This window comes from Pleurodeles waltl, chromosome 1_2 (genome assembly GCF_031143425.1).
Source record: "Pleurodeles waltl isolate 20211129_DDA chromosome 1_2, aPleWal1.hap1.20221129, whole genome shotgun sequence".
NCBI lineage: Eukaryota > Metazoa > Chordata > Amphibia > Caudata > Salamandridae > Pleurodeles > Pleurodeles waltl.
Genome location: NC_090437.1, coordinates 90857 through 379214, shown reverse-complemented (window position 1 = coordinate 379214; position 288358 = coordinate 90857).

The window sequence follows — 288358 nt, the reverse complement described above, 5'->3', positions numbered from 1 at the left end:
AGAATCCTTTGCAAACCTCAAAACTTGGCTAAAAAAACACATGTTCCTCACATTTCTGTGGCAGAAAGTTCTGGAATCTGAGAGGAGCCACAAATGTCCTTCCAACCAGCGTTCCCCAAAGTCTCCCGATAAAAATGATACCTCACTTGTGTGGGTAGGCCTAGCGCTCGCGACAGGAAACGCCCCAAAGCGCAACGTGGACACATCAAAATTTTTGGAAGAAAACAGAGGTGTTTTTTGCGAAGTGCCTACCTGTAGATTTTGGCCTCTAGCTCAGCTGGTACCTAGGGAAACCTACCAAACCTGTGCATTTCTGAAAACTAGAGACCTAGGGGAATCCAAGGAGGGGTGACTTGCAGGGCTCGGACCAGGGTCTGTTACCCAGAATCCTTTGCAAACCTCAAAATTTTGCTAAAAAAATACATGTTCCTCACATTTCTGTGGCAGAAAGTTCGGGAATCAGAAAGGAGCCACAAATATCCTTCCACCCAGCGTTCCCCCAAGTCTCCCAATAAAAATGATACCTCACTTGTGTGGGTAGGCCTAGCGCCCACGACAGGAAACGCCCCAAAGCGCAACGTGGACACATCCAAATTTTTGGAAGAAAACAGAGGTGTTTTTTGCGAAGTGCCTACCTGTAGATTGTGGCCTCTAGCTCAGCCGGCACCTAGGGAAACCTACCAAACCTGTGCATTTCTGAAAACTAGAGACCTAGGGGAATCCAAGGAGGGGTGACTTGCGGAGCTCGGACCAGGTTCTGTTACCCAGAATCCTTTGCAAACCTCAAAATTTGGCTAAAAAAACACATGTTCCTCAAATTTCTGTGGCAGAAAGTTCTGGAATCTGAGAGGAGCCACAAATTTCCTTCCACCCAGCGTTCCCCCAAGTCTCCCGATAAAAATGATACCTCACTTGTGTGGGTAGGCCTAGCGCCCGCGACAGGAAACGCCCCAAAGCGCAATGTGGACACATCCACATTTTTGGAAGAAAACAGAGGTGTTTTTTGCGAAGTGCCTACCTGTAGATTTTGGCCTCTAGCTCAGCCGGCACATAGGGAAACCTACCAAACCTGTGCATTTCTGAAAACTAGAGACCTAGGGGAATCCAAGGAGGGGTGACTTGCGGGGCTCGGACCAGGTTCTGTTACCCAGAATCCTTTGCAAACCTCAAAATTTGGCTAATAAACCACATGTTCCTCAAATTTCTGTGGCAGAAAGTTTGGGAATCTGAGAGGAGCCACAAATTTCCTTTCACCCAGCGTTCCCCAAAGTCTCCCGATAAAAATGATACCTCACTTGTGTGGGTAGGCCTAGCGCTCGCGACAGGAAACGCCCCAAAGCGCAACGTGGACACATCCAAATTTTTGGAAGAAAACAGAGGTGTTTTTTGCGAAGTGCCTACCTGTAGATTTTGGCCTCTAGCTCAGCCGGCACCTAGGGAAACCTACTTAACCTGTGCATTTCTGAGAACTAGAGACATAGGGGAATCCAAGGAGGGGTGACTTGCGGGGCTCGGACCAGGTTCTGTTACCCAGAATCCTTTTCAAACCTTAAAATTTGGCTAAAAAAACACATGTTCCTCACATTTCTGTGGCAGAAAGTTCTGGAATCTGAGAGGAGCCACAAATTTCCTTCCACCCATTGTTCCCCCAAGTCTCCCGATAAAAATGATACCTCACTTGTGTGGGTAGGCCTAGCGCCCGCGACAGGAAACGCCCCAAAGCGCAACGTGGACACATACAAATTTTTGGAAGAAAACAGAGGTGTTTTTTGCGAAGTGCCTACCTGTAGATTTTGGACTCTAGCTCAGTGGGCACCTAGGGAAACCTACCAAACCTGTGCATTTCTGAAAACTAGAGACCTAGGGGAATCCAAGGAGGGGTGACTTGCGGGGCTCGGACCAGGTTCTGTTACCCAGAATCCTTTGCAAACCTCAAAATTTGGCTAATAAACCACATGTTCCTCAAATTTCTGTGGCAGAAAGTACGGCAATCTGAGAGGAGCCACAAATTTCCTTCCACCCAGCGTTCCCCCAAGTCTCCCGATAAAAATGATACCACACTTGTGTGGGTAGGCCTAGGGCTCGCGACAGGAAACGCACCAAAGCGCAACGTGGACACATCCAAATTTTTGGAATAAAACAGAGGTGTTTTTTGCGAAGTGTCTACCTGTAGATTTTGGACTCTAGCTCAGCCGGCACCTAGGGAAACCTACCAAACCTGTGCATTTCTGAAAAAAAGAGACCTAGGGGAATCCAAGGAGGGGTGACTTGCAGGGCTCGGACCAGGTTCTGTTACCCAGAATCCTTTGCAAACCTCAAAATTTGGCTAATAAACCACATGTTAATCAAATTTCTGTGGCAGAAAGTTTGGGAATCTGAGAGGAGCCACAAATTTCCTTCCACCCAGCGTTCCCCAAAGTCTCCCGATAAAAATGATACCTCACTTGTGTGGGTAGGCCTAGCGCTCGCGACAGGAAACGCCCCAAAGCGCAACGTGGACACATCCAAATTTTTGGAAGAAAACAGAGGTGTTTTTTGCGAAGTGCCTACCTGTAGATTCTGGCCTCTAGCTCAGCCGGCACTTAGGGAAACCTACCAAACCTGTGCATTTCTGAGAACTAGAGACCTAGGGGAATCCAAGGAGGGGTGACTTGCGGGGCTCGGACCAGGTTCTGTTACCCAGAATCCTTTTCAAACCTTAAAATTTGGCTAAAAAAACACATGTTCCTCACATTTCTGTGGCAGAAAGTTCTGGAATCTGAGAGGAGCCACAAATTTCCTTCCACCCAGTGTTCCCCCAAGTCTCCCGATAAAAATGATACCTCACTTGTGTGGGTAGGCCTAGCGCTCGCGACAGGAAACGCCCCAAAGCGCAACGTGGACACATACAAATTTTTGGAAGAAAACAGAGGAGTTTTTTGCGAAGTGCCTACCTGTAGATTTTGGACTCTAGCTCAGCCGGCACCTAGGGAAACCTACCAAACCTGTGCATTTCTGAAAACTAGAGACCTAGGGGAATCCAAGGAGGGGTGACTTGCGGGGCTCGGACCAGGTTCTGTTACCCAGAATCCTTTGCAAACCTCAAAATTTGGCTAATAAACCACATGTTCCTCAAATTTCTGTGACTGAAAGTACGGCATTCTGAGAGGAGCCACAAATTTCCTTCCACCCAGCGTTCCCCCAAGTCTCCCGATAAAAATGATACCTCACTTGTGTGGGTAGGCCTAGGGCTCGCGACAGGAAACGCCCCAAAGCGCAACGTGGACACATCCAAATTTTTGGAATAAAACAGAGGTGTTTTTTGCGAAGTGCCTACCTGTAGATTTTGGACTCTAGCTCAGCCGGCACCTAGGGAAACCTACCAAACCTGTGCATTTCTGAAAACTAGAGACCTAGGGGAATCCAAGGAGGGGTGACTTGCGGGGCTCGGACCAGGTTATGTTACCCAGAATCCTTTGCAAACCTCAAAATTTGGCTAATAAACCACATGTTCCTCAAATTTCTGTGGCAGAAAGTACGGCAATCTGAGAGGAGCCACAAATTTCCTTCCACCCAGCGTTCCCCCAAGTCTCCCGATAAAAATGATACCTCACTTGTGTGGGTAGGCCTAGCGCCCACGACAGGAAACGCCCCAAAGCGCAACGTGGACACATCCAAATTTTTGGAAGAAAACAGAGGTGTTTTTTGCGAAGTGCCTACCTGTAGATTTTAGCCTCTACCTCAGCCGGCACCTAGGGAAACCTACCAAACCTGTGCATTTCTGAAAACTAGAGACCTAGGGGAATCCAAGGAGGGGTGACTTGCGGAGCTCGGACCAGGTTCTGTTACCCAGAATCCTTTGCAAACCTCAAAATTTGGCTAAAAAAACACATGTTCCTCAAATTTCTGTGGCAGAAAGTTCTGGAATCTGAGAGGAGCCACAAATTTCCTTCCACCCAGCGTTCCCCCAAGTCTCCCGATAAAAATGATACCTCACTTGTGTGGGTAGGCCTAGCGCCCGCGACAGGAAACGCCGCAAAGCGCAATGTGGACACATCCACATTTTTGGAAGAAAACAGAGGTGTTTTTTGCGAAGTGCCTACCTGTAGATTTTGGCCTCTAGCTCAGCCGGCACATAGGGAAACCTACCAATCCTGTGCATTTCTGAAAACTAGAGACCTAGGGGAATCCAAGGAGGGGTGACTTGCGGGGCTCGGACCAGGTTCTGTTACCCAGAATCCTTTGCAAACCTCAAAATTTGGCTAATAAACCACATGTTCCTCAAATTTCTGTGGCAGAAAGTTTGGGAATCTGAGAGGAGCCACAAATTTCCTTCCACCCAGCGTTCCCCAAAGTCTCCCGATAAAAATGATACCTCACTTGTGTGGGTAGGCCTAGCGCTCGCGACAGGAAACGCCCCAAAGCGCAACGTGGACACATCCAAATTTTTGGAAGAAAACAGAGGTGTTTTTTGCGAAGTGCCTACCTGTAGATTTTGGCCTCTAGCTCAGCCGGCACCTAGGGAAACCTACTTAACCTGTGCATTTCTGAGAACTAGAGACCTAGGGGAATCCAAGGAGGGGTGACTTGCGGGGCTCGGACCAGGTTCTGTTACCCAGAATCCTTTTCAAACCTTAAAATTTGGCTAAAAAAACACATGTTCCTCACATTTCTGTGGCAGAAAGTTCTGGAATCTGAGAGGAGCCACAAATTTCCTTCCACCCAGTGTTCCCCCAAGTCTCCCGATAAAAATGATACCTCACTTGTGTGGGTTGGCCTAGCGCCCGCGACAGGAAACGCCCCAAAGCGCAACGTGGACACATACAAATTTTTGGAAGAAAACAGAGGTGTTTTTTGCGAAGTGCCTACCTGTAGATTTTGGACTCTAGCTCAGCCGGCACCTAGGGAAACCTACCAAACCTGTGCATTTCTGAAAACTAGAGACCTAGGGGAATCCAAGGAGGGGTGACTTGCGGGGCTCGGACCAGGTTCTGTTACCCAGAATCCTTTGCAAACCTCAAAATTTGGCTAATAAACCACATGTTCCTCAAATTTCTGTGGCAGAAAGTACGGCAATCTGAGAGGAGCCACAAATTTCCTTCCACCCAGCGTTCCCCCAAGTCTCCCGATAAAAATGATACCTCACTTGTGTGGGTAGGCCTAGGGCTCGCGACAGGAAACGCCCGAAAGCGCAACGTGGACACATCCAAATTTTTGGAATAAAACAGAGGTGTTTTTTGCGAAGTGCCTACCTGTAGATTTTGGACTCTAGCTCAGCCGGCACCTAGGGAAACCTACCAAACCTGTGCATTTCTGAAAACTAGAGACCTAGGGGAATCCAAGGAGGGGTGACTTGCAGGGCTCGGACCAGGTTCTGTTACCCAGAATCCTTTGCAAACCTCAAAACTTGGCTAAAAAAACACATGTTCCTCACATTTCTGTGGCAGAAAGTTCTGGAATCTGAGAGGAGCCACAAATGTCCTTCCAACCAGCGTTCCCCAAAGTCTCCCGATAAAAATGATACCTCACTTGTGTGGGTAGGCCTAGCGCTCGCGACAGGAAACGCCCCAAAGCGCAACGTGGACACATCAAAATTTTTGGAAGAAAACAGAGGTGTTTTTTGCGAAGTGCCTACCTGTAGATTTTGGCCTCTAGCTCAGCCGGTACCTAGGGAAACCTACCAAACCTGTGCATTTCTGAAAACTAGAGACCTAGGGGAATCCAAGGAGGGGTGACTTGCAGGGCTCGGACCAGGGTCTGTTACCCAGAATCCTTTGCAAACCTCAGAATTTTGCTAAAAAAACACATGTTCCTCACATTTCTGTGGCAGAAAGTTCGGGAATCAGAAAGGAGCCACAAATATCCTTCCACCCAGCGTTCCCCCAAGTCTCCCAATAAAAATGATACCTCACTTGTGTGGGTAGGCCTAGCGCCCACGACAGGAAACGCCCCAAAGCGCAACGTGGACACATCCAAATTTTTGGAAGAAAACAGAGGTGTTTTTTGCGAAGTGCCTACCTGTAGATTGTGGCCTCTAGCTCAGCCGGCACCTAGGGAAACCTACCAAACCTGTGCATTTCTGAAAACTAAAGACCTAGGGGAATCCAAGGAGGGGTGACTTGCGGAGCTCGGACCAGGTTCTGTTACCCAGAATCCTTTGCAAACCTCAAAATTTGGCTAAAAAAACACATGTTCCTCAAATTTCTGTGGCAGAAAGTTCTGGAATCTGAGAGGAGCCACAAATTTCCTTCCACCCAGCGTTCCCCCAAGTCTCCCGATAAAAATGATACCTCACTTGTGTGGGTAGGCCTAGCGCCCGCGACAGGAAACGCCCCAAAGCGCAATGTGGACACATCCACATTTTTGGAAGAAAACAGAGGTGTTTTTTGCGAAGTGCCTACCTGTAGATTTTGGCCTCTAGCTCAGCCGGCACATAGGGAAACCTACCAAACCTGTGCATTTCTGAAAACTAGAGACCTAGGGGAATCCAAGGAGGGGTGACTTGCGGGGCTCGGACCAGGTTCTGTTACCCAGAATCCTTTGCAAACCTCAAAATTTGGCTAATAAACCACATGTTCCTCAAATTTCTGTGGCAGAAAGTTTGGGAATCTGAGAGGAGCCACAAATTTCCTTCCACCCAGCGTTCCCCAAAGTCTCCCGATAAAAATGATACCTCACTTGTGTGGGTAGGCCTAGCGCTCGCGACAGGAAACGCCCCAAAGCGCAACGTGGACACATCCAAAGTTTTGGAAGAAAACAGAGGTGTTTTTTGCGAAGTGCCTACCTGTAGATTTTGGCCTCTAGCTCAGCCGGCACCTAGGGAAACCTACTTAACCTGTGCATTTCTGAGAACTAGAGACCTAGGGGAATCCAAGGAGGGGTGACTTGCGGGGCTCGGACCAGGTTCTGTTACCCAGAATCCTTTTCAAACCTTAAAATTTGGCTAAAAAAACACATGTTCCTCACATTTCTGTGGCAGAAAGTTCTGGAATCTGAGAGGAGCCACAAATTTCCTTCCACCCATTGTTCCCCCAAGTCTCCCGATAAAAATTATACCTCACTTGTGTGGGTAGGCCTAGCGCCCGCGACAGGAAACGCCCCAAAGCGCAACGTGGACACATACAAATTTTTGGAAGAAAACAGAGGTGTTTTTTGCGAAGTGCCTACCTGTAGATTTTGGACTCTAGCTCAGCCGGCACCTAGGGAAACCTACCAAACCTGTGCATTTCTGAAAACTAGAGACCTAGGGGAATCCAAGGAGGGGTGACTTGCGGGGCTCGGACCAGGTTCTGTTACCCAGAATCCTTTGCAAACCTCAAAATTTGGCTAATAAACCACATGTTCCTCAAATTTCTGTGGCAGAAAGTACGGCAATCTGAGAGGAGCCACAAATTTCCTTCCACCCAGCGTTCCCCCAAGTCTCCCGATAAAAATGATACCTCACTTGTGTGGGTAGGCCTAGGGCTCGCGACAGGAAACGCCCCAAAGCGCAACGTGGACACATCCAAATTTTTGGAATAAAACAGAGGTGTTTTTTGCGAAGTGCCTACCTGTAGATTTTGGACTCTAGCTCAGCCGGCACCTAGGGAAACCTACCAAACCTGTGCATTTCTGAAAAAAAGAGACCTAGGGGAATCCAAGGAGGGGTGACTTGCAGGGCTCGGACCAGGTTCTGTTACCCAGAATCCTTTGCAAACCTCAAAATTTGGCTAATAAACCACATGTTCCTCAAATTTCTGTGGCAGAAAGTTTGGGAATCTGAGAGGAGCCACAAATTTCCTTCCACCCAGCGTTCCCCAAAGTCTCCCGATAAAAATGATACCTCACTTGTGTGGGTAGGCCTAGCGCTCGCGACAGGAAACGCCCCAAAGCGCAACGTGGACACATCCAAATTTTTGGAAGAAAACAGAGGTGTTTTTTGCGAAGTGCCTACCTGTAGATTTTGGCCTCTAGCTCAGCCGGCACCTAGGGAAACCTACTTAACCTGTGCATTTCTGAGAACTAGAGACCTAGGGGAATCCAAGGAGGGGTGACTTGCGGGGCTCGGACCAGGTTCTGTTACCCAGAATCCTTTTCAAACCTTAAAATTTGGCTAAAAAAACACATGTTCCTCACATTTCTGTGGCAGAAAGTTCTGGAATCTGAGAGGAGCCACAAATTTCCTTCCACCCAGTGTTCCCCCAAGTCTCCCGATAAAAATGATACCTCACTTGTGTGGGTAGGCCTAGCGCCCGCGACAGGAAACGCCCCAAAGCGCAACATGGACACATACAAATTTTTGGAAGAAAACAGAGGTGTTTTTTGCGAAGTGCCTACCTGTAGATTTTGGACTCTAGCTCAGCCGGCACCTAGGGAAACCTACCAAACCTGTGCATTTCTGAAAACTAAAGACCTAGGGGAATCCAAGGAGGGGTGACTTGCGGAGCTCGGACCAGGTTCTGTTACCCAGAATCCTTTGCAAACCTCAAAATTTGGCTAAAAAAACACATGTTCCTCAAATTTCTGTGGCAGAAAGTTCTGGAATCTGAGAGGAGCCACAAATTTCCTTCCACCCAGCGTTCCCCCAAGTCTCCCGATAAAAATGATACCTCACTTGTGTGGGTAGGCCTAGCGCCCGCGACAGGAAACGCCCCAAAGCGCAATGTGGACACATCCACATTTTTGGAAGAAAACAGAGGTGTTTTTTGCGAAGTGCCTACCTGTAGATTTTGGCCTCTAGCTCAGCCGGCACATAGGGAAACCTACCAAACCTGTGCATTTCTGAAAACTAGAGACCTAGGGGAATCCAAGGAGGGGTGACTTGCGGGGCTCGGACCAGGTTCTGTTACCCAGAATCCTTTGCAAACCTCAAAATTTGGCTAATAAACCACATGTTCCTCAAATTTCTGTGGCAGAAAGTTTGGGAATCTGAGAGGAGCCACAAATTTCCTTCCACCCAGCGTTCCCCAAAGTCTCCCGATAAAAATGATACCTCACTTGTGTGGGTAGGCCTAGCGCTCGCGACAGGAAACGCCCCAAAGCGCAACGTGGACACATCCAAATTTTTGGAAGAAAACAGAGGTGTTTTTTGCGAAGTGCCTACCTGTAGATTTTGGCCTCTAGCTCAGCCGGCACCTAGGGAAACCTACTTAACCTGTGCATTTCTGAGAACTAGAGACCTAGGGGAATCCAAGGAGGGGTGACTTGCGGGGCTCGGACCAGGTTCTGTTACCCAGAATCCTTTTCAAACCTTAAAATTTGGCTAAAAAAACACATGTTCCTCACATTTCTGTGGCAGAAAGTTCTGGAATCTGAGAGGAGCCACAAATTTCCTTCCACCCATTGTTCCCCCAAGTCTCCCGATAAAAATTATACCTCACTTGTGTGGGTAGGCCTAGCGCCCGCGACAGGAAACGCCCCAAAGCGCAACGTGGACACATACAAATTTTTGGAAGAAAACAGAGGTGTTTTTTGCGAAGTGCCTACCTGTAGATTTTGGACTCTAGCTCAGCCGGCACCTAGGGAAACCTACCAAACCTGTGCATTTCTGAAAACTAGAGACCTAGGGGAATCCAAGGAGGGGTGACTTGCGGGGCTCGGACCAGGTTCTGTTACCCAGAATCCTTTGCAAACCTCAAAATTTGGCTAATAAACCACATGTTCCTCAAATTTCTGTGGCAGAAAGTACGGCAATCTGAGAGGAGCCACAAATTTCCTTCCACCCAGCGTTCCCCCAAGTCTCCCGATAAAAATGATACCTCACTTGTGTGGGTAGGCCTAGGGCTCGCGACAGGAAACGCCCCAAAGCGCAACGTGGACACATCCAAATTTTTGGAATAAAACAGAGGTGTTTTTTGCGAAGTGCCTACCTGTAGATTTTGGACTCTAGCTCAGCCGGCACCTAGGGAAACCTACCAAACCTGTGCATTTCTGAAAAAAAGAGACCTAGGGGAATCCAAGGAGGGGTGACTTGCAGGGCTCGGACCAGGTTCTGTTACCCAGAATCCTTTGCAAACCTCAAAATTTGGCTAATAAACCACATGTTCCTCAAATTTCTGTGGCAGAAAGTTTGGGAATCTGAGAGGAGCCACAAATTTCCTTCCACCCAGCGTTCCCCAAAGTCTCCCGATAAAAATGATACCTCACTTGTGTGGGTAGGCCTAGCGCTCGCGACAGGAAACGCCCCAAAGCGCAACGTGGACACATCCAAATTTTTGGAAGAAAACAGAGGTGTTTTTTGCGAAGTGCCTACCTGTAGATTTTGGCCTCTAGCTCAGCCGGCACCTAGGGAAACCTACTTAACCTGTGCATTTCTGAGAACTAGAGACCTAGGGGAATCCAAGGAGGGGTGACTTGCGGGGCTCGGACCAGGTTCTGTTACCCAGAATCCTTTTCAAACCTTAAAATTTGGCTAAAAAAACACATGTTCCTCACATTTCTGTGGCAGAAAGTTCTGGAATCTGAGAGGAGCCACAAATTTCCTTCCACCCAGTGTTCCCCCAAGTCTCCCGATAAAAATGATACCTCACTTGTGTGGGTAGGCCTAGCGCCCGCGACAGGAAACGCCCCAAAGCGCAACGTGGACACATACAAATTTTTGGAAGAAAACAGAGGTGTTTTTTGCGAAGTGCCTTACTGTAGATTTTGGACTCTAGCTCAGCCGGCACCTAGGGAAACCTACCAAACCTGTGCATTTCTGAAAACTAGAGACCTAGGGGAATCCAAGGAGGGGTGACTTGCGGGGCTCGGACCAGGTTCTGTTACCCAGAATCCTTTGCAAACCTCAAAATTTGGCTAATAAACCACATGTTCCTCAAATTTCTGTGACTGAAAGTACGGCAATCTGAGAGGAGCCACAAATTTCCTTCCACCCAGCGTTCCCCCAAGTCTCCCGATAAAAATGATACCTCACTTGTGTGGGTAGGCCTAGGGCTCGCGACAGGAAACGCCCCAAAGCGCAACGTGGACACATCCAAATTTTTGGAAGAAAACAGAGGTGTTTTTTGCGAAGTGCCTACCTGTAGATTTTGGACTCTAGCTCAGCCGGCACCTAGGGAAACCTACCAAACCTGTGCATTTCTGAAAACTAGAGACCTAGGGGAATCCAAGGAGGGGTGACTTGCGGGGCTCGGACCAGGTTCTGTTACCCAGAATCCTTTGCAAACCTCAAAATTTGGCTAATAAACCACATGTTCCTCAAATTTCTGTGGCAGAAAGTACGGCAATCTGAGAGGAGCCACAAATTTCCTTCCACCCAGCGTTCCCCCAAGTCTCCCGATAAAAATGATACCTCACTTGTGTGGGTAGGCCTAGGGCTCGCGACAGGAAACGCCCGAAAGCGCAACGTGAACACATCCAAATTTTTGGAATAAAACAGAGGTGTTTTTTGCGAAGTGCCTACCTGTAGATTTTGGACTCTAGCTCAGCCGGCACCTAGGGAAACCTACCAAACCTGTGCATTTCTGAAAACTAGAGACCTAGGGGAATCCAAGGAGGGGTGACTTGCAGGGCTCGGACCAGGTTCTGTTACCCAGAATCCTTTGCAAACCTCAAAACTTGGCTAAAAAAACACATGTTCCTCACATTTCTGTGGCAGAAAGTTCTGGAATCTGAGAGGAGCCACAAATGTCCTTCCAACCAGCGTTCCCCAAAGTCTCCCGATAAAAATGATACCTCACTTGTGTGGGTAGGCCTAGCGCTCGCGACAGGAAACGCCCCAAAGCGCAACGTGGACACATCAAAATTTTTGGAAGAAAACAGAGGTGTTTTTTGCGAAGTGCCTACCTGTAGATTTTGGCCTCTAGCTCAGCCGGTACCTAGGGAAACCTACCAAACCTGTGCATTTCTGAAAACTAGAGACCTAGGGGAATCCAAGGAGGGGTGACTTGCAGGGCTCGGACCAGGGTCTGTTACCCAGAATCCTTTGCAAACCTCAAAATTTTGCTAAAAAAACACATGTTCCTCACATTTCTGTGGCAGAAAGTTCGGGAATCAGAAAGGAGCCACAAATATCCTTCCACCCAGCGTTCCCCCAAGTCTCCCAATAAAAATGATACCTCACTTGTGTGGGTAGGCCTAGCGCCCACGACAGGAAACGCCCCAAAGCGCAACGTGGACACATCCAAATTTTTGGAAGAAAACAGAGGTGTTTTTTGCGAAGTGCCTACCTGTAGATTGTGGCCTCTAGCTCAGCCGGCACCTAGGGAAACCTACCAAACCTGTGCATTTCTGAAAACTAGAGACCTAGGGGAATCCAAGGAGGGGTGACTTGCGGAGCTCGGACCAGGTTCTGTTACCCAGAATCCTTTGCAAACCTCAAAATTTGGCTAAAAAAACACATGTTCCTCAAATTTCTGTGGCAGAAAGTTCTGGAATCTGAGAGGAGCCACAAATTTCCTTCCACCCAGCGTTCCCCCAAGTCTCCCGATAAAAATGATACCTCACTTGTGTGGGTAGGCCTAGCGCCCGCGACAGGAAACGCCCCAAAGCGCAATGTGGACACATCCACATTTTTGGAAGAAAACAGAGGTGTTTTTTGCGAAGTGCCTACCTGTAGATTTTGGCCTCTAGCTCAGCCGGCACATAGGGAAACCTACCAAACCTGTGCATTTCTGAAAACTAGAGACCTAGGGGAATCCAATGAGGGGTGACTTGCGGGGCTCGGACCAGGTTCTGTTACCCAGAATCCTTTGCAAACCTCAAAATTTGGCTAATAAACCACATGTTCCTCAAATTTCTGTGGCAGAAAGTTTGGGAATCTGAGAGGAGCCACAAATTTCCTTCCACCCAGCGTTCCCCAAAGTCTCCCGATAAAAATGATACCTCACTTGTGTGGGTAGGCCTAGCGCTCGCGACAGGAAACGCCCCAAAGCGCAACGTGGACACATCCAAATTTTTGGAAGAAAACAGAGGTGTTTTTTGCGAAGTGCCTACCTGTAGATTTTGGCCTCTAGCTCAGCCGGCACCTAGGGAAACCTACTTAACCTGTGCATTTCTGAGAACTAGAGACCTAGGGGAATCCAAGGAGGGGTGACTTGCGGGGCTCGGACCAGGTTCTGTTACCCAGAATCCTTTTCAAACCTTAAAATTTGGCTAAAAAAACACATGTTCCTCACATTTCTGTGGCAGAAAGTTCTGGAATCTGAGAGGAGCCACAAATTTCCTTCCACCCATTGTTCCCCCAAGTCTCCCGATAAAAATTATACCTCACTTGTGTGGGTAGGCCTAGCGCCCGCGACAGGAAACGCCCCAAAGCGCAACGTGGACACATACAAATTTTTGGAAGAAAACAGAGGTGTTTTTTGCGAAGTGCCTACCTGTAGATTTTGGACTCTAGCTCAGCCGGCACCTAGGGAAACCTACCAAACCTGTGCATTTCTGAAAACTAGAGACCTAGGGGAATCCAAGGAGGGGTGACTTGCGGGGCTCGGACCAGGTTCTGTTACCCAGAATCCTTTGCAAACCTCAAAATTTGGCTAATAAACCACATGTTCCTCAAATTTCTGTGGCAGAAAGTACGGCAATCTGAGAGGAGCCACAAATTTCCTTCCACCCAGCGTTTCCCCAAGTCTCCCGATAAAAATGATACCTCACTTGTGTGGGTAGGCCTAGGGCTCGCGACAGGAAACGCCCCAAAGCGCAACGTGGACACATCCAAATTTTTGGAATAAAACAGAGGTGTTTTTTGCGAAGTGCCTACCTGTAGATTTTGGACTCTAGCTCAGCCGGCACCTAGGGAAACCTACCAAACCTGTGCATTTCTGAAAAAAAGAGACCTAGGGGAATCCAAGGAGGGGTGACTTGCAGGGCTCGGACCAGGTTCTGTTACCCAGAATCCTTTGCAAACCTCAAAATTTGGCTAATAAACCACATGTTCCTCAAATTTCTGTGGCAGAAAGTTTGGGAATCTGAGAGGAGCCACAAATTTCCTTCTACCCAGCGTTCCCCAAAGTCTCCCGATAAAAATGATACCTCACTTGTGTGGGTAGGCCTAGCGCTCGCGACAGGAAACGCCCCAAAGCGCAACGTGGACACATCCAAATTTTTGGAAGAAAACAGAGGTGTTTTTTGCGAAGTGCCTACCTGTAGATTTTGGCCTCTAGCTCAGCCGGCACCTAGGGAAACCTACTTAACCTGTGCATTTCTGAGAACTAGAGACCTAGGGGAATCCAAGGAGGGGTGACTTGCGGGGCTCGGACCAGGTTCTGTTACCCAGAATCCTTTTCAAACCTTAAAATTTGGCTAAAAAAACACATGTTCCTCACATTTCTGTGGCAGAAAGTTCTGGAATCTGAGAGGAGCCACAAATTTCCTTCCACCCAGTGTTCCCCCAAGTCTCCCGATAAAAATGATACCTCACTTGTGTGGGTAGGCCTAGCGCCCGCGACAGGAAACGCCCCAAAGCGCAACGTGGACACATACAAATTTTTGGAAGAAAACAGAGGTGTTTTTTGCGAAGTGCCTACCTGTAGATTTTGGACTCTAGCTCAGCCGGCACCTGGGGAAACCTACCAAACCTGTGCATTTCTGAAAACTAGAGACCTAGGGGAATCCAAGGAGGGGTGACTTGCGGGGCTCGGACCAGGTTCTGTTACCCAGAATCCTTTGCAAACCTCAAAATTTGGCTAATAAACCACATGTTCCTCAAATTTCTGTGGCAGAAAGTACGGCAATCTGAGAGGAGCCACAAATTTCCTTCCTCCCAGCGTTCCCCCAAGTCTCCCGATAAAAATGATACCTCACTTGTGTGGGTAGGCCTAGCGACCACGACAGGAAACGCCCCAAAGCGCAACGTGGACACATCCAAATTTTTGGAAGAAAACAGAGGTGTTTTTTGCGAAGTGCCTACCTGTAGATTTTAGCCTCTACCTCAGCCGGCACCTAGGGAAACCTACCAAACCTGTGCATTTCTGAAAACTAGAGACCTAGGGGAATCCAAGGAGGGGTGACTTGCGGAGCTCGGACCAGGTTCTGTTACCCAGAATCCTTTGCAAACCTCAAAATTTGGCTAAAAAAACACATGTTCCTCAAATTTCTGTGGCAGAAAGTTCTGGAATCTGAGAGGAGCCACAAATTTCCTTCCACCCAGCGTTCCCCCAAGTCTCCCGATAAAAATGATACCTCACTTGTGTGGGTAGGCCTAGCGCTCGCGACAGGAAACGCCCCAAAGCGCAACGTGGACACATCCACATTTTTGGAAGAAAACAGAGGTGTTTTTTGCGAAGTGCCTACCTGAAGATTTTGACCTCTAGCTCAGCCGGCACCTAGGGAAACCTACCAAACCTGTGCATTTCTGAAAACTAGAGACGTAGGGGAATCTAAGGAGGGGTGACTTGCGGGGCTCGGACCAGGTTCTGTTACCCAGAATCCTTTGCAAATCTCAAAATTTGGCTAAAAAACCACATGTTCCTCACATTTCTGTGGCAGAAAGTTCGGGAATCTGAGAGGAGCCACAAATTTCCTTCCACCCAGCGTTCCCCAAAGTCTCCCGATAAAAATGATACCTCACTTGTGTGGGTAGGCCTAGCGCTCGCGACAGGAAACGCCCCAAAGCGCAATGTGGACACATCCACATTTTTGGAAGAAAACAGAGGTGTTTTTTGCGAAGTGCCTACCTGTAGATTTTGGCCTCTAGCTCAGCCGGTACCTAGGGAAACCTACCAAACCTGTGCATTTCTGAAAACTAGAGACCTAGGGGAATCCAAGGAGGGGTGACTTGCAGGGCTCGGACCAGGGTCTGTTACCCAGAATCCTTTGCAAACCTCAAAATTTTGCTAAAAAACCACATGTTCCTCACATTTCTGTGGCAGAAAGTTTGGGAATCAGAAAGGAGCCACAAATATCCTTCCACCCAGCGTTCCCCCAAGTCTCCCAATAAAAATTATACCTCACTTGTGTGGGTAGGCCTAGCGCCTACGACAGGAAACGCCCCAAAGCCCAACGTGGACACATCCAAATTTTTGGAAGAAAACAGAGGTGTTTTTTGCGAAGTGCCTACCTGTAGATTTTGGCCTCTAGCTCAGCCGGCACATAGGGAAACCTACCAAACCTGTGCATTTCTGAAAACTAGAGACCTAGGGGAATCCAAGGAGGGGTGACTTGCGGGGCTCGGACCAGGTTCTGTTACCCAGAATCCTTTGCAAACCTCAAAATTTGGCTAATTAACCACATGTTCCTCCAATTTCTGTGGCAGAAAGTTCGGGAATCTGAGAGGAGCCACAAATTTCCTTCCACCCAGCGTTCCCCAAAGTCTCCTGATAAAAATGATACCTCACTTGTGTGGGTAGGCCTAGCGCTCGCAACAGGAAACGCCCCAAAGCGCAACGTGGACACATCCAAATTTTTGGAAGAAAACAGAGGTGTTTTTTGCGAAGTGCCTACCTGTAGATTCTGGCCTCTAGCTCAGCCGGCACTTAGGGAAACCTACCAAACCTGTGCATTTCTGAGAACTAGAGACCTAGGGGAATCTAAGGAGGGGTGACTTGCGGGGCTCAGACCAGCTTCTGTTACCCAGAATCCTTTGCAAACCTCAAAATTTGGCTAAAAAAACACATGTTCCTCACATTTCTGTGGCAGAAAGTTCTGGAATCTGAGAGGAGCCACAAATTTCCTTCCACCCAGCGTTCCCCCAAGTCTCCCGATAAAAATGATACCTCACTTGTGTGGGTAGGCCTAGCGCCCGCGACAGGAAACGCCCCAAAGCGTGACGTGGACACATCCAAATTTTTGGAAGAAAACAGAGGTGTTTTTTGCGCAGTGCCTACCTGTAGATTTTGGCCTCTAGTTCAGCTGGCACCTAGGGAAACCTACCAAACCTGTGCATTTCTGAAAACTAGAGACCTAGGGGAATCCAAGGAGGGGTGACTTGCGAGGCTTGGACCAGGTTCTGTTACCCAGAATCCTTTGCAAACCTCAAAATTTGGCTAAAAAAAACCATGTTCCTCACATTTCTGTGGCAGAAAGTTCTGGAATCTGAGAGGAGCCACAAATTTCCTTCCACCCAGCGTTCCCCCAAGTCTCCCGATAAAAATGATACCTCACTTGTGTGAGTAGGCCTAGCGCCCGCGACAGGAAACGCCCCAAAGCGCAACGTGGACACATCCAAATTTTTGGAAGAAAACAGAGGTGTTTTTTGCGAAGTGCCTACCTGTAGATTGTGGCCTCTAGCTCAGCCGGCACCTAGGGAAACCTACCAAACCTGAGCATTTCTGAAAACTAGAGACCTAGGGGAATCCAAGGAGGGGTGACTTGCGGAGCTCGGACCAGGTTCTTTTACCCAGAATCCTTTGCAAACCTCAAAATTTGGCTAAAAAAACACATGTTCCTCAAATTTCTGTGGCAGAAAGTTCTGGAATCTGAGAGGAGCCACAAATTTCCTTCCACCCAGCGTTCCCCCAAGTCTCCCGATAAAAATGATACCTCACTTGTGTGGGTAGGCCTAGCGCCTGCGACAGGAAACGCCCCAAAGCGCAATGTGGACACATCCACATTTTTGGAAGAAAACAGAGGTGTTTTTTGCGAAGTGCCTACCTGTAGATTTTGGCCTCTAGCTCAGCCGGCACATAGGGAAACCTACCAAACCTGTGCAGTTCTGAAAACTAGAGACCTAGGGGAATCCAAGGAGGGGTGACTTGCGGGGCTCGGACCAGGTTCTGTTACCCAGAATCCTTTGCAAACCTCAAAATTTGGCTAATAAACCACATGTTCCTCAAATTTCTGTGGCAGAAAGTTTGGGAATCTGAGAGGAGCCACAAATTTCCTTCCACCCAGCGTTCCCCAAAGTCTCCCGATAAAAATGATACCTCACTTGTGTGGGTAGGCCTAGCGCTCGCGACAGGAAACGCCCCAAAGCGCAACGTGGACACATCCAAATTTTTGGAAGAGAACAGAGGTGTTTTTTGCGAAGTGCCTACCTGTAGATTGTGGCCTCTAGCTCAGCCGGCACCTAGGGAAACCTACCAAACCTGTGCATTTCTGAAAACTAGAGACCTAGGGGAATCCAAGGAGGGGTGACTTGCGGAGCTCGGACCAGGTTCTTTTACCCAGAATCCTTTGCAAACTTCAAAATTTGGCTAAAAAAACACATGTTCCTCAAATTTCTGTGGCAGAAAGTTCTGGAATCTGAGAGGAGCCACAAATTTCCTTCCACCCAGCGTTCCCCCAAGTCTCCCGATAAAAATGATACCTCACTTGTGTGGGTAGGCCTAGCGCCTGCGACAGGAAACGCCCCAAAGCGCAATGTGGACACATCCACATTTTTGGAAGAAAACAGAGGTGTTTTTTGCGAAGTGCCTACCTGTAGATTTTGGCCTCTAGCTCAGCCGGCACATAGGGAAACCTACCAAACCTGTGCAGTTCTGAAAACTAGAGACCTAGGGGAATCCAAGGAGGGGTGACTTGCGGGGCTCGGACCAGGTTCTGTTACCCAGAATCCTTTGCAAACCTCAAAATTTGGCTAATAAACCACATGTTCCTCAAATTTCTGTGGCAGAAAGTTTGGGAATCTGAGAGGAGCCACAAATTTCCTTCCACCCAGCGTTCCCCAAAGTCTCCCGATAAAAATGATACCTCACTTGTGTGGGTAGGCCTAGCGCTCGCGACAGGTAACGCCCCAAAGCGCAACGTGGACACATCCAAATTTTTGGAAGAAAACAGAGGTGTTTTTTGCGAAGTGCCTACCTGTAGATTTTGGCCTCTAGCTCAGCCGGCACCTAGGGAAACCTACTTAACCTGTGCATTTCTGAGAACTAGAGACCTAGGGGAATCCAAGGAGGGGTGACTTGCGGGGCTCGGACCAGGTTCTGTTACCCAGAATCCTTTTCAAACCTTAAAATTTGGCTAAAAAACACATGTTCCTCACATTTCTGTGGCAGAAAGTTCTGGAATCTGAGAGGAGCCACAAATTTCCTTCCACCCAGTGTTCCCCCAAGTCTCCCGATAAAAATGATACCTCACTTGTGTGGGTAGGCCTAGCGCCCGCGACAGGAAACGCCCCAAAGCGCAACGTGGACACATACAAATTTTTGGAAGAAAACAGAGGTGTTTTTTGCGAAGTACCTACCTGTAGATTTTGGACTCTAGCTCAGCCGGCACCTAGGGAAACCTACCAAACCTGTGCATTTCTGAAAACTAGAGACCTAGGTGAATCCAAGGAGGGGTGACTTGCGGGGCTCGGACCAGGTTCTGTTACCCAGAATCCTTTGCAAACCTAAAAATTTGGCTAATAAACCACAAGTTCCTCAAATTTCTGTGGCAGAAAGTTCTGGAATCTGAGAGGAGCCACAAATTTCCTTCCACCCAGCGTTCCCCCAAGTCTCCCGATAAAAATGATACCTCACTTGTGTGGGTAGGCCTAGGGCCCGCGACAGGAAACGCCCCAAAGCGCAACGTGGACACATCCAAATTTTTGGAATAAAACAGAGGTATTTTTTGCGAAGTGCCTACCTGTAGATTTTGGCCTCTAGCTCAGCCGGCACCTAGGGAAACCTACCAAACCTGTGCATTTCTGAAAACTAGAGACGTAGGGGAATCTAAGGAGGGGTGACTTGCGGGGCTCGGACCAGGTTCTGTTACCCCGAATCCTTTGCAAATCTCAAAATTTGGCTAAAAAAACACATGTTCCTCACATTTCTGTGGCAGAAAGTTCGGGAATCTGAGAGGAGCCACAAATTTCCTTCCACCCAGCGTTCCCCCAAGTCTCCCGATAAAAATGATACCTCACTTGTGTGGGTAGGCCTAGCGTCCGCGACAGGAAACGCCCCAAAGCGCAACGTGGACACATCCAAATTTTTGGAAGAAAACAGAGGTGTTTTTTGCGAAGTGCCTACCCGTAGATTTTGGCCTCTAGCTCAGCCGGTACCTAGGGAAACCTACCAAACCTGTGCATTTCTGAAAACTAGAGACCTAGGGGAATCCAAGGAGGGGTGACTTGCAGGGCTCGGACCAGGTTCTGTTACCCAGAATCCTTTGCAAACCTCAAAATTTGGCTAAAAAAACACATGTTCCTCACATTTCTGTGGCAGAAAGTTCTGGAATCTGAGAGGAGCCACAAATGTCCTTCCACCCAGCGTTCCCCCAAGTCTCCCGATAAAAATGATACCTCACTTGTGTGGGTAGGCCTAGCGCCCGCGACAGGAAACGCCCCAAAGAGCAATGTGGACACATCCACATTTTTGGAAGAAAACAGAGGTGTTTTTTGCGAAGTGCCTACCTGTAGATTTTGGCCTCTAGCTCAGCCGGCACATAGGGAAACCAACCAAACCTGTGCAGTTCTGAAAACTAGAGACCTAGGGGAATCCAAGGAGGGGTGACTTGCGGGGCTCGGACCAGGTTCTGTTACCCAGAATCCTTTGCAAACCTCAAAATTTGACTAATAAACCACATGTTCCTCAAATTTCTGTGGCAGAAAGTTTGGGAATCTGAGAGGAGCCACAAATTTCCTTCCACCCAGCGTTCCCCAAAGTCTCCCGATAAAAATGATACCTCACTTGTGTGGGTAGGCCTAGCGCTCGCGACAGGTAACGCCCCAAAGCGCAACGTGGACACATCCAAATTTTTGGAAGAAAACAGAGGTGTTTTTTGCGAAGTGCCTACCTGTAGATTTTGGCCTCTAGCTCAGCCGGCACCTAGGGAAACCTACTTAACCTGTGCATTTCTGAGAACTAGAGACCTAGGGGAATCCAAGGAGGGGTGACTTGCGGGGCTCGGACCAGGTTCTGTTACCCAGAATCCTTTTCAAACCTTAAAATTTGGCTAAAAAACACATGTTCCTCACATTTCTGTGGCAGAAAGTTCTGGAATCTGAGAGGAGCCACAAATTTCCTTCCACCCAGTGTTCCCCCAAGTCTCCCGATAAAAATGATACCTCACTTGTGTGGGTAGGCCTAGCGCCCGCGACAGGAAACGCCCCAAAGCGCAACGTGGACACATACAAATTTTTGGAAGAAAACAGAGGTGTTTTTTGCGAAGTACCTACCTGTAGATTTTGGACTCTAGCTCAGCCGGCACCTAGGGAAACCTACCAAACCTGTGCATTTCTGAAAACTAGAGACCTAGGGGAATCCAAGGAGGGGTGACTTGCGGGGCTCGGACCAGGTTCTGTTACCCAGAATCCTTTGCAAACCTCAAAATTTGGCTAATAAACCACAAGTTCCTCAAATTTCTGTGGCAGAAAGTTCTGGAATCTGAGAGGAGCCACAAATTTCCTTCCACCCAGTGTTCCCCCAAGTCTCCCGATAAAAATGATACCTCACTTGTGTGGGTAGGCCTAGGGCCCGCGACAGGAAACGCCCCAAAGCGCAACGTGGACACATCCAAATTTTTGGAATAAAACAGAGGTATTTTTTGCGAAGTGCCTACCTGTAGATTTTGGCCTCTTGCTCAGCCGGCACCTAGGGAAACCTACCAAACCTGTGCATTTCTGAAAACTAGAGACGTAGGGGAATCTAAGGAGGGGTGACTTGCGGGGCTCGGACCAGGTTCTGTTACCCCGAATCCTTTGCAAATCTCAAAATTTGGCTAAAAAACCACATGTTCCTCACATTTCTGTGGCAGAAAGTTCGGGAATCTGAGAGGAGCCACAAATTTCCTTCCACCCAGCGTTCCCCCAAGTCTCCCGATAAAAATGATACCTCACTTGTGTGGGTAGGCCTAGCGTCCGCGACAGGAAACGCCCCAAAGCGCAACGTGGACACATCCAAATTTTTGGAAGAAAACAGAGGTGTTTTTTGCGAAGTGCCTACCCGTAGATTTTGGCCTCTAGCTCAGCCGGTACCTAGGGAAACCTACCAAACCTGTGCATTTCTGAAAACTAGAGACCTAGGGGAATCCAAGGAGGGGTGACTTGCAGGGCTCGGACCAGGTTCTGTTACCCAGAATCCTTTGCAAACCTCAAAATTTGGCTAAAAAAACACATGTTCCTCACATTTCTGTGGCAGAAAGTTCTGGAATCTGAGAGGAGCCACAAATGTCCTTCCAACCAGCGTTCCCCAAAGTCTCCCGATAAAAATGATACCTCACTTGTGTGGGTAGGCCTAGCGCTCGCGACAGGAAACGCCCCAAAGCGCAACGTGGACACATCAAAATTTTTGGAAGAAAACAGAGGTGTTTTTTGCGAAGTGCCTACCTGTAGATTTTGGCCTCTAGCTCAGCCGGTACCTAGGGAAACCTACCAAACCTGTGCATTTCTGAAAACTAGAGACCTAGGGGAATCCAAGGAGGGGTGACTTGCAGGGCTCGGACCAGGGTCTGTTACCCAGAATCCTTTGCAAACCTCAAAATTTTGCTAAAAAAACACATGTTCCTCACATTTCTGTGGCAGAAAGTTCGGGAATCAGAAAGGAGCCACAAATATCCTTCCACCCAGCGTTCCCCCAAGTCTCCCAATAAAAATGATACCTCACTTGTGTGGGTAGGCCTAGCGCCCACGACAGGAAACGCCCCAAAGCGCAACGTGGACACATCCAAATTTTTGGAAGAAAACAGAGGTGTTTTTTGCGAAGTGCCTACCTGTAGATTTTGGCCTCTACCTCAGCCGGCACCTAGGGAAACCTACCAAACCTGTGCATTTCTGAAAACTAGAGACCTAGGGGAATCCAAGGAGGGGTGACTTGCGAGGCTTGGACCAGGTTCTGTTACCCAGAATCCTTTGCAAACCTCAAAATTTGGCTAATAAAAAACATGTTCCTCACATTTCTGTGGCAGAAAGTTCTGGAATCTGAGAGGAGCCACAAATTTCCTTCCACCCAGCGTTCCCCCAAGTCTCCCGATAAAAATGATACCTCACTTGTGTGAGTAGGCCTAGCGCCCGCGACAGGAAACGCCCCAAAGCGCAACGTGGACACATCCAAATTTTTGGAAGAAAACAGAGGTGTTTTTTGCGAAGTGCCTACCTGTAGATTGTGGCCTCTAGCTCAGCCGGCACCTAGGGAAACCTACCAAACCTGTGCATTTCTGAAAACTAGAGACCTAGGGGAATCCAAGGAGGGGTGACTTGCGGAGCTCGGACCAGGTTCTGTTACCCAGAATCCTTTGCAAACCTCAAAATTTGGCTAAAAAAACACATGTTCCTCAAATTTCTGTGGCAGAAAGTTCTGGAATCTGAGAGGAGCCACAAATTTCCTTCCACCCAGCGTTCCCCCAAGTCTCCCGATAAAAATGATACCTCACTTGTGTGGGTAGGCCTAGCGCCCGCGACAGGAAACGCCCCAAAGCGCAACGTGGACACATCCACATTTTTGGAAGAAAACAGAGGTGTTTTTTGCGAAGTGCCTACCTGTAGATTTTGGCCTCTACCTCAGCCGGCACCTAGGGAAACCTACCAAACCTGTGCATTTCTGAAAACTAGAGACCTAGGGGAATCCAAGGAGGGGTGATTTGCGGAGCTCGGACCAGGTTCTGTTACCCAGAATCCTTTGCAAACCTCAAAATTTGGCTAAAAAAAAACATGTTCCTCACATTTCTGTGGCAGAAAGTTCTGGAATCTGAGAGGAGCCACAAATTTCCTTCCACCCAGCGTACCTCTAAGTCTCCCGATAAAAATGATACCTCACTTGTGTGAGTAGGCCTAGCGCCCGCGACAGGAAACGCCCCAAAGCGCAACGTGGACACATCCAAATTTTTGGAAGAAAACAGAGGTGTTTTTTGCGAAGTGCCTACCTGTAGATTGTGGCCTCTAGCTCAGCCGGCACCTAGGGAAACCTACCAAACCTGTGCATTTCTGAAAACTAGAGACCTAGGGGAATCCAAGGAGGGGTGACTTGTGAGGCTTGGACCAGGTTCTGTTACCCAGAATCCTTTGCAAACCTCAAAATTTGGCTAAAAAAACACATGTTCCTCAAATTTCTGTGGCAGAAAGTTCTGGAATCTGAGAGGAGCCACAAATTTCCTTCCACCCAGCGTTCCCCCAAGTCTCCCGATAAAAATGATACCTCACTTGTGTGGGTAGGCCTAGCGCCCGCGACAGGAAACGCCCCAAAGCGCAATGTGGACACATCCACATTTTTGGAAGAAAACAGAGGTGTTTTTTGCGAAGTGCCTACCTGTAGATTTTGGCCTCTAGCTCAGCCAGCACATAGGGAAAGCCTACCAAACCTGTGCATTTCTGAAAACTAGAGACCTAGGGGAATCCAAGGAGGGGTGACTTGCGGGGCTCGGACCAGGTTCTGTTACCCAGAATCCTTTGCAAACCTCAAAATTTGGCTAATAAACCACATGTTCCTCAAATTTCTGTGGCAGAAAGTTTGGGAATCTGAGAGGAGCCACAAATTTCCTTCCACCCAGCGTTCCCCCAAGTCTCCCGATAAAAATGATACCTCACTTGTGTGGGTAGGCCTAGCGCTCGCGACAGGAAACGCCCCAAAGCGCAACGTGGACATATCCACATTTTTGGAAGAAAACAGAGGTGTTTTTTGCGAAGTGCCTACCTGTAGATTTTGGCCTCTAGCTCAGCCGGCACCTAGGGAAACCTACCAAACCTGTGCATTTCTGAAAACTAGAGACCTAGGGGAATCCAAGGAGGGGTGACTTGCAGGGCTCGGACCAGGTTATGTTACCCAGAATCCTTTGCAAACCTCAAAATTTAGCTAAAAAAACATATGTTCCTCACATTTCTGTGGCAGAAAGTTCTGGAATCTGAGGGGAGCCACAAATTTCCTTCCAACCAGCGTTCCCCAAAGTCTCCCGATAAAAATGATACCTCACTTGTGTGGGTAGGCTTAGCGCTCGCGACAGGAAACGCCCCAAAGCGCAACGTAGACACATCCACATTTTTGGAAGAAAACAGAGGTGTTTTTTGCGAAGTGCCTACCTGTAGATTCTGGCCTCTAGCTCAGCCGGCACTTAGGGAAACGTACCAAACCTGTGCATTTCTGAGAACTAGAGACCTAGGGGAATCCAAGGAGGGGTGACTTGCGGGGCTCGGACCAGGTTCTGTTACCCAGAATCCTTTGCAAACCTCAAAATTTGGCTAAAAAAACACATGTTCCTCACATTTCTGTGGCAGAAAGTTCTGGAATCTGAGAGGAGCCACAAATTTCCTTCCACCCAGCGTTCCCCCAAGTCTCCCGATAAAAATGATACCTCACTTGTGTGGGTAGGCCTAGCGCCCGCGACAGGAAACGCCCCAAAGCTCAATGTGGACACATCCACATTTTTGGAAGAAAACAGAGGTGTTTTTTGCGAAGTGCCTACCTGTAGATTTTGGCCTCTAGCTCAGCCGGCACATAGGGAAAGCCTGCCAAACCTGTGCATTTCTGAAAACTAGAGACCTAGGGGAATCCAAGGAGGGGTGACTTGCGGGGCTCGGACCAGGTTCTGTTACCCAGAATCCTTTGCAAACCTCAAAATTTGGCTAATAAACCACATGTTCCTCAAATTTCTGTGGCAGAAAGTTTGGGAATCTGAGAGGAGCCACAAATTTCCTTCCACCCAGCGTTCCCCAAAGTCTCCCGATAAAAATGATACCTCACTTGTGTGGGTAGGCCTAGCGCTCGTGACAGGAAACGCCCCAAAGCGCAACGTGGACACATCCAAATTTTTGGAAGAAAACAGAGGTGTTTTTTGCGAAGTGCCTACCTGTAGATTTTGGCCTCTAGCTCAGCCGGCACCTAGGGAAACCTACTTAACCAGTGCATTTATGAGAACTAGAGACCTAGGGGAATCCAAGGAGGGGTGACTTGCGGGGCTCGGACCAGGTTCTGTTACCCAGAATCCTTTTCAAACCTTAAAATTTGGCTAAAAAAACACATGTTCCTCACATTTCTGTGGCAGAAAGTTCTGGAATCTGAGAGGAGCCACAAATTTCCTTTTACCCAGTGTTCCCCCAAGTCTCCCGATAAAAATGATACCTCACTTGTGTGGGTAGGCCTAGCGCCCGCGACAGGAAACGCCCCAAAGCGCAACGTGGACACATACAGATTCTTGGAAAAAAACAGAGGTGTTTTTTGCGAAGTGCCTACCTGTAGATTTTGGACTCTAGCTCAGCCGGCACCTAGGGAAACCTACCAAACCTGTGCATTTCTGAAAACTAGAGACGTAGGGGAATCCAAGGAGGGGTGACTTGCGGGGCTCGGACCAGGTTCTGTTACCCAGAATCCTTTGCAAACCTCAAAATTTGGCTAATAAACCACATGTTCCTCAAATTTCTGTGGCAGAAAGTACGGCAATCTGAGAGGAGCCACAAATTTCCTTCCACCCAGCGTTCCCCCAAGTCTTCCGATAAAAATGATACCTCACTTGTGTGGGTAGGCCTAGGGCTCGCGACAGGAAACGCCCCAAAGCGCAACGTGGACACATCCAAATTTTTGGAATAAAACAGAGGTATTTTTTGCGAAGTGCCTACCTGTAGATTTTGACCTCTAGCTCAGCCGGCACCTAGGGAAACCTACCAAACCTGTGCATTTCTGAAAACTAGAGACGTAGGGGAATCTAAGGAGGGGTGACTTGCGGGGCTCGGACCAGGTTCTGTTACCCAGAATCCTTTGCAAATCTCAAAATTTGGCTACAAAACCACATATTCCTCACATTTCTGTGGCAGAAAGTTCGGGAATCTGAGAGGAGCCACAAATTTCCTTCCACCCAGCGTTCCCCCAAGTCTCCCGATAAAAATGATACCTCACTTGTGAGGGTAGGCCTAGCGCCCGCGACAGGAAACGCCCCAAAGCGCAACGTGGACACATACAAATTCTTGGAAGAAAACAGAGGTGTTTTTTGCGAAGTGCCTACCTGTAGATTTTGGACTCTAGCTCAGCCGGCACCTAGGGAAACCTACCAAACCTGTGCATTTCTGAAAACTAGAGACCTAGGGGAATCCAAGGAGGGGTGACTTGCGGGGCTCGGACCAGGTTCTGTTACCCAGAATCCTTTGCAAACCTTAAAATGTGGCTAAAAAAACACATGTTCCTCACATTTCTGTGGCAGAAAGTTCTGGAATCTGAGAGGAGCCACAAATTTCCTTTTACCCAGTGTTCCCCCAAGTCTCCCGATAAAAATGATACCTCACTTGTGTGGGTAGGCCTAGCGCCCGCGACAGGAAACGCCCCAAAGCGCAACGTGGACACATACAAATTCTTGGAAGAAAACAGAGGTGTTTTTTGCGAAGTGCCTACCTGTAGATTTTGGACTCTAGCTCAGCCGGCACCTAGGGAAACCTACCAAACCTGTGCATTTCTGAAAACTAGAGACCAAGGGGAATCCAAGGAGGGGTGACTTGCGGGGCTCGGACCAGGTTCTGTTACCCAGAATCCTTTGCAAACCTTAAAATGTGGCTAAAAAAACACATGTTCCTCACATTTCTGTGGCAGAAAGTTCTGGAATCTGAGAGGAGCCACAAATTTCCTTTTACCCAGTGTTCCCCCAAGTCTCCCGATAAAAATGATACCTCACTTGTGTGGGTAGGCCTAGCGCCCGCGACAGGAAACGCCCCAAAGCGCAACGTGGACACATCCAAATTTTTGGAATAAAACAGAGGTATTTTTTGCGAAGTGCCTACCTGTAGATTTTGACCTCTAGCTCAGCCGGCACCTAGGGAAACCTACCAAACCTGTGCATTTCTGAAAACTAGAGACGTAGGGGAATCTAAGGAGGGGTGACTTGCGGGGCTCGGACCAGGTTCTGTTACCCAGAATCCTTTGCAAATCTCAAAATTTGGCTACAAAACCACATATTCCTCACATTTCTGTGGCAGAAAGTTCGGGAATCTGAGAGGAGCCACAAATTTCCTTCCACCCAGCGTTCCCCCAAGTCTCCCGATAAAAATGATACCTCACTTGTGTGGGTAGGCCTAGCGCCCGCGACAGGAAACGCCCCAAAGCGCAACGTGGACACATACAAATTCTTGGAAGAAAACAGAGGTGTTTTTTGCGAAGTGCCTACCTGTAGATTTTGGACTCTAGCTCAGCCGGCACCTAGGGAAACCTACCAAACCTGTGCATTTCTGAAAACTAGAGACCTAGGGGAATCCAAGGAGGGGTGACTTGCGGGGCTCGGACCAGGTTCTGTTACCCAGAATCCTTTGCAAACCTTAAAATGTGGCTAAAAAAACACATGTTCCTCACATTTCTGTGGCAGAAAGTTCTGGAATCTGAGAGGAGCCACAAATTTCCTTTTACCCAGTGTTCCCCCAAGTCTCCCGATAAAAATGATACCTCACTTGTGTGGGTAGGCCTAGCGCCCGCGACAGGAAACGCCCCAAAGCGCAACGTGGACACATACAAATTCTTGGAAGAAAACAGAGGTGTTTTTTTGCGAAGTGCCTACCTGTAGATTTTGGACTCTAGCTCAGCCGGCACCTAGGGAAACCTACCAAACCTGTGCATTTCTGAAAACTAGAGACCAAGGGGAATCCAAGGAGGGGTGACTTGCGGGGCTCGGACCAGGTTCTGTTACCCAGAATCCTTTGCAAACCTTAAAATGTGGCTAAAAAAACACATGTTCCTCACATTTCTGTGGCAGAAAGTTCTGGAATCTGAGAGGAGCCACAAATTTCCTTTTACCCAGTGTTCCCCCAAGTCTCCCGATAAAAATGATACCTCACTTGTGTGGGTAGGCCTAGGGCTCGCGACAGGAAACGCCCCAAAGCGCAACGTGGACACATCCAAATTTTTGGAATAAAACAGAGGTATTTTTTGGGAAGTGCCTACCTGTAGATTTTGGCCTCTAGCTCAGCCGGCACCTAGGGAAACCTACCAAACCTGTGCATTTCTGAAAACTAGAGACGTAGGGAAATCTAAGGAGGGGTGACTTGCGGGGCTCGGACCAGGTTCTGTTACCCAGAATCCTTTGCAAATCTCAAAATTTGGCTACAAAACCACATATTCCTCACATTTCTGTGGCAGAAAGTTCGGGAATCTGAGAGGAGCCACAAATTTCCTTCCACCCAGCGTTCCCCAAAGTCTCCCGATAAAAATGATACCTCACTTGTGTGGGTAGGCCTAGCGCCCGCGACAGGAAACGCCCCAAAGCGCGACGTGGACACATACAAATTTTTGGAAGAAAACAGAGGTGTTTTTTGCGAAGTGCCTACCTGTAGATTTTGGCCTCTAGTTCAGCTGGCACCTAGGGAAACCTACCAAACCTGTGCATTTCTGAAAACTAGAGACCTAGGGGAATCCAAGGAGGGGTGACTTGTGAGGCTTGGACCAGGTTCTGTTACCCAGAATCCTTTGCAAACCTCAAAATTTGGCTAAAAAAACACATGTTCCTCAAATTTCTGTGGCAGAAAGTTCTGGAATCTGAGAGGAGCCACAAATTTCCTTCCACCCAGCGTTCCCCCAAGTCTCCCGATAAAAATGATACCTCACTTGTGTGGGTAGGCCTAGCGCCCGCGACAGGAAACGCCCCAAAGCGCAATGTGGACACATCCACATTTTTGGAAGAAAACAGAGGTGTTTTTTGCGAAGTGCCTACCTGTAGATTTTGGCCTCTAGCTCAGCCAGCACATAGGGAAAGCCTACCAAACCTGTGCATTTCTGAAAACTAGAGACCTAGGGGAATCCAAGGAGGGGTGACTTGCGGGGCTCGGACCAGGTTCTGTTACCCAGAATCCTTTGCAAACCTCAAAATTTGGCTAATAAACCACATGTTCCTCAAATTTCTGTGGCAGAAAGTTTGGGAATCTGAGAGGAGCCACAAATTTCCTTCCACCCAGCGTTCCCCCAAGTCTCCCGATAAAAATGATACCTCACTTGTGTGGGTAGGCCTAGCGCTCGCGACAGGAAACGCCCCAAAGCGCAACGTGGACACATCCACATTTTTGGAAGAAAACAGAGGTGTTTTTTGCGAAGTGCCTACCTGTAGATTTTGGCCTCTAGCTCAGCCGGCACCTAGGGAAACCTACCAAACCTGTGCATTTCTGAAAACTAGAGACCTAGGGGAATCCAAGGAGGGGTGACTTGCAAAGGCTCGGACCAGGTTATGTTACCCAGAATCCTTTGCAAACCTCAAAATTTAGCTAAAAAAACATATGTTCCTCACATTTCTGTGGCAGAAAGTTCTGGAATCTGAGGGGAGCCACAAATTTCCTTCCAACCAGCGTTCCCCAAAGTCTCCCGATAAAAATGATACCTCACTTGTGTGGGTAGGCTTAGCGCTCGCGACAGGAAACGCCCCAAAGCGCAACGTAGACACATCCACATTTTTGGAAGAAAACAGAGGTGTTTTTTGCGAAGTGCCTACCTGTAGATTCTGGCCTCTAGCTCAGCCGGCACTTAGGGAAACGTACCAAACCTGTGCATTTCTGAGAACTAGAGACCTAGGGGAATCCAAGGAGGGGTGACTTGCGGGGCTCGGACCAGGTTCTGTTACCCAGAATCCTTTGCAAACCTCAAAATTTGGCTAAAAAAACACATGTTCCTCACATTTCTGTGGCAGAAAGTTCTGGAATCTGAGAGGAGCCACAAATTTCCTTCCACCCAGCGTTCCCCTAAGTCTCCCGATAAAAATGATACCTCACTTGTGTGGGTAGGCCTAGCGCCCGCGACAGGAAACGCCCCAAAGCTCAATGTGGACACATCCACATTTTTGGAAGAAAACAGAGGTGTTTTTTGCGAAGTGCCTACCTGTAGATTTTGGCCTCTAGCTCAGCCGGCACATAGGGAAAGCCTGCCAAACCTGTGCATTTCTGAAAACTAGAGACCTAGGGGAATCCAAGGAGGGGTGACTTGCGGGGCTCGGACCAGGTTCTGTTACCCAGAATCCTTTGCAAACCTCAAAATTTGGCTAATAAACCACATGTTCCTCAAATTTCTGTGGCAGAAAGTTTGGGAATCTGAGAGGAGCCACAAATTTCCTTCCACCCAGCGTTCCCCAAAGTCTCCCGATAAAAATGATACCTCACTTGTGTGGGTAGGCCTAGCGCTCGCGACAGGAAACGCCCCAAAGCGCAACGTGGACACATCCAAATTTTTGGAAGAAAACAGAGGTGTTTTTTGCGAAGTGCCTACCTGTAGATTTTGGCCTCTAGCTCAGCCGGCACCTAGGGAAACCTACTTAACCAGTGCATTTCTGAGAACTAGAGACCTAGGGGAATCCAAGGAGGGGTGACTTGCGGGGCTCGGACCAGGTTCTGTTACCCAGAATCCTTTTCAAACCTTAAAATTTGGCTAAAAAAAACACATGTTCCTCACATTTCTGTGGCAGAAAGTTCTGGAATCTGAGAGGAGCCACAAATTTCCTTTTACCCAGTGTTCCCCCAAGTCTCCCGATAAAAATGATACCTCACTTGTGTGGGTAGGCCTAGCGCCCGCGACAGGAAACGCCCCAAAGCGCAACGTGGACACATAAAAATTCTTGGAAGAAAACAGAGGTGTTTTTTGCGAAGTGCCTACCTGTAGATTTTGGACTCTAGCTCAGCCGGCACCTAGGGAAACCTACCAAACCTGTGCATTTCTGAAAACTAGAGACGTAGGGGAATCTAAGGAGGGGTGACTTGCGGGGCTCGGACCAGGTTCTGTTACCCAGAATCCTTTGCAAATCTCAAAATTTGGCTACAAAACCACATATTCCTCACATTTCTGTGGCAGAAAGTTCGGGAATCTGAGAGGAGCCACAAATTTCCTTCCACCCAGCGTTCCCCCAAGTCTCCCGATAAAAATGATACCTCACTTGTGTGGGTAGGCCTAGCGCCCGCGACAGGAAACGCCCCAAAGCGCAACGTGGACACATACAAATTCTTGGAAGAAAACAGAGGTGTTTTTTGCGAAGTGCCTACCTGTAGATTTTGGACTCTAGCTCAGCCGGCACCTAGGGAAACCTACCAAACCTGTGCATTTCTGAAAACTAGAGACCTAGGGGAATCCAAGGAGGGGTGACTTGCGGGGCTCGGACCAGGTTCTGTTACCCAGAATCCTTTGCAAACCTTAAAATGTGGCTAAAAAAACACATGTTCCTCACATTTCTGTGGCAGAAAGTTCTGGAATCTGAGAGGAGCCACAAATTTCCTTTTACCCAGTGTTCCCCCAAGTCTCCCGATAAAAATGATACCTCACTTGTGTGGGTAGGCCTAGCGCCCGCGACAGGAAACGCCCCAAAGCGCAACGTGGACACATACAAATTCTTGGAAGAAAACAGAGGTGTTTTTTGCGAAGTGCCTACCTGTAGATTTTGGACTCTAGCTCAGCCGGCACCTAGGGAAACCTACCAAACCTGTGCATTTCTGAAAACTAGAGACCTAGGGGAATCCAAGGAGGGGTGACTTGCGGGGCTCGGACCAGGTTCTGTTACCCAGAATCCTTTGCAAACCTCAAAATTTGGCTAATAAACCACATGTTCCTCAAATTTCTGTGGCAGAAAGTACGGCAATCTGAGAGGAGCCACAAATTTCCTTCCACCCAGCGTTCCCCCAAGTCTCCCGATAAAAATGATACCTCACTTGTGTGGGTAGGCCTAGGGCTCGCCACAGGAAACGCCCCAAAGCGCAACGTGGACACATCCAAATTTTTGGAATAAAACAGAGGTATTTTTTGCGAAGTGCCTACCTGTAGATTTTGGCCTCTAGCTCAGCCGGCACCTAGGGAAACCTACCAAACCTGTGCATTTCTGAAAACTAGAGACGTAGGGGAATCTAAGGAGGGGTGACTTGCGGGGCTCGGACCAGGTTCTGTTACCCAGAATCCTTTGCAAATCTCAAAATTTGGCTACAAAACCACATATTCCTCACATTTCTGTGGCAGAAAGTTCGGGAATCTGAGAGGAGCCACAAATTTCCTTCCACCCAGCGTTCCCCAAAGTCTCCCGATAAAAATGATACCTCACTTGTGTGGGTATGCCTAGCGCCCGCGACAGGAAACGCCCCAAAGCGCGACGTGGACACATACAAATTTTTGGAAGAAAACAGAGGTGTTTTTTGCGAAGTGCCTACCTGTAGATTTTGGCCTCTAGTTCAGCTGGCACCTAGGGAAACCTACCAAACCTGTGCATTTCTGAAAACTAGAGACCTAGGGGAATCCAAGGAGGGGTGACTTGTGAGGCTTGGACCAGGTTCTGTTACCCAGAATCCTTTGCAAACCTCAAAATTTGGCTAAAAAAACACATGTTCCTCAAATTTCTGTGGCAGTAAGTTCTGGAATCTGAGAGGAGCCACAAATTTCCTTCCACCCAGCGTTCCCCCAAGTCTCCCGATAAAAATGATACCTCACTTGTGTGGGTAGGCCTAGCGCCCGCGACAGGAAACGCCCCAAAGCGCAATGTGGACACATCCACATTTTTGGAAGAAAACAGAGGTGTTTTTTGCGAAGTGCCTACCTGTAGATTTTGGCCTCTAGCTCAGCCAGCACATAGGGAAAGCCTACCAAACCTGTGCATTTCTGAAAACTAGAGACCTAGGGGAATCCAAGGAGGGGTGACTTGCGGGGCTCGGACCAGGTTCTGTTACCCAGAATCCTTTGCAAACCTCAAAATTTGGCTAATAAACCACATGTTCCTCAAATTTCTGTGGCAGAAAGTTTGGGAATCTGAGAGGAGCCACAAATTTCCTTCCACCCAGCGTTCCCCAAAGTCTCCCGATAAAAATGATACCTCACTTGTGTGGGTAGGCCTAGCGCTCGCGACAGGAAACGCCCCAAAGCGCAACGTGGACACATCCAAATTTTTGGAAGAAAACAAAGGTGTTTTTTGCGAAGTGCCTACCTGTAGATTTTGGCCTCTAGCTCAGCCGGCACCTAGGGAAACCTACTTAACCTGTGCATTTCTGAGAACTAGAGACCTAGGGGAATCCAAGGAGGGGTGACTTGCGGGGCTCGGACCAGGTTCTGTTACCCAGAATCCTTTTCAAACCTTAAAATTTGGCTAAAAAAACACATGTTCCTCACATTTCTGTGGCAGAAAGTTCTGGAATCTGAGAGGAGCCACAAATTTCCTTCCACCCAGTGTTCCCCCAAGTCTCCCGATAAAAATGATACCTCACTTGTGTGGGTAGGCCTAGCGCCCGCGACAGGAAACGCCCCAAAGCGCAACGTGGACACATACAAATTTTTGGAAGAAAACAGAGGTGTTTTTTGCGAAGTGCCTACCTGTAGATTTTGGACTCTAGCTCAGCCGGCACCTAGGGAAACCTACCAAACCTGTGCATTTCTGAAAACTAGAGACCTAGGGGAATCCAAGGAGGGGTGACTTGCGGGGCTCGGACCAGGTTCTGTTACCCAGAATCCTTTGCAAACCTCAAAATTTGGCTAATAAACCACATGTTCCTCAAATTTCTGTGGCAGAAAGTACGACAATCTGAGAGGAGCCACAAATTTCCTTCCACCCAGCGTTCCCCCAAGTCTCCCGATAAAAATGATACCTCACTTGTGTGGGTAGGCCTAGCGCCCGCGACAGGAAACGCCCCAAAGCGCAATGTGGACACATCCACATTTTTGGAAGAAAACAGAGGTGTTTTTTGCGAAGTGCCTACCTGTAGATTTTGGCCTCTAGCTCAGCCGGCACATAGGGAAACCTACCAAACCTGTGCATTTCTGAAAACTAGAGACCTAGGGGAATCCAAGGAGGGGTGACTTGCGGGGCTCGGACCAGGTTCTGTTACCCAGAATCCTTTGCAAACCTCAAAATTTGGCTAATAAACCACATGTTCCTCAAATTTCTGTGGCAGAAAGTTTGGGAATCTGAGAGGAGCCACAAATTTCCTTCCACCCAGCGTTCCCCAAAGTCTCCCGATAAAAATGATACCTCACTTGTGTGGGTAGGCCTAGCGCTCGCGACAGGAAACGCCCCAAAGCGCAACGTGGACACATCCAAATTTTTGGAAGAAAACAGAGGTGTTTTTTGCGAAGTGCCTACCTGTAGATTTTGGCCTCTAGGTCAGCCGGCACCTAGGGAAACCTACTTAACCTGTGCATTTCTGAGAACTAGAGACCTAGGGGAATCCAAGGAGGGGTGACTTGCGGGGCTCGTACCAGGTTCTGTTACCCAGAATCCTTTTCAAACCTTAAAATTTGGCTAAAAAAACACATGTTCCTCACATTTCTGTGGCAGAAAGTTCTGGAATCTGAGAGGAGCCACAAATTTCCTTCCAGCCAGTGTTCCCCCAAGTCTCCCGATAAAAATGATACCTCACTTGTGTGGGTAGGCCTAGCGCCCGCGACAGGAAACGCCCCAAAGCGCAACGTGGACACATACAAATTTTTGGAAGAAAACAGAGGTGTTTTTTGCAAAGGGCCTACCTGTAGATTTTGGACTCTAGCTCAGCCGGCACCTAGGGAAACCTACCAAACCTGTGCATTTCTGAAAACTAGAGACCTAGGGTAATCCAAGGAGGGGTGACTTGCGGGGCTCGGACCAGGTTCTGTTAACCAGAATCCTTTCCAAACCTCAAAATTTGGCTAATAAACCACATGTTCCTCAAATTTCTGTGGCAGAAAGTTCTGGAATCTGAGAGGAGCCACAAATTTCCTTCCACCCAGCGTTCCCCCAAGTCTCCCAATAAAAATGATACCTCACTTGTGTGGGTAGGCCTAGGGCCCGCGACAGGAAACGCCCCAAAGCGCAACGTGGACACATCCAAATTTTTGGAAGAAAACAGAGGTGTTTTTTGCGAAGTGCCTACCCGTAGATTTTGGCCTCTAGATCAGCCGGTACCTAGGGAAACCTACCAAACCTGTGCATTTCTGAAAACTATAGACCTAGGGGAATCCAAGGAGGGGTGACTTGCAGGGCTCGGACCAGGTTCTGTTACCCAGAATCCTTTGCAAACCTCAAAATTTGGCTAAAAAAACACATGTTCCTCACATTTCTGTGGCAGAAAGTTCTGGAATCTGAGAGGAGCCACAAATGTCCTTCCAACCAGCGTTCCCCAAAGTCTCCCGATAAAAATGATACCTCACTTGTGTGGGTAGGCCTAGCGCTCGCGACAGGAAACGCCCCAAAGCGCAACGTGGACACATCAAAATTTTTGGAAGAAAACAGAGGTGTTTTTTGCGAAGTGCCTACCTGTAGATTTTGGCCTCTAGCTCAGCCGGTACCTAGGGAAACCTACCAAACCTGTGCATTTCTGAAAACTAGAGACCTAGGGGAATCCAAGGAGGGGTGACTTGCAGGGCTCGGACCAGGGTCTGTTACCCAGAATCCTTTGCAAACCTCAAAATTTTGCTAAAAAAACACATGTTCCTCACATTTCTGTGGCAGAAAGTTCGGGAATCAGAAAGGAGCCACAAACATCCTTCCACCCAGCGTTCCCCCAAGTCTCCCAATAAAAATGATACCTCACTTGTGTGGGTAGGCCTAGCGCCCACGACAGGAAACGCCCCAAAGCGCAACGTGGACACATCCAAATTTTTGGAAGAAAACAGAGGTGTTTTTTTTGCGAAGTGCCTACCTGTAGATTGTGGCCTCTAGCTCAGCCGGCACCTAGGGAAACCTACCAAACCTGTGCATTTCTGAAAACTAGAGACCTAGGGGAATCCAAGGAGGGGTGACTTGCGGAGCTCGGACCAGGTTCTGTTACCCAGAATCCTTTGCAAACCTCAAAATTTGGCTAAAAAAACACATGTTCCCCAAATTTCTGTGGCAGAAAGTTCTGGAATCTGAGAGGAGCCACAAATTTCCTTCCACCCAGCGTTCCCCCAAGTCTCCCGATAAAAATGATACCTCACTTGTGTGGGTAGGCCTAGCGCCCGCGACAGGAAACGCCCCAAAGCGCAATGTGGACACATCCACATTTTTGGAAGAAATCAGAGGTGTTTTTTGCGAAGTGCCTACCTGTAGATTTTGGCCTCTAGCTCAGCCGGCACATAGGGAAACCTACCAAACCTGTGCATTTCTGAAAACTAGAGACCTAGGGGAATCCAAGGAGGGGTGACTTGCGGGGCTCGGACCAGGTTCTGTTACCCAGAATCCTTTGCAAACCTCAAAATTTGGCTAATAAACCACATGTTCCTCAAATTTCTGTGGCAGAAAGTTTGGGAATCTGAGAGGAGCCACAAATTTCCTTCCACCCAGCGTTCCCCAAAGTCTCCCGATAAAAATGATACCTCACTTGTGTGGGTAGGCCTAGCGCTCGCGACAGGAAACGCCCCAAAGCGCAACGTGGACACATCCAAATTTTTTGAAGAAAACAGAGGTGTTTTTTGCGAAGTGCCTACCTGTAGATTTTGGCCTCTAGCTCAGCCGGCACCTAGGGAAACCTACTTAACCAGTGCATTTCTGAGAACTAGAGACCTAGGGGAATCCAAGGAGGGGTGACTTGCGGGGCTCGGACCAGGTTCTGTTACCCAGAATCCTTTTCAAACCTTAAAATTTGGCTAAAAAAACACATGTTCCTCACATTTCTGTGGCAGAAAGTTAGGGAATCTGAGAGGAGCCACAAATTTCCTTTTACCCAGTGTTCCCCCAAGTCTCCCGATAAAAATGATACCTCACTTGTGTGGGTAGGCCTAGCGCCCGCGACAGGAAACGCCCCAAAGCGCAACGTGGACACATACAAATTCTTGGAAGAAAACAGAGGTGTTTTTTGCGAAGTGCCTACCTGTAGATTTTGGACTCTAGCTCAGCCGGCACCTAGGGAAACCTACCAAACCTGTGCATTTCTGAAAACTAGAGACCTAGGGGAATCCAAGGAGGGGTGACTTGCGGGGCTCGGACCAGGTTCTGTTACCCAGAATCCTTTGCAAACCTCAAAATTTGGCTAATAAACCACATGTTCCTCAAATTTCTGTGGCAGAAAGTACGGCAATCTGAGAGGAGCCACAAATTTCCTTCCACCCAGCGTTCCCCCAAGTCTCCCGATAAAAATTATACCTCACTTGTGTGGGTAGGCCTATCGCTCGCGACAGGAAACGCCCCAAAGCGCAACGTGGACACATACAAATTCTTGGAAGAAAACAGAGGTGTTTTTTGCGAAGTGCCTACCTGTAGATTTTGGACTCTAGCTCAGCCGGCACCTAGGGAAACCTACCAAACCTGTGCATTTCTGAAAACTAGAGACCTAGGGGAATCCAAGGAGGGGTGACTTGCGGGGCTCGGACCAGGTTCTGTTACCCAGAATCCTTTGCAAACCTTAAAATTTGGCTAAAAAAACACATGTTCCTCACATTTCTGTGGCAGAAAGTTCTGGAATCTGAGAGGAGCCACAAATTTCCTTTTACCCAGTCTTCCCCCAAGTCTCCCGATAAAAATGATACCTCACTTGTGTGGGTAGGCCTAGCGCCCGCGACAGGAAACGCCCCAAAGCGCAACGTGGACACATACAAATTCTTGGAAGAAAACAGAGGTGTTTTTTGCGAAGTGCCTACCTGTAGATTTTGGACTCTAGCTCAGCCGGCACCTAGGGAAACCTACCAAACCTGTGCATTTCTGAAAACTAGAGACCTAGAAGAATCCAAGGAGGGGTGACTTGCGGGGCTCGGACCAGGTTCTGTTACCCAGAATCCTTTGCAAACCTCAAAATTTGGCTAATAAACCACATGTTCCTCAAATTTCTGTGGCAGAAAGTACGGCAATCTGAGAGGAGCCACAAATTTCCTTCCACCCAGCGTTCCCCCAAGTCTCCCGATAAAAATGATACCTCACTTGTGTGGGTAGGCCTGGGCTCGCGACAGGAAACGCCCCAAAGCGCAACGTGGACACATCCAAATTTTTGGAATAAAACAGAGGTATTTTTTGCGAAGTGCCTACCTGTAGATTTTGGCCTCTAGTTCAGCTGGCACCTAGGGAAACCTACCAAACCTGTGCATTTCTGAAAACTAGAGACCTAGGGGAATCCAAGGAGGGGTGACTTGCGAGGCTTGGACCAGGTTATGTTACCCAGAATCCTTTGCAAACCTCAAAATTTGGCTAAAAAAAAACATGTTCCTCACATTTCTGTGGCAGAAAGTTCTGGAATCTGAGAGGAGCCACAAATTTCCTTCCACCCAGCGTTCCCCCAAGTCTCCCGATAAAAATTATACCTCACTTGTGTGGGTAGGCCTAGCGCCCGCGACAGGAAACGCCCCAAAGCGCAATGTGGACACATCCACATTTTTGGAAGAAAACAGAGGTATTTTTTGCGAAGTGCCTACCTGTAGATTTTGGCCTCTAGCTCAGCCGGCACATAGGGAAACCTACCAAACCTGTGCATTTCTGAAAACTAGAGACGTAGGGGAATCTAAGGAGGGGTGACTTGCGGGGCTCGGACCAGGTTCTGTTACCCAGAATCCTTTGCAAATCTCAAAATTTGGCTACAAAATCACATATTCCTCACATTTCTGTGGCAGAAAGTTCGGGAATCTGAGAGGAGCCACAAATTTCCTTCCACCCAGCGTTCCCCCAAGTCTCCCGATAAAAATGATACCTCACTTGTGTGGGTAGGCCTAGCGCCCGCGACAGGAAACGCCCCAAAGCGCAACGTGGACACATACAAATTCTTGGAAGAAAACAGAGGTGTTTTTTGCGAAGTGCCTACCTGTAGATTTTGGACTCTAGCTCAGCCGGCACCTAGGGAAACCTACCAAACCTGTGCATTTCTGAAAACTAGAGACCTAGGGGAATCCAAGGAGGGGTGACTTGCGGGGCTCGGACCAGGTTCTGTTACCCAGAATCCTTTGCAAACCTTAAAATTTGGCTAAAAAAACACATGTTCCTCACATTTCTGTGGCAGAAAGTTCTGGAATCTGAGAGGAGCCACAAATTTCCTTTTACCCAGTCTTCCCCCAAGTCTCCCGATAAAAATGATACCTCACTTGTGTGGGTAGGCCTAGCGCCCGCGACAGGAAACGCCCCAAAGCGCAACGTGGACACATACAAATTCTTGGAAGAAAACAGAGGTGTTTTTTGCGAAGTGCCTACCTGTAGATTTTGGCCTCTAGCTCAGCCGGCACCTAGGGAAACCTACCAAACCTGTGCATTTCTGAAAACTAGAGACGTAGGGGAATCTAAGGAGGGGTGACTTGCGGGGCTCGGACCAGGTTCTGTTACCCAGAATCCTTTGCAAATCTCAAAATTTGGCTACAAAACCACATATTCCTCACATTTCTGTGGCAGAAAGTTCGGGAATCTGAGAGGAGCCACAAATTTCCTTCCACCCAGCGTTCCCCAAAGTCTCCCGATAAAAATGATACCTCACTTGTGTGGGTAGGCCTAGCGCCCGCGACAGGAAACGCCCCAAAGCGCAATGTGGACACATCCACATTTTTGGAAGAAAACAGAGGTGTTTTTTGCGAAGTGCCTACTTGTAGATTTTTGCCTCTAGCTCAGCCAGCACATAGGGAAAGCCTACCAAACCTGTGCATTTCTGAAAACTAGAGACCTAGGGGAATCCAAGGAGGGGTGACTTGCGGGGCTCGGACCAGGTTCTGTTACCCAGAATCCTTTGCAAACCTCAAAATTTAGCTAATAAACCACATGTTCCTCAAATTTCTGTGGCAGAAAGTTTGGGAATCTGAGAGGAGCCACAAATTTCCTTCCACCAGCGTTCCCCAAAGTCTCCCGATAAAAATGATACCTCACTTGTGTGGGTAGGCCTAGCGCTCGCGACAGGAAACGCCCCAAAGCGCAACGTGGACACATCCAAATTTTTGGAAGAAAACAGAGGTGTTTTTTGCGAAGTGCCTACCTGTAGATTTTGGACTCTAGCTCAGCCGGCACCTAGGGAAACCTACCAAACCTGTGCATTTCTGAAAACTAGAGACCTAGGGGAATCCAAGGAGGGGTGACTTGCGGGGCTCGGACCAGGTTCTGTTACCCAGAATCCTTTGCAAACCTCAAAATTTGGCTAATAAACCACATGTTCCTCAAATTTCTGTGGCAGAAAGTACGGCAATCTGAGAGGAGCCACAAATTTCCTTCCACCCAGCGTTCCCCCAAGTCTCCCGATAAAAATGATACCTCACTTGTGTGGGTAGGCCTAGGGCTCGCGACAGGAAACGCCCCAAAGAGCAACGTGGACACATCCAAATTTTTGGAATAAAACAGAGGTATTTTTTGCGAAGTGCCTACCTGTAGATTTTGGCCTCTAGCTCAGCCGGCACCTAGGGAAACCTACCAAACCTGTGCATTTATGAAAACTAGAGACGTAGGGGAATCTAAGGAGGGGTGACTTGCGGGGCTCGGACCAGGTTCTGTTACCCAGAATCCTTTGCAAATCTCAAATTTTGGCTAAAAAAACACATATTCCTCACATTTCTTTGGCAGAAAGTTCGGGAATCTGAGAGGAGCCACAAATTTCCTTCCACCCAGCGTTCCCCAAAGTCTCCCGATAAAAATGATACCTCACTTGTGTGGGTAGGCCTAGCGCCCGCGACAGGAAACGCCCCAAAGCGCGACGTGGACACATACAAATTTTTGGAAGAAAACAGAGGTGTTTTTTGCGAAGTGCCTACCTGTAGATTTTGGCCTCTAGTTCAGCTGGCACCTAGGGAAACCTACCAAACCTGTGCATTTCTGAAAACTAGAGACCTAGGGGAATCCAAGGAGGGGTGACTTGCGAGGCTTGGACCAGGTTATGTTACCCAGAATCCTTTGCAAACCTCAAAATTTGGCTAAAAAAAAACATGTTCCTCACATTTCTGTGGCAGAAAGTTCTGGAATCTGAGAGGAGCCACAAATTTCCTTCCACCCAGCGTTCCCCCAAGTCTCCCGATAAAAATGATACCTCACTTGTGTGAGTAGGCCTAGCGCCCGCGACAGGAAACGCCCCAAAGCGCAACGTGGACACATCCAAATTTTTGGAAGAAAACAGAGGTGTTTTTTGCGAAGTGCCTACCTGTAGATTGTGGCCTCTAGCTCAGCCGGCACCTAGGGAAACCTACCAAACCTGTGCATTTCTGAAAACTAGAGACCTAGGGGAATCCAAGGAGGGGTGACTTGCGGGGCTCGGACCAGGTTCTGTTACCCAGAATCCTTTGCAAACCTCAAAATTTGGCTAATAAACCACATGTTCCTCAAATTTCTGTGGCAGAAAGTTCTGGAATCTGAGAGGAGCCACAAATTTCCTTCCACCCAGTGTTCCCCCAAGTCTCCCGATAAAAATGATACCTCACTTGTGTGGGTAGGCCTAGCGCCCGCGACAGGAAACGCCCCAAAGCGCAACGTGGACACATACAAATTTTTGGAAGAAAACAGAGGTGTTTTTTGCGAAGGGCCTACCTGTAGATTTTGGACTCTAGCTCAGCCGGCACCTAGGGAAACCTACCAAATCTGTGCATTTCTGAAAACTAGAGACCTAGGGGAATCCAAGGAGGGGTGACTTGCGGGGCTCGGACCAGGTTCTGTTAACCAGAATCCTTTGCAAACCTCAAAATTTGGCTAATAAACCACATGTTCCTCAAATTTCTGTGGCAGAAAGTTCTGGAATCTGAGAGGAGCCACAAATTTCCTTCCACCCAGCGTTCCCCCAAGTCTCCCGATAAAAATGATACCTCACTTGTGTGGGTAGGCCTAGCGTCCGCGACAGGAAACGCCCCAAAGCGCAACGTGGACACATCCAAATTTTTGGAAGAAAACAGAGGTGTTTTTTGCGAAGTGCCTACCCGTAGATTTTGGCCTCTAGCTTAGCCGGTACCTAGGGAAACCTACCAAACCTGTGCATTTCTGAAAACTAGAGACCTAGGGGAATCCAAGGAGGGGTGACTTGCAGGGCTCGGACCAGGTTCTGTTACCCAGAATCCTTTGCAAACCTCAAAATTTGGCTAAAAAAACACATGTTCCTCACATTTCTGTGGCAGAAAGTTCTGGAATCTGAGAGGAGCCACAAATGTCCTTCCAACCAGCGTTCCCCAAAGTCTCCCGATAAAAATGATACCTCACTTGTGTGGGTAGGCCTAGTGCTCGCGACAGGAAACGCCCCAAAGCGCAACGTGGACACATCAAAATTTTTGGAAGAAAACAGAGGTGTTTTTTGCGAAGTGCCTTCCTGTAGATTTTGGCCTCTAGCTCAGCCGGTACCTAGGGAAACCTACCAAACCTGTGCATTTCTGAAAACTAGAGACCTAGGGGAATCCAAGGAGGGGTGACTTGCAGGGCTCGGACCAGGGTCTGTTACCCAGAATCCTTTGCAAACCTCAAAATTTTGCTAAAAAAACACATGTTCCTCACATTTCTGTGGCAGAAAGTTCGGGAATCAGAAAGGAGCCACAAATATCCTTCCACCCAGCGTTCCCCCAAGTCTCCCAATAAAAATGATACCTCACTTGTGTGGGTAGGCCTAGCGCCCACGACAGGAAACGCCCCAAAGTGCAACGTGGACACATCCACATTTTTGGAAGAAAACAGAGGTGTTTTTTGCGAAGTGCCTACCTGTAGATTGTGGCCTCTAGCTCAGCCGGCACCTAGGGAAACCTACCAAACCTGTGCATTTCTGAAAACTAGAGACCTAGGGGAATCCAAGGAGGGGTGACTTGCGGAGCTCGGACCAGGTTCTGTTACCCAGAATCCTTTGCAAACCTCAAAATTTGGCTAAATAAACACATGTTCCTCAAATTTCTGTGGCAGAAAGTTCTGGAATCTGAGAGGAGCCACAAATTTCCTTCCACCCAGCGTTCCCCCAAGTCTCCCGATAAAAATGATACCTCACTTGTGTGGGTAGGCCTAGCGCCCGCGACAGGAAACGCCCCAAAGCGCAATGTGGACACATCCACATTTTTGGAAGAAAACAGAGGTGTTTTTTGCGAAGTGCCTACCTGTAGATTTTGGCCTCTAGCTCAGCCGGCACATAGGGAAACCTACCAAACCTGTGCATTTCTGAAAACTAGAGACCTAGGGGAATCCAAGGAGGGGTGACTTGAGGGGCTCGGACCAGGTTCTGTTACCCAGAATCCTTTGCAAACCTCAAAATTTGGCTAATAAACCACATGTTCCTCAAATTTCTGTGGCAGAAAGTTTGGGAATCTGAGAGGAGCCACAAATTTCTTTCCACCCAGCGTTCCCCAAAGTCTCCCGATAAAAATGATACCTCACTTGTGTGGGTAGGCCTAGCGCTCGCGACAGGAAACGCCCCAAAGCGCAACGTGGACACATCCAAATTTTTGGAAGAAAACTGAGGTGTTTTTTGCGAAGTGCCTACCTGTAGATTTTGGCCTCTAGCTCAGCCGGCACCTAGGGAAACCTACTTAACCTGTGCATTTCTGAGAACTAGAGACCTAGGGGAATCCAAGGAGGGGTGACTTGCGGGGCTCGGACCAGGTTCTGTTACCCAGAATCCTTTTCAAACCTTAAAATTTGGCTAAAAAAACACATGTTCCTCACATTTCTGTGGCAGAAAGTTCTGGAATCTGAGAGGAGCCACAAATTTCCTTCCACCCAGTGTTCCCCCAAGTCTCCCGATAAAAATGATACCTCACTTGTGTGGGTAGGCCTAGCGCCCGCGACAGGAAACGCCCCAAAGCGCAACGTGGACACATACAAATTTTTGGAAGAAAACAGAGGTGTTTTTTGCGAAGTGCCTACCTGTAGATTTTGGACTCTAGCTCAGCCGGCACCTAGGGAAACCTACCAAACCTGTGCATTTCTGAAAACTAGAGACCTAGGGGAATCCAAGGAGGGGTGACTTGAGGGGCTCGGACCAGGTTCTGTTACCCAGAATCCTTTGCAAACCTCAAAATTTGGCTAATAAACCACATGTTCCTCAAATTTCTGTGGCAGAAAGTTCTGGAATCTGAGAGGAGCCACAAATGTCCTTCCAACCAGCGTTCCCCAAAGTCTCCCGATAAAAATGATACCTCACTTGTGTGGGTAGGCCTAGCGCTCGCGACAGGAAACGCCCCAAAGCGCAACGTGGACACATCAAAATTTTTGGAAGAAAACAGAGGTGTTTTTTGCGAAGTGCCTACCTGTAGATTTTGGCCTCTAGCTCAGCCGGTACCTAGGGAAACCTACCAAACCTGTGCATTTCTGAAAACTAGAGACCTAGGGGAATCCAAGGAGGGGTGACTTGCAGGGCTCGGACCAGGGTCTGTTACCCAGAATCCTTTGCAAACCTCAAAATTTTGCTAAAAAAACACATGTTCCTCACATTTCTGTTGCAGAAAGTTCGGGAATCAGAAAGGAGCCACAAATATCCTTCCACCCAGCGTTCCCCCAAGTCTCCCAATAAAAATGATACCTCACTTGTGTGGGTAGGCCTAGCGCCCACGACAGGAAACGCCCCAAAGCGCAACGTGGACACATCCAAATTTTTGGAAGAAAACAGAGGTGTTTTTTGCGAAGTGCCTACCTGTAGATTGTGGCCTCTAGCTCAGCCGGCACCTAGGGAAACCTACCAAACCTGTGCATTTCTGAAAACTAGAGACCTAGGGGAATCCAAGGAGGGGTGACTTGCGGGGCTCGGACCATGTTCTGTTACCCAGAATCCTTTTCAAACCTTAAAATTTGGCTAAAAAAAACATGTTCCTCACATTTCTGTGGCAGAAAGTTCTGGAATCTGAGAGGAGCCACAAATTTCCTTCCACCCAGTGTTCCCCTAAGTCTCCCGATAAAAATGATACCTCACTTGTGTGGGTAGGCCTAGCGCCCGCGACAGGAAACGCCCCAAAGCGCAACGTGGACACATACAAATTTTTGGAAGAAAACAGAGGTGTTTTTTGCGAAGTGCCTACCTGTAGATTTTGGACTCTAGCTCAGCCGGCACCTAGGGAAACCTACCAAACCTGTGCATTTCTGAAAACTAGAGACCTAGAAGAATCCAAGGAGGGGTGACTTGCGGGGCTCGGACCAGGTTCTGTTACCCAGAATCCTTTGCAAACCTCAAAATTTGGCTAATAAACCACATGTTCCTCAAATTTCTGTGGCAGAAAGTACGGCAATCTGAGAGGAGCCACAAATTTCCTTCCACCCAGCGTTCCCCCAAGTCTCCCGATAAAAATGATACCTCACTTGTGTGGGTAGGCCTAGAGCCCGCGACAGGAAACGCCCCAAAGCGCAATGTGGACACATCCACATTTTTGGAAGAAATCAGAGGTGTTTTTTGCGAAGTGCCTACCAGTAGATTTTGGCCTCTAGCTCAGCCGGCACCTAGGGAAACCTACCAAACCTGTGCATTTCTGAAAACTAGAGACGTAGGGGAATCTAAGGAGGGGTGACTTGCGGGGCTCGGACCAGGTTCTGTTACCCAGAATCCTTTGCAAATCTCAAAATTTGGCTACAAAACCACATATTCCTCACATTTCTGTGGCAGAAAGTTCGGGAATCTGAGAGGAGCCACAAATTTCCTTCCACCCAGCGTTCCCCAAAGTCTCCCGATAAAAATGATACCTCACTTGTGTGGGTAGGCCTAGCGCCCGCGACAGGAAACGCCCCAAAGCGCAATGTGGACACATCCACATTTTTGGAAGAAAACAGAGGTGTTTTTTGCGAAGTGCCTACCTGTAGATTTTGGCCTCTAGCTCAGCCAGCACATAGGGAAAGCCTACCAAACCTGTGCATTTCTGAAAACTAGAGACGTAGGGGAATCTAAGGAGGGGTGACTTGCGGGGCTCGGACCAGGTTCTGTTACCCAGAATCCTTTGCAAACCTCAAAATTTGGCTAAAAAAACACATGTTCCTCACATTTCTGTGGCAGAAAGTTCTGGAATCTGAGAGGAGCCACAAATGTCCTTCCAACCAGCGTTCCCCAAAGTCTCCCGATAAAAATGATACCTCACTTGTGTGGGTAGGCCTAGCGCTCGCGACAGGAAACGCCCCAAAGCGCAACGTGGACACATCAAAATTTTTGGAAGAAAACAGAGGTGTTTTTTGCGAAGTGCCTACCTGTAGATTTTGGCCTCTAGCTCAGCCGGTACCTAGGGAAACCTACCAAACCTGTGCATTTCTGAAAACTAGAGACCTAGGGGAATCCAAGGAGGGGTGACTTGCAGGGCTCGGACCAGGGTCTGTTAACCAGAATCCTTTGCAAACCTCAAAATTTTGCTAAAAAAACACATGTTCCTCACATTTCTGTTGCAGAAAGTTCGGGAATCAGAAAGGAGCCACAAATATCCTTCCACCCAGCGTTCCCCCAAGTCTCCCAATAAAAATGATACCTCACTTGTGTGGGTAGGCCTAGCGCCCACGACAGGAAATGCCCCAAAGCGCAACGTGGACACATCCAAATTTTTGGAAGAAAACAGAGGTGTTTTTTGCGAAGTGCCTACCTGTAGATTGTGGCCTCTAGCTCAGCCGGCACCTAGGGAAACCTACCAAACCTGTGCATTTCTGAAAACTAGAGACCTAGGGGAATCCAAGGAGGGGTGACTTGCGGGGCTCGGACCAGGTTCTGTTACCCAGAATCCTTTTCAAACCTTAAAATTTGGCTAAAAAAACACATGTTCCTCACATTTCTGTGGCAGAAAGTTCTGGAATCTGAGAGGAGCCACAGATTTCCTTCCACCCAGTGTTCCCCTAAGTCTCCCGATAAAAATGATACCTCACTTGTGTGGGTAGGCCTATCGCCCGCGACAGGAAACGCCCCAAAGCGCAACGTGGACACATACAAATTTTTGGAAGAAAACAGAGGTGTTTTTTGCGAAGTGCCTACCTGTAGATTTTGGACTCTAGCTCAGCCGGCACCTAGGGAAACCTACCAAACCTGTGCATTTCTGAAAACTAGAGACCTAGAACAATCCAAGGAGGGGTGACTTGCGGGGCTCGGACCAGGTTCTGTTACCCAGAATCCTTTGCAAACCTCAAAATTTGGCTAATAAACCACATGTTCCTCAAATTTCTGTGGCAGAAAGTACGGCAATCTGAGAGGAGCCACAAATTTCCTTCCACCCAGCGTTCCCCAAAGTCTCCCGATAAAAATGATACCTCACTTGTGTGGGTAGGCCTAGCGCCCGCGACAGGAAACGCCCCAAAGCGCAATGTGGACACATCCACATTTTTGGAAGAAAACAGAGGTGTTTTTTGCGAAGTGCCTACCTGTAGATTTTGGCCTCTAGCTCAGCCGGCACCTAGGGAAACCTACCAAACCTGTGCATTTCTGAAAACTAGAGACGTAGGGGAATCTAAGGAGGGGTGACTTGCGGGGCTCGGACCAGGTTCTGTTACCCAGAATCCTTTGCAAATCTCAAAATTTGGCTACAAAACCACATATTCCTCACATTTCTGTGGCAGAAAGTTCGGGAATCTGAGAGGAGCCACAAATTTCCTTCCACCCAGCGTTCCCCAAAGTCTCCCGATAAAAATGATACCTCACTTGTGTGGGTAGGCCTAGCGCCCGCGACAGGAAACGCCCCAAAGCGCAATGTGGACACATCCACATTTTTGGAAGAAAACAGAGGTGTTTTTTGCGAAGTGCCTACCTGTAGATTTTGGCCTCTAGCTCAGCCAGCACATAGGGAAAGCCTACCAAACCTGTGCATTTCTTAAAACTAGAGACCTAGGGGAATCCAAGGAGGGGTGACTTGCGGGGCTCGGACCAGGTTCTGTCACCCAGAATCCTTTGCAAACCTCAAAATTTGGCTAATAAACCACATGTTCCTCAAATTTCTGTGGCAGAAAGTTTGGGAATCTGAGAGGAGCCACAAATTTCCTTCCACCAGCGTTCCCCAAAGTCTCCCGATAAAAATGATACCTCACTTGTGTGGGTAGGCCTAGCGCTCGCGACAGGAAACGCCCCAAAGCGCAACGTGGACACATCCAAATTTTTGGAAGAAAACAGAGGTGTTTTTTGCGAAGTGCCTACCTGTAGATTTTGGACTCTAGCTCAGCCGGCACCTAGGGAAACCTACCAAACCTGTGCATTTCTGAAAACTAGAGACCTAGGGGAATCCAAGGAGGGGTGACTTGCGGGGCTCGGACCAGGTTCTGTTACCCAGAATCCTTTGCAAACCTCAAAATTTGGCTAATAAACCACATGTTCCTCAAATTTCTGTGGCAGAAAGTACGGCAATCTGAGAGGAGCCACAAATTTCCTTCCACCCAGCGTTCCCCCAAGTCTCCCGATAAAAATGATACCTCACTTGTGTGGGTAGGCCTAGGGCTCGCGACAGGAAACGCCCCAAAGCGCAACGTGGACACATCCAAATTTTTGGAATAAAACAGAGGTATTTTTTGCGAAGTGCCTACCTGTAGATTTTGGCCTCTAGCTCAGCCGGCACCTAGGGAAACCTACCAAACCTGTGCATTTCTGAAAACTAGAGACGTAGGGGAATCTAAGGAGGGGTGACTTGCGGGGCTCGGACCAGGTTCTGTTACCCAGAATCCTTTGCAAATCTCAAATTTTGGCTAAAAAAACACATATTCCTCACATTTCTGTGGCAGAAAGTTCGGGAATCTGAGAGGAGCCACAAATTTCCTTCCACCCAGCGTTCCCCAAAGTCTCCCGATAAAAATGATACCTCACTTGTGTGGGTAGGCCTAGCGCCCGCGACAGGAAACGCCCCAAAGCGCGACGTGGACACATACAAATTTTTGGAAGAAAACAGAGGTGTTTTTTGCGAAGTGCCTACCTGTAGATTTTGGCCTATAGTTCAGCTGGCACCTAGGGAAACCTACCAAACCTGTGCATTTCTGAAAACTAGGGACCTAGGGGAATCCTAGGAGGGGTGACTTGCGAGGCTTGGACCAGGTTATGTTACCCAGAATCCTTTGCAAACCTCAAAATTTGGCTAAAAAAAAACATGTTCCTCACATTTCTGTGGCAGAAAGTTCTGGAATCTGAGAGGAGCCACAAATTTCCTTCTACCCAGCGTTCCCCCAAGTCTCCCGATAAAAATGATACCTCACTTGTGTGAGTAGGCCTAGCGCCCGCGACAGGAAACGCCCCAAAGCGCAACGTGGACACATCCAAATTTTTGGAAGAAAACAGAGGTGTTTTTTGCGAAGTGCCTACCTGTAGATTGTGGCCTCTAGCTCAGCCGGCACCTAGGGAAACCTACCAAACCTGTGCATTTCTGAAAACTAGAGACCTAGGGGAATCCAAGGAGGGGTGACTTGCGGAGCTCGGACCAGGTTCTGTTACCCAGAATCCTTTGCAAACCTCAAAATTTGGCTAAAAAAACACATGTTCCTCAAATTTCTGTGGCAGAAAGTTCTGGAATCTGAGAGGAGCCACAAATTTCCTTCCACCCAGCGTTCCCCCAAGTCTCCCGATAAAAATGATACCTCACTTGTGTGGGTAGGCCTAGGGCTCGCGACAGGAAACGCCCCAAAGCGCAACGTGGACACATCCAAATTTTTGGAATAAAACAGAGGTGTTTTTTGCGAAGTGCCTACCTGTAGATTTTGGACTCTAGCTCAGCCGGCACCTAGGGAAACCTACCAAACCTGTGCATTTCTGAAAACTAGAGACCTAGGGGAATCCAAGGAGGGGTGACTTGCAGGGCTCGGACCAGGTTCTGTTACCCAGAATCCTTTGCAAACCTCAAAATTTGGCTAAAAAAACACATGTTCCTCACATTTCTGTGGCAGAAAGTTCTGGAATCTGAGAGGAGCCACAAATGTCCTTCCAACCAGCGTTCCCCAAAGTCTCCCGATAAAAATGATACCTCACTTGTGTGGGTAGGCCTAGCGCTCGCGACAGGAAACGCCCCAAAGCGCAACGTGAACACATCAAAATTTTTGGAAGAAAACAGAGGTGTTTTTTGCGAAGTGCCTACCTGTAGATTTTGGCCTCTAGCTCAGCCGGTACCTAGGGAAACCTACCAAACCTGTGCATTTCTGAAAACTAGAGACCTAGGGGAATCCAAGGAGGGGTGACTTGCAGGGCTCGGACCAGGGTCTGTTACCCAGAATCCTTTGCAAACCTCAAAATGTTGCTAAAAAAACACATGTTCCTCACATTTCTGTTGCAGAAAGTTCGGGAATCAGAAAGGAGCCACAAATATCCTTCCACCCAGCGTTCCCCCAAGTCTCCCAATAAAAATGATACCTCACTTGTGTGGGTAGGCCTAGCGCCCACGACAGGAAACGCCCCAAAGCGCAACGTGGACACATCCAAATTTTTGGAAGAAAACAGAGGTGTTTTTTGCGAAGTGCCTACCTGTAGATTGTGGCCTCTAGCTCAGCCGGCACCTAGGGAAACCTACCAAACCTGTGCATTTCTGAAAACTAGAGACCTAGGGGAATCCAAGGAGGGGTGACTTGCGGGGCTCGGACCAGGTTCTGTTACCCAGAATCCTTTTCAAACCTTAAAATTTGGCTAAAAAAACACATGTTCCTCACATTTCTGTGGCAGAAAGTTCTGGAATCTGAGAGGAGCCACAAATTTCCTTCCACCCAGTGTTCCCCTAAGTCTCCCGATAAAAATGATACCTCACTTGTGTGGGTAGGCCTAGCGCCCGCGACAGGAAACGCCCCAAAGCGCAACGTGGACACATACAAATTTTTGGAAGAAAACAGAGGTGTTTTTTGCGAAGTGCCTACCTGTAGATTTTGGACTCTAGCTCAGCCGGTACCTAGGGAAACCTACCAAACCTGTGCATTTCTGAAAACTAGAGACCTAGAAGAATCCAAGGAGGGGTGACTTGCGGGGCTCGGACCAGGTTCTGTTACCCAGAATCCTTTGCAAACCTCAAAATTTGGCTAATAAACTACATGTTCCTCAAATTTCTGTGGCAGAAAGTACGGCAATCTGAGAGGAGCCACAAATTTCCTTCCACCCAGCGTTCCCCAAAGTCTCCCGATAAAAATGATACCTCACTTGTGTGGGTAGGCCTAGCGCCCGCGACAGGAAACGCCCCAAAGCGCAATGTGGACACATCCACATTTTTGGAAGAAAACAGAGGTGTTTTTTGCGAAGTGCCTACCTGTAGATTTTGGCCTCTAGCTCAGCCGGCACCTAGGGAAACCTACCAAACCTGTGCATTTCTGAAAACTAGAGACGTAGGGGAATCTAAGGAGGGGTGACTTGCGGGGCTCGGACCAGGTTCTGTTACCCAGAATCCTTTGCAAATCTCAAAATTTGGCTACAAAACCACATATTCCTCACATTTCTGTGGCAGAAAGTTCGGGAATCTGAGAGGAGCCACAAATTTCCTTCCACCCAGCGTTCCCCAAAGTCTCCCGATAAAAATGATACCTCACTTGTGTGGGTAGGCCTAGCGCCCGCGACAGGAAACGCCCCAAAGCGCAATGTGGACACATCCACATTTTTGGAAGAAAACAGAGGTGTTTTTTGCGAAGTGACTACCTGTAGATTTTGGCCTCTAGCTCAGCCAGCACATAGGGAAAGCCTACCAAACCTGTGCATTTCTGAAAACTAGAGACGTAGGGGAATCTAAGGAGGGGTGACTTGCGGGGCTCGGACCAGGGTCTGTTACCCAGAATCCTTTGCAAACCTCAAAATTTGGCTAAAAAAACACATGTTCCTCACATTTCTGTGGCAGAAAGTTCTGGAATCTGAGAGGAGCCACAAATGTCCTTCCAACCACCGTTCCCCAAAGTCTCCCGATAAAAATGATACCTCACTTGTGTGGGTAGGCCTAGCGCTCGCGACAGGAAACGCCCCAAAGCGCAACGTGGACACATCAAAATTTTTGGAAGAAAACAGAGGTGTTTTTTGCGAAGTGCCTACCTGTAGATTTTGGCCTCTAGCTCAGCCGGTACCTAGGGAAACCTACCAAACCTGTGCATTTCTGAAAACTAGAGACCTAGGGGAATCCAAGGAGGGGTGACTTGCAGGGCTCGGACCAGGGTCTGTTACCCAGAATCCTTTGCAAACCTCAAAATTTTGCTAAAAAAACACATGTTCCTCACATTTCTGTTGCAGAAAGTTCGGGAATCAGAAAGGAGCCACAAATATCCTTCCACCCAGCGTTCCCCCAAGTCTCCCAATAAAAATGATACCTCACTTGTGTGGGTAGGCCTAGCGCCCACGACAGGAAACGCCCCAAAGCGCAACGTGGACACATCCAAATTTTTGGAAGAAAACAGAGGTGTTTTTTGCGAAGTGCCTACCTGTAGATTGTGGCCTCTAGCTCAGCCGGCACCTAGGGAAACCTACCAAACCTGTGCATTTCTGAAAACTACAGACCTAGGGGAATCCAAGGAGGGGTGACTTGCGGGGCTCGGACCAGGTTCTGTTACCCAGAATCCTTTTCAAACCTTAAAATTTGGCTAAAAAAACACATGTTCCTCACATTTCTGTGGCAGAAAGTTCTGGAATCTGAGAGGAGCCACAAATTTCCTTCCACCCAGTGTTCCCCTAAGTCTCCCGATAAAAATGATACCTCACTTGTGTGGGTAGGCCTAGCGCCCGCGACAGGAAACGCCCCAAAGCGCAACGTGGACACATACAAATTTTTGGAAGAAAACAGAGGTGTTTTTTGCGAAGTGCCTACCTGTAGATTTTGGACTCTAGCTCAGCCGGCACCTAGGGAAACCTACCAAACCTGTGCATTTCTGAAAACTAGAGACCTAGAAGAATCCAAGGAGGGGTGACTTGCGGGGCTCGGACCAGGTTCTGTTACCCAGAATCCTTTGCAAACCTCAAAATTTGGCTAATAAACCACATGTTCCTCAAATTTCTGTGGCAGAAAGTACGGCAATCTGAGAGGAGCCACAAATTTCCTTCCACCCAGCGTTCCCCAAAGTCTCCCGATAAAAATTATACCTCACTTGTGTGGGTAGGCCTAGCGCCCGCGACAGGAAACGCCCCAAAGCGCAATGTGGACACATCCACATTTTTGGAAGAAAACAGAGGTGTTTTTTGCGAAGTGCCTACCTGTAGATTTTGGCCTCTAGCTCAGTCGGCACCTAGGGAAACCTACCAAACCTGTGCATTTCTGAAAACTAGAGAAGTAGGGGAATCTAATGAGGGGTGACTTGCGGGGCTCGGACCAGGTTCTGTTACCCAGAATCCTTTGCAAATCTCAAAATTTGGCTACAAAACCACATATTCCTCACATTTCTGTGGCAGAAAGTTCGGGAATCTGAGAGGAGCCACAAATTTCCTTCCACCCAGCGTTCCCCAAAGTCTCCCGATAAAAATGATACCTCACTTGTGTGGGTAGGCCTAGCGCCCGCGACAGGAAACGCCCCAAAGCGCAATGTGGACACATCCACATTTTTGGAAGAAAACAGAGGTGTTTTTTGCGAAGTGCCTACCTGTAGATTTTGGCCTCTAGCTCAGCCAGCACATAGGGAAAGCCTACCAAACCTGTGCATTTCTGAAAACTAGAGACCTAGGGGAATCCAAGGAGGGGTGACTTGCGGGGCTCGGACCAGGTTCTGTTACCCAGAATCCTTTGCAAACCTCAAAATTTGGCTAATAAACCACATGTTCCTCAAATTTCTGTGGCAGAAAGTTTGGGAATCTGAGAGGAGCCACAAATTTCCTTCCACCAGCGTTCCCCAAAGTATCCCGATAAAAATGATACCTCACTTGTGTGGGTAGGCCTAGCGCTCGCGACAGGAAACGCCCCAAAGCGCAACGTGGACAGATCCAAATTTTTGGAAGAAAACAGAGGTGTTTTTTGCGAAGTGCCTACCTGTAGATTTTGGACTCTAGCTCAGCCGGCACCTAGGGAAACCTACCAAACCTGTGCATTTCTGAAAACTAGAGACCTAGGGGAATCCAAGGAGGGGTGACTTGCGGGGCTCGGACCAGGTTCTGTTACCCAGAATCCTTTGCAAACCTCAAAATTTGGCTAATAAACCACATGTTCCTCAAATTTCTGTGGCAGAAAGTACGGCAATCTGAGAGGAGCCACAAATTTCCTTCCACCCAGCGTTCCCCCAAGTCTCCCGATAAAAATGATACCTCACTTGTGTGGGTAGGCCTAGGGCTCGCGACAGGAAACGCCCCAAAGCGCAACGTGGACACATCCAAATTTTTGGAATAAAACAGAGGTATTTTTTGCGAAGTGCCTACCTGTAGATTTTGGCCTCTAGTTCAGCTGGCACCTAGGGAAACCTACCAAACCTGTGCATTTCTGAAAACTAGAGACCTAGTGGAATCCAAGGAGGGGTGACTTGCGAGGCTTGGACCAGGTTATGTTACCCAGAATCCTTTGCAAACCTCAAAATTTGGCTAAAAAAAAACATGTTCCTCACATTTCTGTGGCAGAAAGTTCTGGAATCTGAGAGGAGCCACAAATTTCCTTCCACCCAGCGTTCCCCCAAGTCTCCCGATAAAAATGATACCTCACTTGTGTGAGTAGGCCTAGCGCCCGCGACAGGAAACGCCCCAAAGCGCAACGTGGACACATCCAAATTTTTGGAAGAAAACAGAGGTGTGTTTTGCGAAGTGCCTACCTGTAGATTGTGGCCTCTAGCTCAGCCGGCACCTAGGGAAACCTACCAAACCTGTGCATTTCTGAAAACTAGAGACCTAGGGGAATCCAAGGAGGGGTGACTTGCGGAGCTCGGACCAGGTTCTGTTACCCAGAATCCTTTGCAAACCTCAAAATTTGGCTAAAAAAACACATGTTCCTCAAATTTCTGTGGCAGAAAGTTCTGGAATCTGAGAGGAGCCACAAATTTCCTTCCACCCAGCGTTCCCCCAAGTCTCCCGATAAAAATGATACCTCACTTGTGTGGGTAGGCCTAGCGCCCACGACAGGAAACGCCCCAAAGCGCAACGTGGACATATACAAATTTTTGGAAGAAAACAGAGGTGTTTTTTGCGAAGTGCCTACCTGTAGATTTTGGACTCTAGCTCAGCCGGCACCTAGGGAAACCTACCAAACCTGTGCATTTCTGAAAACTAGAGACCTAGAAGAATCCAAGGAGGGGTGACTTGCGGGGCTCGGACCAGGTTCTGTTACCCAGAATCCTTTGCAAACCTCAAAATTTGGCTAATAAACCACATGTTCCTCAAATTTCTGTGGCAGAAAGTACGGCAATCTGAGAGGAGCCACAAATTTCCAACCACCCAGCGTTCCCCAAAGTCTCCCGATAAAAATGATACCTCACTTGTGTGGGTAGGCCTAGCGCCCGCGACAGGAAACGCCCCAAAGCGCAATGTGGACACATCCACATTTTTGGAAGAAAACAGAGGTATTTTTTGCGAAGGGCCTACCTGTAGATTTTGGCCTCTAGCTCAGCCGGCACCTAGGGAAACCTACCAAACCTGTGCATTTATGAAAACTAGAGACGTAGGGGAATCTAAGGAGGGGTGACTTGCGGGGCTCGGACCAGGTTCTGTTACCCAGAATCCTTTGCAAATCTCAAATTTTGGCTAAAAAAACACATATTCCTCACATTTCTGTGGCAGAAAGTTCGGGAATCTGAGAGGAGCCACAAATTTCCTTCCACCCAGCGTTCCCCAAAGTCTCCCGATAAAAATGATACCTCACTTGTGTGGGTAGGCCTAGCGCCCGCGACAGGAAACGCCCCAAAGCGCGACGTGGACACATACAAATTTTTGGAAGAAAACAGAGGGGTTTTTTGCGAAGTGCCTACCTGTAGATTTTGGCCTCTAGTTCAGCTGGCACCTAGGGAAACCTACCAAACCTGTGCATTTCTGAAAACTAGAGACCTAGGGGAATCCAAGGAGGGGTGACTTGCGAGGCTTGGACCAGGTTATGTTACCCAGAATCCTTTGCAAACCTCAAAATTTGGCTAAAAAAAAACATGTTCCTCACATTTCTGTGGCAGAAAGTTCTGGAATCTGAGAGGAGCCACAAATTTCCTTCCACCCAGCGTTCCCCCAAGTCTCCCGATAAAAATGATACCTCACTTGTGTGAGTAGGCCTAGCGCCCGCGACAGGAAACGCCCCAAAGCGCAACGTGGACACATCCAAATTTTTGGAAGAAAACAGAGGTGTTTTTTGCGAAGTGCCTACCTGTAGATTGTGGCCTCTAGCTCAGCCGGCACCTAGGGAAACCTACCAAACCTGTGCATTTCTGAAAACTAGAGACCTAGGGGAATCCAAGGAGGGGTGACTTGCGGAGCTCGGACCAGGTTCTGTTACCCAGAATCCTTTGCAAACCTCAAAATTTGGCTAAAAAAACACATGTTCCTCAAATTTCTGTGGCAGAAAGTTCTGGAATCTGAGAGGAGCCACAAATTTCCTTCCACCCAGCGTTCCCCCAAGTCTCCCGATAAAAATGATACCTCACTTGTGTGGGTAGGCCTAGCGCCCGCGACAGGAAACGCCCCAAAGCGCAATGTGGACACATCCACATTTTTGGTAGAAAACAGAGGTGTTTTTTGAGAAGTGCCTACCTGTAGATTTTGGCCTCTAGCTCAGCCGGCACATAGGGAAACCTACCAAACCTGTGCATTTCTGAAAACTAGAGACCTAGGGGAATCCAAGGAGGGGTGACTTGCGGGGCTCGGACCAGGTTCTGTTACCCAGAATCCTTTGCAAACCTCAAAATTTGGCTAATAAACCACATGTTCCTCAAATTTCTGTGGCAGAAAGTTTGGGAATCTGAGAGGAGCCACAAATTTCCTTCCACCCAGCGTTCCCCAAAGTCTCCCGATAAAAATGATACCTCACTTGTGTGGGTAGGCCTAGCGCTCGCGACAGGAAACGCCCCAAAGCGCAACGTGGACACATCCAAATTTTTGGAAGAAAACAGAGTTGTTTTTTGCGAAGTGCCTACCTGTAGATTTTGGCCTCTAGCTCAGCCGGCACCTAGGGAAACCTACTTAACCTGTGCATTTCTGAGAACTAGAGACCTAGGGGAATCCAAGGAGGGGTGACTTGCGGGGCTCGTACCAGGTTCTGTTACCCAGAATCCTTTTCAAACCTTAAAATTTGGCTAAAAAAACACATGTTCCTCACATTTCTGTGGCAGAAAGTTCTGGAATCTGAGAGGAGCCACAAATTTCCTTCCACCCAGTGTTCCCCCAAGTCTCCCGATAAAAATGATACCTCACTTGTGTGGGTAGGCCTAGCGCCCGCGACAGGAAACGCCCCAAAGCGCAACGTGGACACATACAAATTTTTGGAAGAAAACAGAGGTGTTTTTTGCGAAGGGCCTACCTGTAGATTTTGGACTCTAGCTCAGCCGGCACCTAGGGAAACCTACCAAATCTGTGCATTTCTGAAAACTAGAGACCTAGGGGAATCCAAGGAGGGGTGACTTGCGGGGCTCGGACCAGGTTCTGTTAACCAGAATCCTTTGCAAACCTCAAAATTTGGCTAATAAACCACATGTTCCTCAAATTTCTGTGGCAGAAAGTTCTGGAATCTGAGAGGAGCCACAAATTTCCTTCCACCCAGCGTTCCCCCAAGTCTCCCGATAAAAATGATACCTCACTTGTGTGGGTAGGCCTAGCGTCCGCGACAGGAAACGCCCCAAAGCGCAACGTGGACACATCCAAATTTTTGGAAGAAAACAGAGGTGTTTTTTGCGAAGTGCCTACCCGTAGATTTTGGCCTCTAGCTTAGCCAGTACCTAGGGAAACCTACCAAACCTGTGCATTTCTGAAAACTAGAGACCTAGGGGAATCCAAGGAGGGGTGACTTGCAGGGCTCGGACCAGGTTCTGTTACCCAGAATCCTTTGCAAACCTCAAAATTTGGCTAAAAAAACACATGTTCCTCACATTTCTGTGGCAGAAAGTTCTGGAATCTGAGAGGAGCCACAAATGTCCTTCCAACCAGCGTTCCCCAAAGTCTCCCGTTAAAAATGATACCTCACTTGTGTGGGTAGGCCTAGCGCTCGCGACAGGAAACGCCCCAAAGCGCAACGTGGACACATCAACATTTTTGGAAGAAAACAGAGGTGTTTTTTGCGAAGTGCCTACCTGTAGATTTTGGCCTCTAGCTCAGCCGGTACCTAGGGAAACCTACCAAACCTGTGCATTTCTGAAAACTAGAGACCTAGGGGAATCCAAGGAGGGGTGACTTGCAGGGCTCGGACCAGGGTCTGTTACCCAGAATCCTTTGCAAACCTCAAAATTTTGCTAAAAAAACACATGTTCCTCACATTTCTGTGGCAGAAAGTTCGGGAATCAGAAAGGAGCCACAAATATCCTTCCACCCAGCGTTCCCCCAAGTCTCCCAATAAAAATGATACCTCACTTGTGTGGGTAGGCCTAGCGCCCACGACAGGAAACGCCCCAAAGCGCAACGTGGACACATCCAAATTTTTGGAAGAAAACAGAGGTGTTTTTTGCGAAGTGCCTACCTGTAGATTGTGGCCTCTAGCTCAGCCGGCACCTAGGGAAACCTACCAAACCTGTGCATTTCTGAAAACTAGAGACCTAGGGGAATCCAAGGAGGGGTGACTTGCGGAGCTCGGACCAGGTTCTGTTACCCAGAATCCTTTGCAAACCTCAAAATTTGGCTAAAAAAACACATGTTCCTCAAATTTCTGTGGCAGAAAGTTCTGGAATCTGGGAGGAGCCACAAATTTCCTTCCACCCAGCGTTCCCCCAAGTCTCCCGATAAAAATGATACCTCACTTGTGTGGGTAGGCCTAGCGCCCGCGACAGGAAACGCCCCAAAGCGCAATGTGGACACATCCACATTTTTGGAAGAAAACAGAGGTGTTTTTTGCGAAGTGCCTACCTGTAGATTTTGGCCTCTAGCTCAGCCGGCACATAGGGAAACCTACCAAACCTGTGCATTTCTGAAAACTAGAGACCTAGGGGAATCCAAGGAGGGGTGACTTGCGGGGCTCGGTCCAGGTTCTGTTACCCAGAATCCTTTGCAAACCTCAAAATTTGGCTAATAAACCACATGTTCCTCAAATTTCTGTGGCAGAAAGTTTGGGAATCTGAGAGGAGCCACAAATTTCCTTCCACCCACCGTTCCCCAAAGTCTCCCGATAAAAATGATACCTCACTTGTGTGGGTAGGCCTAGCGCTCGCGACAGGAAACGCCCCAAAGCGCAACGTGGACACATCCAAATTTTTGGAAGAAAACAGAGGTGTTTTTTGCGAAGTGCCTACCTGTAGATTTTGGCCTCTAGCTCAGCCGGCACCTAGGGAAACCTACTTAACCTGTGCATTTCTGAGAACTAGAGACCTAGGGGAATCCAAGGAGGGGTGACTTGCGGGGCTCGGACCAGGTTCTGTTACCCAGAATCCTTTTCAAACCTTAAAATTTGGTTAAAAAAACACATGTTCCTCACATTTCTGTGGCAGAAAGTTCTGGAATCTGAGAGGAGCCACAAATTTCCTTCCACCCAGTGTTCCCCCAAGTCTCCCGATAAAAATGATACCTCACTTGTGTGGGTAGGCCTAGCGCCCGCGACAGGAAACGCCCCAAAGCGCAACGTGGACACATACAAATTTTTGGAAGAAAACAGAGGTGTTTTTTGCGAAGTGCCTACCTGTAGATTTTGGACTCTAGCTCAGCCGGCACCTAGGGAAACCTACCAAACCTGTGCATTTCTGAAAACTAGAGACCTAGGGGAATCCAAGGAGGGGTGACTTGAGGGGCTCGGACCAGGTTCTGTTACCCAGAATCCTTTGCAAACCTCAAAATTTGGCTAATAAACCACATGTTCCTCAAATTTCTGTGGCAGAAAGTACGGCAATCTGAGAGGAGCCACAAATTTCCTTCCACCCAGCGTTCCCCCAAGTCTCCCGATAAAAATGATACCTCACTTGTGTGGGTAGGCCTAGGGCTCGCGACAGGAAACGCCCCAAAGCGCAACGTGGACACATCCAAATTTTTGGAATAAAACAGAGGTGTTTTTTGCGAAGTGCCTACCTGTAGATTTTGGACTCTAGCTCAGCCGGCACCTAGGGAAACCTACCAAACCTGTGCATTTCTGAAAACTAGAGACCTAGGGGAATCCAAGGAGGGGTGACTTGCAGGGCTCGGACCAGGTTCTGTTACCCAGAATCCTTTGCAAACCTCAAAATTTGGCTAAAAAAACACATGTTCCTCACATTTCTGTGGCAGAAAGTTCTGGAATCTGAGAGGAGCCACAAATGTCCTTCCAACCAGCGTTCCCCAAAGTCTCCCGATAAAAATGATACCTCACTTGTGTGGGTAGGCCTAGCGCTCGCGACAGGAAACGCCCCAAAGCGCAACGTGGACACATCAAAATTTTTGGAAGAAAACAGAGGTGTTTTTTGCGAAGTGCCTACCTGTAGATTTTGGCCTCTAGCTCAGCCGGTACCTAGGGAAACCTACCAAACCTGTGCATTTCTGAAAACTAGAGACCTAGGGGAATCCAAGGAGGGGTGACTTGCAGGGCTCGGACCAGGGTCTGTTACCCAGAATCCTTTGCAAACCTCAAAATTTTGCTAAAAAAACACATGTTCCTCACATTTCTGTTGCAGAAAGTTCGGGAATCAGAAAGGAGCCACAAATATCCTTCCACCCAGCGTTCCCCCAAGTCTCCCAATAAAAATGATACCTCACTTGTGTGGGTAGGCCTAGCGCCCACGACAGGAAACGCCCCAAAGCGCAACGTGGACACATCCAAATTTTTGGAAGAAAACAGAGGTGTTTTTTGCGAAGTGCCTACCTGTAGATTGTGGCTTCTAGCTCAGCCGGCACCTAGGGAAACCTACCAAACCTGTGCATTTCTGAAAACTAGAGACCTAGGGGAATCCAAGGAGGGGTGACTTGCGGGGCTCGGACCAGGTTCTGTTACCCAGAATCCTTTTCAAACCTTAAAATTTGGCTAAAAAAACACATGTTCCTCACATTTCTGTGGCAGAAAGTTCTGGAATCTGAGAGGAGCCACAAATTTCCTTCCACCCAGTGTTCCCCTAAGTCTCCCGATAAAAATGATACCTCACTTGTGTGGGTAGGCCTAGCGCCCGCGACAGGAAACGCCCCAAAGCGCAACGTGGACACATACAAATTTTTGGAAGAAAACAGAGGTGTTTTTTGCGAAGTGCCTACCTGTAGATTTTGGACTCTAGCTCAGCCGGCACCTAGGGAAACCTACCAAACCTGTGCATTTCTGAAAACTAGAGACCTAGAAGAATCCAAGGAGGGGTGACTTGCGGGGCTCGGACCAGGTTCTGTTACCCAGAATCCTTTGCAAACCTCAAAATTTGGCTAATAAACCACATGTTCCTCAAATTTCTGTGGCAGAAAGTACGGCAATCTGAGAGGAGCCACAAATTTCCTTCCACCCAGCGTTCCCCAAAGTCTCCCGATAAAAATGATACCTCACTTGTGTGGGTAGGCCTAGCGCCCGCGACAGGAAACGCCCCAAAGCGCAATGTGGACACATCCACATTTTTGGAAGAAAACAGAGGTGTTTTTTGCGAAGTGCCTACCAGTAGATTTTGGCCTCTAGCTCAGCCGGCACCTAGGGAAACCTACCAAACCTGTGCATTTCTGAAAACTAGAGACGTAGGGGAATCTAAGGAGGGGTGACTTGCGGGGCTCGGACCAGGTTCTGTTACCCAGAATCCTTTGCAAATCTCAAAATTTGGCTACAAAACCACATATTCCTCACATTTCTGTGGCAGAAAGTTCGGGAATCTGAGAGGAGCCACAAATTTCCTTCCACCCAGCGTTCCCCAAAGTCTCCCGATAAAAATGATACCTCACTTGTGTGGGTAGGCCTAGCGCCCGCGACAGGAAACGCCCCAAAGCGCAATGTGGACACATCCACATTTTTGGAAGAAAACAGAGGTGTTTTTTGCGAAGTGCCTACCTGTAGATTTTGGCCTCTAGCTCAGCCAGCACATAGGGAAAGCCTACCAAACCTGTGCATTTCTGAAAACTAGAGACGTAGGGGAATCTAAGGAGGGGTGACTTGCGGGGCTCGGACCAGGTTCTGTTACCCAGAATCCTTGCAAACCTCAAAATTTGGCTAAAAAAACACATGTTCCTCACATTTCTGTGGCAGAAAGTTCTGGAATCTGAGAGGAGCCACAAATGTCCTTCCAACCAGCGTTCCCCAAAGTCTCCCGATAAAAATGATACCTCACTTGTGTGGGTAGGCCTAGCGCTCGCGACAGGAAACGCCCCAAAGCGCAATGTGGACACATCAAACTTTTTGGAAGAAAACAGAGGTGTTTTTTGCGAAGTGCCTACCTGTAGATTTTGGCCTCTAGCTCAGCCGGTACCTAGGGAAACCTACCAAACCTGTGCATTTCTGAAAACTAGAGACCTAGGGGAATCCAAGGAGGGGTGACTTGCAGGGCTCGGACCAGGGTCTGTTACCCAGAATCCTTTGCAAACCTCAAAATTTTGCTAAAAAAACACATGTTCCTCACATTTCTGTTGCAGAAAGTTCGGGAATCAGAAAGGAGCCACAAATATCCTTCCACCCAGCGTTCCCCCAAGTCTCCCAATAAAAATGATACCTCACTTGTGTGGGTAGGCCTAGCGCCCACGACAGGAAACGCCCCAAAGCGCAACGTGGACACATCCAAATTTTTGGAAGAAAACAGAGGTGTTTTTTGCGAAGTGCCTACCTGTAGATTGTGGCCTCTAGCTCAGCCGGCACCTAGGGAAACCTACCAAACCTGTGCATTTCTGAAAACTAGAGACCTAGGGGAATCCAATGAGGGGTGACTTGCGGGGCTCGGACCAGGTTCTGTTACCCAGAATCCTTTTCAAACCTTAAAATTTGGCTAAAAAAACACATGTTCCTCACATTTCTGTGGCAGAAAGTTCTGGAATCTGAGAGGAGCCACAAATTTCCTTCCACCCAGCGTTCCCCAAAGTCTCCCGATAAAAATGATACCTCACTTGTGTGGGTAGGCCTAGCGCCCGCGACAGGAAACGCCCCAAAGCGCAATGTGGACACATCCACATTTTTGGAAGAAAACAGAGGTGTTTTTTGCGAAGTGCCTACCAGTAGATTTTGGCCTCTAGCTCAGCCGGCACCTAGGGAAACCTACCAAACCTGTGCATTTCTGAAAACTAGAGACGTAGGGGAATCTAAGGAGGGGTGACTTGCGGGGCTCGGACCAGGTTCTGTTACCCAGAATCCTTTGCAAATCTCAAAATTTGGAAACAAAACCACATATTCCTCACATTTCTGTGGCAGAAAGTTCGGGAATCTGAGAGGAGCCACAAATTTCCTTCCACCCAGCGTTCCCCAAAGTCTCCCGATAAAAATGATACCTCACTTGTGTGGGTAGGCCTAGCGCCCGCGACAGGAAACGCCCCAAAGCGCAATGTGGACACATCCACATTTTTGGAAGAAAACAGAGGTGTTTTTTGCGAAGTGCCTACCTGTAGATTTTGGCCTCTAGCTCAGCCAGCACATAGGGAAAGCCTACCAAACCTGTGCATTTCTGAAAACTAGAGACGTAGGGGAATCTAAGGAGGGGTGACTTGCGGGGCTCGGACCAGGTTCTGTTACCCAGAATCCTTGCAAACCTCAAAATTTGGCTAAAAAAACACATGTTCCTCACATTTCTGTGGCAGAAAGTTCTGGAATCTGAGAGGAGCCACAAATGTCCTTCCAACCAGCGTTCCCCAAAGTCTCCCGATAAAAATGATACCTCACTTGTGTGGGTAGGCCTAGCGCTCGCGACAGGAAACGCCCCAAAGCGCAATGTGGACACATCAAACTTTTTGGAAGAAAACAGAGGTGTTTTTTGCGAAGTGCCTACCTGTAGATTTTGGCCTCTAGCTCAGCCGGTACCTAGGGAAACCTACCAAACCTGTGCATTTCTGAAAACTAGAGACCTAGGGGAATCCAAGGAGGGGTGACTTGCAGGGCTCGGACCAGGGTCTGTTACCCAGAATCCTTTGCAAACCTCAAAATTTTGCTAAAAAAACACATGTTCCTCACATTTCTGTTGCAGAAAGTTCGGGAATCAGAAAGGAGCCACAAATATCCTTCCACCCAGCGTTCCCCCAAGTCTCCCAATAAAAATGATACCTCACTTGTGTGGGTAGGCCTAGCGCCCACGACAGGAAACGCCCCAAAGCGCAACGTGGACACATCCAAATTTTTGGAAGAAAACAGAGGTGTTTTTTGCGAAGTGCCTACCTGTAGATTGTGGCCTCTAGCTCAGCCGGCACCTAGGGAAACCTACCAAACCTGTGCATTTCTGAAAACTAGAGACCTAGGGGAATCCAAGGAGGGGTGACTTGCGGGGCTCGGACCAGGTTCTGTTACCCAGAATCCTTTTCAAACCTTAAAATTTGGCTAAAAAAACACATGTTCCTCACATTTCTGTGGCAGAAAGTTCTGGAATCTGAGAGGAGCCACAAATTTCCTTCCACCCAGTGTTCCCCTAAGTCTCCCGATAAAAATGATACCTCACTTGTGTGGGTAGGCCTAGCGCCCGCGACAGGAAACGCCCCAAAGCGCAACGTGGACACATACAAATTTTTGGAAGAAAACAGAGGTGTTTTTTGCGAAGTGCCTACCTGTAGATTTTGGACTCTAGCTCAGCCGGCACCTAGGGAAACCTACCAAACCTGTGCATTTCTGAAAACTAGAGACCTAGAAGAATCCAAGGAGGGGTGACTTGCGGGGCTCGGACCAGGTTCTGTTACCCAGAATCCTTTGCAAACCTCAAAATTTGGCTAATAAACCACATGTTCCTCAAATTTCTGTGGCAGAAAGTACGGCAATCTGAGAGGAGCCACAAATTTCCTTCCACCCAGCGTTCCCCAAAGTCTCCCGATAAAAATGATACCTCACTTGTGTGGGTAGGCCTAGCGCCCGCGACAGGAAACGCCCCAAAGCGCAATGTGGACACATCCACATTTTTGGAAGAAAACAGAGGTGTTTTTTGCGAAGTGCCTACCTGTAGATTTTGGCCTCTAGCTCAGCCGGCACCTAGGGAAACCTACCAAACCTGTGCATTTCTGAAAACTAGAGACGTAGGGGAATCTAAGGAGGGGTGACTTGCGGGGCTCGGACCAGGTTCTGTTACCCAGAATCCTTTGCAAATCTCAAAATTTGGCTACAAAACCACATATTCCTCACATTTCTGTGGCAGAAAGTTCGGGAATCTGAGAGGAGCCACAAATTTCCTTCCACCCAGCGTTCCCCAAAGTCTCCCGATAAAAATGATACCTCACTTGTGTGGGTAGGCCTAGCGCCCGCGACAGGAAACGCCCCAAAGCGCAATGTGGACACATCCACATTTTTGGAAGAAAACAGAGGTGTTTTTTGCGAAGTGCCTACCTGTAGATTTTGGCCTCTAGCTCAGCCAGCACATAGGGAAAGCCTACCAAACCTGTGCATTTCTCAAAACTAGAGACCTAGGGGAATCCAAGGAGGGGTGACTTGCGGGGCTCGGACCAGGTTCTGTTACCCAGAATCCTTTGCAAACCTCAAAATTTGGCTAATAAACCACATGTTCCTCAAATTTCTGTGGCAGAAAGTTTGGGAATCTGAGAGGAGCCACAAATTTCCTTCCACCAGCGTTCCCCAAAGTCTCCCGATAAAAATGATACCTCACTTGTGTGGGTAGGCCTAGCGCTCGCGACAGGAAACGCCCCAAAGCGCAACGTGGACACATCCAAATTTTTGGAAGAAAACAGAGGTGTTTTTTGCGAAGTGCCTACCTGTAGATTTTGGACTCTAGCTCAGCCGGCACCTAGGGAAACCTACCAAACCTGTGCATTTCTGAAAACTAGAGACCTAGGGGAATCCAAGGAGGGGTGACTTGCGGGGCTCGGACCAGGTTCTGTTACCCAGAATCCTTTGCAAACCTCAAAATTTGGCTAATAAACCACATGTTCCTCAAATTTCTGTGGCAGAAAGTACGGCAATCTGAGAGGAGCCACAAATTTCCTTCCACCCAGCGTTCCCCCAAGTCTCCCGATAAAAATGATACCTCACTTGTGTGGGTAGGCCTAGGGCTCGCGACAGGAAACGCCCCAAAGCGCAACGTGGACACATCCAAATTTTTGGAATAAAACAGAGGTATTTTTTGCGAAGTGCCTACCTGTAGATTTTGGCCTCTAGCTCAGCCGGCACCTAGGGAAACCTACCAAACCTGTGCATTTCTGAAAACTAGAGACGTAGGGGAATCTAAGGAGGGGTGACTTGCGGGGCTCGGACCAGGTTCTGTTACCCAGAATCCTTTGCAAATCTCAAAATTTGGAAACAAAACCACATATTCCTCACATTTCTGTGGCAGAAAGTTCGGGAATCTGAGAGGAGCCACAAATTTCCTTCCACCCAGCGTTCCCCAAAGTCTCCCGATAAAAATGATACCTCACTTGTGTGGGTAGGCCTAGCGCCCGCGACAGGAAACGCCCCAAAGCGCAATGTGGACACATCCACATTTTTGGAAGAAAACAGAGGTGTTTTTTGCGAAGTGCCTACCTGTAGATTTTGGCCTCTAGCTCAGCCAGCACATAGGGAAAGCCTACCAAACCTGTGCATTTCTGAAAACTAGAGACGTAGGGGAATCTAAGGAGGGGTGACTTGCGGGGCTCGGACCAGGTTCTGTTACCCAGAATCCTTGCAAACCTCAAAATTTGGCTAAAAAAACACATGTTCCTCACATTTCTGTGGCAGAAAGTTCTGGAATCTGAGAGGAGCCACAAATGTCCTTCCAACCAGCGTTCCCCAAAGTCTCCCGATAAAAATGATACCTCACTTGTGTGGGTAGGCCTAGCGCTCGCGACAGGAAACGCCCCAAAGCGCAATGTGGACACATCAAACTTTTTGGAAGAAAACAGAGGTGTTTTTTGCGAAGTGCCTACCTGTAGATTTTGGCCTCTAGCTCAGCCGGTACCTAGGGAAACCTACCAAACCTGTGCATTTCTGAAAACTAGAGACCTAGGGGAATCCAAGGAGGGGTGACTTGCAGGGCTCGGACCAGGGTCTGTTACCCAGAATCCTTTGCAAACCTCAAAATTTTGCTAAAAAAACACATGTTCCTCACATTTCTGTTGCAGAAAGTTCGGGAATCAGAAAGGAGCCACAAATATCCTTCCACCCAGCGTTCCCCCAAGTCTCCCAATAAAAATGATACCTCACTTGTGTGGGTAGGCCTAGCGCCCACGACAGGAAACGCCCCAAAGCGCAACGTGGACACATCCAAATTTTTGGAAGAAAACAGAGGTGTTTTTTGCGAAGTGCCTACCTGTAGATTGTGGCCTCTAGCTCAGCCGGCACCTAGGGAAACCTACCAAACCTGTGCATTTCTGAAAACTAGAGACCTAGGGGAATCCAAGGAGGGGTGACTTGCGGGGCTCGGACCAGGTTCTGTTACCCAGAATCCTTTTCAAACCTTAAAATTTGGCTAAAAAAACACATGTTCCTCACATTTCTGTGGCAGAAAGTTCTGGAATCTGAGAGGAGCCACAAATTTCCTTCCACCCAGTGTTCCCCTAAGTCTCCCGATAAAAATGATACCTCACTTGTGTGGGTAGGCCTAGCGCCCGCGACAGGAAACGCCCCAAAGCGCAACGTGGACACATACAAATTTTTGGAAGAAAACAGAGGTGTTTTTTGCGAAGTGCCTACCTGTAGATTTTGGACTCTAGCTCAGCCGGCACCTAGGGAAACCTACCAAACCTGTGCATTTCTGAAAACTAGAGACCTAGAAGAATCCAAGGAGGGGTGACTTGCGGGGCTCGGACCAGGTTCTGTTACCCAGAATCCTTTGCAAACCTCAAAATTTGGCTAATAAACCACATGTTCCTCAAATTTCTGTGGCAGAAAGTACGGCAATCTGAGAGGAGCCACAAATTTCCTTCCACCCAGCGTTCCCCAAAGTCTCCCGATAAAAATGATACCTCACTTGTGTGGGTAGGCCTAGCGCCCGCGACAGGAAACGCCCCAAAGCGCAATGTGGACACATCCACATTTTTGGAAGAAAACAGAGGTGTTTTTTGCGAAGTGCCTACCTGTAGATTTTGGCCTCTAGCTCAGCCGGCACCTAGGGAAACCTACCAAACCTGTGCATTTCTGAAAACTAGAGACGTAGGGGAATCTAAGGAGGGGTGACTTGCGGGGCTCGGACCAGGTTCTGTTACCCAGAATCCTTTGCAAATCTCAAAATTTGGCTACAAAACCACATATTCCTCACATTTCTGTGGCAGAAAGTTCGGGAATCTGAGAGGAGCCACAAATTTCCTTCCACCCAGCGTTCCCCAAAGTCTCCCGATAAAAATGATACCTCACTTGTGTGGGTAGGCCTAGCGCCCGCGACAGGAAACGCCCCAAAGCGCAATGTGGACACATCCACATTTTTGGAAGAAAACAGAGGTGTTTTTTGCGAAGTGCCTACCTGTAGATTTTGGCCTCTAGCTCAGCCAGCACATAGGGAAAGCCTACCAAACCTGTGCATTTCTCAAAACTAGAGACCTAGGGGAATCCAAGGAGGGGTGACTTGCGGGGCTCGGACCAGGTTCTGTTACCCAGAATCCTTTGCAAACCTCAAAATTTGGCTAATAAACCACATGTTCCTCAAATTTCTGTGGCAGAAAGTTTGGGAATCTGAGAGGAGCCACAAATTTCCTTCCACCAGCGTTCCCCAAAGTCTCCCGATAAAAATGATACCTCACTTGTGTGGGTAGGCCTAGCGCTCGCGACAGGAAACGCCCCAAAGCGCAACGTGGACACATCCAAATTTTTGGAAGAAAACAGAGGTGTTTTTTGCGAAGTGCCTACCTGTAGATTTTGGACTCTAGCTCAGCCGGCACCTAGGGAAACCTACCAAACCTGTGCATTTCTGAAAACTAGAGACCTAGGGGAATCCAAGGAGGGGTGACTTGCGGGGCTCGGACCAGGTTCTGTTACCCAGAATCCTTTGCAAACCTCAAAATTTGGCTAATAAACCACATGTTCCTCAAATTTCTGTGGCAGAAAGTACGGCAATCTGAGAGGAGCCACAAATTTCCTTCCACCCAGCGTTCCCCCAAGTCTCCCGATAAAAATGATACCTCACTTGTGTGGGTAGGCCTAGGGCTCGCGACAGGAAACGCCCCAAAGCGCAACGTGGACACATCCAAATTTTTGGAATAAAACAGAGGTATTTTTTGCGAAGTGCCTACCTGTAGATTTTGGCCTCTAGCTCAGCCGGCACCTAGGGAAACCTACCAAACCTGTGCATTTCTGAAAACTAGAGACGTAGGGGAATCTAAGGAGGGGTGACTTGCGGGGCTCGGACCAGGTTCTGTTACCCAGAATCCTTTGCAAATCTCAAATTTTGGCTAAAAAAACACATATTCCTCACATTTCTGTGGCAGAAAGTTCGGGAATCTGAGAGGAGCCACAAATTTCCTTCCACCCAGCGTTCCCCAAAGTCTCCCGATAAAAATGATACCTCACTTGTGTGGGTAGGCCTAGCGCCCGCGACAGGAAACGCCCCAAAGCGCGACGTGGACACATTCAAATTTTTGGAAGAAAACAGAGGTGTTTTTTGCGAAGTGCCTAACTGTAGATTTTGGCCTCTAGTTCAGCTGGCACCTAGGGAAACCTACCAAACCTGTGCATTTCTGAAAACTAGGGACCTAGGGGAATCCAAGGAGGGGTGACTTGCGAGGCTTGGACCAGGTTATGTTACCCAGAATCCTTTGCAAACCTCAAAATTTGGCTAAAAAAAAACATGTTCCTCACATTTCTGTGGCAGAAAGTTCTGGAATCTGAGAGGAGCCACAAATTTCCTTCTACCCAGCGTTCCCCCAAGTCTCCCGATAAAAATGATACCTCACTTGTGTGAGTAGGCCTAGCGCCCGCGACAGGAAACGCCCCAAAGCGCAACGTGGACACATCCAAATTTTTGGAAGAAAACAGAGGTGTTTTTTGCGAAGTGCCTACCTGTAGATTGTGGCCTCTAGCTCAGCCGGCACCTAGGGAAACCTACCAAACCTGTGCATTTCTGAAAACTAGAGACCTAGGGGAATCCAAGGAGGGGTGACTTGCGGAGCTCGGACCAGGTTCTGTTACCCAGAATCCTTTGCAAACCTCAAAATTTGGCTAAAAAAACACATGTTCCTCAAATTTCTGTGGCAGAAAGTTCTGGAATCTGAGAGGAGCCACAAATTTCCTTCCACCCAGCGTTCCCCCAAGTCTCCCGATAAAAATGATACCTCACTTGTGTGGGTAGGCCTAGGGCTCGCGACAGGAAACGCCCCAAAGCGCAACGTGGACACATCCAAATTTTTGGAATAAAACAGAGGTGTTTTTTGCGAAGTGCCTACCTGTAGATTTTGGACTCTAGCTCAGCCGGCACCTAGGGAAACCTACCAAACCTGTGCATTTCTGAAAACTAGAGACCTAGGGGAATCCAAGGAGGGGTGACTTGCAGGGCTCGGACCAGGTTCTGTTACCCAGAATCCTTTGCAAACCTCAAAATTTGGCTAAAAAAACACATGTTCCTCACATTTCTGTGGCAGAAAGTTCTGGAATCTGAGAGGAGCCACAAATGTCCTTCCAACCAGCGTTCCCCAAAGTCTCCCGATAAAAATGATACCTCACTTGTGTGGGTAGGCCTAGCGCTCGCGACAGGAAACGCCCCAAAGCGCAACGTGGACACATCAAAATTTTTGGAAGAAAACAGAGGTGTTTTTTGCGAAGTGCCTACCTGTAGATTTTGGCCTCTAGCTCAGCCGGTACCTAGGGAAACCTACCAAACCTGTGCATTTCTGAAAACTAGAGACCTAGGGGAATCCAAGGAGGGGTGACTTGCAGGGCTCGGACCAGGGTCTGTTACCCAGAATCCTTTGCAAACCTCAAAATTTTGCTAAAAAAACACATGTTCCTCACATTTCTGTTGCAGAAAGTTCGGGAATCAGAAAGGAGCCACAAATATCCTTCCACCCAGCGTTCCCCCAAGTCTCCCAATAAAAATGATACCTCACTTGTGTGGGTAGGCCTAGCGCCCACGACAGGAAACGCCCCAAAGCGCAACGTGGACACATCCAAATTTTTGGAAGAAAACAGAGGTGTTTTTTGCGAAGTGCCTACCTGTAGATTGTGGCCTCTAGCTCAGCCGGCACCTAGGGAAACCTACCAAACCTGTGCATTTCTGAAAACTAGAGACCTAGGGGAATCCAAGGAGGGGTGACTTGCGGGGCTCGGACCAGGTTCTGTTACCCAGAATCCTTTTCAAACCTTAAAATTTGGCTAAAAAAACACATGTTCCTCACATTTCTGTGGCAGAAAGTTCTGGAATCTGAGAGGAGCCACAAATTTCCTTCCACCCAGTGTTCCCCTAAGTCTCCCGATAAAAATTATACCTCACTTGTGTGGGTAGGCCTAGCGCCCGCGACAGGAAACGCCCCAAAGCGCAACGTGGACACATACAAATTTTTGGAAGAAAACAGAGGTGTTTTTTGCGAAGTGCCTACCTGTAGATTTTGGACTCTAGCTCAGCCGGCACCTAGGGAAACCTACCAAACCTGTGCATTTCTGAAAACTAGAGACCTAGAAGAATCCAAGGAGGGGTGACTTGCGGGGCTCGGACCAGGTTCTGTTACCCAGAATCCTTTGCAAACCTCAAAATTTGGCTAATAAACCACATGTTCCTCAAATTTCTGTGGCAGAAAGTGCGGCAATCTGAGAGGAGCCACAAATTTCCTTCCACCCAGCGTTCCCCAAAGTCTCCCGATAAAAATGATACCTCACTTGTGTGGGTAGGCCTAGCGCCCGCGACAGGAAACGCCCCAAAGCGCAATGTGGACACATCCACATTTTTGGAAGAAAACAGAGGTGTTTTTTGCGAAGTGCCTACCTGTAGATTTTGGCCTCTAGCTCAGCCGGCACCTAGGGAAACCTACCAAACCTGTGCATTTCTGAAAACTAGAGACGTAGGGGAATCTAAGGAGGGGTGACTTGCGGGGCTCGGACCAGGTTCTGTTACCCAGAATCCTTTGCAAATCTCAAAATTTGGCTACAAAACCACATATTCCTCACATTTCTGTGGCAGAAAGTTCGGGAATCTGAGAGGAGCCACAAATTTCCTTCCACCCAGCGTTCCCCAAAGTCTCCCGATAAAAATGATACCTCACTTGTGTGGGTAGGCCTAGCGCCCGCGACAGGAAACGCCCCAAAGCGCAATGTGGACACATCCACATTTTTGGAAGAAAACAGAGGTGTTTTTTGCGAAGTGCCTACCTGTAGATTTTGGCCTCTAGCTCAGCCAGCACATAGGGAAAGCCTACCAAACCTGTGCATTTCTGAAAACTAGAGACGTAGGGGAATCTAAGGAGGGGTGACTTGCGGGGCTCGGACCAGGGTCTGTTACCCAGAATCCTTTGCAAACCTCAAAATTTGGCTAAAAAAACACATGTTCCTCACATTTCTGTGGCAGAAAGTTCTGGAATCTGAGAGGAGCCACAAATGTCCTTCCAACCAGCGTTCCCCAAAGTCTCCCGATAAAAATGATACCTCACTTGTGTGGGTAGGCCTAGCGCTCGCGACAGGAAACGCCCCAAAGCGCAACGTGGACACATCAAAATTTTTGGAAGAAAACAGAGGTGTTTTTTGCGAAGTGCCTACCTGTAGATTTTGGCCTCTAGCTCAGCCGGTACCTAGGGAAACCTACCAAACCTGTGCATTTCTGAAAACTAGAGACCTAGGGGAATCCAAGGAGGGGTGACTTGCAGGGCTCGGACCAGGGTCTGTTACCCAGAATCCTTTGCAAACCTCAAAATTTTGCTAAAAAAACACATGTTCCTCACATTTCTGTTGCAGAAAGTTCGGGAATCAGAAAGGAGCCACAAATTTTCTTCCACCCAGCGTTCCCCCAAGTCTCCCAATAAAAATGATACCTCACTTGTGTGGGTAGGCCTAGCGCCCGCGACAGGAAACGCCCCAAAGCGCAACGTGGACACATACAAATTCTTGGAAGAAAACAGAGGTGTTTTTTGCGAAGTGCCTACCTGTAGATTTTGGACTCTAGCTCAGCCGGCACCTAGGGAAACCTACCAAACCTGTGCATTTCTGAAAACTAGTGACCTAGAAGAATCCAAGGAGGGGTGACTTGCGGGGCTCGGACCAGGTTCTGTTACCCAGAATCCTTTGCAAACCTCAAAATTTGGCTAAAAAAACACATGTTCCTCAAATTTCTGTGGCAGAAAGTACGGCAATCTGAGAGGAGCCACAAATTTCCTTCCACCCAGCGTTCCCCAAAGTCTCCCGATAAAAATGATACCTCACTTGTGTGGGTAGGCCTAGCGCCCGCGACAGGAAACGCCCCAAAGCGCAATGTGGACACATCCACATTTTTGGAAGAAAACAGAGGTGTTTTTTGCGAAGTGCCTACCTGTAGATTTTGGCCTCTAGCTCAGCCGGCACCTAGGGAAACCTACCAAACCTGTGCATTTCTGAAAACTAGAGACGTAGGGGAATCTAAGGAGGGGTGACTTGCGGGGCTCGGACCAGGTTCTGTTACCCAGAATCCTTTGCAAATCTCAAAATTTGGCTACAAAACCACATATTCCTCACATTTCTGTGGCAGAAAGTTTGGGAATCTGAGAGGAGCCACAAATTTCCTTCCAACCAGCGTTCCCCAAAGTCTCCCGATAAAAATGATACCTCACTTGTGTGGGTAGGCCTAGCGCTCGCGACAGGAAACGCCCCAAAGCGCAACGTGGACACATCAAAATTTTTGGAAGAAAACAGAGGTGTTTTTTGCGAAGTGCCTACCTGTAGATTTTGGCCTCTAGCTCAGCCGGTACCTAGGGAAACCTACCAAACCTGTGCATTTCTGAAAACTAGAGACCTAGGGGAATCCAAGGAGGGGTGACTTGCAGGGCTCGGACCAGGGTCTGTTACCCAGAATCCTTTGCAAACCTCAAAATTTTGCTAAAAAAACACATGTTCCTCACATTTCTGTTGCAGAAAGTTCGGGAATCAGAAAGGAGCCACAAATATCCTTCCACCCAGCGTTCCCCCAAGTCTCCCAATAAAAATGATACCTCACTTGTGTGGGTAGGCCTAGCGCCCACGACAGGAAACGCCCCAAAGCGCAACGTGGACACATCCAAATTTTTGGAAGAAAACAGAGGTGTTTTTTGCGAAGTGCCTACCTGTAGATTGTGGCCTCTAGCTCAGCCGGCACCTAGGGAAACCTACCAAACCTGTGCATTTCTGAAAACTAGAGACCTAGGGGAATCCAAGGAGGGGTGACTTGCGGGGCTCGGACCAGGTTCTGTTACCCAGAATCCTTTTCAAACCTTAAAATTTGGCTAAAAAAACACATGTTCCTCACATTTCTGTGGCAGAAAGTTCTGGAATCTGAGAGGAGCCACAAATTTCCTTCCACCCAGTGTTCCCCTAAGTCTCCCGATAAAAATGATACCTCACTTGTGTTGGTAGGCCTAGCGCCCGCGACAGGAAACGCCCCGAAGCGCAACGTGGACACATACAAATTTTTGGAAGAAAACAGAGGTGTTTTTTGCGAAGTGCCTACCTGTAGATTTTGGACTCTAGCTCAGCCGGCACCTAGGGAAACCTACCAAACCTGTGCATTTCTGAAAACTAGAGACCTAGAAGAATCCAAGGAGGGGTGACTTGCGGGGCTCGGACCAGGTTCTGTTACCCAGAATCCTTTGCAAACCTCAAAATTTGGCTAATAAACCACATGTTCCTCAAATTTCTGTGGCAGAAAGTACGGCAATCTGAGAGGAGCCACAAATTTCCTTCCACCCAGCGTTCCCCAAAGTCTCCCGATAAAAATTATACCTCACTTGTGTGGGTAGGCCTAGCGCCCGCGACAGGAAACGCCCCAAAGCGCAATGTGGACACATCCACATTTTTGGAAGAAAACAGAGGTGTTTTTTGCGAAGTGCCTACCTGTAGATTTTGGCCTCTAGCTCAGCCGGCACCTAGGGAAACCTACCAAACCTGTGCATTTCTGAAAACTAGAGACCTAGGGGAATCCAAGGAGGGGTGACTTGCAGGGCTCGGACCAGGTTCTGTTACCCAGAATCCTTTGCAAACCTCAAAATTTGGCTAAAAAAACACATGTTCCTCACATTTCTGTGGCAGAAAGTTCTGGAATCTGAGAGGAGCCACAAATGTCCTTCCAACCAGCGTTCCCCAAAGTCTCCCGATAAAAATGATACCTCACTTGTGTGGGTAGGCCTAGCGCTCGCGACAGGAAACGCCCCAAAGCGCAACGTGGACACATCAAAATTTTTGGAAGAAAACAGAGGTGTTTTTTGCGAAGTGCCTACCTGTAGATTTTGGCCTCTAGCTCAGCCGGTACCTAGGGAAACCTACCAAACCTGTGCATTTCTGAAAACTAGAGACCTAGGGGAATCCAAGGAGGGGTGACTTGCAGGGCTCGGACCAGGGTCTGTTACCCAGAATCCTTTGCAAACCTCAAAATTTTGCTAAAAAAACACATGTTCCTCACATTTCTGTTGCAGAAAGTTCGGGAATCAGAAAGGAGCCACAAATATCCTTCCACCCAGCGTTCCCCCAAGTCTCCCAATAAAAATGATACCTCACTTGTGTGGGTAGGCCTAGCACCCACGACAGGAAACGCCCCAAAGCGCAACGTGGACACATCCAAATTTTTGGAAGAAAACAGAGGTGTTTTTTGCGAAGTGCCTACCTGTAGATTGTGGCCTCTAGCTCAGCCGGCACCTAGGGAAACCTACCAAACCTGTGCATTTCTGAAAACTAGAGACCTAGGGGAATCCAAGGAGGGGTGACTTGCGGGGCTCGGACCAGGTTCTGTTACCCAGAATCCTTTTCAAACCTTAAAATTTGGCTAAAAAAACACATGTTCCTCACATTTCTGTGGCAGAAAGTTCTGGAATCTGAGAGGAGCCACAAATTTCCTTCCACCCAGTGTTCCCCTAAGTCTCCCGATAAAAATGATACCTCACTTGTGTGGGTAGGCCTAGCGCCCGCGACAGGAAACGCCCCAAAGCGCAACGTGGACACATACAAATTTTTGGAAGAAAACAGAGGTGTTTTTTGCGAAGTGCCTACCTGTAGATTTTGGACTCTAGCTCAGCCGGCACCTAGGGAAACCTACCAAACCTGTGCATTTCTGAAAACTAGAGACCTAGAAGAATCCAAGGAGGGGTGACTTGCGGGGCTCGGACCAGGTTCTGTTACCCAGAATCCTTTGCAAACCTCAAAATTTGGCTAATAAACCACATGTTCCTCAAATTTCTGTGGCAGAAAGTACGGCAATCTGAGAGGAGCCACAAATTTCCTTCCACCCAGCGTTCCCCAAAGTCTCCCGATAAAAATGATACCTCACTTGTGTGGGTAGGCCTAGCGCCCGCGACAGGAAACGCCCCAAAGCGCAATGTGGACACATCCACATTTTTGGAAGAAAACAGAGGTGTTTTTTGCGAAGTGCCTACCTGTAGATTTTGGCCTCTAGCTCAGCCGGCACCTAGGGAAACCTACCAAACCTGTGCATTTCTGAAAACTAGAGACGTAGGGGAATCTAAGGAGGGGTGACTTGCGGGGCTCGGACCAGGTTCTGTTACCCAGAATCCTTTGCAAATCTCAAAATTTGGCTACAAAACCACATATTCCTCACATTTCTGTGGCAGAAAGTTCGGGAATCTGAGAGGAGCCACAAATTTCCTTCCACCCAGCGTTCCCCAAAGTCTCCCGATAAAAATGATACCTCACTTGTGTGGGTAGGCCTAGCGCCCGCGACAGGAAACGCCCCAAAGCGCAATGTGGACACATCCACATTTTTGGAAGAAAACAGAGGTGTTTTTTGCGAAGTGCCTACCTGTAGATTTTGGCCTCTAGCTCAGCCAGCACATAGGGAAAGCCTACCAAACCTGTGCATTTCTGAAAACTAGAGACGTAGGGGAATCTAAGGAGGGGTGACTTGCGGGGCTCGGACCAGGGTCTGTTACCCAGAATCCTTTGCAAACCTCAAAATTTGGCTAAAAAAACACATGTTCCTCACATTTCTGTGGCAGAAAGTTCTGGAATCTGAGAGGAGCCACAAATGTCCTTCCAACCAGCGTTCCCCAAAGTCTCCCGATAAAAATGATACCTCACTTGTGTGGGTAGGCCTAGCGCTCGCGACAGGAAACGCCCCAAAGCGCAACGTGGACACATCAAAATTTTTGGAAGAAAACAGAGGTGTTTTTTGCGAAGTGCCTACCTGTAGATTTTGGCCTCTAGCTCAGCCGGTACCTAGGGAAACCTACCAAACCTGTGCATTTCTGAAAACTAGAGACCTAGGGGAATCCAAGGAGGGGTGACTTGCAGGGCTCGGACCAGGGTCTGTTACCCAGAATCCTTTGCAAACCTCAAAATTTTGCTAAAAAAACACATGTTCCTCACATTTCTGTTGCAGAAAGTTCGGGAATCAGAAAGGAGCCACAAATATCCTTCCACCCAGCGTTCCCCCAAGTCTCCCAATAAAAATGATACCTCACTTGTGTGGGTAGGCCTAGCGCCCACGACAGGAAACGCCCCAAAGCGCAACGTGGACACATCCAAATTTTTGGAAGAAAACAGAGGTGTTTTTTGCGAAGTGCCTACCTGTAGATTGTGGCCTCTAGCTCAGCCGGCACCTAGGGAAACCTACCAAACCTGTGCATTTCTGAAAACTAGAGACCTAGGGGAATCCAAGGAGGGGTGACTTGCGGGGCTCGGACCAGGTTCTGTTACCCAGAATCCTTTTCAAACCTTAAAATTTGGCTAAAAAAACACATGTTCCTCACATTTCTGTGGCAGAAAGTTCTGGAATCTGAGAGGAGCCACAAATTTCCTTCCACCCAGTGTTCCCCTAAGTCTCCCGATAAAAATGATACCTCACTTGTGTGGGTAGGCCTAGCGCCCGCGACAGGAAACGCCCCAAAGCGCAACGTGGACACATACAAATTTTTGGAAGAAAACAGAGGTGTTTTTTGCGAAGTGCCTACCTGTAGATTTTGGACTCTAGCTCAGCCGGCACCTAGGGAAACCTACCAAACCTGTGCATTTCTGAAAACTAGAGACCTAGAAGAATCCAAGGAGGGGTGACTTGCGGGGCTCGGACCAGGTTCTGTTACCCAGAATCCTTTGCAAACCTCAAAATTTGGCTAATAAACCACATGTTCCTCAAATTTCTGTGGCAGAAAGTACGGCAATCTGAGAGGAGCCACAAATTTCCTTCCACCCAGCGTTCCCCAAAGTCTCCCGATAAAAATTATACCTCACTTGTGTGGGTAGGCCTAGCGCCCGCGACAGGAAACGCCCCAAAGCGCAATGTGGACACATCCACATTTTTGGAAGAAAACAGAGGTGTTTTTTGCGAAGTGCCTACCTGTAGATTTTGGCCTCTAGCTCAGCCGGCACCTAGGGAAACCTACCAAACCTGTGCATTTCTGAAAACTAGAGACGTAGGGGAATCTAAGGAGGGGTGACTTGCGGGGCTCGGACCAGGTTCTGTTACCCAGAATCCTTTGCAAATCTCAAAATTTGGCTACAAAACCACATATTCCTCACATTTCTGTGGCAGAAAGTTCGGGAATCTGAGAGGAGCCACAAATTTCCTTCCACCCAGCGTTCCCCAAAGTCTCCCGATAAAAATGATACCTCACTTGTGTGGGTAGGCCTAGCGCCCGCGACAGGAAACGCCCCAAAGCGCAATGTGGACACATCCACATTTTTGGAAGAAAACAGAGGTGTTTTTTGCGAAGTGCCTACCTGTAGATTTTGGCCTCTAGCTCAGCCAGCACATAGGGAAAGCCTACCAAACCTGTGCATTTCTGAAAACTAGAGACCTAGGGGAATCCAAGGAGGGGTGACTTGCGGGGCTCGGACCAGGTTCTGTTACCCAGAATCCTTTGCAAACCTCAAAATTTGGCTAATAAACCACATGTTCCTCAAATTTCTGTGGCAGAAAGTTTGGGAATCTGAGAGGAGCCACAAATTTCCTTCCACCAGCGTTCCCCAAAGTCTCCCGATAAAAATGATACCTCACTTGTGTGGGTAGGCCTAGCGCTCGCGACAGGAAACGCCCCAAAGCGCAACGTGGACACATCCAAATTTTTGGAAGAAAACAGAGGTGTTTTTTGCGAAGTGCCTACCTGTAGATTTTGGACTCTAGCTCAGCCGGCACCTAGGGAAACCTACCAAACCTGTGCATTTCTGAAAACTAGAGACCTAGGGGAATCCAAGGAGGGGTGACTTGCGGGGCTCGGACCAGGTTCTGTTACCCAGAATCCTTTGCAAACCTCAAAATTTGGCTAATAAACCACATGTTCCTCAAATTTCTGTGGCAGAAAGTACGGCAATCTGAGAGGAGCCACAAATTTCCTTCCACCCAGCGTTCCCCCAAGTCTCCCGATAAAAATGATACCTCACTTGTGTGGGTAGGCCTAGGGCTCGCGACAGGAAACGCCCCAAAGCGCAACGTGGACACATCCAAATTTTTGGAATAAAACAGAGGTATTTTTTGCGAAGTGCCTACCTGTAGATTTTGGCCTCTAGCTCAGCCGGCACCTAGGGAACCCTACCAAACCTGTGCATTTCTGAAAACTAGAGACGTAGGGGAATCTAAGGAGGGGTGACTTGCGGTTCTCGGACCAGGTTCTGTTACCCAGAATCCTTTGCAAATCTCAAATTTTGGCTAAAAAAACACATATTCCTCACATTTCTGTGGCAGAAAGTTCGGGAATCTGAGAAGAGCCACAAATTTCCTTCCACCCAGCGTTCCCCAAAGTCTCCCGATAAAAATGATACCTCACTTGTGTGGGTAGGCCTAGCGCCCGCGACAGGAAACGCCCCAAAGCGCGACGTGGACACATACAAATTTTTGGAAGAAAACAGAGGTGTTTTTTGCGAAGTGCCTACCTGTAGATTTTGGCCTCTAGTTCAGCTGGCACCTAGGGAAACCTACCAAACCTGTGCATTTCTGAAAACTAGAGACATAGGGGAATCCAAGGAGGGGTGACTTGCGAGGCTTGGACCAGGTTATGTTACCCAGAATCCTTTGCAAACCTCAAAATTTGGCTAAAAAAAAACATGTTCCTCACATTTCTGTGGCAGAAAGTTCTGGAATCTGAGAGGAGCCACAAATTTCCTTCCACCCAGCGTTCCCCCAAGTCTCCCGATAAAAATGATACCTCACTTGTGTGAGTAGGCCTAGCGCCCGCGACAGGAAACGCCCCAAAGCGCAACGTGGACACATCCAAATTTTTGGAAGAAAACAGAGGTGTTTTTTGCGAAGTGCCTACCTGTAGATTGTGGCCTCTAGCTCAGCCGGCACCTAGGGAAACCTACCAAACCTGTGCATTTCTGAAAACTAGAGACCTAGGGGAATCCAAGGAGGGGTGACTTGCGGAGCTCGGACCAGGTTCTGTTACCCAGAATCCTTTGCAAACCTCAAAATTTGGCTAAAAAAACACATGTTCCTCAAATTTCTGTGGCAGAAAGTTCTGGAATCTGAGAGGAGCAACAAATTTCCTTCCACCCAGCGTTCCCCCAAGTCTCCCGATAAAAATGATACCTCACTTGTGTGGGTAGGCCTAGCGCCCACGACAGGAAACGCCCCAAAGCGCAATGTGGACACATCCACATTTTTGGAAGAAAACAGAGGTGTTTTTTGCGAAGTGCCTACCTGTAGATTTTGGCCTCTAGCTCAGCCGGCACATAGGGAAACCTACCAAACCTGTGCATTTCTGAAAACTAGAGACCTAGGGGAATCCAAGGAGGGGTGACTTGCGGGGCTCGGACCAGGTTCTGTTACCCAGAATCCTTTGCAAACCTCAAAATTTGGCTAATAAACCACATGTTCCTCAAATTTCTGTGGCAGAAAGTTTGGGAATCTGAGAGGAGCCACAAATTTCCTTCCACCCAGCGTTCCCCAAAGTCTCCCGATAAAAATGATACCTCACTTGTGTGGGTAGGCCTAGCGCTCGCGACAGGAAACGCCCCAAAGCGCAACGTGGACACATCCAAATTTTTGGAAGAAAACAGAGGTGTTTTTTGCGAAGTGCCTACCTGTAGATTTTGGCCTCTAGCTCAGCCGGCACCTAGGGAAACCTACTTAACCTGTGCATTTCTGAGAACTAGAGACCTAGGGGAATCCAAGGAGGGGTGACTTGCGGGGCTCGTACCAGGTTCTGTTACCCAGAATCCTTTTCAAACCTTAAAATTTGGCTAAAAAAACACATGTTCCTCACATTTCTGTGGCAGAAAGTTCTGGAATCTGAGAGGAGCCACAAATTTCCTTCCACCCAGTGTTCCCCCAAGTCTCCCGATAAAAATGATACCTCACTTGTGTGGGTAGGCCTAGCGCCCGCGACAGGAAACGCCCCAAAGCGCAACGTGGACACATACAAATTTTTGGAAGAAAACAGAGGTGTTTTTTGCGAAGGGCCTACCTGTAGATTTTGGACTCTAGCTCAGCCGGCACCTAGGGAAACCTACCAAATCTGTGCATTTCTGAAAACTAGAGACCTAGGGGAATCCAAGGAGGGGTGACTTGCGGGGCTCGGACCAGGTTCTGTTAACCAGAATCCTTTGCAAACCTCAAAATTTGGCTAATAAACCACATGTTCCTCAAATTTCTGTGGCAGAAAGTTCTGGAATCTGAGAGGAGCCACAAATTTCCTTCCACCCAGCGTTCCCCCAAGTCTCCCGATAAAAATGATACCTCACTTGTGTGGGTAGGCCTAGGGCCCGCGACAGGAAACGCCCCAAAGCGCAACGTGGACACATCCAAATTTTTGGAATAAAACAGAGGTATTTTTTGCGAAGTGCCTACCTGTAGATTTTGGCCTCTAGCTCAGCCGGCACCTAGGGAAACCTACCAAACCTGTGCATTTCTGAAAACTAGAGACCTAGGGGAATCCAAGGAGGGGTGACTTGCGGGGCTCGGACCAGGTTCTGTTACCCAGAATCCTTTGCAAATCTCAAAATTTGGCTAAAAAACCACATGTTCCTCACATTTCTGTGGCAGAAAGTTCGGGAATCTGAGAGGAGCCACAAATTTCCTTCCACCCAGCGTTCCCCCAAGTCTCCCGATAAGAATGATACCTCACTTGTGTGGGTAGGCCTAGCGTCCGCGACAGGAAACGCCCCAAAGCGCAACGTGGACACATCCAAATTTTTGGAAGAAAACAGAGGTGTTTTTTGCGAAGTGCCTACCCGTAGATTTTGGCCTCTAGCTTAGCCGGTACCTAGGGAAACCTACCAAACCTGTGCATTTCTGAAAACTAGAGACCTAGGGGAATCCAAGGAGGGGTGACTTGCAGGGCTCGGACCAGGTTCTGTTACCCAGAATCCTTTGCAAACCTCAAAATTTGGCTAAAAAAACACATGTTCCTCACATTTCTGTGGCAGAAAGTTCTGGAATCTGAGAGGAGCCACAAATGTCCTTCCAACCAGCGTTCCCCAAAGTCTCCCGATAAAAATGATACCTCACTTGTGTGGGTAGGCCTAGCGCTCGCGACAGGAAACGCCCCAAAGCGCAACGTGGACACATCAAAATTTTTGGAAGAAAACAGAGGTGTTTTTTGCGAAGTGCCTACCTGTAGATTTTGGCCTCTAGCTCAGCCGGTACCTAAGGAAACCTACCAAACCTGTGCATTTCTGAAAACTAGAGACCTAGGGGAATCCAAGGAGGGGTGACTTGCAGGGCTCGGACCAGGGTCTGTTACCCAGAATATTTTGCAAACCTCAAAATTTTCCTAAAAAAACACATGTTCCTCACATTTCTGTGGCAGAAAGTTCGGGAATCAGAAAGGAGCCACAAATATCCTTCCACCCAGCGTTCCCCCAAGTCTCCCAATAAAAATGATACCTCACTTGTGTGGGTAGGCCTAGCGCCCACGACAGGAAACGCCCCAAAGCGCAACGTGGACACATCCAAATTTTTGGAAGAAAACAGAGGTGTTTTTTGCGAAGTGCCTACCTGTAGATTGTGGCCTCTAGCTCAGCCGGCACCTAGGGAAACCTACCAAACCTGTGCATTTCTGAAAACTAGAGACCTAGGGGAATCCAAGGAGGGGTGACTTGCGGAGCTCGGACCAGGTTCTGTTACCCAGAATCCTTTGCAAACCTCAAAATTTGGATAAAAAAACACATGTTCCTCAAATTTCTGTGGCAGAAAGTTCTGGAATCTGAGAGGAGCCACAAATTTCCTTCCACCCAGCGTTCCCCCAAGTCTCCCGATAAAAATGATACCTCACTTGTGTGGGTAGGCCTAGCGCCCGCGACAGGAAACGCCCCAAAGCGCAATGTGGACACATCCACATTTTTGGAAGAAAACAGAGGTGTTTTTTGCGAAGTGCCTACCTGTAGATTTTGGCCTCTAGCTCAGCCGGCACATAGGGAAACCTACCAAACCTGTGCATTTCTGAAAACTAGAGACCTAGGGGAATCCAAGGAGGGGTGACTTGCGGGGCTCGGAACAGGTTCTGTTACCCAGAATCCTTTGCAAACCTCAAAATTTGGCTAATAATCCACATGTTCCTCAAATTTCTGTGGCAGAAAGTTTGGGAATCTGAGAGGAGCCACAAATTTCCTTCCACCCAGCGTTCCCCAAAGTCTCCCGATAAAAATGATACCTCACTTGTGTGGGTAGGCCTAGCACTCGCGACAGGAAACGCCCCAAAGCGCAACGTGGACACATCCAAATTTTTGGAAGAAAACAGAGGTGTTTTTTGCGAAGTGCCTACCTGTAGATTTTGGCCTCTAGCTCAGCCGGCATCTAGGGAAACCTACTTAACCTGTGCATTTCTGAGAACTAGAGACCTAGGGGAATCCAAGGAGGGGTGACTTGCGGGGCTCGGACCAGGTTCTGTTACCCAGAATCCTTTTCAAACCTTAAAATTTGGCTAAAAAAACACATGTTCCTCACATTTCTGTGGCAGAAAGTTCTGGAATCTGAGAGGAGCCACAAATTTCCTTCCACCCAGTGTTCCCCCAAGTCTCCCGATAAAAATGATACCTCACTTGTGTGGGTAGGCCTAGCGCCCGCGACAGGAAACGCCCCAAAGCGCAACGTGGACACATCCAAATTTTTGGAAGAAAACAGAGGTGTTTTTTGCGAAGTGCCTACCTGTAGATTTTGGACTCTAGCTCAGCCGGCACCCAGGGAAACCTACCAAACCTGTGCATTTCTGAAAACTAGAGACCTAGGGGAATCCAAGGAGGGGTGACTTGAGGGGCTCGGACCAGGTTCTGTTACCCAGAATCCTTTGCAAACCTCAAAATTTGGCTAAAAAAACACATGTTCCTCACATTTCTGTGGCAGAAAGTTCTGGAATCTGAGAGGAGCCACAGATTTCCTTCCACCCAGTGTTCCCCTAAGTCTCCCGATAAAAATGATACCTCACTTGTGTGGGTAGGCCTAGCGCCCGCGACAGGAAACGCCCCAAAGCGCAACGTGGACACATACAAATTTTTGGAAGAAAACAGAGGTGTTTTTTGCGAAGTGCCTACCTGTAGATTTTGGACTCTAGCTCAGCCGGCACCTAGGGAAACCTACCAAACCTGTGCATTTCTGAAAACTAGAGACCTAGGGGAATCCAAGGAGGGGTGACTTGCGGGGCTCGGACCAGGTTCTGTTACCCAGAATCCTTTGCAAATCTCCAAATTTGGCTAAAAAACCACATGTTCCTCACATTTCTGTGGCAGAAAGTTCGGGAATCTGAGAGGAGCCACAAATTTTCTTCCACCCAGCGTTCCCCCAAGTCTCCCGATAAAAATGATACCTCACTTGTGTGGGTAGGCCTAGCGTCCGCGACAGGAAACGCCCCAAAGCGCAACGTGGACACATCCAAATTTTTGGAAGAAAACAGAGGTGTTTTTTGCGAAGTGCCTACCCGTAGATTTTGGCCTCTAGCTTAGCCGGTACCTAGGGAAACCTACCAAACCTGTGCATTTCTGAAAACTAGAGACCTAGGGGAATCCAAGGAGGGGTGACTTGCAGGGCTCGGACCAGGTTCTGTTACCCAGAATCCTTTGCAAACCTCAAAATTTGGCTAAAAAAACACATGTTCCTCACATTTCTGTGGCAGAAAGTTCTGGAATCTGACAGGAGCCACAAATGTCCTTCCAACCAGCGTTCCCCAAAGTCTCCCGATAAAAATGATACCTCACTTGTGTGGGTAGGCCTAGCGCTCGCGACAGGAAACGCCCCAAAGCGCAACGTGGACACATCAAAATTTTTGGAAGAAAACAGAGGTGTTTTTTGCGAAGTGCCTACCTGTAGATTTTGGCCTCTAGCTCAGCCGGTACCTAGGGAAACCTACCAAACCTGTGCATTTCTGAAAACTAGAGACCTAGGGGAATCCAAGGAGGGGTGACTTGCAGGGCTCGGACCAGGGTCTGTTACCCAGAATCCTTTGCAAACCTCAAAATTTTCCTAAAAAAACACATGTTCCTCACATTTCTGTGGCAGAAAGTTCGGGAATCAGAAAGGAGCCACAAATATCCTTCCACCCAGCGTTCCCCCAAGTCTCCCAATAAAAATGATACCTCACTTGTGTGGGTAGGCCTAGCGCCCACGACAGGAAACGCCCCAAAGCGCAACGTGGACACATCCAAATTTTTGGAAGAAAACAGAGGTGTTTTTTGCGAAGTGCCTACCTGTAGATTGTGGCCTCTAGCTCAGCCGGCACCTAGGGAAACCTACCAAACCTGTGCATTTCTGAAAACTAGAGACCTAGGGGAATCCAAGGAGGGGTGACTTGCGGAGCTCGGACCAGGTTCTGTTACCCAGAATCCTTTGCAAACCTCAAAATTTGGCTAAAAAAACACATGTTCCTCAAATTTCTGTGGCAGAAAGTTCTGGAATCTGAGAGGAGCCACAAATTTCCTTCCACCCAGCGTTCCCCCAAGTCTCCCGATAAAAATGATACCTCACTTGTGTGGGTAGGCCTAGCGCCCGCGACAGGAAACGCCCCAAAGCGCAATGTGGACACATCCACATTTTTGGAAGAAAACAGAGGTGTTTTTTGTGAAGTGCCTACCTGTAGATTTTGGCCTCTAGCTCAGCCGGCACATAGGGAAACCTACCAAACCTGTGCATTTCTGAAAACTAGAGACCTAGGGGAATCCAAGGAGGGGTGACTTGCGGGGCTCGGACCAGGTTCTGTTACCCAGAATCCTTTGCAAACCTTAAAATTTGGCTAATAAACCACATGTTCCTCAAATTTCTGTGGCAGAAAGTTTGGGAATCTGAGAGGAGCCACAAATTTCCTTCCACCCAGCGTTCCCCAAAGTCTCCCGATAAAAATGATACCTCACTTGTGTGGGTAGGCCTAGCGCTCGCGACAGGAAACGCCCCAAAGCGCAACGTGGACACATCCAAATTTTTGGAAGAAAACAGAGGTGTTTTTTGCGAAGTGCCTACCTGTAGATTTTGGCCTCTAGCTCAGCCGGCACCTAGGGAAACCTACTTAACCTGTGCATTTCTGAGAACTAGAGACCTAGGGGAATCCAAGGAGGGGTGACTTGCGGGGCTCGGACCAGGTTCTGTTACCCAGAATCCTTTTCAAACCTTAAAATTTGGCTAAAAAAACACATGTTCCTCACATTTCTGTGGCAGAAAGTTCTGGAATCTGAGAGGAGCCACAAATTTCCTTCCACCCAGTGTTCCCCCAAGTCTCCCGATAAAAATGATACCTCACTTGTGTGGGTAGGCCTAGCGCCCGTGACAGGAAACGCCCCAAAGCGCAACGTGGACACATACAAATTTTTGGAAGAAAACAGAGGTGTTTTTTGCGAAGTGCCTACCTGTAGATTTTGGACTCTAGCTCAGCCGGCACCTAGGGAAACCTACCAAACCTGTGCATTTCTGAAAACTAGAGACCTAGGGGAATCCAAGGAGGGGTGACTTGAGGGGCTCGGACCAGGTTCTGTTACCCAGAATCCTTTGCAAACCTCAAAATTTGGCTAATAAACCACATGTTCCTCAAATTTCTGTGGCAGAAAGTACGGCAATCTGAGAGGAGCCACAAATTTCCTTCCACCCAGCGTTCCCCCAAGTCTCCCGATAAAAATGATACCTCACTTGTGTGGGTAGGCCTAGGGCTCGCGACAGGAAACGCCCCAAAGCGCAACGTGGACACATCCAAATTTTTGGAATAAAACAGAGGTGTTTTTTGCGAAGTGCCTACCTGTAGATTTTGGACTCTAGCTCAGCCGGCACCTAGGGAAACCTACCAAACCTGTGCATTTCTGAAAACTAGAGACCTAGGGGAATCCAAGGAGGGGTGACTTGCAGGGCTCGGACCAGGTTCTGTTACCCAGAATCCTTTGCAAACCTCAAAATTTGGCTAAAAAAACACATGTTCCTCACATTTCTGTGGCAGAAAGTTCTGGAATCTGAGAGGAGCCACAAATGTCCTTCCAACCAGCGTTCCCCAAAGTCTCCCGATAAAAATGATACCTCACTTGTGTGGGTAGGCCTAGCGCTCGCGACAGGAAACGCCCCAAAGCGCAACGTGGACACATCAAAATTTTTGGAAGAAAACAGAGGTGTTTTTTGCGAAGTGCCTACCTGTAGATTTTGGCCTCTAGCTCAGCCGGTACCTAGGGAAACCTACCAAACCTGTGCATTTCTGAAAACTAGAGACCTAGGGGAATCCAAGGAGGGGTGACTTGCAGGGCTCGGACCAGGGTCTGTTACCCAGAATCCTTTGCAAACCTCAAAATTTTGCTAAAAAAACACATGTTCCTCACATTTCTGTTGCAGAAAGTTCGGGAATCAGAAAGGAGCCACAAATATCCTTCCACCCAGCGTTCCCCCAAGTCTCCCAATAAAAATGATACCTCACTTGTGTGGGTAGGCCTAGCGCCCACGACAGGAAACGCCCCAAAGCGCAACGTGGACACATCCAAATTTTTGGAAGAAAACAGAGGTGTTTTTTGCGAAGTGCCTACCTGTAGATTGTGGCCTCTAGCTCAGCCGGCACCTAGGGAAACCTACCAAACCTGTGCATTTCTGAAAACTAGAGACCTAGGGGAATCCAAGGAGGGGTGACTTGCGGGGCTCGGACCAGGTTCTGTTACCCAGAATCCTTTTCAAACCTTAAAATTTGGCTAAAAAAACACATGTTCCTCACATTTCTGTGGCAGAAAGTTCTGGAATCTGAGAGGAGCCACAAATTTCCTTCCACCCAGCGTTCCCCCAAGTCTCCCGATAAAAATGATACCTCACTTGTGTGGGTAGGCCTAGGGCTCGCGACAGGAAACGCCCCAAAGCGCAACGTGGACACATCCAAATTTTTGGAATAAAACAGAGGTATTTTTTGCGAAGTGCCTACCTGTAGATTTTGGCCTCTAGCTCAGCCGGCACCTAGGGAACCCTACCAAACCTGTGCATTTCTGAAAACTAGAGACGTAGGGGAATCTAAGGAGGGGTGACTTGCGGTTCTCGGACCAGGTTCTGTTACCCAGAATCCTTTGCAAATCTCAAATTTTGGCTAAAAAAACACATATTCCTCACATTTCTGTGGCAGAAAGTTCGGGAATCTGAGAAGAGCCACAAATTTCCTTCCACCCAGCGTTCCCCAAAGTCTCCCGATAAAAATGATACCTCACTTGTGTGGGTAGGCCTAGCGCCCGCGACAGGAAACGCCCCAAAGCGCGACGTGGACACATACAAATTTTTGGAAGAAAACAGAGGTGTTTTTTGCGAAGTGCCTACCTGTAGATTTTGGCCTCTAGTTCAGCTGGCACCTAGGGAAACCTACCAAACCTGTGCATTTCTGAAAACTAGAGACATAGGGGAATCCAAGGAGGGGTGACTTGCGAGGCTTGGACCAGGTTATGTTACCCAGAATCCTTTGCAAACCTCAAAATTTGGCTAAAAAAAAACATGTTCCTCACATTTCTGTGGCAGAAAGTTCTGGAATCTGAGAGGAGCCACAAATTTCCTTCCACCCAGCGTTCCCCCAAGTCTCCCGATAAAAATGATACCTCACTTGTGTGAGTAGGCCTAGCGCCCGCGACAGGAAACGCCCCAAAGCGCAACGTGGACACATCCAAATTTTTGGAAGAAAACAGAGGTGTTTTTTGCGAAGTGCCTACCTGTAGATTGTGGCCTCTAGCTCAGCCGGCACCTAGGGAAACCTACCAAACCTGTGCATTTCTGAAAACTAGAGACCTAGGGGAATCCAAGGAGGGGTGACTTGCGGAGCTCGGACCAGGTTCTGTTACCCAGAATCCTTTGCAAACCTCAAAATTTGGCTAAAAAAACACATGTTCCTCAAATTTCTGTGGCAGAAAGTTCTGGAATCTGAGAGGAGCCACAAATTTCCTTCCACCCAGCGTTCCCCCAAGTCTCCCGATAAAAATGATACCTCACTTGTGTGGGTAGGCCTAGCGCCCGCGACAGGAAACGCCCCAAAGCGCAATGTGGACACATCCACATTTTTGGAAGAAAACAGAGGTGTTTTTTGCGAAGTGCCTACCTGTAGATTTTGGCCTCTAGCTCAGCCGGCACATAGGGAAACCTACCAAACCTGTGCATTTCTGAAAACTAGAGACCTAGGGGAATCCAAGGAGGGGTGACTTGCGGGGCTCGGACCAGGTTCTGTTACCCAGAATCCTTTGCAAACCTCAAAATTTGGCTAATAAACCACATGTTCCTCAAATTTCTGTGGCAGAAAGTTTGGGAATCTGAGAGGAGCCACAAATTTCCTTCCACCCAGCGTTCCCCAAAGTCTCCCGATAAAAATGATACCTCACTTGTGTGGGTAGGCCTAGCGCTCGCGACAGGAAACGCCCCAAAGCGCAACGTGGACACATCCAAATTTTTGGAAGAAAACAGAGGTGTTTTTTGCGAAGTGCCTACCTGTAGATTTTGGCCTCTAGCTCAGCCGGCACCTAGGGAAACCTACTTAACCTGTGCATTTCTGAGAACTAGAGACCTAGGGGAATCCAAGGAGGGGTGACTTGCGGGGCTCGTACCAGGTTCTGTTACCCAGAATCCTTTTCAAACCTTAAAATTTGGCTAAAAAAACACATGTTCCTCACATTTCTGTGGCAGAAAGTTCTGGAATCTGAGAGGAGCCACAAATTTCCTTCCACCCAGTGTTCCCCCAAGTCTCCCGATAAAAATGATACCTCACTTGTGTGGGTAGGCCTAGCGCCCGCGACAGGAAACGCCCCAAAGCGCAACGTGGACACATACAAATTTTTGGAAGAAAACAGAGGTGTTTTTTGCGAAGGGCCTACCTGTAGATTTTGGACTCTAGCTCAGCCGGCACCTAGGGAAACCTACCAAATCTGTGCATTTCTGAAAACTAGAGACCTAGGGGAATCCAAGGAGGGGTGACTTGCGGGGCTCGGACCAGGTTCTGTTAACCAGAATCCTTTGCAAACCTCAAAATTTGGCTAATAAACCACATGTTCCTCAAATTTCTGTGGCAGAAAGTTCTGGAATCTGAGAGGAGCCACAAATTTCCTTCCACCCAGCGTTCCCCCAAGTCTCCCGATAAAAATGATACCTCACTTGTGTGGGTAGGCCTAGGGCCCGCGACAGGAAACGCCCCAAAGCGCAACGTGGACACATCCAAATTTTTGGAATAAAACAGAGGTATTTTTTGCGAAGTGCCTACCTGTAGATTTTGGCCTCTAGCTCAGCCGGCACCTAGGGAAACCTACCAAACCTGTGCATTTCTGAAAACTAGAGACCTAGGGGAATCCAAGGAGGGGTGACTTGCGGGGCTCGGACCAGGTTCTGTTACCCAGAATCATTTGCAAATCTCAAAATTTGGCTAAAAAACCACATGTTCCTCACATTTCTGTGGCAGAAAGTTCGGGAATCTGAGAGGAGCCACAAATTTCCTTCCACCCAGCGTTCCCCCAAGTCTCCCGATAAGAATGATACCTCACTTGTGTGGGTAGGCCTAGCGTCCGCGACAGGAAACGCCCCAAAGCGCAACGTGGACACATCCAAATTTTTGGAAGAAAACAGAGGTGTTTTTTGCGAAGTGCCTACCCGTAGATTTTGGCCTCTAGCTTAGCCGGTACCTAGGGAAACCTACCAAACCTGTGCATTTCTGAAAACTAGAGACCTAGGGGAATCCAAGGAGGGGTGACTTGCAGGGCTCGGACCAGGTTCTGTTACCCAGAATCCTTTGCAAACCTCAAAATTTGGCTAAAAAAACACATGTTCCTCACATTTCTGTGGCAGAAAGTTCTGGAATCTGAGAGGAGCCACAAATGTCCTTCCAACCAGCGTTCCCCAAAGTCTCCCGATAAAAATGATACCTCACTTGTGTGGGTAGGCATAGCGCTCGCGACAGGAAACGCCCCAAAGCGCAACGTGGACACATCAAAATTTTTGGAAGAAAACAGAGGTGTTTTTTGCGAAGTGCCTACCTGTAGATTTTGGCCTCTAGCTCAGCCGGTACCTAAGGAAACCTACCAAACCTGTGCATTTCTGAAAACTAGAGACCTAGGGGAATCCAAGGAGGGGTGACTTGCAGGGCTCGGACCAGGGTCTGTTACCCAGAATATTTTGCAAACCTCAAAATTTTCCTAAAAAAACACATGTTCCTCACATTTCTGTGGCAGAAAGTTCGGGAATCAGAAAGGAGCCACAAATATCCTTCCACCCAGCGTTCCCCCAAGTCTCCCAATAAAAATGATACCTCACTTGTGTGGGTAGGCCTAGCGCCCACGACAGGAAACGCCCCAAAGCGCAACGTGGACACATCCAAATTTTTGGAAGAAAACAGAGGTGTTTTTTGCGAAGTGCCTACCTGTAGATTGTGGCCTCTAGCTCAGCCGGCACCTAGGGAAACCTACCAAACCTGTGCATTTCTGAAAACTAGAGACCTAGGGGAATCCAAGGAGGGGTGACTTGCGGAGCTCGGACCAGGTTCTGTTACCCAGAATCCTTTGCAAACCTCAAAATTTGGATAAAAAAACACATGTTCCTCAAATTTCTGTGGCAGAAAGTTCTGGAATCTGAGAGGAGCCACAAATTTCCTTCCACCCAGCGTTCCCCCAAGTCTCCCGATAAAAATGATACCTCACTTGTGTGGGTAGGCCTAGCGCCCGCGACAGGAAACGCCCCAAAGCGCAATGTGGACACATCCACATTTTTGGAAGAAAACAGAGGTGTTTTTTGCGAAGTGCCTACCTGTAGATTTTGGCCTCTAGCTCAGCCGGCACATAGGGAAACCTACCAAACCTGTGCATTTCTGAAAACTAGAGACCTAGGGGAATCCAAGGAGGGGTGACTTGCGGGGCTCGGAACAGGTTCTGTTACCCAGAATCCTTTGCAAACCTCAAAATTTGGCTAATAATCCACATGTTCCTCAAATTTCTGTGGCAGAAAGTTTGGGAATCTGAGAGGAGCCACAAATTTCCTTCCACCCAGCGTTCCCCAAAGTCTCCCGATAAAAATGATACCTCACTTGTGTGGGTAGGCCTAGCGCTCGCGACAGGAAACGCCCCAAAGCGCAACGTGGACACATCCAAATTTTTGGAAGAAAACAGAGGTGTTTTTTGCGAAGTGCCTACCTGTAGATTTTGGCCTCTAGCTCAGCCGGCATCTAGGGAAACCTACTTAACCTGTGCATTTCTGAGAACTAGAGACCTAGGGGAATCCAAGGAGGGGTGACTTGCGGGGCTCGGACCAGGTTCTGTTACCCAGAATCCTTTTCAAACCTTAAAATTTGGCTAAAAAAACACATGTTCCTCACATTTCTGTGGCAGAAAGTTCTGGAATCTGAGAGGAGCCACAAATTTCCTTCCACCCAGTGTTCCCCCAAGTCTCCCGATAAAAATGATACCTCACTTGTGTGGGTAGGCCTAGCGCCCGCGACAGGAAACGCCCCAAAGCGCAACGTGGACACATACAAATTTTTGGAAGAAAACAGAGGTGTTTTTTGCGAAGTGCCTACCTGTAGATTTTGGACTCTAGCTCAGCCGGCACCTAGGGAAACCTACCAAACCTGTGCATTTCTGAAAACTAGAGACCTAGGGGAATCCAAGGAGGGGTGACTTGAGGGGCTCGGACCAGGTTCTGTTACCCAGAATCCTTTGCAAACCTCAAAATTTGGCTAATAAACCACATGTTCCTCAAATTTCTGTGGCAGAAAGTACGGCAATCTGAGAGGAGCCACAAATTTCCTTCCACCCAGCGTTCCCCCAATTCTCCCGATAAAAATGATACCTCACTTGTGTGGGTAGGCCTAGGGCCCGCGACAGGAAACGCCCCAAAGCGCAACGTGGACACATCCAAATTTTTGGAATAAAACAGAGGTATTTTTTGCGAAGTGCCTACCTGTAGATTTTGGCCTCTATCTCAGCCGGCACCTAGGGAAACCTACCAAACCTGTGCATTTCTGAAAACTAGAGACCTAGGGGAATCCAAGGAGGGGTGACTTGCGGGGCTCGGACCAGGTTCTGTTACCCAGAATCCTTTGCAAATCTCCAAATTTGGCTAAAAAACCACATGTTCCTCACATTTCTGTGGCAGAAAGTTCGGGAATCTGAGAGGAGCCACAAATTTCCTTCCACCCAGCGTTCCCCCAAGTCTCCCGATAAAAATGATACCTCACTTGTGTGGGTAGGCCTAGCGTCCGCGACAGGAAACGCCCCAAAGCGCAACGTGGACACATCCAAATTTTTGGAAGAAAACAGAGGTGTTTTTTGCGAAGGGCCTACCTGTAGATTTTGGACTCTAGCTCAGCCGGCACCTAGGGAAACCTACCAAATCTGTGCATTTCTGAAAACTAGAGACCTAGGGGAATCCAAGGAGGGGTGACTTGCGGGGCTCGGACCAGGTTCTGTTAACCAGAATCCTTTGCAAACCTCAAAATTTGGCTAATAAACCACATGTTCCTCAAATTTCTGTGGCAGAAAGTTCTGGAATCTGAGAGGAGCCACAAATTTCCTTCCACCCAGCGTTCCCCCAAGTCTCCCGATAAAAATGATACCTCACTTGTGTGGGTAGGCCTAGGGCCCGCGACAGGAAACGCCCCAAAGCGCAACGTGGACACATCCAAATTTTTGGAATAAAACAGAGGTATTTTTTGCGAAGTGCCTACCTGTAGATTTTGGCCTCTAGCTCAGCCGGCACCTAGGGAAACCTACCAAACCTGTGCATTTCTGAAAACTAGAGACCTAGGGGAATCCAAGGAGGGGTGACTTGCGGGGCTCGGACCAGGTTCTGTTACCCAGAATCATTTGCAAATCTCAAAATTTGGCTAAAAAACCACATGTTCCTCACATTTCTGTGGCAGAAAGTTCGGGAATCTGAGAGGAGCCACAAATTTCCTTCCACCCAGCGTTCCCCCAAGTCTCCCGATAAGAATGATACCTCACTTGTGTGGGTAGGCCTAGCGTCCGCGACAGGAAACGCCCCAAAGCGCAACGTGGACACATCCAAATTTTTGGAAGAAAACAGAGGTGTTTTTTGCGAAGTGCCTACCCGTAGATTTTGGCCTCTAGCTTAGCCGGTACCTAGGGAAACCTACCAAACCTGTGCATTTCTGAAAACTAGAGACCTAGGGGAATCCAAGGAGGGGTGACTTGCAGGGCTCGGACCAGGTTCTGTTACCCAGAATCCTTTGCAAACCTCAAAATTTGGCTAAAAAAACACATGTTCCTCACATTTCTGTGGCAGAAAGTTCTGGAATCTGAGAGGAGCCACAAATGTCCTTCCAACCAGCGTTCCCCAAAGTCTCCCGATAAAAATGATACCTCACTTGTGTGGGTAGGCATAGCGCTCGCGACAGGAAACGCCCCAAAGCGCAACGTGGACACATCAAAATTTTTGGAAGAAAACAGAGGTGTTTTTTGCGAAGTGCCTACCTGTAGATTTTGGCCTCTAGCTCAGCCGGTACCTAAGGAAACCTACCAAACCTGTGCATTTCTGAAAACTAGAGACCTAGGGGAATCCAAGGAGGGGTGACTTGCAGGGCTCGGACCAGGGTCTGTTACCCAGAATATTTTGCAAACCTCAAAATTTTCCTAAAAAAACACATGTTCCTCACATTTCTGTGGCAGAAAGTTCGGGAATCAGAAAGGAGCCACAAATATCCTTCCACCCAGCGTTCCCCCAAGTCTCCCAATAAAAATGATACCTCACTTGTGTGGGTAGGCCTAGCGCCCACGACAGGAAACGCCCCAAAGCGCAACGTGGACACATCCAAATTTTTGGAAGAAAACAGAGGTGTTTATTGCGAAGTGCCTACCTGTAGATTGTGGCCTCTAGCTCAGCCGGTACCTAGGGAAACCTACCAAACCTGTGCATTTCTGAAAACTAGAGACCTAGGGGAATCCAAGGAGGGGTGACTTGCGGAGCTCGGACCAGGTTCTGTTACCCAGAATCCTTTGCAAACCTCAAAATTTGGATAAAAAAACACATGTTCCTCAAATTTCTGTGGCAGAAAGTTCTGGAATCTGAGAGGAGCCACAAATTTCCTTCCACCCAGCGTTCCCCCAAGTCTCCCGATAAAAATGATACCTCACTTGTGTGGGTAGGCCTAGCGCCCGCGACAGGAAACGCCCCAAAGCGCAATGTGGACACATCCACATTTTTGGAAGAAAACAGAGGTGTTTTTTGCGAAGTGCCTACCTGTAGATTTTGGCCTCTAGCTCAGCCGGCACATAGGGAAACCTACCAAACCTGTGCATTTCTGAAAACTAGAGACCTAGGGGAATCCAAGGAGGGGTGACTTGCGGGGCTCGGAACAGGTTCTGTTACCCAGAATCCTTTGCAAACCTCAAAATTTGGCTAATAATCCACATGTTCCTCAAATTTCTGTGGCAGAAAGTTTGGGAATCTGAGAGGAGCCACAAATTTCCTTCCACCCAGCGTTCCCCAAAGTCTCCCGATAAAAATGATACCTCACTTGTGTGGGTAGGCCTAGCGCTCGCGACAGGAAACGCCCCAAAGCGCAACGTGGACACATCCAAATTTTTGGAAGAAAACAGAGGTGTTTTTTGCGAAGTGCCTACCTGTAGATTTTGGCCTCTAGCTCAGCCGGCATCTAGGGAAACCTACTTAACCTGTGCATTTCTGAGAACTAGAGACCTAGGGGAATCCAAGGAGGGGTGACTTGCGGGGCTCGGACCAGGTTCTGTTACCCAGAATCCTTTTCAAACCTTAAAATTTGGCTAAAAAAACACATGTTCCTCACATTTCTGTGGCAGAAAGTTCTGGAATCTGAGAGGAGCCACAAATTTCCTTCCACCCAGTGTTCCCCCAAGTCTCCCGATAAAAATGATACCTCACTTGTGTGGGTAGGCCTAGCGCCCGCGACAGGAAACGCCCCAAAGCGCAACGTGGACACATACAAATTTTTGGAAGAAAACAGAGGTGTTTTTTGCGAAGTGCCTACCTGTAGATTTTGGACTCTAGCTCAGCCGGCACCTAGGGAAACCTACCAAACCTGTGCATTTCTGAAAACTAGAGACCTAGGGGAATCCAAGGAGGGGTGACTTGAGGGGCTCGGACCAGGTTCTGTTACCCAGAATCCTTTGCAAACCTCAAAATTTGGCTAATAAACCACATGTTCCTCAAATTTCTGTGGCAGAAAGTACGGCAATCTGAGAGGAGCCACAAATTTCCTTCCACCCAGCGTTCCCCCAATTCTCCCGATAAAAATGATACCTCACTTGTGTGGGTAGGCCTAGGGCCCGCGACAGGAAACGCCCCAAAGCGCAACGTGGACACATCCACATTTTTGGAATAAAACAGAGGTATTTTTTGCGAAGTGCCTACCTGTAGATTTTGGCCTCTATCTCAGCCGGCACCTAGGGAAACCTACCAAACCTGTGCATTTCTGAAAACTAGAGACCTAGGGGAATCCAAGGAGGGGTGACTTGCGGGGCTCGGACCAGGTTCTGTTACCCAGAATCCTTTGCAAATCTCCAAATTTGGCTAAAAAACCACATGTTCCTCACATTTCTGTGGCAGAAAGTTCGGGAATCTGAGAGGAGCCACAAATTTCCTTCCACCCAGCGTTCCCCCAAGTCTCCCGATAAAAATGATACCTCACTTGTGTGGGTAGGCCTAGCGTCCGCGACAGGAAACGCCCCAAAGCGCAACGTGGACACATCCAAATTTTTGGAAGAAAACAGAGGTGTTTTTTGCGAAGTGCCTACCCGTAGATTTTGGCCTCTAGCTTAGCCGGTACCTAGGGAAACCTACCAAACCTGTGCATTTCTGAAAACTAGAGACCTAGGGGAATCCAAGGAGGGGTGACTTGCAGGGCTCGGACCAGGTTCTGTTACCCAGAATCCTTTGCAAACCTCAAAATTTGGCTAAAAAAACACATGTTCCTCACATTTCTGTGGCAGAAAGTTCTGGAATCTGACAGGAGCCACAAATGTCCTTCCAACCAGCGTTCCCCAAAGTCTCCCGATAAAAATGATACCTCACTTGTGTGGGTAGGCCTAGCGCTCGCGACAGGAAACGCCCCAAAGCGCAACGTGGACACATCAAAATTTTTGGAAGAAAACAGAGGTGTTTTTTGCGAAGTGCCTACCTGTAGATTTTGGCCTCTAGCTCAGCCGGTACCTAGGGAAACCTACCAAACCTGTGCATTTCTGAAAACTAGAGACCTAGGGGAATCCAAGGAGGGGTGACTTGCAGGGCTCGGACCAGGGTCTGTTACCCAGAATCCTTTGCAAACCTCAAAATTTTCCTAAAAAAACACATGTTCCTCACATTTCTGTGGCAGAAAGTTCGGGAATCAGAAAGGAGCCACAAATATCCTTCCACCCAGCGTTCCCCCAAGTCTCCCAATAAAAATGATACCTCACTTGTGTGGGTAGGCCTAGCGCCCACGACAGGAAACGCCCCAAAGCGCAACGTGGACACATCCAAATTTTTGGAAGAAAACAGAGGTGTTTTTTGCGAAGTGCCTACCTGTAGATTGTGGCCTCTAGCTCAGCCGGCACCTAGGGAAACCTACCAAACCTGTGCATTTCTGAAAACTAGAGACCTAGGGGAATCCAAGGAGGGGTGACTTGCGGAGCTCGGACCAGGTTCTGTTACCCAGAATCCTTTGCAAACCTCAAAATTTGGCTAAAAAAACACATGTTCCTCAAATTTCTGTGGCAGAAAGTTCTGGAATCTGAGAGGAGCCACAAATTTCCTTCCACCCAGCGTTCCCCCAAGTCTCCCGATAAAAATGATACCTCACTTGTGTGGGTAGGCCTAGCGCCCGCGACAGGAAACGCCCCAAAGCGCAATGTGGACACATCCACATTTTTGGAAGAAAACAGAGGTGTTTTTTGTGAAGTGCCTACCTGTAGATTTTGGCCTCTAGCTCAGCCGGCACATAGGGAAACCTACCAAACCTGTGCATTTCTGAAAACTAGAGACCTAGGGGAATCCAAGGAGGGGTGACTTGCGGGGCTCGGACCAGGTTCTGTTACCCAGAATCCTTTAAAAACCTCAAAATTTGGCTAATAAACCACATGTTCCTCAAATTTCTGTGGCAGAAAGTTTGGGAATCTGAGAGGAGCCACAAATTTCCTTCCACCCAGCGTTCCCCAAAGTCTCCCGATAAAAATGATACCTCACTTGTGTGGGTAGGCCTAGCGCTCGCGACAGGAAACGCCCCAAAGCGCAACGTGGACACATCCAAATTTTTGGAAGAAAACAGAGGTGTTTTTTGCGAAGTGCCTACCTGTAGATTTTGGCCTCTAGCTCAGCCGGCACCTAGGGAAACCTACTTAACCTGTGCATTTCTGAGAACTAGAGACCTAGGGGAATCCAAGGAGGGGTGACTTGCGGGGCTCGGACCAGGTTCTGTTACCCAGAATCCTTTTCAAACCTTAAAATTTGGCTAAAAAAACACATGTTCCTCACATTTCTGTGGCAGAAAGTTCTGGAATCTGAGAGGAGCCACAAATTTCCTTCCACCCAGTGTTCCCCCAAGTCTCCCGATAAAAATGATACCTCACTTGTGTGGGTAGGCCTAGCGCCCGCGACAGGAAACGCCCCAAAGCGCAACGTGGACACATACACATTTTTGGAAGAAAACAGAGGTGTTTTTTGCGAAGTGCCTACCTGTAGATTTTGGACTCTAGCTCAGCCGGCACCTAGGGAAACCTACCAAACCTGTGCATTTCTGAAAACTAGAGACCTAGGGGAATCCAAGGAGGGGTGACTTGAGGGGCTCGGACCAGGTTCTGTTACCCAGAATCCTTTGCAAACCTCAAAATTTGGCTAATAAACCACATGTTCCTCAAATTTCTGTGGCAGAAAGTACGGCAATCTGAGAGGAGCCACAAATTTCCTTCCACCCAGCGTTCCCCCAAGTCTCCCGATAAAAATGATACCTCACTTGTGTGGGTAGGCCTAGGGCTCGCGACAGGAAACGCCCCAAAGCGCAACGTGGACACATCCAAATTTTTGGAATAAAACAGAGGTGTTTTTTGCGAAGTGCCTACCTGTAGATTTTGGACTCTAGCTCAGCCGGCACCTAGGGAAACCTACCAAACCTGTGCATTTCTGAAAACTAGAGACCTAGGGGAATCCAAGGAGGGGTGACTTGCAGGGCTCGGACCAGGTTCTGTTACCCAGAATCCTTTGCAAACCTCAAAATTTGGCTAAAAAAACACATGTTCCTCACATTTCTGTGGCAGAAAGTTCTGGAATCTGAGAGGAGCCACAAATGTCCTTCCAACCAGCGTTCCCCAAAGTCTCCCGATAAAAATGATACCTCACTTGTGTGGGTAGGCCTAGCGCTCGCGACAGGAAACGCCCCAAAGCGCAACGTGGACACATCAAAATTTTTGGAAGAAAACAGAGGTGTTTTTTGCGAAGTGCCTACCTGTAGATTTTGGCCTCTAGCTCAGCCGGTACCTAGGGAAACCTACCAAACCTGTGCATTTCTGAAAACTAGAGACCTAGGGGAATCCAAGGAGGGGTGACTTGCAGGGCTCGGACCAGGGTCTGTTACCCAGAATCCTTTGCAAACCTCAAAATTTTGCTAAAAAAACACATGTTCCTCACATTTCTGTTGCAGAAAGTTCGGGAATCAGAAAGGAGCCACAAATATCCTTCCACCCAGCGTTCCCCCAAGTCTCCCAATAAAAATGATACCTCACTTGTGTGGGTAGGCCTAGCGCCCACGACAGGAAACGCCCCAAAGCGCAACGTGGACACATCCAAATTTTTGGAAGAAAACAGAGGTGTTTTTTGCGAAGTGCCTACCTGTAGATTGTGGCCTCTAGCTCAGCCGGCACCTAGGGAAACCTACCAAACCTGTGCATTTCTGAAAACTAGAGACCTAGGGGAATCCAAGGAGGGGTGACTTGCGGGGCTCGGACCAGGTTCTGTTACCCAGAATCCTTTTCAAACCTTAAAATTTGGCTAAAAAAACACATGTTCCTCACATTTCTGTGGCAGAAAGTTCTGGAATCTGAGAGGAGCCACAAATTTCCTTCCACCCAGTGTTCCCCTAAGTCTCCCGATAAAAATGATACCTCACTTGTGTGGGTAGGCCTAGCGCCCGCGACAGGAAACGCCCCAAAGCGCAACGTGGACACATACAAATTTTTGGAAGAAAACAGAGGTGTTTTTTGCGAAGTGCCTACCTGTAGATTTTGGACTCTAGCTCAGCCGGCACCTAGGGAAACCTACCAAACCTGTGCATTTCTGAAAACTAGAGACCTAGAAGAATCCAAGGAGGGGTGACTTGCGGGGCTCGGACCAGGTTCTGTTACCCAGAAATCTTTGCAAACCTCAAAATTTGGCTAATAAACCACATGTTCCTCAAATTTCTGTGGCAGAAAGTACGGCAATCTGAGAGGAGCCACAAATTTCCTTCCACCCAGCGTTCCCCAAAGTCTCCCGATATAAATGATACCTCACTTGTGTGGGTAGGCCTAGCGCCCGCGACAGGAAACGCCCCAAAGCGCAATGTGGACACATCCACATTTTTGGAAGAAAACAGAGGTGTTTTTTGCGAAGTGCCTACCAGTAGATTTTGGCCTCTAGCTCAGCCGGCACCTAGGGAAACCTACCAAACCTGTGCATTTCTGAAAACTAGAGACGTAGGGGAATCTAAGGAGGGGTGACTTGCGGGGCTCGGACCAGGTTCTGTTACCCAGAATCCTTTGCAAATCTCAAAATTTGGCTACAAAACCACATATTCCTCACATTTCTGTGGCAGAAAGTTCGGGAATCTGAGAGGAGCCACAAATTTCCTTCCACCCAGCGTTCCCCAAAGTCTCCCGATAAAAATGATACCTCACTTGTGTGGGTAGGCCTAGCGCCCGCGACAGGAAACGCCCCAAAGCGCAATGTGGACACATCCACATTTTTGGAAGAAAACAGAGGTGTTTTTTGCGAAGTGCCTACCTGTAGATTTTGGCCTCTAGCTCAGCCAGCACATAGGGAAAGCCTACCAAACCTGTGCATTTCTGAAAACTAGAGACGTAGGGGAATCTAAGGAGGGGTGACTTGCGGGGCTCGGACCAGGTTCTGTTACCCAGAATCCTTTGCAAACCTCAAAATTTGGCTAAAAAAACACATGTTCCTCACATTTCTGTGGCAGAAAGTTCTGGAATCTGAGAGGAGCCACAAATGTCCTTCCAACCAGCGTTCCCCAAAGTCTCCCGATAAAAATGATACCTCACTTGTGTGGGTAGGCCTAGCGCTCGCGACAGGAAACGCCCCAAAGCGCAACGTGGACACATCAAAATTTTTGGAAGAAAACAGAGGTGTTTTTTTGCGAAGTGCCTACCTGTAGATTTTGGCCTCTAGCTCAGCCGGTACCTAGGGAAACCTACCAAACCTGTGCATTTCTGAAAACTAGAGACCTAGGGGAATCCAAGGAGGGGTGACTTGCAGGGCTCGGACCAGGGTCTGTTACCCAGAATCCTTTGCAAACCTCAAAATTTTGCTAAAAAAACACATGTTCCTCACATTTCTGTTGCAGAAAGTTCGGGAATCAGAAAGGAGCCACAAATATCCTTCCACCCAGCGTTCCCCCAAGTCTCCCAATAAAAATGATACCTCACTTGTGTGGGTAGGCCTAGCGCCCACGACAGGAAACGCCCCAAAGCGCAACGTGGACACATCCAAATTTTTGGAAGAAAACAGAGGTGTTTTTTGCGAAGTGCCTACCTGTAGATTGTGGCCTCTAGCTCAGCCGGCACCTAGGGAAACCTACAAAACCTGTGCATTTCTGAAAACTAGAGACCTAGGGGAATCCAAGGAGGGGTGACTTGCGGGGCTCGGACCAGGTTCTGTTACCCAGAATCCTTTTGAAACCTTAAAATTTGGCTAAAAAAACACATGTTCCTCACATTTCTGTGGCAGAAAGTTCTGGAATCTGAGAGGAGCCACAAATTTCCTTCCACCCAGTGTTCCCCTAAGTCTCCCGATAAAAATGATACCTCACTTGTGTGGGTAGGCCTAGCGCCCGCGACAGGAAACGCCCCAAAGCGCAACGTGGACACATACACATTTTTGGAAGAAAACAGAGGTGTTTTTTGCGAAGTGCCTACCTGTAGATTTTGGACTCTAGCTCAGCCGGCACCTAGGGAAACCTAACAAACCTGTGCATTTCTGAAAACTAGAGACCTAGAAGAATCCAAGGAGGGGTGACTTGCGGGGCTCGGACCAGGTTCTGTTACCCAGAATCCTTTGCAAACCTCAAAATTTGGCTAATAAACCACATGTTCCTCACATTTCTGTGGCAGAAAGTACGGCAATCTGAGAGGAGCCACAAATTTCCTTCCACCCAGCGTTCCCCAAAGTCTCCCGATAAAAATGATACCTCACTTGTGTGGGTAGGCCTAGCGCCCGCGACAGGAAACGCCCCAAAGCGCAATGTGGACACATCCACATTTTTGGAAGAAAACAGAGGTGTTTTTTGCGAAGTGCCTACCTGTAGATTTTGGCCTCTAGCTCAGCCGGCACCTAGGGAAACCTACCAAACCTGTGCATTTCTGAAAACTAGAGACGTAGGGGAATCTAAGGAGGGGTGACTTGCGGGGCTCGGACCAGGTTCTGTTACCCAGAATCCTTTGCAAATCTCAAAATTTGGCTACAAAACCACATATTCCTCACATTTCTGTGGCAGAAAGTTCGGGAATCTGAGAGGAGCCACAAATTTCCTTCCACCCAGCGTTCCCCAAAGTCTCCCGATAAAAATGATACCTCACTTGTGTGGGTAGGCCTAGCGCCCGCGACAGGAAACGCCCCAAAGCGCAATGTGGACACATCCACATTTTTGGAAGAAAACAGAGGTGTTTTTTGCGAAGTGCCTACCTGTAGATTTTGGCCTCTAGCTCAGCCAGCACATAGGGAAAGCCTACCAAACCTGTGCATTTCTGAAAACTAGAGACCTAGGGGAATCCAAGGAGGGGTGACTTGCGGGGCTCGGACCAGGTTCTGTTACCCAGAATCCTTTGCAAACCTCAAAATTTGGCTAATAAACCACATGTTCCTCAAATTTCTGTGGCAGAAAGTTTGGGAATCTGAGAGGAGCCACAAATTTCCTTCCACCAGCGTTCCCCAAAGTCTCCCGATAAAAATGATACCTCACTTGTGTGGGTAGGCCTAGCGCCCGCGACATGAAACGCCCCAAAGCGCAATGTGCACACATCCACAATTTTGGAAGAAAACAGAGGTGTTTTTTGCGAAGTGCCTACCTGTAGATTTTGGCCTCTAGCTCAGCCAGCACATAGGGAAAGCCTACCAAACCTGTGCATTTCTGAAAACTAGAGACCTAGGGGAATCCAAGGAGGGGTGACTTGCGGGGCTCGGACCAGGTTCTGTTACCCAGAATCCTTTGCAAACCTCAAAATTTGGCTAATAAACCACATGTTCCTCAAATTTCTGTGGCAGAAAGTTTGGGAATCTGAGAGGAGCCACAAATTTCCTTCCACCAGCGTTCCCCAAAGTCTCCCGATAAAAATGATACCTCACTTGTGTGGGTAGGCCTAGGGCTCGCGACAGGAAACGCCCCAAAGCGCAACGTGGACACATCCAAATTTTTGGAAGAAAACAGAGGTGTTTTTTGCGAAGTGCCTACCTGTAGATTTTGGACTCTAGCTCAGCCGGCACCTAGGGAAACCTACCAAACCTGTGCATTTCTGAAAACTAGAGACCTAGGGGAATCCAAGGAGGGGTGACTTGCGGGGCTCGGACCAGGTTCTGTTACCCAGAATCCTTTGCAAACCTCAAAATTTGGCTAATAAACCACATGTTCCTCAAATTTCTGTGGCAGAAAGTACGGCAATCTGAGAGGAGCCACAAATTTCCTTCCACCCAGCGTTCCCCCAAGTCTCCCGATAAAAATGATACCTCACTTGTGTGGGTAGGCCTAGGGCTCGCGACAGGAAACGCCCCAAAGCGCAACGTGGACACATCCAAATTTTTGGAATAAAACAGAGGTATTTTTTGCGAAGTGCCTACCTGTAGATTTTGGCCTCTAGCTCAGCCGGCACCTAGGGAAACCTACCAAACCTGTGCATTTCTGAAAACTAGAGACGTAGGGGAATCTAAGGAGGGGTGACTTGCGGGGCTCGGACCAGGTTCTGTTACCCAGAATCCTTTGCAAATCTCAAATTTTGGCTAAAAAAACACATATTCCTCACATTTCTGTGGCAGAAAGTTCGGGAATCTGAGAGGAGCCACAAATTTCCTTCCACCCAGCGTTCCCCAAAGTCTCCCGATAAAAATGATACCTCACTTGTGTGGGTAGGCCTAGCGCCCGCGACAGGAAACGCCCCAAAGCGCGACGTGGACACATACAAATTTTTGGAAGAAAACAGAGGTGTTTTTTGCGAAGTGCCTACCTGTAGATTTTGGCCTCTAGTTCAGCTGGCACCTAGGGAAACCTACCAAACCTGTGCATTTCTGAAAACTAGGGACCTAGGGGAATCCAAGGAGGGGTGACTTGCGAGGCTTGGACCAGGTTATGTTACCCAGAATCCTTTGCAAACCTCAAAATTTGGCTAAAAAAAAACATGTTCCTCACATTTCTGTGGCAGAAAGTTCTGGAATCTGAGAGAAGCCACAAATTTCCTTCTACCCAGCGTTCCCCCAAGTCTCCCGATAAAAATGATACCTCACTTGTGTGAGTAGGCCTAGCGCCCGCGACAGGAAACGCCCCAAAGCGCAACGTGGACACATCCAAATTTTTGGAAGAAAACAAAGGTGTTTTTTGCGAAGTGCCTACCTGTAGATTGTGGCCTCTAGCTCAGCCGGCACCTAGGGAAACCTACCAAACCTGTGCATTTCTGAAAACTAGAGACCTAGGGGAATCCAAGGAGGGGTGACTTGCGGGGCTCGGACCAGGTTCTGTTACCCAGAATCCTTTGCAAATCTCAAAATTTGGCTACAAAACCACATATTCCTCACATTTCTGTGGCAGAAAGTTCGGGAATCTGAGAGGAGCCACAAATTTCCTTCCACCCAGCGTTCCCCAAAGTCTCCCGATAAAAATGATACCTCACTTGTGTGGGTAGGCCTAGCGCCCGCGACAGGAAACGCCCCAAAGCGCAATGTGGACACATGCACATTTTTGGAAGAAAACAGAGGTGTTTTTTGCGAAGTGCCTACCTGTAGATTTTGGCCTCTAGCTCAGCCGGCACCTAGGGAAACCTACCAAACCTGTGCATTTCTGAAAACTAGAGACGTAGGGGAATCTAAGGAGGGGTGACTTGCGGGGCTCGGACCAGGTTCTGTTACCCAGAATCCTTTGCAAATCTCAAAATTTGGCTACAAAACCACATATTCCTCACATTTCTGTGGCAGAAAGTTCGGGAATCTGAGAGGAGCCACAAATTTCCTTCCACCCAGCGTTCCCCAAAGTCTCCCGATAAAAATGATACCTCACTTGTGTGGGTAGGCCTAGCGCCCGCGACAGGAAACGCCCCAAAGCGCAATGTGGACACATCCACATTTTTGGAAGAAAACAGAGGTGTTTTTTGCGAAGTGCCTACCTGTAGATTTTGGCCTCTAGCTCAGCCAGCACATAGGGAAAGCCTACCAAACCTGTGCATTTCTGAAAACTAGAGACCTAGGGGAATCCAAGGAGGGGTGACTTGCGGGGCTCGGACCAGGTTCTGTTACCCAGAATCCTTTGCAAACCTCAAAATTTGGCTAATAAACCACATGTTCCTCAAATTTCTGTGGCAGAAAGTTTGGGAATCTGAGAGGAGCCACAAATTTCCTTCCACCAGCGTTCCCCAAAGTCTCCCGATAAAAATGATACCTCACTTGTGTGGGTAGGCCTAGCGCTCGCGACAGGAAACGCCCCAAAGCGCAACGTGGACACATCCAAATTTTTGGAAGAAAACAGAGGTGTTTTTTGCGAAGTGCCTACCTGTAGATTTTGGACTCTAGCTCAGCCGGCACCTAGGGAAACCTACCAAACCTGTGCATTTCTGAAAACTAGAGACCTAGGGGAATCCAAGGAGGGGTGACTTGCGGGGCTCGGACCAGGTTCTGTTACCCAGAATCCTTTGCAAACCTCAAAATTTGGCTAATAAACCACATGTTCCTCAAATTTCTGTGGCAGAAAGTACGGCAATCTGAGAGGAGCCACAAATTTCCTTCCACCCAGCGTTCCCCCAAGTCTCCCGATAAAAATGATACCTCACTTGTGTGGGTAGGCCTAGGGCTCGCGACAGGAAACGCCCCAAAGCGCAACGTGGACACATCCAAATTTTTGGAATAAAACAGAGGTATTTTTTGCGAAGTGCCTACCTGTAGATTTTGGCCTCTAGCTCAGCCGGCACCTAGGGAAACCTACCAAACCTGTGCATTTCTGAAAACTAGAGACGTAGGGGAATCTAAGGAGGGGTGACTTGCGGGGCTCAGACCAGGTTCTGTTACCCAGAATCCTTTGCAAATCTCAAATTTTGGCTAAAAAAACACATATTCCTCACATTTCTGTGGCAGAAAGTTCGGGAATCTGAGAGGAGCCACAAATTTCCTTCCACCCAGCGTTCCCCAAAGTCTCCCGATAAAAATGATACCTCACTTGTGTGGGTAGGCCTAGCGCCCGCGACAGGAAACGCCCCAAAGCGCGACGTGGACACATACAAATTTTTGGAAGAAAACAGAGGTGTTTTTTGCGAAGTGCCTACATGTAGATTTTGGCCTCTAGTTCAGCTGGCACCTAGGGAAACCTACCAAACCTGTGCATTTCTGAAAACTAGAGACCTAGGGGAATCCAAGGAGGGGTGACTTGCGAGGCTTGTACCAGGTTATGTTACCCAGAATCCTTTGCAAACCTCAAAATTTGGCTAAAAAAAAACATGTTCCTCACATTTCTGTGGCAGAAAGTTCTGGAATCTGAGAGGAGCCACAAATTTCCTTCCACCCAGCGTTCCCCCAAGTCTCCCGATAAAAATGATACCTCACTTGTGTGAGTAGGCCTAGCGCCCGCGACAGGAAACGCCCCAAAGCGCAACGTGGACACATCCAAATTTTTGGAAGAAAACAGAGGTGTTTTTTGCGAAGTGCCTACCTGTAGATTGTGGCCTCTAGCTCAGCCGGCACCTAGGGAAACCTACCAAACCTGTGCATTTCTGAAAACTAGAGACCTAGGGGAATCCAAGGAGGGGTGACTTGCGGAGCTCGGACCAGGTTCTGTTACCCAGAATCCTTTGCAAACCTCAAAATTTGGCTAAAAAAACACATGTTCCTCAAATTTCTGTGGCAGAAAGTTCTGGAATCTGAGAGGAGCCACAAATTTCCTTCCACCCAGCGTTCCCCCAAGTCTCCCGATAAAAATGATACCTCACTTGTGTGGGTAGGCCTAGCGCCCGCGACAGGAAACGCCCCAAAGCGCAACGTGGACACATACAAATTTTTGGAAGAAAACAGTGGTGTTTTTTGCGAAGTGCCTACCTGTAGATTTTGGACTCTAGCTCAGCCGGCACTCAGGGAAACCTACCAAACCTGTGCATTTCTGAAAACTAGAGACCTAGAAGAATCCAAGGAGGGGTGACTTGCAGTGCTCGGACCAGGTTCTGTTACCCAGAATCCTTTGCAAACCTCAAAATTTGGCTAATAAACCACATGTTCCTCAAATTTCTGTGGCAGAAAGTACGGCAATCTGAGAGGAGCCACAAATTTCCAACCACCCAGCGTTCCCCAAAGTCTCCCAATAAAAATGATACCTCACTTGTGTGGGTAGGCCTAGCGCCCGCGACAGGAAACGCCCCAAAGCGCAATGTGGACACATCCACATTTTTGGAAGAAAACAGAGGTGTTTTTTGCGAAGTGCCTACCTGTAGATTTTGGCCTCTAGCTCAGCCGGCACCTAGGGAGACCTACCAAACCTGTGCATTTCTGAAAACTAGAGACGTAGGGGAATCTAAGGAGGGGTGACTTGCGGGGCTCGGACCAGGTTCTGTTACCCAGAATCCTTTGCAAATCTCAAAATTTGGCTACAAAACCACATATTCCTCACATTTCTGTGGCAGAAAGTTCGGGAATTTGAGAGGAGCCACAAATTTCCTTCCACCCAGCGTTCCCCAAAGTCTCTCAATAAAAATGATACCTCACTTGTGTGGGTAGGCCTAGCGCCCGCGACAGGAAACGCCCCAAAGCGCAATGTGGACACATCCACATTTTTGGAAGAAAACAGAGGTGTTTTTTGCGAAGTGCCTACCTGTAGATTTTGGCCTCTAGCTCAGCCAGCACATAGGGAAAGCCTACCAAACCTGTGCATTTCTGAAAACTAGAGACCTAGGGGAAGCCAAGGAGGGGTGACTTGCGGGGCTCGGACCAGGTTCTGTTAACCAGAATCCTTTGCAAACCTCAAAATTTGGCTAATAAACCACATGTTCCTCAAATTTCTGTGGCAGAAAGTTTGGGAATCTGAGAGGAGCCACAAATTTCTTTCCACCAGCGTTCCCCAAAGTCTCCCGATAAAAATGATACCTCACTTGTGTGGGTAGGCCTAGCGCTCGCGACAGGAAACGCCCCAAAGCGCAACGTGGACACATCCAAATTTTTGGAAGAAAACAGAGGTGTTTTTTGCGAAGTGCCTACCTGTAGATTTTGGACTCTAGCTCAGCCGGCACCTAGGGAAACCTACCAAACCTGTGCATTTCTGAAAACTAGAGACCTAGGGGAATCCAAGGAGGGGTGACTTGCGGGGCTCGGACCAGGTTCTGTTACCCAGAATCCTTTGCAAACCTCAAAATTTGGCTAATAAACCACATGTTCCTCAAATTTCTGTGGCAGAAAGTACGGCAATCTGAGAGGAGCCACAAATTTCCTTCCACCCCGCGTTCCCCCAAGTCTCCCGATAAAAATGATACCTCACTTGTGTGGGTAGGCCTAGGGCTCGCGACAGGAAACGCCCCAAAGCGCAACGTGGACACATCCAAATTTTTGGAATAAAACAGAGGTATTTTTTGCGAAGTGCCTACCTGTAGATTTTGGCCTCTAGCTCAGCCGGCACCTAGGGAAACCTACCAAACCTGTGCATTTCTGAAAACTAGAGACGTAGGGGAATCTAAGGAGGGGTGACTTGCGGGGCTCGGACCAGGTTCTGTTACCCAGAATCCTTTGCAAATCTCAAATTTTGGCTAAAAAAACACATATTCCTCACATTTCTGTGGCAGAAAGTTCGGGAATCTGAGAGGAGCCACAAATTTCCTTCCACCCACCGTTCCCCAAAGTCTCCCGATAAAAATGATACCTCACTTGTGTGGGTAGGCCTAGCGCCCGCGACAGGAAACGCCCCAAAGCGCGACGTGGACACATACAAATTTTTGGAAGAAAACAGAGGTGTTTTTTGCGAAGTGCCTACCTGTAGATTTTGGCCTCTAGTTCAGCTGGCACCTAGGGAAACCTACTAAACCTGTGCATTTCTGAAAACTAGAGACCTAGGGGAATCCAAGGAGGGGTGACTTGCGAGGCTTGGACCAGGTTATGTTACCCAGAATCCTTTGCAAACCTCAAAATTTGGCTAAAAAAAAACATGTTCCTCACATTTCTGTGGCAGAAAGTTCTGGAATCTGAGAGGAGCCACAAATTTCCTTCCACCCAGCGTTCCCCCAAGTCTCCCGATAAAAATGATACCTCACTTGTGTGAGTAGGCCTAGCGCCCGCGACAGGAAACGCCCCAAAGCGCAACGTGGACACATCCAAATTTTTGGAAGAAAACAGAGGTGTTTTTTGCGAAGTGCCTACCTGTAGATTGTGGCCTCTAGCTCAGCCGGCACCTAGGGAAACCTACCAAACCTGTGCATTTCTGAAAACTAGAGACCTAGGGGAATCCAAGGAGGGGTGACTTGCGGAGCTCGGACCAGGTTCTGTTACCCAGAATCCTTTGCAAACCTCAAAATTTGGCTAAAAAAACACATGTTCCTCAAATTTCTGTGGCAGAAAGTTCTGGAATCTGAGAGGAGCCACAAATTTCCTTCCACCCAGCGTTCCCCCAAGTCTCCCGATAAAAATGATACCTCACTTGTGTGGGTAGGCCTAGCGCCCGCGACAGGAAACGCCCCAAAGCGCAATGTGGACACATCCACATTTTTGGAAGAAAACAGAGGTGTTTTTTGCGAAGTGCCTACCTGTAGATTTTGGCCTCTAGCTCAGCCGGCACATAGGGAAACCTACCAAACCTGTGCATTTCTGAAAACTAGAGACCTAGGGGAATCCAAGGAGGGGTGACTTGCGGGGCTCGGACCAGGTTCTGTTACCCAGAATCCTTTGCAAACCTCAAAATTTGGCTAATAAACCACATGTTCCTCAAATTTCTGTGGCAGAAAGTTTGGGAATCTGAGAGGAGCCACAAATTTCCTTCCACCCAGCGTTCCCCAAAGTCTCCCGATAAAAATGATACCTCACTTGTGTGGGTAGGCCTAGCGCTCGCGACAGGAAACGCCCCAAAGCGCAACGTGGACACATCCAAATTTTTGGAAGAAAACAGAGGTGTTTTTTGCGAAGTGCCTACCTGTAGATTTTGGCCTCTAGCTCAGCCGGCACCTAGGGAAACCTACTTAACCTGTGCATTTCTGAGAACTAGAGACCTAGGGGAATCCAAGGAGGGGTGACTTGCGGGGCTCGGACCAGGTTCTGTTACCCAGAATCCTTTTCAAACCTTAAAATTTGGCTAAAAAAACACATGTTCCTCACATTTCTGTGGCAGAAAGTTCTGGAATCTGAGAGGAGCCACAAATTTCCTTCCACCCAGTGTTCCCCCAAGTCTCCCGATAAAAATGATACCTCACTTGTGTGGGTAGGCCTAGCGCCCGCGACAGGAAACGCCCCAAAGCGCAACGTGGACACATACAAATTTTTGGAAGAAAACAGAGGTGTTTTTTGCGAAGTGCCTACCCGTAGATTTTGGACTCTAGCTCAGCCGGCACCTAGGGAAACCTACCAAACCTGTGCATTTCTGAAAACTAGAGACCTAGGGGAATCCAAGGAGGGGTGACTTGAGGGGCTCGGACCAGGTTCTGTTACCCAGAATCCTTTGCAAACCTCAAAATTTGGCTAATAAACCACATGTTCCTCAAATTTCTGTGGCAGAAAGTACGGCAATCTGAGAGGAGCCACAAATTTCCTTCCACCCAGCGTTCCCCCAAGTCTCCCGATAAAAATGATACCTCACTTGTGTGGGTAGGCCTAGGGCCCGCGACAGGAAACGCCCCAAAGCGCAACGTGGACACATCCAAATTTTTGGAATAAAACAGAGGTATTTTTTGCGAAGTGCCTACCTGTAGATTTTGGCCTCTAGCTCAGCCGGCACCTAGGGAAACCTACCAAACCTGTGCATTTCTGAAAACTAGAGACCTAGGGGAATCCAAGGAGGGGTGACTTGCGGGGATCGGACCAGGTTCTGTTACCCAGAATCCTTTGCAAATCTCCAAATTTGGCTAAAAAACCACATGTTCCTCACATTTCTGTGGCAGAAAGTTCGGGAATCTGAGAGGAGCCACAAATTTCCTTCCACCCAGCGTTCCCCCAAGTCTCCCGATAAAAATGATACCTCACTTGTGTGGGTAGGCCTAGCGTCCGCGACAGGAAACGCCCCAAAGCGCAACGTGGACACATCCAAATTTTTGGAAGAAAACAGAGGTGTTTTTAGCGAAGTGCCTACCCGTAGATTTTGGCCTCTAGCTTAGCCGGTACCTAGGGAAACCTACCAAACCTGTGCATTTCTGAAAACTAGAGACCTAGGGGAATCCAAGGAGGGGTGACTTGCAGGGCTCGGACCAGGTTCTGTTACCCAGAATCCTTTGCAAAGCTCAAAATTTGGCTAAAAAAACACATGTTCCTCACATTTCTGTGGCAGAAAGTTCTGGAATCAGAAAGGAGCCACAAATATCCTTCCACCCAGCGTTCCCCCAAGTCTCCCAATAAAAATGATACCTCACTTGTGTGGGTAGGCCTAGCGCCCACGACAGGAAACGCCCCAAAGCGCAACGTGGACACATCCACATTTTTGGAAGAAAACAGAGGTGTTTTTTGCGAAGTGCCTACCTGTAGATTGTGGCCTCTAGCTCAGCCGGCACCTAGGGAAACCTACCAAACCTGTGCATTTCTGAAAACTAGAGACCTAGGGGAATCCAAGGAGGGGTGACTTGCGGAGCTCGGACCAGGTTCTGTTACCCAGAATCCTTTGCAAACCTCAAAATTTGGCTAAAAAAACACATGTTCCTCAAATTTCTGTGGCAGAAAGTTCTGGAATCTGAGAGGAGCCACAAATTTCCTTCCACCCAGCGTTCCCCCAAGTCTCCCGATAAAAATGATACCTCACTTGTGTGGGTAGGCCTAGCGCCCGCGACAGGAAACGCCCCAAAGCGCAATGTGGACACATCCACATTTTTGGAAGAAAACAGAGGTGTTTTTTGTGAAGTGCCTACCTGTAGATTTTGGCCTCTAGCTCAGCCGGCACATAGGGAAACCTACCAAACCTGTGCATTTCTGAAAACTAGAGACCTAGGGGAATCCAAGGAGGGGTGACTTGCAGGGCTCGGACCAGGTTCTGTTACCCAGAATCCTTTGCAAACCTCAAAATTTGGCTAATAAACCACATGTTCCTCAAATTTCTGTGGCAGAAAGTTTGGGAATCTGAGAGGAGCCACAAATTTCCTTCCACCCAGCGTTCCCCAAAGTCTCCCGATAAAAATGATACCTCACTTGTGTGGGTAGGCCTAGCGCTCGCGACAGGAAACGCCCCAAAGCGCAACGTGGACACATCCAAATTTTTGGAAGAAAACAGAGGTGTTTTTTGCGAAGTGCCTACCTGTAGATTTTGGCCTCTAGCTCAGCCGGCACCTAGGGAAACCTACTTAACCTGTGCATTTCTGAGAACTAGAGACCTAGGGGAATCCAAGGAGGGGTGACTTGCGGGGCTCGGACCAGGTTCTGTTACCCAGAATCCTTTTCAAACCTTAAAATTTGGCTAAAAAAACACATGTTCCTCACATTTCTGTGGCAGAAAGTTCTGGAATCTGAGAGGAGCCACAAATTTCCTTCCACCCAGTGTTCCCCCAAGTCTCCCGATAAAAATGATACCTCACTTGTGTGGGTAGGCCTAGCGCCCGCGACAGGAAACGCCCCAAAGCGCAACGTGGACACATACAAATTTTTGGAAGAAAACAGAGGTGTTTTTTGCGAAGTGCCTACCTGTAGATTTTGGACTCTAGCTCAGCCGGCACCTAGGGAAACCTACCAAACCTGTGCATTTCTGAAAACTAGAGACCTAGGGGAATCCAAGGAGGGGTGACTTGAGGGGCTCGGACCAGGTTCTGTTACCCAGAATCCTTTGCAAACCTCAAAATTTGGCTAATAAACCACATGTTCCTCAAATTTCTGTGGCAGAAAGTACGGCAATCTGAGAGGAGCCACAAATTTCCTTCCACCCAGCGTTCCCCCAAGTCTCCCGATAAAAATGATACCTCACTTGTGTGGGTAGGCCTAGGGCCCGCGACAGGAAACGCCCCAAAGCGCAACGTGGACACATCCAAATTTTTGGAATAAAACAGAGGTATTTTTTGCGATTTGCCTACCTATAGATTTTGGCCTCTAGCTCAGCCGGCACCTAGGGAAACCTACCAAACCTGTGCATTTCTGAAAACTAGAGACCTAGGGGAATCCAAGGAGGGGTGACTTGCGGGGATCGGACCAGGTTCTGTTACCCAGAATCCTTTGCAAATCTCCAAATTTGGCTAAAAAACCACATGTTCCTCACATTTCTGTGGCAGAAAGTTCGGGAATCTGAGAGGAGCCACAAATTTCCTTCCACCCAGCGTTCCCCCAAGTCTCCCGATAAAAATGATACCTCACTTGTGTGGGTAGGCCTAGCGTCCGCGACAGGAAACGCCCCAAAGCGCAACGTGGACACATCCAAATTTTTGGAAGAAAACAGAGGTGTTTTTTGCGAAGTGCCTACCCGTAGATTTTGGCCTCTAGCTTAGCCGGTACCTAGGGAAACCTACCAAACCTGTGCATTTCTGAAAACTAGAGACCTAGGGGAATCCAAGGAGGGGTGACTTGCAGGGCTCGGACCAGGTTCTGTTACCCAGAATCCTTTGCAAACCTCAAAATTTGGCTAAAAAAACACATGTTCCTCACATTTCTGTGGCAGAAAGTTCTGGAATCTGAGAGGAGCCACAAATGTCCTTCCAACCAGCGTTCCCCAAAGTCTCCCGATAAAAATGATACCTCACTTGTGTGGGTAGGCCTAGCGCTCGCGACAGGAAACGCCCCAAAGCGCAACGTGGACACATCAACATTTTTGGAAGAAAACAGAGGTGTTTTTTGCGAAGTGCCTACCTGTAGATTTTGGCCTCTAGCTCAGCCGGTACCTAGGGAAACCTACCAAACCTGTGCATTTCTGAAAACTAGAGACCTAGGGGAATCCAAGGAGGGGTGACTTGCAGGGCTCGGACCAGGGTCTGTTACCCAGAATCCTTTGCAAACCTCAAAATTTGGCTAATAAACCACATGTTCCTCAAATTTCTGTGGCAGAAAGTTTGGGAATCTGAGAGGAGCCACAAATTTCCTTCCACCAGCGTTCCCCAAAGTCTCCCGATAAAAATGATACCTCACTTGTGTGGGTAGGCCTAGCGCTCGCGACAGGAAACGCCCCAAAGCGCAACGTGGACACATCCAAATTTTTGGAAGAAAACAGAGGTGTTTTTTGCGAAGTGCCTACCTGTAGATTTTGGACTCTAGCTCAGCCGGCACCTAGGGAAACCTACCAAACCTGTGCATTTCTGAAAACTAGAGACCTAGGGGAATCCAAGGAGGGGTGACTTGCGGGGCTCGGACCAGGTTCTGTTACCCAGAATCCTTTGCAAACCTCAAAATTTGGCTAATAAACCACATGTTCCTCAAATTTCTGTGGCAGAAAGTACGGCAATCTGAGAGGAGCCACAAATTTCCTTCCACCCAGCGTTCCCCCAAGTCTCCCGATAAAAATGATACCTCACTTGTGTGGGTAGGCCTAGGGCTCGCGACAGGAAACGCCCCAAAGCGCAACGTGGACACATCCAAATTTTTGGAATAAAACAGAGGTATTTTTTGCGAAGTGCCTACCTGTAGATTTTGGCCTCTAGCTCAGCCGGCACCTAGGGAAACCTACCAAACCTGTGCATTTCTGAAAACTAGAGACGTAGGGGAATCTAAGGAGGGGTGACTTGCGGGGCTCGGACCAGGTTCTGTTAACCAGAATCCTTTGCAAATCTCAAATTTTGGCTAAAAAAACACATATTCCTCACATTTCTGTGGCAGAAAGTTCGGGAATCTGAGAGGAGCCACAAATTTCCTTCCACCCAGCGTTCCCCAAAGTCTCCCGATAAAAATGATACCTCACTTGTGTGGGTAGGCCTAGCGCCCGCGACAGGAAACGCCCCAAAGCGCGACGTGGACACATACAAATTTTTGGAAGAAAACAGAGGTGTTTTTTGCGAAGTGCCTACCTGTAGATTTTGGCCTCTAGTTCAGCTGGCACCTAGGGAAACCTACCAAACCTGTGCATTTCTGAAAACTAGGGACCTAGGGGAATCCAAGGAGGGGTGACTTGCGAGGCTTGGACCAGGTTATGTTACCCAGAATCCTTTGCAAACCTCAAAATTTGGCTAAAAAAAAACATGTTCCTCACATTTCTGTGGCAGAAAGTTCTGGAATCTGAGAGGAGCCACAAATTTCCTTCTACCCAGCGTTCCCCCAAGTCTCCCGATAAAAATGATACCTCACTTGTGTGAGTAGGCCTAGCGCCCGCGACAGGAAACGCCCCAAAGCGCAACGTGGACACATCCAAATTTTTGGAAGAAAACAGAGGTGTTTTTTGCGAAGTGCCTACCTGTAGATTGTGGCCTCTAGCTCAGCCGGCACCTAGGGAAACCTACCAAACCTGTGCATTTCTGAAAACTAGAGACCTAGGGGAATCCAAGGAGGGGTGACTTGCGGAGCTCGGACCAGGTTCTGTTACCCAGAATCCTTTGCAAACCTCAAAATTTGGCTAAAAAAACACATGTTCCTCAAATTTCTGTGGCAGAAAGTTCTGGAATCTGAGAGGAGCCACAAATTTCCTTCCACCCAGCGTTCCCCCAAGTCTCCCGATAAAAATGATACCTCACTTGTGTGGGTAGGCCTAGGGCTCGCGACAGGAAACGCCCCAAAGCGCAACGTGGACACATCCAAATTTTTGGAATAAAACAGAGGTGTTTTTTGCGAAGTGCCTACCTGAAGATTTTGGACTCTAGCTCAGCCGGCACCTAGGGAAACCTACCAAACCTGTGCATTTCTGAAAACTAGAGAACTAGGGGAATCCAAGGAGGGGTGACTTGCAGGGCTCGGACCAGGTTCTGTTACCCAGAATCCTTTGCAAACCTCAAAATTTGGCTAAAAAAACACATGTTCCTCACATTTCTGTGGCAGAAAGTTCTGGAATCTGAGAGGAGCCACAAATGTCCTTCCAACCAGCGTTCCCCAAAGTCTCCCGATAAAAATGATACCTCACTTGTGTGGGTAGGCCTAGCACTCGCGACAGGAAACGCCCCAAAGCGCAACGTGGACACATCAAAATTTTTGGAAGAAAACAGAGGTGTTTTTTGCGAAGTGCCTACCTGTAGATTTTGGCCTCTAGCTCAGCCGGTACCTAGGGAAACCTACCAAACCTGTGCATTTCTGAAAACTAGAGACCTAGGGGAATCCAAGGAGGGGTGACTTGCAGGGCTCGGACCAGGGTCTGTTACCCAGAATCCTTTGCAAACCTCAAAATTTTGCTAAAAAAACACATGTTCCTCACATTTCTGTTGCAGAAAATTCGGGAATCAGAAAGGAGCCACAAATATCCTTCCACCCAGCGTTCCCCCAAGTCTCCCAATAAAAATGATACCTCACTTGTGTGGGTAGGCCTAGCGCCCACGACAGGAAACGCCCCAAAGCGCAACGTGGACACATCCAAATTTTTGGAAGAAAACAGAGGTGTTTTTTGCGAAGTGCCTACCTGTAGATTGTGGCCTCTAGCTCAGCCGGCACCTAGGGAAACCTACCAAACCTGTGCATTTCTGAAAACTAGAGACCTAGGGGAATCCAAGGAGGGGTGACTTGCGGGGCTCGGACCAGGTTCTGTTACCCAGAATCCTTTTCAAACCTTAAAATTTGGCTAAAAAAACACATGTTCCTCACATTTCTGTGGCAGAAAGTTCTGGAATCTGAGAGGAGCCACAAATTTCCTTCCACCCAGTGTTCCCCTAAGTCTCCCGATAAAAATGATACCTCACTTGTGTGGGTAGGCCTAGCGCCCGCGACAGGAAACGCCCCAAAGCGCAACGTGGACACATCCAAATTTTTGGAAGAAAACAGAGGTGTTTTTTGCGAAGTGCCTACCTGTAGATTTTGGACTCTAGCTCAGCCGGCACCTAGGGAAACCTACCAAACCTGTGCATTTCTGAAAACTAGAGACCTAGAAGAATCCAAGGAGGGGTGACTTGCGGGGCTCGGACCAGGTTCTGTTACCCAGAATCCGTTGCAAACCTCAAAATTTGGCTAATAAACCACATATTCCTCACATTTCTCTGGCAGAAAGTTTGGTAATCTGAGAGGAGGAACAAATTTCCTTCCACCCAGCGTTCCCCAAAGTCTCCCGATAAAAATGATACCTCACTTGTGTGGGTAGGCCTAGCGCCCGCGACAGGAAACGCCCCAAAGCGCAATGTGGACACATCCACATTTTTGGAAGAAAACAGAGGTGTTTTTTGCGAAGTGCCTACCTGTAGATTTTGGCCTCTAGCTCAGCCAGCACATAGGGAAAGCCTACCAAACCTGTGCATTTCTGAAAACTAGAGACGTAGGGGAATCTAAGGAGGGGTGACTTGCGGGGCTCGGACCAGGTTCTGTTACCCAGAATCCTTTGCAAACCTCAAAATTTGGCTAAAAAAACACATGTTCCTCACATTTCTGTGGCAGAAAGTTCTGGAATCTGAGAGGAGCCACAAATGTCCTTCCAACCAGCGTTCCCCAAAGTCTCCCGATAAAAATGATACCTCACTTGTGTGGGTAGGCCTAGCGCTCGCGACAGGAAACGCCCCAAAGCGCAACGTGGACACATCCAAATTTTTGGAAGAAAACAGAGGTGTTTTTTGCGAAGTGCCTACCTGTAGATTGTGGCCTCTAGCTCAGCCGGCACCTAGGGAAACCTACCAAACCTGTGCATTTCTGAAAACTAGAGACCTAGGGGAATCCAAGGAGGGGTGACTTGCGGGGCTCGGACCAGGTTCTGTTACCCAGAATCCTTTTCAAACCTTAAAATTTGGCTAAAAAAACACATGTTCCTCACATTTCTGTGGCAGAAAGTTCTGGAATCTGAGAGGAGCCACAAATTTCCTTCCACCCAGTGTTCCCCTAAGTCTCCCGATAAAAATGATACCTCACTTGTGTGGGTAGGCCTAGCGCCCGCGACAGGAAACGCCCCAAAGCGCAACGTGGACACATACAAATTTTTGGAAGAAAACAGAGGTGTTTTTTGCGAAGTGCCTACCTGTAGATTTTGGACTCTAGCTCAGCCGGCACTCAGGGAAACCTACCAAACCTGTGCATTTCTGAAAACTAGAGACCTAGAAGAATCCAAGGAGGGGTGACTTGCGGGGCTCGGACCAGGTTCTGTTACCCAGAATCCTTTGCAAACCTCAAAATTTGGCTAATAAACCACATGTTCCTCAAATTTCTGTGGCAGAAAGTACGGCAATCTGAGAGGAGCCACAAATTTCCAACCACCCAGCGTTCCCCAAAGTCTCCCGATAAAAATGATACCTCACTTGTGTGGGTAGGCCTAGCGCCCGCGACAGGAAACGCCCCAAAGCGCAATTTGGACACATCCACATTTTTGGAAGAAAACAGAGGTGTTTTTTGCGAAGTGCCTACCTGTAGATTTTGGCCTCTAGCTCAGCCGGCACCTAGGGAAACCTACCAAACCTGTGCATTTCTGAAAACTAGAGACGTAGGGGAATCTAAGGAGGGGTGACTTGCGGGGCTCGGACCAGGTTCTGTTACCCAGAATCCTTTGCAAATCTCAAAATTTGGCTACAAAACCACATATTCCTCACATTTCTGTGGCAGAAAGTTCGGGAATCTGAGAGGAGCCACAAATTTCCTTCCACCCAGCGTTCCCCAAAGTCTCCCGATAAAAATGATACCTCACTTGTGTGGGTAGGCCTAGCGCCCGCGACAGGAAACGCCCCAAAGCGCAATGTGGACACATCCACATTTTTGGAAGAAAACAGAGGTGTTTTTTGCGAAGTGCCTACCTGTAGATTTTGGCCTCTAGCTCAGCCAGCACATAGGGAAAGCCTACCAAACCTGTGCATTTCTGAAAACTAGAGACCTAGGGGAAGCCAAGGAGGGGTGACTTGCGGGGCTCGGACCAGGTTCTGTTACCCAGAATCCTTTGCAAACCTCAAAATTTGGCTAATAAACCACATGTTCCACAAATTTCTGTGGCAGAAAGTTTGGGAATCTGAGAGGAGCCACAAATTTCTTTCCACCAGCGTTCCCCAAAGTCTCCCGATAAAAATGATACCTCACTTGTGTGGGTAGGCCTAGCGCTCGCGACAGGAAACGCCCCAAAGCGCAACGTGGACACATCCAAATTTTTGGAAGAAAACAGAGGTGTTTTTTGCGAAGTGCCTACCTGTAGATTTTGGACTCTAGCTCAGCCGGCACCTAGAGAAACCTACCAAACCTGTGCATTTCTGAAAACTAGAGACCTAGGGGAATCCAAGGAGGGGTGACTTGCGGGGTTCGGACCAGGTTCTGTTACCCAGAATCCTTTGCAAACCTCAAAATTTGGCTAATAAACCACATGTTCCTCAAATTTCTGTGGCAGAAAGTACGGCAATCTGAGAGGAGCCACAAATTTCCTTCCACCCAGCGTTCCCCCAAGTCTCCCGATAAAAATGATACCTCACTTGTGTGGGTAGGCCTAGGGCTCGCGACAGGAAACGCCCCAAAGCGCAACGTGGACACATCCAAATTTTTGGAATAAAACAGAGGTATTTTTTGCGAAGTGCCTACCTGTAGATTTTGGCCTCTAGCTCAGCCGGCACCTAGGGAAACCTACCAAACCTGTGCATTTCTGAAAACTAGAGACGTAGGGGAATCTAAGGAGGGGTGACTTGCGGGGCTCGGACCAGGTTCTGTTACCCAGAATCCTTTGCAAATCTCAAATTTTGGCTAAAAAAACACATATTCCTAACATTTCTGTGGCAGAAAGTTCGGGAATCTGAGAGGAGCCACAAATTTCCTTCCACCCAGCGTTCCCCAAAGTCTCCCGATAAAAATGATACCTCACTTGTGTGGGTAGGCCTAGCGCCCGCGACAGGAAACGCCCCAAAGCGCGACGTGGACACATACAAATTTTTGGAAGAAAACAGAGGTGTTTTTTGCGAAGTGCCTACCTGTAGATTTTGGCCTCTAGTTCAGCTGGCACCTAGGGAAACCTACCAAACCTGTGCATTTCTGAAAACTAGAGACCTAGGGGAATCCAAGGAGGGGTGACTTGCGAGGCTTGGACCAGGTTATGTTACCCAGAATCCTTTGCAAACCTCAAAATTTGGCTAAAAAAAAACATGTTCCTCACATTTCTGTGGCAGAAAGTTCTGGAATCTGAGAGGAGCCACAAATTTCCTTCCACCCAGCGTTCCCCCAAGTCTCCCGATAAAAATGATACCTCACTTGTGTGAGTAGGCCTAGCGCCCGCGACAGGAAACGCCCCAAAGCGCAACGTGGACACATCCAAATTTTTGGAAGAAAACAGAGGTGTTTTTTGCGAAGTGCCTACCTGTAGATTTTGGACTCTAGCTCAGCCGGCACCTAGGGAAACGTACCAAACCTGTGCATTTCTGAAAACTAGAGACCTAGGGGAATCCAAGGAGGGGTGACTTGAGGGGCTCGGACCAGGTTCTGTTACCCAGAATCCTTTGCAAACCTCAAAATTTGGCTAATAAACCACATGTTCCTCAAATTTCTGTGGCAGAAAGTACGGCAATCTGAGAGGAGCCACAAATTTCCTTCCACCCAGCGTTCCCCCAAGTCTCCCGATAAAAATGATACCTCACTTGTGTGGGTAGGCCTAGGGCTCGCGACAGGAAACGCCCCAAAGCGCAACGTGGACACATCCAAATTTTTGGAATAAAACAGAGGTGTTTTTTGCGAAGTGCCTACCTGTAGATTTTGGACTCTAGCTCAGCCGGCACCTAGGGAAACCTACCAAACCTGTGCATTTCTGAAAACTAGAGACCTAGGGGAATCCAAGGAGGGGTGACTTGCAGGGCTCGGACCAGGTTCTGTTACCCAGAATCCTTTGCAAACCTCAAAATTTGGCTAAAAAAACACATGTTCCTCACATTTCTGTGGCAGAAAGTTCTGGAATCTGAGAGGAGCCACAAATGTCCTTCCAACCAGCGTTCCCCAAAGTCTCCCGATAAAAATGATACCTCACTTGTGTGGGTAGGCCTAGCGCTCGCGACAGGAAACGCCCCAAAGCGCAACGTGGACACATCAAAATTTTTGGAAGAAAACAGAGGTGTTTTTTGCGAAGTGCCTACCTGTAGATTTTGGCCTCTAGCTCAGCCGGTACCTAGGGAAACCTACCAAACCTGTGCATTTCTGAAAACTAGAGACCTAGGGGAATCCAAGGAGGGGTGACTTGCGGGGCTCGGACCAGGTTCTGTTACCCAGAATCCTTTTCAAACCTTAAAATTTGGCTAAAAAAACACATGTTCCTCACATTTCTGTGGCAGAAAGTTCTGGAATCTGAGAGGAGCCACAAATTTCCTTCCACCCAGTGTTCCCCTAAGTCTCCCGATAAAAATGATACCTCACTTGTGTGGGTAGGCCTAGCGCCCGCGACAGGAAACGCCCCAAAGCGCAACGTGTAGACATACAAATTTTTGGAAGAAAACAGAGGTGTTTTTTGCGAAGTGCCTACCTGTAGATTTTGGACTCTAGCTCAGCCGGCACCTAGGGAAACCTACCAAACCTGTGCATTTCTGAAAACTAGAGACCTAGAAGAATCCAAGGAGGGGTGACTTGCGGGGCTCGGACCAGGTTCTGTTACCCAGAATCCTTTGCAAACCTCAAAATTTGGCTAATAAACCACATGTTCCTCAAATTTCTGTGGCAGAAAGTACGGCAATCTGAGAGGAGCCACAAATTTCCTTCCACCCAGCGTTCCCCAAAGTCTCCCGATAAAAATGATACCTCACTTGTGTGGGTAGGCCTAGCGCCCGCGACAGGAAACGCCCCAAAGCGCAATGTGGACACATCCACATTTTTGGAAGAAAACAGAGGTGTTTTTTGCGAAGTGCCTACCAGTAGATTTTGGCCTCTAGCTCAGCCGGCACCTAGGGAAACCTACCAAACCTGTGCATTTCTGAAAACTAGAGACGTAGGGGAATCTAAGGAGGGGTGACTTGCGGGGCTCGGACCAGGTTCTGTTACCCAGAATCCTTTGCAAATCTCAAAATTTGGCTACAAAACCACATATTCCTCACATTTCTGTGGCAGAAAGTTCGGGAATCTGAGAGGAGCCACAAATTTCCTTCCACCCAGCGTTCCCCAAAGTCTCCCGATAAAAATGATACCTCACTTGTGTGGGTAGGCCTAGCGCCCGCGACAGGAAACGCCCCAAAGCGCAATGTGGACACATCCACATTTTTGGAAGAAAACAGAGGTGTTTTTTGCGAAGTGCCTACCTGTAGATTTTGCCCTCTAGCTCAGCCAGCACATAGGGAAAGCCTACCAAACCTGTGCATTTCTGAAAACTAGAGACGTAGGGGAATCTAAGGAGGGGTGACTTGCGGGGCTCGGACCAGGTTCTGTTACCCAGAATCCTTTGCAAACCTCAAAATTTGGCTAAAAAAACACATGTTCCTCACATTTCTGTGGCAGAAAGTTCTGGAATCTGAGAGGAGCCACAAATGTCCTTCCAACCAGCGTTCCCCAAAGTCTCCCGATAAAAATGATACCTCACTTGTGTGGGTAGGCCTAGCGCTCGCGACAGGAAACGCCCCAAAGCGCAACGTGGACACATCAAAATTTTTGGAAGAAAACAGAGGTGTTTTTTGCGAAGTGCCTACCTGTAGATTTTGGCCTCTAGCTCAGCCGGTACCTAGGGAAACCTACCAAACCTGTGCATTTCTGAAAACTAGAGACGTAGGGGAATCTAAGGAGGGGTGACTTGCGGGGCTCGGACCAGGTTCTGTTACCCAGAATCCTTTGCAAATCTCAAAATTTGGCTACAAAACCACATATTCCTCACATTTCTGTGGCAGAAAGTTCGGGAATCTGAGAGGAGCCACAAATTTCCTTCCACCCAGCGTTCCCCAAAGTCTCCCGATAAAAATGATACCTCACTTGTGTGGGTAGGCCTAGCGCCCGCGACAGGAAACGCCCCAAAGCGCAATGTGGACACATCCACATTTTTGGAAGAAAACAGAGGTGTTTTTTGCGAAGTGCCTACCTGTAGATTTTGGCCTCTAGCTCAGCCAGCACATAGGGAAAGCCTACCAAACCTGTGCATTTCTGAAAACTAGAGACGTAGGGGAATCTAAGGAGGGGTGACTTGCGGGGCTCGGACCAGGTTCTGTTACCCAGAATCCTTTGCAAACCTCAAAATTTGGCTAAAAAAACACATGTTCCTCACATTTCTGTGGCAGAAAGTTCTGGAATCTGAGAGGAGCCACAAATGTCCTTCCAACCAGCGTTCCCCAAAGTCTCCCGATAAAAATGATACCTCACTTGTGTGGGTAGGCCTAGCGCTCGCGACAGGAAACGCCCCAAAGCGCAACGTGGACACATCAAAATTTTTGGAAGAAAACAGAGGTGTTTTTTGCGAAGTGCCTACCTGTAGATTTTGGCCTCTAGCTCAGCCGGTACCTAGGGAAACCTACCAAACCTGTGCATTTCTGAAAACTAGAGACCTAGGGGAATCCAAGGAGGGGTGACTTGCAGGGCTCGGACCAGGGTCTGTTACCCAGAATCCTTTGCAAACCTCAAAATTTTGCTAAAAAAACACATGTTCCTCACATTTCTGTTGCAGAAAGTTCGGGAATCAGAAAGGAGCCACAAATATCCTTCCACCCAGCGTTCCCCCAAGTCTCCCAATAAAAATGATACCTCACTTGTGTGGGTAGGCCTAGCGCCCACGACAGGAAACGCCCCAAAGCGCAACGTGGACACATCCAAATTTTTGGAAGAAAACAGAGGTGTTTTTTGCGAAGTGCCTACCTGTAGATTTTGGCCTCTAGCTCAGCCGGCACCTAGGGAAACCTACCAAACCTGTGCATTTCTGAAAACTAGAGACCTAGGGGAATCCAAGGAGGGGTGACTTGCGGGGCTCGGACCAGGTTCTGTTACCCAGAATCCTTTTCAAACCTTAAAATTTGGCTAAAAAAACACATGTTACTCACATTTCTGTGGCAGAAAGTTCTGGAATCTGAGAGGAGCCACAAATTTCCTTCCACCTAGTGTTCCCCTAAGTCTCCCGATAAAAATGATACCTCACTTGTGTGGGTAGGCCTAGCGCCCGCGACAGGAAACGCCCCAAAGCGCAACGTGGACACATACAAATTTTTGGAAGAAAACAGAGGTGTTTTTTGCGAAGTGCCTACCTGTAGATTTTGGACTCTAGCTCAGCCGGCACCTAGGGAAACCTACCAAACCTGTGCATTTCTGAAAACTAGAGACCTAGAAGAATCCAAGGAGGGGTGACTTGCGGGGCTCGGACCAGGTTCTGTTACCCAGAATCCTTTGCAAACCTCAAAATTTGGCTAATAAACCACATGTTCCTCAAATTTCTGTGGCAGAAAGTACGGCAATCTGAGAGGAGCCACAAATTTCCTTCCACCCAGCGTTCCCCAAAGTCTCCCGATAAAAATGATACCTCACTTGTGTGGGTAGGCCTAGCGCCCGCGACAGGAAACGCCCCAAAGCGCAATGTGGACACATCCACATTTTTGGAAGAAAACAGAGGTGTTTTTTGCAAAGTGCCTACCTGTAGATTTTGGCCTCTAGCTCAGCCAGCACATAGGGAAAGCCTACCAAACCTGTGCATTTCTGAAAACTAGAGACCTAGGGGAATCCAAGGAGGGGTGACTTGCGGGGCTCGGACCAGGTTCTGTTACCCAGAATCCTTTGCAAACCTCAAAATTTGGCTAATAAACCACATGTTCCTCAAATTTCTGTGGCAGAAAGTTTGGGAATCTGAGAGGAGCCACAAATTTCCTTCCACCAGCGTTCCCCAAAGTCTCCCGATAAAAATGATACCTCACTTGTGTGGGTAGGCCTAGCGCTCGCGACAGGAAACGCCTCAAAGCGCAACGTGGACACATCCAAATTTTTGGAAGAAAACAGAGGTGTTTTTTGCGAAGTGCCTACCTGTAGATTTTGGACTCTAGCTCAGCCGGCACCTAGGGAAACCTACCAAACCTGTGCATTTCTGAAAACTAGAGACCTAGGGGAATCCAAGGAGGGGTGACTTGCGGGGCTCCGACCAGGTTCTGTTACCCAGAATCCTTTGCAAACCTCAAAATTTGGCTAATAAACCACATGTTCCTCAAATTTCTGTGGCAGAAAGTACGGCAATCTGAGAGGAGCCACAAATTTCCTTCCACCCAGCGTTCCCCCAAGTCTCCAGATAAAAATGATACCTCACTTGTGTGGGTAGGCCTAGGGCTCGCGACAGGAAACGCCCCAAAGCGCAACGTGGACACATCCAAATTTTTGGAATAAAACAGAGGTATTTTTTGCGAAGTGCCTACCTGTAGATTTTGGCCTCTAGCTCAGCCGGCACCTAGGGAAACCTACCAAACCTGTGCATTTCTGAAAACTAGAGACGTAGGGGAATCTAAGGAGGGGTGACTTGCGGGGCTCGGACCAGGTTCTGTTACCCAGAATCCTTTGCAAATCTCAAATTTTGGCTAAAAAAACACATATTCCTCACATTTCTGTGGCAGAAAGTTCGGGAATCTGAGAGGAGCCACAAATTTCCTTCCACCCAGCGTTCCCCAAAGTCTCCCGATAAAAATGATACCTCACTTGTGTGGGTAGGCCTAGCGCCCGCGACAGGAAACGCCCCAAAGCGCGACGTGGACACATACAAATTTTTGGAAGAAAACAGAGGTGTTTTTTGCGAAGTGCCTACCTGTAGATTTTGGCCTCTAGTTCAGCTGGCACCTAGGGAAACCTACCAAACCTGTGCATTTCTGAAAACTAGGGACCTAGGGGAATCCAAGGAGGGGTGACTTGCGAGGCTTGGACCAGGTTATGTTACCCAGAATCCTTTGCAAACCTCAAAATTTGGCTAAAAAAAAACATGTTCCTCACATTTCTGTGGCAGAAAGTTCTGGAATCTGAGAGGAGCCACAAATTTCCTTCTACCCAGCGTTCCCCCAAGTCTCCCGATAAAAATGATACCTCACTTGTGTGAGTAGGCCTAGCGCCCGCGACAGGAAACGCCCCAAAGCGCAACGTGGACACATCCAAATTTTTGGAAGAAAACAGAGGTGTTTTTTGCGAAGTGCCTACCTGTAGATTGTGGCCTCTAGCTCAGCCGGCACCTAGGGAAACCTACCAAACCTGTGCATTTCTGAAAACTAGAGACCTAGGGGAATCCAAGGAGGGGTGACTTGCGGAGCTCGGACCAGGTTCTGTTACCCAGAATCCTTTGCAAACCTCAAAATTTGGCTAAAAAAACACATGTTCCTCAAATTTCTGTGGCAGAAAGTTCTGGAATCTGAGAGGAGCCACAAATTTCCTTCCACCCAGCGTTCCCCCAAGTCTCCCGATAAAAATGATACCTCACTTGTGTGGGTAGGCCTAGGGCTCGCGACAGGAAACGCCCCAAAGCGCAACGTGGACACATCCAAATTTTTGGAATAAAACAGAGGTGTTTTTTGCGAAGTGCCTACCTGTAGATTTTGGACTCTAGCTCAGCCGGCACCTAGGGAAACCTACCAAACCTGTGCATTTCTGAAAACTAGAGACCTAGGGGAATCCAAGGAGGGGTGACTTGCAGGGCTCGGACCAGGTTCTGTTACCCAGAATCCTTTGCAAACCTCAAAATTTGACTAAAAAAACACATGTTCCTCACATTTCTGTGGCAGAAAGTTCTGGAATCTGAGAGGAGCCACAAATGTCCTTCCAACCAGCGTTCCCCAAAGTCTCCCGATAAAAATGATACCTCACTTGTGTGGGTAGGCCTAGCGCTCGCGACAGGAAACGCCCCAAAGCGCAACGTGGACACATCAAAATTTTTGGAAGAAAACAGAGGTGTTTTTTGCGAAGTGCCTACCTGTAGATTTTGGCCTCTAGCTCAGCCGGTACCTAGGGAAACCTACCAAACCTGTGCATTTCTGAAAACTAGAGACCTAGGGGAATCCAAGGAGGGGTGACTTGCAGGGCTCGGACCAGGGTCTGTTACCCAGAATCCTTTGCAAACCTCAAAATTTTGCTAAAAAAACACATGTTCCTCACATTTCTGTTGCAGAAAATTCGGGAATCAGAAAGGAGCCACAAATATACTTCCACCCAGCGTTCCCCCAAGTCTCCCAATAAAAATGATACCTCACTTGTGTGGGTAGGCCTAGCGCCCACGACAGGAAACGCCCCAAAGCGCAACGTGGACACATCCAAATTTTTGGAAGAAAACAGAGGTGTTTTTTGCGAAGTGCCTACCTGTAGATTGTGGCCTCTAGCTCAGCCGGCACCTAGGGAAACCTACCAAACCTGTGCATTTCTGAAAACTAGAGACCTAGGGGAATCCAAGGAGGGGTGACTTGCGGGGCTCGGACCAGGTTCTGTTACCCAGAATCCTTTTCAAACCTTAAAATTTGGCTAAAAAAACACATGTTCCTCACATTTCTGTGGCAGAAAGTTCTGGAATCTGAGAGGAGCCACAAATTTCCTTCCACCCAGTGTTCCCCTAAGTCTCCCGATAAAAATGATACCTCACTTGTGTGGGTAGGCCTAGCGCCCGCGACAGGAAATGCCCCAAAGCGCAACGTGGACACATACAAATTTTTGGAAGAAAACAGAGGTGTTTTTTGCGAAGTGCCTACCTGTAGATTTTGGACTCTAGCTCAGCCGGCACCTAGGGAAACCTACCAAACCTGTGCATTTCTGAAAACTAGAGACCTAGAAGAATCCAAGGAGGGGTGACTTGCGGGGCTCCGACCAGGTTCTGTTACCCAGAATCCTTTGCAAACCTCAAAATTTGGCTAATAAACCACATGTTCCTCAAATTTCTGTGGCAGAAAGTACGGCAATCTGAGAGGAGCCACAAATTTCCTTCCACCCAGCGTTCCCCAAAGTCTCCCGATAAAAATTATACCTCACTTGTGTGGGTAGGCCTAGCGCCCGCGACAGGAAACGCCCCAAAGCGCAATGTGGACACATCCACATTTTTGGAAGAAAACAGAGGTGTTTTTTGCGAAGTGCCTACCTGTAGATTTTGGCCTCTAGCTCAGCCGGCACCTAGGGAAACCTACCAAACCTGTGCATTTCTGAAAACTAGAGACGTAGGGGAATCTAAGGAGGGGTGACTTGCGGGGCTCGGACCAGGTTCTGTTACCCAGAATCCTTTGCAAATCTCAAAATTTGGCTACAAAACCACATATTCCTCACATTTCTGTGGCAGAAAGTTCGGTAATCTGAGAGGAGGAACAAATTTCCTTCCACCCAGCGTTCCCCAAAGTCTCCCGATAAAAATGATACCTCACTTGTGTGGGTAGGCCTAGCGCCCGCGACAGGAAACGCCCCAAAGCGCAATGTGGACACATCCACATTTTTGGAAGAAAACAGAGGTGTTTTTTGCGAAGTGCCTACCTGTAGATTTTGGCCTCTAGCTCAGCCAGCACATAGGGAAAGCCTACCAAACCTGTGCATTTCTGAAAACTAGAGACGTAGGGGAATCTAAGGAGGGGTGACTTGCGGGGCTCGGACCAGGTTCTGTTACCCAGAATCCTTTGCAAACCTCAAAATTTGGCTAAAAAAACACATGTTCCTCACATTTCTGTGGCAGAAAGTTCTGGAATCTGAGAGGAGCCACAAATGTCCTTCCAACCAGCGTTCCCCAAAGTCTCCCGATAAAAATGATACCTCACTTGTGTGGGTAGGCCTAGCGCTCGCGACAGGAAACGCCCCAAAGCGCAACGTGGACACATCCAAATTTTTGGAAGAAAACAGAGGTGTTTTTTGCGAAGTGCCTACCTGTAGATTGTGGCCTCTAGCTCAGCCGGCACCTAGGGAAACCTACCAAACCTGTGCATTTCTGAAAACTAGAGACCTAGGGGAATCCAAGGAGGGGTGACTTGCGGGGCTCGGACCAGGTTCTGTTACCCAGAATCCTTTTCAAACCTTAAAATTTGGCTAAAAAAACACATGTTCCTCACATTTCTGTGGCAGAAAGTTCTGGAATCTGAGAGGAGCCACAAATTTCCTTCCACCCAGTGTTCCCCTAAGTCTCCCGATAAAAATGATACCTCACTTGTGTGGGTAGGCCTAGCGCCCGCGACAGGAAACGCCCCAAAGCGCAACGTGGACACATACAAATTTTTGGAAGAAAACAGAGGTGTTTTTTGCGAAGTGCCTACCTGTAGATTTTGGACTCTAGCTCAGCCGGCACCTAGGGAAACCTACCAAACCTGTGCATTTCTGAAAACTAGAGACCTAGAAGAATCCAAGGAGGGGTGACTTGCGGGGCTCGGACCAGGTTCTGTTACCCAGAATCCTTTGCAAACCTCAAAATTTGGCTAATAAACCACATGTTCCTCAAATTTCTGTGGCAGAAAGTACGGCAACCTGAGAGGAGCCACAAATTTCCTTCCACCCAGCGTTCCCCAAAGTCTCCCGATAAAAATTATACCTCACTTGTGTGGGTAGGCCTAGCGCCCGCGACAGGAAACGCCCCAAAGCGCAATGTGGACACATCCACATTTTTGGAAGAAAACAGAGGTGTTTTTTGCGAAGTGCCTACCTGTAGATTTTGGCCTCTAGCTCAGCCGGCACCTAGGGAAACCTACCAAACCTGTGCATTTCTGAAAACTAGAGACGTAGGGGAATCTAAGGAGGGGTGACTTGCGGGGCTCGGACCAGGTTCTGTTACCCAGAATCCTTTGCAAATCTCAAAATTTGGCTACAAAACCACATATTCCTCACATTTCTGTGGCAGAAAGTTCGGGAATCTGAGAGGAGCCACAAATTTCCTTCCACCCAGCGTTCCCCAAAGTCTCCCGATAAAAATGATACCTCACTTGTGTGGGTAGGCCTAGCGCCCGCGACAGGAAACGCCCCTAAGCGCAATGTGGACACATCCACATTTTTGGAAGAAAACAGAGGTGTTTTTTGCGAAGTGCCTACCTGTAGATTTTGGCCTCTAGCTCAGCCAGCACATAGGGAAAGCCTACCAAACCTGTGCATTTCTGAAAACTAGAGACCTAGGGGAATCCAAGGAGGGGTGACTTGCGGGGCTCGGACCAGGTTCTGTTACCCAGAATCCTTTGCAAACCTCAAAATTTGGCTAATAAACCACATGTTCCTCAAATTTCTGTGGCAGAAAGTTTGGGAATCTGAGAGGAGCCACAAATTTCCTTCCACCAGCGTTCCCCAAAGTCTCCCGATAAAAATGATACCTCACTTGTGTGGGTAGGCCTAGCGCTCGCGACAGGAAACGCCCCAAAGCGCAACGTGGACACATCCAAATTTTTGGAAGAAAACAGAGGTGTTTTTTGCGAAGTGCCTACCTGTAGATTTTGGACTCTAGCTCAGCCGGCACCTAGGGAAACCTACCAAACCTGTGCATTTCTGAAAACTAGAGACCTAGGGGAATCCAAGGAGGGGTGACTTGCGGGGCTCGGACCAGGTTCTGTTACCCAGAATCCTTTGCAAACCTCAAAATTTGGCTAATAAACCACATGTTCCTCAAATTTCTGTGGCAGAAAGTACGGCAATCTGAGAGGAGCCACAAATTTCCTTCCACCCAGCGTTCCCCCAAGTCTCCCGATAAAAATTATACCTCACTTGTGTGGGTAGGCCTAGGGCTCGCGACAGGAAACGCCCCAAAGCGCAACGTGGACACATCCAAATTTTTGGAATAAAACAGAGGTATTTTTTGCGAAGTGCCTACCTGTAGATTTTGGCCTCTAGCTCAGCCGGCACCTAGGGAAACCTACCAAACCTGTGCATTTCTGAAAACTAGAGACGTAGGGGAATCTAAGGAGGGGTGACTTGCGGGGCTCGGACCAGGTTCTGTTACCCAGAATCCTTTGCAAATCTCAAATTTTGGCTAAAAAAACACATATTCCTCACATTTCTGTGGCAGAAAGTTCGGGAATCTGAGAGGAGCCACAAATTTCCTTCCACCCAGCGTTCCCCAAAGTCTCCCGATAAAAATGATACCTCACTTGTGTGGGTAGGCCTAGCGCCCGCGACAGGAAACGCCCCAAAGCGCGACGTGGACACATACAAATTTTTGGAAGAAAACAGAGGTGTTTTTTGCGAAGTGCCTACCTGTAGATTTTGGCCTCTAGTTCAGCTGGCACCTAGGGAAACCTACCAAACCTGTGCATTTCTGAAAACTAGAGACCTAGGGGAATCCAAGGAGGGGTGACTTGCGAGGCTTGGACCAGGTTATGTTACCCAGAATCCTTTGCAAACCTCAAAATTTGGCTAAAAAAAAACATGTTCCTCACATTTCTGTGGCAGAAAGTTCTGGAATCTGAGAGGAGCCACAAATTTCCTTCCACCCAGCGTTCCCCCAAGTCTCCCGATAAAAATGATACCTCACTTGTGTGAGTAGGCCTAGCGCCCGCGACAGGAAACGCCCCAAAGCGCAACGTGGACACATCCAAATTTTTGGAAGAAAACAGAGGTGTTTTTTGCGAAGTGCCTACCTGTAGATTGTGGCCTCTAGCTCAGCCGGCACCTAGGGAAACCTACCAAACCTGTGCATTTCTGAAAACTAGAGACCTAGGGGAATCCAAGGAGGGGTGACTTGCGGAGCTCGGACCAGGTTCTGTTACCCAGAATCCTTTGCAAACCTCAAAATTTGGCTAAAAAAACACATGTTCCTCAAATTTCTGTGGCAGAAAGTTCTGGAATCTGAGAGGAGCCACAAATTTCCTTCCTCCCAGCGTTCCCCCAAGTCTCCCGATAAAAATGATACCTCACTTGTGTGGGTAGGCCTAGCGCCCGCGACAGGAAACGCCCCAAAGCGCAACGTGGACACATACACATTTTTGGAAGAAAACAGAGGTGTTTTTTGCGAAGTGCCTACCTGTAGATTTTGGACTCTAGCTCAGCCGGCACTCAGGGAAACCTACCAAACCTGTGCATTTCTGAAAACTAGAGACCTAGAAGAATCCAAGGAGGGGTGACTTGCGGGGCTCGGACCAGGTTCTGTTACCCAGAATCCTTTGCAAACCTCAAAATTTGGCTAATAAACCACATGTTCCTCAAATTTCTGTGGCAGAAAGTACGGCAACCTGAGAGGAGCCACAAATTTCCTTCCACCCAGCGTTCCCCAAAGTCTCCCGATAAAAATTATACCTCACTTGTGTGGGTAGGCCTAGCGCCCGCGACAGGAAACGCCCCAAAGCGCAATGTGGACACATCCACATTTTTGGAAGAAAACAGAGGTGTTTTTTGCGAAGTGCCTACCTGTAGATTTTGGCCTCTAGCTCAGCCGGCACCTAGGGAAACCTACCAAACCTGTGCATTTCTGAAAACTAGAGACGTAGGGGAATCTAAGGAGGGGTGACTTGCGGGGCTCGGACCAGGTTCTGTTACCCAGAATCCTTTGCAAATCTCAAAATTTGGCTACAAAACCACATATTCCTCACATTTCTGTGGCAGAAAGTTCGGGAATCTGAGAGGAGCCACAAATTTCCTTCCACCCAGCGTTCCCCAAAGTCTCCCGATAAAAATGATACCTCACTTGTGTGGGTAGGCCTAGCGCCCGCGACAGGAAACGCCCCTAAGCGCAATGTGGACACATCCACATTTTTGGAAGAAAACAGAGGTGTTTTTTGCGAAGTGCCTACCTGTAGATTTTGGCCTCTAGCTCAGCCAGCACATAGGGAAAGCCTACCAAACCTGTGCATTTCTGAAAACTAGAGACCTAGGGGAATCCAAGGAGGGGTGACTTGCGGGGCTCGGACCAGGTTCTGTTACCCAGAATCCTTTGCAAACCTCAAAATTTGGCTAATAAACCACATGTTCCTCAAATTTCTGTGGCAGAAAGTTTGGGAATCTGAGAGGAGCCACAAATTTCCTTCCACCAGCGTTCCCCAAAGTCTCCCGATAAAAATGATACCTCACTTGTGTGGGTAGGCCTAGCGCTCGCGACAGGAAACGCCCCAAAGCGCAACGTGGACACATCCAAATTTTTGGAAGAAAACAGAGGTGTTTTTTGCGAAGTGCCTACCTGTAGATTTTGGACTCTAGCTCAGCCGGCACCTAGGGAAACCTACCAAACCTGTGCATTTCTGAAAACTAGAGACCTAGGGGAATCCAAGGAGGGGTGACTTGCGGGGCTCGGACCAGGTTCTGTTACCCAGAATCCTTTGCAAACCTCAAAATTTGGCTAATAAACCACATGTTCCTCAAATTTCTGTGGCAGAAAGTACGGCAATCTGAGAGGAGCCACAAATTTCCTTCCACCCAGCGTTCCCCCAAGTCTCCCGATAAAAATTATACCTCACTTGTGTGGGTAGGCCTAGGGCTCGCGACAGGAAACGCCCCAAAGCGCAACGTGGACACATCCAAATTTTTGGAATAAAACAGAGGTATTTTTTGCGAAGTGCCTACCTGTAGATTTTGGCCTCTAGCTCAGCCGACACCTAGGGAAACCTACCAAACCTGTGCATTTCTGAAAACTAGAGACGTAGGGGAATCTAAGGAGGGGTGACTTGCGGGGCTCGGACCAGGTTCTGTTACCCAGAATCCTTTGCAAATCTCAAATTTTGGCTAAAAAAACACATATTCCTCACATTTCTGTGGCAGAAAGTTCGGGAATCTGAGAGGAGCCACAAATTTCCTTCCACCCAGCGTTCCCCAAAGTCTCCCGATAAAAATGATACCTCACTTGTGTGGGTAGGACTAGCGCCCGCGACAGGAAACGCCCCAAAGCGCGACGTGGACACATACAAATTTTTGGAAGAAAACAGAGGTGTTTTTTGCGAAGTGCCTACCTGTAGATTTTGGCCTCTAGTTCAGCTGGCACCTAGGGAAACCTACCAAACCTGTGCATTTCTGAAAACTAGAGACCTAGGGGAATCCAAGGAGGGGTGACTTGCGAGGCTTGGACCAGGTTATGTTACCCAGAATCCTTTGCAAACCTCAAAATTTGGCTAAAAAAAAACATGTTCCTCACATTTCTGTGGCAGAAAGTTCTGGAATCCGAGAGGAGCCACAAATTTCCTTCCACCCAGCGTTCCCCCAAGTCTCCCGATAAAAATGATACCTCACTTGTGTGAGTAGGCCTAGCGCCCGCGACAGGAAACGCCCCAAAGCGCAACGTGGACACATCCAAATTTTTGGAAGAAAACAGAGGTGTTTTTTGCGAAGTGCCTACCTGTAGATTGTGGCCTCTAGCTCAGCCGGCACCTAGGGAAACCTACCAAACCTGTGCATTTCTGAAAACTAGAGACCTAGGGGAATCCAAGGAGGGGTGACTTGCGGAGCTCGGACCAGGTTCTGTTACCCAGAATCCTTTGCAAACCTCAAAATTTGGCTAAAAAAACACATGTTCCTCAAATTTCTGTGGCAGAAAGTTCTGGAATCTGAGAGGAGCCACAAATTTCCTTCCTCCCAGCGTTCCCCCAAGTCTCCCGATAAAAATGATACCTCACTTGTGTGGGTAGTCCTAGCGCCCGCGACAGGAAACGCCCCAAAGCGCAACGTGGACACATACACATTTTTGGAAGAAAACAGAGGTGTTTTTTGCGAAGTGCCTACCTGTAGATTTTGGACTCTAGCTCAGCCGGCACTCAGGGAAACCTACCAAACCTGTGCATTTCTGAAAACTAGAGACCTAGAAGAATCCAAGGAGGGGTGACTTGCGGGGCTCGGACCAGGTTCTGTTACCCAGAATCCTTTGCAAACCTCAAAATTTGGCTAATAAACCACATGTTCCTCAAATTTCTGTGGCAGAAAGTACGGCAATCTGAGAGGAGCCACAAATTTCCAACCACCCAGCGTTCCCCAAAGTCTCCCGATAAAAATGATACCTCACTTGTGTGGGTAGGCCTAGCGCCCGCGACAGGAAACGCCCCAAAGCGCAATTTGGACACATCCACATTTTTGGAAGAAAACAGAGGTGTTTTTTGCGAAGTGCCTACCTGTAGATTTTGGCCTCTAGCTCAGCCGGCACCTAGGGAAACCTACCAAACCTGTGCATTTCTGAAAACTAGAGACGTAGGGGAATCTAAGGAGGGGTGACTTGCGGGGCTCGGACCAGGTTCTGTTACCCAGAATCCTTTGCAAATCTCAAAATTTGGCTACAAAACCACATATTCCTCACATTTCTGTGGCAGAAAGTTCGGGAATCTGAGAGGAGCCACAAATTTCCTTCCACCCAGCGTTCCCCAAAGTCTCCCGATAAAAATGATACCTCACTTGTGTGGGTAGGCCTAGCGCCCGCAACAGGAAACGCCCCAAAGCGCAATGTGGACACATCCACATTTTTGGAAGAAAACAGAGGTGTTTTTTGCGAAGTGCCTACCTGTAGATTTTGGCCTCTAGCTCAGCCAGCACATAGGGAAAGCCTACCAAACCTGTGCATTTCTGAAAACTAGAGACCTAGGGGAAGCCAAGGAGGGGTGACTTGCGGGGCTCGGACCAGGTTCTGTTACCCAGAATCCTTTGCAAACCTCAAAATTTGGCTAATAAACCACATGTTCCTCAAATTTCTGTGGCAGAAAGTTTGGGAATCTGAGAGGAGCCACAAATTTCTTTCCACCAGCGTTCCCCAAAGTCTCCCGATAAAAATGATACCTCACTTGTGTGGGTAGGCCTAGCGCTCGCGACAGGAAACGCCCCAAAGCGCAACGTGGACACATCCAAATTTTTGGAAGAAAACAGAGGTGTTTTTTGCGAAGTGCCTACCTGTAGATTTTGGACTCTAGCTCAGCCGGCACCTAGAGAAACCTACCAAACCTGTGCATTTCTGAAAACTAGAGACCTAGGGGAATCCAAGGAGGGGTGACTTGCGGGGCTCGGACCAGGTTCTGTTACCCAGAATCCTTTGCAAACCTCAAAATTTGGCTAATAAACCACATGTTCCTCAAATTTCTGTGGCAGAAAGTACGGCAATCTGAGAGGAGCCACAAATTTCCTTCCACCCAGCGTTCCCCCAAGTCTCCCGATAAAAATGATACCTCACTTGTGTGGGTAGGCCTAGGGCTCGCGACAGGAAACGCCCCAAAGCGCAACGTGGACACATCCAAATTTTTGGAATAAAACAGAGGTATTTTTTGCGAAGTGCCTACCTGTAGATTTTGGCCTCTAGCTCAGCCGGCACCTAGGGAAACCTACCAAACCTGTGCATTTCTGAAAACTAGAGACGTAGGGGAATCTAAGGAGGGGTGACTTGCGGGGCTCGGACCAGGTTCTGTTACCCAGAATCCTTTGCAAATCTCAAATTTTGGCTAAAAAAACACATATTCCTAACATTTCTGTGGCAGAAAGTTCGGGAATCTGAGAGGAGCCACAAATTTCCTTCCACCCAGCGTTCCCCAAAGTCTCCCGATAAAAATGATACCTCACTTGTGTGGGTAGGCCTAGCGCCCGCGACAGGAAACGCCCCAAAGCGCGACGTGGACACTTACAAATTTTTGGAAGAAAACAGAGGTGTTTTTTGCGAAGTGCCTACCTGTAGATTTTGGCCTCTAGTTCAGCTGGCACCTAGGGAAACCTACCAAACCTGTGCATTTCTGAAAACTAGAGACCTAGGGGAATCCAAGGAGGGGTGACTTGCGAGGCTTGGACCAGGTTATGTTACCCAGAATCCTTTGCAAACCTCAAAATTTGGCTAAAAAAAAACATGTTCCTCACATTTCTGTGGCAGAAAGTTCTGGAATCTGAGAGGAGCCACAAATTTCCTTCCACCCAGCGTTCCCCCAAGTCTCCCGATAAAAATGATACCTCACTTGTGTGAGTAGGCCTAGCGCCCTTGACAGGAAACGCCCCAAAGCGCAACGTGGACACATCCAAATTTTTGGAAGAAAACAGAGGTGTTTTTTGCGAAGTGCCTACCTGTAGATTGTGGCCTCTAGCTCAGCCGGCACCTAGGGAAACCTACCAAACCTGTGCATTTCTGAAAACTAGAGACCTAGGGGAATCCAAGGAGGGGTGACTTGCGGAGCTCGGACCAGGTTCTGTTACCCAGAATCCTTTGCAAACCTCAAAATTTGGCTAAAAAAACACATGTTCCTCAAATTTCTGTGGCAGAAAGTTCTGGAATCTGAGAGGAGCCACAAATTTCCTTCCACCCAGCGTTCCCCCAAGTCTCCCGATAAAAATGATACCTCACTTGTGTGGGTAGGCCTAGCGCCCGCGACAGGAAACGCCCCAAAGCGCAATGTGGACACATCCACATTTTTGGAAGAAAACAGAGGTGTTTTTTGCGAAGTGCCTACCTGTAGATTTTGGCCTCTAGCTCAGCCGGCACATAGGGAAACCTACCAAACCTGTGCATTTCTGAAAACTAGAGATCTAGGGGAATCCAAGGAGGGGTGACTTGCGGGGCTCGGACCAGGTTCTGTTACCCAGAATCCTTTGCAAACCTCAAAATTTGGCTAATAAACCACATGTTCCTCAAATTTCTGTGGCAGAAAGTTCTGGAATCTGAGAGGAGCCACAAATTTCCTTCCACCCAGCGTTCCCCAAAGTCTCCCGATAAAAATGATACCTCACTTGTGTGGGTAGGCCTAGCGCTCGCGACAGGAAACGCCCCAAAGCGCAACGTGGACACATCCAAATTTTTGGAAGAAAACAGAGGTGTTTTTTGCGAAGTGCCTACCTGTAGATTTTGGCCTCTAGCTCAGCCGGCACCTAGGGAAACCTACTTAACCTGTGCATTTCTGAGAACTAGAGACCTAGGGGAATCCAAGGAGGGGTGACTTGCGGGGCTCGTACCAGGTTCTGTTACCCAGAATCCTTTTCAAACCTTAAAATTTGGCTAAAAAAACACATGTTCCTCAAATTTCTGTGGCAGAAAGTTCTGGAATCTGAGAGGAGCCACAAATTTCCTTCCACCCAGCGTTCCCCCAAGTCTCCCGATAAAAATGATACCTCACTTGTGTGGGTAGGCCTAGGGCCCGCGACAGGAAACGCCCCAAAGCGCAACGTGGACACATCCAAATTTTTGGAATTAAACAGAGGTATTTTTTGCGAAGTGCCTACCTGTAGATTTTGGCCTCTAGCTCAGCCGGCACCTAGGGAAACCTACCAAACCTGTGCATTTCTGAAAACTAGAGACCTAGGGGAATCCAAGGAGGGGTGACTTGCGGGGCTCGGACCAGGTTCTGTTACCCAGAATCCTTTGCAAATCTCAAAATTTGGCTAAAAAACCACATGTTCCTCACATTTCTGTGGCAGAAAGTTCGGGAATCTGAGAGGAGCCACAAATTTCCTTCCACCCAGCGTTCCCCCAAGTCTCCCGATAAAAATGATACCTCACTTGTGTGGGTAGGCCTAGCGTCCGCGACAGGAAACGCCCCAAAGCGCAACGTGGACACATCCAAATTTTTGGAAGAAAACAGAGGTGTTTTTTGCGAAGTGCCTACCCGTAGATTTTGGCCTCTAGCTTAGCCGGTACCTAGGGAAACCTACCAAACCTGTGCATTTCTGAAAACTAGAGACCTAGGGGAATCCAAGGAGGGGTGACTTGCAGGGCTCGGACCAGGTTCTGTTACCCAGAATCCTTTGCAAACCTCAAAATTTGGCTAAAAAAACACATGTTCCTCACATTTCTGTGGCAGAAAGTTCTGGAATCTGAGAGGAGCCATAAATGTCCTTCCACCCAGCGTTCCCCCAAGTCTCCCGATAAAAATGATACCTCACTTGTGTGAGTAGGCCTAGCGCCCGCGACAGGAAACGCCCCAAAGCGCAATGTGGACACATCCAAATTTTTGGAAGAAAACAGAGGTGTTTTTTGCGAAGTGCCTACCTGTAGATTGTGGCCTCTAGCTCAGCCGGCACCTAGGGAAACCTACCAAACCTGTGCATTTCTGAAAACTAGAGACCTAGGGGAATCCAAGGAGGGGTGACTTGCGGAGCTCGGACCAGGTTCTGTTACCCAGAATCCTTTGCAAACCTCAAAATTTGGCTAAAAAAACACATGTTCCTCAAATTTCTGTGGCAGAAAGTTCTGGAATCTGAGAGGAGCCACAAATTTCCTTCCACCCAGCGTTCCCCCAAGTCTCCCGATAAAAATGATACCTCACTTGTGTGGGTAGGCCTAGCGCCCGCGACAGGAAACGCCCCAAAGCGCAATGTGGACACATCCACATTTTTGGAAGAAAACAGAGGTGTTTTTTGCGAAGTGCCTACCTGTAGATTTTGGCCTCTAGCTCAGCCGGCACATAGGGAAACCTACCAAACCTGTGCATTTCTGAAAACTAGAGACCTAGGGGAATCCAAGGAGGGGTGACTTGCGGGGCTCGGACCAGGTTCTGTTACCCAGAATCCTTTGCAAACCTCAAAATTTGGCTAATAAACCACATGTTCCTCAAATTTCTGTGGCAGAAAGTTTGGGAATCTGAGAGGAGCCACAAATTTCCTTCCACCCAGCGTTCCCCAAAGTCTCCCGATAAAAATGATACCTCACTTGTGTGGGTAGGCCTAGCGCTCGCGACAGGAAACGCCCCAAAGCGCAACGTGGACACATCCAAATTTTTGGAAGAAAACAGAGGTGTTTTTTGCGAAGTGCCTACCTGTAGATTTTGGCCTCTAGCTCAGCCGGCACCTAGGGAAACCTACTTAACCTGTGCATTTCTGAGAACTAGAGACCTAGGGGAATCCAAGGAGGGGTGACTTGCGGGGCTCGTACCAGGTTCTGTTACCCAGAATCCTTTTCAAACCTTAAAATTTGGCTAAAAAAACACATGTTCCTCACATTTCTGTGGCAGAAAGTTCTGGAATCTGAGAGGAGCCACAAATTTCCTTCCACCCAGTGTTCCCCCAAGTCTCCCGATAAAAATGATACCTCACTTGTGTGGGTAGGCCTAGCGCCCGCGACAGGAAACGCCCCAAAGCGCAACGTGGACACATACAAATTTTTGGAAGAAAACAGAGGTTTTTTTTGCGAAGGGCCTACCTGTAGATTTTGGACTCTAGCTCAGCCGGCACCTAGGGAAACCTACCAAATCTGTGCATTTCTGAAAACTAGAGACCTAGGGGAATCCAAGGAGGGGTGACTTGCGGGGCTCGGACCAGGTTCTGTTAACCAGAATCCTTTGCAAACCTCAAAATTTGGCTAATAAACCACATGTTCCTCAAATTTCTGTGGCAGAAAGTTCTGGAATCTGAGAGGAGCCACAAATTTCCTTCCACCCAGCGTTCCCCCAAGTCTCCCGATAAAAATGATACCTCACTTGTGTGGGTAGGCCTAGGGCCCGCGACAGGAAACGCCCCAAAGCGCAACGTGGACACATCCAAATTTTTGGAATTAAACAGAGGTATTTTTTGCGAAGTGCCTACCTGTAGATTTTGGCCTCTAGCTCAGCCGGCACCTAGGGAAACCTACCAAACCTGTGCATTTCTGAAAACTAGAGACCTAGGGGAATCCAAGGAGGGGTGACTTGCGGGGCTCGGACCAGGTTCTGTTACCCAGAATACTTTGCAAATCTCAAAATTTGGCTAAAAAACCACATGTTCCTCACATTTCTGTGGCAGAAAGTTCGGGAATCTGAGAGGAGCCACAAATTTCCTTCCACCCAGCGTTCCCCCAAGTCTCCCGATAAAAATGATACCTCACTTGTGTGGGTAGGCCTAGCGTCCGCGACAGGAAACGCCCCAAAGCGCAACGTGGACACATCCAAATTTTTGGAAGAAAACAGAGGTGTTTTTTGCGAAGTGCCTACCCGTAGATTTTGGCCTCTAGCTTAGCCGGTACCTAGGGAAACCTACCAAACCTGTGCATTTCTGAAAACTAGAGACCTAGGGGAATCCAAGGAGGGGTGACTTGCAGGGCTCGGACCAGGTTCTGTTACCCAGAATCCTTTGCAAACCTCAAAATTTGGCTAAAAAAACACATGTTCCTCACATTTCTGTGGCAGAAAGTTCTGGAATCTGAGAGGAGCCACAAATGTCCTTCCAACCAGCGTTCCCCAAAGTCTCCCGATAAAAATGATACCTCACTTGTGTGGGTAGGCCTAGCGCTCGCGACAGGAAACGCCCCAAAGCGCAACGTGGACACATCAAAATTTTTGGAAGAAAACAGAGGTGTTTTTTGCGAAGTGCCTACCTGTAGATTTTGGCCTCTAGCTCAGCCGGTACCTAGGGAAACCTACCAAACCTGTGCATTTCTGAAAACTAGAGACCTAGGGGAATCCAAGGAGGGGTGACTTGCAGGGCTCGGACCAGGGTCTGTTACCCAGAATCCTTTGCAAACCTCAAAATTTTGCTAAAAAAACACATGTTCCTCACATTTCTGTGGCAGAAAGTTCTGGAATCTGAGAGGAGCCACAAATTTCCTTCCACCCAGCGTTCCCCCAAGTCTCCCGATAAAAATGATACCTCACTTGTGTGAGTAGGCCTAGCTCCCGCGACAGGAAACGCCCCAAAGCGCAACGTGGACACATCCAAATTTTTGGAAGAAAACAGAGGTGTTTTTTGCGAAGTGCCTACCTGTAGATTGTGGCCTCTAGCTCAGCCGGCACCTAGGGAAACCTACCAAACCTGTGCATTTCTGAAAACTAGAGACCTAGGGGAATCCAAGGAGGGGTGACTTGCGGAGCTCGGACCAGGTTCTGTTACCCAGAATCCTTTGCAAACCTCAAAATTTGGCTAAAAAAACACATGTTCCTCAAATTTCTGTGGCAGAAAGTTCTGGAATCTGAGAGGAGCCACAAATTTCCTTCCTCCCAGCGTTCCCCCAAGTCTCCCGATAAAAATGATACCTCACTTGTGTGGGTAGGCCTAGCGCCCGCGACAGGAAACGCCCCAAAGCGCAACGTGGACACATACAAATATTTGGAAGAAAACAGAGGTGTTTTTTGCGAAGTGCCTACCTGTAGATTTTGGACTCTAGCTCAGCCGGCACTCAGGGAAACCTACCAAACCTGTGCATTTCTGAAAACTAGAGACCTAGAAGAATCCAAGGAGGGGTGACTTGCGGGGCTCGGACCAGGTTCTGTTACCCAGAATCCTTTGCAAACCTCAAAATTTGGCTAATAAACCACATGTTCCTCAAATTTCTGTGGCAGAAAGTACGGCAATCTGAGAGGAGCCACAAATTTCCAACCACCCAGCGTTCCCCAAAGTCTCCCGATAAAAATGATACCTCACTTGTGTGGGTAGGCCTAGCGCCCGCGACAGGAAACGCCCCAAAGCGCAATTTGGACACATCCACATTTTTGGAAGAAAACAGAGGTGTTTTTTGCGAAGTGCCTACCTGTAGATTTTGGCCTCTAGCTCAGCCGGCACCTAGGGAAACCTACCAAACCTGTGCATTTCTGAAAACTAGAGACGTAGGGGAATCTAAGGAGGGGTGACTTGCGGGGCTCGGACCAGGTTCTGTTACCCAGAATCCTTTGCAAATCTCAAAATTTGGCTACAAAACCACATATTCCTCACATTTCTGTGGCAGAAAGTTCGGGAATCTGAGAGGAGCCACAAATTTCCTTCCACCCAGCGTTCCCCAAAGTCTCACGATAAAAATGATACCTCACTTGTGTGGGTAGGCCTAGCGCCCGCGACAGGAAACGCCCCAAAGCGCAATGTGGACACATCCACATTTTTGGAAGAAAACAGAGGTGTTTTTTGCGAAGTGCCTACCTGTAGATTTTGGCCTCTAGCTCAGCCAGCACATAGGGAAAGCCTACCAAACCTGTGCATTTCTGAAAACTAGAGACCTAGGGGAAGCCAAGGAGGGGTGACTTGCGGGGCTCGGACCAGGTTCTGTTACCCAGAATCCTTTGCAAACCTCAAAATTTGGCTAATAAACCACATGTTCCTCAAATTTCTGTGGCAGAAAGTTTGGGAATCTGAGAGGAGCCACAAATTTCTTTCCACCAGCGTTCCCCAAAGTCTCCCGATAAAAATGATACCTCACTTGTGTGGGTAGGCCTAGCGCTCGCGACAGGAAACGCCCCAAAGCGCAACGTGGACACATCCAAATTTTTGGAAGAAAACAGAGGTGTTTTTTGCGAAGTGCCTACCTGTAGATTTTGGACTCTAGCTCAGCCGGCACCTAGAGAAACCTACCAAACCTGTGCATTTCTGAAAACTAGAGACCTAGGGGAATCCAAGGAGGGGTGACTTGCGGGGCTCGGACCAGGTTCTGTTACCCAGAATCCTTTGCAAACCTCAAAATTTGGCTAATAAACCACATGTTCCTCAAATTTCTGTGGCAGAAAGTACGGCAATCTGAGAGGAGCCACAAATTTCCTTCCACCCAGCGTTCCCCCAAGTCTCCCGATAAAAATGATACCTCACTTGTGTGGGTAGGCCTAGGGCTCGCGACAGGAAACGCCCCAAAGCGCAACGTGGACACATCCAAATTTGTGGAATAAAACAGAGGTATTTTTTGCGAAGTGCCTACCTGTAGATTTTGGCCTCTAGCTCAGCCGGCACCTAGGGAAACCTACCAAACCTGTGCATTTCTGAAAACTAGAGACGTAGGGGAATCTAAGGAGGGGTGACTTGCGGGGCTCGGACCAGGTTCTGTTACCCAGAATCCTTTGCAAATCTCAAATTTTGGCTAAAAAAACACATATTCCTAACATTTCTGTGGCAGAAAGTTCGGGAATCTGAGAGGAGCCACAAATTTCCTTCCACCCAGCGTTCCCCAAAGTCTCCCGATAAAAATGATACCTCACTTGTGTGGGTAGGCCTAGCGCCCGCGACAGGAAACGCCCCAAAGCGCGACGTGGACACATACAAATTTTTGGAAGAAAACAGAGGTGTTTTTTGCGAAGTGCCTACCTGTAGATTTTGGCCTCTAGTTCAGCTGGCACCTAGGGAAACCTACCAAACCTGTGCATTTCTGAAAACTAGAGACCTAGGGGAATCCAAGGAGGGGTGACTTGCGAGGCTTGGACCAGGTTATGTTACCCAGAATCCTTTGCAAACCTCAAAATTTGGCTAAAAAAAAACATGTTCCTCACATTTCTGTGGCAGAAAGTTCTGGAATCTGAGAGGAGCCACAAATTTCCTTCCACCCAGCGTTCCCCCAAGACTCCCGATAAAAATGATACCTCACTTGTGTGAGTAGGCCTAGCGCCCGCGACAGGAAACGCCCCAAAGCGCAACGTGGACACATCCAAATTTTTGGAAGAAAACAGAGGTGTTTTTTGCGAAGTGCCTACCTGTAGATTGTGGCCTCTAGCTCAGCCGGCACCTAGGGAAACCTACCAAACCTGTGCATTTCTGAAAACTAGAGACCTAGGGGAATCCAAGGAGGGGTGACTTGCGGAGCTCGGACCAGGTTCTGTTACCCAGAATCCTTTGCAAACCTCAAAATTTGGCTAAAAAAACACATGTTCCTCAAATTTCTGTGGCAGAAAGTTCTGGAATCTGAGAGGAGCCACAAATTTCCTTCCACCCAGCGTTCCCCCAAGTCTCCCGATAAAAATGATACCTCACTTGTGTGGGTAGGCCTAGCGCCCGCGACAGGAAACGCCCCAAAGCGCAATGTGGACACATCCACATTTTTGGAAGAAAACAGAGGTGTTTTTTGCGAAGTGCCTACCTGTAGATTTTGGCCTCTAGCTCAGCCGGCACATAGGGAAACCTACCAAACCTGTGCATTTCTGAAAACTAGAGACCTAGGGGAATCCAAGGAGGGGTGACTTGCGGGGCTCGGACCAGGTTCTGTTACCCAGAATCCTTTGCAAACCTCAAAATTTGGCTAATAAACCACATGTTCCTCAAATTTCTGTGGCAGAAAGTTTGGGAATCTGAGAGGAGCCACAAATTTCCTTCCACCCAGCGTTCCCCAAAGTCTCCCGATAAAAATGATACCTCACTTGTGTGGGTAGGCCTAGCGCTCGCGACAGGAAACGCCCCAAAGCGCAACGTGGACACATCCAAATTTTGGGAAGAAAACAGAGGTGTTTTTTGCGAAGTGCCTACCTGTAGATTTTGGCCTCTAGCTCAGCCGGCACCTAGGGAAACCTACTTAACCTGTGCATTTCTGAGAACTAGAGACCTAGGGGAATCCAAGGAGGGGTGACTTGCGGGGCTCGTACCAGGTTCTGTTACCCAGAATCCTTTTCAAACCTTAAAATTTGGCTAAAAAAACACATGTTCCTCACATTTCTGTGGCAGAAAGTTCTGGAATCTGAGAGGAGCCACAAATTTCCTTCCACCCAGTGTTCCCCCAAGTCTCCCGATAAAAATGATACCTCACTTGTGTGGGTAGGCCTAGCGCCCGCGACAGGAAACGCCCCAAAGCGCAACGTGGACACATACAAATTTTTGGAAGAAAACAGAGGTGTTTTTTGCGAAGGGCCTACCTGTAGATTTTGGACTCTAGCTCAGCCGGCACCTAGGGAAACCTACGAAATCTGTGCATTTCTGAAAACTAGAGACCTAGGGGAATCCAAGGAGGGGTGACTTGCGGGGCTCGGACCAGGTTCTGTTAACCAGAATCCTTTGCAAACCTCAAAATTTGGCTAATAAACCACATGTTCCTCAAATTTCTGTGGCAGAAAGTTCTGGAATCTGAGAGGAGCCACAAATTTCCTTCCACCCAGCGTTCCCCCAAGTCTCCCGATAAAAATGATACCTCACTTGTGTGGGTAGGCCTAGGGCCCGCGACAGGAAACGCCCCAAAGCGCAACGTGGACACATCCAAATTTTTGGAATTAAACAGAGGTATTTTTTGCGAAGTGCCTACCTGTAGATTTTGGCCTCTAGCTCAGCCGGCACCTAGGGAAACCTACCAAACCTGTGCATTTCTGAAAACTAGAGACCTAGGGGAATCCAAGGAGGGGTGACTTGCGGGGCTCGGACCAGGTTCTGTTACCCAGAATCCTTTGCAAATCTCAAAATTTGGCTAAAAAACCACATGTTCCTCACATTTCTGTGGCAGAAAGTTCGGGAATCTGAGAGGAGCCACAAATTTCCTTCCACCCAGCGTTCCCCCAAGTCTCCCGATAAAAATGATACCTCACTTGTGTGGGTAGGCCTAGCGTCCGCGACAGGAAACGCCCCAAAGCGCAACGTGGACACATCCAAATTTTTGGAAGAAAACAGAGGTGTTTTTTGCGAAGTGCCTACCCGTAGATTTTGGCCTCTAGCTTAGCCGGTACCTAGGGAAACCTACCAAACCTGTGCATTTCTGAAAACTAGAGACCTAGGGGAATCCAAGGAGGGGTGACTTGCAGGGCTCGGACCAGGTTCTGTTACCCAGAATCCTTTGCAAACCTCAAAATTTGGCTAAAAAAACACATGTTCCTCACATTTCTGTGGCAGAAAGTTCTGGAATCTGAGAGGAGCCACAAATGTCCTTCCAACCAGCGTTCCCCAAAGTCTCCCGATAAAAATGATACCTCACTTGTGTGGGTAGGCCTAGCGCTCGCGACAGGAAACGCCCCAAAGCGCAACGTGGACACATCAAAATTTTTGGAAGAAAACAGAGGTGTTTTTTGCGAAGTGCCTACCTGTAGATTTTGGCCTCTAGCTCAGCCGGTACCTAGGGAAACCTACCAAACCTGTGCATTTCTGAAAACTAGAGACCTAGGGGAATCCAAGGAGGGGTGACTTGCGGAGCTCGGACCAGGTTCTGTTACCCAGAATCCTTTGCAAACCTCAAAATTTGGCTAAAAAAACACATGTTCCTCAAATTTCTGTGGCAGAAAGTTCTGGAATCTGAGAGGAGCCACAAATTTCCTTCCTCCCAGCGTTCCCCCAAGTCTCCCGATAAAAATGATACCTCACTTGTGTGGGTAGGCCTAGCGCCCGCGACAGGAAACGCCCCAAAGCGCAACGTGGACACATACAAATTTTTGGAAGAAAACAGAGGTGTTTTTTGCGAAGTGCCTACCTGTAGATTTTGGACTCTAGCTCAGCCGGCACTCAGGGAAACCTACCAAACCTGTGCATTTCTGAAAACTAGAGACCTAGAAGAATCCAAGGAGGGGTGACTTGCGGGGCTCGGACCAGGTTCTGTTACCCAGAATCCTTTGCAAACCTCAAAATTTGGCTAATAAACCACATGTTCCTCAAATTTCTGTGGCAGAAAGTACGGCAATCTGAGAGGAGCCACAAATTTCCAACCACCCAGCGTTCCCCAAAGTCTCCCGATAAAAATGATACCTCACTTGTGTGGGTAGGCCTAGCGCCCGCGACAGGAAACGCCCCAAAGCGCAATTTGGACACATCCACATTTTTGGAAGAAAACAGAGGTGTTTTTTGCGAAGTGCCTACCTGTAGATTTTGGCCTCTAGCTCAGCCGGCACCTAGGGAAACCTACCAAACCTGTGCATTTCTGAAAACTAGAGACGTAGGGGAATCTAAGGAGGGGTGACTTGCGGGGCTCGGACCAGGTTCTGTTACCCAGAATCCTTTGCAAATCTCAAAATTTGGCTACAAAACCACATATTCCTCACATTTCTGTGGCAGAAAGTTCGGGAATCTGAGAGGAGCCACAAATTTCCTTCCACCCAGCGTTCCCCAAAGTCTCACGATAAAAATGATACCTCACTTGTGTGGGTAGGCCTAGCGCCCGCGACAGGAAACGCCCCAAAGCGCAATGTGGACACATCCACATTTTTGGAAGAAAACAGAGGTGTTTTTTGCGAAGTGCCTACCTGTAGATTTTGGCCTCTAGCTCAGCCAGCACATAGGGAAAGCCTACCAAACCTGTGCATTTCTGAAAACTAGAGACCTAGGGGAAGCCAAGGAGGGGTGACTTGCGGGGCTCGGACCAGGTTCTGTTACCCAGAATCCTTTGCAAACCTCAAAATTTGGCTAATAAACCACATGTTCCTCAAATTTCTGTGGCAGAAAGTTTGGGAATCTGAGAGGAGCCACAAATTTCTTTCCTCCAGCGTTCCCCAAAGTCTCCCGATAAAAATGATACCTCACTTGTGTGGGTAGGCCTAGCGCTCGCGACAGGAAACGCCCCAAAGCGCAACGTGGACACATCCAAATTTTTGGAAGAAAACAGAGGTGTTTTTTGCGAAGTGCCTACCTGTAGATTTTGGACTCTAGCTCAGCCGGCACCTAGAGAAACCTACCAAACCTGTGCATTTCTGAAAACTAGAGACCTAGGGGAATCCAAGGAGGGGTGACTTGCGGGGCTCGGACCAGGTTCTGTTACCCAGAATCCTTTGCAAATCTCAAAATTTGGCTAAAAAACCACATGTTCCTCACATTTCTGTGGCAGAAAGTTCGGGAATCTGAGAGGAGCCACAAATTTCCTTCCACCCAGCGTTCCCCCAAGTCTCCCGATAAAAATGATACCTCACTTGTGTGGGTAGGCCTAGCGTCCGCGACAGGAAACGCCCCAAAGCGCAACGTGGACACATCCAAATTTTTGGAAGAAAACAGAGGTGTTTTTTGCGAAGTGCCTACCCGTAGATTTTGGCCTCTAGCTTAGCCGGTACCTAGGGAAACCTACCAAACCTGTGCATTTCTGAAAACTAGAGACCTAGGGGAATCCAAGGAGGGGTGACTTGCAGGGCTCGGACCAGGTTCTGTTACCCAGAATCCTTTGCAAACCTCAAAATTTGGCTAATAAACCACATGTTCCTCAAATTTCTGTGGCAGAAAGTTTGGGAATCTGAGAGGAGCCACAAATGTCCTTCCAACCTGCGTTCCCCAAAGTCTCCAGATAAAAATGATACCTCACTTGTGTGGGTAGGCCTAGCGCCCGCGACAGGAAACGCCCCAAAGCGCAACGTGGACACATCCAAATTTTTGGAAGAAAACAGAGGTGTTTTTTGCGAAGTGCCTACCTGTAGATTTTGGCCTCTAGCTCAGCCGGCACCTAGGGAAACCTACTTAACCTGTGCATTTCTGAGAACTAGAGACCTAGGGGAATCCAAGGAGGGGTGACTTGCGGGGCTCGGACCAGGTTCTGTTACCCAGAATCCTTTTCAAACCTTAAAATTTGGCTAAAAAAACACATGTTCCTCACATTTCTGTGGCAGAAAGTTCTGGAATCTGAGAGGAGCCACAAATTTCCTTCCACCCAGTGTTCCCCCAAGTCTCCCGATAAAAATGATACCTCACTTGTGTGGGTAGGCCTAGCGCCCGCGACAGGAAACGCCCCAAAGCGCAACGTGGACACATACAAATTTTTGGAAGAAAACAGAGGTGTTTTTTGCGAAGTGCCTACCTGTAGATTTTGGACTCTAGCTCAGCCGGCACCTAGGGAAACCTACCAAACCTGTGCATTTCTGAAAACTAGAGACCTAGGGGAATCCAAGGAGGTGTGACTTGAGGGGCTCGGACCAGGTTCTGTTACCCAGAATCCTTTGCAAACCTCAAAATTTGGCTAATAAACCACATGTTCCTCAAATTTCTGTGGCAGAAAGTACGGCAATCTGAGAGGAGCCACAAATTTCCTTCCACCCAGCGTTCCCCCAAGTCTCCCGATAAAAATGATACCTCACTTGTGTGGGTAGGCCTAGGGCTCGCGACAGGAAACGCCCCAAAGCGCAACGTGGACACATCCAAATTTTTGGAATAAAACAGAGGTGTTTTTTGCGAAGTGCCTACCTGTAGATTTTGGACTCTAGCTCAGCCGGCACCTAGGGAAACCTACCAAACCTGTGCATTTCTGAAAACTAGAGACCTAGGGGAATCCAAGGAGGGGTGACTTGCAGGGCTCGGACCAGGTTCTGTTACCCAGAATCCTTTGCAAACCTCAAAATTTGGCTAAAAAAACACATGTTCCTCACATTTCTGTGGCAGAAAGTTCTGGAATCTGAGAGGAGCCACAAATGTCCTTCCAACCAGCGTTCCCCAAAGTCTCCCGATAAAAATGATACCTCACTTGTGTGGGTAGGCCTAGCGCTCGTGACAGGAAACGCCCCAAAGCGCAACGTGGACACATAAAAATTTTTGGAAGAAAACAGAGGTGTTTTTTGCGAAGTGCCTACCTGTAGATTTTGGCCTCTAGCTCAGCCGGTACCTAGGGAAACCTACCAAACCTGTGCATTTCTGAAAACTAGAGACCTAGGGGAATCCAAGGAGGGGTGACTTGCAGGGCTCGGACCAGGGTCTGTTACCCAGAATCCTTTGCAAACCTCAAAATTTTGCTAAAAAAACACATGTTCCTCACATTTCTGTTGCAGAAAGTTCGGGAATCAGAAAGGAGCCACAAATATCCTTCCACCCAGCGTTCCCCCAAGTCTCCCAATAAAAATGATACCTCACTTGTGTGGGTAGGCCTAGCGCCCACGACAGGAAACGCCCCAAAGCGCAACGTGGACACATCCAAATTTTTGGAAGAAAACAGAGGTGTTTTTTGCGAAGTGCCTACCTGTAGATTGAGGCCTCTAGCTCAGCCGGCACCTAGGGAAACCTACCAAACCTGTGCATTTCTGAAAACTAGAGACCTAGGGGAATCCAAGGAGGGGTGACTTGCGGGGCTCGGACCAGGTTCTGTTACCCAGAATCCTTTTCAAACCTTAAAATTTGGCTAAAAAAACACATGTTCCTCACATTTCTGTGGCAGAAAGTTCTGGAATCTGAGAGGAGCCACAAATTTCCTTCCACCCAGTGTTCCCCTAAGTCTCCCGATAAAAATGATACCTCACTTGTGTGGGTAGGCCTAGCGCCCGCGACAGAAAACGCCCCAAAGCGCAACGTGGACACATCCAAATTTTTGGAATAAAACAGAGGTGTTTTTTGCGAAGTGCCTACCTGTAGATTTTGGCCTCTAGCTCAGCCGGCACCTAGGGAAACCTACTTAACCTGTGCATTTCTGAGAACTAGAGACCTAGGGGAATCCAAGGAGGGGTGACTTGCAGGGCTCGGACCAGGTTCTGTTACCCAGAATCCTTTGCAAACCTCAAAATTTGGCTAATAAACCACATGTTCCTCAAATTTCTGTGGCAGAAAGTTTGGGAATCTGAGAGGAGCCACAAATTTCCTTCCACCCAGCGTTCCCCAAAGTCTCCCGATAAAAATGATACCTCACTTGTGTGGGTAGGCCTAGCGCTCGCGACAGGAAACGCCCCAAAGCGCAACGTGGACACATCCAAATTTTTGGAAGAAAACAGAGGTGTTTTTTGCGAAGTGCCTACCTGTAGATTTTGGCCTCTAGCTCAGCCGGCACCTAGGGAAACCTACTTAACCTGTGCATTTCTGAGAACTAGAGACCTAGGGGAATCCAAGGAGGGGTGACTTGCGGGGCTCGGACCAGGTTCTGTTACCCAGAATCCTTTTCAAACCTTAAAATTTGGCTAAAAAAACACATGTTCCTCACATTTCTGTGGCAGAAAGTTCTGGAATCTGAGAGGAGCCACAAATTTCCTTCCACCCATTGTTCCCCCAAGTCTCCCGATAAAAATGATACCTCACTTGTGTGGGTAGGCCTAGCGCCCGCGACAGGAAACGCCCCAAAGCGCAACGTGGACACATACAAATTTTTGGAAGAAAACAGAGGTGTTTTTTGCGAAGTGCCTACCTGTAGATTTTGGACTCTAGCTCAGCCGGCACCTAGGGAAACCTACCAAACCTGTGCATTTCTGAAAACTAGAGACCTAGGGGAATCCAAGGAGGGGTGACTTGCGGAGCTCGGACCAGGTTCTGTTACCCAGAATCCTTTGCAAACCTAAAAATTTGACTAAAAAAACACATGTTCCTCAAATTTCTGTGGCAGAAAGTTCTGGAATCTGAGAGGAGCCACAAATTTCCTTCCACCCAGCGTTCCCCCAAGTCTCCCGATAAAAATGATTCCTCACTTGTGTGGGTAGGCCTAGCGCTCGCGACAGGAAACGCCCCAAAGCGCAACGTGGACACATCCACATTTTTGGAAGAAAACAGAGGTGTTTTTTGCGAAGTGCCTACCTGTAGATTTTGACCTCTAGCTCAGCCGGCACCTAGGGAAACCTACCAAACCTGTGCATTTCTGAAAACTAGAGACGTAGGGGAATCTAAGGAGGGGTGACTTGCGGGGCTCGGACCAGGTTCTGTTACCCAGAATCCTTTGCAAATCTCAAAATTTGGCTAAAAAAACACATGTTCCTCACATTTCTGTGGCAGAAAGTTCGGGAATCTGAGAGGAGCCACAAATTTCCTTCCACCCAGCGTTCCCCAAAGTCTCCCGATAAAAATGATACCTCACTTGTGTGGGTAGGCCTAGCGCTCGCGACAGGAAACGCCCCAAAGCGCAACGTGGACACATCCACATTTTTGGAAGAAAACAGAGGTGTTTTTTGCGAAGTGCCTACCTGTAGATTTTGGCCTCTAGCTCAGCCGGTACCTAGGGAAACCTACCAAACCTGTGCATTTCTGAAAACTAGAGACCTAGGGGAATCCAAGGAGGGGTGACTTGCAGGGCTCGGACCAGGGTCTGTTACCCAGAATCCTTTGCAAACCTCAACATTTTGCTAAAAAACCACATGTTCCTCACATTTCTGTGGCAGAAAGTTTGGGAATCAGAAAGGAGACACAAATATCCTTCCACCCAGCGTTCCCCCAAGTCTCCCAATAAAAATGATACCTCACTTGTGTGGGTAGGCCTAGCGCCTACGACAGGAAACGCCCCAAAGCGCAACGTGGACACATCCAAATTTTTGGAAGAAAACAGAGGTGTTTTTTGCGAAGTGCCTACCTGTAGATTTTGGCCTCTAGCTCAGCCGGCACCTAGGGAAACCTACCAAACCTGTGCATTTCTGAAAACTAGAGACCTAGGGGAATCCAAGGAGGGGTGACTTGCGGGGCTCGGACCAGGTTCTGTTACCCAGAATCCTTTGCAAACCTCAAAATTTGGCTAATAAACCACATGTTCCTCCAATTTCTGTGGCAGAAAGTTCGGAATCTGAGAGGAGCCACAAATTTTCTTCCACCCAGCGTTCCCCAAAGTCTCCCGATAAAAATGATACCTCACTTGTGTGGGTAGGCCTAGCGCTCGCGACAGGAAACGCCCCAAAGCGCAACGTGGACACATCCAAATTTTTGGAAGAAAACAGAGGTGTTTTTTGCGAAGTGCCTACCTGTAGATTCTGGCCTCTAGCTCAGCCGGGACTTAGGGAAACCTACCAAACATGTGCATTTCTGAGAACTAGAGACCTAGGGGAATCCAAGGAGGGGTGACTTGCGGGGCTCAGACCAGCTTCTGTTACCCAGAATCCTTTGCAAACCTCAAAATTTGGCTAAAAAAACACATGTTCCTCACATTTCTGTGGCAGAAAGTTCTGGAATCTGAGAGGAGCCACAAATTTCCTTCCACCCAGCGTTCCCCAAAGTCTCCCGATAAAAATGATACCTCACTTGTGTGGGTAGGCCTAGCGCCCGCGACAGGAAACGCCCCAAAGCGCGACGTGGACACATCCAAATTTTTGGAAGAAAACAGAGGTGTTTTTTGCGAAGTGCCTACCTGTAGATTTTGGCCTCTAGTTCAGCTGGCACCTAGGGAAACCTACCAAACCTGTGCATTTCTGAAAACTAGAGACCTAGGGGAATCCAAGGAGGGGTGACTTGCGAGGCTTGGACCAGGTTCTGTTACCCAGAATCCTTTGCAAACCTCAAAATTTGGCTAAAAAAAAACATGTTCCTCACATTTCTGTGGCAGAAAGTTCTGGAATCTGAGAGGAGCCACAAATTTCCTTCCACCCAGCGTTCCCCCAAGTCTCCCGATAAAAATGATACCTCACTTGTGTGGGTAGGCCTAGCGCCCGCGACAGGAAACGCCCCAAAGCGCGACGTGGACACATCCAAATTTTTGGAAGAAAACAGAGGTGTTTTTTGCGAAGTGCCTACCTGTAGATTTTGGCCTCTAGTTCAGCTGGCACCTAGGGAAACCTACCAAACCTGTGCATTTCTGAAAACTAGAGACCTAGGGGAATCCAAGGAGGGGTGACTTGCGAGGCTTGGACCAGGTTCTGTTACCCAGAATCCTTTGCAAACCTCAAAATTTGGCTAAAAAAAAACATGTTCCTCGCATTTCTGTGGCAGAAAGTTCTGGAATCTGAGAGGAGCCACAAATTTCCTTCCACCCAGTGTTCCCCCAAGTCTCCCGATAAAAATGATACCTCACTTGTGTGGGTAGGCCTAGCGCCCGCGACAGGAAACGCCCCAAAGCGCAACGTGGACACATACAAATTTTTGGAAGAAAACAGAGGTGTTTTTTGCGAAGTGCCTACCTGTAGATTTTGGACTCTAGCTCAGCCGGCACCTAGGGAAACCTACCAAACCTGTGCATTTCTGAAAACTAGAGACCTAGGGGAATCCAAGGAGGGGTGACTTGCGGAGCTCGGACCAGGTTCTGTTACCCAGAATCCTTTGCAAACCTAAAAATTTGGCTAAAAAAACACATGTTCCTCAAATTTCTGTGGCAGAAAGTTCTGGAATCTGAGAGGAGCCACAAATTTCCTTCCACCCAGCGTTCCCCCAAGTCTCCCGATAAAAATGATACCTCACTTGTGTGGGTAGGCCTAGGGCTCGCGACAGGAAACGCCCCAAAGCGCAACGTGGACACATCCAAATTTTTGGAATAAAACAGAGGTGTTTTTTGCGAAGTGCCTACCTGTAGATTTTGGACTCTAGCTCATCCGGCACCTAGGGAAACCTACGAAACCTGTGCATTTCTGAAAACTAGAGACCTAGGGGAATCCAAGGAGGGGTGACTTGCAGGGCTCGGACCAGGTTCTGTTACCCAGAATCCTTTGCAAACCTCAAAATTTGGCTAAAAAAACACATGTTCCTCACATTTCTGTGGCAGAAAGTTCTGGAATCTGAGAGGAGCCACAAATGTCCTTCCAACCAGCGTTCCCCAAAGTCTCCCGATAAAAATGATACCTCACTTGTGTGGGTAGGCCTAGCGCTCGCGACAGGAAACGCCCCAAAGCGCAACGTGGACACATAAAATTTTTTGGAAGAAAACAGAGGTGTTTTTTGCGAAGTGCCTACCTGTAGCTTTTGGCCTCTAGCTCAGCCGGTACCTAGGGAAACCTACCAAACCTGTGTATTTCTGAAAACTAGAGACCTAGGGGAATCCAAGGAGGGGTGACTTGCAGGGCTCGGACCAGGGTCTGTTACCCAGAATCCTTTGCAAACCTCAAAATTTTGCTAAAAAAACACATGTTCCTCACATTTCTGTTGCAGAAAGTTCGGGAATCAGAAAGGAGCCACAAATATCCTTCCACCCAGCGGTCCCCCAAGTCTCCCAATAAAAATGATACCTCACTTGTGTGGGTAGGCCTAGCGCCCACGACAGGAAACGCCCCAAAGCGCAACGTGGACACATCCAAATTTTTGGAAGAAAACAGAGGTGTTTTTTGCGAAGTGCCTACCTGTAGATTGTGGCCTCTAGCTCAGCCGGCACCTAGGGAAACCTACCAAACCTGTGCATTTCTGAAAACTAGAGACCTAGGGGAATCCAAGGAGGGGTGACTTGCGGGGCTCGGACCAGGTTCTGTTACCCAGAATCCTTTTCAAACCTTAAAATTTGGCTAAAAAAACACATGTTCCTCACATTTCTGTGGCAGAAAGTTCTGGAATCTGAGAGGAGCCACAAATTTCCTTCCACCCAGTGTTCCCCTAAGTCTCCCGATAAAAATGATACCTCACTTGTGTGGGTAGGCCTAGCGCCCGCGACAGGAAACGCCCCAAAGCGCAACGTGGACACATCCAAATTTTTGGAATAAAACAGAGGTGTTTTTTGCGAAGTGCCTACCTGTAGATTTTGGACTCTAGCTCAGCCGGCACATAGGGAAACCTACCAAACCTGTGCATTTCTGAAAAAAAAAGACCTAGGGGAATCCAAGGAGGGGTGACTTGCAGGGCTCGGACCAGGTTCTGTTACCCAGAATCCTTTGCAAACCTCAAAATTTGGCTAATAAACCACATGTTCCTCAAATTTCTGTGGCAGAAAGTTTGGGAATCTGAGAGGAGCCACAAATTTCCTTCCACCCATCGTTCCCCAAAGTCTCCCGATAAAAATGATACCTCACTTGTGTGGGTAGGCCTAGCGCTCGCGACAGGAAACGCCCCAAAGCGCAACGTGGACACATCCAAATTTTTGGAAGAAAACAGAGGTGTTTTTTGCGAAGTGCCTACCTGTAGATTTTGGCCTCTAGCTCAGCCGGCACCTAGGGAAACCTACTTAACCTGTGCATTTCTGAGAACTAGAGACCTAGGGGAATCCAAGGAGGGGTGACTTGCGGGGCTCGGACCAGGTTCTGTTACCCAGAATCCTTTTCAAACCTTAAAATTTGGCTAAAAAAACACATGTTCCTCACATTTCTGTGGCAGAAAGTTCTGGAATCTGAGAGGAGCCACAAATTTCCTTCCACCCATTGTTCCCCCAAGTCTCCCGATAAAAATGATACCTCACTTGTGTGGGTAGGCCTAGCGCCCGCGACAGGAAACGCCCCAAAGCGCAACGTGGACACATACAAATTTTTGGAAGAAAACAGAGGTGTTTTTTGCGAAGTGCCTACCTGTAGATTTTGGACTCTAGCTCAGCCGGCACCTAGGGAAACGTACCAAACCTGTGCATTTCTGAAAACTAGAGACCTAGGGGAATCCAAGGAGGGGTGACTTGCGGAGCTCGGACCAGGTTCTGTTACCCAGAATCCTTTGCAAACCTAAAAATTTGGCTAAAAAAACACATGTTCCTCAAATTTCTGTGGCAGAAAGTTCTGGAATCTGAGAGGAGCCACAAATTTCCTTCCACCCAGCGTTCCCCCAAGTCTCCCGATAAAAATGATACCTCACTTGTGTGGGTAGGCCTAGCGCTCGCGACAGGAAACGCCCCAAAGCGCAACGTGGACACATCCACATTTTTGGAAGAAAACAGAGGTGTTTTTTGCGAAGTGCCTACCTGTAGATTTTGACCTCTAGCTCAGCCGGCACCTAGGGAAACCTACCAAACCTGTGCATTTCTGAAAACTAGAGACGTAGGGGAATCTAAGGAGGGGTGACTTGCGGGGCTCGGACCAGGTTCTGTTACCCAGAATCCTTTGCAAATCTCAAAATTTGGCTTAAAAACCACATGTTCCTCACATTTCTGTGGCAGAAAGTTCGGGAATCTGAGAGGAGCCACAAATTTCCTTCCACCCAGCGTTCCCCAAAGTCTCCCGATAAAAATGATACCTCACTTGTGTGGGTAGGCCTAGCGCTCGCGACAGGAAACGCCCCAAAGCGCAACGTGGACACATCCACATTTTTGGAAGAAAACAGAGGTGTTTTTTGCGAAGTGCCTACCTGTAGATTTTGGCCTCTAGCTCAGCCGGTACCTAGGGAAACCTACCAAACCTGTGCATTTCTGAAAACTAGAGACCTAGGGGAATCCAAGGAGGGGTGACTTGCAGGGCTCGGACCAGGGTCTGTTACCCAGAATCCTTTGCAAACCTCAACATTTTGCTAAAAAACCACATGTTCCTCACATTTCTGTGGCAGAAAGTTTGGGAATCAGAAAGGAGCCACAAATATCCTTCCACCCAGCGTTCCCCCAAGTCTCCCAATAAAAATGATACCTCACTTGTGTGGGTAGGCCTAGCGCCTACGACAGGAAACGCCCCAAAGCGCAACGTGGACACATCCAAATTTTTGGAAGAAAACAGAGGTGTTTTTTGCGAAGTGCCTAACTGTAGATTTTGGCCTCTAGCTCAGCCGGCACCTAGGGAAACCTACCAAACCTGTGCATTTCTGAAAACTAGAGACCTAGGGGAATCCAAGGAGGGGTGACTTGCGGGGCTCGGACCAGGTTCTGTTACCCAGAATCCTTTGCAAACCTCAAAATTTGGCTAATAAACCACATGTTCCTCCAATTTCTGTGGCAGAAAGTTCGGGAATCTGAGAGGAGCCACAAATTTTCTTCCACCCAGCGTTCCCCAAAGTCTCCCGATAAAAATGATACCTCACTTGTGTGGGTAGGCCTAGAGCTCGCGACAGGAAACGCCCCAAAGCGCAACGTGGACACATCCAAATTTTTGGAAGAAAACAGAGGTGTTTTTTGCGAAGTGCCTACCTGTAGATTCTGGCCTCTAGCTCAGCCGGGACTTAGGGAAACCTACCAAACCTGTGCATTTCTGAGAACTAGAGACCTAGGGGAATCCAAGGAGGGGTGACTTGCGGGGCTCAGACCAGCTTCTGTTACCCAGAATCCTTTGCAAACCTCAAAATTTGGCTAAAAAAACACATGTTCCTCACATTTCTGTGGCAGAAAGTTCTGGAATCTGAGAGGAGCCACAAATTTCCTTCCACCCAGCGTTCCCCAAAGTCTCCCGATAAAAATGATACCTCACTTGTGTGGGTAGGCCTAGCGCCCGCGACAGGAAACGCCCCAAAGCGCGACGTGGACACATCCAAATTTTTGGAAGAAAACAGAGGTGTTTTTTGCGAAGTGCCTACCTGTAGATTTTGGCCTCTAGTTCAGCTGGCACCTAGGGAAACCTACCAAACCTGTGCATTTCTGAAAACTAGAGACCTAGGGGAATCCAAGGAGGGGTGACTTGCGAGGCTTGGACCAGGTTCTGTTACCCAGAATCCTTTGCAAACCTCAAAATTTGGCTAAAAAAAAACATGTTCCTCACATTTCTGTGGCAGAAAGTTCTGGAATCTGAGAGGAGCCACAAATTTCCTTCCACCCAGCGTTCCCCCAAGTCTCCCGATAAAAATGATACCTCACTTGTGTGGGTAGGCCTAGCGCCCGCGACAGGAAACGCCCCAAAGCGCGACGTGGACACATCCAAATTTTTGGAAGAAAACAGAGGTGTTTTTTGCGAAGTGCCTACCTGTAGATTTTGGCCTCTAGTTCAGCTGGCACCTAGGGAAACCTACCAAACCTGTGCATTTCTGAAAACTAGAGACCTAGGGGAATCCAAGGAGGGGTGACTTGCGAGGCTTGGACCAGGTTCTGTTACCCAGAATCCTTTGCAAACCTCAAAATTTGGCTAAAAAAAAACATGTTCCTCACATTTCTGTGGCAGAAAGTTCTGGAATCTGAGAGGAGCCACAAATTTCCTTCCACCCAGCGTTCCCCCAAGTCTCCCGATAAAAATGATACCTCACTTGTGTGAGTAGGCCTAGCGCCCGCGACAGGAAACGCCCCAAAGCGCAACGTGGACACATCCAAATTTTTGGAAGAAAACAGAGGTGTTTTTTGCGAAGTGCCTACCTGTAGATTGTGGCCTCTAGCTCAGCCGGCACCTAGGGAAACCTACCAAACCTGTGCATTTCTGAAAACTAGAGACCTAGGGGAATCCAAGGAGGGGTGACTTGCGGAGCTCGGACCAGGTTCTTTTACCCAGAATCCTTTGCCACCCTCAAAATTTGGCTAATAAACCACATGTTCCTCAAATTTCTCTGGCAGAAAGTTTGGGAATCTGAGAGGAGCCACAAATGTCCTTCCACCCAGCGTTCCCCAAAGTCTCCCGATAAAAATGATACCTCACTTGTGTGGGTAGGCCTAGCGCCCGCGACAGGAAACGCCCCAAAGCGCAATGTGGACACATCCACATTTTTGGAAGAAAACAGAGGTGTTTTTTGCGAAGTGCCTACCTGTAGATTTTGGCCTCTAGCTCAGCCGGCACATAGGGAAACCTACCAAACCTGTGCAGTTCTGAAAACTAGAGACCTAGGGGAATCCAAGGAGGGGTGACTTGCGAGGCTTGGACCAGGTTCTGTTACCCAGAATCCTTTGCAAACCTCAAAATTTGGCTAAAAAAAACATGTTCCTCTCATTTCTGTGGCAGAAAGTTCTGGAATCTGAGAGGAGCCACAAATTTCCTTCCACCCAGCGTTCCCCAAAGTCTCCCGATAAAAATGATACCTCACTTGTGTGGGTAGGCCTAGCGCTCGCGACAGGAAACGCCCCAAAGCGCAACGTGGACACATCGAAATTTTTGGAAGAAAACAGAGGTGTTTTTTGCGAAGTGCCTACCTGTAGATTTTGGCCTCTAGTTCAGCTGGCACCTAGGGAAACCTACCAAACCTGTGCATTTCTGAAAACTAGAGACCTAGGGGAATCCAAGGAGGGGTGACTTGCGAGGCTTGGACCAGGTTCTGTTACCCAGAATCCTTTGCAAACCTCAAAATTTGGCTAATAAACCACATGTTCCTCAAATTTCTCTGGCAGAAAGTTTGGGAATCTGAGAGGAGCCACAAATGTCCTTCCACCCAGCGTTCCCCAAAGTCTCCCGATAAAAATGATACCTCACTTGTGTGGGTAGGCCTAGCGCTCGCGACAGGAAACGCCCCAAAGCGCAACGTGGACACATCCAAATTTTTGGAAGAGAACAGAGGTGTTTTTTGCGAAGTGCCTACCTGTAGATTGTGGCCTCTAGCTCAGCCGGCACCTAGGGAAACCTACCAAACCTGTGCATTTCTGAAAACTAGAGACCTAGGGGAATCCAAGGAGGGGTGACTTGCGGAGCTCGGACCAGGTTCTTTTACCCAGAATCCTTTGCAAACCTCAAAATTTGGCTAAAAAAACACATGTTCCTCAAATTTCTGTGGCAGAAAGTTCTGGAATCTGAAAGGAGCCACAAATTTCCTTCCACCCAGCGTTCCCCCAAGTCTCCCGATAAAAATGATACCTCACTTGTGTGGGTAGGCCTAGCGCCCGCGACAGGAAACGCCCCAAAGCGCAATGTGGACACATCCACATTTTTGGAAGAAAACAGAGGTGTTTTTTGCGAAGTGCCTACCTGTAGATTTTGGCCTCTAGCTCAGCCGGCACATAGGGAAACCTACCAAACCTGTGCAGTTCTGAAAACTAGAGACCTAGGGGAATCCAAGGAGGGGTGACTTGCGGGGCTCGCACCAGGTTCTGTTACCCAGAATCCTTTGCAAACCTTAAAATTTGGCTAATAAACCACATGTTCCTCAAATTTCTGTGGCAGAAAGTTTGGGAATCTGAGAGGAGCCACAAATTTCCTTCCACCCAGCGTTCCCCCAAGTCTCCCGATAAAAACGATACCTCACTTGTGTGGGTAGGCCTAGCGCCCGCGACAGGAAACGCCCCAAAGCGCAACGTGGACACATCCAAATTTTTGGAAGAAAACAGAGGTGTTTTTTGCGAAGTGCCTACCTGTAGATTTTGGCCTCTAGTTCAGCTGGCACCTAGGGAAACCTACCAAACCTGTGCATTTCTGAAAACTAGAGACCTAGGGGAATCCAAGGAGGGGTGACTTGCGAGGCTTGGACCAGGTTCTGTTACCCAGAATCCTTTGCAAACCTCAAAATTTGGCTAAAAAAAACATGTTCCTCACATTTCTGTGGCAGAAAGTTCTGGAATCTGAGAGGAGCCACAAATTTCCTTCCACCCAGCGTTCCCCCAAGTCTCCCGATAAAAATGATACCTCACTTGTGTGAGTAGGCCTAGCGCCCGCGACAGGAATCGCCCCAAAGCGCAACGTGGACACATCCAAATTTTTGGAAGAAAACAGAGGTGTTTTTTGCGAAGTGCCTACCTGTAGATTGTGGCCTCTAGCTCAGCCGGCACCTAGGGAAACCTACCAAACCTGTGCATTTCTGAAAACTAGAGACCTAGGGGAATCCAAGGAGGGGTGACTTGCGGAGCTCGGACCAGGTTCTGTTACCCAGAATCCTTTGCAAACCTCAAAATTTGGCTAAAAAAACACATGTTCCTCAAATTTCTGTGGCAGAAAGTTCTGGAATCTGAGAGGAGCCACAAATTTCCTTCCACCCAGCGTTCCCCCAAGTCTCCCGATAAAAATTATACCTCACTTGTGTGGGTAGGCCTAGCGCCCGCGACAGGAAACGCCCCAAAGCGCAATGTGGACACATCCACATTTTTGGAAGAAAACAGAGGTGTTTTTTCCGAAGTGCCTACCTGTAGATTTTGGCCTCTAGCTCAGCCGGCACATAGGGAAACCTACCAAACCAGTGCAGTTCTGAAAAGTAGAGACCTAGGGGAATCCAAGGAGGGGTGACTTGCGGGGCTCGGACCAGGTTCTGTTACCCAGAATCCTTTGCAAACCTCAAAATTTGGCTAATAAACCACATGTTCCTCAAATTTCTGTGGCAGAAAGTTTGGGAATCTGAGAGGAGCCACAAATTTCCTTCCACCCAGCGTTCCCCAAAGTCTCCTGATAAAAATGATACCTCACTTGTGTGGGTAGGCCTAGCGCTCGCGACAGGAAACGCCCCAAAGCGCAACGTGGACACATCCAAATTTTTGGAAGAAAACAGAGGTGTGTTTTGCGAAGTGCCTACCTGTAGATTTTGGCCTCTAGCTCAGCCGGCACCTAGGGAAACCTACATAACCTGTGCATTTCTGAGAACTAGAGACCTAGGGGAATCCAAGGAGGGGTGACTTGCGGGGCTCGGACCAGGTTCTGTTACCCAGAATCCTTTTCAAACCTTAAAATTTGGCTAAAAAAACACATGTTCCTCACATTTCTGTGGCAGAAAGTTCTGGAATCTGAGAGGAGCCACAAATTTCCTTCCACCCAGCGTTCCCCCAAGTCTCCCGATAAAAATGATACCTCACTTGTGTGGGTAGGCCTAGGGCCCGCGACAGGAAACGCCCCAAAGCGCAACGTGGACACATCCAAATTTTTGGAAGAAAACAGAGGTGTTTTTTCCGAAGTGCCTACCTGTAGATTTTGGCCTCTAGCTCAGCCGGCACATAGGGAAACCTACCAAACCAGTGCAGTTCTGAAAAGTAGAGACCTAGGGGAATCCAAGGAGGGGTGACTTGCGGGGCTCGGACCAGGTTCTGTTACCCAGAATCCTTTGCAAACCTCAAAATTTGGCTAATAAACCACATGTTCCTCAAATTTCTGTGGCAGAAAGTTTGGGAATCTGAGAGGAGCCACAAATTTCCTTCCACCCAGCGTTCCCCAAAGTCTCCCGATAAAAATGATACCTCACTTGTGTGGGTAGGCCTAGCGCCCGCGACAGGAAACGCCCCAAAGCGCAATGTGGACACATCCACATTTTTGGAAGAAAACAGAGGTGTTTTTTGCGAAGTGCCTACCTGTAGATTTTGGCCTCTAGCTCAGCCGGCACATAGGGAAACCTACCAAACCTGTGCAGTTCTGAAAACTAGAGACCTAGGGGAATCCAAGGAGGGGTGACTTGCGAGGCTTGGACCAGGTTCTGTTACCCAGAATCCTTTGCAAACCTCAAAATTTGGCTAAAAAAAACATGTTCCTCTCATTTCTGTGGCAGAAAGTTCTGGAATCTGAGAGGAGCCACAAATTTCCTTCCACCCAGCGTTCCCCCAAGTCTCCCGATAAAAATGATACCTCACTTGTGTGAGTAGGCCTAGCGCCCGCGACAGGAATCGCCCCAAAGCGCAACGTGGACACATCCAAATTTTTGGAAGAAAACAGAGGTGTTTTTTGCGAAGTGCCTACCTGTAGATTGTGGCCTCTAGCTCAGCCGGCACCTAGGGAAACCTACCAAACCTGTGCATTTCTGAAAACTAGAGACCTAGGGGAATCCAAGGAGGGGTGACTTGCGGAGCTCGGACCAGGTTCTTTTACCCAGAATCCTTTGCAAACCTCAAAATTTGGCTAAAAAAACACATGTTCCTCAAATTTCTGTGGCAGAAAGTTCTGGAATCTGAGAGGAGCCACAAATTTCCTTCCACCCAGCGTTCCCCCAAGTCTCCCGATAAAAATTATACCTCACTTGTGTGGGTAGGCCTAGCGCCAGCGACAGGAAACGCCCCAAAGCGCAATGTGGACACATCCACATTTTTGGAAGAAAACAGAGGTGTTTTTTCCGAAGTGCCTACCTGTAGATTTTGGCCTCTAGCTCAGCCGGCACATAGGGAAACCTACCAAACCAGTGCAGTTCTGAAAAGTAGAGACCTAGGGGAATCCAAGGAGGGGTGACTTGCGGGGCTCGGACCAGGTTCTGTTACCCAGAATCCTTTGCAAACCTCAAAATTTGGCTAATAAACCACATGTTCCTCAAATTTCTGTGGCAGAAAGTTTGGGAATCTGAGAGGAGCCACAAATTTCCTTCCACCCAGCGTTCCCCAAAGTCTCCTGATAAAAATGATACCTCACTTGTGTGGGTAGGCCTAGCGCTCGCGACAGGAAACGCCCCAAAGCGCAACGTGGACACATCCAAATTTTTGGAAGAAAACAGAGGTGTGTTTTGCGAAGTGCCTACCTGTAGATTTTGGCCTCTAGCTCAGCCGGCACCTAGGGAAACCTACATAACCTGTGCATTTCTGAGAACTAGAGACCTAGGGGAATCCAAGGAGGGGTGACTTGCGGGGCTCGGACCAGGTTCTGTTACCCAGAATCCTTTTCAAACCTTAAAATTTGGCTAAAAAAACACATGTTCCTCACATTTCTGTGGCAGAAAGTTCTGGAATCTGAGAGGAGCCACAAATTTCCTTCCACCCAGCGTTCCCCCAAGTCTCCCGATAAAAATGATACCTCACTTGTGTGGGTAGGCCTAGGGCCCGCGACAGGAAACGCCCCAAAGCGCAACGTGGACACATCCAAATTTTTGGAAGAAAACAGAGGTGTTTTTTCCGAAGTGCCTACCTGTAGATTTTGGCCTCTAGCTCAGCCGGCACATAGGGAAACCTACCAAACCAGTGCAGTTCTGAAAAGTAGAGACCTAGGGGAATCCAAGGAGGGGTGACTTGCGGGGCTCGGACCAGGTTCTGTTACCCAGAATCCTTTGCAAACCTCAAAATTTGGCTAATAAACCACATGTTCCTCAAATTTCTGTGGCAGAAAGTTTGGGAATCTGAGAGGAGCCACAAATTTCCTTCCACCCAGCGTTCCCCAAAGTCTCCCGATAAAAATGATACCTCACTTGTGTTGGTAGGCCTAGCGCTCGCGACAGGAAACGCCCCAAAGCGCAACGTGGACACATCCAAATTTTTGGAAGAAAACAGAGGTGTTTTTTGCGAAGTGCCTACCTGTAGATTTTGGCCTCTAGCTCAGCCGGCACCTAGGGAAACCTACTTAACCTGTGCATTTCTGAGAACTAGAGACCTAGGGGAATCCAAGGAGGGGTGACTTGCGGGGCTCGGACCAGGTTCTGTTACCCAGAATCCTTTTCAAACCTTAAAATTTGGCTAAAAAAACACATGTTCCTCACATTTCTGTGGCAGAAAGTTCTGGAATCTGAGAGGAGCCACAAATTTCCTTCCACCCATTGTTCCCCCAAGTCTCCCGATAAAAATGATACCTCACTTGTGTGGGTAGGCCTAGCGCCCGCGACAGGAAACGCCCCAAAGCGCAACGTGGACACATACAAATTTTTGGAAGAAAACAGAGGTGTTTTTTGCGAAGTGCCTACCTGTAGATTTTGGACTCTAGCTCAGCCGGCACCTAGGGAAACCTACCAAACCTGTGCATTTCTGAGAACTAGAGACCTAGGGGAATCCAAGGAGGGGTGACTTGCGGAGCTCGGACCAGGTTCTGTTACCCAGAATCCTTTGCAAACCTAAAAATTTGGCTAAAAAACCACATGTTCCTCACATTTCTGTGGCAGAAAGTTCGGGAATCTGAGAGGAGCCACAAATTTCCTTCCACCCAGCGTTCCCCAAAGTCTCCCGATAAAAATGATACCTCACTTGTGTGGGTAGGCCTAGCGCTCGCGACAGGAAACGCCCCAAAGCGCAACGTGGACACATACAAATTTTTGGAAGAAAACAGAGGTGTTTTTTGCGAAGTGCCTACCTGTAGATTTTGGACTCTAGCTCAGCCGGCACCTAGGGAAACCTACCAAACCTGTGCATTTCTGAGAACTAGAGACCTAGGGGAATCCAAGGAGGGGTGACTTGCGGGGCTCGGACCAGGTTCTGTTACCCAGAATCCTTTGCAAACCTCAAAATTTGGCTAATAAACCACATGTTCCTCAAATTTCTGTGGCAGAAAGTTTGGGAATCTGAGAGGAGCCACAAATTTCCTTCCACCCAGCGTTCCCCAAAGTCTCCCGATAAAAATGATACCTCACTTGTGTTGGTAGGCCTAGCGCTCGCGACAGGAAACGCCCCAAAGCGCAACGTGGACACATCCAAATTTTTGGAAGAAAACAGAGGTGTTTTTTGCGAAGTGCCTACCTGTAGATTTTGGCCTCTAGCTCAGCCGGCACCTAGGGAAACCTACTTAACCTGTGCATTTCTGAGAACTAGAGACCTAGGGGAATCCAAGGAGGGGTGACTTGCGGGGCTCGGACCAGGTTCTGTTACCCAGAATCCTTTTCAAACCTTAAAATTTGGCTAAAAAAACACATGTTCCTCACATTTCTGTGGCAGAAAGTTCTGGAATCTGAGAGGAGCCACAAATTTCCTTCCACCCATTGTTCCCCCAAGTCTCCCGATAAAAATGATACCTCACTTGTGTGGGTAGGCCTAGCGCCCGCGACAGGAAACGCCCCAAAGCGCAACGTGGACACATACAAATTTTTGGAAGAAAACAGAGGTGTTTTTTGCGAAGTGCCTACCTGTAGATTTTGGACTCTAGCTCAGCCGGCACCTAGGGAAACCTACCAAACCTGTGCATTTCTGAGAACTAGAGACCTAGGGGAATCCAAGGAGGGGTGACTTGCGGAGCTCGGACCAGGTTCTGTTACCCAGAATCCTTTGCAAACCTAAAAATTTGGCTAAAAAACCACATGTTCCTCACATTTCTGTGGCAGAAAGTTCTGGAATCTGAGAGGAGCCACAAATTTCCTTCCACCCATTGTTCCCCCAAGTCTCCCGATAAAAATGATACCTCACTTGTGTTGGTAGGCCTAGCGCTCGCGACAGGAAACGCCCCAAAGCGCAACGTGGACACATCCAAATTTTTGGAAGAAAACAGAGGTGTTTTTTGCGAAGTGCCTACCTGTAGATTTTGGCCTCTAGCTCAGCCGGCACCTAGGGAAACCTACTTAACCTGTGCATTTCTGAGAACTAGAGACCTAGGGGAATCCAAGGAGGGGTGACTTGCGGAGCTCGGACCAGGTTCTGTTACCCAGAATCCTTTGCAAACCTAAAAATTTGGCTAAAAAAACACATGTTCCTCAAATTTCTGTGGCAGAAAGTTCTGGAATCTGAGAGGAGCCACAAATTTCATTCCACCCAGCGTTCCCCCAAGTCTCCCGATAAAAATGATACCTCACTTGTGTGGGTAGGCCTAGCGCTCGCGACAGGAAACGCCCCAAAGCGCAACGTGGACACATCCACATTTTTGGAAGAAAACAGAGGTGTTTTTTGCGAAGTGCCTACCTGTAGATTTTGACCTCTAGCTCAGCCGGCACCTAGGGAAACCTACCAAACCTGTGCATTTCTGAAAACTAGAGACGTAGGGGAATCTAAGGAGGGGTGACTTGCGGGGCTCGGACCAGGTTCTGTTACCCAGAATCCTTTGCAAATCTCAAAATTTGGCTAAAAAACCACATGTTCCTCACATTTCTGTGGCAGAAAGTTCGGGAATCTGAGAGGAGCCACAAATTTCCTTCCACCCAGCGTTCCCCAAAGTCTCCCGATAAAAATGATACCTCACTTGTGTGGGTAGGCCTAGCGCTCGCGACAGGAAACGCCCCAAAGCGCAACGTGGACACATCCACATTTTTGGAAGAAAACAGAGGTGTTTTTTGCGAAGTGCCTACCTGTAGATTTTGGCCTCTAGCTCAGCCGGTACCTAGGGAAACCTACCAAACCTGTGCATTTCTGAAAACTAGAGACCTAGGGGAATTCAAGGAGGGGTGACTTGCAGGGCTCGGACCAGGGTCTGTTACCCAGAATCCTTTGCAAACCTCAACATTTTGCTAAAAAACCACATGTTCCTCACATTTCTGTGGCAGAAAGTTTGGGAATCAGAAAGGAGCCACAAATATCCTTCCACCCAGCGTTCCCCCAAGTCTCCCAATAAAAATGATACCTCACTTGTGTGGGTAGGCCTAGCGCCTACGACAGGAAACGCCCCAAAGCGCAACGTGGACACATCCAAATTTTTGGAAGAAAACAGAGGTGTTTTTTGCGAAGTGCCTAACTGTAGATTTTGGCCTCTAGCTCAGCCGGCACCTAGGGAAACCTACCAAACCTGTGCATTTCTGAAAACTAGAGACCTAGGGGAATCCAAGGAGGGGTGACTTGCGGGGCTCGGACCAGGTTCTGTTACCCAGAATCCTTTGCAAACCTCAAAATTTGGCTAATAAACCACATGTTCCTCCAATTTCTGTGGCAGAAAGTTCGGGAATCTGAGAGGAGCCACAAATTTTCTTCCACCCAGCGTTCCCCAAAGTCTCCCGATAAAAATGATACCTCACTTGTGTGGGTAGGCCTAGAGCTCGCGACAGGAAACGCCCCAAAGCGCAACGTGGACACATCCAAATTTTTGGAAGAAAACAGAGGTGTTTTTTGCGAAGTGCCTACCTGTAGATTCTGGCCTCTAGCTCAGCCGGGACTTAGGGAAACCTACCAAACCTGTGCATTTCTGAGAACTAGAGACCTAGGGGAATCCAAGGAGGGGTGACTTGCGGGGCTCAGACCAGCTTCTGTTACCCAGAATCCTTTGCAAACCTCAAAATTTGGCTAAAAAAACACATGTTCCTCACATTTCTGTGGCAGAAAGTTCTGGAATCTGAGAGGAGCCACAAATTTCCTTCCACCCAGCGTTCCCCAAAGTCTCCCGATAAAAATGATACCTCACTTGTGTGGGTAGGCCTAGCGCCCGCGACAGGAAACGCCCCAAAGCGCGACGTGGACACATCCAAATTTTTGGAAGAAAACAGAGGTGTTTTTTGCGAAGTGCCTACCTGTAGATTTTGGCCTCTAGTTCAGCTGGCACCTAGGGAAACCTACCAAACCTGTGCATTTCTGAAAACTAGAGACCTAGGGGAATCCAAGGAGGGGTGACTTGCGAGGCTTGGACCAGGTTCTGTTACCCAGAATCCTTTGCAAACCTCAAAATTTGGCTAAAAAAAAACATGTTCCTCACATTTCTGTGGCAGAAAGTTCTGGAATCTGAGAGGAGCCACAAATTTCCTTCCACCCAGCGTTCCCCCAAGTCTCCCGATAAAAATGATACCTCACTTGTGTGGGTAGGCCTAGCGCCCGCGACAGGAAACGCCCCAAAGCGCGACGTGGACACATCCAAATTTTTGGAAGAAAACAGAGGTGTTTTTTGCGAAGTGCCTACCTGTAGATTTTGGCCTCTAGTTCAGCTGGCACCTAGGGAAACCTACCAAACCTGTGCATTTCTGAAAACTAGAGACCTAGGGGAATCCAAGGAGGGGTGACTTGCGAGGCTTGGACCAGGTTCTGTTACCCAGAATCCTTTGCAAACCTCAAAATTTGGCTAAAAAAAAACATGTTCCTCACATTTCTGTGGCAGAAAGTTCGGGAATCTGAGAGGAGCCACAAATTTCCTTCCACCCAGCGTTCCCCAAAGTCTCCCGATAAAAATGATACCTCACTTGTGTGGGTAGGCCTAGCGCTCGCGACAGGAAACGCCCCAAAGCGCAACGTGGACACATCCACATTTTTGGAAGAAAACAGAGGTGTTTTTTGCGAAGTGCCTACCTGTAGATTTTGGCCTCTAGCTCAGCCGGTACCTAGGGAAACCTACCAAACCTGTGCATTTCTGAAAACTAGAGACCTAGGGGAATTCAAGGAGGGGTGACTTGCAGGGCTCGGACCAGGGTCTGTTACCCAGAATCCTTTGCAAACCTCAACATTTTGCTAAAAAACCACATGTTCCTCACATTTCTGTGGCAGAAAGTTTGGGAATCAGAAAGGAGCCACAAATATCCTTCCACCCAGCGTTCCCCCAAGTCTCCCAATAAAAATGATACCTCACTTGTGTGGGTAGGCCTAGCGCCTACGACAGGAAACGCCCCAAAGCGCAACGTGGACACATCCAAATTTTTGGAAGAAAACAGAGGTGTTTTTTGCGAAGTGCCTAACTGTAGATTTTGGCCTCTAGCTCAGCCGGCACCTAGGGAAACCTACCAAACCTGTGCATTTCTGAAAACTAGAGACCTAGGGGAATCCAAGGAGGGGTGACTTGCGGGGCTCGGACCAGGTTCTGTTACCCAGAATCCTTTGCAAACCTCAAAATTTGGCTAATAAACCACATGTTCCTCCAATTTCTGTGGCAGAAAGTTCGGGAATCTGAGAGGAGCCACAAATTTTCTTCCACCCAGCGTTCCCCAAAGTCTCCCGATAAAAATGATACCTCACTTGTGTGGGTAGGCCTAGAGCTCGCGACAGGAAACGCCCCAAAGCGCAACGTGGACTCATCCAAATTTTTGGAAGAAAACAGAGGTGTTTTTTGCGAAGTGCCTACCTGTAGATTCTGGCCTCTAGCTCAGCCGGGACTTAGGGAAACCTACCAAACCTGTGCATTTCTGAGAACTAGAGACCTAGGGGAATCCAAGGAGGGGTGACTTGCGGGGCTCAGACCAGCTTCTGTTACCCAGAATCCTTTGCAAACCTCAAAATTTGGCTAAAAAAACACATGTTCCTCACATTTCTGTGGCAGAAAGTTCTGGAATCTGAGAGGAGCCACAAATTTCCTTCCACCCAGCGTTCCCCAAAGTCTCCCGATAAAAATGATACCTCACTTGTGTGGGTAGGCCTAGCGCCCGCGACAGGAAACGCCCCAAAGCGCGACGTGGACACATCCAAATTTTTGGAAGAAAACAGAGGTGTTTTTTGCGAAGTGCCTACCTGTAGATTTTGGCCTCTAGTTCAGCTGGCACCTAGGGAAACCTACCAAACCTGTGCATTTCTGAAAACTAGAGACCTAGGGGAATCCAAGGAGGGGTGACTTGCGAGGCTTGGACCAGGTTCTGTTACCCAGAATCCTTTGCAAACCTCAAAATTTGGCTAAAAAAAAACATGTTCCTCACATTTCTGTGGCAGAAAGTTCTGGAATCTGAGAGGAGCCACAAATTTCCTTCCACCCAGCGTTCCCCCAAGTCTCCCGATAAAAATGATACCTCACTTGTGTGGGTAGGCCTAGCGCCCGCGACAGGAAACGCCCCAAAGCGCGACGTGGACACATCCAAATTTTTGGAAGAAAACAGAGGTGTTTTTTGCGAAGTGCCTACCTGTAGATTTTGGCCTCTAGTTCAGCTGGCACCTAGGGAAACCTACCAAACCTGTGCATTTCTGAAAACTAGAGACCTAGGGGAATCCAAGGAGGGGTGACTTGCGAGGCTTGGACCAGGTTCTGTTACCCAGAATCCTTTGCAAACCTCAAAATTTGGCTAAAAAAAAACATGTTCCTCACATTTCTGTGGCAGAAAGTTCTGGAATCTGAGAGGAGCCACAAATTTCCTTCCACCCAGCGTTCCCCCAAGTCTCCCGATAAAAATGATACCTCACTTGTGTGAGTAGGCCTAGCGCCCGCGACAGGAAACGCCCCAAAGCGCAACGTGGACACATCCAAATTTTTGGAAGAAAACAGAGGTGTTTTTTGCGAAGTGCCTACCTGTAGATTGTGGCCTCTAGCTCAGCCGGCACCTAGGGAAACCTACCAAACCTGTGCATTTCTGAAAACTAGAGACCTAGGGGAATCCAAGGAGGGGTGACTTGTGGAGCTCGGACCAGGTTCTTTTACCCAGAATCCTTTGCAAACCTCAAAATTTGGCTAATAAACCACATGTTCCTCAAATTTCTCTGGCAGAAAGTTTGGGAATCTGAGAGGAGCCACAAATGTCCTTCCACCCAGCGTTCCCCAAAGTCTCCCGATAAAAATGATACCTCACTTGTGTGGGTAGGCCTAGCGCCCGCGACAGGAAACGCCCCAAAGCGCAATGTGGACACATCCACATTTTTGGAAGAAAACAGAGGTGTTTTTTGCGAAGTGCCTACCTGTAGATTTTGGCCTCTAGCTCAGCCGGCACATAGGGAAACCTACCAAACCTGTGCAGTTCTGAAAACTAGAGACCTAGGGGAATCCAAGGAGGGGTGACTTGCGAGGCTTGGACCAGGTTCTGTTACCCAGAATCCTTTGCAAACCTCAAAATTTGGCTAAAAAAAACATGTTCCTCACATTTCTGTGGCAGAAAGTTCTGGAATCTGAGAGGAGCCACAAATTTCCTTCCACCCAGCGTTCCCCAAAGTCTCCCGATAAAAATGATACCTCACTTGTGTGGGTAGGCCTAGCGCTCGCGACAGGAAACGCCCCAAAGCGCAACGTGGACACATCCAAATTTTTGGAAGAAAACAGAGGTGTTTTTTGCGAAGTGCCTACCTGTAGATTTTGGCCTCTAGTTCAGCTGGCACCTAGGGAAACCTACCAAACCTGTGCATTTCTGAAAACTAGAGACCTAGGGGAATCCAAGGAGGGGTGACTTGCGAGGCTTGGACCAGGTTCTGTTACCCAGAATCCTTTGCAAACCTCAAAATTTGGCTAATAAACCACATGTTCCTCAAATTTCTCTGGCAGAAAGTTTGGGAATCTGAGAGGAGCCACAAATGTCCTCCCACCCAGCGTTCCCCAAAGTCTCCCGATAAAAATGATACCTCACTTGTGTGGGTAGGCCTAGCGCTCGCGACAGGAAACGCCCCAAAGCGCAACGTGGACACATCCAAATTTTTGGAAGAGAACAGAGGTGTTTTTTGCGAAGTGCCTACCTGTAGATTGTGGCCTCTAGCTCAGCCGGCACCTAGGGAAACCTACCAAACCTGTGCATTTCTGAAAACTAGAGACCTAGGGGAATCCAAGGAGGGGTGACTTGCGGAGCTCGGACCAGGTTCTTTTACCCAGAATCCTTTGCAAACCTCAAAATTTGGCTAAAAAAACACATGTTCCTCAAATTTCTGTGGCAGAAAGTTCTGGAATCTGAAAGGAGCCACAAATTTCCTTCCACCCAGCGTTCCCCCAAGTCTCCCGATAAAAATGATACCTCACTTGTGTGGGTAGGCCTAGCGCCCGCGACAGGAAACGCCCCAAAGCGCAATGTGGACACATCCACATTTTTGGAAGAAAACAGAGGTGTTTTTTGCGAAGTGCCTACCTGTAGATTTTGGCCTCTAGCTCAGCCGGCACATAGGGAAACCTACCAAACCTGTGCAGTTCTGAAAACTAGAGACCTAGGGGAATCCAAGGAGTGGTGACTTGCGGGGCTCGGACCAGGTTCTGTTACCCAGAATCCTTTGCAAACCTTAAAATTTGGCTAATAAACCACATGTTCCTCAAATTTCTGTGGCAGAAAGTTTGGGAATCTGAGAGGAGCCACAAATTTCCTTCCACCCAGCGTTCCCCCAAGTCTCCCGATAAAAACGATACCTCACTTGTGTGGGTAGGCCTAGCGCCCGCGACAGGAAACGCCCCAAAGCGCAACGTGGACACATCCAAATTTTTGGAAGAAAACAGAGGTGTTTTTTGCGAAGTGCCTACCTGTAGATTTTGGCCTCTAGTTCAGCTGGCACCTAGGGAAACCTACCAAACCTGTGCATTTCTGAAAACTAGAGACCTAGGGGAATCCAAGGAGGGGTGACTTGCGAGGCTTGGACCAGGTTCTGTTACCCAGAATCCTTTGCAAACCTCAAAATTTGGCTAAAAAAAACATGTTCCTCACATTTCTGTGGCAGAAAGTTCTGGAATCTGAGAGGAGCCACAAATTTCCTTCCACCCAGCGTTCCCCCAAGTCTCCCGATAAAAATGATACCTCACTTGTGTGAGTAGGCCTAGCGCCCGCGACAGGAAACGCCCCAAAGCGCAACGTGGACACATCCAAATTTTTGGAAGAAAACAGAGGTGTTTTTTGCGAAGTGCCTACCTGTAGATTGTGGCCTCTAGCTCAGCCGGCACCTAGGGAAACCTACCAAACCTGTGCATTTCTGAAAACTAGAGACCTAGGGGAATCCAAGGAGGGGTGACTTGCGGAGCTCGGACCAGGTTCTTTTACCCAGAATCCTTTGCAAACCTCAAAATTTGGCTAAAAAAACACATGTTCCTCAAATTTCTGTGGCAGAAAGTTCTGGAATCTGAGAGGAGCCACAAATTTCCTTCCACCCAGCGTTCCCCCAAGTCTCCCGATAAAAATTATACCTCACTTGTGTGGGTAGGCCTAGCGCCCGCGACAGGAAACGCCCCAAAGCGCAATGTGGACACATCCACATTTTTGGAAGAAAACAGAGGTGTTTTTTCCGAAGTGCCTACCTGTAGATTTTGGCCTCTAGCTCAGCCGGCACATAGGGAAACCTACCAAACCAGTGCAGTTCTGAAAAGTAGAGACCTAGGGGAATCCAAGGAGGGGTGACTTGCGGGGCTCGGACCAGGTTCTGTTACCCAGAATCCTTTGCAAACCTCAAAATTTGGCTAATAAACCACATGTTCCTCAAATTTCTGTGGCAGAAAGTTTGGGAATCTGAGAGGAGCCACAAATTTCCTTCCACCCAGCGTTCCCCAAAGTCTCCTGATAAAAATGATACCTCACTTGTGTGGGTAGGCCTAGCGCTCGCGACAGGAAACGCCCCAAAGCGCAACGTGGACACATCCAAATTTTTGGAAGAAAACAGAGGTGTGTTTTGCGAAGTGCCTACCTGTAGATTTTGGCCTCTAGCTCAGCCGGCACCTAGGGAAACCTACATAACCTGTGCATTTCTGAGAACTAGAGACCTAGGGGAATCCAAGGAGGGGTGACTTGCGGGGCTCGGACCAGGTTCTGTTACCCAGAATCCTTTTCAAACCTTAAAATTTGGCTAAAAAAACACATGTTCCTCTCATTTCTGTGGCAGAAAGTTCTGGAATCTGAGAGGAGCCACAAATTTCCTTCCACCCAGCGTTCCCCCAAGTCTCCCGATAAAAATGATACCTCACTTGTGTGGGTAGGCCTAGGGCCCGCGACAGGAAACGCCCCAAAGCGCAACGTGGACACATCCAAATTTTTGGAAGAAAACAGAGGTGTTTTTTCCGAAGTGCCTACCTGTAGATTTTGGCCTCTAGCTCAGCCGGCACATAGGGAAACCTACCAAACCAGTGCAGTTCTGAAAAGTAGAGACCTAGGGGAATCCAAGGAGGGGTGACTTGCGGGGCTCGGACCAGGTTCTGTTACCCAGAATCCTTTGCAAACCTCAAAATTTGGCTAATAAACCACATGTTCCTCAAATTTCTGTGGCAGAAAGTTTGGGAATCTGAGAGGAGCCACAAATTTCCTTCCACCCAGCGTTCCCCAAAGTCTCCCGATAAAAATGATACCTCACTTGTGTGGGTAGGCCTAGCGCTCGCGACAGGAAACGCCCCAAAGCGCAACGTGGACACATCCAAATTTTTGGAAGAAAACAGAGGTGTGTTTTGCGAAGTGCCTACCTGTAGATTTTGGCCTCTAGCTCAGCCGGCACCTAGGGAAACCTACATAACCTGTGCATTTCTGAGAACTAGAGACCTAGGGGAATCCAAGGAGGGGTGACTTGCGGGGCTCGGACCAGGTTCTGTTACCGAGAATCCTTTTCAAACCTTAAAATTTGGCTAAAAAAACACATGTTCCTCACATTTCTGTGGCAGAAAGTTCTGGAATCTGAGAGGAGCCACAAATTTCCTTCCACCCAGCGTTCCCCCAAGTCTCCCGATAAAAATGATACCTCACTTGTGTGGGTAGGCCTAGGGCCCGCGACAGGAAACGCCCCAAAGCGCAACGTGGACACATCCACATTTTTGGAATAAAACAGAGGTATTTTTTGCGAAGTGCCTACCTGTAGATTTTGGCCTCTAGCTCAGCCGGCACCTAGGGAAACCTACCAAACCTGTGCATTTCTGAAAACTAGAGACGTAGGGGAATCTAAGGAGGGGTGACTTGCGGGGCTCGGACCAGGTTCTGTTACCCAGAATCCTTTGCAAATCTCAAAATTTGGCTAAAAAACCACATGTTCCTCACATTTCTGTGGCAGAAAGTTCGGGAATCTGAGAGGAGCCACAAATTTCCTTCCACCCAGCGTTCCCCCAAGTCTCCCGATAAAAATGATACCTCACTTGTGTGGGTAGGCCTTGCGTCCGCGACAGGAAACGCCCCAAAGCGCAACGTGGACACATCCAAATTTTTGGAAGAAAACAGAGGTGTTTTTTGCGAAGTGCCTACCCGTAGATTTTGGCCTCTAGCTCAGCCGGTACCTAGGGAAACCTACCAAACCTGTGCATTTCTGAAAACTAGAGACCTAGGGGAATCCAAGGAGGGGTGACTTGCAGGGCTCTGACCAGGTTCTGTTACCCAGAATCCTTTGCAAACCTCAAAATTTGGCTAAAAAACACATGTTCCTCACATTTCTGTGGCAGAAAGTTCTGGAATCTGAGAGGAGCCACAAATGTCCTTCCAACCAGCGTTCCCCAAAGTCTCCCGATAAAAATGATACCTCACTTGTGTGGGTAGGCCTAGCGCTCGCGACAGGAAACGCCCCAAAGCGCAACGTGGACACATCAAAATTTTTGGAAGAAAACCGAGGTGTTTTTTGCGAAGTGCCTACCTGTAGATTTTGGCCTCTAGCTCAGCCGGTACCTAGGGAAACCTACCAAACCTGTGCATTTCTGAAAACTAGAGACCTAGGGGAATCCAAGGAGGGGTGACTTGCAGGGCTCGGACCAGGGTCTGTTACCCAGAATCCTTTGCAAACCTCAAAATTTGGCTAAAAAAACACATGTTCCTCACATTTCTGTGGCAGAAAGTTCGGGAATCAGAAAGGAGCCACAAATATCCTTCCACCCAGCGTTCCCCCAAGTCTCCCAATAAAAATGATACCTCACTTGTGTGGGTAGGCCTAGCGCCCACGACAGGAAACGCCCCAAAGCGCAACGTGGACACATCCAAATTTTTGGAAGAAAACAGAGGTGTTTTTTGCGAAGTGCCTACCTGTAGATTTTGGCCTCTAGCTCAGCCGGCACCTAGGGAAACCTACATAACCTGTGCATTTCTGAGAACTAGAGACCTAGGGGAATCCAAGGAGGGGTGACTTGCGGGGCTCGGACCAGGTTCTGTTACCCAGAATCCTTTTCAAACCTTAAAATTTGGCTAAAAAAACACATGTTCCTCTCATTTCTGTGGCAGAAAGTTCTGGAATCTGAGAGGAGCCACAAATTTCCTTCCACCCAGCGTTCCCCCAAGTCTCCCGATAAAAATGATACCTCACTTGTGTGGGTAGGCCTAGGGCCCGCGACAGGAAACGCCCCAAAGCGCAACGTGGACACATCCAAATTTTTGGAAGAAAACAGAGGTGTTTTTTCCGAAGTGCCTACCTGTAGATTTTGGCCTCTAGCTCAGCCGGCACATAGGGAAACCTACCAAACCAGTGCAGTTCTGAAAAGTAGAGACCTAGGGGAATCCAAGGAGGGGTGACTTGCGGGGCTCGGACCAGGTTCTGTTACCCAGAATCCTTTGCAAACCTCAAAATTTGGCTAATAAACCACATGTTCCTCAAATTTCTGTGGCAGAAAGTTTGGGAATCTGAGAGGAGCCACAAATTTCCTTCCACCCAGCGTTCCCCAAAGTCTCCCGATAAAAATGATACCTCACTTGTGTGGGTAGGCCTAGCGCTCGCGACAGGAAACGCCCCAAAGCGCAACGTGGACACATCCAAATTTTTGGAAGAAAACAGAGGTGTGTTTTGCGAAGTGCCTACCTGTAGATTTTGGCCTCTAGCTCAGCCGGCACCTAGGGAAACCTACATAACCTGTGCATTTCTGAGAACTAGAGACCTAGGGGAATCCAAGGAGGGGTGACTTGCGGGGCTCGGACCAGGTTCTGTTACCGAGAATCCTTTTCAAACCTTAAAATTTGGCTAAAAAAACACATGTTCCTCACATTTCTGTGGCAGAAAGTTCTGGAATCTGAGAGGAGCCACAAATTTCCTTCCACCCAGCGTTCCCCCAAGTCTCCCGATAAAAATGATACCTCACTTGTGTGGGTAGGCCTAGGGCCCGCGACAGGAAACGCCCCAAAGCGCAACGTGGACACATCCAAATTTTTGGAATAAAACAGAGGTATTTTTTGCGAAGTGCCTACCTGTAGATTTTGGCCTCTAGCTCAGCCGGCACCTAGGGAAACCTACCAAACCTGTGCATTTCTGAAAACTAGAGACGTAGGGGAATCTAAGGAGGGGTGACTTGCGGGGCTCGGACCAGGTTCTGTTACCCAGAATCCTTTGCAAATCTCAAAATTTGGCTAAAAAACCACATGTTCCTCACATTTCTGTGGCAGAAAGTTCGGGAATCTGAGAGGAGCCACAAATTTCCTTCCACCCAGCGTTTCCCCAAGTCTCCCGATAAAAATGATACCTCACTTGTGTGGGTAGGCCTAGCGTCCGCGACAGGAAACGCCCCAAAGCGCAACGTGGACACATCCAAATTTTTGGAAGAAAACAGAGGTGTTTTTTGCGAAGTGCCTACCCGTAGATTTTGGCCTCTAGCTCAGCCGGTACCTAGGGAAACCTACCAAACCTGTGCATTTCTGAAAACTAGAGACCTAGGGGAATCCGAGGAGGGGTGACTTGCAGGGCTCTGACCAGGTTCTGTTACCCAGAATCCTTTGCAAACCTCAAAATTTGGCTAAAAAACACATGTTCCTCACATTTCTGTGGCAGAAAGTTCTGGAATCTGAGAGGAGCCACAAATGTCCTTCCAACCAGCGTTCCCCAAAGTCTCCCGATAAAAATGATACCTCACTTGTGTGGGTAGGCCTAGCGCTCGCGACAGGAAACGCCCCAAAGCGCAACGTGGACACATCAAAATTTTTGGAAGAAAACCGAGGTGTTTTTTGCGAAGTGCCTACCTGTAGATTTTGGCCTCTAGCTCAGCCGGTACCTAGGGAAACCTACCAAACCTGTGCATTTCTGAAAACTAGAGACCTAGGGGAATCCAAGGAGGGGTGACTTGCAGGGCTCGGACCAGGGTCTGTTACCCAGAATCCTTTGCAAACCTCAAAATTTGGCTAAAAAAACACATGTTCCTCACATTTCTGTGGCAGAAAGTTCTGGAATCTGAGAGGAGCCACAAATTTCCTTCCACCCAGCGTTCCCCCAAGTCTCCCGATAAAAATGATACCTCACTTGTGTGAGTAGGCCTAGCGCCCGCGACAGGAAACGCCCCAAAGCGCAACGTGGACACATCCAAATTTTTGGAAGAAAACAGAGGTGTTTTTTGCGAAGTGCCTACCTGTAGATTGTGGCCTCTAGCTCAGCCGGCACCTAGGGAAACCTACCAAACCTGTGCATTTCTGAAAACTAGAGACCTAGGGGAATCCAAGGAGGGGTGACTTGCGGGGCTCGGACCAGGTTCTGTTACCCAGAATCCTTTGCAAACCTCAAAATTTGGCTAATAAACCACATGTTCCTCAAATTTCTGTGGCAGAAAGTTTTAGAATCTGAGAGGAGCCACAAATTTCCTTCCACCCAGCGTTCCCCAAAGTCTCCCGATAAAAATGATACCACACTTGTGTGGGTAGGCCTAGCGCTCGCGACAGGAAACGCCCCAAAGCGCAACGTGGACACATCCAAATTTTTGGAAGAAAACAGAGGTGTTTTTTGCGAAGTGCCTACCTGTAGATTTTGGCCTCTACCTCAGCCGGCACCTAGGGAAACCTACCAAACCTGTGCATTTCTGAAAACTAGAGACCTAGGGGAATCCAAGGAGGGGTGACTTGCGGAGCTCGGACCAGGTTCTGTTACCCAGAATCCTTTGCAAACCTCAAAATTTGACTAAAAAAACACATGTTCCTCAAATTTCTGTGGCAGAAAGTTCTGGAATCTGAGAGGAGCCACAAATTTCCTTCCACCCAGCGTTCCCCCAAGTCTCCCGATAAAAATGATACCTCACTTGTGTGGGTAGGCCTAGCGCTCGCGACAGGAAACGCCCCAAAGCGCAACGTGGACACATCCAAATTTTTGGAAGAAAACAGAGGTGTTTTTTGCGAAGTGCCTACCTGTAGATTTTGGCCTCTAGCTCAGCCGGCACCTAGGGAAACCTACTTAACCTGTGCATTTCTGAGAACTAGAGACCTAGGGGAATCCAAGGAGGGGTGACTTGCGGGGCTCGGACCAGGTTCTGTTACCCAGAATCCTTTGCAAACCTCAAAATGTGGCTAAAAAAACACATGTTCCTCACATTTCTGTGGCAGAAAGTTCTGGAATCTGAGAGGAGCCACAAATTTCCTTCCACCCAGCGTTCCCCCAAGTCTCCCGATAAAAATGATACCTCACTTGTGTGAGTAGGCCTAGCGCCCGCGACAGGAAACGCCCCAAAGCGCAACGTGGACCCATCCAAATTTTTGGAAGAAAACAGAGGTGTTTTTTGCGAAGTGCCTACCTGTAGATTTTGGCCTCTAGCTCAGCCGGCACCTAGGGAAACCTACCAAACCTGTGCCTTTCTGAAAACTAGAGACCTAGGGGAATCCAAGGAGGGGTGACTTGCGGGGCTCGGACCAGGTTCTGTTACCCAGAATCCTTTGCAAACCTCAAAATTTGGCTAATAAACCACATATTCCTCAAATTTCTGTGGCAGAAAGTTCGGGAATCTGAGAGGAGCCACAAATTTCCTTCCACTCGGGAGCGTTCCCCAAAGTCTCCCGATAAAAATGATACCTCACTTGTGTGGGTAGGCCTAGCGCTCGCGACAGGAAACGCCCCAAAGCGCAACGTGGACACATCCAAATTTTTGGAAGAAAACAGAGGTGTTTTTTGCGAAGTGCCTACCTGTAGATTCTGGCCTCTAGCTCAGCCGGCACTTAGGGAAACCTACCAAACCTGTGCATTTCTGAGAACTAGAGACCTAGGGGAATCCAAGGAGGGGTGACTTGCGGGGCTCGGACCAGGTTCTGTTACCCAGAATCCTTTGCAAACCTCAAAATTTGGCTAAAAAAACACATGTTCCTCACATTTCTGTGGCATAAAGTTCTGGAATCTGAGAGGAGCCACAAATTTCCTTCCACCCAGCGTTCCCCCAAGTCTCCCGATAAAAATGATACCTCACTTGTGTGGGTAGGCCTAGCGCCCGCGACAAGAAACGCCCCAAAGCGCGACGTGGACACATACAAATTTTTGGAAGAAAACAGAGGTGTTTTTTGCGAAGTGCCTACCTGTAGATTTTGGCCTCTAGTTCAGCTGGCACCTAGGGAAACCTACCAAACCTGTGCATTTCTGAAAACTAGAGACCTAGGGGAATCCAAGGAGGGGTGACTTGCGAGGCTTGGACCAGGTTCTGTTACCCAGAATCCTTTGCAAACCTCAAAATTTGGCTAAAAAAAAACATGTTCCTCACATTTCTGTGGCAGAAAGTTCTGGAATCTGAGAGGAGCCACAAATTTCCTTCCACCCACCGTTCCCCCACGTCTCCCGATAAAAATGATACCTCACTTGTGTGAGTAGGCCTAGCGCCCGCGACAGGAAACGCCCCAAAGCGCAACGTGGACACATCCACATTTTTGGAAGAAAACAGAGGTGTTTTTTGCGAAGTGCCTACCTGTAGATTTTGGCCTCTAGCTCAGCCGGCACCTAGGGAAACCTACCAAACCTGTGCATTTCTGAAAACTAGAGACCTAGAGGAATCCAAGGAGGGGTGACTTGCAGGGCTCGGACCAGGTTATGTTACCTAGAATCCTTTGCAAACCTCAAAATTTAGCTAAAAAAACATATGTTCCTCACATTTCTGTGGCAGAAAGTTCTGGAATCTGAGAGGAGCCACAAATTTCCTTCCAACCAGCGTTCCCCAAAGTCTCCCGATAAAAATGATACCTCACTTGTGTGGGTAGGCCTAGCGCTCGCGACAGGAAACGCCCCAAAGCGCAACGTAGACACATCCAAATTTTTGGAAGAAAACAGAGGTGTTTTTTGCGAAGTGCCTACCTGTAGATTCTGGCCTCTAGCTCAGCCGGCACTTAGGGAAACGTACCAAACCTGTGCATTTCTGAGAACTAGAGACCTAGGGGAATCCAAGGAGGGGTGACTTGCGGGGCTCGGACCAGGTTCTGTTACCCAGAATCCTTTGCAAACCTCAAAATTTGGCTAAAAAAACACATGTTCCTCACATTTCTGTGGCAGAAAGTTCTGGAATCTGAGAGGAGCCACAAATTTCCTTCCACCCAGCGTTCCCCCAAGTCTCCCGATAAAAATGATACCTCACTTGTGTGGGAAGGACTAGCGCCCGCGACAGGAAACGCCCCAAAGCGCGACGTGGACACATCCAAATTTTTGGAAGAAAACAGAGGTGTTTTTTGCGAAGTGCCTACCTGTAGATTTTGGCCTCTAGTTCAGCTGGCACCTAGGGAAACCTACCAAACCTGTGCATTTCTGAAAACTAGAGACCTAGGGGAATCCAAGGAGGGGTGACTTGCGGGGCTCGGACCAGGTTCTGTTACCGAGAATCCTTTGCAAACCTCAAAATTTGGCAAATAAACCACATGTTCCTCAAATTTCTGTGGCAGAAAGTTCGGGAATCTGAGAGGAGCCACAAATTTCCTTCCACCCAGCGTTCCCCCAAGTCTCCCGATAAAAATGATACCTCACTTGTGTGAGTAGGCCTAGCGCCCGCGACAGGAAACGCCCCAAAGCGCAACGTGGACACATCCAAATTTTTGGAAGAAAACAGAGGTGTTTTTTGCGAAGTGCCTACCTGTAGATTGTGGCCTCTAGCTCAGCCGGCACCTAGGGAAACCCACCAAACCTGTGCATTTCTGAAAACTAGAGACCTAGGGGAATCCAAGGAGGTGTGACTTGCGGAGCTCGGACCAGGTTCTTTTACCCAGAATCCTTTGCAAACCTCAAAATTTGGCTAAAAAAACACATGTTCCTCAAATTTCTGTGGCAGAAAGTTCTGGAATCTGAGAGGAGCCACAAATTTCCTTCCACCCAGCGTTCCCCCAAGTCTCCCGATAAAAATTATACCTCACTTGTGTGGGTAGGCCTAGCGCCCGCGACAGGAAACGCCCCAAAGCGCAATGTGGACACATCCACATTTTTGGAAGAAAACATAGGTGTTTTTTCCGAAGTGCCTACCTGTAGATTTTGGCCTCTAGCTCAGCCGGCACATAGGGAAACCTACCAAACCTGTGCAGTTCTGAAAACTAGAGACCTAGGGGAATCCAAGGAGAGGTGACTTGCGGGGCTCGGACCAGGTTCTGTTACCCAGAATCCTTTGCAAACCTCAAAATTTGGCTAATAAACCACATGTTCCTCAAATTTCTGTGGCAGAAAGTTTGGGAATCTGAGAGGAGCCACAAATTTCCTTCCACCCAGCGTTCCCCAAAGTCTCCCGATAAAAATGATACCTCACTTGTGTGGGTAGGCCTAGCGCTCGCGACAGGAAACGCACCAAAGCGCAACGTGGACACATCCAAATTTTTGGAAGAAAACAGAGGTGTTTTTTGCGAAGTGCCTACCTGTAGATTTTGGCCTCTAGCTCTGCCGGCACCTAGGGAAACCTACTTAACCTGTGCATTTCTGAGAACTAGAGACCTAGGGGAATCCAAGGAGGGGTGACTTGCGGGGCTCGGACCAGGTTCTGTTACCCAGAATCCTTTTCAAACCTTAAAATTTGGCTAAAAAAACACATGTTCCTCACATTTCTGTGGCAGAAAGTTCTGGAATCTGAGAGGAGCCACAAATTTCCTTCCACCCAGTGTTCCCCCAAGTCTCCCGATAAAAATGATACCTCACTTGTGTGGGTAGGCCTAGCGCCCGCGACAGGAAACGCCCCAAAGCGCAACGTGGACACATACAAATTTTTGGAAGAAAACAGAGGTGTTTTTTGCGAAGTACCTACCTGTAGATTTTGGACTCTAGCTCAGCCGGCACCTAGGGAAACCTACCAAACCTGTGCATTTCTGAAAACTAGAGACCTAGGGGAATCCAAGGAGGGGTGACTTGCGGGGCTCGGACCAGGTTCTGTTACCCAGAATCCTTTGCAAACCTCAAAATTTGGCTAATACACCACATGTTCCTCAAATTTCTGTGGCAGAAAGTTCTGGAATCTGAGAGGAGCCACAAATTTCCTTCCACCCAGCGTTCCCCCAAGTCTCCCGATAAAAATGATACCTCACTTGTGTGGGTAGGCCTAGGGCCCGCGACAGGAAACGCCCCAAAGCGCAACGTGGACACATCCAAATTTTTGGAATAAAACAGAGGTATTTTTTGCGAAGTGCCTACCTGTAGATTTTGGCCTCTAGCTCAGCCGGCACCTAGGGAAACCTACCAAACCTGTGCATTTCTGAAAACTAGAGACGTAGGGGAATCTAAGGAGGGGTGACTTGCGGGGCTCGGACCAGGTTCTGTTACCCAGAATCCTTTGCAAATCTCAAAATTTGGCTAAAAAACCACATGTTCCTCACATTTCTGTGGCAGAAAGTTCGGGAATCTGAGAGGAGCCACAAATTTCCTTCCACCCAGCGTTCCCCCAAGTCTCCCGATAAAAATGATACCTCACTTGTGTGGGTAGGCCTAGCGTCCGCGACAGGAAACGCCCCAAAGCGCAACGTGGACACATCCAAATTTTTGGAAGAAAACAGAGGTGTTTTTTGCGAAGTGCCTACCCGTAGATTTTGGCCTCTAGCTCAACCGGTACCTAGGGAAACCTACCAAACCTGTGCATTTCTGAAAACTAGAGACCTAGGGGAATCCAAGGAGGGGTGACTTGCAGGGCTCGGATCAGGTTCTGTCACCCAGAATCCTTTGCAAACCTCAAAATTTGGCTAAAAAAACACATGTTCCTCACATTTCTGTGGCAGAAAGTTCGGGAATCTGAAAGGAACCACAAATTTCCTTCCACCCAGCGTTCCCCAAAGTCTCCCGATAAAAATGATACCTCACTTGTGTGGGTAGGCCTAGCGCCCGCGACAGGAAACGCCCCAAAGCGCAACGTGGACACATCCAAATTTTTGGAAGAAAACAGAGGTGTTTTTTGCGAAGTGCCTACCTGTAGATTTTGGCCTCTAGCTCAGCCGGCACCTAGGGAAATCTACCAAACCTGTGCATTTCTGAAAACTAGAGACGTAGGGGAATCTAAGGAGGGGTGACTTGCGGGGCTCGGACCAGGTTCTGTTACCCAGAATCCTTTGCAAATCTCAAAATTTGGCTAAAAAACCACATGTTCCTCACATTTCTGTGGCAGAAAGTTCGGGAATCTGAGAGGAGCCACAAATTTCCTTCCACCCAGCGTTCCCCCAAGTCTCCCGATAAAAATGATACCTCACTTGTGTGGGTAGGCCTAGCGTCCGCGACAGGAAACGCCCCAAAGCGCAACGTGGACACATCCAAATTTTTGGAAGAAAACAGAGGTGTTTTTTGCGAAGTGCCTACCCGTAGATTTTGGCCTCTAGCTCAGCCGGTACCTAGGGAAACCTACCAAACCTGTGCATTTCTGAAAACTAGAGACCTAGGGGAATCCAAGGAGTGGTGACTTGCAGGGCTCGGACCAGGTTCTGTTACCCAGAATCCTTTGCAAACCTCAAAATTTGGCTAAAAAAACACATGTTCCTCACATTTCTGTGGCAGAAAGTTCTGGAATCTGAGAGGAGCCACAAATGTCCTTCCAACCAGCGTTCCCCAAAGTCTCCCGATAAAAATGATACCTCACTTGTGTGGGTAGGCCTAGCGCTCGCGACAGAAAACGCCCCAAAGCGCAACGTGGACACATCAAAATTTTTGGAAGAAAACCGAGGTGTTTTTTGCGAAGTGCCTACCTGTAGATTTTGGCCTCTAGCTCAGCCGGTACCTAGGGAAACCTACCAAACCTGTGCATTTCTGAAAACTAGAGACCTAGGGGAATCCAAGGAGGGGTGACTTGCAGGGCTCGGACCAGGGTCTGTTACCCAGAATCCTTTGCAAACCTCAAAATTTGGCTAAAAAAACACATGTTCCTCACATTTCTGTGGCAGAAAGTTCGGGAATCAGAAAGGAGCCACAAATATCCTTCCACCCAGCGTTCCCCCAAGTCTCCCAATAAAAATGATACCTCACTTGTGTGGGTAGGCCTAGCGCCCACGACAGGAAACGCCCCAAAGCGCAACGTGGACACATCCAAATTTTTGGAAGAAAACAGAGGTGTTTTTTGCGAAGTGCCTACCTGTAGATTTTGGCCTCTACCTCAGCCGGCACCTAGGGAAACCTACCAAACCTGTGCATTTCTGAAAACTAGAGACCTAGGGGAATCCAAGGAGGGGTGACTTGCGAGGCTTGGACCAGGTTCTGTTACCCAGAATCCTTTGCAAACCTCAAAATTTGGCTAAAAAAAAACATGTTCCTCACATTTCTGTGGCAGAAAGTTCTGGAATCTGAGAGGAGCCACAAATTTCCTTCCACCCAGCGTTCCCCCAAGTCTCCCGATAAAAATGATACCTCACTTGTGTGAGTAGGCCTAGCGCCCGCGACAGGAAACGCCCCAAAGCGCAAAGTGGACACATCCAAATTTTTGGAAGAAAACAGAGGTGTTTTTTGCGAAGTGCCTACCTGTAGATTGTGGCCTCTAGCTCAGCCGGCACCTAGGGAAACCTACCAAACCTGTGCATTTCTGAAAACTAGAGACCTAGGGGAATCCAAGGAGGGGTGACTTGCGGAGCTCGGACCAGGTTCTGTTACCAAGAATCCTTTGCAAACCTCAAAATTTGGCTAAAAAAACACATGTTCCTCAAATTTCTGTGGCAGAAAGTTCTGGAATCTGAGAGGAGCCACAAATTTCCTTCCACCCAGCGTTCCCCCAAGTCTCCCGATAAAAATGATACCTCACTTGTGTGGGTAGGCCTAGCGCCCGCGACAGGAAACGCCCCAAAGCGCAATGTGGACACATCCACATTTTTGGAAGAAAACAGAGGTGTTTTTTGCGAAGTGCCTACCTGTAGATTTTGGCCTCTAGCTCAGCCGGCACATAGGGAAACCAACCAAACCTGTGCAGTTCTGAAAACTAAAGACCTAGGGGAATCCAAGGAGGGGTGACTTGCGGGGCTCGGACCAGGTTCTGTTACCCAGAATCCTTTGCAAACCTCAAAATTTGGCTAATAAACCACATGTTCCTCAAATTTCTGTGGCAGAAAGTTTTAGAATCTGAGAGGAGCCACAAATTTCCTTCCACCCAGCGTTCCCCAAAGTCTCCCGATAAAAATGATACCTCACTTGTGTGGGTAGGCGTAGCGCTCGCGACAGGAAACGCCCCAAAGCGCAACGTGGACACATCCAAATTTTTGGAAGAAAACAGAGGTGTTTTTTGCGAAGTGCCTACCTGTAGATTTTGGCCTCTACCTCAGCCGGCACCTAGGGAAACCTACCAAACCTGTGCATTTCTGAAAACTAGAGACCTAGGGGAATCCAAGGAGGGGTGACTTGCGGAGCTCGGACCAGGTTCTGTTACCCAGAATCCTTTGCAAACCTCAAAATTTGACTAAAAAAACACATGTTCCTCAAATTTCTGTGGCAGAAAGTTCTGGAATCTGAGAGGAGCCACAAATTTCCTTCCACCCAGCGTTCCCCCAAGTCCCCCGATAAAAATGATACTTCACTTGTGTGGGTAGGCCTAGCGCTCGCGACAGGAAACGCCCCAAAGCGCAACGTGGACACATCCACATTTTTGGAAGAAAACAGAGGTGTTTTTTGCGAAGTGCCTACCTGTAGATTTTGGCCTCTAGCTCAGCCGGCACCTAGGGAAACCTACTTAACCTGTGCATTTCTGAGAACTAGAGACCTAGGGGAATCCAAGGAGGGGTGACTTGCGGGGCTCAGACCAGGTTCTGTTACCCAGAATCCTTTTCAAACCTTAAAATTTGGCTAAAAAAACACATGTTCCTCACATTTCTGTGGCAGAAAGTTCTGGAATCTGAGAGGAGCCACAAATTTCCTTCCACCCAGTGTTCCCCCAAGTCTCCCGATAAAAATGATACCTCACTTGTGTGGGTAGGCCTAGCGCCCGCGACAGGATACGCCCCAAAGCGCAACGTGGACACATACAAATTTTTGGAAGAAAACAGAGGTGTTTTTTGCGAAGTGCCTACCTGTAGATTTTGGACTCTAGCTCAGCCGGCACATAGGGAAACCTACCAAACCTGTGCATTTCTGAAAACTAGAGACCTAGGGGAATCCAAGGAGGGGTGACTTGCAGGGCTCGGACCAGGTTCTGTTACCCAGAATCCTTTTCAAACCTTAAAATTTGGCTAATAAACCACATGTTCCTCACATTTCTGTGGCAGAAAGTTCGGCAATCTGAGAGGAGCCACAAATTTCCTTCCACCCAGCGTTCCCCCAAGTCTCCCGATAAAAATGATACCTCACTTGTGTGGGTAGGCCTAGGGCCCGCGACAGGAAACGCCCCAAAGCGCAACGTGGACACATCCAAATTTTTGGAATAAAACAGAGGTATTTTTTGCGAAGTGCCTACCTGTAGATTTTGGCCTCTAGCTCAGCCGGCACCTAGGGAAACCTACCAAACCTGTGCATTTCTGAAAACTAGAGACGTAGAGGAATCTAAGGAGGGGTGACTTGCGGGGCTCGGACCAGGTTCTGTTACCCAGAATCCTTTGCAAATCTCAAAATTTGGCTAAAAAACCACATGTTCCTCACATTTCTGTGGCAGAAAGTTCGGGAATCTGAGAGGAGCCACAAATTTCCTTCCACCCAGCGTTCCCCCAAGTCTCCCGATAAAAATGATACCTCACTTGTGTGGGTAGGCCTAGCGTCCGCGACAGGAAACGCCCCAAAGCGCAACGTGGACACATCCAAATTTTTGGAAGAAAACAGAGGTGTTTTTTGCGAAGTGCCTACCCGTAGATTTTGGCCTCTAGCTCAGCCGGTACCTAGGGAAACCTACCAAACCTGTGCATTTCTGAAAACTAGAGACCTAGGGGAATCCAAGGAGGGTTGACTTGCAGGGCTCGGACCAGGTTCTGTTACCCAGAATCCTTTGCAAACCTCAAAATGTGGCTAAAAAAACACATGTTCCTCACATTTCTGTGGCAGAAAGTTCTGGAATCTGAGGAGCCACAAATGTCCTTCCAACCAGCGTTCCCCAAAGTCTCCCGATAAAAATGATACCTCACTTGTGTGGGTAGGCCTAGCGCTCGCGACAGGAAACGCCCCAAAGCGCAACGTGGACACATCCAAATTATTGGAAGAAAACAGAGGTGTTTTTTGCGAAGTGCCTACCTGTAGATTTTGGCCTCTAGCTCAGCCGGTACCTAGGGAAACCTACCAAACCTGTGCATTTCTGAAAACTAGAGACCTAGGGGAATCCAAGGAGGGGTGACTTGCAGGGCTCGGACCAGGGTCTGTTACCCAGAATCCTTTGCAAACCTCAAAATTTTGCTAAAAAACCACATGTTCCTCACATTTCTGTGGCAGAAAGTTCGGGAATCAGAAAGGAGCCACAAATATCCTTCCACCCAGCGTTCCCCCAAGTCTCCCAATAAAAATGATACCTCACTTGTGTGGGTAGGCCTAGCGCCCACGACAGGAAACGCCCCAAAGCGCAACGTGGACACATCCAAATTTTTGGAAGAAAACAGAGGTGTTTTTTGCGAAGTGCCTACCTGTAGATTTTGGCCTCTAGCTCAGCCGGCACCTAGGGAAACCTACCAAACCTGTGCATTTCTGAAAACTGGAGACCTAGGGGAATCCAAGGAGGGGTGATTTGCGGAGCTCGGACCAGGTTCTGTTACCCAGAATCCTTTGCAAACCTCAAAATTTGGCTAAAAAAACACATGTTCCTCAAATTTCTGTGGCAGAAAGTTCTGGAATCTGAGAGGAGCCACAAATTTCCTTCCAACCAGCGTTCCCCCAAGTCTCCCGATAAAAATGATACCTCACTTGTGTGGGTAGGCCTAGCGCTCGCGACAGGAAACGCCCCAAAGCGCAACGTGGACGCATCCAAATGTTTTGAAAGAAAACAGAGATGTTTTTTGCGAAGTGCCTACCTGTAGATTTTGGCCTCTAGCTCAGCCGGCACCTAGGGAAACCTACCAAACCTGTGCATTTCTGAAAACTAGAGACCTAGGGGAATCCAAGGAGGGGTGACTTGCGGGGCTCGGACCAGGTTCTGTTACCCAGAATCCTTTGCAAACCTCAAAATTTGGCTAATATACCACATGTTCCTCAAATTTCTGTGGCAGAAAGTTCGGGAATCTGAGAGGAGCCACAAATTTCCTTCCACCCAGTGTTCCCCCAAGTCTCCCGATAAAAATGATACCTCAATTGTGTGGGTAGGCCTAGCGCCCGCAACAGGAAACGCCCCAAAGCGCAACGTGGACACATCCACATTTTTGGAAGAAAACAGAGGTGTTTTTTGCGAAGTGCCTACCTGTAGATTTTGGCCTCTAGTTCAGCTGGCACCTAGGGAAACCTACCAAACCTGTGCATTTCTGAAAACTAGAGACCTAGGGGAATCCAAGGAGGGGTGACTTGCGAGGCTTGGACCAGGTTCTGTTACCCAGAATCCTTTGCAAACCTCAACATTTGGCTAAAAAAAAACATGTTCCTCACATTTCTGTGGCAGAAAGTTCTGGAATCTGAGAGGAGCCACAAATTTCCTTCCACCCAGCGTTCCCCCACGTCTCCCGATAAAAATGATACCTCACTTGTGTGAGTAGGCCTAGCGCCCGCGACAGGAAACGCCCCAAAGCGCAACGTGGACACATCCACATTTTTGGAAGAAAACAGAGGTGTTTTTTGCGAAGTGCCTACCTGTAGATTTTGGCCTCTAGCTCAGCCGGCACCTAGGGAAACCTACCAAACCTGTGCATTTCTGAAAACTAGAGACCTAGAGGAATCCAAGGAGGGGTGACTTGCAGGGCTCGGACCAGGTTATGTTACCTAGAATCCTTTGCAAACCTCAAAATTTAGCTAAAAAAACATATGTTCCTCACATTTCTGTGGCAGAAAGTTCTGGAATCTGAGAGGAGCCACAAATTTCCTTCCAACCAGCGTTCCCCAAAGTCTCCCGATAAAAATGATACCTCACTTGTGTGGGTAGGCCTAGCGCTCGTGACAGGAAACGCCCCAAAGCGCAACGTAGACACATCCAAATTTTTGGAAGAAAACAGAGGTGTTTTTTGCGAAGTGCCTACCTGTAGATTCTGGCCTCTAGCTCAGCCGGCACTTAGGGAAACGTACCAAACCTGTGCATTTCTGAGAACTAGAGACCTAGGGGAATCCAAGGAGGGGTGACTTGCGGGGCTCGGACCAGGTTCTGTTACCCAGAATCCTTTTCAAACCTCAAAATTTGGCTAAAAAAACACATGTTCCTCACATTTCTGTGGCAGAAAGTTCTGGAATCTGAGAGGAGCCACAAATTTCCTTCCACCCAGCGTTCCCCCAAGTCTCCCGATAAAAATGATACCTCACTTGTGTGGGAAGGACTAGTGCCCGCGACAGGAAACGCCCCAAAGCGCGACATGGACACATCCAAATTTTTGGAAGAAAACAGAGGTGTTTTTTGCGAAGTGCCTACCTGTAGATTTTGGCCTCTAGTTCAGCCGGCACCTGGGGAAACCTACCAAACCTGTGCATTTCTGAAAACTAGAGACCTAGGGGAATCCAAGGAGGGGTGACTTGCGGGGCTTGGACCAGGTTCTGTTACCCAGAATCCTTTGCAAACCTCAAAATGTGGCTAAAAAAACACATGTTCCTCACATTTCTGTGGCAGAAAGTTCTGGAATCTGAGAGGAGCCACAAATTTCCTTCCACCCAGCGTTCCCCCAAGTCTCCCGATAAAAATGATACCTCACTTGTGTGAGTAGGCCTAGCGCCCGCGACAGGAAACGCCCCAAAGCGCAACGTGGACACATCCAAATTTTTGGAAGAAAACAGAGGTGTTTTTTGCGAAGTGCCTACCTGTAGATTTTGGCCTCTAGCTCAGCCGGCACCTAGGGAAACCTACCAAACCTGTGCATTTCTGAAAACTAGAGACCTAGGGGAATCCAAGGAGGGGTGATTTGCGGAGCTCGGACCAGGTTCTGTTACCCAGAATCCTTTGCAAACCTCAAAATTTGGCTAAAAAAACACATGTTCCTCAAATTTCTGTGGCAGAAAGTTCTGGAATCTGAGAGGAGCCACAAATTTCCTTCCACCCAGTGTTCCCCCAAGTCTCCCGATAAAAATGATACCTCACTTGTGTGGGTAGGCCTAGCGCCCGCGACAGGAAACGCCCCAAAGCGCAACGTGGACACATCCAAATTTTTGGAAGAAAACAGAGGTGTTTTTTGCGAAGTGCCTACCTGTAGATTTTGGCCTCTAGCTCAGCCGGCACCTAGGGAAACCTACCAAACCTGTGCATTTCTGAAAACTAGAGACCTAGGGGAATCCAAGGAGGGGTGACTTGCGGGGCTCGGACCAGGTTCTGTTACCCAGAATCCTTTGCAAACCTTAAAATTTGGCTAATAAACCACATGTTCCTCAAATTTCTGTGGCAGAAAGTTCGGGAATCTGAGAGGAGCCACAAATTTCCTTCCACCCAGCGTTCCCCAAAGTCTCCCGATAAAAATGATACCTCACTTGTGTGGGTAGGCCTAGCGCTTGCGACAGGAAACGCCCCAAAGCGCAACGTGGACACATCCAAATTTTTGGAAGAAAACAGAGGTGTTTTTTGCGAAGTGCCTACCTGTAGATTTTGGCCTCTAGCTCAGCCGGCACCTAGGGAAACCTACCAAACCTGTGCATTTCTTAAAACTAGAGACCTAGGGGAATCCAAGGAGGGGTGACTTGCGGAGCTCGGACCAGGTTCTGTTACCCAGAATCCTTTGCAAACCTCAAAATTTGGCTAAAAAAACACATGTTCCTCAAATTTCTGTGGCAGAAAGTTCTGGAATCTGAGAGGAGCCACAAATTTCCTTCCACCCAGTGTTCCCCCAAGTCTCCCGATAAAAATGATACCTCACTTGTGTGGGTAGGCCTAGCGCCCGCGACAGGAAACGCCCCAAAGCGCAACGTGGACACATCCAAATTTTTGGAAGAGAACAGAGGTGTTTTTTGCGAAGTGCCTACCTGTAGATTTTGGCCTCTAGCTCAGCCGGCACCTAGGGAAACCTACCAAACCTGTGCATTTCTGAAAACTAGAGACCTAGGGGAATCCAAGGAGGGGTGACTTGCGGGGCTCGGACCAGGTTCTGTTACCCAGAATCCTTTGCAAACCTCAAAATTTGGCTAATAAACTACATGTTCCTCAAATTTCTGTGGCAGAAAGTTCGGGAATCTGAGAGGAGCCACAAATTTCCTTCCACCCAGCGTTCCCCAAAGTCTCCCGATAAAAATGATACCTCACTTGTGTGGGTAGGCCTAGCGCTCGCGACAGGAAACGCCCCAAAGCGCAACGTGGACACATCCAAATTTTTGGAAGAAAACAGAGGTGTTTTTTGCGAAGTGTCTACCTGTAGATTCTGGCCTCTAGCTCAGCCGGCACTTAGGGAAACGTACCAAACCTGTGCATTTCTGAGAACTAGAGACCTAGGGGAATCCAAGGAGGGGTGACTTGCGGGGCTCGGACCAGGTTCTGTTACCCAGAATCCTTTGCAAACCTCAAAATTTGGCTAAAAAAACACATGTTCCTCACATTTCTGTGGCAGAAAGTTCTGGAATCTGAGAGGAGCCACAAATTACCTTCCTCCCAGCGTTCCCCCAAGTCTCCCGATAAAAATGATACCTCACTTGTGTGGGAAGGACTAGCGCCCACGACAGGAAACGCCCCAAAGCGCAACGTGGACACATCCAAATTTTTGGAAGAAAACAGAGGTGTTTTTTGCGAAGTGCCTACCTGTAGATTTTGGCCTCTAGTTCAGCTGGCACCTAGGGAAACCTACCAAACCTGTGCATCTCTGAAAACTAAAGACCTAGGGGAATCCAAGGAGGGGTGACTTGCGGGGCTCGGACCAGGTTCTGTTACCCAGAATCCTTTGCAAACCTCAAAATTTGGCTAATAAACCACATGTTCCTCAAATTTCTGTGGCAGAAAGTTCGGGAATCTGAGAGGAGCCACAAATTTCCTTCCACCCAGCGTTCCCCCAAGTCTCCCGATAAAAATGATACCTCACTTGTGTGGGTAGGCCTAGCGCTCGCGACAGGAAACGCCCCAAAGCGCAACGTGGACACATCCAAATTTTTGGAAGAAAACAGAGGTGTTTTTTGCGAAGTGCCTACCTGTAGATTCTGGCCTCTAGCTCAGCCGGCACTTAGGGAAACCTACCAAACCTGTGCATTTCTGAGAACTAGAGACCTAGGGGAATCCAAGGAGGGGTGACTTGCGGGGCTCGGACCAGGTTCTGTTACCCAGAATCCTTTGCAAACCTCAAAATGTGGCTAAAAAAACACATGTTCCTCACATTTCTGTGGCATAAAGTTCTGGAATCTGAGAGGAGCCACAAATTTCCTTCCACCCAGCGTTCCCCCAAGTCTCCCGATAAAAATGATACCTCACTTGTGTGGGTAGGCCTAGCGCCCGCGACAAGAAACGCCCCAAAGCGCGACGTGGACACATACAAATTTTTGGAAGAAAACAGAGGTGTTTTTTGCGAAGTGCCTACCTGTAGATTTTGGCCTCTAGTTCAGCTGGCACCTAGGGAAACCTACCAAACCTGTGCATTTCTGAAAACTAGAGACCTAGGGGAATCCAAGGAGGGGTGACTTGCGAGGCTTGGACCAGGTTCTGTTACCCAGAATCCTTTGCAAACCTCAAAATTTGGCTAAAAAAAAACATGTTCCTCACATTTCTGTGGCAGAAAGTTCTGGAATCTGAGAGGAGCCACAAATTTCCTTCCACCCAGCGTTCCCCCACGTCTCCCGATAAAAATGATACCTCACTTGTGTGAGTAGGCCTAGCGCCCGCGACAGGAAACGCCCCAAAGCGCAACGTGGACACATCCACATTTTTGGAAGAAAACAGAGGTGTTTTTTGCGAAGTGCCTACCTGTAGATTTTGGCCTCTAGCTCCGCCGGCACCTAGGGAAACCTACCAAACCTGTGCATTTCTGAAAACTAGAGACCTAGAGGAATCCAAGGAGGGGTGACTTGCAGGGCTCGGACCAGGTTATGTTACCCAGAATCCTTTGCAAACCTCAAAATTTAGCAAAAAAACATATGTTCCTCACATTTCTGTGGCAGAAAGTTCTGGAATCTGAGAGGAGCTACAAATTTCCTTCCAACCAGCGTTCCCCAAAGTCTCCCGATAAAAATGATACCTCACTTGTGTGGGTAGGCCTAGCGCTCGCGACAGGAAACGCCCCAAAGCGCAACGTGGACACATCCAAATTTTTGGAAGAAAACAGAGGTGTTTTTTGCGAAGTGCCTACCTGTAGATTTTGGCCTCTAGCTCAGCCGGCACCTAGGGAAACCTACCAAACCTGTGCCTTTCTGAAAACTAGAGACCTAGGGGAATCCAAGGAGGGGTGACTTGCGGGGCTCGGACCAGGTTCTGTTACCCAGAATCCTTTGCAAACCTCAAAATTTGGCTAAAAAAACACATGTTCCTCACATTTCTGTGGCAGAAAGTTCTGGAATCTGAGAGGAGCCACAAATTTCCTTCCACCCAGCGTTCCCCCAAGTCTCCCGATAAAAATGATACCTCACTTGTGTGGGAAGGACTAGCGCCCGCGACAGGAAACGCCCCAAAGCACAACGTGGACACATCCAAATTTTTGGAAGAAAACAGAGGTGTTTTTTGCGAAGTGCCTACCTGTAGATTTTGGCCTCTAGTTCAGCTGGCACCTAGGGAAACCTACCAAACCTGTGCATTTCTGAAAACTAGAGACCTAGGGGAATCCAAGGAGGGGTGACTTGCGGGGCTCGGACCAGGTTCTGTTACCCAGAATCCTTTGCAAACCTCAAAATTTGGCTAATAAACCACATGTTCCTCAAATTTCGGTGGCAGAAAGTTCGGGAATCTGAGAGGAGCCACAAATTTCCTTCCACCCAGCGTCCCCCCAAGTCTCCCGATAAAAATGATACCTCACTTGTGTGGGTAGGCCTAGCGCCCGCGACAGGAAACGCCCCAAAGCGCACCGTGGACACATCCAAATTTTTGGAAGAAAACAGAGGTGTTTTTTGCGAAGTGCCTACCTGTAGATTTTGGCCTCTAGCTCAGCCGGCACCTGGGGAAACCTACCAAACCTGTGCATTTCTGAAAACTAGAGACCTAGGGGAATCCAAGGAGGGGTGACTTGCGGGGCTTGGACCAGGTTCTGTTACCCAGAATCCTTTGCAAACCTCAAAATGTGGCTAAAAAAACACATGTTCCTCACATTTCTGTGGCAGAAAGTTCTGGAATCTGAGAGGAGCCACAAATTTCCTTCCACCCAGCGTTCCCCCAAGTCTCCCGATAAAAATGATACCTCACTTGTGTGAGTAGGCCTAGCGCCCGCGACAGGAAACGCCCCAAAGCGCAACGTGGACACATCCAAATTTTTGGAAGAAAACAGAGGTGTTTTTTGCGAAGTGCCTACCTGTAGATTTTGGCCTCTAGCTCAGCCGGCACCTAGGGAAACCTACCAAACCTGTGCATTTCTGAAAACTAGAGACCTAGGGGAATCCAAGGAGGGGTGATTTGCGGAGCTCGGACCAGGTTCTGTTACCCAGAATCCTTTGCAAACCTCAAAATTTGGCTAAAAAAACACATGTTCCTCAAATTTCTGTGGCAGAAAGTTCTGGAATCTGAGAGGAGCCACACATTTCCTTCCACCCAGTGTTCCCCCAAGTCTCCCGATAAAAATGATACCTCACTTGTGTGGGTAGGCCTAGCGCCCGCGACAGGAAACGCCCCAAAGCGCAACGTGGACACATCCACATTTTTGGAAGAAAACAGAGGGTTTTTTTGCGAAGTGCCTACCTGTAGATTTTGGCCTCTAGCTCAGCCGGCACCTAGGGAAACCTACCAAACCTGTGCATTTCTGAAAACTAGAGACCTAGGGGAATCCAAGGAGGGGTGACTTGCGGGGCTCGGACCAGGTTCTGTTACCCAGAATCCTTTGCAAACCTCAAAATTTGGCTAATAAACCACATGTTCCTCAAATTTCTGTGGCAGAAAGTTCGGGAATCTGAGAGGAGCCACAAATTTCCTTCCACCCAGCGTTCCCCAAAGTCTCCCGATAAAAATGATACCTCACTTGTGTGGGTAGGCCTAGCGCTCGCGACAGGAAACGCCCCAAAGCGCAACGTGGACACATCCAAATTTTTGGAAGAAAACAGAGGTGTTTTTTGCGAAGTGCCTACCTGTAGATTTTGGCCTCTAGCTCAGCCGGCACCTAGGGAAACCTACCAAACCTGTGCATTTCTTAAAACTAGAGACCTAGGGGAATCCAAGGAGGGGTGATTTGCGGAGCTCGGACCAGGTTCTGTTACCCAGAATCCTTTGCAAACCTCAAAATTTGGCTAAAAAAACACATGTTCCTCAAATTTCTCTGGCAGAAAGTTCTGGAATCTGAGAGGAGCCACAAATTTCCTTCCACCCAGTGTTCCCCCAAGTCTCCCGATAAAAATGATACCTCACTTGTGTGGGTAGGCCTAGCGCCCGCGACAGGAAACGCCCCAAAGCGCAACGTGGACACATCCAAATTTTTGGAAGAAAACAGAGGTGGTTTTTGCGAAGTGCCTACCTGTAGATTTTGGCCTCTAGCTCAGCCGGCACCTAGGGAAACCTACCAAACCTGTGCATTTCTGAAAACTAGAGACCTACGGGAATCCAAGGAGGGGTGACTTGCGGGGCTTGGACCAGGTTCTGTTACCCAGAATCCTTTGCAAACCTCAAAATGTGGCTAAAAAAACACATGTTCCTCACATTTCTGTGGCAGAAAGTTCTGGAATCTGAGAGGAGCCACAAATTTCCTTCCACCCAGCGTTCCCCCAAGTCTCCCGATAAAAATGATACCTCACTTGTGTGAGTAGGCCTAGCGCCCGCGACAGGAAACGCCCCAAAGCGCAACGTGGACACATCCAAATTTTTGGAAGAAAACAGAGGTGTTTTTTGCGAAGTGCCTACCTGTAGATTTTGGCCTCTAGCTCAGCCGGCACCTAGGGAAACCTACCAAACCTGTGCCTTTCTGAAAACTAGAGACCTAGGGGAATCCAAGGAGGGGTGACTTGCGGGGCTCGGACCAGGTTCTGTTACCCAGAATCCTTTGCAACCCTCAAAATTTGGCTAAAAAAACATATGTTCCTCACATTTCTGTGGCAGAAAGTTCTGGAATCTGAGAGGAGCCACAAATTTCCTTCCAACCAGCGTTCCCCAAAGTCTCCCGATAAAAATGATACCTCACTTGTGTGGGTAGGCCTAGCGCTCGCGACAGGAAACGCCCCAAAGCGCAACGTAGACACATCCAAATTTTTGGAAGAAAACAGAGGTGTTTTTTGCGAAGTGCCTACCTGTAGATTCTGGCCTCTAGCTCAGCCGGCACTTAGGGAAACGTACCAAACCTGTGCATTTCTGAGAACTAGAGACCTAGGGGAATCCAAGGAGGGGTGACTTGCGAGGCTCGGACCAGGTTCTGTTACCCAGAATCCTTTGCAAACCTCAAAATGTGGCTAAAAAAACACATGTTCCTCACATTTCTGTGGCAGAAAGTTCTGGAATCTGAGAGGAGCCACAAATTTCCTTCCACCCAGCGTTCCCCCAAGTCTCCCGATAAAAATGATACCTCACTTGTGTGGGAAGGACTAGCGCCCGCGACAGGAAACGCCCCAAAGCGCGACGTGGACACATACAAATTTTTGGAAGAAAACAGAGGTGTTTTTTGCGAAGTGCCTACCTGTAGATTTTGGCCTCTAGTTCAGCTGGCACCTAGGGAAACCTACCAAACCTGTGCATTTCTGAAAACTAGAGACCTAGGGGAATCCAAGGAGGGGTGACTTGCGGGGCTCGGACCAGGTTCTGTTACCCAGAATCCTTTGCAAACCTCAAAATTTGGCTAATAAACCACATGTTCCTCAAATTTCGGTGGCAGAAAGTTCGGGAATCTGAGAGGAGCCACAAATTTCCTTCCACCCAGCGTCCCCCCAAGTCTCCCGATAAAAATGATACCTCACTTGTGTGGGTAGGCCTAGCGCCCGCGACAGGAAACGCCCCAAAGCGCACCGTGGACACATCCAAATTTTTGGAAGAAAACAGAGGTGTTTTTTGCGAAGTGCCTACCTGTAGATTTTGGCCTCTAGCTCAGCCGGCACCTGGGGAAACCTACCAAACCTGTGCATTTCTGAAAACTAGAGACCTAGGGGAATCCAAGGAGGGGTGACTTGCGGGGCTTGGACCAGGTTCTGTTACCCAGAATCCTTTGCAAACCTCAAAATGTGGCTAAAAAAACACATGTTCCTCACATTTCTGTGGCAGAAAGTTCTGGAATCTGAGAGGAGCCACAAATTTCCTTCCACCCAGCGTTCCCCCAAGTCTCCCGATAAAAATGATACCTCACTTGTGTGAGTAGGCCTAGCGCCCGCGACAGGAAACGCCCCAAAGCGCAACGTGGACACATCCAAATTTTTGGAAGAAAACAGAGGTGTTTTTTGCGAAGTGCCTACCTGTAGATTTTGGCCTCTAGCTCAGCCGGCACCTAGGGAAACCTACCAAACCTGTGCATTTCTGAAAACTAGAGACCTAGGGGAATCCAAGGAGGGGTGATTTGCGGAGCTCGGACCAGGTTCTGTTACCCAGAATCCTTTGCAAACCTCAAAATTTGGCTAAAAAAACACATGTTCCTCAAATTTCTGTGGCAGAAAGTTCTGGAATCTGAGAGGAGCCACACATTTCCTTCCACCCAGTGTTCCCCCAAGTCTCCCGATAAAAATGATACCTCACTTGTGTGGGTAGGCCTAGCGCCCGCGACAGGAAACGCCCCAAAGCGCAACGTGGACACATCCACATTTTTGGAAGAAAACAGAGGGTTTTTTTGCGAAGTGCCTACCTGTAGATTTTGGCCTCTAGCTCAGCCGGCACCTAGGGAAACCTACCAAACCTGTGCATTTCTGAAAACTAGAGACCTAGGGGAATCCAAGGAGGGGTGACTTGCGGGGCTCGGACCAGGTTCTGTTACCCAGAATCCTTTGCAAACCTCAAAATTTGGCTAATAAACCACATGTTCCTCAAATTTCTGTGGCAGAAAGTTCGGGAATCTGAGAGGAGCCACAAATTTCCTTCCACCCAGCGTTCCCCAAAGTCTCCCGATAAAAATGATACCTCACTTGTGTGGGTAGGCCTAGCGCTCGCGACAGGAAACGCCCCAAAGCGCAACGTGGACACATCCAAATTTTTGGAAGAAAACAGAGGTGTTTTTTGCGAAGTGCCTACCTGTAGATTTTGGCCTCTAGCTCAGCCGGCACCTAGGGAAACCTACCAAACCTGTGCATTTCTTAAAACTAGAGACCTAGGGGAATCCAAGGAGGGGTGATTTGCGGAGCTCGGACCAGGTTCTGTTACCCAGAATCCTTTGCAAACCTCAAAATTTGGCTAAAAAAACACATGTTCCTCAAATTTCTCTGGCAGAAAGTTCTGGAATCTGAGAGGAGCCACAAATTTCCTTCCACCCAGTGTTCCCCCAAGTCTCCCGATAAAAATGATACCTCACTTGTGTGGGTAGGCCTAGCGCCCGCGACAGGAAACGCCCCAAAGCGCAACGTGGACACATCCAAATTTTTGGAAGAAAACAGAGGTGGTTTTTGCGAAGTGCCTACCTGTAGATTTTGGCCTCTAGCTCAGCCGGCACCTAGGGAAACCTACCAAACCTGTGCATTTCTGAAAACTAGAGACCTACGGGAATCCAAGGAGGGGTGACTTGCGGGGCTTGGACCAGGTTCTGTTACCCAGAATCCTTTGCAAACCTCAAAATGTGGCTAAAAAAACACATGTTCCTCACATTTCTGTGGCAGAAAGTTCTGGAATCTGAGAGGAGCCACAAATTTCCTTCCACCCAGCGTTCCCCCAAGTCTCCCGATAAAAATGATACCTCACTTGTGTGAGTAGGCCTAGCGCCCGCGACAGGAAACGCCCCAAAGCGCAACGTGGACACATCCAAATTTTTGGAAGAAAACAGAGGTGTTTTTTGCGAAGTGCCTACCTGTAGATTTTGGCCTCTAGCTCAGCCGGCACCTAGGGAAACCTACCAAACCTGTGCCTTTCTGAAAACTAGAGACCTAGGGGAATCCAAGGAGGGGTGACTTGCGGGGCTCGGACCAGGTTCTGTTACCCAGAATCCTTTGCAACCCTCAAAATTTGGCTAAAAAAACATATGTTCCTCACATTTCTGTGGCAGAAAGTTCTGGAATCTGAGAGGAGCCACAAATTTCCTTCCAACCAGCGTTCCCCAAAGTCTCCCGATAAAAATGATACCTCACTTGTGTGGGTAGGCCTAGCGCTCGCGACAGGAAACGCCCCAAAGCGCAACGTAGACACATCCAAATTTTTGGAAGAAAACAGAGGTGTTTTTTGCGAAGTGCCTACCTGTAGATTCTGGCCTCTAGCTCAGCCGGCACTTAGGGAAACGTACCAAACCTGTGCATTTCTGAGAACTAGAGACCTAGGGGAATCCAAGGAGGGGTGACTTGCGAGGCTCGGACCAGGTTCTGTTACCCAGAATCCTTTGCAAACCTCAAAATTTGGCTAAAAAAACACATGTTCCTCACATTTCTGTGGCAGAAAGTTCTGGAATCTGAGAGGAGCCACAAATTTCCTTCCACCCAGCGTTCCCCCAAGTCTCCCGATAAAAATGATACCTCACTTGTGTGGGAAGGACTAGCGCCCGCGACAGGAAACGCCCCAAAGCGCGACGTGGACACATACAAATTTTTGGAAGAAAACAGAGGTGTTTTTTGCGAAGTGCCTACCTGTAGATTTTGGCCTCTAGTTCAGCTGGCACCTAGGGAAACCTACCAAACCTGTGCATTTCTGAAAACTAGAGACCTAGGGGAATCCAAGGAGGGGTGACTTGCGAGGCTTGGACCAGGTTCTGTTACCCAGAATCCTTTGCAAACCTCAACATTTGGCTAAAAAAAAACATGTTCCTCACATTTCTGTGGCAGAAAGTTCTGGAATCTGAGAGGAGCCACAAATTTCCTTCCACCCAGCGTTCCCCCACGTCTCCCGATAAAAATGATACCTCACTTGTGTGAGTAGGCCTAGCGCCCGCGACAGGAAACGCCCCAAAGCGCAACGTGGACACATCCACATTTTTGGAAGAAAACAGAGGTGTTTTTTGCGAAGTGCTACCTGTAGATTGTGGCCTCTAGCTCAGCCGGCACCTAGGGAAACCTACCAAACCTGTGCATTTCTGAAAACTAGAGACCTAGAGGAATCCAAGGAGGGGTGACTTGCAGGGCTCGGACCAGGTTATGTTACCTAGAATCCTTTGCAAACCTCAAAATTTAGCTAAAAAAACATATGTTCCTCACATTTCTGTGGCAGAAAGTTCTGGAATCTGAGAGGAGCCACAAATTTCCTTCCAACCAGCGTTCCCCAAAGTCTCCCGATAAAAATGATACCTCACTTGTGTGGGTAGGCCTAGCGCTCGCGACAGGAAACGCCCCAAAGCGCAACGTAGACACATCCAAATTTTTGGAAGAAAACAGAGGTGTTTTTTGCGAAGTGCCTACCTGTAGATTCTGGCCTCTAGCTCAGCCGGCACTTAGGGAAACGTACCAAACCTGTGCATTTCTGAGAACTAGAGACCTAGGGGAATCCAAGGAGGGGTGACTTGCGGGGCTCGGACCAGGTTCTGTTACCCAGAATCCTTTGCAAACCTCAAAATTTGGCTAAAAAAACACATGTTCCTCACATTTCTGTGGCAGAAAGTTCTGGAATCTGAGAGGAGCCACAAATTTCCTTCCACCCAGCGTTCCCCCAAGTCTCCCGATAAAAATGATACCTCACTTGTGTGGGAAGGACTAGCGCCCGCGACAGGAAACGCCCCAAAGCGCGACGTGGACACATCCAAATTTTTGGAAGAAAACAGAGGTGTTTTTTGCGAAGTGCCTACCTGTAGATTTTGGCCTCTAGTTCAGCCGGCACCTGGGGAAACCTACTAAACCTGTGCATTTCTGAAAACTAGAGACCTAGGGGAATCCAAGGAGGGGTGACTTGCGGGGCTTGGACCAGGTTCTGTTACCCAGAATCCTTTGCAAACCTCAAAATGTGGCTAAAAAAACACATGTTCCTCACATTTCTGTGGCAGAAAGTTCTGGAATCTGAGAGGAGCCACAAATTTCCTTCCACCCAGCGTTCCCCCAAGTCTCCCGATAAAAATGATACCTCACTTGTGTGAGTAGGCCTAGCGCCCGCGACAGGAAGCGCCCCAAAGCGCAACGTGGACACATCCAAATTTTTGGAAGAAAACAGAGGTGTTTTTTGCGAAGTGCCTACCTGTAGATTTTGGCCTCTAGCTCAGCCGGCACCTAGGGAAACCTACCAAACCTGTGCATTTCTGAAAACTAGAGACCTAGGGGAATCCAAGGAGGGGTGACTTGCGGGGCTCGGACCAGGTTCTGTTACCCAGAATCCTTTGCAAACCTTAAAATTTGGCTAATAAACCACATGTTCCTCAAATTTCTGTGGCAGAAAGTTCGGGAATCTGAGAGGAGCCACAAATTTCCTTCCACCCAGCGTTCCCCAAAGTCTCCCGATAAAAATGATACCTCACTTGTGTGGGTAGGCCTAGCGCTCCCGACAGGAAACGCCCCAAAGCGCAACGTAGACACATCCAAATTTTTGGAAGAAAACAGAGGTGTTTTTTGCGAAGTGCCTACCTGTAGATTTTGGCCTCTAGCTCAGCCGGCACCTAGGGAAACCTACCAAACCTGTGCATTTCTGAAAACTAGAGACCTAGGGGAATCCAAGGAGGGGTGACTTGCGGGGCTCGGACCAGGTTCTGTTACCCAGAATCCTTTGCAACCCTCAAAATTTGGCTAAAAAAACATATGTTCCTCACATTTCTGTGGCAGAAAGTTCTGGAATCTGAGAGGAGCCACAAATTTCCTTCCAACCAGCGTTCCCCAAAGTCTCCCGATAAAAATGATACCTCACTTGTGTGGGTAGGCCTAGCGCTCGCGACAGGAAACGCCCCAAAGCGCAACGTAGACACATCCAAATTTTTGGAAGAAAACAGAGGTGTTTTTTGCGAAGTGCCTACCTGTAGATTCTGGCCTCTAGCTCAGCCGGCACTTAGGAAAACGTACCAAACCTGTGCATTTCTGAGAACTAGAGACCTAGGGGAATCCAAGGAGGGGTGACTTGCGGGGCTCGGACCAGGTTCTGTTACCCAGAATCCTTTGCAAACCTCAAAATTTGGCTAAAAAAACACATGTTCCTCACATTTCTGTGGCAGAAAGTTCTGGAATCTGAGAGGAGCCACAAATTTCCTTCCACCCAGCGTTCCCCCAAGTCTCCCGATAAAAATGATACCTCACTTGTGTGGGAAGGACTAGCGCCCGCGACAGGAAACGCCCCAAAGCGCGACGTGGACACATACAAATTTTTGGAAGAAAACAGAGGTGTTTTTTGCGAAGTGCCTACCTGTAGATTTTGGCCTCTAGTTCAGCTGGCACCTAGGGAAACCTACCAAACCTGTGCATTTCTGAAAACTAGAGACCTAGGGGAATCCAAGGAGGGGTGACTTGCGAGGCTTGGACCAGGTTCTGTTACCCAGAATCCTTTGCAAACCTCAACATTTGGCTAAAAAAAAACATGTTCCTCACATTTCTGTGGCAGAAAGTTCTGGAATCTGAGAGGAGCCACAAATTTCCTTCCACCCAGCGTTCCCCCACGTCTCCCGATAAAAATGATACCTCACTTGTGTGAGTAGGCCTAGCGCCCGCGACAGGAAACGCCCCAAAGCGCAACGTGGACACATCCACATTTTTGGAAGAAAACAGAGGTGTTTTTTGCGAAGTGCCTACCTGTAGATTGTGGCCTCTAGCTCAGCCGGCACCTAGGGAAACCTACCAAACCTGTGCATTTCTGAAAACTAGAGACCTAGAGGAATCCAAGGAGGGGTGACTTGCAGGGCTCGGACCAGGTTATGTTACCTAGAATCCTTTGCAAACCTCAAAATTTAGCTAAAAAAACATATGTTCCTCACATTTCTGTGGCAGAAAGTTCTGGAATCTGAGAGGAGCCACAAATTTCCTTCCAACCAGCGTTCCCCAAAGTCTCCCGATAAAAATGATACCTCACTTGTGTGGGTAGGCCTAGCGCTCGCGACAGGAAACGCCCCAAAGCGCAACGTAGACACATCCAAATTTTTGGAAGAAAACAGAGGTGTTTTTTGCGAAGTGCCTACCTGTAGATTCTGGCCTCTAGCTCAGCCGGCACTTAGGGAAACGTACCAAACCTGTGCATTTCTGAGAACTAGAGACCTAGGGGAATCCAAGGAGGGGTGACTTGCGGGGCTCGGACCAGGTTCTGTTACCCAGAATCCTTTGCAAACCTCAAAATTTGGCTAAAAAAACACATGTTCCTCACATTTCTGTGGCAGAAAGTTCTGGAATCTGAGAGGAGCCACAAATTTCCTTCCACCCAGCGTTCCCCCAAGTCTCCCGATAAAAATGATACCTCACTTGTGTGGGAAGGACTAGCGCCCGCGACAGGAAACGCCCCAAAGCGCGACGTGGACACATCCAAATTTTTGGAAGAAAACAGAGGTGTTTTTTGCGAAGTGCCTACCTGTAGATTTTGGCCTCTAGTTCAGCCGGCACCTGGGGAAACCTACTAAACCTGTGCATTTCTGAAAACTAGAGACCTAGGGGAATCCAAGGAGGGGTGACTTGCGGGGCTTGGACCAGGTTCTGTTACCCAGAATCCTTTGCAAACCTCAAAATGTGGCTAAAAAAACACATGTTCCTCACATTTCTGTGGCAGAAAGTTCTGGAATCTGAGAGGAGCCACAAATTTCCTTCCACCCAGCGTTCCCCCAAGTCTCCCGATAAAAATGATACCTCACTTGTGTGAGTAGGCCTAGCGCCCGCGACAGGAAACGCCCCAAAGCGCAACGTGGACACATCCAAATTTTTGGAAGAAAACAGAGGTGTTTTTTGCGAAGTGCCTACCTGTAGATTTTGGCCTCTAGCTCAGCCGGCACCTAGGGAAACCTACCAAACCTGTGCATTTCTGAAAACTAGAGACCTAGGGGAATCCAAGGAGGGGTGACTTGCGGGGCTCGGACCAGGTTCTGTTACCCAGAATCCTTTGCAAACCTTAAAATTTGGCTAATAAACCACATGTTCCTCAAATTTCTGTGGCAGAAAGTTCGGGAATCTGAGAGGAGCCACAAATTTCCTTCCACCCAGCGTTCCCCAAAGTCTCCCGATAAAAATGATACCTCACTTGTGTGGGTAGGCCTAGCGCTCGCGACAGGAAACGCCCCAAAGCGCAACGTGGACACATCCAAATTTTTGGAAGAAAACAGAGGTGTTTTTTGCGAAGTGCCTACCTGTAGATTTTGGCCTCTAGCTCAGCCGGCACCTAGGGAAACCTACCAAACCTGTGCATTTCTTAAAACTAGAGACCTAGGGGAATCCAAGGAGGGGTGATTTGCGGAGCTCGGACCAGGTTCTGTTACCCAGAATCCTTTGCAAACCTCAAAATTTGGCTAAAAAAACACATGTTCCTCAAATTTCTGTGGCAGAAAGTTCTGGAATCTGAGAGGAGCCACAAATTTCCTTCCACCCTGTGTTCCCCCAAGTCTCCCGATAAAAATGATACCTCACTTGTGTGGGTAGGCCTAGCGCCCGCGACAGGAAACGCCCCAAAGCGCAACGTGGACACATCCAAATTTTTGGAAGAGAACAGAGGTGTTTTTTGCGAAGTGCCTACCTGTAGATTTTGGCCTCTAGCTCAGCCGGCACCTAGGGAAACCTACCAAACCTGTGCATTTCTGAAAACTAGAGACCTAGGGGAATCCAAGGAGGGGTGACTTGCGGGGCTCGGACCAGGTTCTGTTACCCAGAATCCTTTGCAAACCTCAAAATTTGGCTAATAAACTACATGTTCCTCAAATTTCTGTGGCAGAAAGTTCGGGAATCTGAGAGGAGCCACAAATTTCCATCCACCCAGCGTTCCCCAAAGTCTCCCGATAAAAATGATACCTCACTTGTGTGGGTAGGCCTAGCGCTCGCGACAGGAAACGCCCCAAAGCGCAACGTGGACACATCCAAATTTTTGGAAGAAAACAAAGGTGTTTTTTGCGAAGTGTCTACCTGTAGATTCTGGCCTCTAGCTCAGCCGGCACTTAGGGAAACGTACCAAACCTGTGCATTTCTGAGAACTAGAGACCTAGGGGAATCCAAGGAGGGGTGACTTGCGGGGCTCGGACCAGGTTCTGTTACCCAGAATCCTTTGCAAACCTCAAAATTTGGCTAAAAAAACACATGTTCCTCACATTTCTGTGGCAGAAAGTTCTGGAATCTGAGAGGAGCCACAAATTACCTTCCACCCAGCGTTCCCCCAAGTCTCCCGATAAAAATGATACCTCACTTGTGTGGGAAGGACTAGCGCCCACGACAGGAAACGCCCCAAAGCGCAACGTGGACACATCCAAATTTTTGGAAGAAAACAGAGGTGTTTTTTGCGAAGTGCCTACCTGTAGATTTTGGCCTCTAGTTCAGCTGGCACCTAGGGAAACCTACCAAACCTGTGCATTTCTGAAAACTAAAGACCTAGGGGAATCCAAGGAGGGGTGACTTGCGGGGCTCGGACCAGGTTCTGTTACCCAGAATCCTTTGCAAACCTCAAAATTTGGCTAATAAACCACATGTTCCTCAAATTTCTGTTGCAGAAAGTTCGGGAATCTGAGAGGAGCCACAAATTTCCTTCCACCCAGCGTTCCCCCAAGTCTCCCGATAAAAATGATACCTCACTTGTGTGAGTAGGCCTAGCGCCCGCGACAGGAAACGCCCCAAAGCGCAACGTGGACACATCCAAATTTTTGGAAGAAAACAGATGTGTTTTTTGCGAAGTGCCTACCTGTAGATTTTGGCCTCTAGCTCAGCCGGCACCTAGGGAAACCTACCAAACCTGTGCATTTCTGAAAACTAGAGACCTAGGGGAATCCAAGGAGGGGTGATTTGCGGAGCTCGGACCAGGTTCTGTTACCCAGAATCCTTTGCAAACCTCAAAATTTGGCTAAAAAAACACATGTTCCTCAAATTTCTGTGGCAGAAAGTTCTGGAATCTGAGAGGAGCCACAAATTTCCTTCCACCCAGTGTTCCCCCAAGTCTCCCGATAAAAATGATACCTCACTTGTGTGGGTAGGCCTAGCGCCCGCGACAGGAAACGCCCCAAAGCGCAACGTGGACACATCCACATTTTTGGAAGAAAACAGAGGTGTTTTTTGCGAAGTGCCTACCTGTAGATTTTGGCCTCTAGCTCAGCCGGCACCTAGGGAAACCTACCAAACCTGTGCATTTCTGAAAACTAGAGACCTAGGGGAATCCAAGGAGGGGTGACTTGCGGGGCTCGGACCAGGTTCTGTTACCCAGAATCCTTTGCAAACCTCAAAATTTGGCTAATAAACCTCATGTTCCTCAAATTTCTGTGGCAGAAAGTTCGGGAATCTGAGAGGAGCCACAAATTTCCTTCCACCCAGCGTTCCCCAAAGTCTCCCGATAAAAATGATACCTCACTTGTGTGGGTAGGCCTAGCGCTCGCGACAGGAAACGCCCCAAAGCGCAACGTGGACACATCCAAATTTTTGGAAGAAAACAGAGGTGTTTTTGGCGAAGTGCCTACCTGTAGATTTTGGCCTCTAGCTCAGCCGGCACCTAGGGAAACCTACCAAACCTGTGCATTTCTTAAAACTAGAGACCTAGGGGAATCCAAGGAGGGGTGATTTGCGGAGCTCGGACCAGGTTCTGTTACCCAGAATCCTTTGCAAACCTCAAAATTTGGCTAAAAAAACACATGTTCCTCAAATTTCTCTGGCAGAAAGTTCTGGAATCTGAGAGGAGCCACAAATTTCCTTCCACCCAGTGTTCCCCCAAGTCTCCCGATAAAAATGATACCTCACTTGTGTGGGTAGGCCTAGCGCCCGCGACAGGAAACGCCCCAAAGCGCAACGTGGACACATCCAAATTTTTGGAAGAAAACAGAGGTGTTTTTTGCGAAGTGCCTACCTGTAGATTTTGGCCTCTAGCTCAGCCGGCACCTAGGGAAACCTACCAAACCTGTGCATTTCTGAAAACTAGAGACCTAGGGGAATCCAAGGAGGGGTGACTTGCGAGGCTTGGACCAGGTTCTGTTACCCAGAATCCTTTGCAAACCTCAACATTTGGCTAAAAAAAAACATGTTCCTCACATTTCTGTGGCAGAAAGTTCTGGAATCTGAGAGGAGCCACAAATTTCCTTCCACCCAGCGTTCCCCCACGTCTCCCGATAAAAATGATACCTCACTTGTGTGAGTAGGCCTAGCGCCCGCGACAGGAAACGCCCCAAAGCGCAACGTGGACACATCCACATTTTTGGAAGAAAACAGAGGTGTTTTTTGCGAAGTGCCTACCTGTAGATTGTGGCCTCTAGCTCAGCCGGCACCTAGGGAAACCTACCAAACCTGTGCATTTCTGAAAACTAGAGACCTAGAGGAATCCAAGGAGGGGTGACTTGCAGGGCTCGGACCAGGTTATGTTACCTAGAATCCTTTGCAAACCTCAAAATTTAGCTAAAAAAACAAATGTTCCTCACATTTCTGTGGCAGAAAGTTCTGGAATCTGAGAGGAGCCACAAATTTCCTTCCAACCAGCGTTCCCCAAAGTCTCCCGATAAAAATGATACCTCACTTGTGTGGGTAGGCCTAGCGCTCGCGACAGGAAACGCCCCAAAGCGCAACGTAGACACATCCAAATTTTTGGAAGAAAACAGAGGTGTTTTTTGCGAAGTGCCTACCTGTAGATTCTGGCCTCTAGCTCAGCCGGCACTTAGGGAAACGTACCAAACCTGTGCATTTCTGAGAACTAGAGACCTAGGGGAATCCAAGGAGGGGTGACTTGCGGGGCTCGGACCAGGTTCTGTTACCCAGAATCCTTTGCAAACCTCAAAATTTGGCTAAAAAAACACATGTTCCTCACATTTCTGTGGCAGAAAGTTCTGGAATCTGAGAGGAGCCACAAATTTCCTTCCACCCAGCGTTCCCCCAAGTCTCCCGATAAAAATGATACCTCACTTGTGTGGGAAGGACTAGCGCCCGCGACAGGAAACGCCCCAAAGCGCGACGTGGACACATCCAAATTTTTGGAAGAAAACAGAGGTGTTTTTTGCGAAGTGCCTACCTGTAGATTTTGGCCTCTAGTTCAGCCGGCACCTGGGGAAACCTACTAAACCTGTGCATTTCTGAAAACTAGAGACCTAGGGGAATCCAAGGAGGGGTGACTTGCGGGGCTTGGACCAGGTTCTGTTACCCAGAATCCTTTGCAAACCTCAAAATGTGGCTAAAAAAACACATGTTCCTCACATTTCTGTGGCAGAAAGTTCTGGAATCTGAGAGGAGCCACAAATTTCCTTCCACCCAGCGTTCCCCCAAGTCTCCCGATAAAAATGATACCTCACTTGTGTGAGTAGGCCTAGCGCCCGCGACAGGAAACGCCCCAAAGCGCAACGTGGACACATCCAAATTTTTGGAAGAAAACAGAGGTGTTTTTTGCGAAGTGCCTACCTGTAGATTTTGGCCTCTAGCTCAGCCGGCACCTAGGGAAACCTACCAAACCTGTGCATTTCTGAAAACTAGAGACCTAGGGGAATCCAAGGAGGGGTGACTTGCGGGGCTCGGACCAGGTTCTGTTACCCAGAATCCTTTGCAAACCTTAAAATTTGGCTAATAAACCACATGTTCCTCAAATTTCTGTGGCAGAAAGTTCGGGAATCTGAGAGGAGCCACAAATTTCCTTCCACCCAGCGTTCCCCAAAGTCTCCCGATAAAAATGATACCTCACTTGTGTGGGTAGGCCTAGCGCTCGCGACAGGAAACGCCCCAAAGCGCAACGTGGACACATCCAAATTTTTGGAAGAAAACAGAGGTGTTTTTTGCGAAGTGCCTACCTGTAGATTTTGGCCTCTAGCTCAGCCGGCACCTAGGGAAACCTACCAAACCTGTGCATTTCTTAAAACTAGAGACCTAGGGGAATCCAAGGAGGGGTGATTTGCGGAGCTCGGACCAGGTTCTGTTACCCAGAATCCTTTGCAAACCTCAAAATTTGGCTAAAAAAACACATGTTCCTCAAATTTCTGTGGCAGAAAGTTCTGGAATCTGAGAGGAGCCACAAATTTCCTTCCACCCTGTGTTCCCCCAAGTCTCCCGATAAAAATGATACCTCACTTGTGTGGGTAGGCCTAGCGCCCGCGACAGGAAACGCCCCAAAGCGCAACGTGGACACATCCAAATTTTTGGAAGAGAACAGAGGTGTTTTTTGCGAAGTGCCTACCTGTAGATTTTGGCCTCTAGCTCAGCCGGCACCTAGGGAAACCTACCAAACCTGTGCATTTCTGAAAACTAGAGACCTAGGGGAATCCAAGGAGGGGTGACTTGCGGGGCTCGGACCAGGTTCTGTTACCCAGAATCCTTTGCAAACCTCAAAATTTGGCTAATAAACTACATGTTCCTCAAATTTCTGTGGCAGAAAGTTCGGGAATCTGAGAGGAGCCACAAATTTCCATCCACCCAGCGTTCCCCAAAGTCTCCCGATAAAAATGATACCTCACTTGTGTGGGTAGGCCTAGCGCTCGCGACAGGAAACGCCCCAAAGCGCAACGTGGACACATCCAAATTTTTGGAAGAAAACAAAGGTGTTTTTTGCGAAGTGTCTACCTGTAGATTCTGGCCTCTAGCTCAGCCGGCACTTAGGGAAACGTACCAAACCTGTGCATTTCTGAGAACTAGAGACCTAGGGGAATCCAAGGAGGGGTGACTTGCGGGGCTCGGACCAGGTTCTGTTACCCAGAATCCTTTGCAAACCTCAAAATTTGGCTAAAAAAACACATGTTCCTCACATTTCTGTGGCAGAAAGTTCTGGAATCTGAGAGGAGCCACAAATTACCTTCCACCCAGCGTTCCCCCAAGTCTCCCGATAAAAATGATACCTCACTTGTGTGGGAAGGACTAGCGCCCACGACAGGAAACGCCCCAAAGCGCAACGTGGACACATCCAAATTTTTGGAAGAAAACAGAGGTGTTTTTTGCGAAGTGCCTACCTGTAGATTTTGGCCTCTAGTTCAGCTGGCACCTAGGGAAACCTACCAAACCTGTGCATTTCTGAAAACTAAAGACCTAGGGGAATCCAAGGAGGGGTGACTTGCGGGGCTCGGACCAGGTTCTGTTACCCAGAATCCTTTGCAAACCTCAAAATTTGGCTAATAAACCACATGTTCCTCAAATTTCTGTTGCAGAAAGTTCGGGAATCTGAGAGGAGCCACAAATTTCCTTCCACCCAGCGTTCCCCCAAGTCTCCCGATAAAAATGATACCTCACTTGTGTGAGTAGGCCTAGCGCCCGCGACAGGAAACGCCCCAAAGCGCAACGTGGACACATCCAAATTTTTGGAAGAAAACAGATGTGTTTTTTGCGAAGTGCCTACCTGTAGATTTTGGCCTCTAGCTCAGCCGGCACCTAGGGAAACCTACCAAACCTGTGCATTTCTGAAAACTAGAGACCTAGGGGAATCCAAGGAGGGGTGATTTGCGGAGCTCGGACCAGGTTCTGTTACCCAGAATCCTTTGCAAACCTCAAAATTTGGCTAAAAAAACACATGTTCCTCAAATTTCTGTGGCAGAAAGTTCTGGAATCTGAGAGGAGCCACAAATTTCCTTCCACCCAGTGTTCCCCCAAGTCTCCCGATAAAAATGATACCTCACTTGTGTGGGTAGGCCTAGCGCCCGCGACAGGAAACGCCCCAAAGCGCAACGTGGACACATCCACATTTTTGGAAGAAAACAGAGGTGTTTTTTGCGAAGTGCCTACCTGTAGATTTTGGCCTCTAGCTCAGCCGGCACCTAGGGAAACCTACCAAACCTGTGCATTTCTGAAAACTAGAGACCTAGGGGAATCCAAGGAGGGGTGACTTGCGGGGCTCGGACCAGGTTCTGTTACCCAGAATCCTTTGCAAACCTCAAAATTTGGCTAATAAACCTCATGTTCCTCAAATTTCTGTGGCAGAAAGTTCGGGAATCTGAGAGGAGCCACAAATTTCCTTCCACCCAGCGTTCCCCAAAGTCTCCCGATAAAAATGATACCTCACTTGTGTGGGTAGGCCTAGCGCTCGCGACAGGAAACGCCCCAAAGCGCAACGTGGACACATCCAAATTTTTGGAAGAAAACAGAGGTGTTTTTTGCGAAGTGCCTACCTGTAGATTTTGGCCTCTAGCTCAGCCGGCACCTAGGGAAACCTACCAAACCTGTGCATTTCTTAAAACTAGAGACCTAGGGGAATCCAAGGAGGGGTGATTTGCGGAGCTCGGACCAGGTTCTGTTACCCAGAATCCTTTGCAAACCTCAAAATTTGGCTAAAAAAACACATGTTCCTCAAATTTCTCTGGCAGAAAGTTCTGGAATCTGAGAGGAGCCACAAATTTCCTTCCACCCAGTGTTCCCCCAAGTCTCCCGATAAAAATGATACCTCACTTGTGTGGGTAGGCCTAGCGCCCGCGACAGGAAACGCCCCAAAGCGCAACGTGGACACATCCAAATTTTTGGAAGAAAACAGAGGTGTTTTTTGCGAAGTGCCTACCTGTAGATTTTGGCCTCTAGCTCAGCCGGCACCTAGGGAAACCTACCAAACCTGTGCATTTCTGAAAACTAGAGACCTACGGGAATCCAAGGAGGGGTGACTTGCGGGGCTTGGACCAGGTTCTGTTACCCAGAATCCTTTGCAAACCTCAAAATGTGGCTAAAAAAACACATGTTCCTCACATTTCTGTGGCAGAAAGTTCTGGAATCTGAGAGAAGCCACAAATTTCCTTCCACCCAGCGTTCCCCCAAGTCTCCCGATAAAAATGATACCTCACTTGTGTGAGTAGGCCTAGCGCCCGCGACAGGAAACGCCCCAAAGCGCAACGTGGACACATCCAAATTTTTGGAAGAAAACAGAGGTGTTTTTTGCGAAGTGCCTACCTGTAGATTTTGGCCTCTAGCTCAGCCGGCACCTAGGGAAACCTACCAAACCTGTGCCTTTCTGAAAACTAGAGACCTAGGGGAATCCAAGGAGGGGTGACTTGCGGGGCTCGGACCAGGTTCTGTTACCCAGAATCCTTTGCAAACCTCAAAATTTGGCTAATAAACCACATGTTCCTCAAATTTCTGTGGCAGAAAGTTCGGGAATCTGAGAGGAGCCACAAATTTCCTTCCACTCGGGAGCGTTCCCCAAAGTCTCCCGATAAAAATGATACCTCACTTGTGTGGGTAGGCCTAGCGCTCGCGACAGGAAACGCCCCAAAGCGCAACGTGGACACATCCAAATGTTTGGAAGAAAACAGAGGTGTTTTTTGCGAAGTGCCTACCTGTAGATTCTGGCCTCTAGCTCAGCCGGCACTTAGGGAAACCTACCAAACCTGTGCATTTCTGAGAACTAGAGACCTAGGGGAATCCAAGGAGGGGTGACTTGCGGGGCTCGGACCAGGTTCTGTTACCCAGAATCCTTTGCAAACCTCAAAATTTGGCTAAAAAAACACATGTTCCTCACATTTCTGTGGCATAAAGTTCTGGAATCTGAGAGGAGCCACAAATTTCATTCCACCCAGCGTTCCCCCAAGTCTCCCGATAAAAATGATACCTCACTTGTGTGGGTAGGCCTAGCGCCCGCGACAAGAAACGCCCCAAAGCGCGACGTGGACACATACAAATTTTTGGAAGAAAACAGAGGTGTTTTTTGCGAAGTGCCTACCTGTAGATTTTGGCCTCTAGTTCAGCTGGCACCTAGGGAAACCTACCAAACCTGTGCATTTCTGAAAACTAGAGACCTAGGGGAATCCAAGGAGGGGTGACTTGCGAGGCTTGGACCAGGTTCTGTTACCCAGAATCCTTTGCAAACCTCAACATTTGGCTAAAAAAAAACATGTTCCTCACATTTCTGTGGCAGAAAGTTCTGGAATCTGAGAGGAGCCACAAATTTCCTTCCACCCAGCGTTCCCCCACGTCTCCCGATAAAAATGATACCTCACTTGTGTGAGTAGGCCTAGCGCCCGCGACAGGAAACGCCCCAAAGCGCAACGTGGACACATCCACATTTTTGGAAGAAAACAGAGGTGTTTTTTGCGAAGTGCCTACCTGTAGATTTTGGCCTCTAGCTCAGCCGGCACCTAGGGAAACCTACCAAACCTGTGCATTTCTGAAAACTAGAGACCTAGAGGAATCCAAGGAGGGGTGACTTGCAGGGCTCGGACCAGGTTATGTTACCTAGAATCCTTTGCAAACCTCAAAATTTAGCTAAAAAAACATATGTTCCTCACATTTCTGTGGCAGAAAGTTCTGGAATCTGAGAGGAGCCACAAATTTCCTTCCAACCAGCGTTCCCCAAAGTCTCCCGATAAAAATGATACCTCACTTGTGTGGGTAGGCCTAGCGCTCGCGACAGGAAACGCCCCAAAGCGCAACGTAGACACATCCAAATTTTTGGAAGAAAACAGAGGTGTTTTTTGCGAAGTGCCTACCTGTAGATTCTGGCCTCTAGCTCAGCCGGCACTTAGGGAAACGTACCAAACCTGTGCATTTCTGAGAACTAGAGACCTAGGGGAATCCAAGGAGGGGTGACTTGCGGGGCTCGGACCAGGTTCTGTTACCCAGAATCCTTTGCAAACCTCAAAATTTGGCTAAAAAAACACATGTTCCTCACATTTCTGTGGCAGAAAGTTCTGGAATCTGAGAGGAGCCACAAATTTCCTTCCACCCAGCGTTCCCCCAAGTCTCCCGATAAAAATGATACCTCACTTGTGTGGGAAGGACTAGCGCCCGCGACAGGAAACGCCCCAAAGCGCGACGTGGACACATCCAAATTTTTGGAAGAAAACAGAGGTGTTTTTTGCGAAGTGCCTACCTGTAGATTTTGGCCTCTAGTTCAGCCGGCACCTGGGGAAACCTACCAAACCTGTGCATTTCTGAAAACTAGAGACCTAGGGGAATCCAAGGAGGGGTGACTTGCGGGGCTTGGACCAGGTTCTGTTACCCAGAATCCTTTGCAAACCTCAAAATGTGGCTAAAAAAACACATGTTCCTCACATTTCTGTGGCAGAAAGTTCTGGAATCTGAGAGGAGCCACAAATTTCCTTCCACCCAGCGTTCCCCCAAGTCTCCCGATAAAAATGATACCTCACTTGTGTGAGTAGGCCTAGCGCCCGCGACAGGAAACGCCCCAAAGCGCAACGTGGACACATCCAAATTTTTGGAAGAAAACAGAGGTGTTTTTTGCGAAGTGCCTACCTGTAGATTTTGGCCTCTAGCTCAGCCGGCACCTAGGGAAACCTACCAAACCTGTGCATTTCTGAAAACTAGAGACCTAGGGGAATCCAAGGAGGGGTGATTTGCGGAGCTCGGACCAGGTTCTGTTACCCAGAACCTTTGCAAACCTCAAAATTTGGCTAAAAAAACACATGTTCCTCAAATTTCTGTGGCAGAAAGTTCTGGAATCTGAGAGGAGCCACAAATTTCCTTCCACCCAGTGTTCCCCCAAGTCTCCCGATAAAAATGATACCTCACTTGTGTGGGTAGGCCTAGCGCCCGCGACAGGAAACGCCCCAAAGCGCAACGTGGACACATCCAAATTTTTGGAAGAAAACAGAGGTGTTTTTTGCGAAGTGCCTACCTGTAGATTTTGGCCTCTAGCTCAGCCGGCACCTAGGGAAACCTACCAAACCTGTGCATTTCTGAAAACTAGAGAGCGAGGGGAATCCAAGGAGGGGTGACTTGCGGGGCTCGGACCAGGTTCTGTTACCCAGAATCCTTTGCAAACCTTAAAATTTGGCTAATAAACCACATGTTCCTCAAATTTCTGTGGCAGAAAGTTCGGGAATCTGAGAGGAGCCATAAATTTCCTTCCACCCAGCGTTCCCCAAAGTCTCCCGATAAAAATGATACCTCACTTGTGTGGGTAGGCCTAGCGCTCGCGACAGGAAACGCCCCAAAGCGCAACGTGGACACATCCAAATTTTTGGAAGAAAACAGAGGTGTTTTTTGCGAAGTGCCTACCTGTAGATTTTGGCCTCTAGTTCAGCTGGCACCTAGGGAAACCTACCAAACCTGTGCATTTCTTAAAACTAGAGACCTAGGGGAATCCAAGGAGGGGTGATTTGCGGAGCTCGGACCAGGTTCTGTTACCCAGAATCCTTTGCAAACCTCAAAATTTGGCTAAAAAAACACATGTTCCTCAAATTTCTGTGGCAGAAAGTTCTGGAATCTGAGAGGAGCCACAAATTTCCTTCCACCCAGTGTTCCCCCAAGTCTCCCGATAAAAATGATACCTCACTTGTGTGGGTAGGCCTAGCGCCCGCGACAGGAAACGCCCCAAAGCGCAACGTGGACACATCCAAATTTTTGGAAGAGAACAGAGGTGTTTTTTGCGAAGTGCCTACCTGTAGATTTTGGCCTCTAGCTCAGCCGGCACCTAGGGAAACCTACCAAACCTGTGCATTTCTGAAAACTAGAGACCTAGGGGAATCCAAGGAGGGGTGACTTGCGGGGCTCGGACCAGGTTCTGTTACCCAGAATCCTTTGCAAACCTCAAAATTTGGCTAATAAACTACATGTTCCTCAAATTTCTGTGGCAGAAAGTTCGGGAATCTGAGAGGAGCCACAAATTTCCTTCCACCCAGCGTTCCCCAAAGTCTCCCGATAAAAATGATACCTCACTTGTGTGGGTAGGCCTAGCGCTCGCGACAGGAAACGCCCCAAAGCGCAACGTGGACACATCCAAATTTTTGGAAGAAAACAAAGGTGTTTTTTGCGAAGTGTCTACCTGTAGATTCTGGCCTCTAGCTCAGCCGGCACTTAGGGAAACGTACCAAACCTGTGCATTTCTGAGAACTAGAGACCTAGGGGAATCCAAGGAGGGGTGACTTGCGGGGCTCGGACCAGGTTCTGTTACCCAGAATCCTTTGCAAACCTCAAAATTTGGCTAAAAAAACACATGTTCCTCACATTTCTGTGGCAGAAAGTTCTGGAATCTGAGAGGAGCCACAAATTACCTTCCACCCAGCGTTCCCCCAAGTCTCCCGATAAAAATGATACCTCACTTGTGTGGGAAGGACTAGCGTCCACGACAGGAAACGCCCCAAAGCGCAACGTGGACACATCCAAATTTTTGGAAGAAAACAGAGGTGTTTTTTGCGAAGTGCCTACCTGTAGATTTTGGCCTCTAGTTCAGCTGGCACCTAGGGAAACCTACCAAACCTGTGCATTTCTGAAAACTAAAGACCTAGGGGAATCCAAGGAGGGGTGACTTGCGGGGCTCGGACCAGGTTCTGTTACCCAGAATCCTTTGCAAACCTCAAAATTTGGCTAATAAACCACATGTTCCTCAAATTTCTGTGGCAGAAAGTTCGGGAATCTGAGAGGAGCCACAAATTTCCTTCCACTCGGGAGCGTTCCCCAAAGTCTCCCGATAAAAATGATACCTCACTTGTGTGGGTAGGCCTAGCGCTCGCGACAGGAAACGCCCCAAAGCGCAACGTGGAATCATCCAAATTTTTGGAAGAAAACAGAGGTGTTTTTTGCGAAGTGCCTACCTGTAGATTCTGGCCTCTAGCTCAGCCGGCACTTAGGGAAACCTACCAAACCTGTGCATTTCTGAGAACTAGAGACCTAGGGGAATCCAAGGAGGGGTGACTTGCGGGGCTCGGACCAGGTTCTGTTACCCAGAATCCTTTGCAAACCTCAAAATTTGGCTAAAAAAACACATGTTCCTCACATTTCTGTGGCATAAAGTTCTGGAATCTGAGAGGAGCCACAAATTTCCTTCCACCCAGCGTTCCCCCAAGTCTCCCGATAAAAATGATACCTCACTTGTGTGGGTAGGCCTAGCGCCCGCGACAAGAAACGCCCCAAAGCGCGACGTGGACACATACAAATTTTTGGAAGAAAACAGAGGTGTTTTTTGCGAAGTGCCTACCTGTAGATTTTGGCCTCTAGTTCAGCTGGCACCTAGGGAAACCTACCAAACCTGTGCATTTCTGAAAACTAGAGACCTAGGGGAATCCAAGGAGGGGTGACTTGCGAGGCTTGGACCAGGTTCTGTTACCCAGAATCCTTTGCAAACCTCAAAATTTGGCTGAAAAAAAACATGTTCCTCACATTTCTGTGGCAGAAAGTTCTGGAATCTGAGAGGAGCCACAAATTTCCTTCCACCCAGCGTTCCCCCACGTCTCCCGATAAAAATGATACCTCACTTGTGTGAGTAGGCCTAGCGCCCGCGACAGGAAACGCCCCAAAGCGCACCGTGGACACATCCAAATTTTTGGAAGAAAACAGAGATGTTTTTTGCGAAGTGCCTACCTGTAGATTTTGGCCTCTAGCTCAGGCGGCACCTAGGGAAACCTACCAAACCTGTGCCTTTCTGAAAACTAGAGACCTAGGGGAATCCAAGGAGGGGTGACTTGCGGGGCTAGGACCAGGTTCTGTTACCCAGAATCCTTTGCAAACCTCAAAATTTGGCTAATAAACCACATGTTCCTCAAATTTCTGTGGCAGAAAGTTCGGGAATCTGAGAGGAGCCACAAATTTCCTTCCACTCGGGAGCGTTCCCCAAAGTCTCCCGATAAAAATGATACCTCACTTGTGTGGGTAGGCCTAGCGCTCGCGACAGGAAACGCCCCAAAGCGCAACGTGGACACATCCAAATTTTTGAAAGAAAACAGAGGTGTTTTTTGCGAAGTGCCTACCTGTAGATTCTGGCCTCTAGCTCAGCCGGCACTTAGGGAAACCTACCAAACCTGTGCATTTCTGAGAACTAGAGACCTAGGGGAATCCAAGGAGGGGTGACTTGCGGGGCTCGGACCAGGTTCTGTTACCCAGAATCCTTTGCAAACCTCAAAATTTGGCTAAAAAAACACATGTTCCTCACATTTCTGTGGCATAAAGTTCTGGAATCTGAGAGGAGCCACAAATTTCCTTCCACCCAGCGTTCCCCCAAGTCTCCCGATAAAAATGATACCTCACTTGTGTGGGTAGGCCTAGCGCCCGCGACAAGAAACGCCCCAAAGCGCGACGTGGACACATACAAATTTTTGGAAGAAAACAGAGGTGTTTTTTGCGAAGTGCCTACCTGTAGATTTTGGCCTCTAGTTCAGCTGGCACCTAGGGAAACCTACCAAACCTGTGCATTTCTGAAAACTAGAGACCTAGGGGAATCCAAGGAAGGTGAGTTGCGAGGCTTGGACCAGGTTCTGTTACCCAGAATCCTTTGCAAACCTCAAAATTTGGCTAAAAAAAAACATGTTCCTCACATTTCTGTGGCAGAAAGTTCTGGAATCTGAGAGGAGCCACAAATTTCCTTCCACCCAGCGTTCCCCCACGTCTCCCGATAAAAATGATACCTCACTTGTGTGAGTAGGCCTAGCGCCCGCGACAGGAAACGCCCCAAAGCGCAACGTGGACACATCCACATTTTTGGAAGAAAACAGAGGTGTTTTTTGCGAAGTGCCTACCTGTAGATTTTGGCCTCTAGCTCAGCCGGCACCTAGGGAAACCTACCAAACCTGTGCATTTCTGAAAACTAGAGACCTAGAGGAATCCAAGGAGGGGTGACTTGCAGGGCTCGGACCAGGTTATGTTACCCAGAATCCTTTGCAAACCTCAAAATTTAGCTAAAAAAACATATGTTCCTCACATTTCTGTGGCAGAAAGTTCTGGAATCTGAGAGGAGCCACAAATTTCCTTCCACCCAGCGTTCCCCCAAGTCTCCCGATAAAAATGATACCTCACTTGTGTGGGAAGGACTAGCGCCCGCGACAGGAAACGCCCCAAAGCGCGACGTGGACACATCCAAATTTTTGGAAGAAAACAGAGGTGTTTTTTGCGAAGTGCCTACCTGTAGATTTTGGCCTCTAGTTCAGCTGGCACCTAGGGAAACCTACCAAACCTGTGCATTTCTGAAAACTAGAGACCTAGGGGAATCCAAGGAGGGGTGACTTGCGGGGCTCGGACCAGGTTCTGTTACCCAGAATCCTTTGCAAACCTCAAAATTTGGCTAATAAACCACATGTTCCTCAAATTTCTGTGGCAGAAAGTTCGGGAATCTGAGAGGAGCCACAAATTTCCTTCCACCCAGCGTCCCCCCAAGTCTCCCGATAAAAATGATACCTCACTTGTGTGGGTAGGCCCAGCGCCCGCGACAGGAAACGCCCCAAAGCGCACCGTGGACACATCCAAATTTTTGGAAGAAAACAGAGGTGTTTTTTGCGAAGTGCCTACCTGTAGATTTTGGCCTCTAGCTCAGCCGGCACCTGGGGAAACCTACCAAACCTGTGCATTTCTGAAAACTAGAGACCTAGGGGAATCCAAGGAGGGGTGACTTGCGGGGCTTGGACCAGGTTCTGTTACCCAGAATCCTTTGCAAACCTCAAAATGTGGCTAAAAAAACACATGTTCCTCACATTTCTGTGGCAGAAAGTTCTGGAATCTGAGAGGAGCCACAAATTTCCTTCCACCCAGCGTTCCCCCAAGTCTCCCGATAAAAATGATACCTCACTTGTGTGAGTAGGCCTAGCGCCCGCGACAGGAAACGCCCCAAAGCGCAACGTGGACACATCCAAATTTTTGGAAGAAAACAGAGGTGTTTTTTGCGAAGTGCCTACCTGTAGATTTTGGCCTCTAGCTCAGCCGGCACCTAGGGAAACCTACCAAACCTGTGCATTTCTGAAAACTAGAGACCTAGGGGAATCCAAGGAGGGGTGATTTGCGGAGCTCGGACCAGGTTCTGTTACCCAGAATCCTTTGCAAACCTCAAAATTTGGCAAAAAAAACACATGTTCCTCAAATTTCTGTGGCAGAAAGTTCTGGAATCTGAGAGGAGCCACAAATTTCCTTCCACCCAGTGTTCCCCCAAGTCTCCCGATAAAAATGATACCTCACTTGTGTGGGTAGGCCTAGCGCCCGCGACAGGAAACGCCCCAAAGCGCAACGTGGACACATCCACATTTTTGGAAGAAAACAGAGGTGTTTTTTGCGAAGTGCCTACCTGTAGATTTTGGCCTCTAGTTCAGCTGGCACCTAGGGAAACCTACCAAACCTGTGCATTTCTGAAAACTAGAGACCTAGGGGAATCCAAGGAGGGGTGACTTGCGGGGCTCGGACCAGGTTCTGTTACCCAGAATCCTTTGCAAACCTCAAAATTTGGCTAATAAACCACATGTTCCTCAAATTTCTGTGGCAGAAAGTTCGGGAATCTGAGAGGAGCCACAAATTTCCTTCCACCCAGCGTTCCCCAAAGTCTCCCGATAAAAATGATACCTCACTTGTGTGGGTAGGCCTAGCGCTCGCGACAGGAAACGCCCCAAAGCACAACGTGGACACATCCAAATTTTTGGAAGAAAACAGAGGTGTTTTTTGCGAAGTGCCTACCTGTAGATTTTGGCCTCTAGCTCAGCCGGCACCTAGGGAAACCTACCAAACCTGTGCATTTCTTAAAACTAGAGACCTGGGGGAATCCAAGGAGGGGTGATTTGCGGAGCTCGGACCAGGTTCTGTTACCCAGAATCCTTTGCAAACCTTAAAATTTGGCTAAAAAAACACATGTTCCTCAAATTTCTGTGGCAGAAAGTTCTGGAATCTGAGAGGAGCCACAAATTTCCTTCCACCCAGTGTTCCCCCAAGTCTCCCGATAAAAATGATACCTCACTTGTGTGGGTAGGCCTAGCGCTCGCGACAGGAAACGCCCCAAAGCGCAACGTAGACACATCCAAATTTTTGGAAGAAAACAGAGGTGTTTTTTGCGAAGTGCCTACCTGTAGATTCTGGCCTCTAGCTCAGCCGGCACTTAGGGAAACGTACCAAACCTGTGCATTTCTGAGAACTAGAGACCTAGGGGAATCCAAGGAGGGGTGACTTGCGGGGCTCGGACCAGGTTCTGTTACCCAGAATCCTTTGCAAACCTCAAAATTTGGCTAAAAAAACACATGTTCCTCACATTTCTGTGGCAGAAAGTTCTGGAATCTGAGAGGAGCCACAAATTTCCTTCCACCCAGCGTTCCCCCAAGTCTCCCGATAAAAATGATACCTCACTTGTGTGGGAAGGACTAGCGCCCGCGACAGGAAACGCCCCAAAGCGCGACGTGGACACATCCAAATTTTTGGAAGAAAACAGAGGTGTTTTTTGCGAAGTGCCTACCTGTAGATTTTGGCCTCTAGTTCAGCTGGCACCTAGGGAAACCTACCAAACCTGTGCATTTCTGAAAACTAGAGACCTAGGGGAATCCAAGGAGGGGTGACTTGCGGGGCTCGGACCAGGTTCTGTTACCCAGAATCCTTTGCAAACCTCAAAATTTGGCTAATAAACCACATGTTCCTCAAATTTCTGTGGCAGAAAGTTCGGGAATCTGAGAGGAGCCACAAATTTCCTTCCACCCAGCGTCCCCCCAAGTCTCCCGATAAAAATGATACCTCACTTGTGTGGGTAGGCCTAGCGCCCGCGACAGGAAACGCCCCAAAGCGCACCGTGGACACATCCAAATTTTTGGAAGAAAACAGAGGTGTTTTTTGCGAAGTGCCTACCTGTAGATTTTGGCCTCTAGCTCAGCCGGCACCTGGGGAAACCTACCAAACCTGTGCATTTCTGAAAACTAGAGACCTAGGGGAATCCAAGGAGGGGTGACTTGCGGGGCTTGGACCAGGTTCTGTTACCCAGAATCCTTTGCAAACCTCAAAATGTGGCTAAAAAAACACATGTTCCTCACATTTCTGTGGCAGAAAGTTCTGGAATCTGAGAGGAGCCACAAATTTCCTTCCACCCAGCGTTCCCCCAAGTCTCCCGATAAAAATGATACCTCACTTGTGTGAGTAGGCCTAGCGCCCGCGACAGGAAACGCCCCAAAGCGCAACGTGGACACATCCAAATTTTTGGAAGAAAACAGAGGTGTTTTTTGCGAAGTGCCTACCTGTAGATTTTGGCCTCTAGCTCAGCCGGCACCTAGGGAAACCTACCAAACCTGTGCATTTCTGAAAACTAGAGACCTAGGGGAATCCAAGGAGGGGTGATTTGCGGAGCTCGGACCAGGTTCTGTTACCCAGAATCCTTTGCAAACCTCAAAATTTGGCTAAAAAAACACATGTTCCTCAAATTTCTGTGGCAGAAAGTTCTGGAATCTGAGAGGAGCCACAAATTTCCTTCCACCCAGTGTTCCCCCAAGTCTCCCGATAAAAATGATACCTCACTTGTGTGGGTAGGCCTAGCGCCCGCGACAGGAAACGCCCCAAAGCGCAACGTGGACACATCCACATTTTTGGAAGAAAACAGAGGTGTTTTTTGCGAAGTGCCTACCTGTAGATTTTGGCCTCTAGCTCAGCCGGCACCTAGGGAAACCTACCAAACCTGTGCATTTCTGAAAACTAGAGACCTAGGGGAATCCAAGGAGGGGTGACTTGCGGGGCTCGGACCAGGTTCTGTTACCCAGAATCCTTTGCAAACCTCAAAATTTGGCTAATAAACCACATGTTCCTCAAATTTCTGTGGCAGAAAGTTCGGGAATCTGAGAGGAGCCACAAATTTCCTTCCACCCAGCGTTCCCCAAAGTCTCCCGATAAAAATGATACCTCACTTGTGTGGGTAGGCCTAGCGCTCGCGACAGGAAACGCCCCAAAGCACAACGTGGACACATCCAAATTTTTGGAAGAAAACAGAGGTGTTTTTTGCGAAGTGCCTACCTGTAGATTTTGGCCTCTAGCTCAGCCGGCACCTAGGGAAACCTACCAAACCTGTGCATTTCTTAAAACTAGAGACCTAGGGGAATCCAAGGAGGGGTGATTTGCGGAGCTCGGACCAGGTTCTGTTACCTAGAATCCTTTGCAAACCTCAAAATTTGGCTAAAAAAACACATGTTCCTCAAATTTCTGTGGCAGAAAGTTCTGGAATCTGAGAGGAGCCACAAATTTCCTTCCACCCAGTGTTCCCCCAAGTCTCCCGATAAAAATGATACCTCACTTGTGTGGGTAGGCCTAGCGCCCGCGACAGGAAACGCCCCAAAGCGCAACGTGGACACATCCAAATTTTTGGAAGAGAACAGAGGTGTTTTTTGCGAAGTGCCTACCTGTAGATTTTGGCCTCTAGCTCAGCCGGCACCTAGGGAAACCTACCAAACCTGTGCATTTCTGAAAACTAGAGACCTAGGGGAATCCAAGGAGGGGTGACTTGCGGGGCTCGGACCAGGTTCTGTTACCCAGAATCCTTTGCAAACCTCAAAATTTGGCTAATAAACTACATGTTCCTCAAATTTCTGTGGCAGAAAGTTCGGGAATCTGAGAGGAGCCACAAATTTCCTTCCACCCAGCGTTCCCCAAAGTCTCCCGATAAAAATGATACCTCACTTGTGTGGGTAGGCCTAGCGCTCGCGACAGGAAACGCCCCAAAGCGCAACGTGGACACATCCAAATTTTTGGAAGAAAACAGAGGTGTTTTTTGCGAAGTGTCTACCTGTAGATTCTGGCCTCTAGCTCAGCCGGCACTTAGGGAAACGTACCAAACCTGTGCATTTCTGAGAACTAGAGACCTAGGGGAATCCAAGGAGGGGTGACTTGCGGGGCTCGGACCAGGTTCTGTTACCCAGAATCCTTTGCAAACCTCAAAATTTGGCTAAAAAAACACATGTTCCTCACATTTCTGTGGCAGAAAGTTCTGGAATCTGAGAGGAGCCACAAATTACCTTCCACCCAGCGTTCCCCCAAGTCTCCCGATAAAAATGATACCTCACTTGTGTGGGAAGGACTAGCGCCCGCGACAGGAAACGCCCCAAAGCGCGACGTGGACACATCCAAATTTTTGGAAGAAAACAGAGGTGTTTTTTGCGAAGTGCCTACCTGTAGATTTTGGCCTCTAGTTCAGCTGGCACCTAGGGAAACCTACCAAACCTGTGCATTTCTGAAAACTAGAGACCTAGGGGAATCCAAGGAGGGGTGACTTGCGGGGCTCGGACCAGGTTCTGTTACCCAGAATCCTTTGCAAACCTCAAAATTTGGCTAATAAACCACATGTTCCTCAAATTTCTGTGGCAGAAAGTTCGGGAATCTGAGAGGAGCCACAAATTTCCTTCCACCCAGCGTTCCCCCAAGTCTCCCGATAAAAATGATACCTCACTTGTGTGGGTAGGCCTAGCGCCCGCGACAGGAAACGCCCCAAAGCGCACCGTGGACACATCCACATTTTTGGAAGAAAACAGAGGTGTTTTTTTGCGAAGTGCCTACCTGTAGATTTTGGCCTCTAGCTCAGCCGGCACCTAGGGAAACCTACCAAACCTGTGCCTTTCTGAAAACTAGAGACCTAGGGGAATCCAAGGAGGGGTGACTTGCGGGGCTCGGACCAGGTTCTGTTACCCAGAATCCTTTGCAAACCTCAAAATTTGGCTAATAAACCACATGTTCCTCAAATTTCTGTGGCAGAAAGTTCGGGAATCTGAGAGGAGCCACAAATTTCCTTCCACCCAGCGTTTCCCCAAGTCTCCCGATAAAAATGATACCTCACTTGTGTGGGTAGGCCTAGCGCCCGTGACAGGAAACGCCCCAAAGCGCACCGTGGACACATCCAAATTTTTTGAAGAAAACAGAGGTGTTTTTTGCGAAGTGCCTACCTGTAGATTTTGGCCTCTAGCTCAGCCGGCACCTAGGGAAACCTACCAAACCTGTGCATTTCTGAAAACTAGAGACCTAGGGGAATCCAAGGAGGGGTGACTTGCAGGGCTCGGACCAGGTTATGTTACCCAGAATCCTTTGCAAACCTCAAAATTTAGCTAAAAAAACATATGTTCCTCACATTTCTGTGGCAGAAAGTTCTGGAATCTGAGAGGAGCCACAAATTTCCTTCCAACCAGCGTTCCCCAAAGTCTCCCGATAAAAATGATACCTCACTTGTGTGGGTAGGCCTAGCGCTCGCGACAGGAAACGCCCCAAAGCGCAACGTAGACACATCCAAATTTTTGGAAGAAAACAGAGGTGTTTTTTGCGAAGTGCCTACCTGTAGATTCTGGCCTCTAGCTCAGCCGGCACTTAGGGAAACGTACCAAACCTGTGCATTTCTGAGAACTAGAGACCTAGGGGAATCCAAGGAGGGGTGACTTGCGGGGCTCGGACCAGGTTCTGTTACCCAGAATCCTTTGCAAACCTCAAAATTTGGCTAAAAAAACACATGTTCCTCACATTTCTGTGGCAGAAAGTTCTGGAATCTGAGAGGAGCCACAAATTTCCTTCCACCCAGCGTTCCTCCAAGTCTCCCGATAAAAATGATACCTCACTTGTGTGGGAAGGACTAGCGCCCGCGACAGGAAACGCCCCAAAGCGCGACGTGGACACATCCAAATTTTTGGAAGAAAACAGAGGTGTTTTTTGCGAAGTGCCTACCTGTAGATTTTGGCCTCTAGTTCAGCTGGCACCTAGGGAAACCTACCAAACCTGTGCATTTCTGAAAACTAGAGACCTAGGGGAATCCAAGGAGGGGTGACTTGCGGGGCTCGGACCAGGTTCTGTTACCCAGAATCCTTTGCAAACCTCAAAATTTGGCTAATAAACCACATGTTCCTCAAATTTCTGTGGCAGAAAGTTCGGGAATCTGAGAGGAGCCACAAATTTCCTTCCACCCAGCGTTTCCCCAAGTCTCCCGATAAAAATGATACCTCACTTGTGTGGGTAGGCCTAGCGCCCGTGACAGGAAACGCCCCAAAGCGCACCGTGGACACATCCAAATTTTTTGAAGAAAACAGAGGTGTTTTTTGCCAAGTGCCTACCTGTAGATTTTGGCCTCTAGCTCAGCCGGCACCTAGGGAAACCTACCAAACCTGTGCATTTCTGAAAACTAGAGACCTAGGGGAATCCAAGGAGGGGTGACTTGCGGGGCTTGGACCAGGTTCTGTTACCCAGAATCCTTTGCAAACCTCAAAATGTGGCTAAAAAAACACATGTTCCTCACATTTCTGTGGCAGAAAGTTCTAGAATCTGAGAGGAGCCACAAATTTCCTTCCACCCAGCGTTCCCCCAAGTCTCCCGATAAAAATGATACCTCACTTGTGTGAGTAGGCCTAGCGCCCGCGACAGGAAACGCCCCAAAGCGCAACGTGGACACATCCAAATTTTTGGAAGAAAACAGAGGTGTTTTTTGCGAAGTGCCTACCTGTAGATTTTGGCCTCTAGCTCAGCCGGCACCTAGGGAAACCTACCAAACCTGTGCATTTCTGAAAACTAGAGACCTAGAGGAATCCATGGAGGGGTGACTTGCAGGGCTCGGACCAGGTTATGTTACCCAGAATCCTTTGCAAACTTCAAAATTTAGCTAAAAAAACATATGTTCCTCACATTTCTGTGGCAGAAAGTTCTGGAATCTGAGAGGAGCCACAAATTTCCTTCCAACCAGCGTTCCCCAAAGTCTCCCGATAAAAATGATACCTCACTTGTGTGGGTAGGCCTAGCGCTCGCGACAGGAAACGCCCCAAAGCGCAACGTAGACACATCCAAATTTTTGGAAGAAAACAGAGGTGTTTTTTGCGAAGTGCCTACCTGTAGATTCTGGCCTCTAGCTCAGCCGGCACTTAGGGAAACCTACCAAACCTGTGCATTTCTGAGAACTAGAGACCTAGGGGAATCCAAGGAGGGGTGACTTGCGGGGCTCGGACCAGGTTCTGTTACCCAGAATCCTTTGCAAACCTCAAAATTTGGCTAAAAAAACACATGTTCCTCACATTTCTGTGGCAGAAAGTTCTGGAATCTGAGAGGAGCCACAAATTTCCTTCCACCCAGCGTTCCCCCAAGTCTCCCGATAAAAATGATACCTCACTTGTGTGGGAAGGACTAGCGCCCGCGACAGGAAACGCCCCAAAGCGCGACGTGGACACATCCAAATTTTTGGAAGAAAACAGAGGTGTTTTTTGCGAAGTGCCTACCTGTAGATTTTGGCCTCTAGTTCAGCCGGCACTTAGGGAAACCTACCAAACCTGTGCATTTCTGAGAACTAGAGACCTAGGGGAATCCAAGGAGGGGTGACTTGCGGGGCTCGGACCAGGTTCTGTTACCCAGAATCCTTTGCAAACCTCAAAATTTGGCTAATAAACCACATGTTCCTCAAATTTCTGTGGCAGAAAGTTCGGGAATCTGAGAGGAGCCACAAATTTCCTTCCACCCAGCGTTCCCCCAAGTCTCCCGATAAAAATGATACCTCACTTGTGTGGGTAGGCCTAGCGCCCGTGACAGGAAACGCCCCAAAGCGCACCGTGGACACATCCAAATGTTTGGAAGAAAACAGAGGTGTTTTTTGCGAAGTGCCTACCTGTAGATTTTGGCCTCTAGCTCAGCCGGCACCTAGGGAAACCTACCAAACCTGTGCATTTCTGAAAACTAGAGACCTAGGGGAATCCAAGGAGGGGTGACTTGCGGGGCTTGGACCAGGTTCTGTTACCCAGAATCCTTTGCAAACCTCAAAATGTGGCTAAAAAAACACATGTTCCTCACATTTCTGTGGCAGAAAGTTCTGGAATCTGAGAGGAGCCACAAATTTCCTTCCACCCAGCGTTCCCCCAAGTCTCCCGATAAAAATGATACCTCACTTGTGTGAGTAGGCCTAGCGCCCGCGACAGGAAACGCCCCAAAGCGCAACGTGGACACATCCAAATTTTTGGAAGAAAACAGAGGTGTTTTTTGCGAAGTGCCTACCTGTAGATTTTGGCCTCTAGCTCAGCCGGCACCTAGGGAAACCTACCAAACCTGTGCATTTCTGAAAACTAGAGACCTAGGGGAATCCAAGGAGGGGTGATTTGCGGAGCTCGGACCAGGTTCTGTTACCCAGAATCCTTTGCAAACCTCAAAATTTGGCTAAAAAAACACATGTTCCTCAAATTTCTGTGGCAGAAAGTTCTGGAATCTGAGAGGAGCCACAAATTTCCTTCCACCCAGTGTTCCCCCAAGTCTCCCGATAAAAATGATACCTCACTTGTGTGGGTAGGCCTAGCGCCCGCGACAGGAAACGCCCCAAAGCGCAACGTGGACACATCCAAATTTTTGGAAGAAAACAGAGGTGTTTTTTGCGAAGTGCCTACCTGTAGATTTTGGCCTCTAGCTCAGCCGGCACCTAGGGAAACCTACCAAACCTGTGCATTTCTGAAAACTAGAGACCTAGGGGAATCCAAGGAGGGGTGACTTGCGGGGCTCGGACCAGGTTCTGTTACCCAGAATCCTTTGCAAACCTCAAAATTTGGCTAATAAACCACATGTTCCTCAAATTTCTGTGGCAGAAAGTTCGGGAATCTGAGAGGAGCCACAAATTTCCTTCCACCCAGCGTTCCCCAAAGTCTCCCGATAAAAATGATACCTCACTTGTGTGGGTAGGCCTAGCGCTTGCGACAGGAAACGCCCCAAAGCGCAACGTGGACACATCCAAATTTTTGGAAGAAAACAGAGGTGTTTTTTGCGAAGTGCCTACCTGTAGATTTTGGCCTCTAGCTCAGCCGGCACCTAGGGAAACCTACCAAACCTGTGCATTTCTTAAAACTAGAGACCTAGGGGAATCCAAGGAGGGGTGATTTGCGGAGCTCGGACCAGGTTCTGTTACCCAGAATCCTTTGCAAACCTCAAAATTTAGCTAAAAAAACACATGTTCCTCAAATTTCTGTGGCAGAAAGTTCTGGAATCTGAGAGGAGCCACAAATTTCCTTCCACCCAGTGTTCCCCCAAGTCTCCCGATAAAAATGATACCTCACTTGTGTGGGTAGGCCTAGCGCCCGCGACAGGAAACGCCCCAAAGCGCAACGTGGACACATCCACATTTTTGGAAGAGAACAGAGGTGTTTTTTGCGAAGTGCCTACCTGTAGATTTTGGCCTCTAGCTCAGCCGGCACCTAGGGAAACCTACCAAACCTGTGCATTTCTGAAAACTAGAGACCTAGGGGAATCCAAGGAGGGGTGACTTGCGGGGCTCGGACCAGGTTCTGTTACCCAGAATCCTTTGCAAACCTTAAAATTTGGCTAATAAACCACATGTTCCTCAAATTTCTGTGGCAGAAAGTTCGGGAATCTGAGAGGAGCCACAAATTTCCTTCCACCCAGCGTTCCCCAAAGTCTCCCGATAAAAATGATACCTCACTTGTGTGGGTAGGCCTAGCGCTCGCGACAGGAAACGCCCCAAAGCGCGACGTGGACACATACAAATTTTTGGAAGAAAACAGAGGTGTTTTTTGCGAAGTGCCTACCTGTAGATTTTGGCCTCTAGTTCAGCTGGCACCTAGGGAAACCTACCAAACCTGTGCATTTCTGAAAACTAGAGACCTAGGGGAATCCAAGGAGGGGTGACTTGCGAGGCTTGGACCAGGTTCTGTTACCCAGAATCCTTTGCAAACCTCAAAATTTGGCTAAAAAAAAACATGTTCCTCACATTTCTGTGGCAGAAAGTTCTGGAATCTGAGAGGAGCCACAAATTTCCTTCCACCCAGCGTTCCCCCACGTCTCCCGATAAAAATGATACCTCACTTGTGTGAGTAGGCCTAGAGCCCGCGACAGGAAACGCTCCAAAGCGCAACGTGGACACATCCAAATTTTTGGAAAAAAACAGAGGTGTTTTTTGCGAAGTGCCTACCTGTAGATTGTGGCCTCTAGCTCAGCCGGCACCTAGGGAAACCTACCAAACCTGTGCATTTCTGAAAACTAGAGACGTAGGGGAATCCAAGGAGGGGTGACTTGCGGAGCTCGGACCAGGTTCTGTTTCCCAGAATCCTTTGCAAACCTCAAAATTTGGCTAAAAAAACACATGTTCCTCAAATTTCTGTGGCAGAAAGTTCTGGAATCTGAGAGGAGCCACAAATTTCCTTCCACCCAGCGTTCCCCCAAGTCTCCCGATAAAATGATACCTCACTTGTGTGGGTAGGCCTAGCGCCCGCGACAGTAAACGCCCCAAAGCGGACACATCCACATTTTTGGAAGAAAACAGAGGAGTTTTTTGCAAAGTGCCTACCTGTAGATTTTGGCCTCTAGCTCAGCCGGCACATAGGGAAACCTACCAAACCTGTGCATTTCTGAAAACTAGAGACCTAGGGGAATCCAAGGAGGGGTGACTTGCGGGGCTCGGACCAGGTTCTGTTACCCAGAATCCTTTGCAAACCTCAAAATTTGGCTAATAAACCACATGTTCCTCAAATTTCTGTGGCAGAAAGTTTGGGAATCTGAGAGGAGCCACAAATTTCCTTCCACCCAGCGTTCCCCAAAGTCTCCCGATAAAAATGATACCTCACTTGTGTGGGTAGGCCTAGCGCTCGCGACAGGAAACGCCCCAAAGCGCAACGTGGACACATCCAAATTTTTGGAAGAAAACAGAGGGTTTTTTTGCGAAGTGCCTACCTGTAGATTTTGGCCTCTAGCTCAGCCGGCACCTAGGGAAACCTACCAAACCTGTGCATTTCTGAAAACTAGAGACCTAGGGGAATCCAAGGAGGGGTGACTTGCGGGGCTCGGACCAGGTTCTGTTACCCAGAATCCTTTGCAAACCTCAAAATTTGGCTAATAAACCACATGTTCCTCAAATTTCTGTGGCAGAAAGTTCGGGAATCTGATAGGAGCCACAAATTTCCTTCCACCCAGCGTTCCCCAAAGTCTCCCGATAAAAATGATACCTCACTTGTGTGGGTAGGCCTAGCGCTCGCGACAGGAAACGCCCCAAAGCGCAACGTGGACACATCCAAATTTTTGGAAGAAAACAGAGGTGTTTTTTGCGAAGTGCCTACCTGTAGATTTTGGCCTCTAGCTCAGCCGGCACCTAGGGAAACCTACCAAACCTGTGCATTTCTTAAAACTAGAGACCTAGGGGAATCCAAGGAGGGGTGATTTGCGGAGCTCGGACCAGGTTCTGTTACCCAGAATCCTTTGCAAACCTCAAAATTTAGCTAAAAAAACACATGTTCCTCAAATTTCTGTGGCAGAAAGTTCTGGAATCTGAGAGGAGCCACAAATTTCCTTCCACCCAGTGTTCCCCCAAGTCTCCCGATAAAAATGATACCTCACTTGTGTGGGTAGGCCTAGCGCCCGCGACAGGAAACGCCCCAAAGCGCAACGTGGACACATCCACATTTTTGGAAGAGAACAGAGGTGTTTTTTGCGAAGTGCCTACCTGTAGATTTTGGCCTCTAGCTCAGCCGGCACCTAGGGAAACCTACCAAACCTGTGCATTTCTGAAAACTAGAGACCTAGGGGAATCCAAGGAGGGGTGACTTGCGGGGCTCGGACCAGGTTCTGTTACCCAGAATCCTTTGCAAACCTTAAAATTTGGCTAATAAACCACATGTTCCTCAAATTTCTGTGGCAGAAAGTTCGGGAATCTGAGAGGAGCCACAAATTTCCTTCCACCCAGCGTTCCCCAAAGTCTCCCGATAAAAATGATACCTCACTTGTGTGGGTAGGCCTAGCGCTCGCGACAGGAAACGCCCCAAAGCGCGACGTGGACACATACAAATTTTTGGAAGAAAACAGAGGTGTTTTTTGCGAAGTGCCTACCTGTAGATTTTGGCCTCTAGTTCAGCTGGCACCTAGGGAAACCTACCAAACCTGTGCATTTCTGAAAACTAGAGACCTAGGGGAATCCAAGGAGGGGTGACTTGCGAGGCTTGGACCAGGTTCTGTTACCCAGAATCCTTTGCAAACCTCAAAATTTGGCTAAAAAAAAACATGTTCCTCACATTTCTGTGGCAGAAAGTTCTGGAATCTGAGAGGAGCCACAAATTTCCTTCCACCCAGCGTTCCCCCACGTCTCCCGATAAAAATGATACCTCACTTGTGTGAGTAGGCCTAGCGCCCGCGACAGGAAACGCTCCAAAGCGCAACGTGGACACATCCAAATTTTTGGAAAAAAACAGAGGTGTTTTTTGCGAAGTGCCTACCTGTAGATTGTGGCCTCTAGCTCAGCCGGCACCTAGGGAAACCTACCAAACCTGTGCATTTCTGAAAACTAGAGACCTAGGGGAATCCAAGGAGGGGTGACTTGCGGAGCTCGGACCAGGTTCTGTTACCCAGAATCCTTTGCAAACCTCAAAATTTGGCTAAAAAACCACATGTTCCTCAAATTTCTGTGGCAGAAAGTTTGGGAATCTGAGAGGAGCCACAAATTTCCTTCCACCCAGCGTTCCCCAAAGTCTCCCGATAAAATGATACCTCACTTGTGTGGGTAGGCCTAGCGCCCGCGACAGGAAACGCCCCAAAGCGCAATGTGGACACATCCACATTTTTGGAAGAAAACAGAGGTGTTTTTTGCGAAGTGCCTACCTGTAGATTTTGGCCTCTAGCTCAGCCGGCACCTAGGGAAACCTACCAAACCTGTGCATTTCTGAAAACTAGAGACCTAGGGGAATCCAAGGAGGGGTGACTTGCGGAGCTCGGACCAGGTTCTGTTACCCAGAATCCTTTGCAAACCTCAAAATTTGGCTAATAAACCACATGTTCCTCAAATTTCTGTGGCAGAAAGTTCGGGAATCTGAGAGGAGCCACAAATTTCCTTCCACCCAGCGTTCCCCAAAGTCTCCCGATAAAAATGATACCTCACTTGTGTGGGTAGGCCTAGCGCTCGCGACAGGAAACGCCCCAAAGCGCAACGTGGACACATCCAAATTTTTGGAAGAAAACAGAGGTGTTTTTTGCGAAGTGCCTACCTGTAGATTTTGGCCTCTAGCTCAGCCGGCACCTAGGGAAACCTACCAAACCTGTGCATTTCTTAAAACTAGAGACCTAGGGGAATCCAAGGAGGGGTGATTTGCGGAGCTCGGACCAGGTTCTGTTACCCAGAATCCTTTGCAAACCTCAAAATTTAGCTAAAAAAACACATGTTCCTCAAATTTCTGTGGCAGAAAGTTCTGGAATCTGAGAGGAGCCACAAATTTCCTTCCACCCAGTGTTCCCCCAAGTCTCCCGATAAAAATGATACCTCACTTGTGTGGGTAGGCCTAGCGCCCGCGACAGGAAACGCCCCAAAGCGCAACGTGGACACATCCACATTTTTGGAAGAAAACAGAGGAGTTTTTTGCAAAGTGCCTACCTGTAGATTTTGGCCTCTAGCTCAGCCGGCACATAGGGAAACCTACCAAACCTGTGCATTTCTGAAAACTAGAGACCTAGGGGAATCCAAGGAGGGGTGACTTGCGGGGCTCGGACCAGGTTCTGTTACCCAGAATCCTTTGCAAACCTCAAAATTTGGCTAATAAACCACATGTTCCTCAAATTTCTGTGGCAGAAAGTTTGGGAATCTGAGAGGAGCCACAAATTTCCTTCCACCCAGCGTTCCCCAAAGTCTCCCGATAAAAATGATACCTCACTTGTGTGGGTAGGCCTAGCGCTCGCGACAGGAAACGCCCCAAAGCGCAACGTGGACACATCCAAATTTTTGGAAGAAAACAGAGGGTTTTTTTGCGAAGTGCCTACCTGTAGATTTTGGCCTCTAGCTCAGCCGGCACCTAGGGAAACCTACCAAACCTGTGCATTTCTGAAAACTAGAGACCTAGGGGAATCCAAGGAGGGGTGACTTGCGGGGCTCGGACCAGGTTCTGTTACCCAGAATCCTTTGCAAACCTCAAAATTTGGCTAATAAACCACATGTTCCTCAAATTTCTGTGGCAGAAAGTTCGGGAATCTGATAGGAGCCACAAATTTCCTTCCACCCAGCGTTCCCCAAAGTCTCCCGATAAAAATGATACCTCACTTGTGTGGGTAGGCCTAGCGCTCGCGACAGGAAACGCCCCAAAGCGCAACGTGGACACATCCAAATTTTTGGAAGAAAACAGAGGTGTTTTTTGCGAAGTGCCTACCTGTAGATTTTGGCCTCTAGCTCAGCCGGCACCTAGGGAAACCTACCAAACCTGTGCATTTCTTAAAACTAGAGACCTAGGGGAATCCAAGGAGGGGTGATTTGCGGAGCTCGGACCAGGTTCTGTTACCCAGAATCCTTTGCAAACCTCAAAATTTAGCTAAAAAAACACATGTTCCTCAAATTTCTGTGGCAGAAAGTTCTGGAATCTGAGAGGAGCCACAAATTTCCTTCCACCCAGTGTTCCCCCAAGTCTCCCGATAAAAATGATACCTCACTTGTGTGGGTAGGCCTAGCGCCCGCGACAGGAAACGCCCCAAAGCGCAACGTGGACACATCCACATTTTTGGAAGAGAACAGAGGTGTTTTTTGCGAAGTGCCTACCTGTAGATTTTGGCCTCTAGCTCAGCCGGCACCTAGGGAAACCTACCAAACCTGTGCATTTCTGAAAACTAGAGACCTAGGGGAATCCAAGGAGGGGTGACTTGCGGGGCTCGGACCAGGTTCTGTTACCCAGAATCCTTTGCAAACCTTAAAATTTGGCTAATAAACCACATGTTCCTCAAATTTCTGTGGCAGAAAGTTCGGGAATCTGAGAGGAGCCACAAATTTCCTTCCACCCAGCGTTCCCCAAAGTCTCCCGATAAAAATGATACCTCACTTGTGTGGGTAGGCCTAGCGCTCGCGACAGGAAACGCCCCAAAGCGCGACGTGGACACATACAAATTTTTGGAAGAAAACAGAGGTGTTTTTTGCGAAGTGCCTACCTGTAGATTTTGGCCTCTAGTTCAGCTGGCACCTAGGGAAACCTACCAAACCTGTGCATTTCTGAAAACTAGAGACCTAGGGGAATCCAAGGAGGGGTGACTTGCGAGGCTTGGACCAGGTTCTGTTACCCAGAATCCTTTGCAAACCTCAAAATTTGGCTAAAAAAAAACATGTTCCTCACATTTCTGTGGCAGAAAGTTCTGGAATCTGAGAGGAGCCACAAATTTCCTTCCACCCAGCGTTCCCCCACGTCTCCCGATAAAAATGATACCTCACTTGTGTGAGTAGGCCTAGCGCCCGCGACAGGAAACGCTCCAAAGCGCAACGTGGACACATCCAAATTTTTGGAAAAAAACAGAGGTGTTTTTTGCGAAGTGCCTACCTGTAGATTGTGGCCTCTAGCTCAGCCGGCACCTAGGGAAACCTACCAAACCTGTGCATTACTGAAAACTAGAGACCTAGGGGAATCCAAGGAGGGGTGACTTGCGGAGCTCGGACCAGGTTCTGTTACCCAGAATCCTTTGCAAACCTCAAAATTTGGCTAAAAAACCACATGTTCCTCAAATTTCTGTGGCAGAAAGTTTGGGAATCTGAGAGGAGCCACAAATTTCCTTCCACCCAGCGTTCCCCAAAGTCTCCCGATAAAATGATACCTCACTTGTGTGGGTAGGCCTAGCGCCCGCGACAGGAAACGCCCCAAAGCGCAATGTGGACACATCCACATTTTTGGAAGAAAACAGAGGTGTTTTTTGCGAAGTGCCTACCTGTAGATTTTGGCCTCTAGCTCAGCCGGCACCTAGGGAAACCTACCAAACCTGTGCATTTCTAAAAACTAGAGACCTAGGGGAATCCAAGGAGGGGTGACTTGCGGAGCTCGGACCAGGTTCTGTTACCCAGAATCCTTTGCAAACCTCAAAATTTGGCTAATAAACCACATGTTCCTCAAATTTCTGTGGCAGAAAGTTCGGGAATCTGAGAGGAGCCACAAATTTCCTTCCACCCAGCGTTCCCCAAAGTCTCCCGATAAAAATGATACCTCACTTGTGTGGGTAGGCCTAGCGCTCGCGACAGGAAACGCCCCAAAGCGCAACGTGGACACATCCAAATTTTTGGAAGAAAACAGAGGTGTTTTTTGCGAAGTGCCTACCTGTAGATTTTGGCCTCTAGCTCAGCCGGCACCTAGGGAAACCTACCAAACCTGTGCATTTCTTAAAACTAGAGACCTAGGGGAATCCAAGGAGGGGTGATTTGCGGAGCTCGGACCAGGTTCTGTTACCCAGAATCCTTTGCAAACCGCAATATTTAGCTAAAAAAACACATGTTCCTCAAATTTCTGTGGCAGAAAGTTCTGGAATCTGAGAGGAGCCACAAATTTCCTTCCACCCAGTGTTCCCCCAAGTCTCCCGATAAAAATGATACCTCACTTGTGTGGGTAGGCCTAGCGCCCGCGACAGGAAACGCCCCAAAGCGCAACGTGGACACATCCACATTTTTGGAAGAGAACAGAGGTGTTTTTTGCGAAGTGCCTACCTGTAGATTTTGGCCTCTAGCTCAGCCGGCACCTAGGGAAACCTACCAAACCTGTGCATTTCTGAAAACTAGAGACCTAGGGGAATCCAAGGAGGGGTGACTTGCGGGGCTCGGACCAGGTTCTGTTACCCAGAATCCTTTGCAAACCTTAAAATTTGGCTAATAAACCACATGTTCCTCAAATTTCTGTGGCAGAAAGTTCGGGAATCTGAGAGGAGCCACAAATTTCCTTCCACCCAGCGTTCCCCAAAGTCTCCCGATAAAAATGATACCTCACTTGTGTGGGTAGGCCTAGCGCTCGCGACAGGAAACGCCCCAAAGCGCGACGTGGACACATACAAATTTTTGGAAGAAAACAGAGGTGTTTTTTGCGAAGTGCCTACCTGTAGATTTTGGCCTCTAGTTCAGCTGGCACCTAGGGAAACCTACCAAACCTGTGCATTTCTGAAAACTAGAGACCTAGGGGAATCCAAGGAGGGGTGACTTGCGAGGCTTGGACCAGGTTCTGTTACCCAGAATCCTTTGCAAACCTCAAAATTTGGCTAAAAAAAAACATGTTCCTCACATTTCTGTGGCAGAAAGTTCTGGAATCTGAGAGGAGCCACAAATTTCCTTCCACCCAGCGTTCCCCCACGTCTCCCGATAAAAATGATACCTCACTTGTGTGAGTAGGCCTAGCGCCCACAACAGGAAACGCTCCAAAGCGCAACGTGGACACATCCAAATTTTTGGAAAAAAACAGAGGTGTTTTTTGCGAAGTGCCTACCTGTAGATTGTGGCCTCTAGCTCAGCCGGCACCTAGGGAAACCTACCAAACCTGTGCATTTCTGAAAACTAGAGACCTAGGGGAATCCAAGGAGGGGTGACTTGCGGAGCTCGGACCAGGTTCTGTTACCCAGAATCCTTTGCAAACCTCAAAATTTGGCTAAAAAAACACATGTTCCTCAAATTTCTGTGGCAGAAAGTTCTGGAATCTGAGAGGAGCCACAAATTTCCTTCCACCCAGCATTCCCCCAAGTCTCCCGATAAAATGATACCTCACTTGTGTGGGTAGGCCTAGCGCCCGCGATAGGAAACGCCCCAAAGCGCAATGTGGACACATCCACATTTTTGGAAGAAAACAGAGGTGTTTTTTGCGAAGTGCCTACCTGTAGATTTTGGCCTCTAGCTCAGCCGGCACATAGGGAAACCTACCAAACCTGTGCATTTCTGAAAACTAGAGACCTAGGGGAATCCAAGGAGGGGTGACTTGCGGAGCTCGGACCAGGTTCTGTTACCCAGAATCCTTTGCAAACCTCAAAATTTGGCTAATAAACCACATGTTCCTCAAATTTCTGTGGCAGAAAGTTTGGGAATCTGAGAGGAGCCACAAATTTCCTTCCACCCAGCGTTCCCCAAAGACTCCCGATAAAAATGATACCTCACTTGTGTGGGTAGGCCTAGCGCTCGCGACAGGAAACGCCCCAAAGCGCAACGTGGACACATCCAAATTTTTGGAAGAAAACAGAGGGTTTTTTTGCGAAGTGCCTACCTGTAGATTTTGGCCTCTAGCTCAGCCGGCACCTAGGGAAACCTACTTAACCTGTGCATTTCTGAGAACTAGAGACCTAGGGGAATCCAAGAAGGGGTGACTTGCGGGGCTCGGACCAGGTTCTGTTACCCAGAATCCTTTTCAAACCTTAAAATTTGGCTAAAAAAACACATGTTCCTCACATTTCTGTGGCAGAAAGTTCTGGAATCTGAGAGGAGCCACAAATTTCCTTCCACCCAGTGTTCCCCCAAGTCTCCCGATAAAAATGATACCTCACTTGTGTGGGTAGGCCTAGCGCCCGCGACAGGAAACGCCCCAAAGCGCAACGTGGACACATACACATTTTTGGAAGAAAACAGAGGTGTTTTTTGCGAAGTGCCTACCTGTAGATTTTGGACTCTAGCTCAGCCGGCACCTAGGGAAACCTACCAAACCTGTGCATTTCTGAAAACTAGAGACCTAGGGGAATCCAAGGAGGGGTGACTTGCGGGGCTCGGACCAGGTTCTGTTACCCAGAATCCTTTGCAAACCTCAAAATTTGGCTAATAAACCACATGTTCCTCAAATTTCTGTGGCAGAAAGTTCGGCAATCTGAGAGGAGCCACAAATTTCCTTCCACCCAGCGTTCCCCCAAGTCTCCCGATAAAAATGATACCTCACTTGTGTGGGTAGGCCTAGGGCCCGCGACAGGAAACGCCCCAAAGCGCAACGTGGACACATCCACATTTTTGGAATAAAACAGAGGTATTTTTTGCGAAGTGCCTACCTGTAGATTTTGGCCTCTAGCTCAGCCGGCACCTAGGGAAACCTACCAAACCTGTGCATTTCTGAAAACTAGAGACGTAGGGGAATCTAAGGAGGGGTGACTTGCGGAGCTCGGACCAGGTTCTGTTACCCAGAATCCTTTGCAAATCTCAAAATTTGGCTAAAAAACCACATGTTCCTCACATTTCTGTGGCAGAAAGTTCGGGAATCTGAGAGGAGCCACAAATTTCCTTCCACCCAGCGTTCCCCCAAGTCTCCCGATAAAAATGATACCTCACTTGTGTTGGTAGGCCTAGCGTCCGCGGCAGGAGACGCCCCAAAGCGCAACGTGGACACATCCACATTTTTGGAAGAAAACAGAGGTGTTTTTTGCGAAGTGCCTACCTGTAGATTTTGGCCTCTAGCTCAGCCGGTACCTAGAGAACCCTACCAAACCTGTGCATTTCTGAAAACTAGAGACCTAGGGGAATCCAAGGAGGGGTGACTTGCAGGGCTCGGACCAGGTTCTGTTACCCAGAATCCTTTGCAAACCTCAAAATTTGGCTAAAAAAACACATGTTCCTCACATTTCTGTGGCAGAAAGTTCTGGAATCTGAGAGGAGCCACAAATGTCCTTCCAACCAGCGTTCCCCAAAGTCTCCCGATAAAAATGATACCTCACTTGTGTGGGTAGGCCTAGCGCTCGCGACAGGAAACGCCCCAAAGCGCAACGTGGACACATCCAAATTTTGGGAAGAAAACAGAGGTGTTTTTTGCGAAGTGCCTACCTGTAGATTTTGGCCTCTAGCTCAGCCGGTACCTAGGGAAACCTACCAAACCTGTGCATTTCTGAAAACTAGAGATCTAGGGGAATCCAAGGAGGGGTGACTTGCAGGGCTCGGACCAGGGTCTGTTACCCAGAATCCTTTGCAAACCTCAAAATTTTGCTAAAAAAACACATGTTCCTCACATTTCTGTTGCAGAAAGTTCGGGAATCTGAAAGGAGCCACAAATATCCTTCCACCCAGCGTTCCCCCAAGTCTCCCAATAAAAATGATACCTCACTTGTGTGGGTAGGCCTAGCGCCCACGACAGGAAACGCCCCAAAGCGCAACGTGGACACATCCAAATTTTTGGAAGAAAACAGAGGTGTTTTTTGCGAAGTGCCTACCTGTAGATTTTGGCCTCTAGCTCAGCCGGCACCTATGGAAACCTACCAAACCTGTGCCTTTCTGAAAACTAGAGACCTAGGGGAATCCAAGGAGGGGTGACTTGCGGGGCTCGGACCAGGTTCTGTTACCCAGAATCCTTTGCAAACCTCAAAATTTGGCTAAAAAAACACATGTTCCTCAAATTTCTGTGGCAGAAAGTTCTGGAATCTGAGAGGAGCCACAAATTTCCTTCCACCCAGCGTTCCCCCAAGTCTCCCGATAAAAATGATACCTCACTTGTGTGGGTAGGCCTAGCGCCCGCGACAGGAAACGCCCCAAAGCGCAACGTGGACACATCCAAAATTTTGGAATAAAACAGAGGTATTTTTTGCGAAGTGCCTACCTGTAGATTTTGGCCTCTAGCTCAGCCGGCACCTAGGGAAACCTACCAAACCTGTGCATTTCTGAAAACTAGAGACGTAGGGGAATCTAAGGAGGGGTGACTTGCGGGGCTCGGACCAGGTTCTGTTACCCAGAATCCTTTGCAAATCTCAAAATTTGGCTAAAAAACCACATGTTCCTCACATTTCTGTGGCAGAAAGTTCGGGAATCTGAGAGGAGCCACAAATTTCCTTCCACCCAGCGTTCCCCCAAGTCTCCCGATAAAAATGATACCTCACTTGTGTTGGTAGGCCTAGCGTCCGCGACAGGAGACGCCCCAAAGCGCAACGTGGACACATCCAAATTTTTGGAAGAAAACAGAGGTGTTTTTTGCGAAGTGCCTACCCGTAGATTTTGGCCTCTAGCTCAGCCGGTACCTAGAGAACCCTACCAAACCTGTGCATTTCTGAAAACTAGAGACCTAGGGGAATCCAAGGAGGGGTGACTTGCAGGGCTCGGACCAGGTTCTGTTACCCAGAATCCTTTGCAAACCTCAAAATTTGGCTAAAAAAACACATGTTCCTCACATTTCTGTGGCAGAAAGTTCTGGAATCTGAGAGGAGCCACAAATGTCCTTCCAACCAGCGTTCCCCAAAGTCTCCCGATAAAAATGATACCTCACTTGTGTGGGTAGGCCTAGCGCTCGCGACAGGAAAACGCCCCAAAGCGTAACGTGGACACATCCAAATTTTGGGAAGAAAACAGAGGTGTTTTTTGCGAAGTGCCTACCTGTAGATTTTGGCCTCTAGCTCAGCCGGTACCTAGGGAAACCTACCAAACCTGTGCATTTCTGAAAACTAGAGACCTAGGGGAATCCAAGGAGGGGTGACTTGCAGGGCTCGGACCAGGGTCTGTTACCCAGAATCCTTTGCAAACCTCAAAATTTTGCTAAAAAAACACATGTTCCTCACATTTCTGTGGCAGAAAGTTCGGGAATCTGAAAGGAGCCACAAATATCCTTCCACCCAGCGTTCCCCCAAGTCTCCCAATAAAAATGATACCTCACTTGTGTGGGTAGGCCTAGCGCCCACGACAGGAAACGCCCCAAAGCGCAACGTGGACACATCCAAATTTTTGGAAAAAAACAGAGGTGTTTTTTGCGAAGTGCCTACCTGTAGATTGTGGCCTCTAGCTCAGCCGGCACCTAGGGAAACCTACCAAACCTGTGCATTTCTGAAAACTAGAGACCTAGGGGAATCCAAGGAGGGGTGACTTGCGGGGCTCGGACCAGGTTCTGTTACCCAGAATCCTTTGCAAACCTCAAAATTTGGCTAAAAAAACACATGTTCCTCAAATTTCTGTGGCAGAAAGTTCTGGAATCTGAGAGGAGCCACAAATTTCCTTCCACCCAGCGTTCCCCCAAGTCTCCCGATAAAAATGATACCTCACTTGTGTGGGTAGGCCTAGCGCCCGCGACAGGAAACGCCCCAAAGCGCAACGTGGACGCATCCAAATTTTTTGAAAGAAAACAGAGATGTTTTTTGCGAAGTGCCTACCTGTAGATTTTGGCCTCTAGCTCAGCCGGCACCTAGGGAAACCTACCAAACCTGTGCATTTCTGACAACTAGAGACGTAGGGGAATCTAAGGAGGGGTGACTTGCGGGGCTCGGACCAGGTTCTGTTACCCAGAATCCTTTGCAAATCTCAAAATTTGGCTAAAAAACCACCTGTTCCTCACATTTCTGTGGCAGAAAGTTCGGGAATCTGAGAGGAGCCACAAATTTCCTTCCACCCAGCGTTCCCCCAAGTCTCCCGATAAAAATGATACCTCACTTGTGTTGGTAGGCCTAGCGTCCGCGACAGGAGACGCCCCAAAGCGCAACGTGGACACATCCAAATTTTTGGAAGAAAACAGAGGTGTTTTTTGCGAAGTGCCTACCCGTAGATTTTGGCCTCTAGCTCAGCCGGTACCTAGAGAACCCTACCAAACCTGTGCATTTCTGAAAACTAGAGACCTAGGGGAATCCAAGGAGGGGTGACTTGCAGGGCTCGGACCAGGGTCTGTTACCCAGAATCCTTTGCAAACCTCAAAATTTTGCTAAAAAAACACATGTTCCTCACATTTCTGTGGCAGAAAGTTCTGGAATCTGAGAGGAGCCACAAATGTCCTTCCAACCAGCGTTCCCCAAAGTCTCCCGATAAAAATGATACCTCACTTGTGTGGGTAGGCCTAGCGCTCGCGACAGGAAACGCCCCAAAGCGTAACGTGCACACATCCAAATTTTGGGAAGAAAACAGAGGTGTTTTTTGCGAAGTGCCTACCTGTAGATTTTGGCCTCTAGCTCAGCCGGTACCTAGGGAAACCTACCAAACCTGTGCATTTCTGAAAACTAGAGACCTAGGGGAATCCAAGGAGGGGTGACTTGCAGGGCTCGGACCAGGGTCTGTTACCCAGAATCCTTTGCAAACCTCAAAATTTTGCTAAAAAAACACATGTTCCTCACATTTCTGTGGCAGAAAGTTCGGGAATCTGAAAGGAGCCACAAATATCCTTCCACCCAGCGTTCCCCCAAGTCTCCCGATAAAAATGATACCTCACTTGTGTGGGTAGGCCTAGCGCCCACGACAGGAAACGCCCCAAAGCGCAACGTGGACACATCCAAATTTTTGGAAGAAAACAGAGGTGTTTTTTGCGAAGTGCCTACCTGTAGATTTTGGCCTCTAGCTCAGCCGGCACCTAGGGAAACCTACCAAACCTGTGCCTTTCTGAAAACTAGAGACCTAGGGGAATCCAAGGAGGGGTGACTTGCGGGGCTCGGACCAGGTTCTGTTACCCAGAATCCTTTGCAAACCTCAAAATTTGGCTAAAAAAACACATGTTCCTCAAATTTCTGTGGCAGAAAGTTCTGGAATCTGAGAGGAGCCACAAATTTCCTTCCACCCAGCGTTCCCCCAAGTCTCCCGATAAAAATGATACCTCACTTGTGTGGGTAGGCCTAGCGCCCGCAACAGGAAACGCCCCAAAGCGCAACGTGGACGCATCCAAATTTTTTTAAAGAAAACAGAGATGTTTTTTGTGAAGTGCCTACCTGTAGATTTTGGCCTCTAGCTCAGCCGGCACCTAGGGAAACCTACCAAACCTGTGCATTTCTGAAAACTAGAGACCTAGGGGAATCCAAGGAGGGGTGACTTGCGGGGCTCGGACCAGGTTCTGTTACCCAGAATCCTTTGCAAACCGCAAAATTTGGCTAAAAAAACACATGTTCCTCACATTTCTGTGGCAGAAAGTTCGGGAATCTGAAAGGAACCACAAATTTCCTTCCACCCAGCGTTCCCCCAAGTCTCCCAATAAAAATGATACCTCACTTGTGTGGGTAGGCCTAGCACCCGCGACAGGAAACGCCCCAAAGCGCAACGTGGACACATCCAAATTTTGGGAAGAAAACAGAGGTGTTTTTTGCGAAGTGCCTACCTGTAGATTTTGGCCTCTAGCTCAGCCGGTACCTAGGGAAACCTACCAAACCTGTGCATTTCTGAAAACTAGAGACCTAGGGGAATCCAAGGAGGGGTGACTTGCAGGGCTCGGACCAGGGTCTGTTACCCAGAATCCTTTGCAAACCTCAAAATTTTGCTAAAAAAACACATGTTCCTCACATTTCTGTGGCAGAAAGTTCGGGAATCTGAAAGGAGCCACAAATATCCTTCCACCCAGCGTTCCCCCAAGTCTCCCAATAAAAATGATACCTCACTTGTGTGGGTAGGCCTAGCGCCCACGACAGGAAACGCCCCAAAGCGCAACGTGGACACATCCAAATTTTTGGAAGAAAACAGAGGTGTTTTTTGCGAAGTGCCTACCTGTAGATTTTGGCCTCTAGCTCAGCCGGCACCTAGGGAAACCTACCAAACCTGTGCCTTTCTGAAAACTAGAGACCTAGGGGAATCCAAGGAGGGGTGACTTGCGGGGCTCGGACCAGGTTCTGTTACCCAGAATCCTTTGCAAACCTCAAAATTTGGCTAAAAAAACACATGTTCCTCACATTTCTGTGGCAGAAAGTTCTGGAATCTGAGAGGAGCCACAAATTTCCTTCCACCCAGCGTTCCCCCAAGTCTCCCGATAAAAATGATACCTCACTTGTGTGGGTAGGCCTAGCGCCCGCGACAGGAAACGCCCCAAAGCGCAACGTGGACGCATCCAAATTTTTTGAAAGAAAACAGAGATGTTTTTTGCGAAGTGCCTACCTGTAGATTTTGGCCTCTAGCTCAGCCGGCACCTAGGGAAACCTACCAAACCTGTGCATTTCTGAAAACTAGAGACGTAGGGGAATCTAAGGAGGGGTGACTTGCGGGGCTCGGACCAGGTTCTGTTACCCAGAATCCTTTGCAAATCTCAAAATTTGGCTAAAAAACCACATGTTCCTCACATTTCTGTGGCAGAAAGTTCGGGAATCTGAGAGGAGCCACAAATTTCCTTCCACCCAGCGTTCCCCCAAGTCTCCCGATAAAAATGATACCTCACTTGTGTTGGTAGGCCTAGCGTCCGCGACAGGAGACGCCCCAAAGCGCAACGTGGACACATCCACATTTTTGGAAGAAAACAGAGGTGTTTTTTGCAAAGTGCCTACCCGTAGATTTTGGCCTCTAGCTCAGCCGGTACCTAGAGAAACCTACCAAACCTGTGCATTTCTGAAAACTAGAGACCTAGGGGAATCCAAGGAGGGGTGACTTGCAGGGCTCGGACCAGGTTCTGTTACCCAGAATCCTTTGCAAACCTCAAAATTTGGCTAAAAAAACACATGTTCCTCACATTTCTGTGGCAGAAAGTTCTGGAATCTGAGAGGAGCCACAAATGTCCTTCCAACCAGCGTTCCCCAAAGTCTCCCGATAAAAATGATACCTCACTTGTGTGGGTAGGCCTAGCGCTCGCGACAGGAAACGCCCCAAAGCGTAACGTGGACACATCCAAATTTTGGGAAGAAAACCGAGGTGTTTTTTGCGAAGTGCCTACCTGTAGATTTTGGCCTCTAGCTCAGCCGGTACCTAGGGAAACCTACCAAACCTGTGCATTTCTGAAAACTAGAGACCTAGGGGAATCCAAGGAGGGGTGACTTGCAGGGCTCGGACCAGGGTCTGTTACCCAGAATCCTTTGCAAACCTCAAAATTTTGCTAAAAAAACACATGTTCCTCACATTTCTGTGGCAGAAAGTTCGGGAATCTGAAAGGAGCCACAAATATCCTTCCACCCAGCGTTCCCCCAAGTCTCCCAATAAAAATGATACCTCACTTGTGTGGGTAGGCCTAGCGCCCACGACAGGAAACGCCCCAAAGCGCAACGTGGACACATCCAAATTTTTGGAAGAAAACAGAGGTGTTTTTTGCGAAGTGCCTACCTGTAGATTTTGGCCCCTAGCTCAGCCGGCACCTAGGGAAACCTACCAAACCTGTGCCTTTCTGAAAACTAGAGACCTAGGGGAATCCAAGGAGGGGTGACTTGCGGGGCTCGGACCAGGTTCTGTAACCCAGAATCCTTTGCAAACCTCAAAATTTGGCTAATATACCACATGTTCCTCAAATTTCTGTGGCAGAAAGTTCGGGAATCTGAGAGGAGCCACAAATTTCCTTCCACCCAGCGTTCCCCCAAGTCTCCCGATAAAAATGATACCTCACTTGTGTGGGTAGGCCTAGCGCCCGCGACAGGAAACGCCCCAAAGCGCAACGTGGACACATCCAAATTTTTGGAAGAAAACAGAGGTGTTTTTTGCGAAGTGCCTACCTGTAGATTTTGGCCTCTAGCTCAGCCGGCACCTAGGGAAACCTACCAAACCTGTGCATTTCTGAAAACTAGAGACCTAGGGGAATCCAAGGAGGGGTGACTTGCGGGGCTTGGACCAGGTTCTGTTACCCAGAATCCTTTGCAAACCGCAAAATTTGGATAAAAAAACACATGTTCCTCACATTTCTGTGGCAGAAAGTTCGGGAATCTGAAAGGAACCACAAATTACCTTCCACCCAGCGTTCCCCCAAGTCTCCCAATAAAAATGATACCTCACTTGTGTGGGTAGGCCTAGCGCCCGCGACAGGAAACGCCCCAAAGCGCAACGTGGACACATCCAAATTTTTGGAAGAAAACAGAGGTGTTTTTTGCGAAGTGCCTACCTGTAGATTTTGGCCTCTAGCTCAGCCGGCACCTAGGGAAACCTACCAAACCTGTGCATTTCTGAAAACTAGAGACCTAGGGGAATCCAAGGAGGGGTGACTTGCGGAGCTCGGACCAGGTTCTGTTACCCAGAATCCTTTGCAAACCTCAAAATTTGGCTAAAAAAACACATGTTTCTCAAATTTCTGTGGCAGAAAGTTCTGGAATCTGAGAGGAGCCACAAATATCCTTCCACCCAGCGTTCCCCCAAGTCTCCCGATAAAAATGATACCTCACTTGTGTGGGTAGGCCTAGCGCCCGCGACAGGAAACGCCCCAAAGCGCAACGTGGACACATCCAATTTTTTGAAAGAAAACAGAGGTGTTTTTTGCGAAGTGCCTACCTGTAGATTTTGGCCTCTAGCTCAGCCGGCACCTAGGGAAACCTACCAAACCTGTGCATTTCTGAAAACTAGAGACCTAGGGGAATCCAAGGAGGGGTGACTTGCGGGGCTCGGACCAGGTTCTGTTACCCAGAATCCTTTGCAAACCTCAAAATTTGGTTAATAAACCACATGTTCCTCAAATTTCTGTGGCAGAAAGTTCGGGAATCTGAGAGGAGCCACAAATTTCCTTCCACCCAGCGTTCCCCCAAGTCTCCCGATAAAAATGATACCTCACTTGTGTGGGTAGGCCTAGCACCCGTGACAGGAAACGCCCCAAAGCGCAACGTGGACACATCCAAATTTTTGGAAGAAAACAGAGGTGTTTTTTGCGAAGTGCCTACCTGTAGATTTTGGCCTCTAGCTCAGCCGGCACCTAGGGAAACCTACCAAACCTGTGCATTTCTGATAACTAGAGACCTAGGGGAATCCAAGGAGGGGTGGCTTGCGGAGCTTGGACCAGGTTCTGTTACCCCGAATCCTTTGCAAACCTGAAAATTTGGCTAAAAAAACACATGTTCATCACATTTCTGTGGCAGAAAGTTCTGCAATCTGAGAGGAGCCACAAATTTCCTTCCATCCAAGGAGGGGTGACTTGCGGGGCTCGGACCAGGGTCTGTTACCCAGAACCTTTGCAAACCTCAAAATTTGGCTAAAAAACCACATGTTCCTCACATTTCTGTGGCAGAAAGTTCGGGAATCTGAAAGGAGCCACAAATTTCCTTCCACCCAGTGTTCCCCCAAGTCTCCCTATAAAAATGATACCTCACTTGTGTGGGTAGGCCTAGCGCCCATGACAGGAAACGCCCCAAAGCGCAACGTGGACACATCCAAATTTTTGGAAGAAAACAGAGGTGTTTTTTGCGAAGTGCCTACAAGTAGATTTTGGCCTCTAGCTCAGCCGGCACCTAGGGAAACCTACCAAACCTGTGCATTTCTGAGAACTAGAGACCTAGGGGAATCCAAGGAGGGGTGACTTGAGGAGCTCGGACCAGGTTCTGTTACCCAGAATCCTTTGCAAACCTCAAAATTTGGCTAAAAAACACATGTTCCTCACATTTCTGTGGCAGAAAGATCTGGAATCTGAGAGGAGCCACAAATTTCCTTCCAACCAGCGTTCCCCAAAGTCTCCCGATAAAAATGATACCTCACTTGTGTGGGTAGGCCGAGCGCTCACGACAGGAAACGCCCCAAAGCGCAACGTGGACACATCCAAATATTTGGAAGAAAACAGAGGTGTTTTTTGCGAAGTGCCTACCTGTAGATTTTGGCCTCTAGCTCAGCCGGTACCTAGGGAAACCTACCAAACCTGTGCATTTCTGAAAGCTAGAGACCTAGGGGAATCCAAGGAGGGGTGACTTGCGGAGCTCGGACCAGGTTCTGTTACCCAGAATCCTTTGCAAACCTCAAAATTTGGCTAAAAAAACACATGTTCCTCAAATTTCTGTGGCAGAAAGTTCTGGAATCTGAGAGGAGCCACAAATTTCCTTCCACCCAGCGTTCCCCCAAGTCTCCCGATAAAAATAATACCTCACTTGTGTGGGTAGGCCTAGCGCCCGCGACAGGAAACGCCCCAAAGCGCAATGTGGACACATCCACATTTTTGGAAGAAAACAGAGGTGTTTTTTGCGAAGTGCCTACCTGAAGATTTTGGCCTCTAGCTCAGCCGGCACATAGGGAAACCTACCAAACCTGTGAATTTCTGAAAACTAGAGACCTAGGGGAATCCAAGGAGGGGTGACTTGCGGGGCTCGGACCAGGTTCTGTTACCCAGAATCCTTTGCAAACCTCAAAATTTGGCTAATAAACCACATGTTACCCAAATTTCTGTGGCAGAAAGTTTGGGAATCTGAGAGGAGCCACAAATTTCCTTCCACCCAGCGTTCCCCAAAGTCTCCCGATAAAAATGATACCTCACTTGTGTGGGTAGGCCTAGCGCTCGCGACAGGAAACGCCCCAAAGCGCAACGTGGACACATCCAAATTTTTGGAAGAAAACAGAGGTGTTTTTTGCGAAGTGCCTACCTGTAGATTTTGGCCTCTAGCTCAGCCGGCACTTAGGGAAACCTACCAAACCTGTGCATTTCTGAGAACTAGAGACCTAGGGGAATCCAAGGAGGGGTGACTTGAGGAGCTCGGACCAGGTTCTGTTACCCAGAATCCTTTGCAAACCTCAAAATTTGGCTAAAAAACACATGTTCCTCACATTTCTGTGGCAGAAAGATCTGGAATCTGAGAGGAGCCACAAATTTCCTTCCAACCAGCGTTCCCCAAAGTCCCCGATAAAAATGATACCTCACTTGTGTGGGTAGGCCGAGCGCTCACGACAGAAAACGCCCCAAAGCGCAACGTGGACACATCCAAATATTTGGAAGAAAACAGAGGTGTTTTTTGCGAAGTGCCTACCTGTAGATTTTGGCCTCTAGCTCAGCCGGTACCTAGGGAAACCTACCAAACCTGTGCATTTCTGAAAACTAGAGACCTAGGGGAATCCAAGGAGGGGTGACTTGCGGAGCTCGGACCAGGTTCTGTTACCCAGAATCCTTTGCAAACCTCAAAATTTGGCTAAAAAAACACATGTTCCTCACATTTCTGTGGCAGAAAGTTCGGGAATCTGAAAGGAACCACAAATTTCCTTCCACCCAGCGTTCCCCCAAGTCTCCCAATAAAAATGATACCTCACTTGTGTGGGTAGGCCTAGCACCCGCGACAGGAAACGCCCCAAAGCGCAACGTGGACACATCCAAATTTTGGGAAGAAAACAGAGGTGTTTTTTGCGAAGTGCCTACCTGTAGATTTTGGCCTCTAGCTCAGCCGGTACCTAGGGAAACCTACCAAACCTGTGCATTTCTGAAAACTAGAGACCTAGGGGAATCCAAGGAGGGGTGACTTGCAGGGCTCGGACCAGGGTCTGTTACCCAGAATCCTTTGCAAACCTCAAAATTTTGCTAAAAAAACACATGTTCCTCACATTTCTGTGGCAGAAAGTTCGGGAATCTGAAAGGAGCCACAAATATCCTTCCACCCAGCGTTCCCCCAAGTCTCCCAATAAAAATGATACCTCACTTGTGTGGGTAGGCCTAGCGCCCACGACAGGAAACGCCCCAAAGCGCAACGTGGACACATCCAAATTTTTGGAAGAAAACAGAGGTGTTTTTTGCGAAGTGCCTACCTGTAGATTTTGGCCTCTAGCTCAGCCGGCACCTAGGGAAACCTACCAAACCTGTGCCTTTCTGAAAACTAGAGACCTAGGGGAATCCAAGGAGGGGTGACTTGCGGGGCTCGGACCAGGTTCTGTTACCCAGAATCCTTTGCAAACCTCAAAATTTGGCTAAAAAAACACATGTTCCTCACATTTCTGTGGCAGAAAGTTCTGGAATCTGAGAGGAGCCACAAATTTCCTTCCACCCAGCGTTCCCCCAAGTCTCCCGATAAAAATGATACCTCACTTGTGTGGGTAGGCCTAGCGCCCGCGACAGGAAACGCCCCAAAGCGCAACGTGGACGCATCCAAATTTTTTGAAAGAAAACAGAGATGTTTTTTGCGAAGTGCCTACCTGTAGATTTTGGCCTCTAGCTCAGCCGGCACCTAGGGAAACCTACCAAACCTGTGCATTTCTGAAAACTAGAGACGTAGGGGAATCTAAGGAGGGGTGACTTGCGGGGCTCGGACCAGGTTCTGTTACCCAGAATCCTTTGCAAATCTCAAAATTTGGCTAAAAAACCACATGTTCCTCACATTTCTGTGGCAGAAAGTTCGGGAATCTGAGAGGAGCCACAAATTTCCTTCCACCCAGCGTTCCCCCAAGTCTCCCGATAAAAATGATACCTCACTTGTGTTGGTAGGCCTAGCGTCCGCGACAGGAGACGCCCCAAAGCGCAACGTGGACACATCCACATTTTTGGAAGAAAACAGAGGTGTTTTTTGCAAAGTGCCTACCCGTAGATTTTGGCCTCTAGCTCAGCCGGTACCTAGAGAAACCTACCAAACCTGTGCATTTCTGAAAACTAGAGACCTAGGGGAATCCAAGGAGGGGTGACTTGCAGGGCTCGGACCAGGTTCTGTTACCCAGAATCCTTTGCAAACCTCAAAATTTGGCTAAAAAACCACATGTTCCTCACATTTCTGTGGCAGAAAGTTCGGGAATCTGAAAGGAGCCACAAATATCCTTCCACCCAGCGTTCCCCCAAGTCTCCCAATAAAAATGATACCTCACTTGTGTGGGTAGGCCTAGCGCCCACGACAGGAAACGCCCCAAAGCGCAACGTGGACACATCCAAATTTTTGGAAGAAAACAGAGGTGTTTTTTGCGAAGTGCCTACCTGTAGATTTTGGCCTCTAGCTCAGCCGGCACCTAGGGAAACCTACCAAACCTGTGCCTTTCTGAAAACTAGAGACCTAGGGGAATCCAAGGAGGGGTGACTTGCGGGGCTCGGACCAGGTTCTGTTACCCAGAATCCTTTGCAAACCTCAAAATTTGGCTAATATACCACATGTTCCTCAAATTTCTGTGGCAGAAAGTTCGGGAATCTGAGAGGAGCCACAAATTTCCTTCCACCCAGCGTTCCCCCAAGTCTCCCGATAAAAATGATACCTCACTTGTGTGGGTAGGCCTAGCGCCCGCGACAGGAAACGCCCCAAAGCGCAACGTGGACACATCCAAATTTTTGGAAGAAAACAGAGGTGTTTTTTGCGAAGTGCCTACCTGTAGATTTTGGCCTCTAGCTCAGCCGGCACCTAGGGAAACCTACCAAACCTGTGCATTTCTGAAAACTAGAGACCTAGGGGAATCCAAGGAGGGGTGACTTGCGGGGCTTGGACCAGGTTCTGTTACCCAGAATCCTTTGCAAACCGCAAAATTTGGCTAAAAAAACACATGTTCCTCACATTTCTGTGGCAGAAAGTTCGGGAATCTGAAAGGAACCACAAATTTCCTTCCACCCAGCGTTCCCCCAAGTCTCCCAATAAAAATGATACCTCACTTGTGTGGGTAGGCCTAGCGCCCGCGACAGGAAACGCCCCAAAGCGCAACGTGGACACATCCAAATTTTTGGAAGAAAACAGAGGTGTTTTTTGCGAAGTGCCTACCTGTAGATTTTGGCCTCTAGCTCAGCCGGCACCTAGGGAAACCTACCAAACCTGTGCATTTCTGAAAACTAGAGACCTAGGGGAATCCAAGGAGGGGTGACTTGCGGAGCTCGGACCAGGTTCTGTTACCCAGAATCCTTTGCAAACCTCAAAATTTGGCTAAAAAAACACATGTTTCTCAAATTTCTGTGGCAGAAAGTTCTGGAATCTGAGAGGAGCCACAAATATCCTTCCACCCAGCGTTCCCCCAAGTCTCCCGATAAAAATGATACCTCACTTGTGTGGGTAGGCCTAGCGCCCGCGATAGGAAACGCCCCAAAACGCAACGTGGACACATCCAATTTTTTGAAAGAAAACAGAGGTGTTTTTTGCGAAGTGCCTACCTGTAGATTTTGGCCTCTAGCTCAGCCGGCACCTAGGGAAACCTACCAAACCTGTGCATTTATGAAAACTAGAGACCTAGGGGAATCCAAGGAGGGGTGACTTGCGGGGCTCGGACCAGGTTCTGTTACCCAGAATCCTTTGCAAACCTCAAAATTTGGTTAATAAACCACATGTTCCTCAAATTTCTGTGGCAGAAAGTTCGGGAATCTGAGAGGAGCCACAAATTTCCTTCCACCCAGCGTTCCCCCAAGTCTCCCGATAAAAATGATACCTCACTTGTGTGGGTAGGCCTAGCACCCGTGACAGGAAACGCCCCAAAGCGCAACGTGGACACATCCAAATTTTTGGAAGAAAACAGAGGTGTTTTTTGCGAAGTGCCTACCTGTAGATTTTGGCCTCTAGCTCAGCCGGCACCTAGGGAAACCTACCAAACCTGTGCATTTCTGATAACTAGAGACCTAGGGGAATCCAAGGAGGGGTGGCTTGCGGAGCTTGGACCAGGTTCTGTTACCCTGAATCCTTTGCAAACCTGAAAATTTGGCTAAAAAAACACATGTTCCTCACATTTCTGTGGCAGAAAGTTCTGCAATCTGAGAGGAGCCACAAATTTCCTTCCATCCAAGGAGGGGTGACTTGCGGGGGTCGGACCAGGGTCTGTTACCCAGAACCTTTGCAAACCTCAAAATTTGGCTAAAAAACCACATGTTCCTCACATTTCTGTGGCAGAAAGTTCGGGAATCTGAAAGGAGCCACAAATTTCCTTCCACCCAGTGTTCCCCCAAGTCTCCCTATAAAAATGATACCTCACTTGTGTGGGTAGGCCTAGCGCCCACAACAGGAAACGCCCCAAAGCGCAACGTGGACACATCCAAATTTTTGGAAGAAAACAGAGGTGTTTTTTGCGAAGTGCCTACCTGTAGATTTTGGCCTCTAGCTCAGCCGGCACCTAGGGAAACCTACCAAACCTGTGCATTTCTGAGAACTAGAGACCTAGGGGAATCCAAGGAGGGGTGACTTGAGGAGCTCGGACCAGGTTCTGTTACCCAGAATCCTTTGCAAACCTCAAAATTTGGCTAAAAAACACATGTTCCTCACATTTCTGTGGCAGAAAGATCTGGAATCTGAGAGGAGCCACAAATTTCCTTCCAACCAGCGTTCCCCAAAGTCTCCCGATAAAAATGATACCTCACTTGTGTGGGTAGGCCGAGCGCTCACGACAGGAAACGCCCCAAAGCGCAACGTGGACACATCCAAATATTTGGAAGAAAACAGAGGTGTTTTTTGCGAAGTGCCTACCTGTAGATTTTGGCCTCTAGCTCAGCCGGTACCTAGGGAAACCTACCAAACCTGTGCATTTCTGAAAGCTAGAGACCTAGGGGAATCCAAGGAGGGGTGACTTGCGGAGCTCGGACCAGGTTCTGTTACCCAGAATCCTTTGCAAACCTCAAAATTTGGCTAAAAAAACACATGTTCCTCAAATTTCTGTGGCAGAAAGTTCTGGAATCTGAGAGGAGCCACAAATTTCCTTCCACCCAGCGTTCCCCCAAGTCTCCCGATAAAAATAATACCTCACTTGTGTGGGTAGGCCTAGCGCCCGCGACAGGAAACGCCCCAAAGCGCAATGTGGACACATCCACATTTTTGGAAGAAAACAGAGGTGTTTTTTGCGAAGTGCCTACCTGTAGATTTTGGCCTCTAGCTCAGCCGGCACATAGGGAAACCTACCAAACCTGTGAATTTCTGAAAACTAGAGACCTAGGGGAATCCAAGGAGGGGTGACTTGCGGGGCTCGGACCAGGTTCTGTTACCCAGAATCCTTTGCAAACCTCAAAATTTGGCTAATAAACCACATGTTCCCCAAATTTCTGTGGCAGAAAGTTTGGGAATCTGAGAGGAGCCACAAATTTCCTTCCACCCAGCGTTCCCCAAAGTCTCCCGATAAAAATGATACCTCACTTGTGTGGGTAGGCCTAGCGCTCGCGACAGGAAACGCCCCAAAGCGCAACGTGGACACATCCACATTTTTGGAAGAAAACAGAGGTGTTTTTTGCGAAGTGCCTACCTGTAGATTTTGGCCTCTAGCTCAGCCGGCACCTAGGGAAACCTACCAAACCTGTGCATTTCTGAGAACTAGAGACCTAGGGGAATCCAAGGAGGGGTGACTTGAGGAGCTCGGACCAGGTTCTGTTACCCAGAATCCTTTGCAAACCTCAAAATTTGGCTAAAAAACACATGTTCCTCACATTTCTGTGGCAGAAAGATCTGGAATCTGAGAGGAGCCACAAATTTCCTTCCAACCAGCGTTCCCCAAAGTCCCCGATAAAAATGATACCTCACTTGTGTGGGTAGGCCGAGCGCTCACAACAGGAAACGCCCCAAAGCGCAACGTGGACACATCCAAATATTTGGAAGAAAACAGAGGTGTTTTTTGCGAAGTGCCTACCTGTAGATTTTGGCCTCTAGCTCAGCCGGTACCCAGGGAAACCTACCAAACCTGTGCATTTCTGAAAACTAGAGACCTAGGGGAATCCAAGGAGGGGTGACTTGCGGAGCTCGGACCAGGTTCTGTTACCCAGAATCCTTTGCAAACCTCAAAATTTGGCTAAAAAAACACATGTTCCTCAAATTTCTGTGGCAGAAAGTTCTGGAATCTGAGAGGAGCCACAAATTTCCTTCCACCCAGCGTTCCCCCAAGTCTCCCGATAAAAATAATACCTCACTTGTGTGGGTAGGCCTAGCGCCCGGGACAGGAAACGCCCCAAAGCGCAATGTGGACACATCCACATTTTTGGAAGAAAACAGAGGTGTTTTTTGCGAAGTGCCTACCTGTAGATTTTGGCCTCTAGCTCAGCCGGCACATAGGGAAACCTACCAAACCTGTGAATTTCTGAAAACTAGAGACCTAGGGGAATCCAAGGAGGGGTGACTTGCGGGGCTCGGACCAGGTTCTGTTACCCAGAATCCTTTGCAAACCTCAAAATTTGGCTAAAAAAACACATGTTCCTCACATTTCTGTGGCAGAAAGTTCTGGAATCTGAGAGGAGCCACAAATTTCCTTCCACCCAGCGTTCCCCCAAGTCTCCCGATAAAAATGATACCTCACTTGTGTGGGTAGGCCTAGCGCCCGCGACAGGAAACGCCCCAAAGCGCAACGTGGACGCATCCAAATTTTTTGAAAGAAAACAGAGATGTTTTTTGCGAAGTGCCTACCTGTAGATTTTGGCCTCTAGCTCAGCCGGCACCTAGGGAAACCTACCAAACCTGTGCATTTCTGAAAACTAGAGACGTAGGGGAATCTAAGGAGGGGTGACTTGCGGGGCTCGGACCAGGTTCTGTTACCCAGAATCCTTTGCAAATCTCAAAATTTGGCTAAAAAACCACATGTTCCTCACATTTCTGTGGCAGAAAGTTCGGGAATCTGAGAGGAGCCACAAATTTCCTTCCACCCAGCGTTCCCCCAAGTCTCCTGATAAAAATGATACCTCACTTGTGTTGGTAGGCCTAGCGTCCGCGACAGGAGACGCCCCAAAGCGCAACGTGGACACATCCACATTTTTGGAAGAAAACAGAGGTGTTTTTTGCAAAGTGCCTACCCATAGATTTTGGCCTCTAGCTCAGCCGGTACCTAGAGAAACCTACCAAACCTGTGCATTTCTGAAAACTAGAGACCTAGGGGAATCCAAGGAGGGGTGACTTGCAGGGCTCGGACCAGGTTCTGTTACCCAGAATCCTTTGCAAACCTCAAAATTTGGCTAAAAAAACACATGTTCCTCACATTTCTGTGGCAGAAAGTTCTGGAATCTGAGAGGAGCCACAAATGTCCTTCCAACCAGCGTTCCCCAAAGTCTCCCGATAAAAATGATACCTCACTTGTGTGGGTAGGCCTAGCGCTCGCGACAGGAAACGCCCCAAAGCGTAACGTGGACACATCCAAATTTTGGGAAGAAAACCGAGGTGTTTTTTGCGAAGTGCCTACCTGTAGATTTTGGCCTCTAGCTCAGCCGGTACCTAGGGAAACCTACCAAACCTGTGCATTTCTGAAAACTAGAGACCTAGGGGAATCCAAGGAGGGGTGACTTGCAGGGCTCGGACCAGGGTCTGTTACCCAGAATCCTTTGCAAACCTCAAAATTTTGCTAAAAAAACACATGTTCCTCACATTTCTGTGGCAGAAAGTTCGGGAATCTGAAAGGAGCCACAAATATCCTTCCACCCAGCGTTCCCCCAAGTCTCCCAATAAAAATGATACCTCACTTGTGTGGGTAGGCCTAGCGCCCACGACAGGAAACGCCCCAAAGCGCAACGTGGACACATCCAAATTTTTGGAAGAAAACAGAGGTGTTTTTTGCGAAGTGCCTACCTGTAGATTTTGGCCTCTAGCTCAGCCGGCACCTAGGGAAACCTACCAAACCTGTGCCTTTCTGAAAACTAGAGACCTAGGGGAATCCAAGGAGGGGTGACTTGCGGGGCTCGGACCAGGTTCTGTTACCCAGAATCCTTTGCAAACCTCAAAATTTGTCTAATATACCACATGTTCCTCAAATTTCTGTGGCAGAAAGTTCGGGAATCTGAGAGGAGCCACAAATTTCCTTCCACCCAGCGTTCCCCCAAGTCTCCCGATAAAAATGATACCTCACTTGTGTGGGTAGGCCTAGCGCCCGCGACAGGAAACGCCCCAAAGCGCAACGTGGACACATCCAAATTTTTGGAAGAAAACAGAGGTGTTTTTTGCGAAGTGCCTACCTGTAGATTTTGGCCTCTAGCTCAGCCGGCACCTAGGGAAACCTACCAAACCTGTGCATTTCTGAAAACTAGAGACCTAGGGGAATCCAAGGAGGGGTGACTTGCGGGGCTTGGACCAGGTTCTGTTACCCAGAATCCTTTGCAAACCGCTAAATTTGGCTAAAAAAACACATCTTCCTCACATTTCTGTGGCAGAAAGTTCGGGAATCTGAAAGGAACCACAAATTTCCTCCCACCCAGCGTTCCCCCAAGTCTCCCAATAAAAATGATACCTCACTTGTGTGGGTAGGCCTAGCGCCCGCGACAGGAAACGCCCCAAAGAGCAACGTGGACACATCCAAATTTTTGGAAGAAAACAGAGGTGTTTTTTGCGAAGTGCCTACCTGTAGATTTTGGCCTCTAGCTCAGCCGGCACCTAGGGAAACCTACCAAACCTGTGCATTTCTGAAAACTAGAGACCTAGGGGAATCCAAGGAGGGGTGACTTGCGGAGCTCGGACCAGGTTCTGTTACCCAGAATCCTTTGCAAACCTCAAAATTTGGCTAAAAAAACACACGTTTCTCAAATTTCTGTGGCAGAAAGTTCTGGAATCTGAGAGGAGCCACAAATATCCTTCCACCCAGCGTTCCCCCAAGTCTCCCGATAAAAATGATACCTCACTTGTGTGGGTAGGCCTAGCGCCCGCGACAGGAAACGCCCCAAAGCGCAACGTGGACACATCCAATTTTTTGAAAGAAAACAGAGGTGTTTTTTGCGAAGTGCCTACCTGTAGATTTTGGCCTCTAGCTCAGCCGGCACCTAGGGAAACCTACCAAACCTGTGCATTTCTGAAAACTAGAGACCTAGGGGAATCCAAGGAGGGGTGACTTGCGGGGCTCGGACCAGGTTCTGTTACCCAGAATCCTTTGCAAACCTCAAAATTTGGTTAATAAACCACATGTTCCTCAAATTTCTGTGGCAGAAAGTTCGGGAATCTGAGAGGAGCCACAAATTTCCTTCCACCCAGCGTTCCCCCAAGTCTCCCGATAAAAATGATACCTCACTTGTGTGGGTAGGCCTAGCACCCGTGACAGGAAACGCCCCAAAGCGCAACGTGGACACATCCAAATTTTTGGAAGAAAACAGAGGTGTTTTTTGCGAAGTGCCTACCTGTAGATTTTGGCCTCTAGCTCAGCCGGCACCTAGGGAAACCTACCAAACCTGTGCATTTCTGATAACTAGAGACCTAGGGGAATCCAAGGAGGGGTGGCTTGCGGAGCTTGGAGCAGGTTCTGTTACCCCGAATCCTTTGCAAACCTGAAAATTTGGCTAAAAAAACACATGTTCCTCACATTTCTGTGGCAGAAAGTTCTGCAATCTGAGAGGAGCCACAAATTTCCTTCCATCCAAGGAGGGGTGACTTGCGGGGCTCGGACCAGGGTCTGTTACCCAGAACCTTTGCAAACCTCAAAATTTGGCTAAAAAACCACATGTTCCTCACATTTCTGTGGCAGAAAGTTCGGGAATCTGAAAGGAGCCACAAATTTCCTTCCACCCAGTGTTCCCCCAAGTCTCCCTATAAAAATGATACCTCACTTGTGTGGGTAGGCCTAGCGCCCACGACAGGAAACGCCCCAAAGCGCAACGTGGACACATCCAAATTTTTGGAAGAAAACAGAGGTGTTTTTTGCGAAGTGCCTACCTGTAGATTTTGGCCTCTAGCTCAGCCGGCACCTAGGGAAACCTACCAAACCTGTGCATTTCTGAGAACTAGAGACCTAGGGGAATCCAAGGAGGGGTGACTTGAGGAGCTCGGACCAGGTTCTGTTACCCAGAATCCTTTGCAAACCTCAAAATTTGGCTAAAAAACACATGTTCCTCACATTTCTGTGGCAGAAAGATCTGGAATCTGAGAGGAGCCACAAATTTCCTTCCAACCAGCGTTCCCCAAAGTCTCCCGATAAAAATGATACCTCACTTGTGTGGGTAGGCCGAGCGCTCACGACAGGAAACGCCCCAAAGCGCAACGTGGACACATCCAAATATTTGGAAGAAAACAGAGGTGTTTTTTGCGAAGTGCCTACCTGTAGATTTTGGCCTCTAGCTCAGCCGGTACCTAGGGAAACCTACCAAACCTGTGCATTTCTGAAAACTAGAGACCTAGGGGAATCCAAGGAGGGGTGACTTGCGGAGCTCGGACCACGTTCTGTTACCCAGAATCCTTTGCAAACCTCAAAATTTGGCTAAAAAAACACATGTTCCTCAAATTTCTGTGGCAGAAAGATCTGGAATCTGAGAGGAGCCACAAATTTCCTTCCAACCAGCGTTCCCCAAAGTCCCCGATAAAAATGATACCTCACTTGTGTGGGTAGGCCGAGCGCTCACAACAGGAAACGCCCCAAAGCGCAACGTGGACACATCCAAATATTTGGAAGAAAACAGAGGTGTTTTTTGCGAAGTGCCTACCTGTAGATTTTGGCCTCTAGCTCAGCCGGTACCCAGGGAAACCTACCAAACCTGTGCATTTCTGAAAACTAGAGACCTAGGGGAATCCAAGGAGGGGTGACTTGCGGAGCTCGGACCAGGTTCTGTTACCCAGAATCCTTTGCAAACCTCAAAATTTGGCTAAAAAAACACATGTTCCTCAAATTTCTGTGGCAGAAAGTTCTGGAATCTGAGAGGAGCCACAAATTTCCTTCCACCCAGCGTTCCCCCAAGTCTCCCGATAAAAATAATACCTCACTTGTGTGGGTAGGCCTAGCGCCCGGGACAGGAAACGCCCCAAAGCGCAATGTGGACACATCCACATTTTTGGAAGAAAACAGAGGTGTTTTTTGCGAAGTGCCTACCTGTAGATTTTGGCCTCTAGCTCAGCCGGCACATAGGGAAACCTACCAAACCTGTGAATTTCTGAAAACTAGAGACCTAGGGGAATCCAAGGAGGGGTGACTTGCGGGGCTCGGACCAGGTTCTGTTACCCAGAATCCTTTGCAAACCTCAAAATTTGTCTAATATACCACATGTTCCTCAAATTTCTGTGGCAGAAAGTTCGGGAATCTGAGAGGAGCCACAAATTTCCTTCCACCCAGCGTTCCCCCAAGTCTCCCGATAAAAATGATACCTCACTTGTGTGGGTAGTCCTAGCGCCCGCGACAGGAAACGCCCCAAAGCGCAACGTGGACACATCCAAATTTTTGGAAGAAAACAGAGGTGTTTTTTGCGAAGTGCCTACCTGTAGATTTTGGCCTCTAGCTCAGCCGGCACCTAGGGAAACCTACCAAACCTGTGCATTTCTGAAAACTAGAGACCTAGGGGAATTCAAGGAGGGGTGACTTGCGGGGCTTGGACCAGGTTCTGTTACCCAGAATCCTTTGCAAACCGCTAAATTTGGCTAAAAAAACACATCTTCCTCACATTTCTGTGGCAGAAAGTTCGGGAATCTGAAAGGAACCACAAATTTCCTCCCACCCAGCGTTCCCCCAAGTCTCCCAATAAAAATGATACCTCACTTGTGTGGGTAGGCCTAGCGCCCGCGACAGGAAACGCCCCAAAGAGCAACGTGGACACATCCAAATTTTTGGAAGAAAACAGAGGTGTTTTTTGCGAAGTGCCTACCTGTAGATTTTGGCCTCTAGCTCAGCCGGCACCTAGGGAAACCTACCAAACCTGTGCATTTCTGAAAACTAGAGACCTAGGGGAATCCAAGGAGGGGTGACTTGCGGAGCTCGGACCAGGTTCTGTTACCCAGAATCCTTTGCAAACCTCAAAATTTGGCTAAAAAAACACACGTTTCTCAAATTTCTGTGGCAGAAAGTTCTGGAATCTGAGAGGAGCCACAAATATCCTTCCACCCAGCGTTCCCCCAAGTCTCCCGATAAAAATGATACCTCACTTGTGTGGGTAGGCCTAGCGCCCGCGACAGGAAACGCCCCAAAGCGCAACGTGGACACATCCAATTTTTTGAAAGAAAACAGAGGTGTTTTTTGCGAAGTGCCTACCTGTAGATTTTGGCCTCTAGCTCAGCCGGCACCTAGGGAAACCTACCAAACCTGTGCATTTCTGAAAACTAGAGACCTAGGGGAATCCAAGGAGGGGTGACTTGCGGGGCTCGGACCAGGTTCTGTTACCCAGAATCCTTTGCAAACCTCAAAATTTGGTTAATAAACCACATGTTCCTCAAATTTCTGTGGCAGAAAGTTCGGGAATCTGAGAGGAGCCACAAATTTCCTTCCACCCAGCGTTCCCCCAAGTCTCCCGATAAAAATGATACCTCACTTGTGTGGGTAGGCCTAGCACCCGTGACAGGAAACGCCCCAAAGCGCAACGTGGACACATCCAAATTTTTGGAAGAAAACAGAGGTGTTTTTTGCGAAGTGCCTACCTGTAGATTTTGGCCTCTAGCTCAGCCGGCACCTAGGGAAACCTACCAAACCTGTGCATTTCTGATAACTAGAGACCTAGGGGAATCCAAGGAGGGGTGGCTTGCGGAGCTTGGAGCAGGTTCTGTTACCCCGAATCCTTTGCAAACCTGAAAATTTGGCTAAAAAAACACATGTTCCTCACATTTCTGTGGCAGAAAGTTCTGCAATCTGAGAGGAGCCACAAATTTCCTTCCATCCAAGGAGGGGTGACTTGCGGGGCTCGGACCAGGGTCTGTTACCCAGAACCTTTGCAAACCTCAAAATTTGGCTAAAAAACCACATGTTCCTCACATTTCTGTGGCAGAAAGTTCGGGAATCTGAAAGGAGCCACAAATTTCCTTCCACCCAGTGTTCCCCCAAGTCTCCCTATAAAAATGATACCTCACTTGTGTGGGTAGGCCTAGCGCCCACGACAGGAAACGCCCCAAAGCGCAACGTGGACACATCCAAATTTTTGGAAGAAAACAGAGGTGTTTTTTGCGAAGTGCCTACCTGTAGATTTTGGCCTCTAGCTCAGCCGGCACCTAGGGAAACCTACCAAACCTGTGCATTTCTGAGAACTAGAGACCTAGGGGAATCCAAGGAGGGGTGACTTGAGGAGCTCGGACCAGGTTCTGTTACCCAGAATCCTTTGCAAACCTCAAAATTTGGCTAAAAAACACATGTTCCTCACATTTCTGTGGCAGAAAGATCTGGAATCTGAGAGGAGCCACAAATTTCCTTCCAACCAGCGTTCCCCAAAGTCTCCCGATAAAAATGATACCTCACTTGTGTGGGTAGGCCGAGCGCTCACGACAGGAAACGCCCCAAAGCGCAACGTGGACACATCCAAATATTTGGAAGAAAACAGAGGTGTTTTTTGCGAAGTGCCTACCTGTAGATTTTGGCCTCTAGCTCAGCCGGTACCTAGGGAAACCTACCAAACCTGTGCATTTCTGAAAACTAGAGACCTAGGGGAATCCAAGGAGGGGTGACTTGCGGAGCTCGGACCACGTTCTGTTACCCAGAATCCTTTGCAAACCTCAAAATTTGGCTAAAAAAACACATGTTCCTCAAATTTCTGTGGCAGAAAGTTCTGGAATCTGAGAGGAGCCACAAATTTCCTTCCACCCAGCGTTCCCCCAAGTCTCCCGATAAAAATAATACCTCACTTGTGTGGGTAGGCCTAGCGCCCGCGACAGGAAACGCCCCAAAGCGCAATGTGGACACATCCACATTTTTGGAAGAAAACAGAGGTGTTTTTTGCGAAGTGCCTACCTGTAGATTTTGGCCTCTAGCTCAGCCGGCACATAGGGAAACCTACCAAACCTGTGAATTTCTGAAAACTAGAGACCTAGGGGAATCCAAGGAGGGGTGACTTGCGGGGCTCGGACCAGGTTCTGTTACCCAGAATCCTTTGCAAACCTCAAAATTTGGCTAATAAACCACATGTTCCCCAAATTTCTGTGGCAGAAAGTTTGGGAATCTGAGAGGAGCCACAAATTTCCTTCCACCCAGCGTTCCCCAAAGTCTCCCGATAAAAATGATACCTCACTTGTGTGGGTAGGCCTAGCGCTCGCGACAGGAAACGCCCCAAAGCGCAACGTGGACACATCCAAATTTTTGGAAGAAAACAGAGGTGTTTTTTGCGAAGTGCCTACCTGTAGATTTTGGCCTCTAGCTCAGCCGGCACATAGGGAAACCTACCAAACCTGTGCATTTCTGAGAACTAGAGACCTAGGGGAATCCAAGGAGGGGTGACTTGAGGAGCTCGGACCAGGTTCTGTTACCCAGAATCCTTTGCAAACCTCAAAATTTGGCTAAAAACCACATGTTCCTCACATTTCTGTGGCAGAAAGATCTGGAATCTGAGAGGAGCCACAAATTTCCTTCCAACCAGCGTTCCCCAAAGTCCCCGATAAAAATGATACCTCACTTGTGTGGGTAGGCCGAGCGCTCACAACAGGAAACGCCCCAAAGCGCAACGTGGACACATCCAAATATTTGGAAGAAAACAGAGGTGTTTTTTGCGAAGTGCCTACCTGTAGATTTTGGCCTCTAGCTCAGCCGGTACCTAGGGAAACCTACCAAACCTGTGCATTTCTGAAAACTAGAGACCTAGGGGAATCCAAGGAGGGGTGACTTGCGGAGCTCGGACCAGGTTCTGTTACCCAGAATCCTTTGCAAACCTCAAAATTTGGCTAAAAAAACACATGTTCCTCAAATTTCTGTGGCAGAAAGTTCTGGAATCTGAGAGGAGCCACAAATTTCCTTCCACCCAGCGTTCCCCCAAGTCTCCCGATAAAAATAATACCTCACTTGTGTGGGTAGGCCTAGCGCCCGGGACAGGAAACGCCCCAAAGCGCAATGTGGACACATCCACATTTTTGGAAGAAAACAGAGGTGTTTTTTGCGAAGTGCCTACCTGTAGATTTTGGCCTCTAGCTCAGCCGGCACATAGGGAAACCTACCAAACCTGTGAATTTCTGAAAACTAGAGACCTAGGGGAATCCAAGGAGGGGTGACTTGCGGGGCTCGGACCAGGTTCTGTTACCCAGAATCCTTTGCAAACCTCAAAATTTGGCTAATAAACCACATGTTCCTCAAATTTCTGTGGCAGAAAGTTTGGGAATCTGAGAGGAGCCACAAATTTCCTTCCACCCAGCGTTCCCCAAAGTCTCCCGATAAAAATGATACCTCACTTGTGTGGGTAGGCCTAGCGCTCGCGACAGGAAACGCCCCAAAGCGCAACGTGGACACATCCAAATCTTTGGAAGAAAACAGAGGTTTTTTTTGCGAAGTGCCTACCTGTAGATTTTGGCCTCTAGCTCAGCCGGCACCTAGGGAAACCTACTTAACCTGTGCATTTCTGAGAACTAGAGACCTAGGGGAATCCAAGGAGGGGTGACTTGCGGGGCTCGGACCAGGTTCTGTTACCCAGAATCCTTTTCAAACCTTAAAATTTGGCTAAAAAAACACATGTTCCTCACATTTCTGTGGCAGAAAGTTCTGGAATCTGAGAGGAGCCACAAATTTCCTTCCACCCAGTGTTCCCCCAAGTCTCCCGATAAAAATGATACCTCACTTGTGTGGGTAGGCCTAGCGCCCGCGACAGGAAACGCCCCAAAGCGCAACGTGGACACATACAAATTTTTCGAAGAAATCAGAGGTGTTTTTTGCGAAGTGCCTACCTGTAGATTTTGGACTCTAGCTCAGCCGGCACCTAGGGAAACCTACCAAACCTGTGCATTTCTGAAAACTAGAGACCTAGGGGAATCCAAGGAGGGGTGACTTGCGGGGCTCGGACCAGGTTCTGTTACCCAGAATACTTTGCAAACCTCAAAATTTGGCTAATAAACCACATGTTCCTCAAATTTCTGTGGCAGAAAGTTCGGCAATCTGAGAGGAGCCACAAATTTCCTTCCACCCAGCGTTCCCCCAAGTCTCCCGATAAAAATGATACCTCACTTGTGTGGGTAGGCCTAGGGCCCGCGACAGGAAACGGCCCAAAGCGCAACGTGGACACATCCAAATTTTTGGAATAAAACAGAGGTATTTTTTGCGAAGTGCCTACCTGTAGATTTTGGCCTCTAGCTCAGCCGGAACCTAGGGAAACCTACCAAACCTGTGCATTTCTGAAAACTAGAGACGTAGGGGAATCTAAGGAGGGGTGACTTGCGGGGCTCGGACCAGGTTCTGTTACCCAGAATCCTTTGCAAATCTCAAAATTTGGCTAAAAAAACACATGTTCCTCACATTTCTGTGGCAGAAAGTTCGGGAATCTGAGAGGAGCCACAAATTTCCTTCCACCCCGCGTTCCCCCAAGTCTCCCGATAAAAATGATACCTCACTTGTGTGGGTAGGCCTAGCGTCCGCGACAGGAAACACCCCAAAGCGCAACGTGGACACATCCAAATTTTTGGAAGAAAACAGAGGTGTTTTTTGCGAAGTGCCTACCCGTAGATTTTGGCCTCTAGCTCAGCCGGTACCTAGAGAACCCTACCAAACCAGTGCATTTCTGAAAACTAGAGACCTAGGGGAATCCAAGGAGGGGTGACTTGCAGGGCTCGGACCAGGTTCTGTTACCCAGAATCCTTTGCAAACCTCAAAATTTGGCTAAAAAAACACATGTTCCTCACATTTCTGTGGCAGAAAGTTCTGGAATCTGAGAGGAGCCACAAATGTCCTTCCAACCAGCGTTCCCCAAAGTCTCCCGATAAAAATGATACCTCACTTGTGTGGGTAGGCCTAGCGCACGCGACAGGAAACGCCCCAAAGCGCAACGTGGACACATCCAAATTTTTGGAAGAAAACAGAGGTGTTTTTTGCGAAGTGCCTACCTGTAGATTTTGGCCTCTAGCACAGCCGGTACCTAGGGAAACCTACCAAACCTGTGCATTTCTGAAAACTAGAGACGTAGGGGAATCTAAGGAGGGGTGACTTGCGGGGCTCGGACCAGGTTCTGTTACCCAGAATCCTTTGCAAATCTCAAAATTTGGCTAAAAAACCACATGTTCCTCACATTTCTGTGGCAGAAAGTTCGGGAATCTGAGAGGAGCCACAAATTTCCTTCCACCCAGCGTTCCCCCAAGTCTCCCGATAAAAATGATACCTCACTTGTGTGGGTAGGCCTAGCGTCCGCGACAGGAAACGCCCCAAAGCGCAACGTGGACACATCCAAATTTTTGGAAGAAAACAGAGGTGTTTTTTGCGAAGTGCCACCTGTAGATTTTGGCCTCTAGCTCAGCCGGTACCTAGGTAAACCTACCAAACCTGTGCATTTCTGAAAACTAGAGACCTAGGGGAATCCAAGGAGGGGTGACTTGCAGGGCTCGGACCAGGGTCTGTTACCCAGAATCCTTTGCAAACCTCAAAATTTGGCTAAAAAAACCACATGATCCTCACATTTCTGTGGCAGAAAGTTCGGGAATCTGAAAGGAGCCACAAATATCCTTCCACCCAGCGTTCCCCCAAGTCTCCCAATAAAAATGATACCTCACTTGTGTGGGTAGGCCTAGCGCCCGCGACAGGAAACGCCCCAAAGCGCAACGTGGACACATCCAAATTTTTGGAATAAAACAGAGGTATTTTTTGCGAAGTGCCTACCTGTAGATTTTGGCCTCTAGCTCAGCCGGCACCTAGGGAAACCTACCAAACCTGTGCATTTCTGAAAACTAGAGACGTAGGGGAATCTAAGGAGGGGTGACTTGCGGGGCTCGGACCAGGTTCTGTTACCCAGAATCCTTTGCAAATCTCAAAATTTGGCTATAAAACCACATGTTCCTCACATTTCTGTGGCAGAAAGTTCGGGAATCTGAGAGGAGCCACAAATTTCCTTCCACCCAGCGTTCCCCCAAGTCTCCCGATAAAAATGATACCTCACTTGTGTTGGTAGGCCTAGCGCCCACGACAGGAAACGCCCCAAAGCGCAACGTGGACACATCCAAATTTTTGGAAGAAAACAGAGGTGTTTTTTGCGAAGTGCCTACCTGTAGATTTTGGCCTCTAGCTCAGCCGGCACCTAGGGAAACCTACCAAACCTGTGCATTTCTGAAAACTAGAGACCTAGGGGAATCCAAGGAGGGGTGACTTGCGGGGCTTGGACCAGGTTCTGTTACCCAGAATCCTTTGCAAACCGCAAAATTTGGCTAAAAAAACACATGTTCCTCACATTTCTGTGGCAGAAAGTTCTGGAATCTGAGAGGAGCCACAAATTTCCTTCCACCCCGCGTTCCCCCAAGTCTCCCGATAAAAATGATACCTCACTTGTGTGGGTAGGCCTAGCGTCCGCGACAGGAAACACCCCAAAGCGCAACATGGACACATCCAAATTTTTGGAAGAAAACAGAGGTGTTTTTTGCGAAGTGCCTACCCGTAGATTTTGGCCTCTAGCTCAGCCGGTACCTACAGAACCCTACCAAACCAGTGCATTTCTGAAAACTAGAGACCTAGGGGAATCCAAGGAGGGGTGACTTGCAGGGCTCGGACCAGGTTCTGTTACCCAGAATCCTATGCAAACCTCAAAATTTGGCTAAAAAAACACATGTTCCTCACATTTCTGTGGCAGAAAGTTCTGGAATCTGAGAGGAGCCACAAATGTCCTTCCAACCAGCGTTCCCCAAAGTCTCCCGATAAAAATGATACCTCACTTGTGTGGGTAGGCCTAGCGCACGCGACAGGAAACGCCCCAAAGCGCAACGTGGACACATCCAAATTTTTGGAAGAAAACAGAGGTGTTTTTTGCGAAGTGCCTACCTGTAGATTTTGGCCTCTAGCTCAGCCGGTACCTAGGGAAACCTACCAAACCTGTGCATTTCTGAAAACTAGAGACGTAGGGGAATCTAAGGAGGGGTGACTTGCGGGGCTCGGACCAGGTTCTGTTACCCAGAATCCTTTGCAAATCTCAAAATTTGGCTAAAAAACCACATGTTCCTCACATTTCTGTGGCAGAAAGTTCGGGAATCTGAGAGGAGCCACAAATTTCCTTCCACCCAGCGTTCCCCCAAGTCTCCCGATAAAAATGATACCTCACTTGTGTGGGTAGGCCTAGCGTCCGCGACAGGAAACGCCCCAAAGCGCAACGTGGACACATCCAAATTTTTGGAAGAAAACAGAGGTGTTTTTTGCGAAGTGCCTACCTGTAGATTTTGGCCTCTAGCTCAGCCGGTACCTAGGTAAACCTACCAAACCTGTGCATTTCTGAAAACTAGAGACCTAGGGGAATCCAAGGAGGGGTGACTTGCAGGGCTCGGACCAGGGTCTGTTACCCAGAATCCTTTGCAAACCTCAAAATTTGGCTAAAAAAACCACATGATCCTCACATTTCTGTGGCAGAAAGTTCGGGAATCTGAAAGGAGCCACAAATATCCTTCCACCCAGCGTTCCCCCAAGTCTCCCGATAAAAATGATACCTCACTTGTGTTGGTAGGCCTAGCGCCCACGACAGGAAACGCCCCAAAGCGCAACGTGGACACATCCAAATTTTTGGAAGAAAACAGAGGTGTTTTTTGCGAAGTGCCTACCTGTAGATTTTGGCCTCTAGCTCAGCCGGCACCTAGGGAAACCTACCAAACCTGTGCATTTCTGAAAACTAGAGACCTAGGGGAATCCAAGGAGGGGTGACTTGCGCGGCTTGGACCAGGTTCTGTTACCCAGAATCCTTTGCAAACCGCAAAATTTGGCTAAAAAAACACATGTTCCTCACATTTCTGTGGCAGAAAGTTCTGGAATCTGAGAGGAGCCACAAATTTCCTTCCACCCAGCGTTCCTCCAAGTCTCCCGATAAAAATGATACCTCACTTGTGTGGGTAGGCCTAGCGCCCACGACAGGAAACGCCCCAAAGCGCAATGTGGACACATCCACATTTTTGGAAGAAAACAGAGGTGTTTTTTGCGAAGTGCCTACCTGTAGATTTTGGCCTCTAGCTCAGCCGGCACGCAGGGAAACATACCAAACCTGTGCATTTCTGAAAACTAGAGACCTAGGGGAATCCAAGGAGGGCTGACTTGCGGAGCTCGGACCAGGGTCTGTTACCCAGAATCCTTTGCAAACCTCAAAATTTGGCTAAAAAAACACATGTTCCTCACATTTCTGTGGCAGAAAGTTCAGGAATCTGAAAGGAACCACAAATTTCCTTCCACCCAGCGTTCCCCCAAGTCTCCCAATAAAAATGATACCTCACTTGTGTGGGTAGGCCTAGCGCCCGCGACAGGAAACGCCCCAAAGCGCAACGTGGACACATCCAAATTTTTGGAAGAAAACAGAGGTGTTTTTTGCGAAGTGCCTACCTGTAGATTTTGGCCTCTGGCTCAGCCGGCACCTAGGGAAACCTACCAAACCTGTGCATTTCTGAAAACTAGAGACCTAGGGGAATCCAAGGAAGGGTGACTTGCGGAGCTCGGACCAAGTTCTGTTACCCAGAATCCTTTGCAAACCTCAAAATTTGGCTAAAAAAACACATGTTTCTCAAATTTCTGTGGCAGAAAGTTCTGGAATCTGAGAGGAGCCACAAATATCCTTCCACCCAGCGTTCCCCCAAGTCTCCCGATAAAAATGATACCTCACTTGTGTGGGTAGGCCTAGCGCCCGCGACAGGAAACGCCCCAAAGCGCAACGAGGACACATTCAATTTTTTGAAAGAAAACAGAGGTGTTTTTTGCGAAGTGCCTACCTGTAGATTTTGGCCTCTAGCTCAGCCGGCACCTAGGGAAACCTACCAAACCTGTGCATTTCTGAAAACTAGAGACCTAGGGGAATCCAAGGAGGGGTGACTTGCGGGGCTCGGACCAGGTTCTGTTACCCAGAATCCTTTGCAAACCTCCTAATTTGGCTAATAAACCACATGTTCCTCAAATTTCTGTAGCAGAAAGTTCGGGAATCTGAGAGGAGCCACAAATTTCCTTCCACCCAGCGTTCCCCCAAGTCTCCCGATAAAAATGATACCTCACTTGTGTGGGTAGACCTAGCGCCCGTGACAGGAAACGCACCAAAGCGCAACGTGGACACATCCAAATTTTTGGAAGAAAACAGAGGTGTTTTTTGCGAAGTGCCTACCTGTAGATTTTGGCCTCTAGCTCAGCCGGCACCTAGGGAAACCTACCAAACCTGTGCATTTCTGAAAACTAGAGACCTAGGGGAATCCAAGGAGGGGTGGCTTGCGGAGCTTGGACCAGGTTCTGTTACCCCGAATCCTTTGCAAACCTGAAAATTTGGCTAAAAAAACACATGTTCCTCACATTTCTGTGGCAGAAAGTTCTGGAATCTGAGAGGAGCCACAAATTTCCTTCCATCCAAGGAGGAGTGACTTGCGGGGCTCGGACCAAGGTCTGTTACCCAGAATCCTTTGCAAACCTCAAAATTTGGCTAAAAAACCACATGTTCCTCACATTTCTGTGGCAGAAAGTTCGGGAATCTGAAAGGAGCCACAAATTTCCTTCCACCCAGCGTTCCCCCAAGTCTCCCTATAAAAATGATACCTCACTTGTGTGGGTAGGCCTAGCACCCACGACAGGAAACGCCCCAAAGCGCAACGTGGACACATCCAAATTTTTGGAAGAAAACAGAGGTGTTTTTTGCGAAGTGCCTACCTGTAGATTTTGGCCTCTAGCTCAGCCGGCACCTAGGGAAACCTACCACACCTGTGCATTTCTGAGAACTAGAGACCTAGGGGAATCCAAGGAGGGGTGACTTGAGGAGCTCGGACCAGGTTCTGTTACCCAGAATCCTTTGCAAACCTCAAAATTTGGCTAAAAAACACATGTTCCTCACATTTCTGTGGCAGAAAGATCTGGAATCTGAGAGGAGCCACAAATTTCCTTCCAACCAGCGTTCCCCAAAGTCTCCCGATAAAAATGATACCTCACTTGTGTGGGTAGGCCGAGCGCTCACGACAGGAAACGCCCCAAAGCGCAACGTGGACACATCCAAATATTTGGAAGAAAACAGAGGTGTTTTTTGCGAAGTGCCTACCTGTAGATTTTGGCCTCTAGCTCAGCCGGTACCTAGGGAAACCTACCAAACCTGTGCATTTCTGAAATCTAGAGACCTAGGGGAATCCAAGGAGGGGTGACTTGCGGAGCTCGGACCAGGTTCTGTTACCCAGAATCCTTTGCAAACCTCAAAATTTGGCTAAAAAAACACATGTTCCTCAAATTTCTGTGGCAGAAAGTTCTGGAATCTGAGAGGAGCCACAAATTTCCTTCCACCCAGCGTTCCCCAAAGTCTCCCGATAAAAATGATACCTCACTTGTGTGGGTAGGCCTAGCGCTCGCGACAGGAAACGCCCCAAAGCGCAACGTGGACACATCCAAATTTATGGAAGAAAACAGAGGTGTTTTTTGCGAAGTGCCTACCTGTAGATTTTGGCCTCTAGCTCAGCCGGCACCTAGGGAAACCTACCAAACCTGTGCATTTCTGAGAACTAGAGACCTAGGGGAATCCAAGGAGGGGTGACTTGAGGAGCTCGGACCAGGTTCTGTTACCCAGAATCCTTTGCAAACCTCAAAATTTGGCTAAAAAACACATGTTCCTCACATTTCTGTGGCAGAAAGATCTGGAATCTGAGAGGAGCCACAAATTTCCTTCCAACCAGCGTTCCCCAAAGTCTCCCGATAAAAATGATACCTCACTTGTGTGGGTAGGCCGAGCGCTCACGACAGGAAACGCCCCAAAGCGCAACGTGGACACATCCAAATATTTGGAAGAAAACAGAGGTATTTTTTGCGAAGTGCCTACCTGTAGATTTTGGCCTCTAGCTCAGCCGGTACCTAGGGAAACCTACCAAACCTGTGCATTTCTGAAAACTAGAGACCTAGGGGAATCCAAGGAGGGGTGACTTGCGGAGCTCGGACCAGGTTCTGTTACCCAGAATCCTTTGCAAACCTCAAAATTTGGCTAAAAAAACACATGTTCCTCAAATTTCTGTGGCAGAAAGTTCTGGAATCTGAGAGGAGCCACAAATTTCCTTCCACCCAGCGTTCCCCCAAGTCTCCCGATAAAAATAATACCTCACTTGTGTGGGTAGGCCTAGCGCCCGCGACAGGAAACGCCCCAAAGCGCAATGTGGACACATCCACATTTTTGGAAGAAAACAGAGGTGTTTTTTGCGAAGTGCCTACCTGTAGATTTTGGCCTCTAGCTCAGCCGGCACATAGGGAAACCTACCAAACCTGTGAATTTCTGAAAACTAGAGACCTAGGGGAATCCAAGGAGGGGTGACTTGCGGGGCTCGGACCAGGTTCTGTTACCCAGAATCCTTTGCAAACCTCAAAATTTGGCTAATAAACCACATGTTCCTCAAATTTCTGTGGCAGAAAGTTTGGGAATCTGAGAGGAGCCACAAATTTCCTTCCACCCAGCGTTCCCCAAAGTCTCCCGATAAAAATGATACCTCACTTGTGTGGGTAGGCCTAGCGCTCGCGACAGGAAACGCCCCAAAGCGCAACGTGGACACATCCAAATTTATGGAAGAAAACAGAGGTGTTTTTTGCGAAGTGCCTACCTGTAGATTTTGGCCTCTAGCTCAGCCGGCACCTAGGGAAACCTACCAAACCTGTGCATTTCTGAGAACTAGAGACCTAGGGGAATCCAAGGAGGGGTGACTTGAGGAGCTCGGACCAGGTTCTGTTACCCAGAATCCTTTGCAAACCTCAAAATTTGGCTAAAAAACACATGTTCCTCACATTTCTGTGGCAGAAAGATCTGGAATCTGAGAGGAGCCACAAATTTCCTTCCAACCAGCGTTCCCCAAAGTCTCCCGATAAAAATGATACCTCACTTGTGTGGGTAGGCCGAGCGCTCACGACAGGAAACGCCCCAAAGCGCAACGTGGACACATCCAAATATTTGGAAGAAAACAGAGGTATTTTTTGCGAAGTGCCTACCTGTAGATTTTGGCCTCTAGCTCAGCCGGTACCTAGGGAAACCTACCAAACCTGTGCATTTCTGAAAACTAGAGACCTAGGGGAATCCAAGGAGGGGTGACTTGCGGAGCTCGGACCAGGTTCTGTTACCCAGAATCCTTTGCAAACCTCAAAATTTGGCTAAAAAAACACATGTTCCTCAAATTTCTGTGGCAGAAAGTTCTGGAATCTGAGAGGAGCCACAAATTTCCTTCCACCCAGCGTTCCCCCAAGTCTCCCGATAAAAATAATACCTCACTTGTGTGGGTAGGCCTAGCGCCCGCGACAGGAAACGCCCCAAAGCGCAATGTGGACACATCCACATTTTTGGAAGAAAACAGAGGTGTTTTTTGCGAAGTGCCTACCTGTAGATTTTGGCCTCTAGCTCAGCCGGCACATAGGGAAACCTACCAAACCTGTGAATTTCTGAAAACTAGAGACCTAGGGGAATCCAAGGAGGGGTGACTTGCGGGGCTCGGACCAGGTTCTGTTACCCAGAATCCTTTGCAAACCTCAAAATTTGGCTAATAAACCACATGTTCCTCAAATTTCTGTGGCAGAAAGTTTGGGAATCTGAGAGGAGCCACAAATTTCCTTCCACCCAGCGTTCCCCAAAGTCTCCCGATAAAAATGATACCTCACTTGTGTGGGTAGGCCTAGCGCTCGCGACAGGAAACGCCCCAAAGCGCAACGTGGACACATCCAAATTTTTGGAAGAAAACAGAGGTTTTTTTTGCGAAGTGCCTACCTGTAGATTTTGGCCTCTAGCTCAGCCGGCACCTAGGGAAACCTACTTAACCTGTGCATTTCTGAGAACTAGAGACCTAGGGGAATCCAAGGAGGGGTGACTTGCGGGGCTCGGACCAGGTTCTGTTACCCAGAATCCTTTTCAAACCTTAAAATTTGGCTAAAAAAACTCATGTTTCTCACATTTCTGTGGCAGAAAGTTCTGGAATCTGAGAGGAGCCACAAATTTCCTTCCACCCAGTGTTCCCCCAAGTCTCCCGATAAAAATGATACCTCACTTGTGTGGGTAGGCCTAGCGCCCGCGACAGGAAACGCCCCAAAGCGCAACGTGGACACATACAAATTTTTGGAAGAAATCAGAGGTGTTTTTTGCGAAGTGCCTACCTGTAGATTTTGGACTCTAGCTCAGCCGGCACCTAGGGAAACCTACCAAACCTGTGCATTTCTGAAAACTAGAGACCTAGGGGAATCCAAGGAGGGGTGACTTGCGGGGCTCGGACCAGGTTCTGTTACCCAGAATACTTTGCAAACCTCAAAATTTGGCTAATAAACCACATGTTCCTCAAATTTCTGTGGCAGAAAGTTCGGCAATCTGAGAGTAGCCACAAATTTCCTTCCACCCAGCGTTCCCCCAAGTCTCCCGATAAAAATGATACCTCACTTGTGTGGGTAGGCCTAGGGCCCGCGACAGGAAACGCCCCAAAGCGCAACGTGGACACATCCAAATTTTTGGAATAAAACAGAGGTATTTTTTGCGAAGTGCCTACCCGTAGATTTTGGCCTCTAGCTCAGCCGGTACCTAGAGAAGCCTACCAAACCTGTGCATTTCTGAAAACTAGAGACCTAGGGGAATCCAAGGAGGGGTGACTTGCAGGGCTCGGACCAGGTTCTGTTACCCAGAATCCTTTGCAAACCTCAAAATTTGGCTAAAAAAACACATGTTCCTCACATTTCTGTGGCAGAAAGTTCTGGAATCTGAGAGGAGCCACAAATGTCCTTCCAACCAGCGTTCCCCAAAGTCTCCCGATAAAAATGATACCTCACTTGTGTGGGTAGGCCTAGCGCTCGCGACAGGAAACGCCCCAAAGCGCAACGTGGACACATCCAAATTTTTGGAAGAAAACAGAGGTGTTTTTTGCGAAGTGCCTACCTGTAGATTTTGGCCTCTAGCTCAGCCGGTACCTAGGGAAACCTACCAAACCTGTGCATTTCTGAAAACTAGAGACCTAGGGGAATCCAAGGAGGGGTGACTTGCAGGGCTCGGACCAGGGTCTGTTACCCAGAATCCTTTGCAAACCTCAAAATTTTGCTAAAAAAACACATGATCCTCACATTTCTGTGGCAGAAAGTTCGGGAATCTGAAAGGAGCCACAAATATCCTTCCACCCAGCGTTCCCCCAAGTCTCCCAATAAAAATGATACCTCACTTGTGTGGGTAGGCCGAGCGCTCACGACAGGAAACGCCCCAAAGCGCAACGTGGACACATCCAAATATTTGGAAGAAAACAGAGGTGTTTTTTGCGAAGTGCCTACCTGTAGATTTTGGCCTCTAGCTCAGCCGGTACCTAGGGAAACATACCAAACCTGTGCATTTCTGAAAACTAGAGACCTAGGGGAATCCAAGGAGGGGTGACTTGCGGAGCTCGGACCAGGTTCTGTTACCCAGAATCCTTTGCAAACCTCAAAATTTGGCTAAAAAAACACATGTTCCTAAAATTTCTGTGGCAGAAAGATCTGGAATCTGAGAGGAGCCACAAATTTCCTTCCACCCAGCGTTCCCCCAAGTCTCCCGATAAAAATGATACCTCACTTGTGTGGGTAGGCCTAGCGCCCGCGACAGGAAACGCCCCAAAGCGCAACGTGGACGCATCCAAATTTTTTGAAAGAAAACAGAGATGTTTTTTGCGAAGTGCCTACCTGTAGATTTTGGCCTCTAGCTCAGCCGGCACCTAGGGAAACCTACCAAACCTGTGCATTTCTGAAAACTAGAGACCTAGGGGAATCCAAGGAGGGGTGACTTGCGGAGCTCGGACCAGTTTCTGTTACCCAGAATCCTTTGCAAACCTCAAAATTTGGCTAAAAAAACACATGTTCCTCAAATTTCTGTGGCAGAAAGTTCTGGAATCTGAGAGGAGCCACAAATATCCTTCCACCCAGCGTTCCCCCAAGTCTCCCGATAAAAATGATACCTCACTTGTGTGGGTAGGCCTAGCGCCTGCGACAGGAAACGCCCCAAAGCGCAACGTGGACGCATCCAAATTTTTTGAAAGAAAACAGAGGTGTTTTTTTGCGAAGTGCCTACCTGTAGATTTTGGCCTCTAGCTCAGCCGGCACCTAGGGAAACCTACCAAACCTGTGCATTTCTGAAAACTAGAGACCTAGGGGAATCCAAGGAGGGGTGACTTGCGGGGCTCGGACCAGGTTCTGTTACCCAGAATCCTTTGCAAACCTCAAAATTTGGCTAATATACCACATGTTCCTCAAATTTCTGTGGCAGAAAGTTCGGGAATCTGAGAGGAGCCACAAATTTCCTTCCACCCAGCGTTCCCCCAAGTCTCCCGATAAAAATGATACCTCACTTGTGTGGGTAGGCCTAGCGTCCGCGACAGGAAACACCCCAAAGCGCAACGTGGACACATCCAAATTTTTGGAAGAAAACAGAGGTGTTTTTTGCGAAGTGCCTACCCGTAGATTTTGGCCTCTAGCTCAGCCGGTACCTAGAGAACCCTACCAAACCAGTGCATTTCTGAAAACTAGAGACCTAGGGGAATCCAAGGAGGGGTGACTTGCAGGGCTCGGACCAGGTTCTGTTACCCAGAATCCTTTGCAAACCTCAAAATTTGGCTAAAAAAACACATGTTCCTCACATTTCTGTGGCAGAAAGTTCTGGAATCTGAGAGGAGCCACAAATGTCCTTCCAACCAGCGTTCCCCAAAGTCTCCCGATAAAAATGATACCTCACTTGTGTGGGTAGGCCTAGCGCACGCGACAGGAAACGCCCCAAAGCGCAACGTGGACACATCCAAATTTTTGGAAGAAAACAGAGGTGTTTTTTGCGAAGTGCCTACCTGTAGATTTTGGCCTCTAGCTCAGCCGGTACCTAGGGAAACCTACCAAACCTGTGCATTTCTGAAAACTAGAGACGTAGGGGAATCTAAGGAGGGGTGACTTGCGGGGCTCGGACCAGGTTCTGTTACCCAGAATCCTTTGCAAATCTCAAAATTTGGCTAAAAAACCACATGTTCCTCACATTTCTGAGGCAGAAAGTTCGGGAATCTGAGAGGAGCCACAAATTTCCTTCCACCCAGCGTTCCCCCAAGTCTCCCGATAAAAATGATACCTCACTTGTGTGGGTAGGCCTAGCGTCCGCGACAGGAAACGCCCCAAAGCGCAACGTGGACACATCCAAATTTTTGGAAGAAAACAGAGGTGTTTTTTGCGAAGTGCCTACCTGTAGATTTTGGCCTCTAGCTCAGCCGGTACCTAGGTAAACCTACCAAACCTGTGCATTTCTGAAAACTAGAGACCTAGGGGAATCCAAGGAGGGGAGACTTGCAGGGCTCGGACCAGGGTCTGTTACCCAGAATCCTTTGCAAACCTCAAAATTTGGCTAAAAAAACCACATGATCCTCACATTTCTGTGGCAGAAAGTTCGGGAATCTGAAAGGAGCCATAAATATCCTTCCACCCAGCGTTCCCCCAAGTCTCCCGATAAAAATGATACCTCACTTGTGTTGGTAGGCCTAGCGCCCACGACAGGAAACGCCCCAAAGCGCAACGTGGACACATCCAAATTTTTGGAAGAAAACAGAGGTGTTTTTTGCGAAGTGCCTACCTGTAGATTTTGGCCTCTAGCTCAGCCGGCACCTAGGGAAACCTACCAAACCTGTGCATTTCTGAAAACTAGAGACCTAGGGGAATCCAAGGAGGGGTGACTTGCGGGGCTTGGACCAGGTTCTGTTACCCAGAATCCTTTGCAAACCGCAAAATTTGGCTAAAAAAACACATGTTCCTCACATTTCTGTGGCAGAAAGTTCTGGAATCTGAGAGGAGCCACAAATTTCCTTCCACCCAGCGTTCCTCCAAGTCTCCCGATAAAAATGATACCTCACTTGTGTGGGTAGGCCTAGCGCCCACGACAGGAAACGCCCCAAAGCGCAATGTGGACACATCCACATTTTTGGAAGAAAACAGAGGTGTTTTTTGCGAAGTGCCTACCTGTAGATTTTGGCCTCTAGCTCAGCCGGCACGCAGGGAAACATACCAAACCTGTGCATTTCTGAAAACTAGAGACCTAGGGGAATCCAAGGAGGGCTGACTTGCGGAGCTCGGACCAGGGTCTGTTACCCAGAATCCTTTGCAAACCTCAAAATTTGGCTAAAAAAACACATGTTCCTCACATTTCTGTGGCAGAAAGTTCAGGAATCTGAAAGGAACCACAAATTTCCTTCCACCCAGCGTTCCCCCAAGTCTCCCAATAAAAATGATACCTCACTTGTGTGGGTAGGCCTAGCGCCCGCGACAGGAAACGCCCCAAAGCGCAACGTGGACACATCCAAATTTTTGGAAGAAAACAGAGGTGTTTTTTGCGAAGTGCCTACCTGTAGATTTTGGCCTCTAGCTCAGCCGGCACCTAGGGAAACCTACCAAACCTGTGCATTTCTGAAAACTAGAGACCTAGGGGAATCCAAGGAAGGGTGACTTGCGGAGCTCGGACCAAGTTCTGTTACCCAGAATCCTTTGCAAACCTCAAAATTTGGCTAAAAAAACACATGTTTCTCAAATTTCTGTGGCAGAAAGTTCTGGAATCTGAGAGGAGCCACAAATTTCCTTCCACCCAGCGTTCCCCCAAGTCTCCCGATAAAAATGATACCTCACTTGTGTGGGTAGGCCTAGCGCCCGCGACAGGAAACGCCCCAAAGCGCAACGTGGACACATCCAATTTTTTGAAAGAAAACAGAGGTGTTTTTTGCGAAGTGCCTACCTGTAGATTTTGGCCTCTAGCTCAGCCGGCACCTAGGGAAACCTACCAAACCTGTGCATTTCTGAAAACTAGAGACCTAGGGGAATCAAAGGAGGGGTGACTTGCGGGGCTCGGACCAGGTTCTGTTACCCAGAATCCTTTGCAAACCTCCTAATTTGGCTAATAAACCACATGTTCCTCAAATTTCTGTAGCAGAAAGTTCGGGAATCTGAGAGGAGCCACAAATTTCCTTCCACCCAGCGTTCCCCCAAGTCTCCCGATAAAAATGATACCTCACTTGTGTGGGTAGACCTAGCGCCCGTGACAGGAAACGCACCAAAGCGCAACGTGGACACATCCAAATTTTTGGAAGAAAACAGAGGTGTTTTTTGCGAAGTGCCTACCTGTAGATTTTGGCCTCTAGCTCAGCCGGCACCTAGGGAAACCTACCAAACCTGTGCATTTCTGAAAACTAGAGACCTAGGGGAATCCAAGGAGGGGTGGCTTGCGGAGCTTGGACCAGGTTCTGTTACCCCGAATCCTTTGCAAACCTGAAAATTTGGCTAAAAAAACACATGTTCCTCACATCTCTGTGGCAGAAAGTTCTGGAATCTGAGAGGAGCCACAAATTTCCTTCCATCCAAGGAGGGGTGACTTGCGGGGCTCGGACCAAGGTCTGTTACCCAGAATCCTTTGCAAACCTCAAAATTTGGCTAAAAAACCACATGTTCCTCACATTTCTGTGGCAGAAAGTTCGGGAATCTGAAAGGAGCCACAAATTTCCTTCCACCCAGCGTTCCCCCAAGTCTCCCTATAAAAATGATACCTCACTTGTGTGGGTAGGCCTAGCGCCCACGACAGGAAACGCCCCAAAGCGCAACGTGGACACATCCAAATTTTTGGAAGAAAACAGAGGTGTTTTTTGCGAAGTGCCTACCTGTAGATTTTGGCCTCTAGCTCAGCCGGCACCTAGGGAAACCTACCAAACCTGTGCATTTCTGAAAACTAGAGACCTAGGGGAATCCAAGGAGGGGTGACTTGCGGGGCTCGGACCAGGTTCTGTTACCCAGAATCCTTTGCAAACCTCAAAATTTGGCTAATAAACCACATGTTCCTCAAATTTCTGTGGCAGAAAGTTCGGGAATCTGAGAGGAGCCACAAATTTCCTTCCACCCAGCGTTCCCCCAAGTCTCCCGATAAAAATTATACCTCACTTGTGTGGGTAGACCTAGCGCCCGTGACAGGAAACGCACCAAAGCGCAACGTGGACACATCCAAATTTTTGGAAGAAAACAGAGGTGTTTTTTGCGAAGTGCCTACCTGTAGATTTTGGCCTATAGCTCAGCCGGCACCTAGGGAAACCTACCAAACCTGTGCATTTCTGAAAACTAGAGACCTAGGGGAATCCAAGGAGGGGTGGCTTGCGGAGCTTGGACCAGGTTCTGTTACCCCGAATCCTTTGCAAACCTGAAAATTTGGCTAAAAAAACACATGTTCCTCACATTTCTGTGGCAGAAAGTTCTGGAATCTGAGAGGAGCCACAAATTTCCTTCCATCCAAGGAGGGGTGACTTGCGGGGCTCGGACCAGGGTCTGTTACCCAGAATCCTTTGCAAACCTCAAAATTTGGCTAAAAAACCACATGTTCCTCACATTTCTGTGGCAGAAAGTTCGGGAATCTGAAAGGAGCCACAAATTTCCTTCCACCCAGCGTTCCCCCAAGTCTCCCTATAAAAATGATACCTCACTTGTGTGGGTAGGCCTAGCGCCCACGACAGGAAACGCCCCAAAGCGCAACGTGGACACATCCAAATTTTTGGAAGAAAACAGAGGTGTTTTTTGCGAAGTGCCTACCTGTAGATTTTGGCCTCTAGCTCAGCCGGCACCTAGGGAAACCTACCAAACCTGTGCATTTCTGAGAACTAGAGACCTAGGGGAATCCAAGGAGGGGTGACTTGAGGAGCTCGGACCAGGTTCTGTTACCCAGAATCCTTTGCAAACCTCAAAATTTGGCTAAAAAACACATGTTCCTCACATTTCTGTGGCAGAAAGATCTGGAATCTGAGAGGAGCCACAAATTTCCTTCCAACCAGCGTTCCCCAAAGTCTCCCGATAAAAATGATACCTCACTTGTGTGGGTAGGCCGAGCGCTCACGACAGGAAACGCCCCAAAGCGCAACGTGGACACATCCAAATATTTGGAAGAAAACAGAGGTGTTTTTTGCGAAGTGCCTACCTGTAGATTTTGGCCTCTAGCTCAGCCGGTACCTAGGGAAACCTACCAAACCTGTGCATTTCTGAAAACTAGAGAACTAGGGGAATCCAAGGAGGGGTGACTTGCGGAGCTCGGACCAGGTTCTGTTACCCAGAATCCTTTGCAAACCTCAAAATTTGGCTAAAAAAACACATGTTCCTCAAATTTCTGTGGCAGAAAGTTCTGGAATCTGAGAGGAGCCACAAATTTCCTTCCACCCAGCGTTCCCCAAAGTCTCCCGATAAAAATGATACCTCACTTGTGTGGGTAGGCCTAGCGCTCGCGACAGGAAACGCCCCAAAGCGCAACGTGGACACATCCAAATTTATGGAAGAAAACAGAGGTGTTTTTTGCGAAGTGCCTACCTGTAGATTTTGGCCTCTAGCTCAGCCGGCACCTAGGGAAACCTACCAAACCTGTGCATTTCTGAGAACTAGAGACCTAGGGGAATCCAAGGAGGGGTGACTTGAGGAGCTCGGACCAGGTTCTGTTACCCAGAATCCTTTGCAAACCTCAAAATTTGGCTAAAAAACACATGTTCCTCACATTTCTGTGGCAGAAAGATCTGGAATCTGAGAGGAGCCACAAATTTCCTTCCAACCAGCGTTCCCCAAAGTCTCCCGATAAAAATGATACCTCACTTGTGTGGGTAGGCCGAGCGCTCACGACATGAAACGCCCCAAAGCGCAACGTGGACACATCCAAATATTTGGAAGAAAACAGAGGTATTTTTTGCGAAGTGCCTACCTGTAGATTTTGGCCTCTAGCTCAGCCGGTACCTAGGGAAACCTACCAAACCTGTGCATTTCTGAAAACTAGAGACCTAGGGGAATCCAAGGAGGGGTGACTTGCGGAGCTCGGACCAGGTTCTGTTACCCAGAATCCTTTGCAAACCTCAAAATTTGGCTAAAAAAACACATGTTCCTCAAATTTCTGTGGCAGAAAGTTCTGGAATCTGAGAGGAGCCACAAATTTCCTTCCACCCAGCGTTCCCCCAAGTCTCCCGATAAAAATAATACCTCACTTGTGTGGGTAGGCCTAGCGCCCGCGACAGGAAACGCCCCAAAGCGCAATGTGGACACATCCACATTTTTGGAAGAAAACAGAGGTGTTTTTTGCGAAGTGCCTACCTGTAGATTTTGGCCTCTAGCTCAGCCGGCACATAGGGAAACCTACCAAACCTGTGAATTTCTGAAAACTAGAGACCTAGGGGAATCCAAGGAGGGGTGACTTGCGGGGCTCGGACCAGGTTCTGTTACCCAGAATCCTTTGCAAACCTCAAAATTTGGCTAATAAACCACATGTTCCTCAAATTTCTGTGGCAGAAAGTTTGGGAATCTGAGAGGAGCCACAAATTTCCTTCCACCCAGCGTTCCCCAAAGTCTCCCGATAAAAATGATACCTCACTTGTGTGGGTAGGCCTAGCGCTCGCGACAGGAAACGCCCCAAAGCGCAACGTGGACACATCCAAATTTTTGGAAGAAAACAGAGGTTTTTTTTGCGAAGTGCCTACATGTAGATTTTGGCCTCTAGCTCAGCCGGCACCTAGGGAAACCTACTTAACCTGTGCATTTCTGAGAACTAGAGACCTAGGGGAATCCAAGGAGGGGTGACTTGCGGGGCTCGGACCAGGTTCTGTTACCCAGAATCCTTTTCAAACCTTAAAATTTGGCTAAAAAAACACATGTTTCTCACATTTCTGTGGCAGAAAGTTCTGGAATCTGAGAGGAGCCACAAATTTCCTTCCACCCAGTGTTCCCCCAAGTCTCCCGATAAAAATGATACCTCACTTGTGTGGGTAGGCCTAGCGCCCGCGACAGGAAACGCCCCAAAGCGCAACGTGGACACATACAAATTTTTGGAAGAAATCAGAGGTGTTTTTTGCGAAGTGCCTACCTGTAGATTTTGGACTCTAGCTCAGCCGGCACCTAGGGAAACCTACCAAACCTGTGCATTTCTGAAAACTAGAGACCTAGGGGAATCCAAGGAGGGGTGACTTGCGGGGCTCGGACCAGGTTCTGTTACCCAGAATACTTTGCAAACCTCAAAATTTGGCTAATAAACCACATGTTCCTCAAATTTCTGTGGTAGAAAGTTCGGCAATCTGAGAGTAGCCACAAATTTCCTTCCACCCAGCGTTCCCCCAAGTCTCCCGATAAAAATGATACCTCACTTGTGTGGGTAGGCCTAGGGCCCGCGACAGGAAACGCCCCAAAGCGCAACGTGGACACATCCAAATTTTTGGAATAAAACAGAGGTATTTTTTGCGAAGTGCCTACCCGTAGATTTTGGCCTCTAGCTCAGCCGGTACCTAGAGAAGCCTACCAAACCTGTGCATTTCTGAAAACTAGAGACCTAGGGGAATCCAAGGAGGGGTGACTTGCAGGGCTCGGACCAGGTTCTGTTACCCAGAATCCTTTGCAAACCTCAAAATTTGGCTAAAAAAACACATGTTCCTCACATTTCTGTGGCAGAAAGTTCTGGAATCTGAGAGGAGCCACAAATGTCCTTCCAACCAGCATTCCCCAAAGTCTCCCGATAAAAATGATACCTCACTTGTGTGGGTAGGCCTAGCGCTCGCGACAGGAAACGCCCCAAAGCGCAACGTGGACACATCCAAATTTTTGGAAGAAAACAGAGGTGTTTTTTGCGAAGTGCCTACCTGTAGATTTTGGCCTCTAGCTCAGCCGGTACCTAGGGAAACCTACCAAACCTGTGCATTTCTGAAAACTAGAGACCTAGGGGAATCCAAGGAGGGGTGACTTGCAGGGCTCGGACCAGGGTCTGTTACCCAGAATCCTTTGCAAACCTCAAAATTTTGCTAAAAAAACACATGATCCTCACATTTCTGTGGCAGAAAGTTCGGGAATCTGAAAGGAGCCACAAATATCCTTCCACCCAGCGTTCCCCCAAGTCTCCCAATAAAAATGATACCTCACTTGTGTGGGTAGGCCGAGCGCTCACGACAGGAAACGCCCCAAAGCGCAACGTGGACACATCCAAATATTTGGAAGAAAACAGAGGTGTTTTTTGCGAAGTGCCTACCTGTAGATTTTGGCCTCTAGCTCAGCCGGTACCTAGGGAAACCTACCAAACCTGTGCATTTCTGAAAACTAGAGACCTAGGGGAATCCAAGGAGGGGTGACTTGCGGAGCTCGGACCAGGTTCTGTTACCCAGAATCCTTTGCAAACCTCAAAATTTGGCTAAAAAAACACATGTTCCTAAAATTTCTGTGGCAGAAAGTTCTGGAATCTGAGAGGAGCCACAAATTTCCTTCCACCCAGCGTTCCCCCAAGTCTCCCGATAAAAATGATACCTCACTTGTGTGGGTAGGCCTAGCGCCCGCGACAGGAAACGCCCCAAAGCGCAACGTGGACGCATCCAAATTTTTTGAAAGAAAACAGAGATGTTTTTTGCGAAGTGCCTACCTGTAGATTTTGGCCTCTAGCTCAGCCGGCACCTAGGGAAACCTACCAAACCTGTGCATTTCTGAAAACTAGAGACCTAGGGGAATCCAAGGAGGGGTGACTTGCGGAGCTCGGACCAGTTTCTGTTACCCAGAATCCTTTGCAAACCTCAAAATTTGGCTAAAAAAACACATGTTCCTCAAATTTCTGTGGCAGAAAGTTTTGGAATCTGAGAGGAGCCACAAATATCCTTCCACCCAGCGTTCCCCCAAGTCTCCCGATAAAAATGATACCTCACTTGTGTGGGTAGGCCTAGCGCCCGCGACAGGAAACGCCCCAAAGCGCAACGTGGACGCATCCAAATTTTTTGAAAGAAAACAGAGGTGTTTTTTGCGAAGTGCCTACCTGTAGATTTTGGCCTCTAGCTCAGCCGGCACCTAGGGAAACCTACCAAACCTGTGCATTTCTGAAAACTAGAGACCTAGGGGAATCCAAGGAGGGGTGACTTGCGGGGCTCGGACCAGGTTCTGTTACCCAGAATCCTTTGCAAACCTCAAAATTTGGCTAATATACCACATGTTCCTCAAATTTCTGTGGCAGAAAGTTCGGGAATCTGAGAGGAGCCACAAATTTCCTTCCACCCAGCGTTCCCCCAAGTCTCCCGATAAAAATGATACCTCACTTGTGTGGGTAGGCCTAGCGCCCGCGACAGGAAACGCCCCAAAGCGCAACGTGGACACATCCAAATTTTTGGAAGAAAACAGAGGCGTTTTTTGCGAAGTGCCTACCTGTAGATTTTGGCCTCTAGCTCAGCCGGCACCTAGGGAAACCTACCAAACCTGTGCATTTCTGAAAACTAGAGACCTAGGGGAATCCAAGGAGGGGTGACTTGCGGGGCTTGGACCAGGTTCTGTTACCCAGAATCCTTTGCAAACCGCAAAATTTGGCTAAAAAAACACATGTTCCTCACATTTCTGTGGCAGAAAGTTCTGGAATCTGAGAGGAGCCACAAATTTCCTTCCACCCAGCGTTCCCCCAAGTCTCCCGATAAAAATGATACCTCACTTGTGTGAGTAGGCCTAGCGCCCGCGACAGGAAACGCCCCAAAGAGCACCGTGGACACATCCAATTTTTTGAAAGAAAACAGAGGTGTTTTTTGCGAAGTGCCTACCTGTAGATTTTGGCCTCTAGCTCAGCCGGCACCTTACGGAAACCTACCAAACCTGTGCATTTCTGAAAACTAGAGACCTAGGGGAATCCAAGGAGGGGTGACTTGCGGGGCTCGGACCAGGTTCTGTTACCCAGAATCCTTTGCAAACCTCAAAATTTGGCTAATAAACCACATGTTCCTCAAATTTCTGTG